We start from the raw sequence: 223,586 nt of genomic DNA, 5'->3' as shown, positions 1-223,586 counted from the left end.
AGCATTTAATTGATAACTAAACTTTTAAAGCATTTGTATGAATAGAGCAGGTGATAATATTAAACTTTGTAATATACCTTATTAAGTAAAGCAAGTTATCTGTGACTTTTTTTCTGCTTCTTCTTTCTCCTGTAGTGAGCAGTGTATCTGAAGTCCTGTACACAGCATGAAGGTAAGGAAAGGAGGTTCATGATCAACTTTTTTCATGCCTAGAGCATATTTGACTTGATGTTTCAACTATCGAGGGGCTTTCTGCAAAGAGTGAAGTAATTAGACTCTTTATCAGGTTTCTTTATCTCAGTTGTCAGTGGATACAGGTCAGAAAGCTGATTTACATAAACTGATTAAATAAGCAAGAAAGGCAGAGAGAAAAAGAAGAACAAATGAACATATTTCTTTAAAAAAGTATATTACAATGTTTGCTATTATTATCCATATTACAAATTTATAAAATTTTGTTGAAAGTTTCGTTTCTGCACTGCGCTTGCAAAATTAGTCCCAGTCCCCAATGAGGCTCACAAACTAATCCACCTACCAGTATGTTTTACAGTGTGGGAGGAAACCGTAGGACCTGGAGGAATCCCATATAAACTCTTTGTATATGTTGGACTTGACCCAGGTCCCCAGCAATGCAAGGCTGTAATCCTATCCACTAAGCCACCATGCTGCCCCAAATGTAGTGTAATAGAGCTCCACATACATGTAATCTGTGTCAGTCCTGAGAGCACATGTTGCATGCTTGGGTTAAACAAGGATAAGGCCAGGAACCCTTTCAGGGACAGCTAGACCAATGATTCATTTTTCACACAGGTAAATGTTGGAACAACTCAGCAAATCTCAGCACCATCCAGTGAATTTTATCCCCGGGGTAATCTACACTGAGAGCAGACATTGATTTATGAACTAATTAATTGTATAGAAGAAAAAAAATACTTCTAACAAATGTTGGCACATGACCCCCCTAGTACGGACCCCCAACAGCAGGGAAAAAAATAAGTGCTGGGTGTCAGAAAATAAAATTCAATATATATTTATGAGGCTGTTTAGAACATGTACTGGTTAATGGCAGAGCTAGAGGTGGGAGAATGATAACCATGGATCATAATGGGGGAGAACATAAGGGAAAGATTTCCAGAGTAGATTTGATGGATTGTACATTCAAGTGAAAACATTAGTAATTTTTTAAGCATAAAAGTAGAAAATATCCATATGAAGTGGGGAATTCTCAGAGCGCACTCATTAATAACCCTATGTTCATATACATGTTGTGTTTTATGTATAGATATTACAATCATGTGCTGGAACTTGATCAGGAGCATAATGTACAGTGTGCGGATCATCTGCTTTACTTCCCTGCCGGCTGCTCTGTTTGAAGAAGACTTTTCACCAACTTTACCAACTTTGATTTTACCCATCCTCCCTCGCTTGGATATTCAATAGTCCCTGCACACAAATACACCTAGATGCACATGCATATAGATAGTTACAATTGATTTTATTAAAGCATGAAAATAAAAAAGCTTCTTGCATTGGGGGAAAGTACCCTAGGGCAGTGATGGCGAACCTTTTAGCGGCCGAGTGCCCAAACTGCAACCCAAAACCCTCCTTATTTATCGGGAGGTGCCAACCAAAAATTAAAGCAGTAACTTATTGCTTCCTGTTCAACAACTTTTAATCATATTTGCCTCCTGAGGACAGCAACACAGTAGAAAGATGGAAAATTTTCATCATTTTAGCTTCTTTCCAGTGTCCCTCTGTACACAGGATCGTGGGGCCACCAGGAGGTCCTAAAGTAATTCGACCCTGTCTGATTCTCCCTCTTCCTACACTCCCAAGTAGCGAAGTAAGTATCAAAATATGACTGAAAGAAGCATCTTTTAAGTTGCTTGGAACTGCCGGAAGATTCTTTGAGTCTTATCTGGTGTGCTGGGGCGATGGCCCGGGTGCCCACAAAAAGGGCTCTAAATGCCGCCTCTGGCACCCATGCCATAGGTTCGCCATCACTGCCCTAGGGGGTTTGAAAAGTAGTAAAAAAAAAATTATTAAAAAACAAAAGTTATAATCACCCCTATTTCACCCCTATTATTAGCCGGCTTAGTTTTCACTGCAAAAAAGGGAAACAGGACTCGAATTTCTGGTGCATGTTTTACGAGACCATGCCCTTTTGTCATACGAGTCATAAAAGTGTCTAAAACCTTATAAATGTGGTACAAGATATTTTAACGAAAGCTTTTAGCACAAAATACAACGGTATTCTAAATTATTTACTGTAGTATGGCAGTATAAGATAGGATCGAGTCTGAAAAATTGTAAAAAGAAAAAAAGTTAAAAAAAAAGATTATAATAAAAAAATCTAAATATTCAAATGACCCCCCCCCTTCCCTAGAACTGATATAAAAATAAATAAACTGTAAAAATCAAAACCACATTAGGTATCGCCGCTGGGGATATTCCTGATCTATAAAAATATAATGGTTTTTCACGGTTTGACCCCTTAACGGAAAATAGCGCCCAAAGTTGAAAATGTCACTTTTTTGTAATTTTGAAAAATATAAAAAAAAATAAATAAAAAGTGATCAAAAGGTCATACAGTTTTTAAAATGATAGCAATGAAAACGGTCATCAAAAGTCAGAAAAAACTTTGTACACCAAATTTAAAAAATTTTAAAAAGTTATTAGCGCCAGAAGATTGCAAAATATTTTTTTTTGTGCAGGCGGTTTTAAATTTTGTGAATGTATGGAAACATTAAAAAACCTATACAAATTTAGTATCTCCACCGCCTTACAGTGAGGAACACTACCGCCATACACTGAGGAACACTACCCTCATACAGTGAGAGACACTACCACCATCCAGTGAGGAACACTACCCCCATACACTGAGGAACACTACCCCTATACAGTGAGGGACACTACCCCTATACAGTGAGGAACACTACCACCATACAGTGAGGGACACTACCACCATCCAGTGAGGAACACTACCCCCATACAGTGAGGAACACTACCCTCATACAGTGAGGAACACTACCACCATACAGTGAGGAACACTACCCCCATACAGTGAGGAACACTACCGCCATACAGTGAGGAACACTACCCCCATACAGTGAGGAACACTACCCCCATAAAGTGAGGAACACTACCGCCATACAGTGAGGAACACTACCCCCATACAGTGAGGAACACTACCGCCATACAGTGAGGAACACTACCCCATACAGTGAGAAACACTACCCCCATACAGTGAGGAACACTACCGCCATACAGTGAGGAACACTACCGCTGTACAGTGAGGAGAAGTACCCCCATAAAATGAGGAACACTACCCCCATACAGTGAGGAACACTACCGCCATACAGTGAGGAACACTACCCCCATACAGTGAGGAACACTAACGCCATACAGTGAGGGACACTACCCCCATACAGTGAGGAACACTAACCCCATACAGTGAGGAACATTACCCCAATACAGTGAGGGACACTACCCCCATACAGTGAGGAACACTACCACCATACAGTGAGGAACTCTACCCCCATACAGTGAGGAACATTACCCCCATACAGTGAGGAACACTACCACCATACAGTGAGGAACTCTACCCCCATACAGTGAGGAACATTACCCCAATACAGTGAGGGATACTACCGGTATACAGTGAGGGACACTACCCCCATACAGTGAGGGACACTACCCTCATACAGTGAGGAACACTACCGCCATACAGTGAGGGACACTACCCCTATACAGTGAGGAACACTACCTCCATACAGTGAGGAACACTACCGCCATACAGTGAGGGACACTACCCTCATACAGTGAGGAACACTAACGCCATACATTGAGATACACTACCGCCATACAGTGAGGAACACTACCGCCATACAGTGAGGAACACTAACGCCATACAGTGAGGAATACTACTGCCATACAGTGAGGAACACTACCGCCATACATTGAGGGACACTACCGCCATACAGTGAGGAACACTACCGACATACAGTGAGGAACACTACCGCCATACAGTGAGGAACACTACCGCCATACAGTGAGGAACACTACCCCCATACAGTGAGGAACACTACCGCCATACATTGAGGGACACTACCGCCATACAGTGAGGAACACTACCGCCATACAGTGAGGAACACTACCGCCATACATTGAGGAACACTAACGCCATACAGTGAGGGACACTACCCCCATACAGTGAGGAACACTACCCCCATACAGTGAGGAACATTACCCCAATACAGTGAGGGACACTACCCCCATACAGTGAGGAACACTACCACCATACAGTGAGGAACTCCACCCCCATACAGTGAGGAACACTACCTCCATACAGTGAGGAACACTACCGCCATACAGTGAGGGACACTACCCCCATACAGTGAGGGACACTACCCCCATACAGTGAGGAACACTACCCCCATACAGTGAGGAACATTACCCCAATACAGTGAGGGACACTACCCCCATACAGTGAGGAACACTACCGCCATACAGTGAGGAACACTACCCCCATACAGTGAGGAACACTACCTCCATACAGCGAGGGACACTACCCTCATACAGTGAGGAACACTACCCCCAAACAATGAGGGACACTACCCCCATACAGTGAGGAACACTACCGCCATACATTGAGAAACACTGCCCCCATACAATGAGGAACACTACCCCCATACAGTGAGGAACACTTCCCCCATACAGTGAGGGCACTACAGCCATACAGTGAGGGACACTACCGCCATACAGTGAGGAACACTACCCCCATACAGTGAGGAATACTACTTCCATACATTGAGGAACACTACCCCTGTACAGTGAGGAACACTACCGCCATACAGTGAGGAACACTACCGCCATACAGTGAGGAACACTACCGCCGTACAGTGAGGAACACTACCGCCATACAGTAAAGAACACTACCCCCATACAGTGAGGAACACTACCCCCATAAAGTGAGGAACACTACCGCCATACAGTGAGTAACACTACCGCCATACAGTGAGGAACACTACCGCCATACAGTGAGGAACACTACCCCCATACAGTGAGGAACACTACCACCATACAGTGAGGAACACTACCACCATACAGTGAGGAACACTACACCCATACAGTGAGGAACACTACCCCCATACAGTGAGGGACACTACAGCCATACAGTGAGGAACACTACCCCCATACAGTGAGGAACACTACCACCATACAGTGAGGAACACTACCACCATACAGTGAGGAACACTACACCCATACAGTGAGGAACACTGCCCCCATACAGTGAGGGACACTACAGCCATACAGTGAGGAACACTACCCCCATACAGTGAGGAACACTACCACCATACAGTGAGGAACACTACCACCATACAGTGAGGGACACTACCACCATCCAGTGAGGAACACTACCCCCATACAGTGAGGAACACTACCCTCATACAGTGAGGAACACTACCCCCATACAGTGAGGAACACTACCCCCATACAGTGAGGAACACTACCACCATACAGTGAGGAACTCTACCCCCATACAGTGAGGAACATTACCACCATACAGTGAGGAACACTACCACCATACAGTGCGGAACATTACCACCATACAGTGAGGAACACTACCTCCATACAGCGAGGGACACTACCCTCATACAGTGAGGGACACTACCCCCATACAATGAGGAACACTACCCCCATACAGTGAGGAACACTACCCCCATACAGTGAGGGACACTACCCCCATACAGTGAGGAACACTACCCCCATACAGTGAGGAACATTACCCCAATACAGTGAGGGACACTACCCCCATACAGTGAGGAACACTACCCCCATACAGTGAGGAATACTACTTCCATACATTGAGGAACACTACCCCCGTACAGTGAGGAACACTACCGCCATACAGTGACGAACACTACCCCCATAAAGTGAGGAACACTACCGCCATACAGTGAGTAACACTACCGCCATACAGTGAGGAACACTACCACCATACAGTGAGGGATACTACCCCCATACAGTGAGGAACACTACCCCCATACAGTGAGGAACACTACCACCATACAGTGAGGAACACTACACCCATACAGTGAGGAACACTACCCCCATACAGTGAGGGACACTACAGCCATACAGTGAGGAACACTACCACCATACAGTGAGGGACACTACCACCATCCAGTGAGGAACACTACCCCCATACAGTGAGGAACACTACCCTCATACAGTGAGAGACACTACCACCAGACAGTGAGGAACACTACCCTCATACAGTGAGGAACACTACCCCCATACAGTGAGGAACACTACCACCATACAGTGAGGAACTCTACCCCCATACAGTGAGGAACATTACCACCATACAGTGAGGAACACTACCACCATACAGTGAGGAACATTACCACCATACAGTGAGGAACACTACTCCCATACAGTGAGGGACACTACACCCATACAGTGAGGAACACTACCGCCATACAGTGAGGGACACTACCCTCATACAGTGAGGGACACTACCCCCATACAATGAGGAACACTACCCCCATACAGTGAGGAACACTACCCCCATACAGTGAGGGACACTACACCCATACAGTGAGGAACACTACCCCCATACAGTGAGGAACATTACCCCAATACAGTGAGGGACACTACCCCCATACAATGAGGAACAATACCGCCATACAGTGAGGGACACTACCGCCATACAGTGAGGGACACTACCCCCATACAGTGAGGAACACTACCTCCATACAGTGAGGAACACTACCGCCATACAGTGAGGGACACTACCCCCATACAGTGAGGGACACTACCCCCATACAGTGAGGAACACTACCCCCATACAGTGAGGAACATTACCCCAATACAGTGAGGGACACTACCCCCATACAGTGAGGGACACTATCCCCATACAGTGAGGAACACTACCCCCATACAGTGAGGAACACTACCTCCATACAGCGAGGGACACTACCCTCATACAGTGAGGAACACTACCCCCATACAATGAGGGACACTACCCCCATACAGTGAGGAACACTACCGCCATACATTGAGGAACACTGCCCCCATACAATGAGGAACACTACCCCCATACAGTGAGGAACACTACCGCCATACAGTGAGGAACACTACCGCCATACAGTGAGGAACACTACCACCATACAGTGAGGAACACTTCCCCCATACAGTGAGGGACACTACCGCCATACAGTGAGGAACACTACCCCCATACAGTGAGGGACACTACCCCCATACAGTGAGGAATACTACTTCCATACATTGAGGAACACTACCCCCGTTCAGTGAGGAACACTACTGCCATACAGTGAGGAACAATACCTCCATCCAGTGAGGAACAATACCTCCATACAGTGAAGAATGCAGCCATACAGTGAGGGACACTACCCCCATACAGTGAGGAATGTACCACCATGTGCAATTCTTCTTCCCAGAGTTCTCTGCCCCATGTAAAACGTTGTGCTTGCGGCCATTTTGCTTATGAAGGGGAAAAAATATTTATAAAAATTAAAAAAAAAAAAATCCTACGAATCACTGTAAACTTTGGATTTGTGACAAATCGAATTTTTCCTGATAATATCAGCACTGTAGATAACATTTCTTTTATGCCTGTGGGGAGTCGGACCTGCTCTTACTAAACTGTAAAAATTGTTTTCATATTTACCATCATCTCACAACCAGTTTTCTTTGCAGGGTTTATGTTTGTGCTTATTATTTAGTTTAATACATTCAGAGTAAAATCATTTAATACATTTCAGACTGAAATCCAGGACAGAAATTCCAATAAGACAAGGATTCTACCTAATTGATTTTGAATGACTGCAAACAGAATTCCCGGAGCAATTCTATGTAATCCTCCTCCGGATTAATAACAAATCAGAAAAGTAATTGCTTTTGCAATTGCTGAAATCTGAGAGAGACTTATTAATAAGCTGAAATTTTGAATAATTAAAGGACCATTTGAAAGTTTGAACAGTAGATGAAAATTATTAGATATTCATAAATTGTGGCATGTGACACCGCCTGGATACCTTTCTGGAAAGAAAAACTATCACGGGTTATGGGGTAAAACATTTATTTAATTCTTGAAGGTTGGACTTGATGGACTTGCGTCTTTTTCCAGCCTTATATACTATGATACTATGAACCATTTAACTTCCACCATCACATTTTTGTAATGGTTCTGTGTTTATAGAACAGATACTATGACTAGGTCTGCACACAGAACGAAGATGGAATCAGGACCACGATGGGACAATTTCTGAGAATCATATAACTGAAAAATGTTAAATGAATAGATGATCCAAAGCTCTTCTCAGTGACGACCTCCAAACATGGCCTCGATCGATTGTCATCCCAGTGATCAGAGCGCCAATGATATAGTAGTTATCCCCTATTCAGACATAATTCATAAATATGTAAACATAATTCCATTTGTTATATCTCTAATAATGTTTGGATACTATGTTTGAATAATATGTTCCTCAGAAAGCTAAGCCAAGTAAGTACAACAAATCTCACAAAAGACAAGGCCTCACAATGGATATAGCTGTCTCTGCGGGTAAGTAGTGTACTAGACTGAGTAGCTATGTATGAACCATCCCGCATTAGTTCTTGCTATGCACCTGATAAAGGTAAATTCTACATTCTACAATTAACATATCACAGTAAAGCAGAAAGATTTGGTGGATTACATCCCAATGGTCTTCCTGGAAGACATCAATACTGGATGGACAACGTTTCTCTGTGCATAGTAAGGTGCCTCCTTTGAAGCAATTCATAAGACGCCAGGCATTCTGGATGGCCCCCACAATGTGGGTGCCTTGGAACAGACCATAAAGAGCAGTGTGGCACGTCATGGTGTTCCTAGGCACAGAAAGAAGGAGTTTGTGATCCAGGGCTTTCAACAGGCCCCGAAGAAGTGCACTGATGTCTCCTCAGCAAAGAGACACCGGGGTAGTACTGGGTTTTGCTTAGGTTGCGGGCTGCCAAAAATAACCCAGTGGGGAAGCCCCCCTGGATGGCCATCCATGACAGATCCTTGTGCCAGTTGTTAAGCCTTTCAAATTACATGTGTCAGTGGTGCTGGAGGCCAGCCCCAGAACACACTCCGGAATGTTCTTAGCTCTGATGAGTTTGTGGATAGTCTTGGGCTTCCACAAATCCAGCTTGAGTCCCTCCAGATGTTGATTCCTCACAAATGTCATCACCCTTGCATAGTACCAGGGAGGATCCTAGTTGTAATTGAAGGAGCTGTTCCACTTGTCCCAACCAAGCCCCCACCACAGGGGAAGAAGACAGAAGCAGGACATGGACTTTCCGGTAGAGTACCTTGGTGTTCTCAGAGTTCTTCGGACAGTCACAAACAAAAGAATTCCATAGCAAAGTGGGGATGTTGGGGATGCCCTTACCCCGCTTGCAAGACTCCTTGTACATGACTAACCTTTTAACTCTGTCCCAAACAAACTTGAACACGGTCCTGGTAATGGCCTTGCTGACTTCGGCCGTGGGCGGCCATGCATGTGCCGTGTAGTGTAGCGCAGGCACTAAGACTTGCGCAATACTTTACCCATAAATTCATGCAAAACTCAGTCGAAGGCCTTCTCCTGATCAAGGCTGACCAGTACTACACGGATGCTGCGGCTTCTGATGTAGTGTACCGTGTTTCTCATGAGGACTAGACTGTCAGCAATCCTGCGACCAGGTCTGTTCCAGGTGGAGGATCTTCCCTATGAGGACCTTCAATCTGTTTGCTAGGACCTTGGCCAGGATCTTGTAGTCCACATTGAGAAACTAGATGGGATGCCAATTCTTCAGGCCACACCTCTCTCTCTTCCACTTGTATAGGGCCATGATCATTCTTTGCCTCTATGACGGGGGCATCCTGCCCTCCAACACCATCTCCCCAAAGAGCTCCAGCAGGTCCAAGCAGATGAAGTCCCCCAGCGCTACATAGAGCTCTGCTGGGAGACTATCACTGCCCGGAGTCCTGCCGGATCTAAAGGATTTAGCAGCAGAGAGCAGCTCATCCGCCGTCAAAGTGGCATCCATTGCCATGGCACCTGCAGGATCAAGGGGGTTATTGATACCTGCTAGGAACCTCTCAGTGGCTTCTGGATCCTAACTGTAGACAGCACTGTTTGACTTGGTTGGGTCTCTTAGTACAGCATAGAGAACTGGTTTGGATGCGTGAAAGGCTTGTGACTAGTGTTGCGAAGTAAGAGTTCTCCTTACGGAGACTGCCAATTAAGGCCATCATGTAGGTGTGTGGAGTCTTATAGCCATGGATGCTTCACTTGGGGGATTTTGGAAGAATATGCAAAGTTTTTCAGGATGGGATAAGGAAAACCACGCCTCTTTTAACTACCATGTAAGGCAGCTCCCTTGACATAAAGCATGACCTACAAGAAACTTTATGACATGATGCAGGATCAAACCGAATTTCAGGAATGTTTTGTCTTTGTTAGTGTCATACATATACAAATGTAGACAGAGGTGAAATGGCGCACCTACTGTCACTGCCCAGGACTTTCTGTATGTACAATACCATAGATATAAAGGCTTGCAGCTCCTTTTAAATGGTATCACACTATTCCTGGCAATAATCAAGGCACCAGACTATCCTAGGCTCTAGACCTTATTAGACACAAAAATCTAGACACTCGACTATTCTGGGCACAATTGTGAAGGGGAAGATCTCTATTTTTGCTACTGATTCTATACAAATACATTAATAACTTTATACATCTATATAAGATGGTGCTTGCTTGAAACTGCTTCACTGCAAAGGTGATGTCTTCATCTGGGACATCACCCTGGTGTGTAAGAAAGTGTCCACCCAGAAGTCCTGACCATATTTGGATTGTTTATTCATAGGAGGACACAGGCCAAAGCTGGCGACCCCTACTCCTTTCTCTATATTTACTTGTTCATAATGGAGAACTGTGCACCCTATTGTGATCAAGACAGGTTTATACCTGACTTTTGTCTGGTTTAATTCTCTTTGCATGCGATAACAATTAGGACAAGAGCAACATCTCATTATGGGGTCCCTATCGCAGCACAATAATCAGGGCACTAGACATTACAAGACACAATAATCACAGTACAGGGTGCAAGGATTGGAAAGTTAAGTACTCTGTTTATCCAGTTCCCCAATCCTGGCCAGAAATGCAGGGAAAGAGAAAACTACAAAACAAGTCCAGTTAATAGCAGATGTATTCTGGATATGTGAGGACATGAAGATTAGATGAAAATTAGTGGGGAACTGGAGTGGGCAGTGTACACTGGACAAGGCTATCATGCTTTCCTCTGGTTTTTGGTGACCCTGAAGGTAGCCAAACTGAAGGCCTGCACAGAGCCAAGAGATATAACCAGCAGAGATGTGTCACTATACACAAGATGAACTCTAAGGTTTAGCTGAACAGCTGGGTCCCACTTCCATCATGGCAAAACAGAATTGCCCTAAACATGATCCTGGCAGAGAAAGGTGGAATATGTAAGATGATAGGAGAAGTGTGTTGCACCTATATCCCAGATAACCCATGTCCAAAAGGTGACTTTGGCCATAAAAAAAGCTTACATTCCTGGCAAATGATCTGAAGTACAACTTTGTTCTGTGTACCTTGTCTAGGACTAGCAGGATAATTATGGATTTTTGAGCTGTCCTGTTGCCCCAAGAAACATGATGAAGTCTCGATTTTAACTCTATCAGCATTACTGAATACAGTAGTAAAGCTGGCAGCCATCAGCACCCCATTTCCACCACTCAGCACATGCCAATGACAGATTAAATGCAAGTGTGATGTAAAGATGCCATCAAGTCTGCTACTCCAAGAGTCTGACAGGAGAGACTTGCTGCAAGTTTTTGATAGCTCAGGATGGGGTTCCTAAACCATGGGTCCTGTAGCAGGTATATGTTTGCCATTATGGGAAAAACAAAGTTCTGAATGGATCTCTTATCCCCGCAACCTTATAAAACAAGGCTTTAACCCATGGGTCATGGGGATTTTGAACAAAAAAAGCACCAAGTCTTCCTACCCCCTCTGTATTGGACCTGTCACCACTTTTCCTCCACTGTGGGACCTGTCTAGGCCTGATGTGTATATAAGCCCATATGACAATGAGGTGCATTTTATTCACATGGATGTAATTTCCATACAAGACTGACATTTTAGATCTAATCATTCTTATAGTGTGGAGTATCAGTGCTGAATCTCCATACACTGCGCCCAAGGGAGCTGTACCTATGCAGAGCCCGGCGCGTGCTTCTACGCTGTGCATTTCATTTTGTTGAATAATTACGCAGCCAATAAAATTTAAGGCTCTGCTAATTCTGATTTTAATAAAAGAAATCACCTTTAATTATAAATAATCTCCCACTCAGTGTTTGAAATTCTCATCTCTTTCCGGAAGATAAATTCATTAGCATTTTATGGCCGAGAATATTTCCAGCTAAATATACATTTTGATAAGAATTATTTGTGGCTGAGTGAATCCATAGCAGAGCACTCACCTCGGCGAGGCAGATCCGTGTTACTATGTGCTATGGAATAAATGTGTATGTTCTGCCTCGCTTCTCATTACACACAGTGTTCCACACTTTACATTGCTATCGGCTCCATTCACACCCCTCATGCAGAACACAGAAAACACTGAAATCTACAAAAAAATGATGGAGATTTCCAGCAAAGCCTGAGTTTCCCCATGGAACTCCAGCAATTATGAAAATGGGAGTCTGAAGGTGCCCTCAAGTGTTGCATATGAATGGAACCCTTGACACATGTGCAATATGGCTGCCAGGTAGAGATGGGCGAATATTTTGAAATTCTGTTAAATCTGATTCACTGAATTTTTAAAAAAAAATTAGATTTGACCGGAATGAAATCATGACAAATCACTTTAAGAAACAGGTATTTCCTGGCTGCAGAGAGCCTGTAGGGTGTAAAACGTTGTGCCATGCTGAAATATGCATAGGGAGCGTGGTTTGGTCTTCAAACATTTGTGTGTTTTATTATTACACGCACATGACAGCCGCAGCTCTTAGAATCGCTTCACTCTTCACTTCCATGTGCACTTACAGAGGACAACTTCACCAAATAAGTAAAGCGGGAACGCAGCATGACAAGGTAACGTCTGTGCCAGCTCGAAAGGACTGATCTGAGGGCCAAGATCCCACTGTAACATCAAACAGTGCACTCTTTTTACACTGACATCAGATGATTCCAAAGATTATGACAGAACCTGTTCTATTAAATGTAGAACCCCCCCAAAAGAGTGGAGAGGGTGTCGGCAGTAATTTTGCATTGACATCACTGATCATTTTGCCCTTCATTTCATCAATCAGTGTCCGCTTTCAATTGGTCAATAATCCATCATCAGTATTACTAAAGCCAAAAACAAACAGGAGTGGATCCAAAACAGAGATGACCAGTAAATGAGATATTTGCATGCCCTCTGTGTTCTGTAACCACTCCTACTTTTGGCTTTTAATCCTGAGGCTTTTCTTTCCTTCTGACAGATGAAATGAAGGGGAAAACCAAACATAGTGGCAACGTCATAGAGTGATGGAGGGTGAAAACAGGGTGTTCCAGGGAGACAGTGGTCAGTTGGCAGCAGCATGAGTAGGCCGCAGAGTGTCACAATGACAAATTATGGAGGTGGTGGAAACATGGTAGGCCACAGAGTGGCACAATGACAAAGTGTGGAGATGGCAGAAGCTGCATGAGGTCAGAGAGTGGCACGATAACAAATTCTTTAGGTGGCAGCAACCTGGTAGGCCGCAGAGTGGCACAAAGACAGAGTGTGGAGGTGGCGGCAGCAGCCACCTGCTGAGGTCAGAGAGTGGCATGATGACAAATTTTTTAGGTGACAGCAACATGGTAGGTCACAGTGTGGGAAAATGACAAAGTTTGAAATGAATTTGAAGTTTGAATGTCTTTCAGATGGGTGGAAGACTTGAGGAACCTATAGAAAACCAGATTGAACATGTGTGCCATGCCATGGAGAAGGAGGTGGCGCAGGAGCAGCAGTTTGACAATGTGGATGAGAAATCAGCGTCTTCTGTCAAGTTGTTGGTGTGGCTGGGCGGGAAGCACATTCACCCAGTGGGCCGTAAAGGACATGTACTCAAGGACTGGCTCACTTTCTGCTCTACATATTTGTGAAGGGCTGGCACTGCCTTTTTGGAAAAGAAATTCTGCTTGGAAAGGGAGGGACTGCAGTACCAACAACTTGGACAGGAGACGGTCAGATACTGCACCTTAGGATGGCTGGACGCATACAGTTGTTTCTTTGAAATCGCCTCTTTCAACGACTGCCGGCGCTATGCGAGGAGCAGGATCATCTGGACTGGGAGATGATGTTAAAGACATACAGCTCCTTTAGGCAGAGGTGCTGGAGCCTTGACTGGCTGAAATGGCATGTGTGCCACTAGGTGCTGCTGTTGTTGCTGTGGCAGCAGGATGGACCTCCACATCTGGGGTATACAGAAGCACAAGAACAGACACCCTGGAACAGAAATTACTACAGAAACTATGTGGATTTTACACAGATTTCTTTCTATTCACTTCAGCAACAAAAAAACAACTGCTATTTGGGCTATACAGATCCCCAAAAACGGACACCCTGGGATTGCAGCAAAAATCACTCCAGCAACTACGTGGATTTGACACGTATTTCTTCCTATTCACTTTAGCCAAAAAAAGAACTGCCATTTGGGGTATACAGATCCCCCAAAATGAACACCCTGGAATAGGAGCAGAAATCACTACAGAAAATAAGTGGATTTTACAATGATTTCTTCCTATTCACTTCAGCAACAAAAAAGAACTACTATTTGGGGTATACAGATCTCCCAAAACGGACATCCTGGCATTGGAGCAGAAATCGCTACACCACAGTACAGTACTAACAGCTAGACGCTGGAAACAGCAAATGCAGTGTGAAATGCCACAATTGGAAATGGCTGCCTGTTTTTATTGGGCTGTGACATCACATGAGACTGCCGGTCGCTGATTGACTTACAGGTCTGCACATGTGATCAAGGGTGTTCCTTTCTTCTTCCCAGAGTTCTCTGCCCCCTGTAACACGTTGTGCTTGCACCCATTTTGGTAATAAAGTAGAAAAAAAAACTTTGTTCCCACAAATCACTGTAAACTTCAGATTCGTGACAAATTGAATTCTCCATGAAACTCGGACCGGACTCGGCTGGTTTGCAGCCAGATCTTGTGCAGTGAGCTCTGCAGATTTTTGTGGCCGATAACTTTAAAAAAAAGCATTAGCAAAGCGAGTGTATGAGCTTGGCAGCGAGTGTGCACTGATCCCAAGTGTGTGCAGTGTCATAAGTGTGACTTAGGTTTAAGGGACTTAAGTTTGAGGGGCTTTAGTAGGTAACTTCTGTGTTTTGTGTTACTTTGACTGTAAATTCTTTCTGTGCATATTTATATTGTAATCCCCATTAGAATTATGGACTCCATAAGTGGCATTGCTACACGGTGTACATCCTGTGCCATGTATGCTTTCCTTGAACAGCCGTTCGAGGGGGAATACTGCTGTGTGGGGTGTGTGAAAATTGCTCATCTGGAAGCCCAGATTCTGGATCTAAATGAGCAAGTTTCAAGGCTGCGGGCAATTGATAATATGGAACAAAGTTTGCTGCTCCTGGAGCACAAACTCTCTGGGGAAGATGGTTGTGGGGAGGGAAGTATGGAGGTGCAGAATGAGGGGGCAGCTAGTTGGGTAACATGTAGAAGGCGGGGTAGAGGGAAGAGTTGTAGGGAGTCTAGTCCTGATCTGGTGCACCCCAATAAGTTTGCCAGGCTGGCGGATGAGGGGGATATCAGCTCTGGGGTAGCAATGCTGCAGAAAGATGTGGCCGCTAGCAACCAGGGGAATGTCTGCTCCAGTAAGAAGGGTAATGGGAGCACAGGCAAGGTCAGACAGGTGCTGGTAGTGGGAGATTCCATTATTAGGGGAACACACAGGGCAATCTGTCACAAAGACCGTGCATACCGAACAGTGTGTTGTTTGCCGGGTGCTCGGGTTCGGCATGTTGCGGATCGGGTTGACGGATTACTGGGAGGGGCTGGTGAGGAACCAGCGGTCATGGTCCACATTGGCACTAATGACAAAGTAACAGGTAGGTGGAAGGTCCTTAAAAATGATTTCAGAGATTTAGGCCATAAGCTCAGGGCAAGGACCTCAAAGGTAATTTTCTCTGAAATACTGCCTGTACCACGTGCCACACCAGAAAGGCAGCGGGAGATCAAGGAGGTAAATAAGTGGCTCAAAAGTTGGTGTAGGAAGGAGGGGTTTGGGTTCATGGAGAACTGGGATGACTTTTCTGTGGGCTACAGGCTCTACAGTAGGGATGGGCTGCACCTCAATGGGGAGGGGGCCGCTGTTTTAGGGGAAAAAATGGCTAGAAGGTTGGAGGAGTGTTTAAACTAGAGACCTGGGGGGAGGGCAATTACACTTGTGCAGGGCAAATAGACGGTGTACATAGAGAGCTGGGAAGGGTCATAGTCCATGGGGGAGGAAGGGGGGCTGGAATGAGATTGGGGAATAAGGACAAAAGGAATACGGACAGGGAAAACCATATAAAGTGTATGTACACAAATGCCAGAAGCCTCACAAACAAAATGGAGGAACTGGAACTCTTGATGTTGGAACGGAAATATGATATAGTGGGTATCAGCGAGACATGGCTGGACAGTAGCTATGACTGGGCTGTTACTATAGATGGTTATAGTCTTTTTAGAAAGGATCGTATAAATAAAAAAGGGGGAGGGGTTTGTTTATATGTGAATTCTTGCCTCAAGCCCGTCCTGCGAGATGACATCAGTAACGCAAATGTGGAGTCCCTGTGGGTGGAGATAAGAGGAGGGAAAAATAAAAATAAAATATTACTAGGGGTTTGTTATAAGGCTCCAAATATAATGGAGGCAGCAGAGGAAATGCTGATAAGTGAAATGGATGCGGCTTCAAAGCATGGTGAAGTACTTATCATGGGGGACTTCAATTACCCAGATATTGACTGGGGGGCAGAAACCTGCAGGTCCTTCAAAGGTAGCAGGTTCTTGTCAACAACAAAAGACAATTACCTGTCGCAACTAGTCCTGGAGCCAACAAGAGGGGGGGCACTGCTGGACCTTATCCTTACCAACAGACCTGATAGGATATCAAAACTACAGGTTGGGGGGAACCTGGGGAATAGTGATCATAATATCATTGATTTTGTATTACGCTTTACTAAGAGCATTAGTGAAGGGGCAACCAACACTCTAAACTTCAGGAGGGCAAATTTTCAGCAACTAAGGGAAGACCTTAAAGGCATAGACTGGGATAATGCTCTCAAGGACAAAAGCCCCCCCAAAAATGGGACTTTTTCTCATATATTCTGAAAAAGTCCTGTGAGAAACACATACCTTATGGGAAAAAGCATAAAAGGAACAAGAAAAATCCTATGTGGCTAACTAGTCTTGTAAGGAAAGCAATAAGCGAGAAAGATAAAGCGTTTAAGGTGCTAAAACGTGAAGGTAGCGATGAGGCATTACAGGATTATAGAGAGAAAAATAAATCCTGTAAAAAGCAGATAAAGGCCGCAAAAATAGAGACTGAGAGAAATATTGCCAGGGAGAGCAAAAATAATCCCAAATTATTTTTCAAGTATATAAATGATAAGAAACTAAAAACAGAGAGTGTGGGTCCCCTTAGAAATAACATGGGGGTCATGGTGGAAGGAGACGAGGAAAGGGCCAATCTACTGAATGTCGCCTTCTCAACTGTCTTTACCCAGGAAAATCCCCTGGTGGAAGACACAATGAGGAATAATGTTAATTCTTTTTATAATGTCAACAGTTTAACCCAGGAAGAGGTACGGCGCCGCCTCGCAACCACTAAGATAGATAAATCACCGGGGCCAGATGGCATACACCCCCGGGTTCTGCATGAATTATGTACGGTGATAGACAGACCGTTATTTTTAATATTTGAAGATTCACTGAGGACTGGTTATGTTCCACAGGAATGGCGCATAGCAAATGTGGTACCAATATACAAAAAAGGATCAAATAGCGATCCTGGAAACTACAGACCCGTAAGTCTAACTGCTGTGGTGGGGAAAATATTTGAGGGGTTTATTAGAGATGCTATCCTGGAGTATCTCACTGTGCACAACCTTATAACCCAGCGTCAGCATGGGTTTATGAGAGATCGGTCCTGTCAGACTAATCTGATTGGTTTCTACGAGGAGGTAAGTTCAAGACTGGATCTGGGGGACGCTGTGGATGTTGTATATCTGGACTTCTCAAAGGCATTTGATACCGTGCCACATAAAAGGTTGGTATATAAAATGAGACTGCTGGGAATAGGAGAAAATCTGTGTATCTGGGTAAGTAATTGGCTTAGTGATAGAAAACAGAGGGTGGTCATTAATGGCACATTCTCAGATTGGGTTGATGTTACCAGTGGAGTGCCACAGGGGTCAGTATTGGGGCCACTTCTTTTTAATATTTTTATTAATGACCTTGTAGTGGGTTTACACAGTCAAGTTTCAATATTTGCAGATGATACTAAGCTGTGTAAAGTAATAAATACTGAGGTCGATAGTTTAGCATTACAGAGGGATTTGTGGAAGCTTGAGGGATGGGCAGAGAAATGGTTGATGAGGTTTAATGTAGATAAATGTAAAGTTATGCACTTGGGCCATGGAAACAAAAAGTATAATTATGTTCTAAACGGTCAATTACTTAGTAAAACTGAAGCTGAAAAGGACTTGGGCGTATTGGTGGATGGTAAACTTAATTTTAGTGACCAGAGCCAGGCGGCTGCTGCTAAAGCAAATAAAATAATGGGATGTATCAAGAGAGGAATAGATTCTCATGATAAAGACATAGTTCTGCCCTTATACAAATCCCTGGTCAGACCACACATGGAATATTGTGTACAGTTTTGGGCACCAGTGTATAAAAAGGATATAATAGAGCTGGAACGGGTGCAGAGGAGAGCAACCAGGATTATTAGGGGAATGGGGGGATTAGAATACACTGACAGATTACAAAATTTGGGATTATTCAGTTTAGAAAAAAGACGACTGAGGGGAGACCTCATTACAATGTACAAATACCTGAACGGACAGTACAAGGATCTCTCCAAAGATCTTTTTATACCTAGGCCTGTGACCAGGACAAGGGGGCATCCTCTACGCCTAGAGGAGAGGCGATTTTACCATTACCATAGACAAAGGTTCTTTACTGTAAGAGCAGTGAGACTGTGGAACTCTCTGCCGCAGGAGGTTGTTATGGCCGACTCTATGTACATGTTCAAGAGAGGCCTGGATGACTTTCTGGAGAGAAAAAATATCACGGGTTATGGGGATAAAACATTTATTTAATTCTTGAAGGTTGGACTTGATGGACTTGCGTCTCCTTCCAGCCTTATATACTATGATAACTATGATAGCTAACTATGATTGAATTCCACTTCTTTCGAATTGATTCGCCCATCTCTACTGCCAGGGCCTAACAGGGTTTGGAAGAGGTGGGGTGCAGCTGTAAGAATCTACTTGCGGCACCCCTGAGTTACATTCTCTGGCGGATCGTAGAGGCATCTGGCCAGTGATGTTCAATGTGGCCAGCTCAGGGTCAAATGGAGTCAATCTCACAGCTTTGAGTTTGAGTTAGGGCTGGCTGTGTGTATGGCAAAGCCGAGGCCTAGATATGACTTGTATATATATTTGCATTGACAATGTGCATCACAGTCCATAATATGACACTAATAATTTATTGAAAAGTAGAGTTTGCCTTCAAAACACATACCCTCAGATTGCTCCGTTGATGACTGATGAAGATATATATGCCACATAAATATGTGAAAATTTGAAATGTAAAAATCCAAATGCCAGAACTGGTGTTTTATTATCTGCAAATGATAGAAAGGAAGACCATAGTACCTAAGTCCCACCAGTGTAACCCCCCTTATAGCTACAGCCATTTGTAAATACCTAAAAGATAGACAAGACAAATTTCTTCCAGGACCTTGCTTTTTTCTTGCCTTGGACTGAGAATCTAGTCAGCCCAGTGACTAGCACATGCCTTTTACTTCGGTCATTTGAGCTCTATTAGTCCTATGCATAGGATGGTTGAGAAGTTGTATATTGGATGTATTTGTATCCAGTACAGTGAATGTGCCATGCCAAGTGCAGAACCACTCATATGTAGGTGGTGGGACCTATTTCACGGCCCACTGGGGATTCAACCGTCACCTATGGTCCAGTTCAAACCTGGACAGTACATCATATTTAGAAGCAGCATTCACTAAAGCATCGCATATATCATGTTCCAGGTAAGGAGTTCACATCAATTGCACAATTCTGAGCAAAATCAGAATTGTGCTGAAGTGGCAAATCTGCAAATAGGCAAATGAGTTTCTGGGCCCTGGTTTGTAGGTGCCCCCCTGGTAGGATATAGGCCACTTATCCAGGACAGTTTCCCTGAATCAGCTATTCTTGCTTTTATATCACTTTCTTCCTACTGTCTGTAATGTATGTAATGCACTGCAGAGTAAAGCGAACACAAAAAAAAAAAAAGCCAGACACCTGCTAACAGGCTCGGGAAATGAAAAAGACTGCAAATATAATTGTAATAAATTGCAAATTTTCTTATTATCAGCTGTGAACAGGAATATTTAATAAAGAGTTTGTGTGGAGATACCTTTTAATGCTCATTAAAGTGAAAAGTGCTGAGAATATATCACAGACAGAAGAGAGACTGTCATATGGATCAGTGATCACCAGTTTCTGTGAGCATTTCACAAGACATCGTCTCACAGAAACAGACGGCATTTCTTGTACATTCCGTCAATGTCTTGCAGGTAAAATCTTAGGACTTTCACTGTAATTGCCTTGGTGCGTTAAGGTATTTCACCTTTGTTCCCCTTATACTTTAAAATCCAACACCTGAATGAGTTCAATTGACCCCAAACCTGGAAAAAAAGTTAAAGTTTAACCATTCATAGTATTCATAAAAAGAGGCAAATGTCCAATTCCATTTGTTTCATGTTAGTGGAACTTGTACTTAAAACCTGAGAAAAAGTACCATCCCTGAATTACAGTAACTGCTATGAAATATTAATCCATAGTGTGTACCACTGGTACCCCGGAGGACAATTAGCATCTTTTGAAACGTCCAGGCAGCTTTTACAACATCCTGGAGATTTTACAGCTTGATAAACTCTGACCTGAAGACTTGTCTGTGCAGACTTTAAAAGACACATGGACATCTCTTCTCCCCACTTACCCTTCCTCATAACGACAAATAACTGTTAAAAAATATTTTAAAAATATTTAACATTTTTAAAAAAACTAATAATAATTCTGTTATTTATATAGCGCCCACAAGATTACGCAGTGCTGCACAGAGCCCACCAAATCGCTTTTGGGGTCTGGGAGTAAACCGGAGGAAACCAATGCAAACACAGAGAGAACATACAAACCCGTTGCAGATGTTGACCTGGATGGGACTTGGACCAGGACCCCAGTGCTGCATGGCTGTAATGATAACCACTGAGTCACCATGCTACTCTCCACTTAACTAACAATTTTTCTAATCCTGAAATACACTGTTGACTAGTTAATCAATCAAATAGAGAAAGTATACAATAAACTGTTATGCAGAGCAACAATGTTCACATGTTGGAGGCAGCTTTAGACTGAAAGTGTTTCATATTTCTCCTTCCTCCAAGGATATTGGGATTTACTTTAATTTGAAAGTTTCTGTTTCTTGCTTTTTATTGTGTAACGGTTTTGCTGTGTTGTGTATCATTTTCGTTTGTGACTTTTTAACATCTTTTTATAACCACCAAACTCCTTTTTGATAATGTTGGTCCCTGTATGGTGCACAAATCTATAGCTTTGCAATGTGTGGCTAGCTGTGTGACAGAGTGCCAAGCATGCATGTCTAGTGGGAGAACAAAATGACTGCTTGAGAGGCAAAACCGGATGTAGAGCGGGATGGCTTTTGATCCCATTTTTAATCCAATAGGTCAGTGGTGGCGAACCTATGGCACGGGTGTCAGAGGTGGCACTTGGGGCACTTTCTGTGGGCACCCAGGCCATCACCCCAGCACAGAGTTTCCAGACAAGACTCAAAACCTTCTCCTGCCATCCCTGGCCATCAAGGATGTGCTGTGATGAGGACTATTTTAAAGCTACACATCGTTAGCTGCCCAGGACTACAGGAGGAGCAAGGAGGTGCAGACAATCTGTGTTATTATTGGAGCTCCTACTATGGGCCTCGCAATTCTTCCTCTTCAGGGGACCCTGGAAGGAAGATACAATGATAATCTGAATTTCTCCTCTTTCTTTCAACTGTATTGGTGTCCTCAGGACGCCAATACAATTAAAAACTGTGACAAAAAAAAAACACTTTCCATAAACTGTACAGAGCTACATAACATCTTTAGTAGAATAAAAACAGTTGGTATATTGATTTTATCAATTGACTGCCACTTTTATTTGCTTATCCCCTAGAAAGAATTGATTAAAGTTAATCATTATGTTATATTTACCCTAAAATAGTGAAATAGTACAATTAAAAATGACAACTCATACCACAAAAAACAAGTCCTCTTATTATGCCAACAGAATAAAAAAGTGAAAGTAAGGCAAAATATTTAATAGGGCCCCCATTTATAATTAGTAGACCTTAAACAATGTGGCACAGTAGTAAAACAAAAGCTCTTTATTTTAATCCTTTTATAATTTACAAAGTTTAGCTGATGAGTTCCGGACTATAACTTCACGCTCTTAGTCATTGCTATGACTAAGCCAGCGAAGCATGCAAGTTTTAAAAGGATTAAAGTAAAGATTCTTAATTTTCCAGGATTTCGGAGAAAACATTGCATGGCTCTATTGTCCTAGGACAGTGGTGGGGAACCTATGGCACGGGTGCCAGAACTTGCACTCCGTGCCCTCTAAGTGGGCACCTAGGCCATCAACGAAGCATAGAGTTTACCAAACAAGACTAAATGTTTCCTTTGTAGTCTCAAGCAGCCAAGGACGTGCTCAGATGGTGATGAGGGGGTCAGATTAACATTGAGGCTCTTGCTCTAGGCCCCACAATACTTTCCTTTCAGAGGGCCCTTGAGGGAATGTCAATATTTTTTTAATATATTTTAAAGCTGTGGAACAAGTTAACAATAAGTAGCCGTTTAAAATTGCCATTGTCGCACTTTGCCATAACTAAGTGGCTTTTGGGTTGCACTTTGGGTACTTGGTCTTGGAAAGGTTTGCCATCACTGTCTTAGGAGAACTGTACCGTGCATAGTGAGAGGTCGTAGCCAGGAGTGAATAATAAGGAATTGGTGAGATGTATTGGTTTCTGTACATATTTTGCAATATACCCCATTTATAATACCTGTATCTTCTTGTGTTGTAGATGAACCTTTTGGTCCTCTCAGGTTCCAGGACCCAGCAACGACTGCTATCTCTACATCCCCTACATCTACCCTTTTGGTCATAGGGTAGTTTAGGGGCCTGTAACAAATTTTTTATTGTTGCTCAGGAAATTTTTGTGCACTTTTGTGTACAATTATAGGAACAAATGCTTCTTTAGTTTTTTTTTTCCATGCATCATGACTCTAAAAATAAAGAGGGATTCGCTTTTTGGTAATTTTTTTGTACATTTTTAACTCTGTGGATCCATTTCTTTTACTTTTTTTGGAAAGAAGGAATGGCATTCCATTGTTTGTTAAATCGTTTTCACTTATTTTTATTCCTTTGAAATCTTCCAGTGTTTTAAAACAACAAGAAAACATTTAGAATTTCCTTTGGTGGAACATTATTACACATCTTTAGAATGTAAACTTGTGGCTTTCCATGACACCAGCACATGCTCCCTAAGGAAGAGTTTCTGAGCATGTCACCCATTTACGGCTCAAGGGGAGTAAGGGAACATTTTGCCCCTATGGCCGTGAAAGGGATAGAACAAGCGGCAAAGAATTGAAATAATATAGAATTGAGAAAGTAAAGAAAAAAAAAATAACAAAAAGAAAAAAAAATATTTTCTGATATTTTGATATTTACGTAATAGATTGTCTGTTAAACACGGATTTGCAATAATACAAAAAATCTACATTTTACATTATTTCAAGAAAAATAACTTCATTTGAATACAAAAGGATAAATACATTTTATTTTTGCTTAAACTCTAGCCTTTTCTCATATTGGATTTCATACGCCTTATATACTCTTTAATCCGTGAGGCGTATCTATGATATACAAGCCTTGATTTACTCTCTTAAAGGAAATGGGGCCAAGGAAGGGAGATATGTGCGCCACTAACATCGGACAAATAAAATCTTTCGACCAACAAGGGTATACGGAGCGACGTTCACAAAAGCACAGGTGTTAGGGTATTAGGGGACCAATATGGCCGCTTTCCTTTACCCACAATGCACTGGCAGCAAAGAATGACGCTATTTGGTTGGTCCACAGACTGGGCAGAGAGGTACAGTAACCGCATGGAAGTGGCAAACCAGCTCTCGTTGTCCTCTTCTTTTAGAGCGATTTAAGGGCAATTAAATAACGTGATTGCACCTGCCATAGTAGCAGTCCTGCTTGAGACAGCCGGCTTGCTGGGGACTTTTCAATGGGCTGAAGGAATATTTATTCTGCAATTACCATGGCATCAGCTCTGCTTGAGGCGACCATGTTGCTAAGGACTTCTATTTTCTGAAGGTCCTTACAGCTAGTTCTGATACCATGGCAGTGCTCTTCGAGGCAGCCATCTTTTGAGCCAGAATCATAACAGTCATGGATCTCTCATTCACAAATTGGTACATATGGCTTAGTACAGTCAGGCTCTCTCAATTTGAATATAATTTATGTATTCCTTTATATTTATTTCTCTTTGTCTCTCAGTCAGTTTATTCTTCATGGGAAATTGTAGGTACATTATTCACGTTTTTTACAAAGTGCAGAGTCGGGCTACAATTATCATGGTGGTCAGGTACAAGTTATGGGTAATAGATTCTTGTCCAGATTTAGAAGAGGAACAGCCTCCGGTTTCCTCACACTTCTGTTTCTCGCACCATATGCCTGTAAAGCCAGAAGGACAATGGCATCTCATATTGTTGTGGCAAACTCCACCATTTTGACATCGAAGCAACTCATTGTCGCAGATATTTGCTGTGGAAATAAAAATAAAGATAGTGGATGAATAACTATGTAACTCCAGTGTCAGAAATAAGTTATCTGCCAAAACAAAACGTTATATCGTTCAACTATACTGTAGAAGTGAAATTTTCAGAGCTATAAAATGCAATATACTAAACATTACAATAGACCAGGATAAATAACACTTAATAATGTATTACTACATGCTAAACCACATAAATACTACTACCACTAATGAATAATAAGTGACACGTCTTGACATGTCCAACCAAGAAGACATATTTCTATGTGGATGAACAAATTTTAGGTCAGGAACCAGGCAGTGCAATAGACAAATGTAAAAGTATTCAGCATTGCTGCTTGTGTTCTACAACATCGACAGTTTGCTTCTAAGGCTTCATTCAGTAATGAAGGCCAATATCTGGCAACATAATTTTTGGCCAGATCACGGTATATAGCACTCTGTCGTGGTGTGCATATGGTTGCGGTGTCCTATATTTGCGGTGAGCATATAGTTGCTATGGTGAGCAGCTTGGTTGCGGTGTCCTATATTTGGGGAGATTTCCGTCGGCTTGTCTTTCAATGGAAATGGCAATCCCCACTCCTGTCTCCCTACATGCTTTTCATGACGGTAAACTGTATGCATTTTATACTAAATGCGGTACGCTGTATGCATGTTATAGTACATGGTGGCACTCTGTATGTATTTTATACTACATTGTGGTACGCTGTATGCATTTTATACTACATGGCGGCACTCTGTATGCATTTTATACTACATGGTGGCACGCTGTATTCATTTTATGCTACATGGCTGTATGCTGTATGTATTTTATACTACATGGCGACACTCTGTATGCATTTTATACTAAATGGCAGCACTCTGTATGCATTTTATACTACATGGCAGTACGCTATATGCATTTTATACTACATGGCGGCACCCTGTATGCATTTTATATTACATGGCAGCACCCTGTATACATTTTATACTACATGGTGGAACGCTGTATGCATTTTGCATTGCTTTAATGTTATACCAAACCAAACTCTCTATGGCTTGCCTTGGGGAGCAGAAAGGCTTGGTTCACCCCTGAATGCAGTGTATGGTACATTGCCATGGTTGTTATCGAGTAGCCTATTAGACATTGCCTATGGTAAGGTGTAGAAAGCATGGACTAAGGACACACCTGGGGGCCCTTATTAATCACCCTGTCTTGCTATCAAGATCTAACACCATGATCATGATGCAGGCTGCCAGCAGTGGTCAGCAACATACTTACTTCTGCCACTTGGTCGCTAATACCGCACCACCTAAGTAGTTAACAGCTCAGTCCATTGCCCTATGCTGCTAGAATTACAATTTCTGGCACAATATTTAGGGCATATAAATGCACTGCCGTGCAGGCAATTAGTTAATATCTAGTTGTTCGTTACATAATTTGATTGTAAAACATAATATGTTAAAATATTTTTTATTTAATATTTAATTTATTTAATATTTGATATATTTGTTAAATATCTCTTTAGCTTGATATTTGATGATTATTATTTTATTAGCATACCATGTATCATGCAATCCCCTATGTCTTATATGTATCAGGGGCTATCCAGCCATTTCATGCTGGGGTAACTTTTGCTTCTGGTTGGGGTGGTATACATAATGGTTAATAGTGTGGCAGAGTCCATATGATGAATAGTTCCTAATGTGCTGCTTTCCCAGAGGTTCAGACCTTTCTCTGACAAGCGATTTGTCAAGCCCATGCCATTGGGAAAAATGGCAGTGACAGGAAACGACAGATCTGCACAACCCCCATGCAGCACAAAGTGTATGAGTGTTTAAAATGGCGTGTTAGAAATCCATTTGACCTTTACTTGTATCTGATTTCTGGCGTGGAAAAATATTTCCTTGACATTTTTATTAAAACAAGGAAAAATATTAATGTTTACTGCATAGAAGAATAAAAAGTTTCTCAACATTCTTAACACAACACAACTCCCTTCCTCCATACTCCGAATCTCCCCAGGAGCTTTACTCCATCACAAATACATTTCCATTAAAAACAGGTTTCACTTAGAATAGACTTAAAGCATAAACAGTTAATAAGTTCTTTATGAGAATTTATAACTAGTCAAATAATACAACTCCAAGGGGCACATGTATCATAGTTTTTCAGCTGCCACCTTTTCAAGTTTCCTGAAGGTGGCCTACTTGATCATTGTAATGTATCTTGCATTTTTCTCCTTTTTGATACACATGATAATTTGCCTGTTTAGTCTCAATTTTGCAACTTTTTCCATGTGTGACTTTTTGGTCCCAAAAAGTAGCTGAGAAAGTAAGTCTGGGTCTAGCATGCTCTGTTTTATGATTTATTAAGTGCAAGAATGTGACAATTTCAGAGGCAAAAAGTCTCACAAGTTGAACAATTAAATCCTGGAGGCAGCTAACTTTGGTACCTTTGGTTCTGTGCCTAAAACTCTCGCAAAAAAAGCAAAAGAACACAATATAATTACTATAATCCTCCTTAAATTTATATATTTATGTATGGCAGATTAATTTGATTGAATGTCAATGCCCAGATGAGAATAAGAATACTAGGGATTGAATACTTCTTAGTTTGATACTTCATATGTTTACAGAATCTTTTTTAAGCAAAGGCCTTTCTATTTTTGGAGTATGCACAGATTTATGTATATTTAGCTATTTGTACTGCCATTATGGGTGTTACACAGTTTCAGCTTCAGGGGCTTCTGGTTTGGGAAGGAGGTTACAATAGATGTGTTGACACATTTAATTGTACGTGGATTTCTGTTTTACACAATTATTCATGACAAATTGTGGGTGCACCGTGAGGAAAGACTTCATTTTATAAGATAGATAGACTCACGTGTGTATATCATGTTGTAAGGCAGTGATTGGAAAGGTCATCAATGTCATGAATGTTCCAGCCAGGTTTCTCACCTATGTATTGTAAGGGTTGGCCAATGAGGATTTCTGATTTTATAAACCCTATCTGCACCATGGGAGGTCTCCAACCAATTATAATGCAGCTTTTATTTTAACAGAGCAATTTAAAAAGTGAACCCTGTGCCATGATTTGTGGTTTTGGGGTGCTAGTGTTAGTCAGTTTTTATAAAGAATTCAGAAAGTTTTTAAATTGAGAGCATTAATATGTGATTGAAAACACCAGTATTACCATCATTTATGGAGAATCTGCAAGTAAACAGGGCAGGAATAACACCTACTTGGGCTAAGGAAGTTGGCTCATTTAAAGGGACATGGAAACTTTGGCTTTGTGTGTGAACCCCTATAAATTCACAGCGAAGTGTGTTAACCAATATACCGTATATACTCGTGTATAATCACAAAAAATGTGCTGAAAAATCTTACCTCGGCTTATACACGAGTCAATTAAAAAAAAAATTAACACTCACCCTCTGGCACCCGGATCCTCGGCAGCGGCTCCCAGTCCTCAGCGGCGGCTTCCGCTTCTCTCTGCATTCTTCACTAGCCGGCAGTCATGTCCATGGATCCGGGAGCAGCCGCCGAGGACCGGGAGCCGTGCCGAGTATTAAAGGTGAGTATCGTCGGAGAGTAAGTATTAAGTTTATTTTTTTTATTAGCTTGGCATACTTGGGGCAGGGCAGGCTGTATACTACTTGGGGCAGGGCAGGCTGTATACCACTTGGGGCAGGGCAGGCTGTATACCACTTGGGGCAGGGCAGGCTGTATACTTCTTGGGGCAGGTCAGGCTGTATACTACTTGGGACAGGGCCGGCTGTATACTACTTGGGGCAGGGCAGGCTGTATACCACTTGGGGCAGGCTGTATACCACTTGGGGCAGGGCAAGCTGTATACTACTTGGATCAGGGCAGGCTGTCTACTACTTGGGGCAGGGCAGGCTGTATACTACACCCTCAGCTTATACTCGAGTCAGTAGTTTTTCCCAGTTTTGGTGGTAAAATTAGGGTTCTCGGCTTATACTCGGGTCGGCTTATACTCAAGTATATACGGTATATATATATACAGCCACCCTTAGATTGTGTCTACCAAATCAAGCCCTAGTCGTCTTTAGGATATTATCATAGCTGAGTAGAAACCCATTTTACATTGATCTTTACTGAAAAATATAGAATAAGTCTTTTAACTTTATCTTCATAGTCATATATATTCTATGCAATGCTAATTCATAAAAAGTTTGCACCATAGTTAATTATCATTACTATAATCCTCCTTAACCCAATAAGCCTTGATGTTGTCTGTAGTCAACATTTCCTCTGACTACTGAGTGTTTAACTCATCCGTGAATGTAAACTTTCTTATAAAAACTTCCTTCTTTATTGATTTCCCATAAATGGTGAACGGATGAAATAGCACTGGAAATTAAGTTAGAAACAAAGTAGGGAAGCTTATGGTACACAGAGAAATTAGTCATGGGGCATTAAGAAAATGCATATAGCAGAGAGTTACATACTGTAGCTACATGGTGGATACAATTGAAAAAAGGAAGCCGAACTTGAATTCTTCTGTATTCTCCAGCCAAGGGCAAAAATCTAGGAAGAAATCTAGTTTATTACTACTAACTGCTGTCACACAGCTGTCAAATGCTCTGTTTGGTCTCCAGCCAGTAGCCCCAATACATTTTTCGTTATAGGATCTGTGGTGAATGGGGGTTTGCCAAGTCTTGGTTCTAAACTGGAACCAATATCACAAATTTGAGCTCAAAAGGCTTGTTACAACATACACTCTTATCCCACAGATCTTAAGAGTGGGACTTCCAATGATTATGGAAATGACAGCCCCGAGTCTCCTAAGGTTATCACCATGAATAGACAAGAGGACTTACACAACATTAACTTATACAAGGCTGTGAAATAAAGATTGGAGTCCTACACAAGTTAATGAAGCAAGGAATCCTAGCAGTTGAACCAACATCTATCGGACATTTATTCCCTATCACAAGGTAAGAGGTTAGGGGGGATATTTCTCTTACACGAGCACGGGCACCAGCATTTAATAGGCCCGCCCTACTGCATTTTCACAGCGCGATCCATCAAGGGCTTATGCCTGGCGTAGAAATAAGCGCTGTCCCACTCTCAACCGGCCATGCCCTTTGCTTGGATGGCTGCCCCATCCCTGGTGTATTGGGACAAATAATCAGCCAGCAATTTGCGTGGTGCAGAGGCCCTGATAAATATGCCCCTAGGCGTCTATAATGGCACAGCCCCTTTAAGGCTACTGCTTCTTGGGTAGATTCCACATGAAGTCTAATAAAAGTAAAAAAGAGCCTAATACTAGAACTATCCTGTCTCTGGTGACCCTCACTCACCATTATCAACACCAAAATCAATGACACAGCGAAAGCTCTTGCCTTGCACACTACCCTACACTATTTTTAGAGTAAAATTGTCTCAACATTAATTAGTTGGGCTATCCTGGTAAAATGACTGAATATCCACTCTGAGAATGTCACTTTAAAATGGATTTATATAAAATGTGAACTTTGCAGATTCTTTTTGTCTACTCTTCAATCGAAAATTAAAGATGAAAACTTATAGTAATTTCTAATTGGCATTAAAGTGAAATTCAACAGCAGCCCTAGGTAAGAGTGCAGACATCATTGTATCCGGAACAACTTTACTAATTAGAATGTTAATTATAAAAACCTTCATGGTGGAGATAGTAATAAACAATGGTGTCTTGCAGCTCCACCAACTAACTGTAGACAGAAGCATAAAAGGAAACATAGAACAAAACATCCTAAAGCATAGTCATCAAACACGTCTGCCTTCTCCTGTGTACACGGGAAGCTGCAACGAGAATCTTAATATCTAATGTGATCGTTTTCAGTTATACAAAAATAGTTGACCTCTATGCACTTCCTTTTGGACCAAGTGAATACACGTGGGCCCCTGCTGTGTCCGTCCAAAGGAAATTCCTCTGTTCCCTGTGACAGAGAAGAAGGTTGTGGATACATCTCCTCTTCTTTTCCAGCTCGTGAGACAAGGTTTCGCGTCGGCTTCCCAGTTCAAACACGTTTCGTCTTCTTTTCACACATGGAAACCCCACAAAGCATTCAATTAAAAATAATTATGCATCTGAATCTGGTTTCTCTGTAACTCCTCATTAGCGCAGCTCCCTGCTGAATATTCTCCCGTGGCATTTTGTGTTATTTATTTATTATTTTCATTTTAGTTTCTCTTTAATGAGGGCAATGCAAGCGCTGCCGATGGATTTCCAATACGGACAGGAATATCAAACAGCAGCTGCGAGCTAGCGGTGAATTAGTGGTGCTTAACACTTGTTTTTCAAGGGCATAGCCTTCACCCTGAGACAAGTATCTAAGATACACAAAATGTTGTTTCCTTTAAGCTTGTATTTCTAATCGCTGGGATTTGTTGGGTATTTAAATCAAGTGTTTTATTATTTATTATTGTTCTATAATTTAAAGGTACCTGCCTCTTAATATTTGAGGTTGCTTTACCCCAAAGAGTCTAAGTTTAAGTCACACTGCTTTCCTGAGATGTCACTGAACTTTCTACACTGGCAACCAGAGTGATTTTAAGAGTTTGTACAATATTTGGAAGTTTCCTTTTGGTATAAAAATTCTGGCATTTCAGGTTTTAGAAGTTCCCTAATGCATATTAATTTAAGGGCTTGTATGTATGTATGTATGTATTCACTCATGGAAACTACTATTATAATTTTGTTTTATTATGGGATGCTCCCATTATAAAGATTTCAGTAATAATTGAGTAATTCTTTATTTAAAATCGTGTTCCAGGAACCCTGGAAAACCCCCTATGGGCTGGGTGTTGGTTCAAGTGTCGCTCCCATAACCGTCGGGGGGTTACGGAACACAATTTGGACAATTTATAGCCTTCTGATACCACCGGAAGTCACTTGCAGGGTGAATATACTTCCTCAGGGGTCTTTCTATGGAACTTGTAAAACCAATTTAAGGGTTTAGCAAACTGAATATACATAAAGTTTAGTCACTGTACCATGGCATGTAAGGAGCCCTATTTCTGACAGAGAGGTACAAGTTTAGGAAAAAGGGTCTAAAGTTTAAAAGGAGAATTTATTATGTAGCATATGGAGCAACTGGTCTACTACTATGCTGTTCTAAACCTGTTAATAGGTGTTGCAGACAGGATAGCTATCTGCTGTGACTTTAGGGTGGTCTTTTACGAAAGGGTGTATATAGTTTACTGATTGGTAGGGGTCTTCAAGGTTCACCTTTAAAATTAGCCTCACCATATCTGGTCTGCCCATAGAGACCATGACTTATGGCCCAGCATGAATCTATACTTAGATCCACAATGAAACTTGTTAAAATATCCTTTATTATTTATATTCTCATAACATTAAAATATAGTGATGTATAGTGATGATGGTGAGCCCTACACTGAGACTTACAATAAAGCTACTGGCTCCAGTAGCCCCAGGCTCATTTTTAATAGATTTTACTGCTGAGCTGAGCCTAGAACAATATTGGTTTATTTGTCATCTTGCTCAATATTTCTTTGTATTGTTTTATTCTACAGAAATATATCTTCTATTTTAATATTGACCTTGTTAGTCTTATGTGTGGATAACATCTTTTTTTATTAAAACTTAATATACTAAAGAGAAACTCAGACATTCCCCTTTTTCATCCACTTAAGAACCACCTGTAAGGAGAAACTACTGTAACTATTAATATAAACAGTGTTGTAGAGTTGTATTCTGTATTACGTTTGACTTACCATATAATTTACATACTTAAAGTCTAAACTCGAGAGACACATGATAGATAAGAAGCTATTAAAGTTTTGGCAACTTAAAGGGAACCTACCAACACATATCTACCTATAAAGGTAGATCTGGTGGTAGGTACATCTATAGCAAGATTGTGGGGACGAGAGGGCTATCCTCACATCCTATAAATGTACCTACCACCCAATCTACCCTTTAACTCCTAACAATCATTGGACAGTCATATATAAATTCTCTAGGTTTGAAACGAGAATTGTATCACAATTTGTTTTTAAATTAATGTGATTTTTTTTAAAAACTGCTTTATACATTTGATGAAATGTTAATAATTATAAAGATAATTTTCACCACTATTCGCCACTAGAGTGCAACAGTTCTTAATGAATTTGACGCCTCCTACACTGCTCAGGAAGTGTGCACCAACTTTCTTTTAGTACACCCTGAACATAGAGCATGGGACACAATTCTGTCGAGTTGCAGTGATAAATGTGGCCCATGGTCTGAAGCAGCAGTTACACCCCTATAGGCTCAAAATCTACTGAAAACACTTCATAAATACATGTGCAAGCAGTTTGCACAATATTTTCAGTGCAAAGTCAGACAGAAAAAACTGTAATAAATGTGGGCCTATATTTGTTATACGAAAGCAGAGAAGAAGATATTTGATGACATGACATCAGAATAATGTTCTGGCATTTGCAGTATCCATACACAGCTTTGTCTGCACTGTTACACGTACAGTGCGGAGAATGGGTTTATTCAGCCACCAATTGTACAAGTTCTCCCATTTAAAAGATGAGAGACCCCTGCAATTGAGAGACAAAATGAGAAAACAAATCCAGACAATCATATTGTCTGATTTAAAAATAATTTATTTGTAAAGTATGGTGGAAAATAACTATTTGTACAGTAAAAAAGTGCATCTCAATACTTTTGTTGGCATTAACAGAGGTCAAATGTTTTCTGTAAGACTTCACAAGGTTAGTACACACTGTTGCTGGTATGTTGGCCCATTCCTCAATGCAGGTCTCCTCTAGAGTAGTGATGTCTTGGGGCTGTTGCTGGACAAGACAGACTTTCAACTCCCTCCAAAGGTTTTCTATGGGGTTGTGATCTGGAGACTGGCTTGGCCACTCCAGGGCCTTGAAATGCTTCACATAAAGCCACTCCTTTGTTTCCCTGGCATTGTGCTTGGAATCATTGTCATGCTGAAATACCCAGCCACATTTTATCTTCAATGCCCTTGGTGATGGAAAGATGTTTGCCCTCAAAATCTCAGAAGACATGACCCTATTCATTCTTTCATGTACACAGATCAGTCATTCTGGTCATTCTGGAGAAAGAGCAGAGGGTATGGTGTTCTTCAGATGCAACTCACCATTGACTCTCCTCCAAACACGATGAGTTGTATTTCTACCAAACAGTTCTAATTTGGTTTCATCTGACATTCTCCCCAAACTCTTCAGGAACATACAAATGCTCTCTGGCAAACTTCAGACAGGCTCTAGCGGTGTAGTGTGTTACTGACTGTATGTTGGTCCCTGCTTTCTGCGGGTCATTCATTAGGTTCCCCCATGTGGTTCTGGGATTTTTGCTCACCATGCGTATATACGTCCTCCATACGTTAGTGTGAATATAGCCTAAATAAGGCTTACCCCGGATCACTTATCTCCTTGTAGTTTGTAGACTCTCTCTCTGCTCGTGATGTGCTAACAGGAAGTAATCAGTGAAAGTCTCTGAGCTCCGTGCAGGGGGTGTGGCTACAGGGTCAGCAGAGACAGACAGAAATCTCATCTGCACGATCTCACACAGAAATCCAAGATGAGAATCCAAGTCAGAAGTTACAGGGTCGTGTCAAGGGGCAACTGAAATTGTGTACAGCAGGACTGATAGAGACAGGTTGGACTTATATCTGTAAAATGCTGTATTTTTGTTAATAACAGTGAATTAGAGAATGTGTTATTTTGTCAATTGCAAACATAATTGCAAACAAATAAATTCTTTAAAAATCAGACATCAATTAAGATTTTCTGGATTTGTCTTCACATTTTGTCTCTCATAGTTGAGGTTCTACCTATGATGTTACAGGTCTCTCTCATCTTTTAAGGTGGGAGAACTTGCACAATTGGTGGATGGCTAAATACTTTTCTACCTACTGTATCTGTACTGATCAGCAGCAGTCAGAAATGTGCAGAACCATGTACAAAATATGTTCTACTGATTTCAAAAGAACTTGATCAGGACACTCATTAAAGGTTGCTTACCATTTATGTTCTGTAAAATGCATAGATACAGTACACAGATGACACTTTCTGTAATGGCCAACAGTGGTATGAATAAAACAAAAAAAATCTATAACTTTTAATATGTCTCAGGAAGGAAATAAAATTGCTGTTGAAACTTCATGTGATTGGTTTAGTTGCACAAAGCTTCACAATTTGGGAGATTTATCATTGGTTCTGCAAGGCTTTTTGTAGTATAAAAAATGAAGTGGCGGGAACAATCATGTGCAATTTTTGAGCAATAAAAAGTCACAAAAAACCGCTATGCAACTTTTTTGTGACTTCATTGCTCAAAAGTCACACATGATTATTCCCGCCACTTCACTAGAGTGTTAGTGCAGCGCCATGCAATGCAAAAGTCGCATAGTCACTGCAACCCTGTGCTGGTTTATGTGCTGCAACTTTTTGAAAGAAAAATTCCAGACACAAGTAGAGTATAAGAACATTTATCAAAGGGCCAAAGCCACTTTAATGTATCTAACGTGCAGCGAAGCTTTAAAGACAGACATAAAACTGTCCCATGCAAGCGCCTAATAATAAATCTCTATTAATGGCCCACATTTATCAAACTGTCTGTGCCAGTTTTCATCTTGCATATGTATTTATGAAGCAACTGCGCCAGTTTTGTGTTGCGGCTGCACTGTGTCGCAATACAAAACTGTGCACCTAAATGGGAATTCCGGTGTGGATTTGCAACGGACGCCACATTCATGATCGGAAGTCCCAACATGATTGTGGCGCATGCCTATTAAACTGAGTGCACTAGAAAAAAACTAGCACTCAGTTTAAGCATAATCGGTGCATGTATAATGCGCCACATTATTAAAGACCGTGTGGCAGTTTTTAACAATCTGGTTATACGTTTCAGCTCTGTACAAGAATTTATTAAAAAATTGGAATTTTTGTTTAACCTGAAGAAAGTTCTTACACAGAATCGAAATGCATAATTTGCACATTTTATGATTATAATAAAAATGATTATTCTATAATTAAAAAAACGATTTTCTGAAGACTTGTAGCTTGGAGAACTCTTACATTCCTCCTATTGACATTTGCATATAAAGAATTTCTTTTACTATATGCCTGTCGTCTAGGCCAACTATAGGGTGAGCCTTCTACCAACTAATGCACCTTCAATTGCAGATTGAAGATTGCAAAAAAAGATTGCTCTGCATCCACATATGTTTATGATACTAAACATCATACGCTGTATTTAATTTCAATGTGGCCCAAGCTGACAAAGTACAGATTTTAGTAGTGATTTTGGATGGAGCAAGGGGTAGGGGGAGGGGGAAATAAGCCTGATAAGTAGAGAAGGAGGCATTTATTAATCTTTTTTCTTTATATTATTTATTTATGCAAAGTTTGTTGAAAGTGCAGCACCTACTTAAAATGAAAAGTAGATTCATAATTTTTGCAGGTTTTCTTAAGTAAGACATACAACTTGTGGTTAAGATGACTAAATAGATATGATTCAGTAATTAATACAGCAATGCTTAATTAGCATATGCAAATTAGCACCTGCCTGTGAAATACTCATTTTAACCATCAGCTTCATACCCGCTGACATAATAGCTTGAATGAATGCAGGAATGTAAGGTGTGAATAGCTTGCACTTCAGGATGTATGAACCATTAAGAGAGAGATGACACCCAATATATACAACTAATATCAAGTTACAGAACATATCAATCTTCTAAACACACATCTAACAGAATTTCTTATGTAACTGTGTACATATTTCCGCTTGCTTGTACAGTCAATTATTTAGCACTTAGAAACAGTCTGCCATGATAGAGGAACAAGGCTCAAAAATGTCTATTAACACTTTGGAAATCACAATAAAGTATAAGATATATGATTAGAGCAGTTCCTGTGTGATCTACAGATGATACTTGGATTCCAATTTAATGCAGTATATTAAAGATAATTCATTTTAAAGTTATTGATACAAAGGGAGTTTAAAGTGTAACTTTGAGTTTTAAATGATTTGTCATATGCAATCACCTTTTCAAAACAAACAGAACAATGCCCATATTGTGTTACTCGCCCCTTTTTTTTCAAAATTATGGTATTTTCTGTTTTGAAGCTAGTTGTCAGAAATGTTCCTCAGCAGCAGTGAAGTGGGAGGAAACTAACCTCTTCCTGTCAATAAGATGCCCTCACTTCCCATTATGCTTTGTGTTTTCCCATGAAGTAACTCCAGTGAGAAGTAATGAAGAAGTAATTGAAATAACTTGGCACATCCAGTGACACTTCTGCAAGTTAATTCACTGTACTCTAGAAACAGGGTCTGTATAGTGACTAGCCTGGTAGTTTCCATCACATGGAGGAGCCTGGAATAAGTAGTCAAAACCAGAAGTGAAACATGCATGAGTGTGAGCTCTAAGGGTTAACAGCTTCCTGGGTTGCTGCAGATGAGTCTATGACACAGCTTCAGTTTTTCAGAATCATAGGCTGAGATGAAGGGTTTGATAGGAAACAGGGGAACCCTCACTATTCTGTGTATGAGACTTCTGCATCCATGGATTTGGACAGACACAGCTCCTGTGCTAATTACACACAAACAGCATCTGTCTCTTCAGAGTGAGCAGGGAGTAGCAGAAAAGCTGGTAGAACAGGTAGAGAAGTAGTGTAAACAAAAAACCATTTAACAGAGATAATCAGCTCAGCTGGGGCAGACAGCTGCTGCAGGGGCAGGCTAAACTGAGGAGGATAGCAGAAAAACTGCTGGACAAACTTATTGAAAGTAATAGGCAAAATCTGGGAGAGTCCCTTTTTGAGAAGGACCTGGGTTTACTAGTAGATCTTAGATTAACTAACAGCATGCAATGTCAATCAGCTGCCTCTAAAGCCAGTAGGTCCTTGTCCTGTATCAAAAGTGGTATGGGCTCTCGGGATAGGGATGTAATATTACCACTATACAAGGCATTGGTTCGGCCTCACATGGAATATGCTGTCCAGTTCTGGGCATCGGTCCATAAAAAGGATGCCCTGAAACTAGAGAGGGTGCAACAAAGAGCCACAAAAATGATAAGTGGTATGAAGGGTCTTAGTAATGAGGAAAGATTAAAAAAAGAGATGACTACGAGGGGACATGATTAATTTATATAAATATATGAATGGTCCATACAAAAAATATGGGGGTAAGTTGTTTCAGATTAAATCAAATCAAAAGACGAGGGGGCACTGTCACCATCTGGAGAAATCAAAGTTTAATCACTAGAGGCGACAAGGCTTTTTAACTATGAGAACTGTCAATCTGTGGAATAGCCTGCCTCAGGCGCTGGTCACAGCAGGGACAGCAGAGATCTTCAAGAAGGGTCTAGATGCCTTTTAATACATAAATAACATTGATGGTTATGTTATATAGGATTGTTTCCCCTAAATCCCTTCCTCATGCAATCCCTTTCCTTCCTTGGTTGAACTTGATTGACAAGTGTCTTTTTTCAACCATATTAACTATGATACTAGTAAAATACAGTTGTATTTTCAGAATTTGGTTTTATGCTAATTTCAAAATTGAAATTTTTTGTACTATTTTTACATTTGTCTCATATGTCACACTCTTTGCCAAAAGATGACATTTTCTCAAATTCTATTACAGTATTCTCAGTACAAAAAAACCCTATCAATTACATTAATGAAAGAGTGGCACATATGGCTGACATGTGTACTGGAAACGCCATATGCTCTGAATCTAATCATCGGCATACTATAGGGAATTATTGACAGTGAGAACTCTACATAAGACCCCCTCTAGACCACATTTTCCCTATTTTTTGTGAATATTGATCCATTGTTTACAGAGGTAGTTCTGAGAGATTATTTTAAAGATGGTTCACTAAAAATAAATATGGAGGCCAGAGGATACCGATCAAAGCATAGCAAATGTTTTATTTTTTTTTTAAACATAGCAAATGTAGTGCAAACAGTATCAAATGACCTAATTTCATCTATCTATCTACAGTATGTATGTATCTATCTATCTATCTCGTACCTATGCATCTGTGGCTGAGTATATTTCTTTCTGCACCTCTTCATGCCTAGCACTAGGTGGCAGCATTGATACATTCCATTATGTCGACGCTACATTCACAAAGAACACATTCCCAAATTTGTTCACTCACCATACAGGACAAAGTAGATCTGCAACATAGTCATTGTACTATTCTCTGTCCTCAAAGATAGACTGGAAATCAAAAATAGGGAACAACACACAATTTTCTAAATGTCAAGGTCATTATCTAGTCCTGTCCTGGGTAAAATGGCAGTTTTTTAAGCTTGTTTCATAATTTGTATATATTCTAAAGCAATAAATAGAAATGTAAATGAGATAATTGTTAAAGAACTCTGATTAAAATTACATTTTCAGCAAAATTTCAGATACCTGCAAGTTATTGGTGTTAATCTGGTACCTGATGCTAATTTCCTTAATAACTGACAAACCCTATTTATCTGGCAGCCTAACTTCCCAGTTTGCACCTACTTTGCAAAAGTAGTGTGCTATACCAACCTCCGGGAGCAGGTTATCAGATGAAGGCGAAAGGGGTGACCCTATGTTGCATTTTTACAACATCACAAACTCATTCAAATCCCCCAAGAAGACTGGTCACCCTCAAAGTCAAATGCAAGAGAAGACAGGGTTATGCGGAGAACCTCCATGGGTAATCATTTCAACACTGCAGCTGGAATTGCTTGCCAGTTCAGCATTGAACAAGGTAAGGATCTATCTCGCCATAACGTTTTAAAGGAGTTTTCTAATTAAACAAGTTAGGACATAACTTGCTGTGAGACCCCCAAAGATCAAGAGAACAGGGGGGTCTGAGGGACTCCTTGGTGCTCCCTGAGATGAGCGAAGCAGAATGCCGCTCATCACTGACTCAAAGCCTACTCTAGCGGAAAGAATCAAAATGCTACACTCACCTTTGCTGAGGAGCATGTCGTGTGGACAGTCGAAGTGGTCCACAATTCATTTTAGTGGGGAAAGCAAGTTAAATTTAAATGGATTTGGAGGGAAAGATTGTATTTTTTGAAAAACTGGGTCTGAACCCAAAGTGTAAAAAGAAATCAGTGAAAGGTGGTGGAGGAAGTGGCATGGTTTGGGGAATGTTTTCTGCAGAATGAGTTGGACCTCTTATACAGCTACATGGCAAAGTGAATGCAGGTGTGTATCAGAACCTTCTTCAACAATATGTGGTTCCTTCCTTGCATTCAACACTTAATAAGCCAGGAATTTTCATGCAGGACAATGCCCCCTGTCACACAGAAAAGCGGATAAAGCAGTTCCTTAAAAAAACCCAGAAACAATGAAACAATGAACTGGCCAGCCCAGAAAATACTTGGTTACAAAGTTCTGGCCAAGGAAACCACAACAGTCACAGAACTGTGGAAGAGACTGAAAAAAGAGTGGACCAAAATCCCATCAGAGCATTGTGAGAGACTAGTGATGTCCTATGGCCTCAGATGTGCTGCAGTCATTCAAAGCTAAGGCCTGTGCACCTCCTACTGACTGGTGAATGTAACCTTCAGAAAATTAGTTATAATCTTTCTCTGTGCTCCAGTCATTGCTGTTCTCTATTTAGGATCATCAATATTTTTGCAAAACAAAGGGTTTATGTTAATTTACTTTGGTAATTTTGTAAAACACTGTAACGGCATGTTGTACCTGTTACAAAAAATCCATCAAAGGTTAAATAATGCACAATATATTATTTCAGAAAGATCTCCAGGGCCAATACAGACTGACCCAGGTTACGTACAAGATAGGTTCTTTAGGTTTGTTCTTAATTTGAATTTGTATGTAAGTCGGAATTGTATAGTTTACAATTGTAGCTGCAGGCAATTTTTTTTTTCGTCCCAGTGACAATTGGATTTTCAAAACTTTTTGCTGTTATGGGAACAAAGATTATCAATTAAATGTCATTACAGACACCTTACAGCTGATCATTGCAGCCTGGGACTATAGTAACATCCAGAGGTCACAGTGGGCAGAGGTGTCCGTCTGTAACTAGGGGTCGTCTGTAAGTTGGGTGTTCTTAAGTAGGGGACGCCTGTATCTAATATCTGCAGTTCCATATGGTTTAAAATGCCTTGTGGGTAAACTACCTTCAGTGGGTGAAAGCCCCCTACTCAATATCCCTTGATAAACATCTAACTTTGTTTTCTTTTATATTTGTTGAGAAATCTTAAAAGCACACACCTCAGATGCTGACATGTGTCACCAATACACATCTATATTAAAATTGGATCATAAGGTAAATGAGCAGAGGAAGGAAGTGGGAAGACGCGGGAGAGGTATGATACGTTAAACCAGTCATCCACATGAGATAGTTGTCAGTCACAATTTACAATTTGGCAGTAAGAAATGTCATGCTAGATTACAGCTCAATACCACTGAAAGCTGCTAGCAGATAGCAATCTATGTCTATGGATGGAAACAAGGTCCAGTATGTCACATTTCAATGTCCTCAAACCGTTGTCCCAGGTTCTACGAAATTTATGGCCACTACTTGTGCTGCAATAAACATCAATGCTATACGAGCAGCAGGAGAATGGAGCACAGACCTCACATAAGACATACTATAATATACTATACTACATTATATACATAACATACATACTGTAGCAACCTAAAGCGCCTGCCGGTGCATGTCATGTATATTCTGCAGCCTTTCCTAGAATCCTCTTTTAGGCTTTGCCACCAGCTGATCTCTGTGATGTGCCCATCCATAGCATCCATCCTATACAGTATGTATAATGCTCATCACTAAGCAGTACACAATGTGAACACAGCTTTATTGCCAAATAATAAAAAGCGAGGAATAAAAGCCATTCACTTGCATCCACAACACAGGCTGTTTGCTTATATTCACTTGTGCTAATCCTGGTGGAGGGAAGCAGGGGATGATGGAGAGTGGAAATTGCTTCCCTGCTGTTAGCTGAGGTGGCATTAAATGATAATTCGCTTCTATTAGAGAATTTAATTAATGAATTTGCTAGCGGCAAGTGAAGAAAATAAACAAGGAGCAGACTGTGAGCTCTGAACTTATGTCTGTGCAACTCAAAATCTGGGGAGATATTGGGCAGATGCAGATAAACACAGCACCATACAATAGGATTTCTTTCATATTATCAATTTTTAAGTTTATCATTATCATTGTAAACTGATGCTGAAAGCTGCCATATTGAAGGATCAAAATGGTTGGATGATTTTGCTGTATCTGATGGAAGTACATTGAATCATGTCCCCTACTGAATATCCAGAGTCTTATAGAAGTTTGCACTGGAGACAACATAGGGTAGGAGTTGGGGAGAAAGGGGTTAAATACTTTGTAATACCTTAAAGGGGTTATCCGGTTGTAAAAACTTACTTAGGGCCGGGCTGGGGTGGGCTGTATATAAATAATAAACATGTACTTACCTCCTCCGGCACAGCCGTTGTCCCGTGCCGCAGTCCATCTGATGTGTGCGCTGGTTATATTACAAGGGTGCACAGGGAGCTTCCTGCCGGCCAGAAGCTCCCATCCGACACCAACTCCTAACGCTTACAACGTTGAGAGATGGGGGCGGCTGGAAGGAGTCGGCCACATCGCCGGCCGGAAGCTCCATGTGTGCGTTTGATCCGTGCCCCTGTTTGTTTACAGGGGCACAGATCAAACGGACCACGGCGCGGGACATCACCGGCGCCAGAGGAGGTAAGTACAAGTTTATTATTTTTAAAAAGCCCACCCCAGCACAGCCCTAAGTAATTTTTTATAACAGGATAACCCCTTTAATTGAGAAAGCTCTCTTTCTCCAACTTGTGCATTCATCCTGAAGTGCACTCAGATCTGAGTGATGGCTGTAGGATCCAACCAGGAGACCACCACTACGTCTCTCATAGTGGAGGGGCGAAGTAGCAGATTAATGAAGAGAACTGAGTGCATTGAGGAAGGACTACTCTAAAGTACCTGCAAAATTGGCATCTGCAGAAATAAAAGGCTTTCAAAGTGTTGCAAAAGGTATGTTTAACCACCAACGTCCAGGTCCTACTCAGTGCTATTAATAATTTTCCTTTGTCAAAACTGGCGACATATTACTTTCAGAAATAGAATGTCCAATGTTGGAGCAAGTCCATTAAGCTATAGTCTATGAGAAGACCTTGGGTCCCATTTATCAAAACTAGTGAAGCCTTTACTATGTGCAGTTTTCCTGTGGAGTGTACAGAGTGCGGCAGATTACTCAAAACTGGCGCACAGTCTTCACTAATCTGGCGCCCTCTGCAATTTTCGGGAAGTGGGTACTTTTTTGATGCATTTTGTTCACACTGCATAATTGTGGCGCACACGTCCCTTTAGGTGCACATTTTCCTGTTGTCGGACACAGTGCAGCCACAACACAAAACTGGCGCAGATACTTTATAAACACATGTACCAGCAGTTTGCACGTTATTTTCAGCACAAAGTCAGACAAAAAACTGGCGTAAACACTTTTATAACTGTGGCCCAATATCTGTTTTATGCTGACCTGCACTTTACCTTAATTCATCAACAGCACTCTACTCCTGAAAGACAGCACCCTGGACAGAGCTAACAAAGTAAATGTACTACTTGGCACTATTACTGGACCACACGTGAGCTCTCACTACAGATGAGCAATTCAATTGGTAAAGTTGCTACAAATCAGGCAATTTTCAGGCAATGAATTGAATCTGAATATTTTCAATTTTTCTTCAGATGACTCCTGTATCTATGATAATAATAGAATAAAAGTAAATATTATAGATTTGTTAAATGTTCATTGATTGCAATACACAATAAAGTTTACATTTGCCCCAAGTCTGTGCGGCTTCCTTTATTATTGTCGTAATATGAACTGACAACTTGGTAAAAATTACGAGACTGGATGTTTTTTTATAAAAGGAGGTCTAGTGAGGGCTACATGTATATACCAATAACCAGGACACTTAAAGCATCGGTTTTTACCGAATAGATTCAGACCATAATTGAACCTTACAAATTTTGCCAAAGCAAATCTCTCATCAAACAGGACAGAAACCTTCCATAAGGTGGCGCTGCAGACTCAGCTTTCCTTTCTCATTTGGAGAGATCCTTCACACTGCTCAGGATTCTGACCCCATGGCATCCATGACGGCACTGAGGCCCACATTGCTATATATATATATATATTACAAGCACAATCATCATTACAGCAATGTTATTCTGGATATTTAGTACCAAGTATATAAAGTTTTTGTGGACAGTCTTTAGTGAAGCTTCTTGTTAACATGATTCCTTGTGGCATAGTGTTGATTTTTATGGGACCTCCTTGATGGCTTATATAACGGCCAATCCCTGAAGTTCTACTCATTAAGATAGATATTGGTATTGGTATAGCCGTTACTCTGCCGTGGAGATTCAGTCTATACGTATTCTCTCAGGGCGGCACTACAAGTATGATAATAGTGGATGAAATAGAGATTTTTTTTCTATTGTAGCATCCTGCTGTGCTTTAGTTCTATATAATAGCTGGGAATTGTTGTCTACAATCCGCTATTGCGACATAAGCTCAGTCTAAAATATTTGTGTATTTTGGAACAAATTACCCGGGGCACAGGCTTATTCCTGCCAGAGACTTACAAAACTCTTTGGCTTGGGATACGACGGATCATTCTGTACCATGTCACATACCACAAGACAGGGCACTCGCAGCACACATCATGCATATTTTATGAATGCTTCCCACGAGAGTTGGTTTATTTGTAAAACCCAGCAGTGTACAGAATAAAGGGAACGTCTCCGTAACCTATTCATTATCAGTATTAGTATCCCTTGCCCCTCACAGACTAGTCATTTACTGTAACTGGTGTGTAGCACAAATGACAATATCTCTATCAATTTAAGTGACATTATCTTATAAAGGGGAATGATTACATGTCAGATGATGACATTGGATTACATTGTATACCCAAATCACAAAGTATAATGCTTTGCTGAAATGCCACTGCCTCTTTTGACTGCAATATTTATAGCACAGGTATGAAACACAAGGCCTGGGGCCAAATCCAGCCCTTGGCCTTGTGTTATACAGCCAGCTCTCGCTCCCTGCCCCTATGCTGCGCTAGTACCTGTGGGTCAGGGTAACTGTGACAATCAGTTTTCTCACTACTGACTTCTTCTTTATTCTTGTGTGTGCGGCGGCTGTACCTGTCAGCTTTAGAACCTCTGCGTACAATTGTCGCACACAGGGACCAGGGAAAGGTGAGTAATGTTTTTATTTTTTTCCACAGTTGGAAATGCATCGGGGGAGGGGCTGTTGGCTGCTATGGGGGGCACTCTGCCTACTGTGGGGGGGGGGGTACTCTAGTTACTATGGGGCACACTGTGACTCTTAGGGGGGCAGTGTGGCTGCTATGAGGGCACTCTGGCTGATTGTAACGGTAATTTTGTACAAGTAAGGGGGACATATGTATGGCTGCAAGCATGCGGCCATACTACGTCTCCCATAGACAGCAATGGCCACACTGTATCCAGTGGCGTAACTACCGCCGTAGCAGCCGTAGCGGTTGCTACGGGGCCCGTGAGGTTCAGGGGCCCGGGGATGCACGCTCCCTGCAGTGCTTTGCCACGGCCTGGGGTAAGTGGTCCGGGGCTGCATTGCTGGGTGCCTGCCGGATCGTGCCCCCGGGCCCCTCCCTCTCTGTGCATCTACACATGTCTCCTGAGCCTACCCACCTCTTTCTGGGATCGCCTGCCTGCTCATCTCCTTGACCCGCCCCCCAGCCACCTCTCTGACCCGCCCCCCAGCCACCTCTCTGACCTGCCCGCTGATCTCCCTGACCCGCCCGCTGATCTTCCTGACCTGCCCGCTCATCACCCTGCAGGGCGGGACAGTTGACACTCTGCCCCCCCTTCCCCCGCTCGCCCCCCCGTATATGGTATATATACTGTGTATATGTGTATATATGTATATACTGTGTATATGTGTATATATTGTATATATACTGTGTATATGTGTATATATTGTATATATATACTGTGTATATGTGTATATATGTATATACTGTGTATATGTGTATATATTGTATATATACTGTGTATATGTGTATATATATATATATATATATATATATATATATCCTATGTATATGTGTATATATGCATCTACTATGTATACATATGTACATACTGTGTATAAATGTATTGAAGCAAATACTGTATTTTTACATGCATATATTTATATTAGCATATATATGTGCACATTTAAATATATGTGCATATATATATATGATGTGTGTTTTTGTATGTGGTAAGTATGTATGCTGTATATACTGAATGTGTGTGTATTTGCTGTATGTGTGTATATTCTGTATGTATATGCAGCATGTGTGTATATGGTGTTTTTATCCTGCATGTATGTGTATATATGGTCAGTATATACTGTATGTGTGTATGTATGTATATATATATATATATATATATATATATATATGTGTGTGTATTGTAAATGTATTATATGTATATAATGTGTATACTGTATGAGTTTGTATATACTCTGTGTATTAGTGTATAAATGTATATGAGTGCATAAATGTGTGTATAAGTGTATGCTTATATGTATAAGGGTGCGAGTATACGAGTGTAGAACTTTATGTGTGTATATATCAGTGTATAAATGTGTGTAATTGTATAAACATGTCTGTATAGGGGTACCTTCCCAAGAACATATGGAGGACGTATATCTGGCCGCAAATTTGCTGCCGGATATACTTCCCCCATAAGCTTCTATACGCCTGGGCTCAGGACGGTGAGCACAACGAGTACTCACTGTTTTGAGCAAAAGAGATAGAGCGTGCTCTATCTATGGCCGTAAGAACGACCATGCGGCTCTATTCTCTATGGAGAGGGGAGGGGTGAGCTGCGCTCACCTCTCCTCCTCTCCAGCGCGCCAGACGTGTGCCTGATATATATATATATTTTAAGGGGAAGGGGGGCCCCATGCAGAAATCTGCTATGGGGCCCAGCCTCTCCTAGTTACGCCCCTGACTGTATCGCTCTGTACATGGGGAAAAGATAGGACATGTCCTATCCCAACCTGTGTGCACGGCCGCTGGGTGTATACCCGCTTGTTTGAATTCGCCCTAAATGTAAGGCTGGATTCACATGACCGCAAGGGGGACGTATATACGGCCGACGTATATACGGCCAATATACGTCCCCCATAAATGGCAATGGGCGCCCGGCGCCCTACGGGAGCGGTACGGTGCTGCACACGTGCGGCACCTTACCGCCCCGTACTCCGTGAAAAAATAGGACATGTCCTATTTTTTCTGGGTATACGGCACCTTGCACCATCTATCCCTATGGAGAGGGGCGGGGGTGAGCAGCGCTCTCCCCCTCCTCCTCTCCCCGCGCACTGCCGTGTGCCCGCCGTGCTACGGTACGGCGGGTACCGGTCGTGTGAATCCAGCCTAATTACTAAGAAAAATGTACCAAATTTGTATTGAATCTACAATCCAATGAAAAGATACACTTATCTCTCGTATGTTACTGTAGATAATATATTTAAGGATCTCCATAGTGGGTAGGTTATGGAGAGGCATTAATACAGTATATTATTATAGTATTATAATTCATAGTTTAAGCTTAAAGGGAACCTTTCAACAGAAATCATCCTAATAAACCATACCAGTATATTGTCATACAGCTGAGCACCTTCCAGATTTTGTTTCTTTCATGAGTCAGTATGGTGGCAGCATCCAGAAAATCTACATTGAAGTGATATGTAAATTGGTTGTATAAAGTCAAGGAGGTGGAGATTTTAACACTGAAGTCATGCTCTCTCTTCCTCAGAAAGTCCCCTTCACTGCAATTGATGGTCCTACATCGGGAGACATCACTAATCAGAACTTCTGAAGTCTGATGTATGATGTCAATCACAGAGCAGGCGGCATTCATAGCTCCCCACCTTGACTTCAGTGTTATACTCTCCACCTCCTTGACTTTATATGACCAATTTACATCTCATTTTAAAATAGATTTTCTGGATAAGGACACCACCCTGGACCATGAAATAAGCAAAAACTAGAAACTCTTACCCTCCTTGACAATATTCTGGTAGTGGTTTAAGAGGCCATTTTCTGATGACAAGTTCCCTTTTAAACTTATTATGCACACCATGCCATAATAGTACTACATTCTGAACTATTCTTGCTGTCAAAAGGGATAGACATTTCAACTCTATCCCTTACCTATATAAGAAAATAATAAGTGAATAATATAATTTGTATTCTACTATATGTAACTCATATTGCCATCACTCAACATCTGTCATTTGATAAATGTCTTGCATGTTTATCCATATAAATGTCTGAAATAGTTAATGCTGCATCATGCGGGTATTAGTTCTATTAGTTCTAGTGTACAGTCATTCTGTGAATCAAGCACCCATTTTTCTCTTACAATGGAAACTGCTCATCCTAATTAAGATGAAGAGTCTCGCCCTATTTCTAGTTGCTTTACTTTTCTCAAAGGTGTGATAGAGGTTTGTATTCATCTTCTTCTCGCTTTTGCTTTTAGTTTGATTGGACAGACGCTCACGTCTTTGAGTCAAGTTACAGCAGAGGTGGGCAGTCTGGTAATGATCATTAGAATGAGAAGCATTAATTAAGTCTATGGAGAGGAATTAGTAACTGTAAAATGTCTGTCATGTTTGGTGGAGGTGAGAACCCCAAGAGAAACGTCTTCAAGAAGAACAAAATATGTACTGTAGAAAACAGAGAACACACAACCTAGAATGGGGCATTAAACATCAGTAAATAGTATGCAGAGCAATCATTACAGGTAGGCTAGACATATTTCAAGGAGAAGTGCTGTATAATAAATGAACAGTAGGGAGTGACACAACTGGGTGCACTACAACTCATACACTCACACACCAATACATCCTAAGCTGTGGTTTAAAGTAAAACATTCAATTTTAGTACATTTTATGTTGCTCACCATGACATATTAATATCTGGTCTTACAACTTTAGATAATGCATTTCGGCATTGCCTACCACCCACCTACTGAATGTTCCACTACTAAATATAAAATCCTTTTTCCAAAAAGAAATGTATGTGCTATATTTAGGAATATAACTAATTTATTTTCACAATATGCCCTCTGCATCATTCAAGATTCTTAATGACTTTCCTCTCTAACCGAGCCCTATCTCAAACACAGATCAGTCAAATTACGTACAGTCATTCCTTAAGGCGCTACTAAACCTTTAAACCTTTGAAGAAATGAATAGTGCTCATAGAAAACTTTTTAATATACTTTATTGAGGAAAACATCTTCTCTGCGCCCTTTTTCTGCTACTTCTTTCTCCTATAGTGAGCAGTATATCTCAAATGACTGTCTATAAAGAGTTAAGTCATTAGACGCTTTATCAGGTTCCATTATCTCTCACCTGTGAGTGGATATCGGTCAGAAAGATGATTTCCATAAACTGATTATATAAAGAAGAAAAACTGCTTATAGGCAGGGTAAAAAAAGGAGGAAACATTTCTCTTTGATAAAGTATATTACACAGTTTACTATTACCATGAGCACTATTTAAGTTTAGTTATGGTTTAACACTTTCAGTTTCTGCACTCTATGTACTATAGTATTTGTGCATTCAACAAACCCCTTTTTGATGAAAAATGGTGATTTTGATCCACAGGGATGTAGATTCCATTAACTTGCAGATTTTATGTTAAAGATACATCTGAAGTACTTGTGCATCTAGCTCCACATCTAAGAAATTCTTCAAAAATACAATACATACTATTACATTACTATTACATTAAAATCAGTGCCAGCAGTATAACACAATAGGGTAAACCCAAGGTAAAGCTAGAACAACATTTGATTGTTTGCTGGTAAAATTCAAACAGGTTTTCTACTGAAAGGACAGCCAATGGTAAGAAATAGGGAAAACAATATACTTACCTCTCTGATGAGTGTTCTTGGCTCCAACCCTGACTGTTTGTTTTCTATTACAACTGCAACCAGTGATGATGTCATTTTCATTGGACATGTGACGTCTGGGCCAGTTCTTTGCCTGGATCAGACTGCTAAATTGTTGAGGCAAAGGATTGGCCCAGATGTCAAGTGCACAATGAACATGTCATCTTCACCAATGTCCCGAAGCACCAAAGAATGAGCTCTTTAATTGTGTTTGCTACAATATTATTCAATCATCTATAGTTATTGCATCTATAATACTTTACATTGCACAAGCTTTTAAGCTCTGATGAGTACAGATCATACTTTTCACGATACCTGAAATGCTAAACATTTGTGAAGTTTTCAATGAAATATGCATTCTAGTTGTTTAATATTGATGGCCAAACCTCAGGATAGGCCATCAGGTTCATATCTGAGGGATCCAACTCCTGGCACCCCTGCTTACTACTAATGATGAGTGGGTGAACACTGTAGCTTCTTCACTGTAGACTAAGAACAGTTCCATACATTGCTTAGAATATTTTGCTTGATTTGATATGAAGTACTTATCCTACTGTAGGTCATCCACATAAATGTTTCATAAACCTATTTTAAACCATACATATTTGTTTGAAATGAGAAGAAATGTCACACAACCATATTTGTCTTTGATTGAAACCCTAACATAGAATACAGTATGGCAGATATTAGAAAAAGCTTCAAAAACAGTCAGGAGAACCTTTTAACCCTGATCCCAACCATCCCAACCATCCCAACAATGCAGGTGTGATTTCTGGAACACGAGGAGCACAAACAAACTAACCTATGCAAACATTTACATCATCCAGTTTGGCAGACCCATTTCTGTGGAAGCCTTTCTTGCACTTCTCACAATGCTGACCACGAGTGTTGTGTCTGCAGCCCACGCAGACCGCCGTGTTTACAATCTCGATGTAAGTGCAGCGGTTGGAGTGCCCGTAGCAATAGCAATCTTGTGAGGAAGGAGGTGGGGGAGAAAGAGAAAGAAAGAAAGAAAAGGCATGCTTGGTAAGGACCATGTGAGGGGTATGGTGCTTGATGTCAGCATGATGTTGTGATACTGAAACTTAGAGGGGATCCATTAATATTAACTAGTGCTGACTGGAGTGTTTTCAGACAGAACATCATGCTGAAGTAAAACAGAGTTGCCTTAGGTATCACCAAGGGTGGTACTATTGGAGTTCAATAACTAGTCTTGCAGGTGGTAATGGAACTGTGACAGACACTCAGTCACTGTAATGGGGTTAGCATAAAGTATAGAAACTATACTGCAGCTGGCGTCCAAAACCCACTGAGAAATCTAGATATCTTCCCCCCCAGCAATAGTCATCAGATATAGTCATCAGATTACAAAATATATGCCCCATTAAAAACATGGTTGTCGACTTTGTGAATGGGGTAGCTGATATTCTAGCTCATTTGTGACAGTTACTGTCTAAAACGGCATTCTAAATCTATACTAAAACCCAGCCAGTAGGTTTAATTCCACTAAGAATGTCTTCATCCTAGAACTACCACCCACTAGGGCATTTTATAGATAGACAACCCCCTGTTAATCGTTATTGGAATAATGACACCAGCCATGTCAAAACAATTCTCAGTCTAAAATAATTGCCAACTTGTTCCACTAAAGTTTTACGAGGCACATAAAAATGTCATGTACTATTCAATGTGATCATATTTTTTTAGCCACTTTTTGTCTGGTCAGTAGCCGTCTCAATTGTCTTCCAGTTGATGGCTTGGGGTAGGTGGTTTGTTTATTCCCTTGCCCTACATACATTTCACATTGTGCAGGTTTCATATGGTATTAGATGTTTTTATTCTGACTGATATAGACAAATTTTTATTATTCTAAAATCAGGACATTTGGTAATTGCCACATGGCAGCAGCACAGTTAGGCCTCCTATGTTGCTTCATTACACTTTCCAAAGATTAAATACTATAGAGTTAGGCAATCTTAGACATGTTAAAAGAAACTGTACATATTCCAGCCTGAAGGAATTACAGTAACTTCTGTTGTAGAAGTTAAAAATCTTCAGGTTAAAATAGCCCCTCAGCGTCATCTGCCTGAATATAAGGGGTCATCTTAAAGGAAACCTATCACCAGGAGACCCATTTTTAGTGACCCCCAGTCCCCACAGAGCATAGAACATACACTGCCAAAGAGTTTTTGTATAAAAATTAGGTTTTACAAAAAAAATATATGTTATGTAGTACCTTTCAATGCCATGTGCTATGTGACTAGGCACTTGTCACCTGGGAGTCGCTAAAGAGGAGCAGTTTCCCCCCACCGTTGGGAAACCGCTCCTCCATGTGTCCTTTTCTAAAATATGAATAACTCCCATCACTCAGGAGTGGCTATAGAGGAGCAGAAGGCGTTGCTAAGCCAAGTGATGGGCATTTTCATATATATGAAAAGGACACATAGAGCAGTGGTTTCCCAAGGGTGACAATTCCCACTCCCAGGTGCCTAGTGCTTAGTCACAGAGCACATGGCAAATAATTTACTATATAACACATCTTTTTTCTGTAAAACCTATTTATACAAAAAAGTATTTTAGCAGTGTATGTACTAGGCTATGTGGGACTGGGGGAGTGCTAAAAATGGCTCTCCTGCTGACAGGTTCCCTTTAATGTAATTTACTAGTTGTTTTTCTTCTTGTTGCTGTTTACTTACATGTTTAACATCTCATTTTCCCAGATGCTACAAAAATGACAGGAAATGAGAATATACTGCTAGACTGGGTCAGTAAGAAAAGGAACACATAGGATACCTTTTTATTACTGTTTTAAAATTTCTTCCCTTAACAAACATAACAAATGAAATCCCTTTGTTTGTGGCGGCGCTGCAAATAACAGAGATATCTCTCCACTTTTCATCTATTTTTATAAGCTTTTAAAAACAGAGCTTCATTTTACAAGGTGTCTTTCACATTGAGAATCCAATCCAGTTTGCAGGCAGCAGGTTATGAGCTGAGAAGAGTAACATACAATTTCAGTATATTTTCAATCTAAGTTATCAAAGTCTTTGCTAATTTATGGCTTAGGTGTCCTGTGGGCAGTGCTTCTAAGAAATAGAGCATTATTTCTGTATGCACTCATAAAGGAAAGGCTGTCAATCATTGAATAAAATCATGTACTGGACTGCTAAAATCAGAATGAGCAGTAGATCAATTAAGAAAATATCATTCTAAGGCTGCATTCACATGGCCGTTGGGGGATGTATATACGGGAAACGTAAATACATCGTATATATGTCCCACATAGGCCGGCTATGAGCGCACAGAGCCGTATGGAGCTGCACCGTACCGTTCCATACCTGGGGAAAAGATAGGACGTCTCCTATCTTTTCCCGGAATACAGCGCCATGTACCATGTGTCTTTATGGAGAGGGGCGGGGGTGAGCAACTCTCCACCCTCTCCTCCTTTCCTGGGCAGCTGTTGTGTGCCCACTATGCTATGGTAGAGCAGGCACACATTCCTGTGAATATAGCCTAAACATCAAAAATATATACTCCCTCCCCCATTTAGATAATTTTGTCTACTGTAGACTAAATTATCTAAATCAGAGGGGTGGAGGGGAGTATCAGTTTTCATGAAATTCATGAAATCCTCACTAGCCTATATAGAATTCTAAGCAAAGCTACTATAGCTTCTCCCTTCTTGGCCTTGGACTTTAATGGAATAAGTTGGCAAATATGGTTTGTCATTCTTCCCCTTTAGAATACGGGATTAGATCACATACTTGTAACTATGGTTATAATATTCCCTAAAACAGCATAAACCTTGTGATACTGGATTTAAAGTTATCAGTCCTTACATCAAATTAGTAATGTAAGCATGAAGTCAAGTGGCAGATGATGTCATGCAGTGGTTAAAATATAATGGTGAAAGGACCTTCTCCCACTTGACTGGGTGCATAAAATGACATCATCGTAAAAGTCATTTTAGCCACAACTTTTAGCCACAACTCATCAGAAGGTAATGAGTGTCAGCCATTCTAGAGGATAAAGTTAGAAACAAATGGAGGAGGTCACTGCTTAAAAAATGTAAGCGATGGGAAGGGCCACATGACTTAAACACCAAGCAGATAAGCAAAGTGATAGATGAGAGAATACAAATGCGACAGTGAATGAGGCAGAAGCGGCAGGCACAATCAGGAGGAGTTTGGGGAATGCAAAATAACATTGTCTTTCCATATCCAGGAATACAGATAAGACCATTAGTCAACCTATCCTGCATCATTTGTGTTGAATAAATGGATGGATTCTCTTATATATAAAGCACATATTGTATGTGCAACGACAGTATTCCAACAATGGACAAGAATCCTTAAACTCGCTGTGCCGGCTTTTGGCAAGCAATGCATTAAAAAGACAGTGCAAACTGTTTGCATGGATATTTATGAAAGTTTTGCACCAGTTGTGTGTCTTGAATGTACTGTGTTCATCTCATCACATAACTCAGCACATAAAGAGGCGTTCCGGTGCTGATTCAGACCACGCATCAAATTTATGTCTTAAGTCTGACAGAATTGTGACGCACTCCTGTTAAACTGAGTGCACCAAAAAAAAAAAAAAACTGGTGCAGTCAGTGTAAGCCAGAGCAGCACATGCACGTTGTACCAGATTATTAAACTCTGTCACAATTCAATAATCTGGTGCACCCTGCACTTTTCATAAATTTGGGCCAATGTCTGGAATAAGAGGGTCCTTGTGTCTGTATTTAATGATGAGACGCCGGTAACATGTTCCAAATGTATCTCATATAATAAATCAGAAATACAAATGCTATTATCTATAGGCTTATAATTTTCTAAGGCTAAATTCACAAGTTTCTCTGTTTGGCAGCTTTCATCATGCCCTTCTGGACACCAGAGTGAACTGGCCCTAATATTTACTGTTTTATAAAATTATTCGGATGATTCCACTTTAAGAAATATACCAAGCGCTTGTGTACAATATAGAGTTGATTCCTAGTTCCATACATGTATTTTCGCAACAGGATACATCAAGAGGCTTCCGCCTTTTGATGTATCGGGCAGGCTGCCACGCAGCATTTGTCCTACGTCACATTTGCATGTTTGCACCAAAATCTGCAACTTTTCCACTCGTCTAGTAAAGTTAGACGTGCAAGATTTTTTCAGTGTTGCATTTGATATAAATTTAAAATCTGGATGTAAACATATAATAATGGCGCAATTTTGGTGCAAATTGTCTTCAAAAAGTTGCATATAAATTCCAGTCCAGACGATGCAAAGGAAAAGGTTGTAGGAGAGTTTGCGACTTTTGTACAAAAACCACAAAACCGTACAGACTCAGTTGCCTGATATATTAGCCTCTAAGATTAATCAAACAAGTCCAAAGCTCAGAATAACCAATAAAAGTCATGCACAAATGTCCTGACTAGAGATAAACAATCCCCATTGACTTTTACTGCCTTTCCAAATCAGATTTTCTCTAACAAAGTTTCCATTCCACCATATATGACTTTCTTCTTTCACAAATAGCCCCCCCCAGCAGAAGAGTAACTTTGAATTATGGGATATGCTTTCAAAATGCCCTCTATTTTGTTGTATTACGGGGCCGGCCACTAGTCTTTCTATGGAGAGGCGAGGGGTAAGGAGCGAGCACTCCTCCTCTCTCCTTCATTCATTTGTGTGCATGAGACCTTACTCTGTTTATAAGACATTATACATACTTTGTAAAATAATTAATTGACAAGGAATTGTCAATAGGGGATCTGGTTGGCCCTATGGAAAATTCCCATTTGTAATTCCGTCGAACCATGTAAAAAAAACAAAAAAGTAATGCATAGAATTCAACTATTTTATAATATTAAGTAGAAAGTACCAGTCATGTACCAAGTCAATCAAAAACGAGGAAAAAATAGTGGCACTCACCAGCAAAAAACAGCTTTATTGTTCCATGTGGCAAACAGCAGGGAGGAAGCCGAACTTGGCAGGCAACAGGGTGTTTCGCACAACTAGGCGCTTTCTCTGGTCAGAGGTTTGAGAAAGTGCATAATTGCGCAAAACGGTCCATTGCCTGCCGTGTTCTGCTTCCTTCCTGTTGTTTGCCACATGGAACAACAAAGCTGTTTTTTGCTGCATCCGATTTGGTGAGTGACACTATTTTTTCCTCCTTTTTGATTGACTTGGTCATTCTTGTTGCTATAAGTTGAGTACCACCTAGGATAACTTTTTGCACTGTTGCTGCTGCCATATCTGCCGACACAGAGTTTGGATTTGAACCTGGGCTTATCTTGTTGAGTGATTCCGCTGTGCCTCAGTGAAAATTCTTACCGTGCTACCAGTCATGTACCAGTAGCTCAGAGTTTTTGGATAGCTGAGTGTGGATACAATAGGGGATGGTGGATTAAGACTGACAAGGGCCATAGACCCCCCACTTGAGTAATTTTTAAAAATGGTCTTACATTACTGCCTACAAATAGTACCACAATACATAATACATAAAAGTAGAGGACATTGGTATAGTTCAGGGGCCTAGTTCATTGCTGCAGTTTAAGGGCCTTTGGTGGACATTTCAAAGGTCCTGGAAGGGCTGCTACATATATACAGTACATGTATGAGTTGTACAGCATCACAACAGTAATTGAATAGGGTCAAAGACTGTATGGAATTTTATACCAATCCTTCAACTTAACTCAACTGATGGTCTCAAACACAAACGACAATGACGACAAGAAAATCTACAAATTAACTCTTAAGAAAGCATTCCACTGAAAACCATTCCAAGTGACTACCTAATAAAATTGATCCTGCCAAAAGTGTGCAAAACTGTCGTCAAAGCCAATGGGGGCCACTCTAATCTAAAGAACAATTATTGGGATGTAGCACTACACAACTCGATGTTTCTCATCATAGTTTTCATATCCTCAAAGTGAATCAAGAAACATCACAGGAAAATTAAAGAGTAAAAAGGTGAGTCTAAACCTGCACATACACAAAACATTCATCTTGTCTAAAAATACTAGCACACATTAGAGTACAATTGGCCAAGTCGGAATTGGCCAAGCCCCGGAAGAAACTGAGAACGGCAAAACCCAGGGTCGGGCGAGCGAGTGGAGCTGGCGTCCCGTTTTGTATACTGTTTTATGCGCATTTTAAACATACTCTTGTGAGTATAACTTTTAAGAATAAAATCCAAGGTTTTAAGAACGTACTATGCGATTTGGTGCCTACTTTCTCTTTTAGTATTTGCTACCCCACTGTTGAGTGAGTTTAAGGAGAAAACTGCACCTTAAGGACGTTCTGATTAGTCACCTACATCTTGTTGCAAAACTTTCCTCATCGGTAGAATATAATTGAAGGTCTTTGAAGGAATTTTGAACAACAGCCGTATTGGAATCATTGGGAGCTCCGGTCAGAGTTTTTTTATACTACTTTCTTTATTGTTCAAAGTGGGACTTGTTGGATCGGTCTCGGACTGTGGTGTTAGCTCCTGTGGTATGGAAGTGTGCTGCACTGTGTTTTTACAATATGTGGGTTGTTGGGTCTCCCAACTGCCTGTAGATTTTTCCAGAAATAAAGATTGAGCAAATTTCTATGCCTGACCGTTTAGCCCTCCTTGGAGGCAAGAGGTGTCAGAGGCCAGAGGCTGCTTCAAATGTAAGTTCTTACTCATGGCACAACCCAATAATACCAACTTATAGGTTTAAAAATCGATTGAACATTGATGATGATTGGTGTTTACAATGTTTTCAAACTTATTTATTTTTATTATCTGGTTATTCCATAAGTTAGAACTGACTTTGAATTTGAAATGTGAGGGATAAGTATCACCATTACTCTTTTTATGAATTTTAATGGATATATAATAAAGTGAGCAATTTTATATAAATGTTTAATTCTGGCAGGGCCAGCTCCGGGTTTCAGGAGGCCCCAGGACGACAGAGCCTCAGTTGGCTCCTTTACAGTGAACTCACATGGCCGCATTAACCCCTTCCCGACGCGCGCCGTACTAGTACGGCGCGCCGGGTCCCGGTGCATGGAGAGGGCTCGTGGGCCAAGCCCTCTTCATAGCCGGTAAGTCTTTGCTGCATATTGCAGCAAAGGCTTACCGGTAACACCCGCGAACGGTGCCAGCACCGATCATAGGTGTTTTCACCTCGATCACACACAGCATTGCCGGCGGCTTCAAAGAGATTGCGCGGCATGGGCGCTGCCATCTTGTCGTGGATCACCACTCCCCGATGACGTCACGGGGAGCGTCGATCCGTCGCCATGGTAGCCTCGGGTGTTCCGAATACCCGAGGCTACTTCGTTTTAACCAATGCATTACAATGTGCTAATTGCACATTGTAATGCATGGGGAGTAAAATCCACATATACTGCCATACAGTAGTATGGCAGTATATGATAGGATGAATCAGACTACCTAGGGTTAGAGTACCCTAGGGAGTCTGATATATAGTAAAAGTAAAAATAAAAAAAAGTAAAAAAAAAAAAATTATAATAAAAAAACCTAAAAATTCAAATCACGCGTCCGAAAATGCCTGATTTATCAAAATATAATAATGTTTTTTTCACTGCGTTTAACCCCGTAATGGAAAATAGCGTCCAAAGTCGAAAATGGCATTTTTTTGCCATTTTGAAAAATATAAAAAATTCATAAAAAGTAATCAAAAGGTCACACCATCCCAAAAATTATAGCAATGAAAACGCCATCAAAATTCGCAAAAAATGACACTACCCACAGCTCCGTACACCAAAGCATGAAAAAGTTATTGGCGCCAGAAGATGGCAAAATAAAAAAAAATATTTTGTACAGGAGGTTTTAATTTTTTTAAATGTATGAAAACATTATAAAACCTATACAAATTTGGTATCCACGTGATCGTACCGACCCAAAGAATAAAGTAGACATATCATTTGGGACGCAGAGTGAAAGCTGTAAAACTCAAGACCACAAGAAAACGTCGCAAATGTGTTTTTTCACCATTTTCACTGCATTTGGAATTTTTTTCCCGCTTCCCAGTACACGCCATGGAATATTAAATACCGTCACTATGAAGAGCAATTTGTTATGCAGAAAATAAGCCATAACAGAGCTCTTTATGTGGAAAAATAAAAAAAGTTATAGATTTTTGAAGTTGGTGAGTGAAAAGGAAGTCGTTAAGGGGTTAATAATTCAGAAACTATTCCATAGTTTATTATACCAAACAGCCCCTCATGGCTATTTTATGTACAGTCCCCACATGGTTATTTTATATAAAGCTCCCTCCTCACCCCCTATGGATTTATTAGATACAGCCCCCCTCACCCAAAAAGGTTTCCTTATCTACAGCATTATGTGGGTCCCCCAGCAGCCCTGGGCCACTTGCACAGGTATGCCCAGAACATTGCTGGATGAGAATATGTAGAGTCTCTAATCATGTCAGTTGCTGTCTGTCCACTGTGGATTTCTGCACCAGTCATGTTGTAACAAGGGTTGTAGCAATTTTCTTCTTAGTATTAGTGGCCTGTGTGGAAACACATGAATCCTTGGCTGGATCAAGTGTGTATGTGCATGGCTCAGCCCAGGGACTGAGACTGAGTGTTTGGACAATTTCTATCGAAGGTATATTTTTTCTTGTGCCTTATATCTCTAACCTTATTCTAAGTTGTTCCCCAAAATCTGCTTAAGTATAAAGATTTTGATCAAGTCCATCATGCAAAAGACTTTCTAGCTTAGACACTATATTATTTTTGTAAGAAATAAGGATATGTGTTATATAAATCAAAATGTATTCAGCAGCATATTTCTCCATTAAACAATTAAAGCCTTAGGGTAAGATATGAAAAATAGTGATTTGTGCAGACAGCACTCGCTTTATAATGCTGTATGTAAATATATTTTCAAGTGGCATCTAGTAATGCATTCTTCTAGGGAAACCAATATACACTCGCTTCCAGTCATTTCCCACTAAGAGCATAGACACTAATTAATTGCAGAGAAGAAATTTACAGGCCTACCTGTTCTTACTCATTATCCTGTCTTGTTATGTTAAGAATTAAGTTTATTGATTTGGATTTTACTCTACAAGATCCACACAGCTGCCTTTTTAGGACTTTTATAAAGATTCAATTGCCAAAGGGGCTGTTGTAAAACTAGCAAGTGGCACTTAATTTAAGTTAGTTACAAGTTTTTCTTCACCTTTCATAGAGTGAAAAGTGCGATCAATAGGACTTTTATACATTAAATAGACAGGACGGGGATAGCCGTTATGTACTGCTAAAGGACAAGCAACTGTTAGGTAGAAGATTCCTATTCTTTATAACAGTACATTCTATATACATCTGAGTAAGAGAGGGGGTATAACTTCCATGCAGGCAAATAAAACGGGCTACTAATAAAAAGTTAATTGTCTGGTTTTTAAGGTATTGAGCATTGACGTCCTTTGACTACAGTTGAAAGGCAGACTTCAAAATGATCTTTTGACAACTGACAATAAGAACTAAAACCCATCTCTAATGAGTTTGTCAAGTGAATACTATGGAGTTTAGGAGATACAGATTTGTAATGAGACAGCTTCCACAGCCGGCTTTAGGGGGCTGCAGAGTGGCCCCCTGCATGTGGGCAGAGGATGTATTGCTCCTTTAATACCCCTTGGTTGAGTGCCCGGGTGAAGATGCTTATCATCTATCTCCTGCCTATATAATATCTATCTATCTATCTATCTATCTTCTATATAACTGTCTATTTAATCATTTATCAATCAATCTATCTAGTTATCTATCTCCTGTCTATATAATATCTATCTGTCTATTTAATCATTTATCAATCAATTAATCAATCTATCTAGTTATCTATCTACTATAATTTGACTTTTCCTATCTGTTTATTAATCTAGCTTTTTTCTATCTATATATCTTCTATCTCTTATCCATCTATCTATCTATCCATCTATCAATCTATCTCCTAACTATTATCCATCTATTGATCTTCTATCTCTCTTCTACTGCATCTGTCATAGCTATGAAGATATATATTTATATATTCACACATATAGAATCTACTTTATATTTATGCATCTATAAATTAATCATCTATAAATCTATAATGTTTTATATTTCATGTCTCATATATTTCATATTTAATATCTTGTATTTTCAATCTACCTATCATCTGTCTATCTCCTATAAAATTCTCCTACAGTCCCATATTACACATACCATACTACTGTTTGTAACCTACAAAGTGTAAGTATTGTGCAGGGCTAAAGGAGCCTCTTACTGACTGTGACTGTACATAAAATAGTTTTATTTTGGGACTTTTGCCCAGGGCCCCGTATTGTCTAAAACCGGACCTGACAGCTTCTCCACACAATGGGAGGAAACATGTTTGGGTACATGTAGCTAATTGGTTGGATGGATTTCACCTGGTTATTATTGATTATGGGATTATGCTGTGACTTCCCGCTGAGAGAGAAGAACAGAGATGCATCATTTCACAGTCCTTTTCACGTGTTTTAGAAACCACATATTGTAAAATACTCTTGAATGTCAAGAAAAAATGAATGATTTTCATAGAATTTATAGTAATTCTGTAACATATTTATTTTATCAGGTGAACAGTGCATGAGTTTACCTCCCTTATATTCCACAACACTCAAAATTTGTTTTTAAGTGCTATAAATATCATTCAGAATATATTGTGTCTTTTTTAGTAATCTATCTTCATTTCCAAGTGTTCATTTTTCATAAGGTTTATCGCTGTATGTTAATTTTTATGACATTTAGAAGTAAATATAGCTATTTTGCGGCTTGTTTTCATTTGGACATGTGCTATATAAAATAATTGCGAACACCTCTCATATTACTCCTCTATTAGAGAAGCAATGCGGTGTAATAATCCTATTACAGAAAGACATTATCTCGGGATGGAAAGCAGGCGGATGCCAGTTTCTGTCCATAAGCTGAGGTCAAAATGTTATATTGTTTCAGCACACTGCCAGACTGCTCAGTAGTGACAGATACTATATGGGAGTCTCTCCCCTCCATGACCTACACTTCCCAATTACAGCTTAACAAGGTAGGCTATAACAACAGATTATAATGTGCAAAGGGAAAACATTTCAAGTGGAAAATAATACATTATCTAACCTACCTTTATATCACAATTGATTTATTATTCCTGTTTTCCCATTTTGTGGTAGTGCCTATCAACATATGTGTAACAAACAATGTACGGGGGGATGGGTTTTCTCTCTCTACTTCTCTGTTACAGGACCCCTTTTCCTATCCTATTCATTTACAAAGCTCAGAGTGAGGCTTAACACTTTCTGCTCCCTCCCTGATGGTAGTCTGCTATGAGAATTATTTTCATACATCAAGCTGAGGTGAAGGGTTTATCCTCACTGCTCACAGCGGTGTGAACAAGCACAGGGATATTAGATGTAGGTTCATAGTCAGCCTCCACAGACACACACTGTACAGGCTGTAATACAGATAGTAATACTAATAGTAACACTAATAGTAGGAGCTCTGGATTTATTTTACAAAGTAAGAAGAATTTCTTAATAAAGTATAGCAACAAATATGCCGGACAAACATTTATAAAGCAAGAAAATAACCGGGGAAAAAGCCTTAGCAGAATGACACCCAAAATAACCTAAAAATACACAAATACACTTAATCCCCTAGTAGATGAAAAGTATATTACAAAATGTTTACAACACTCCCCACATCCAATATTAAAAATGAACTTAAAAGAAAGTTATGCTTTAGGTGTAACCTCCCACTGGACTTCTGGTTCTCTTATATTTTGCCGTTTTGCATATTATGCATATTTTATAACCATAAATAAAATTTTGTAAAATCAAAAATCTAATTTTTGGTCTGACAGATGCTTTTTAAATGTCTTCCTTTTTGGCCATTCAAGTTTATAACTGTAATGTATACTATAAGTATAATGTATACTACACATATAATATTTGTACTTTTCAGACATTGGAGGTCTATGCCATTTTGGCATATAAAAAGGAAAAAAACCCTTCTATTTGTACACTTTGAGTGTTCCCTAACACTGCTATGCTCTTTGCATTTCACTACTCTACTGCCCTTCCCATCTGCACTTAGCGACTTCTGTAGTATCCAACCAGAAGCCTATTTTCCTGAGGTGAAGGATTGTGGAGTAGTTAGTTACAGAGAGCTGAGATCACAGCAGCGTGAGGATATTCCCCAGATATATATGTAGAAGCTAAAATCTGAAGCTAAAATCACAAGTGCTACTGCTACCAGAAGCATACACAATGGTAGAACTTTATAACTCTGCAGGGCTGCTACATTACACAGTCTGCATGCTCAAAGCTGTTGACAGATTCCCTTTAATCGTGTATTTGATGTTTTTTTTGCCATGAGCAGCAGGACCTTTGCTGGATTTATGGCATACAATATTCATTTTAACTGCACAGAGATAATCTGGATTACAATTTTTACATTACCAATGGTCTTTAGATTAAGGTATATATTCTAGAAGTATGTATCCAGTAACCACTATGGATCTATTTGGATATATACTGTATATTTGCTTTTATTTTTTTCTGTTGCTTAAGGAAAAACAAAACTCTTATTTATTATTTACTCCTCTGTGATTCCTAGTTGCTACATTATAAATGTCCGTGGGTTCTACTTGTTGTAGGCACAGTACACTTTGAAATAGAGTTGAGCTGTGTTTGACAACTCACTGATCTCGGCTCAACAACGAATCATTCTATAAAATAAATGATGACTTCAGAGACATCTATTAGCCGTCTCTCTAAATATTAAATTCTACCCTAGTAGAGTCTAGTTTAAAGGGAAAACTTAAAATCAGACTCTTGCTAAAATAATTAAGCATAATTACCCTACAACCAAAGCCTTAGCTGACCAGGACCAATGGCTACCTAAGTCTATTGTACGACTGTCGAATGAAATACATGACAGCGTTATGAGGGTGCGACCCAAAAGAAACTCGAGCTAAAGATTGTGTTTTTTTTACTGTGGTCAATAGAGTATGAGAGGTCATTCACATATGGGGAGAAAGTGGCATCAGAATACAGAGAAAGAGGCTCTAAGGGATTTATGCATACTATAGGATGCAAGGTGGGATTTAGCATTAGGTAAAAATGATAATTTTATTCCCCAAATTCAGAGAGTTAACCAATTTTATGAAAGTTGCATAAAATGTTGAACTAACTTGTTTTGACAAAAGTATTTTCTGTGACATTGGAGCCTGTCATCAGGAAAAAGGAAACCCGTCATCAGGAGCCCTTTTTCTAAACTCCCCCATGTCCTGATAGAGAATAGTGTGCACATTGCCAAACAGTTTTTATAATAAAGCTGTCTTTTTCCGATCTGTTATTTGTCTATTTCAAATAGGAGGGATATGGGGATATGTTTTTTAAATTTGAATAGCTGACAGAGCGGTTTACCAAGGCTGGGGGGGGGGGGCATAACCACTTCTCATTTCTTTCTATTTATTCCCTTTCTATAGAATCCATTCTTGACTTTACCGTGTTTCAGAGAAACACTTTTAAGAGGTTTTAACAACTAGTACAACAAAAGGGGCATGTCCTCATAGAAATGGGGCATGCTCTAAAAAATTATGGTAATGTGCCATTATCTTTTGTACAGACTAAGCCAACTTATAGGAAGTGCAAAGTAAGACTTAAAGTACGCCAGATTTACTATCCAGTAGCAGACATTTTAATCTGGTGCAGCATAAAATGGTCTTATTTTGCATCTTACTTTCTGATACTTCTTTATGAAAAATCTGACTCATACGGGTACCAGTATCATATGCTGGAACGGTGCCGGACTGGCAGGTCAGTTCTAAGCCATTTCTATGCCATGTCTGCACAGACAATAGATTGTGCGTAGATGAGTGGTAGGAACACACTGCTGCCCACTTCACACTCCTCCACCACTTCACACTCCTCCATGCCCACTTTGTTTGGCGTAAGTGGGACATTAGGTGCAATTCCTCTCCGTGTGCACAGAATTGTGCCTATTTCAAGGCTTGTAAGACAGGTGTACAAGCCCTGATAAATGTGTCCTATAATCTCTATTTAATACATTTTCTGGCAGTCAAGGCATGAAAAAGTCATGCCTTGAAATACTGTTGGCGCAAGGTCAGGACAGGAATTGTGACCTTTTAACAGATTCTTGACTCACACAACATTTTCTCTTAAAGTGGACGGGATGGGGAGAGGGGTGGGTGTGAATGCGCTGGCCTGCTATGAATCGGAGGAGACCAAAACTGAAATCTCTAGCAGGTCTGGCCTGGCAGAGATTAGGTTGCTGCGGCCTAGCACACCTCTGGATTTACTGAGAGGCTGGAGCCTATTAGTAAACCTGGTGTGCAATATGCTGGTCAGGGAAGGAGGGTTTAATACTAATGCTCAATACACCAATCTTAATAGATTTCCCCCAGTATTCAGATTTCAGCAGTAAGACGCCTCAGTCATGATGTATGTATGGCAATAAAGAAGCCTGGAAAGTGGCTCAAGCATATAACATGTATCTTCAGATATCATAGGATTAGTCAGTATGTTTCTAGTAAGTTATTATTTTAATTTAAAAAATTATGTTTATTACTTGATCACTAGGCGGCCCCTATGAGATACAAAAAAGCAGGAGCTGTGCTAACTCTTACTCAGACCATTCCTTATTATCCCCTTGGCCCAAAAAAATGACGTATAATGAAAGACAACTCACATAAAACAAATTCATACAGCGTTACAGATTTCTCAGATTTTAATTCACCAGACATCAAATCCAAGTATGAAAACTGTACAATATCAATTATTTGGAAATCAAATTATTTATTTGGAAATTTGGACCATTATGCTGTATATTCTCCTACATTACAGATCATTGAGAGTTCATTTCTAATACTGCCTAATTCTGTATTATCATCTGTCAACTTAACAACCAACAGGAGAGGATTCCGCAAATTACATTCTTCAGAATAGAATTCTCGAAATGAGTCCAGTAATCAAATCCTGTCATTTGTGAATGGTTGGAAGAAATATAGTACCTTGGATGGACCTTAGCTGTATCCTCTAGTACTAGCTTTACATTAAACAATCAGTATGCCAAAACTTCAAAGGAGTATGTGTACAATGTTCATTTACTTATTGGTGGACCTTATCTGACCTTGGGGAATGTAGTACATATAAACAGCGATGATGTGGCACTATACACCAGGTAAGTACCAGGTGGACCTGTTGATTTCAGTGATGCCACTAAAGTATCCACTGTGTTTGGGTAATTTCAGATAGCCCCCCCCCCCATTGGCTGGTGAAAGTTTCTGCATTATTTGGTTCTTAGGGAGAAAAGGTCGCCACTAGAGGGAGAAGTAGCTGCATTCTGACAACTGCTATATGACATGTATTGACAACTTCAGGGGTAGCCCATCCAAATATTTCTCTATCTAGATAAAAATGAGCATCCTAGTTTTTGTTCATTTGCATGTTTCATGACAGGAGCAATATGAGTCCATAAACCTCTTGAATTCTCTTTCTGGAAACTAAATGCACAATGAAGCCTCCAAAATATATATTTTTTGGGGAGTTCAAGAGCAAAAAACGACCAAAGTCTATGCTGAAATGTGAAACTAAAAAAATCTTTTTACTATAAGATAACATCTAAAGAATAGGCCTTTATCTTAAGACTTTACCCATATCAATTAAGTAGATATCTTCAAAAGGTTGTCCAAATTTAGGAAGTTATTCCCAATCCTCAGGATAGGGAATAATTTCCTAATCAGTCAGGGACCCCCACCGATCATGAGAACAGAATCCACAAGCTATTTGGATAACTGGATCCCAGGACAACAACAGGATGAGCATTCACCAGGTGGGTATTTGGCCAATTTTGGTTTGTTATATTTCTAATTGGTACATGATATATAAATATTGGGCCTTGTAGCTTCATGCTCCCATATGCTACAAAAGGGGGAGTAATAATGTGGGCATCATTAGCCCACATTTATTTAAGCTTTTGTAACTGAATAGAAAGCGCAAACTTGCTGCACATATATGTTGGAAGTGTTTGCACCAGTATGTGTCGCATCTGCACTGTGTCCGCCACGCCATAAAATTCTACACTGCTCTATGTTAAAGGTGCACCAAAAAAATGGTGCCCACTTCCCGAGCAGTGCAGGGGGTGCCAGATTAATGAAGATCATGGGACAGTTTTGATGAATGTGTCGCCCCCTAAACACTCCACAGGCAAACTGCACATAGTATACCCCTTTAAATATTTCAAATATTTTGTGTTTTTATTTTTTACTGTGCAATGCAGACAACAGTATCTGCTTTGGTGCTTTGTAACCTTGTGATAGGAGCCAAGTATCTTGTTATCTCAGCCACAAGGTACCGACATCTACATTAATCCACTGCAGATTAATTTCACCTTTCCAAGAGAAAAATGACTATGATAGATTTTGTGTTCAAGCACCTGAAAAAAACTGGAAAGATCTAATATGGAATGTAAATGATAGCAGTGCTCCCACAACTAATACCCATAACTGATGAAAAAACCTGGTTATCTCTGGACCCATATGTAATATTTCCTTTAATATTACATATACTAGGGCAAATGTATTAATCTATTTACAAATAAATATTGTCAAGCTTGCACCCAGATTTATTTTAAATGCCTTGCACCACATTTATCAAGGATTTAAGACGGTTTTAGAACTAGCAGGACATAAAGGGACGGCTTGATAGGGAAAACTAAGCAAAAATTGAGCTAATGCGCCAGAATTTTGGCATAGCCAACTAATAAGAGGTGTACAAAGCGACTAAACAATCCTATACTACAACAGGTTTATCATCCAGCATAATGTCTAGTCTAGTCATTATGTCTGTCTAGTCTAAGGCCCCTTTCACACTTGCGTTGCAGATCACGTCAGAGTCTGATCAGGGTGCGATCAGGGTTTGGTCAGTGAAAAACGCACATTTTGCATCAGAGTGCAATCAGTTTTCAGTCAGTTTGTTCAGTGTCTCAGTTTTTCACGCGCGTTTTCAATGCAATTTCAATGCGTTTTTCACGCGCAGAAAATGCGCCTGAAATGGACTCAGGCCTGAGCTCTATCTTTTCTATGGCAATTGATGCGCGAAAAACGCATTGCACTTGCAAGTGTCTCAGAGTGCGATGCGTTTTTTATGCATCTCCATAGACTTGTATGGTTCGTTTTTCACACGTGACTTGCAAAAGTAGAGCATGTCGAGATTTAAACGCGCGTTAAAAAAAATGCGCGTGTGTGCGTGAAAAAAAATGCTGAAAAGTCTGAAAACACCCATTGATTACAATGGGTCAAAGTGCAATGCAAGTTCTGCGCGTGAAAAACGCAAGTAGTCAGGAAGTAAGAGTTCTCCTTACAGAGACTGCCAATTAAGGTTGCTGTGTAGGCGTGTGGAATCTTGTAGCCATTGATGCTACACTAGGGGGATTCTGGGAAAATATGCAAAGTACAAGGTAGCTAAAAGAGGCGATATTTTCCTTATCCCACCTTGGAAAACTTTGCATATTAGTCTAACTGTACACAGTCTGACATTGAAACATGTTTGATAAATCTGCCCCAGTCTATTTACATACCCACACTATTTCCTGACTTACTTTTTCTCCTCCGCATTGTGCTGTAATTATTTTTGTGCATCTGAAAAACCAGAATGCAGAGAGATTCCCAGCTCTGTGTAAGGGGAAAAGGTTCAAAAAGTGCAGTAAAGGTAGTGGCATCTGTAGCACTTATTTGTATTAACTCCTTCCTTTCTACAAATATCTGGCGAGGGCTTCTCCAGTGACGTCTATTTTAATTTTAATTATTTATTTTTTGTTAATAAATCTACATCTTAGCAAAATTAAACTAATTTGGAAGAAAAACTCCTCAAAATTGACCATGTTCTTGGGTGGAATAAAATCTGTTTAATCTGTACGCAACACAAAGCAGGGCCACTGTATGAATGGAGGGTTTCCTACCTCTCTTGTGACTCGATACTCGAGCTGGTGGCACAGTAGAGTGGGCTACTTTGGAAAAAACTGGACAGACAAGAAGGAAAAAAAAATCAAATTAGAAAAAAGAAAAAAAAAAACCTTGGGAAATATAAAGAAATCAGAAAGTAAAACAGAAAACATGTGCATTTATGAGAATATTGAGACATACTTGACAATAACAGTAAAAATCATACTGTAAAAAGTAGCAGGTGAAGGTATGGGAGGTTTCTAAGGATTATATAACTAGAGTTCTTTGATCCAATAACAACAACATGGACATAATATTCACATATTTGGAAGTTTAATCAACGTCTTAAACTAGACACGAAGGGAGCAATAGGGAATAATAAGTGTACAAACAAAAAGTAAACAAATGTACCAGAATATTTGCATGAGGAGGCTTTTATGGGCAATCTGACAGTGCAACTATTCGGCAAAACTAATTCAGCAAATTTCCTGCTTCATATCTTATCACACAAAAGGAAACTCTCAGACTGAATTGAAAAAAAAATGATACGATTTTGTTGCAGTTAGTGTTGAGTGGACCTGCAGCCCGGTTTGAACATTAGTAAGTTTGCACCGAGGTTTGGTTCAACATCCCCCTGTGATTGGTGCTGGAGGAATTTAAATTATTGTGGAGCATGTGCATCAGCACTGCCGTTATGGGAGGATCCTTGCTTTCCAATAACATCATGTTAGTGCTGATGCCACTTTGATATAAATGTCCCCAGGGGCTTTGCCAGGAGCATTTAAAGAGATAACACGTGCAACCAGTTCCAGCACCACTCGTGGGTGTTTACTTGCGGCGCTAAACACCACTTTTTTATTCAGATTCAGCTGAACTCAGCCAAGCCCGAATTTATTTGGGTCCACTCATAACTATATGACTACAGAGCATCAAAACTTCTATAAACTTTGTAACTTCTACAAACAATATCAATGAAAACTGCTTAGAGTAAGTTAATGAAACTCTAACTTTGTTGAAAAGTACAATACCTACGGACTGGAAAATAAATAACCGGTGAAGGTTACCTTGGAAGAAAAGAGCAGAACCTTACAGTTATATTAGAAGTGTAGGTAAAAGGTAAAACATTTCTTGTTGCCCATGAAAAACCAGTCAGAGCTCAGCTTTCATTTTATAAACTGCTATCGGAAAATGAAAGCTGAGCTCTGATTGGTTGCCAAGGGCAACTAGAACAGGTCTGCTAGGACAGGTCTCATAAGAGACTTCTGATAAATATCCCCCTAAACTAGTTTACTATGGTGTTTGTAGCTGTATGGATAATAGATAAGTAACTGAAAAAGGCTGAAGAAAATGCTGCTACGTTTATTCTTGTGTTTTACTATTGACTTTTAGCTAATATTTAGTTAACAAGCAAAACCTTTAATGTAGAATGTAAAAATGCCAAATAAAAATATATATTTTTTTAAAATTTGAAAATCTGTTGGGGTTTTTTTAATATAAAAGGTAAAACCTTCCTGTCTCCATTAAGGGTTAACTTTTCTGCTGTCAGATGGAGGCTTGTTTAACTGCCAGGTACTTGTTTTGACTACCCATTTGCCTTGCGCACTGTATCATCACTGAGAACACAAAGATAGAGCATTTTTTTATTTTTCTGAAATAAATAGTAAACTTTAATATGCTTCTTTAACCCCTTAACGCTCTGCGCCGTAGCTCTACGGCGCAGAGGTATAAGGGATGTGTGAAGAGGGCTCACGGGCTGAGTCCTCTTCATACAGAGGTGGGGGTTGTTGCATATTGCTAATAACCGCGGTCGCTGCTTGCACCGATTGCGGCTATCAACCCTTTCAACGCCGCCGGCAAAGTCGCCGGCGGCGTTTAAAAGACGGCGGCGCGCGGGTGCCGCCATCTTTATTACGGTCGCCACGCCCCCGAACGTCATCGCCATGGTAGCCTCGGGTCTTCGTTTGACCCGAGACTATCTGGCATCTGCAGATTTGTTACAATGAGCCAGTGGCTCATTGTAATGAATGTGCTGCAAAAATGCCATATATTGCAATACAGAAGTATTGCAGTATATGGTAGGAGCGATCTGACTATCTAGGGTTAATGTACCCTAGATGGTCTAAAAAATAGTGAAAAAAAAAGTTTAAAAAATTAAAAAAATTTATAAAATATAAAAAATTCAAATCACGCCCCTTTCCCTAGAACGGATATAAAACATAATAAAAATCACAAACATATTAGGTATCGCCGCTTTCCAAAATGCCTGATCTATCAAAATATAAAAACGGTTACGGGCAGTGGTGACCTCCGAGGCGGGAAATGGCGCCCAAAGGTCCGAAATGTGACTTTTACATCTTTTTTACATAACATAAAAAATGAAATAAAAAATGATCAAAATGTCGCACAGACCTCAAAATGGTAGCAATGAAAACTTCGCCTCATTTAAAAAAAAATAACCCCTCATACATCTCCGTGCGCCAAAATTAAACATAAATTTTTGAAAATGTATTAAAACACAATAAAACCTATATAAATTTGGTATAACCGCGATCGCAACGAACCAAAGAATAAAGTAGGCGTGTTATTTGGAGCAAAGAGTGAAAGTCGTAAAAACTGAGCCCACAAGAACGTGCGTTTTTTTTTCAATTTTTCCACATTTGGAATTTTTTTTCAACTTTGCAGTACACGACATGTTAAAATAAATAACATTACGGGAAAGTAAAATTTGTTACGCACAAAATAAGCCCTCACACAGGTCTGTACACGTAAAAATGAAAAAGTTATGGATTTTTGAATTTGGAGAGCGAGAAATGAGCCGAAAAACCCTGCGTCCTTAAGGGGTTAAATAAAACATCTCTGTCCCTCTGCTTCTTTCTCCTGCAATGAACAGTGTAAGCCTACAGACAAAGAGGCCAATGATTAACTCTATTTCCTAGAGAATATTTCACTTGATAATTCTGCTCTCTGAGATGATGAAACTATACCGGGACTATATCGGTAGAAAGGAAATCTATTAGCAAAATCAAGCGTGATAAACCAGGGGTGGTTATTTATAGATCCAAGCACTGTGACTGTGGAAACCCACTTATATTTATTATCCATGCCCTCCTTCCTTCTATAACCTACTTTAAAATTATGCTAATGAGCGAGAAAGGGCTATGTGAATATTACCTGATCCCCTCCATTCTTCACAGGCTGTTACAGTGCGCAGAAGCATCTCCCCCTTCCATGCTTCCTTTTTACTACCCCCAAATGGTCATGCACAGTGTAACAACCTTGAGGCTACAGCACAGAGGGGCTCTGGTAATGACACCCAAAGCCCTTCTGTTTTAGCATGTTATTAAAAATTGATTTTAGAAACACGATTACGACTGTTGCAGTTCCCAGATCTATTAGTAAATGTCCCTGATTTATCATTCATTTAAGTCATTAGATACTTTATTAGACTTATCAGCTGTCAGTGGCAGAGGGGACAGAAAGCTGATTTCCACAAACTGCTTGAATATCAAAGAAAGACAGGTCATTCACTTTGTTGTTCACTTTACTTTAGTTATTTTATATGTGACAGCTCTGGCTTGCACTATCTTCTGTGTGCCTGTAGCCCTGCCCTGTTCAGAGACACTCACTGATTATTTCCTGCCAGGAGATCGTAAGCAGAGAGAGAGAGATTACAAACTACAAGCTACAAGGAGATAAGTGATCCAGGGGAAGTAGGAGGCAGGCATATATTCGTGAGATGTAGCAGTGCTGACAATGTAAAAGTCTGTCAGCCTCTGTTTAATCTCATGCATCTCTGATCTGTCTCATCTCTCTTTCTATTTGTCAGTGTGTAAGTACAATGTCAGAAGCCAGATGCAAGTGTATATAAGCCTATACCCTGATAATGTTACCACATTGTCACCCCACAAAATTAGATGGGTCATAATGGGGCAGATTTACTTACGCGATCCATTCGCAATCCAGCGGCACGTTCTCTGCGGTGGATTCACTAAGGCAGTTCCTCCAACGTCCACCAGGTGTCGCTGCTGCACTGAAGTCTGCCGAGGTCCGCCGGAGTGCACGATCCATTGCCGGGTGAAGGTAAGCACGTGTCCACACGTGACACTTTATTTTTTAAAAATGCGGCGGTTTCTCCGAATCCGTCGGGTTTTCGTATGGCCACACCCCCTGATTTCCGTCTTGTGCATGCCGGCGCCGATGCGCCACAATCCGATCACGTGTGCCGAAATCCCGGGGCAATACAGGGGAAATCGTCGCAAAACTGAGAAATTCGGTTAACCCGTCGCAAAAACGCGAATTGGGCCCTTAGAAAATGACCCCCAATGTGTCTGCTTAGAGAGGCCTCGCCCACACCCTGGGATTTTGCACTGAGCAGCCCAGGGAGTGACAGGAGCTAAAACACCAATAGAACTGAGTAAAATTGTAAAGTAAGGGGTTAAAATGATATTTATTGTGTTAACATCATTAGGGGGTTGAAATGTGAGTATTTTCTTTTGTGGGAAAACCCCTTTAATAAATACAGATCTGCTACTTTATAGGGAGACAAGTGTCTAAAATTATAAAGCTGAAGGTATGGGCAAAGTATGTACAAAAATAGCTGTCAGCTAAATATTTACAAATAACCAAAAATTTGAAGAAGATATAAGTCTCCGAAATGGAATCATTAAAATCAGAAAACTACAAATTACCAAACAGTGGGCCACAATAACCTAAAAAGTGTGTCCAAGAAATTCAGACACACAATTTTTGATTCGTTGCGTCCCATTGTTTTCTACTTTGTAGTTTTCTTATTGATTTACTAATAAAGATTGATGTTAATGATTCCATTTTGGAGACTTCAATCTTCTTTGGTTCAAATTTTTGGTGATTTTTAAAGTGATACATTTAAAATTTCCAAATCTGAACTTGCATTGCAAAGACGATATCATTGGTAATAGCGAGTTAGCGAGGCTTACTGTGATAGAGATTTCCTCAAATAAACTGTGAGGATGATACATTTTATCTAACCTGTAGCAGGAATATGATGTCATAAAATTAATGATGCGTGTCACTATAAAGCAGCACTATTAACACTCAGCTAATGAATGACATCTCCGCCAGGGATAATAAAACACGGCACAAGTGGTTCTCTGCCCCCCAATACTGAGTATGTGAGAGTGCTTGAATCATTACTACATGGGAAGACTCACAAGTCCTCGGCTTTCATTCTGCGCACAGCCGCTTCTAATCCATGCAATTAAGGCCAGTGATTCAGCCGCGTTTTGTTCTGTTACGGTTATAGTGCCGAGACCCAGACACAATAATTTGGAGCAGATGAACGAGATAATTGCATTTATTTGCTACCCATAAATCTAGGTCAGGATCTGATTTATAGCGGCTCCCACTGGATAGAGTTTCAGTTCTCTAGCTATAAATCTTAGTGAGATTGCTAATGTATTTTGTGAGATTACTAATCTGAACTGCCCGCTAAATTCACTAGTGTCCCATTAAGGTATAATACAGGGAATACATGAAGGCACCATGTTGTAGTTTTTTTTTTGTAGTCTTTATGAAACCCACATTAATAAACCAAATTACACATGTGACCTCTTCATTTTCTCTAAATAGTTGTAAAGATGAACAGTGAACATATCAGATCTGATCTATGGGAAATCCTAATTTGGCACAGTAGACAGTAGAGCAGCGAAATTCACAAGAGACTAGAGTTTGATTTAAGTGGAACTTGTATAGGAAGTGAAAAGAATACAAACTTTTGGACAAGTATCGCTGATATCTACATGAATCCAAGAGGTGAACACACAACTGGTCATGAAAATAGGAAAGTAGAAGAAGTTGTGATGTCATTTAGTAGCTCAATTGCCCAAATAAATCCCTTAGATATACAGGCAGTCCCCGGGTTACATACAAGATAGGTTCTGTAGGTTTGTTCTTAAGTTGAATTTGTATATAAGTCTGAACTGTGTATTTTATCATTGTAACTCCAGAAAAAATTTTTGGTCTCTGTGACGATTGGACTTTTAAAAATGTTGGGTTGTCATAAGAACCTGGATTAACAATAAAGCTTAATTGCAGACACCATTGATAACTGTTATAGCTGTTTATTTTAGCCCAAGGCTTAAGTACAGTAAATTACCAGTTACCAGAGGTCCATTTGTAACTAGGGGTTGTGGGTAAGTCAGGTGCTCAAAAGTAGGGGAGCGCCTGTAGTCCTATAACAGTCTCTTTTGCTCAAAGCATCTGATCCATTACTTCAAGGAGGTGTGCTCTCTCTGTATTATGCCTGTATATACCCATTGTGTCATTTTGGTAGCATTGTGAAGGTTACTCTGAAGGTATCTGTTACTTATATATTATATTGTTTCTTTCCTATTGCTACTGTAGTTTGGATTTGACTTGTTCATCCTTATATTGCCTTGTTTATGCCTTGCATGGTATGGGTTATATTAATTATATTTTAGAGTGTCCATTTATACTAATCAGGCCAACATGTATTGACTCTGTGTTGACTCCCCACCTTGTTCCCTCCCAAACCATCTTGTATACCGCTACTAAATTTGAATGTACTGTATATAATATGTATTGTTTTTTGTAATAAAGGTTATTGTGTTTTATTGTTCAATTATTATATTGTCTTCGCTTTATTGGTGCAGTGCTCAAAGCATTTGTTCCATTACTTCAAGGGAAATAAGGCTACAATTCTACAGATCAGAGTCAGTCAATATTCCAAGACTTCTGAACTACCGGGAAAATATCAAGGGATTTTACCCACTATTTTAGTGTATACAAGTGACAAAATATGGTGAATGTGACCTTATACTCCTCCTGCCTTTTCTACATGAAATGTAGACTGAAATTAGTTGGAGTTTCCATGTTTCAAATAACAAAATGTTTTACAACTGTAGCTGGGACACCCATTAATCATGAGCACAGGGATCATATTTTTTTTATGATTTGCATAGATTATCCTGGTTCTCCATTCACTATCTATAGCACTGAAAGTAATTTATGAATATAGTAGTTTACTCTCTTTGGCACTCACTTTAGACATCCTCTACACAGCAGAAAAGTATCCTCAACCTTAGTGCCAGTGTTGGGGGCAGGACATTGGGCATTTGCCCAGGGCCCCCTGTCTTGAAGGGGCCCTTGCATGTGGACTTTTGTGAGCATAGGATGCATTGCCCCTTTAATAACCCTTGGTTGAATGCCTGAGTGAAGATACTTATCATCTATCTCCTGTCTATATATCTATCATCTATCTGTCTAGTTATCTCCTATAATTTGTCCATTTCATATATATATATATATATATATATCTGTCTATTTAATCATGTATCTATCTAGCTTTTTATCTATCTATTTAACTATATATTTTCTATCCCCCTATTATCTATCAATTCTACCTCTCTGCCTATCTATCGTATCCTTCGATCATTTATCCTCTACTTATTTATCTACATCGACATACTTATCTTCTATCGTCAATCTACCTCTCATATATCTCCTATAAAATTCTCCTACAGTCCCATATTACAGCTTGCCTCACCATACTACTGTTTGTAAACTACAAATAGTTATAATTGTGCATTAAATAGTTTTATTTTGGAGCCCCACTTTAAGCTTTGCCCTGGGCCCCATTTTGTCTAAAACCGGCCCTTGTATAACCTTTTGCTATGAGCAGGGTGCTACACACAACTACCCCCTACTAACCCACATCTACAAAAATCTGTGATATCGTATACCCCTGTGTATGTTAGGAATTCAACAAGATAGAGCCCTGGTCTGACATGAACAGTTCTGGAAGACGAGTCCCATGTAAAAAGAAGTATGAGTGTCATCTCTCATCTATCTACACTGTCATTTAACAAACCAGAAATATGACCAAGAACTAAGATCCTGTCATCGGTGAGAATCTAATTGAAAAAAAAAAGGAAAAATCCCATATAGCCATGTATATCTACAGCTGTGACAAGTTATGGTATCAGTGTGTCATTTTGATCCAGTATGAAATGTCCTCTCCATAGATTTCTATTAATTTCCATCTGTATTGATTAGTATCACAGATTGCCCTAAGCAGCTGTCAGCGTGATCTGTGATGTGGGGATGCAGAACTGTCTGCAGATGCTCTCCTCCCTACGGTCTGTCAGAGCGGCCAAGAGTTGTGTCAACATGTGAGGAGTGTGATTTAAAACTGATCAAAATTAATAACAAATTGAGGATTTAATAATGTGCGGCGCGGATTGTTGTTTTACTCATAAAAGTCATTTCAAGCAGGAATAAACATTCTTGACACTAAAGATGGTTAAGAAGCAAATTAAAAAAGGAAGAGGTGATACAATCCTGATGTACAGTGACAGTAAAGTGATATCAGAGGGGGTAACGTGTCTTTCTTTACATATGTAATTTCATATGTGTATTTATAAGTGCGCTGATACCTTTCCTCTTGTTTGGACATATCCAATTATGATAATGTATATATATATATATATATATATATATATATATATATATATATAAAATATATCATTTCTGTATGTTACATAATGTTACATTTCTGTATGTAAATGAGCCTGAGTGGCTCCAGGCTCCATTAATACCTATGGAGCCTGGAGCCCCTGAGGCTCATTAGAATACAATACTTCATCCTGGTGGTAGATGCCCTTTAAGCCTGCCTTGGGCCTTGGCCATATATAAATATTGTGAGCCCCTCCAATGTTGTTTAATGGTTTGCCATTTACTGTCTAAATAAGTTACTAGAACCAAGTTTCTTGGGAAAAGAGGGAGGATACTTTCAGTTCTGCTGTTTAACCATTACTGCATTTGGACGTTTCTGATCGTCCTGTTGCAGGACGGGAGAGCCCTCATCATCCTCACAGGGTATTGTATAATGCAGCAAACACCTCTCCTAAATGATTGCTTCATATAACATTTTGAATAATAATTGATCAAAAGGTAGTATGGTCCCCCAATTGGTAGCAATAAAATGTCATCTCATTCTGCAAAAAAATGACACCTTAGCTCCTATGAAAAAGTTATTAGCATCAGAATTGGGCAAAATCAAGATTTCTTTTTTGTACAAAAAGTTTTAATTTTTTAAAGATCTATTAAAACATAATAAGAGCTATATGAATGTGGCATCGCTGTGATCGTACTGAATCAAAGAGTAAATCTGAGATATCATTTGGAGGGCACAGTTAAAGTTCTCAACACCAAGGCCACAAGAAAATGACTCAAATGTGTTTTTTCAGCAATTTCACCTCATTTGGATTTTTTTTCCAGTGCACAGCATTGAATATTAAATAGCGTCACCAGGAAAGATTTGTTGCATGGTAATCAAGCTTATATAGCTCTGTACATGGGAAAAAAAGTATGGATTTTTGAGGGTGGGTAGCAAAAAATGGAGACTGAATAACGAAAAAGGGCGGCGGCGGCGTTAAGGACATTTGAAGGACTTTGCGTGTCAAAAGATGATGCAAATGTATGAAGATCTAATGGCTAGAGGTCCCTCTATTTATTATCTCTACAGTATAACACTTAATGGGTGGTTTTGGTGGCCATGGGCCCCCTGGAAGCCTCGGTCTGCCCAAAATGTGCCCACATTACAATCCGCTACTGCACCTGACCAGTGCTTCAATTTTTTACAGATATTTGTCTCTCCAGTATCTTTAGCAGTCTCCATAAGCAGACAAACACCTTAAACCATTCAAATCTGTCCTGTTCTATAGATCTAACTCATGTCTATATCTCGCTTTGTTGTTTGCTGGTCGTTGACTAAGTAACATGAGCTGTATCAATAGATCGCTTCTGAATCTATGAATTCTACTAGTATGATTAAAGTACACAATGTCAAAGGAAAATTCATTTGCATTCAACAGAATGTAGAAATGCAGAACGGTTCTGTGACCCCCATACAGCAGCAAAAACTCTTAACTCATTTAACCAAACAAATCTGTAGATGAAGAGAGGACAGGAATTTCATGTAGATAATGGAATCCCCTGGCACTTAGCGACTTGAAATTCATGAAAGAGCTTCAGGGTTTAACAATTCTTTGCTCCCTCTCCTGGGAATATCTGTTCCGCTCACAACTGGCAGAGTCTTGTACTCTTTTTGCTGTCACTTCATCAGGTAAAAGTCCTGTTAGTGTTTTATAAAGGGCAAAGGATCGTTCATTCCTCTGTCATAGAAAGAAGAAATGAACTGTGAGGTATTCTGCACCTGTTGCCTCCACAAGGAAAAGAAAACCATTCTGAGGGTCCAATGACAGAATGTTTATCCTCATTACATACAATTGGAGAACTTGTGTTGATTTCACTAATGGTGTTTCAATCAAACCCCTCTACAGAACATTGTATGACAAACATTGCAATCCTTCAAGTGTGTGGGGTCACCCTACCCTCCTGTGACTCTCTAGATGTATGATATTGGGGGATATACTGTAAGTGTCAATGTAAGTATCAGGCAAGACTTTATTCAGATGTCTGATACTTTTGCTCTAGCAACTTGAGCGGTTCCCAGTAAGCATAAACTCGGGTTATATGGAGTGATCTATGGTAGGTTCTGCTGATACACCTTGGGTGAGCAGTTTTAGGGGAAGTTAAAATATTATAGAAATAAGAAGTGGCACTCATAATATGATAAAAAAGCTTCCTTATTTCCAAAGGCAGACATCATAGGGAGTTGAAATGTTTAGGGATGATCGTTTTCAGATAGATCAGCATTACTTCCAGCCTAACTAAAGTTGTAGGGTAAGTTAAGGCTTCAACGTGGAGAACTTAGAGTAAAAAACTTATGAAAACACTATGTACCGTGAGCTAAGTTACAACAAAAATGCATTAAAAATGCATAAATATCTGTAGCATTTTTTATCGCATTAACTAAGCCAACTAACAGGAGGTTCACAATTGGACTCGACAGATTTAATACAGTATCTAGCATCAAGCACCAAACTATCCAGTCTGATTTGGCACTGTCTTATTTTAAGACCCTACTGATAAATGTTCCCCAGTATACACCAGCAGTTTACACACAGAGCACTAAAGTGCTATGAGTAAAGTAATGTGTAAAAATGTCTATATTGTGATGCCCATCGTTACCACCATTTTTTACTTGAAGTATTTTCATGTTTGTGTAATTTTTCCAAAATATAAACGCTCGAACAGCTGGTTAGAATAAGCTCAATTCATACGTTGATACCACAAAATCTGTAATTTACTGAAAAATAGAAAGATCTTAAAGTTTCAAATCATCAGTTCTACAATTAGAGTAACCATGAAAAAGAAATGTCAGGTATGTAAACAAAGGACTCAGTTACTCCACTGTTACTCCACTGTTACTCCACTGATAAACATTTGTAATTTCAACGCATGCTCCAGATTTGTAATCTCTGTGTGGCTTTTCTAGTGCCTTTCAGTAGCCTCCTTAAACTTTCCAGTTCTCCTCTATGAGTAATACAGGTTACCAGTGACAATTATTATTATTTTTGTTGAAAGTTGTTTTTCCAACTGGTTTTATACAGATTAAAGATTGTCCCAAACAATCTACCATAAAATCTGTTGAAAAAAATCTGAAAAAGGTTTCTGCCACAGTTTCTTGCCACTATTCATTAAGAGACTTCTTAGTGCTTTTAACACAGACTTTGATGCAAATTCCATGCCAAAATAGTAACCGTGGAAAGGTGTCTGGAGTAGTTGTTTAACTTGGGATATCCTACCTTGCTTTCTGTTTGCAACATCTAGGAAAGAAGCATTCGTCTTTATTCTATCATAGTTTGGAGGAGCTGTGTATGTCAGGGAGAAATTTGTGAATCATTATTTGGAAATCCATATACTAGGAGGTGGTATTCAGAAGCAGAGCAAAGGGAAGTCCAGTGGCAAGGAGGGTGGACAAGTGGGAAAATAGCCACAGAGCCAAATGCATTAACATTTTACAATAAAGTTGGGTATTTTTTAGAGGTAATAACTTTATGTAGAGGTACACAACATTTGATACTACATCACAGGATGACACAATACAGGATGGGGTTTTGTAGACTAAGGAAGGATGGAAGGAAGAAAACCCTAATTTCTAATACCAATATATAGAAATATAATTAAAAAAATGAAATACAAACTGTATTGATATCAAATCCCTACATCAAATACACTCACACATCTAAGAACAATCACAGGGATATATACAATGATGTATTTAATAAAACGGTTACCTGAAGTGATGGGTTGCTTCCGTTTTTTGTCCAGAACGGCTGCCATAAAAAGACAGGTTTGTCTCATTTAGTTCATGATTTAATGAGTAGAAGCATAAATGTAGCTTATATCGTTCCTTATATTATAGCGCATGTTACATTGCCATTATAATATAAGTGATGCTATGGATTCCCCAAACAGCTACCTGGGATTAGACATGCCATTGTTTTGCACTTGGGTGAACATACGGTAAGACAGGAAAGGGTTGAACTTGCAGAATGGGAAAGGATGAGGGTCATAAATAAAATGTTATGTGTCAAGATTCCCACTTGGCATACGCTCTGTTATTCTGCCCAGTTATTAGAGTCTATTACGTTATTACTGTGCACTGGAGTGAGCCATAGACAGCATTACCTCGGAGCGTCGAGACCTTGAGCACAGAAAACTGACCTTGTTATGCAAATGTAATAGTCAGGCATGCACACTGGGAAAAGGTGTCATCAGGAAAAGACTTTCACTTTTCATGTTGTAGACTTGGTATAGCATTTAGCATTAAATCAGAGGTCCAAATACCAGTATGCACTTGAATACGGGCTGTCTGATCACGACATGAGTCTGTACTGATAGTAGGGTTACTAGTTATTTGCTAGTAGATAATTCTCTAAAGGGGTTTTAAAATAAATCATTTTAAAGCATACCCCTATATGTGGTATAGTTAAATATGCACTTTGTCAAAAAGAAGTCCAGATTTATCCGATAAATTTGTATTGCTATACAACACATTTCTTTAAAGTAAATCCAATATTTTAGAAATCCAGACAGTCGTGAGTTGTAATCTTCATTTTCTACCAATTTTCCTCTCTGCAGTCTCTGTCTACTATAAATAGAGACCTGGAGATATTGATGTGACTCGATGATCCCCGTTCCCCTCAGAATCGAGCTTATATGTAATATGACCAGTTTTATTGTTTTCTTGCTAGCAAGATGGAATTCAGCATATATATAATGATAGTGAAAAGCAGATTGAGCATTTTTAGAGGCTCAGTGATTGGATGACAGAGATGATGACATAATTGTTTGTGTAGTCTATGAAAGACCCATAGAGACAGTGTATGAAAAAAGCTAAACACTTGTTCACCTTATGTGGACATAGTAAGCCCCCTCGCTCTCAATTATACATCATTCCATGGTGATGGAATGACATTCAGCACATGCAAACTTATGTTGTGGTCTCCAACATTTTCCCCAGAAAATGGATTTTTAACATAGTGCATATTAACCATTTACTGTACTCTATGGGTTCAGTTACGGAGCCCATGCAGTGTTTATGAGTATCTAGTGTACTAATTTTAAAGAAATGTATCTAGTGACACAAGGATTTACTTTATTAAGGAACTAGTAGCCTGAAAGAGTCTAGAATGTTAATTCTAACATTTAGTAACTCGGGGTCACCCATACTACAATATGTTTGTGAACAAATACATGAAGAGTTGGGATCAGATGGTATGGAGGGAATGTAAAGCAACTACATCATGCAAAATATGCAGCAAAGAACCAAACATCCACCAAGACACACCTCTGTTACTGGGGCACACCCCTACCGTGGGTCAAATGGGGTTCCCCCTGTTTATTAGTGCATGCAGAACACACAGTACTGTATATAACATAAGCACTGACAATGACGGTCAGGAAAATAGATTGCCTGAACTTGTCTGGGGGGATGAAGCTCATACATATTGTCAGCAATATCACTTTTTGCAATCAGTGATTTGTGTATGTTCACTTCTTCTATCTTTCCCCATTGATTTAATCATCTGTCTATCTCAGGACCTATGTGTGTGCATCTGTCTCTGCTCCCTGCCTGTGAGGGATACATCAGGCAAATAAAACCCGGTACAGACAGGCCGAGCCGGATCCTGTCAGACCTGTCATAAGACGTCTCCACTCTTCTCTCTGATTCAATTTTACATGTAAATGCAGCAAATATTATCCTGTCTTTTATTGCAAACTTGTTCTTTTACTGAAGCTCTGTGTGGCTCTGATGGATGTTTGGAGAAGACTAGAATCATTGTACGTCAAACACTCAGATTGTACTCACTGCTGGGCGTGTTGGATACACCTGTGAGAAAGAACAAGAAAAGGCATGTTATCTACCGTTACACAGTCATGGAATTGAAACATTATGTTAGTCATACATATACATGTCTACGGCAGATGGGTGACAGAGTACAGATATTCAAAAATAGTTAAAAAATTGGAAAAACTTGTCTTTGTGTTGAAAAAAGAGAAGGGTCTAGGGGTGCTGCGTCACATAGTCAAAATTGCTATATCAATCATCACAAATCCTGTCCTAAGCATAGCATCTACTAGAATATTTTTTGCATGATATTTCATTTTTTTGTAGAATTGTTACATTTAAGAGTAGAAGTTTTAAGTTTACATTCACAAATGCATGTTATTCCCAAATTCATTGTCAAATCTGAAAACAAGATTTATTTCCCTCTCATATATGCATATTGGTGGACCTAGAGGAATAGCTGTTGTTGAATGAATGATCAGCCAATAGCGGGTAACAGTTATTCACCACTGGCCCACTAGAGTACCAGATAATCCTCAGCTGGGCCCAGGCAGTAAAACTATTGGTCCCCCAAGTCCGACAAAAGACATGCCAACCAAATTTCAATGCTATTGAATGCAACTTTTTTCTGTTTATGGAGGGTGGGACCCGAGAGACAGCTGAACAGGTAGGACAAAGGGACGCCAGTCCGACACTGCATATCTGGATATGTCCAGCCAAGAAGAGAGGTAGCAAAGAGCCAATCTTCACACTCACTCACCCAAATGAGCTAGATATGATGGCTTGACATAGACAACCCTTCCTCTTGGGAACCCCATATATATCTACATTGATCCTATGAGGTATGTTAAACATTTGCCAAAATTGTCAGGTTTTGCCAATGTTCATCCAATCTAGCAACGTGTCAAAGATGATATAACACTTGGAATCTAGTAGGATACTGTAACATCATACTTCAGGGTTACATGTAAATGTATGAGTCAAAGAAGCATTAACACATCTTTTCTTTCCTATGAATCAAAACTGTAATGTTTCATTGGCAAGTCCAAGATGTATGTTTTTAGATGGTTTAATTTGATAATATGTAAATGCTATATGAGAAGATTGGCAATGTAAAAAACAAGTGGGAGCAGGATTTATAGTTCCACTCCTACAAAGCAAACTGGGAGTGAATCATCTCAATGACTGTACACCATACTTCATACATAGGGAAGGCTTGCAAAAAGGGTAGATTTCAAGCTAAGACATAGTGCTGAAGGTGCATTCATGAAGATCCTCAAAAATTACTTAAGACAGCTTAAGTCAGGCAAACTAATATCCCAGGACTCTATCCACACCATGTTTTTCTTTTAAAGGTCTAGCCAGGTCTAGGATTGTAACTTCTGTACGTTCAAAGCCATTTTATCTAGATATAAATCATTCGGCTAATGGATTACGGGCAGACTAGGTCACTGCTACACACACTTCCTGCCTTTATTAGATTAAGTTCATATCACCATCAGTTCTTCTCTTGTTTCTTCTGTCAGCTGGCCCCCATTTAAGCTCTATATTAAAAAAAATTAATTGAGCAGAATGATAGCAGAAAGCATTAAACCACTCATTGATCTAAAACCTCATTGATTCCTCTGTAAAAAAAAACTGTCTGCATTAACCTCCAGACTGTTTGGGTACACTGATTAGGGACCCAGGAGAAACAAACCAATGAAGAATGGGTGTCCCCATGTGGCCCGTACATTAACCATAATTGCCCTCTCATCACCTAATGGGAAGTGCTTTAGAGTCTATTAGATTCTATTACTAGTATTATACTAGTCATAATCCTAATACTTTAGGTATACGACCGTTGTTGAGTCTAGTATGGGGAGTCTTTACACTCATTCAAGTGGTTTCAACTGGTTGGAAACAAGAAAGACACCTAAATACATGCAGAAATGTCTTCAGGATTTCTAAAATAAGTCCAACTCTACAAATAATGTAGGTGGCTTGAAATGTTTGCTGTCCTTACTGAATAGATTACAAAACACATCTCCTCAACCTGCTCAATTTTGCAAGTCTAGAAGACTATGCTACATGCTAGATTGTATTGTTGAAAAGGATTGAGCATGAATTTTAGTTTATTAGAGAGATGAGTGAGTATACTCATACGAGCTTGATGCTGGAGGAGCGGAGCAGGGGCTGGAGCGGACATGGAGGAGCGGAGCAGGGCTGGAGCGGGCATGGAGGAGCGGAGCGGGCATCACGGAGTGGGCATGGAGGAGCAGAGTGTGGGCTGGAGCGGGCATGGAGGAGCGGAGCGGGGCTGGAGCGGGCATGGAGGAGCAGAGTGGGCATCATGGAGCGGGCATCACGGAGCGGGCATGGAGGAGGGGAGAGGGCATCACGGAGCGGGCATGGAGGAGGGGAGAGGACATCACGGAGTGGGCATCACGGAGCGGAGAGGGCATCACAGAGTGGGCATCACGGAGCGGAGAGGGCATCACAGAGCCGGCATGGAGGAGTGGAGAGGGGGCTGAAGCGGGCATGGAGGAGCGGAGCAGGGGTTGGAGCAGGCATGGAGAAGCGGAGCGGGGGCTGGAGCGGGCTTGGGGGAGCGGAGCGGTGGCTAGAGCGAAACGGAGTGGGCATGGAGGAGTGGAGCGGGGGCTGAAGTGGAGGCTGGAGCAGAGTGGGCTGGAGCAGGATCACATCACAGCCCAGCCCGAGCACAGAAAGAACAGTGAAGAACACATTGCAGATGTTCGGAACATCTGCTAAGTTATCGGAAGACGCGCGCCGAACTGTGTTTTTCACAATAGTATGTGAAGAACATTGGGGGTCATTTACTAAGGGCCCGAATCGTGTTTTTACGGCGGGTTACCCAAATTTTTCCGTTTTGTGCCGATTTTCCCTGAATTGCCCCGGATTGTGGCGCATCGGCGCCGGTGTGCACACGGCGGAAATTGGGGGCGCGGCCGAACGAAAAACCGCTGCATTAAAAAAAAAAAGTGTCGCTGGTCACGCACTTACCTGCACCCAGCAGGATCGAGGAACTGCCTTAGTTAATCGCCTGAAGACCCGAATCCACCGCAGAAAACGCGCCAATAGATCGCGAATGGACCGGGTAATTAAATCTGCCCCATTAGAACACATTGAAAATGTATTGAAACATCTGCAATGTATTCTTCACACATATTGTTCTTCATATACTATAGTGAAGAACACCATTCAGCGCGTGTGTCTTCCGATAAGTTAGCAGATGTACGGAACATCTGCAATGTGTTCTTCACTGTGTTCTTTCAATGTGTTCTTTCAGTGAAAACAGTGAAAATTATTCGATACGAGCACTCGAGCATCGAGAAAAAGTTCGACCCGAGTAACGAGCACTAGAGGATTTTAGTGCTCGCTCATCTCTATTTATTACCAAATCTTAATTTGGAGTATAGGTGCTTTAATGATTGAAACTTTACTAAAATAGCTTAACGGAAATTCTAAATCACTTCACATAATCGTGCATACGTGTCCAATCATTAAGAAACCAGCCATGAAGCTATATGGGCAAATGTAGAAAACGTAGTCGGCGTCAAATGAAAACCTTCAAGCACCCCAGAAAACATAAAAAATATTGATAGCAGTTTTTATAACTACAGATGTGGCAAACGTTAACATACCTTTCTGCATTGTGATCTCTTATCTTAACAGGCCACAAAAGCCAGTGGAAAACCCAGACAGAGCTAAGTACAAAAACCTAATTGGGTCACCCATATTGTAACTACTATAGAAAATTTTTCCACATATGGGACTTTTACACAAAGGAGCCATGGGACATGTCCCCAGCTGACAGTTGATTTTCACTTCTATGATGTCTCATATCCCGAAGACTTCCATACAACCCATTACTGTATGCCACTCCACCTCCATGTCACAAGCTGGAGGGGTGTGCTTGGGGCGTTCCAGCGCCCCTCTAACCAGGGTGATGTTCACATATGTGTATGCCATTGGGTCATGTGACCTGTGGCGTCTACTACCAAAAGGGGAAAGTTTACCAGAGTGTATGGCCATCCTCTTTGCTACAGCAGATTTTGTTTTATTTACTTTTAGAAAGGTTTCTTCGATTTACTTTCAGGAAACTTAGTTGTACTTATGTCGCAACATCTTAGTAAAACACTGAATATATATATTTCTCAACCTTTTTGTTTTTACAGTGCTGTTCATCTTGTGAAACAAAGCTCAGGATTATCTGAGCTGAGAGAAAAAGTAAGAAGGGATGTATATTTGATGTTCTCTATGAAAAGGGTTACATAGACAACATCACAAAACTTGTGGTTTTAGTTTTGTGTTTGATGATACTGAGTTGTGAGATAAATAAAATGTTAGTGTTCTACTCATTTCTCATTTGACTCTAGTAAGAACAATGGGATTAGAAAGATGTATGGTCCAGCCATATCTAAGTAAGGGAATATACTGTATACTCACATATATTGGCAGTACCCTTGGGTATGGTAAGGTAGGAGCCAGGGCTCCATGCTTGTCCTTGGTAGTTCTTCTTACACCGTTCACAGTCCTGTCCAGTTGTGTTGTGCTCACAGTCACAGGCCAGGCGATTGTTTGTGAAGGTACAACTGTTGGCATGTAGGTTACACTTACACCTAGCAAATACAAAATGGAATAATACTATTGGTTATTCAATGTATAAAAATATTTCATTGAACTAAATAAAACATAATTTGAACTAATATTGTAAAACACTAGATAATAGTTATAGTTAGATCTGGAGACTGAACCCCTTGGTGTATGGTTAAATGTACAGAACATATAAGATTTATTATCTCTTTACTGTCTCAAGATAGAATTCAATAAATACAATTTTGGTTATAGGTAGTCGTTATAACCAACTTGTCAGCACCAAGCCAGATAGCTGCTTCCTAAAGACAAGAAGTTAAGGAGCATCATGCAAGATTTTGATCACACAGTGAATGAAAGGGACGACAGCCAGTTTACATTATCATATCGGCTGCTCTTCAAGCAAATAGCTCCAGGTGTAACCAGTCAAGTGAAATGCTGAAATATCGATGATTAGTGCTGACAATCAATGACCCCACTTTATGCACAAAAAAGTTGGGTTGTGATTTTGCATGTAGTTGGAAAGCCACATAAACAAATTATTAAAACTGTTCATTGACTGTTCACAAACTGTTCACAATAAGCCATAAAAATTAGCACATTTCCCTTAACATTAAAGAAAAAAAAAAATCATTGAGCATTTCGTTCAGCATAAATGAGGTCACAGCAAAGCGCTTGTTAAACAACTTGTGGAGAAGAAGAACAGACACCACTAATACCATCCATTATTCAAAACAGGAGCATTGACAGTGGGTGGAAAGGGTCATGTCAGAGTATCTGGAAGTTTACATATACTGAATACCAACAACCCACAATAGGATTGTATTGAAAAGAAGAGAATAGTGGTATGATGCACTGAAATGTAAGGTAAGTGGCCAAGCATAGGGCAGCTACCACCCTAAAATGTGTTGTAAAATTGTGTATTATTATAAAAATATAACAGTCAACAATCTCAAAGTGAATCTCGTTTTAAAAGTAATGTTACAATGTGTGGTCCTTACTAGTGATAAGCGGAGTTTGGTTTAACCAGATTGATCTATTTAAATGCCACTTGCAAAGCCATCACCAGCATTTAAATTGACTGAAGTTTGTGTCTGGGTTTAGAGCCCTAATTTGCTAAGTAAGGTATGGACCTGCTTACGTGTTCTGCACTTATAGCAGTTTATACACGGCAGGCTCAATCTCCAATTCTCAGTTATCTTAATGCTGGTGAGTGGAGAAGAGGTACTATGATGTCTCCCATATACTGCACTTAGCAAGTAGCAGAAGAATGTTTCCTAACTCTTCCTCTCACTTAGAATCATCATCATTATCATGTCCAGCTGGACATTGTGGAGAAGTACCAACATGTAAACATAAAAAAGTACTTAGTACTTTAGTGCTTATCCATTTAAAGAGATTATCTTTCCTTCCAATACCTTCCAAAACCTGTCTGCTGCCAGACAAAGAGGCTGAAGGAAGCTGTTACTTTTTGTCAAATACTTCTAATACACAAATTGTCAATACAAGGAAGAAGTACAAGCCCTGCTCTTCCAAAAACCTCTATCCCTGTCTACTTGCTGGCCCTACGCTAAATCCCAGATGACAACTGGACGATGGTCCCTATCTTAAGTTCCCACACAGACAAGTAAGACAAACAAAAGTGACAAACATACAAATAGAGAGGTTGGTAAAGTGAGTCAAAACCAAGATGGTGAAAAGGTACAAAATTGTAATGCAATAGAATAATCAAAGGTACAGCTATAGGTTACAAACACAGCAAAAGCACAAAAAAGAATACAGATAACCTGTGCAGAAGACTTGTCTAACAAGCACAGAATGAAGTCACATGACCCTCTGCCCCTGCAGCTGATAAGTTTGGCGGCCTATCACTCCAATTGCCACCTGTGATACACCCCCAGCTTTTGCAGCAAGATGAAAACTCAGCCCTCTACAGACCATACACTTCGATGCGTAATTCAGCATTAGATCTGGCACAAATAATCCGAAATACAGGTGGTCCCCTACTTAAGAACACTCGACTTACATACGACCCCTAGTTACAAACGGACCTCTGGATATTGGTAATTTATTGTACTTTAGTCCTAGGCTACAATGATCAGCTGTAACAGTTATCACATGTGTCTGTAATGAAGTTTTAGTGTTAATATTGATTCTTATGACAACCCAACATTTTTAAAATCCAATTGTCACAGAGACCAAAAAAGTTCTGTCTGGGATTACAATGATAAAATATACAGTTCCGACTTACATACAAATTCAACTTAAGAACAAACCTACAGACCCTATCTTGTATGTAACCTGGGGACTGCCTGTACTGAGAGAGCTGCTTTCATAGAGGCATGTTGCGAGAGGGGGAGCTTTTGTATGATATCCATTTATCATTATAGGATAGAAAATATAGCATCTTTTAACATACAGTAAACAGTTTTCCTTTGCTATCACACTGTAATGAGCAGATATTCATTAACTCATGGTAGACCATTGACCCAATACTTTTAGAGCATCAACCACTAGATATATATTAATAATATAATGTTCCACTAAAACAAAAACCCTATTACAATTAGATGTAGTACAGGTTAACGCTGCATCAGACAAAGACAATGGGTAACCTATTTGACTAATGCTATGCAAAGCAAAGGCCGATGAAGAGTAAGCAGCCACTGGAGAGGCGCTGATACATTTTTAATGACTTGCCATATGTTCTGACTTTAAACACATTTTCACCTCCTTGTTGTTCTGTGTTAAAATTTCAAAGCTCAAGATTAAAAGGACAGGGGTGAGCGTCACGTGGCTGGTAGAGGAACTATTGGGAAATCAGAGACAATCCTGGCAGATCAGCAACTACCATTATGTTAGCATTGCTGGTCTCGGAACAGACCACATGGCCAGTGTCATCGTCATGTAATTATCCCTACAACATATATTTGCTTTAGCTTTCATGCTAAGTCACAGTAGATGCAATGTAGATATTTCCTTCCTTACAGATGAAATATAAACCAGATTATATCCAGCTATGCAGCACCTGGCAATGGGATTTGGCTCTTGTTGTCTCCTTAAGAGGTTATGCAGCACATCTGGATTTTGTTAAAGTGGCAGAATATGTAGACCTATGGTTAAAATATGATACATACATCTATTTAAATCTTTATTTTAAGAAGATGAAATGATTTTCAATGAATTGAACATGCGAAGAGTCTAAAACATACAGTACATCTAATAGATAGTAGGACGATAGATAACCTGTCATCAGAAGCCCTTTCTCTGGCTCCTCCATGTCCCCATAGAGAATAGTGTACACATTGCCAAACAGTTCTTTTCCCCAAAAATACATAAGTTAGATCAAAGTTTACCTTTCTTTATGCAGAGCTATGTCCCTAGTCCGTGGGAGTGGCGCTCTGCACGACTACTAATTATGCATGCCTCTAGAGAGTCTAGAGTATATCACATTCATGGGTACCCCGACCCCTTCCCGAGAGTTGTGTGACATGACCAGCTCTCGTGAAGGGGAGGCAGTGGTTTTTTCCTAATGCAAACTCTGGCAGTGTATTATTAGGAGTCGAGCTACTCTGTTCACAGTCACAGATTCTAAATCGATGAGAAAAGTCTTTAACTATACTTGGACTGAGATAAGAATTGGTGCAAAATGAATTCTTGATTCTGACCCTATTTTCGAGCGTAGGGTTGTGTACAATCTACTCCATTCCCATTCCCTACACATGAGTGCTTCTTATAAACCACACTCCTTCTCTCCATTTGTATTCTGTCAAACATAATAAATTTTGGCACACTAATGGTTTATTTGGAGACTTTATTCTCTCCAATCGACTAGGAGTGTTGAGACCTATCATCTCAAGCTTGAAGAGCATTTTACCTGAAAATGAACAAAACTTCCAAATATATGAATGACCTCTATTTCTTATTTTTGCCAATAAAATCTTTTCTGAAAAATGCATCTAGATGACATATCATATGGCCATCATTAGAGTTCCAGCTGTGGGCTGAGGACCTTGTGAGTGCTGAGGATTTTCCCCTGATTTTTAGACTTTTAAGTCACTAGGAAAACAAAATGGGCTTTGCTGCTAAATTGTATGGAGTCCCTGAGGATAAAAAAATCAAAAGTTGGACTACAAAGAAGCTATAATGGCGGGCTTGGATAATGTTATGGAGGTGTCCATAGGTACTGGGTGAATGTAGTACAAAAGTTACAGGAGATTTTTCAGGTTACTACCCCATTAGCTGAGGAGAGTTGTTTGCTGGGTATTATGAGGTGAGAGGACACCCACTAATTGTTCTATATATGATGAAAGGGCTGATGATAGCACAAATAAATGTATTGTTTAAATAGAAAGATGCACTGCCCCCATGGCTGCGGACTGGGAAAAAAGGATGGAAACGCTAATGATGGCTGAAAGCTATGGAGCTATATAAGTAACTCAATCAAAAAGGTTTGGTTGAGATGGGTCGAGAGATAAATGAGTGGGCTGCAATGGATGTAGGGGGAGCAAGAGAAGTAAATTGGGGTTTTGGGTTTAGGGGAAACTAATTTCTTATAGCATTTATTAATGCGACACCTAGAAAACATTTGTATTGATATTTATTGTTGTACTTCTCTATATTGTTAATATTTATTAGTTGTATATTTTATAAAAATAGAGTTCCAAGAGTTTGTTTGGGGTCGCAACTTGCGGGTGTATTCGCATCCAGGCCTAGAAGCCTCAGGGGCCCCATTAGGTGTCTTTCCCATATGAAAATACTATTGCTATGAGCAATACATTGTTTTATGGGGTCTGATCACGGGTCCCACAGCTTCAACCTATTCTACTGGGTTTGTAATCTATATTTTACATATTTTCAACATGTATTGTTGGCATGTATTGATGCATTCTATAATCTAAAATCGCTATAAGTGCTCTTTATAATTTCAGCACTTAATCGTTTGTGTAATTGAGAAAGCAACCTTTAACCGCACGGTCATAACGGTAACCAAATCTTACATAGAAACATAGTTATAAAATAATTGGATACTATAAAGGAAAAATAATCACATGTACCTATGTAAGGGGTAAAGTTTCCTGGATACTTGTTATGTCAACACGGGGCTCATAAATACAGTGTGGATTGAGGATGCTAAGCTAGGCACCACACTGTGCAGACTCCACTATCCCAATTACTATGGAGGCTGAAAATGAAATCTATGATGTATTGCTGAAAGGAAGCAATCCTGGAAACAAGGGCAAGACAAAAGAGAGCAGGACGAGCTTGTCGTAGGAAAATGTGATCAATGTCAATTTTATGAAATTCACAATTATTAACGACTGTAATTTCGGATAGTAATATAAGAATATACATTGTGTTAGAAGGACATGAGCAGATCATTGGGAATCAATAAAAATGATATATGTATATGTTGAATTTATTATTTGCCCTTTCTGTCCATTTGCTTGATCCAAACATATACTGTACTATTTTGGGAAAGTGCTCCCTACAATAGACCATTTATTTTGATTTATTTTAATTCAACTTACAAAAATCCAGAAATAGATCCATGATGAAATATGTTTTTTTTTTTTACAATTCTATCATGTGTGCACAAAGAGCAAGAATTATTGATTTATAAGAAATATATTATTATTATTATTATTGCTGTTGTATGTAACAGAAGCCAAAAAATTTCACTTAGCAGTAAAGCAATATTAGAAATAAACAATTTCAGTGTTTCTTAAAGGGGTTGTCCAGGATCTCTTTTTATTTTAATAGTGACCCAGGGAACTGTTAAAACAGGAAAAAACATATTTTTCTAGTGCTCTGGTACAGTCTGGCCCATCACAGCATGTAAACAGAGGGTCAGTGGTGATGTCACAATCAGACTGCGGCCTCTGTAGGGGTTGCACACTATAGTCGAGCCTTTATATTTATATATAAAGAACTGTGACACATGACTGTACGGAAATGTGACATTTAAAAACAATAAATAAAAGTTGTCCATTGCATATTCAATAGTATAAAAACATAGAGGCTCCATTAACTTACCCTGTCCATGAAGTGCACTGAAAGTGCATTGACTGATGATAATGCACCCTGCGGAGATTCACTAAGATTGTGTGCCCGATATCCTGCATGTGTCACTTCCCCACTCAGGTCCGACAAAGTTCACCATCTTTTAAGTGGTGCATGTAAATGCATGGGCTTGCGACACAATTTGAAAGTTAAATCCCGTGCTCAGTCAAAATCAGTTGGACTTAGCCCCCCAATTTGTGCTGCATGGAAGCCAGCACAGCTGCACCAAAAACGAGAACGTGCGTCAAAATCCCAGTGCAGACACCTGGTAAGTAATGGTGCAAAGTCACACGAAAGTGAGGAGCGACCCTTAGTAGATGAGCCCCATAGTGTCATGGTCCTGTGATTGTTTGGTTATAAAGAAAACATTGTGGCACATTTACTAACACAGCTTGCCTGTGTAGCGTGTAAAGGGCTCCAGATTCAGGATTTCTGGCGCACGTTCTGCTTGAATCTGGAACTACCTGCATTGCTCCGACAAAGTGCACCTTTATTTTTTTTGGTGCACCTTTAACATTGGGCGTGTACCAACATTCTATCAGACTTTGTATGTTAAATGTGACGCATGATCTGATTGAGCACTGTAACTCCCCTTTCAGTGCAGAATTTTGTGTTTCATCGGGTATAGGGCAGCCACTACACAACACAAAGTGACGTGGACACTTCTTAAATACATGTGCAAGCAGTTTGCACATTAAAGAAAGTGCATAGTCCAACAGAATACCGGTGCAGGGTTTTAGTAAATCAGGGCCATTGCCTTTAATTAGTGTTGCCACCAAGCCGTTAAACAAACAACCAGCTGCTATGGACATTGGTAGGATTAGATTATGTCATATTTGGATTGGCCACTTAACATTGGTTATAAGTGAGTTTGGCGGCACCTTGACCTATAGAAAGTGATTACCTATTCTCCACCTAAAAGTTCCCATACATGTTAAATTAATCTTAATGGGAAAGAAATATCTAATTGGAATTAACTTTTGGCTGGTGGTTTGGAAGCCTTAGTTCAGAGTTTAGACTTTGGTTTATGAAATATCTTTCTTTCAGGGAAAATATTCTGAAAGTTTGTCCTACATAGACTTCTATTGCTTTTGATAGGTCAAATAAAGTAACCTTCTTGAGAGTGTGATACCTTTTAATGGCTAACCGAAACGGTATAACAGGATTTCTGAAGAGACATAGATCTTATACACAATAAACAGAGAATGCAAAAAAATGTAAACAACAAAAGGACAATAAAAGGCATCACAATCTCAAGAAGGTGACTTTATTTGACCTTTTAAAAGCAACAGGAATTTCTTCAACTGGCTAACATGTACAAAACTTTTTTTCTTTTGACATGGACTTCTGTCATTGAACAGATATAGCAGTAGTTAATATGACTTGATAAACCCACTAACCAGACACGGTAACCAAGAAGTGTTAGCTAAAACAGGGCAGTGTTATATCTGTGTGGTCGGTATAATAATTTTGGTTGACAATATGGATACAATTCCAAAGAACCACAAACCCTAGTAATAGGACAATACTGACTTTTAAAAATAAACCATAAATCTGTTTTGCATTTTGGGTGGAAAAGGATAACTTGTTATTTTTGTGAGACCATGGTGCCTCATGGAATCATCGATACAGGAGTCCTTCACATGAATCATTGTGCACTTGTTTTGATTCCCATAGGACAAAATTATTTTTAATAGAAATAATAACCTTATTGCAATATCAAAATTGTCTCCACTACATCTGTAGCAATTTAAGTTTTTCAGTTCTGGAAGCAAACTGGGATGTGCTGTAAATCACCAGCTCTGCCTCCGAATAAAATAGATTAAACATTGACTATTAACATTCAACAGAACTCAGCATAATATTTCCATCACCCAGTGCCAGGGTCCTATCATCTGTATCTCCGCACTTCAGCGCTGACAAGAACTAGGTCACAGAAAGCAGGATATCAAGAAAATAAATAAATAAAAAATAAACACCTTATAAAGAATTTGCCAGCGCCAGGATCTTCCTATTGGATTTGAAAGTTTCTCAGAAAATCTATTTTCAGCAATTTTCCATACTGCCTACGGGAGTATAAATCAGTGAAGCCCATGCTACAGAATGACAGAAAAGCAACAGCAATGGTATAAAAAAAGAGAAAATAATAAACAACCTACCAAGCTACTGATGATACATAGCTCTACAATATGCACTGGCATAGTCTCTATATGATACACTAATATTCTAAGTGGTGGCCGTTGAGTTGAACGATTAACGAGCCATATTTAATCTAGAAACATCTTTTGATCATGATGTGCTGAGCGTGTGTGTGTATGTGTGTCTGACAGGTTGTCTCGAGAGGTGGCAGAGGTGGAGCTATTCCAGGTATTAGGCCAGCTGCTCCGCACGCTGATTGCCCATTGTACTTGGCTTCTGTCGTTTAACCTATGAACCTCGAGATTGATTGGACCCTGATGAAAACCCACAACTCCGCAGAGAGCTAATTACCTTGTTCCCTCGTTCTGTGCATTTTGGCTTTCATCTGCTCGCCTCCCAACTCACAAAAACATTCACTCATCTCCTGCTCTCTATATTTTTAGTCCCTTCATCATTTTTCTCACCATTATTCTACGCTCGCCAGTCTTCATCCTGCATTTATTTTCCTTGCTTGGATTTTGTTATCCGTGTCAGTCCTTTCTATTCCCCTTTTTCTTCCCGAAATCTTGTTCCATTTTTCTCACCTTCATTGTTTCTGTACTTCTTACATTCACACTATTGCTATACACTGCAATCCGGGTACATTTATCTATTGATCTATATTCTATGTTTTCCGTTATCATTAAGGAACAAAGCAAGAAATTCAGACTTTTTTTCCCCTGTAACTTTCTTTTTTGAAAGTCTTAAGATTTGAGGCTGAGCGCAGACAGCCTTAAAATAATGAGTGAAATGTTTATGTAATGGTGTCACGGAGAGCGGTGACATTAGAAATAATAGTGACTGGACATATAGTACTAGAATATGGAGCAAGCTCAAAGGAGAAGTTTAGAGTAAGGGTAGGTAACCTTGGTGAGGTGAAACTGTAATGTGCAATACGGAATTACTAATGATCTACCTTCATGTGTCCACATTTGGGTCACAGACTGCAGTCATACAAGGCGCTTACCATTTAAACACTCTTTAACTTTGGTGAAAACAGTTGGAGGAATTTATCAAGACCGTCGTGTCCTCCTATGTCCTTGAATAAGAGGTGCCTCATTTATGAAAACACTCTGCTTAATAATAAATCATGTACACATGGGTGTAACTAGCAGTAGCTGCTATAGGGCCCAAGGTGCCATAGTGCCCAGCAGCCCAAACTAGTCAGCTAATAGGAAATACACTATTACTACATGTAGATCTTCCTCCATAGTCATCTACTTCTAGTATAACAATCTAGAACAGGGGTCAGCAACCTTTTTTGCTGAAAGAGCCATGAACACCATATATTTTAAAATGCAATAATGTGAGAGCTATACAATATGCACATGTCTTCCAGTAGATAGGTAGCCATGGCACACATCCCCCAGTAGATAGGTAGCCCCAATACATGGCCCCAGTAAATAGGTAGCCACAGAACATGCAGTGAGTAGATAGCTAGCCCCAGTAGGTACCCCCAGTAGATAGGTAGCCACATCACATGGCCCCCTGTAACTAGGTAGCAACCACACATAGCCCCAATAGATAGGAATCCCCAGTACATGCCCCCAGTAGATAGGTAGCCTCATCACATGACCCCCAGTAAATAGGTAGCCCCAGTACATGCCCCCCCCCCAGTAGATAGGTAGCCTCAGAACATGCACCCAAATAGACAGCTAGCCCCAGCACATGCCCCCAAATAGATATGTAGCCACAGAACATGTTCCCCAGTATAATGGTAATCATGGTACATGCCCCCCAGTAGATAGGTAGCACCATCACATGTCCCCAGTAAATAGGTAGCCACAGCACATGCCCCCCAGTAGATAGGTAGCCACAGCACATACACCCAGTAAATAGGTAGCCACAGCACATGCCTAAGGTAGATAGGTAGCTTCAGCACATACCCCCAGTAGATAGGTAGTCTCAGCAAAATAAAAGGGAATACTCACCTACCTGCTATCCCTTCAGCGGCTTCTCAACACTCCCGCGCTGTTCTCTATGACCCATGCGTCACTGCCATCATTTCTTAGGCAATGGCGCCTGGGTCATAGAGAGGAGTGGATGCTGCTCTACTCTATGACATAGACATCAACAGTAACATCCTTGCCTGCATCCAGTGGTCATCGCTGTGTGTGTCTTAGATGTACACACTGCACATAGCTATTAATCAATGATTTGAGAGCAAGATGCAGCCATCAGAAGAGCCACATGTGGCTTCCGAGCCATAGGTTCCCTACCCCTGATCTAGAAGAATGTAGATAACATTGTAGGTATTCTTCAATGCATTATGGAGATGCAGGTAACCACCCAATGTCAAGCTGTAAATGTACCTGTGGAGGCTGAACCATCATTTGCTATGGGATAACCATACCTTTCCTAGTTACGCCCATGCATGTGCATCCCTCATGCACCATAAAATCTGCTTTAGACCACGTTCACACGACCGTAGTACGACCGTTGGGGGACGAATATATGTGTGCCATATATACGTCCCCCACAGGCCGGCAATATGCACATGTCCTATCTTTCCCCGTAATATGGTGTGTGAATTTTTGCCATAAATAGAATAAAAAATGTTGGGCTGCAGAACTAAGTCCTCTCCTATTTTAGTAAAAATATCAAGCATGGCACAAAACAGCAAAAAAACTGAATGCAAATTGAAATTGGTGTTTTTCTACTGTCCAGTGTTAAAGATTTTTCATTTCTGGCACGTAAATGCCACAAAAATAAGCCAAACTTGGTCATTAGAGAAGAGGGTGGAAGAATGTGTCAACTAGTTTGAGCTACCCACAAATAAAATGTTATCTGAAAGGCCAAAGGTCATTATAAGTTTCAGTAATTGGTAAACCTGTTATTTTTGTTTTTGCCAAACCACAGATTCCCTGTTGTGATCAACTTAGCACTTGCCTTTGATCCATCAATAGATATTAGATATGAGTGAATCTATTAGTTGATTTGTAGATAATAATACAATGAAACTGGTATATGCCCCCCTCTAGACCTCTAAAACAATGACAAGTCCTATCAGGTTCTTTCACTTTCTATAATTTTTTTTTATTAGGGTTAGGGTTATCATTAGGGTCAGAGTTAGGGTCAGTGTTAACCTTAACCCTAACACTAACCAAAATGCTAACTATAACCACAATGGTTACCCCAGCCATAATAAAAACTATTTTAGAAAATGAACAAAACTAGTTATGACCTCGTAATTGTTTTGTTTTTTTAAACTTTGTTTAAAAGAATATATATTAATTTTCATAAATTTTCAACCATTGGAAACAGACTTGGTGAAGACCAACTGATTACCAAATATTTTGAAATATTCAGTGAAGCTTCAATAAAGCAAATCTACCAACCTAATGGTTTGCCTTCAAAAAGTCCACTGTCCCTCTGTGGTAGATCCTTTAGCATCTTAAAGCTCCTAATCCAGTAATCTCGAATCTCTTAGAAACCGAATGCCCAATCTTCTGCAAAAAACCAACTAATTTCCCAGTGCCGACACAGCAATTTAATCAGCAACTTATTGCTACCTGCTCTACCATAGCTATGAATTGTATCATTGTAGATTCCCTCCAGGGCCTATTATCCACATACATACCCCTAACAGCTTAGCAGAAATCTTGAGTTACATTGGGACAGTTATGCATTATGCCCACATTTTAGGTATTGTGGGGACACAACAGCACCCAAAGAAATGTAAGGGTTCATGTCATACCACCGGAGAAACTTTTTCCTTGTTAACGTTGATGCTTTATTACATAAATTATGTACACTATGTACTGTATATAGCGCAATGCAGCAAAATACATAACTAAGTATGGATCCTACATACTGCTATATAAGGTCTGAACAATAGGCTAATCTTTTAAGGTAACAATATAGGAATAGACAGAAGCCAAGAAGGATTTTCCATTGAATATGACAAAAATATTTGCAAAGAGTCAAATAGGAAATCTTGTCTGATCCTGTGCATTAGTTAAATTATAGTGATGAAGACTAGCAACCAGAGATACATTGAAATGAATGATTGAATACATTATAAAAGACTGAGATTGCTTTTACACCCAGTTGTAACCTGTGAAGAAATAGATACTGTGATCTTCATGAAGACACAAGTGTTAGAATCCTTCCCACAATCTCGCAGACATATGGAACAGAATTCTATTGTCTTCAAACAATTAGATTGCTTCTAAACTTAGGTGGATTATATGACACAATTTAAACCGACACAAACTTTTTCATTATCTGGATAAAAGTCACAATTTCTAATAATTGGAAAATGATCTTTTTGACTATTGTAGACCTTTTGTCCAACAAGGATATTTCTTGCAAAAAACATTTCCAGACAGATCTGTCATTCATTTCCTGCTGTCATTAAACATATGTGGGCAGCCTGAATGGCAGATATTACCATTATAGAAGAAAATGGCCAAATCATAGAAGAAAAGGTGCCAAAGGCAATCTTCATAAGGAGAAATTAATTTTTACTGAGCCATGTCAATGGCCTATCACTTTGTGTAACAAGTTTCCTGCACTGTATGATAAGCGATGTCTACAGATGTATATTACTTCTTGAAAAGATGACTGGTTTGGCTATTATCACATGCTGTTATAGGCTTCTTGATAGTCCGGCATAGTTAAAGAGGGAGCTGCCCTTAGGCATTATTCTCCATTTCCCACTGTGGAAAACTAATTTGCATATTCCTTACTCATTTATTCCAATGCCATTCAACTTACTTCTCTCTAAGCTGTATGGCACCTTTATCTTCCATCAGATCTATCCTATTGTCTTTGCTCCCCCATGTGGACATTGATCTGGGGACTGAATGGCTCTCTATTAGAGAGTCACATGGGTGATATACTTACACAACAATAGTATTATACAGAATATATTTTATATGAAAAACAGTACTGTCCTTTATACATGGTCACCCTATTATATATGGCTGCAGAATTCCAGCTTTATTTAATGATATATTCATCCACATTACAGTCATGGGCATGTTCCTTACACTTCCATTTTTTTCTATGAAAAGCTTTAATCACACAATTATAACAATTTGATTTTTTTTTCTTACTTGGAGTAATACATCTTATAGGACACATTGTGATAAATAAGATACTAAAACTTCTACAAAATAACATAAGATAAAATTACACTGTTTGATAAATCTAGGCCACAGACTTGGTGATATAAGCGGATTTTATCTAATCCTTTTCTTTCTTTACCTTAACTATCATTTGTCCACCTGCAATTTCCTACCCCTTTTCCTTATTCAGATAAAACGCGTGCCAGCTGTGGTAGACGCTACACTTCAACAGGGATTTGAGTGAGAAATAATACAAGAAGAAATAATGCAGAGAACTGAATTAAAGGTAATGGGAGGCTGCTGAGAACTTGAGGTGTCAGCTGATGGAAACTTTTAGCTATTTCTTACTTTATAGCTAAAAAGTTTGATGACAGCAAAACTGTGAATATTGCTGACCTGATCTCTTGACATCACACATGGCCTTTTTTCCTAATCCCGTTTTGCAGGGCTGACTCTGTACCATCCAGACAATTCGTTGTGACTTTGGCTTGGACTTTACTCTGTGGTTAGTAATTTTGTCTTTGTGTACTATCCTGGTTTTGACTTGGGTAGACGACTTTGTTTTGTTGCCCCAGATATAGGGAAAAAAGGGCCCTAAAGGGGCAAATGTCTAGGGCAGAGCTGTCCCCTTAAGGTTCGGCAATCACATGACAACTGTGTTTATAGACATTGGTGCTATATAGTGAGGAAAGGAGTAGACAGAAGTAGTAATAAACTGCTTCTTCCTTCTCTCTAGGGTCTCTGGCTATGTCTGACCAAAGTAACAGGAGAAACTGCAGTAACACCAAAGGAAATTGATGCAGACTTGGGCATCAAGTTAACATTTTATTTATTTATTTGGAAATTGATCAGTAAACTTGAATGAATTGTCCAAGACAAATATGGCCCTGTATTCTTATAAAGAATGACTGAACCATTATACAAGCTCTTATACCTCTAGTGTCACCCCCTCATCCTCATAGAGTGGAAGTTCTTGTGTCACCCCCTCATCCTCATAGACTGGAAGCTTTAGTGTCACCCCCTCACCCTCATACACTGTAAGCTCTTGTGTTACCCTCTCATCCTCATACACTGTAAGCTCTTGTGTCACCCCCTCATCCTCATAGACTGTAAGCTCTTGTGTTACCCTCTCATCCTCATAGACTGTAAGATCTTGTGTCACCCCCTCATCCTCATAGACTGTAAGCTCTTGTGTCACCCCCTCATCCTCATAGACTGTAAGCTCTTGTGTCACCCCCTCATCCTCATAGACTGTAAGCTCTTGTGTCACCCCCTCATCCTCATAGACTGGAAGCTCTTGTGTCACCCCCTCATCCTCATAGACTGGAAGCTCTTGTGTCACCCCCTCATCCTCATAGACTGGAAGCTCTTGTGTCACCCCCTAATCCTCATATACTGTAAGCTCTTGTGTCACCCCCTCATCCTCATAGACTGGAAGCTCTTGTGTCACCCCCTCATCCTCATAGACTGGAAGCTCTTGTGAGCAGGGCCCTCACTCCTATTGTTTTATATGACTGTCTGTACTCTGTTATGTAATATTATATTTGTATATGTATAAATAAAGATTATTATTTTTATTCCTGTATTCTTTATGACATACTACAGGTAGTTCTCAGGTTACATACAAGATAGTTTGTACTTAAGTTGAATCTGTATGTAAGTTGGTATGTTTTATACACTCACCGGTCACTTTATTAGGTACACCTGTCCAACTGCTCGTTAACACTTAATTTCTAATCAGCCAATCACATGGTGATTTGAGTGCCTTTGAACGTGGCATGGTTGTTGGTGCCAGAAGGGCTGGTCTGAGTATTTCGGAAACTACTGATCTAATGGGATTTTCACGCACAACCATCTCTAGTGTTTACAGAGAATGGTCCGAAAAAGAAAAACCATCCAGTGAGCGGCAGTTCTGTGGGCAGAAAAGCCTTGTTGTAGGCAGAAGAGCATCTCTGAATGCACAGTACGTCGAACTTTGAGGCAGATGGGCTACAGCAGCAGAAGACCACACCGGGTTCCACTCCTTTCAGCTAAGAACAGGAAACTGAGGCTACAATTTGCACAGGCTCATCGAAATTGGACAGTAGAAGATTGGAAAAACGTTGCCTGGTCTAATGAGTCTCGATTTCTGCTGCGACATTCGGATGGTAGGGTCAGAATTTGGCGTCAACAACATGAAAGAATGGATCCATCCTGCCTTGTATCAACGGTTCAGGCTGGTGGTGGTGTCATGGTGTGGGGAATATTTTCTTGGCACTCTTTGGGCCCCTTGGTACAAATTGAGCATCGTTGCAACGCCACAGCCTACCTGAGTATTGTTGCCGACCATGTCCATCCCTTTATGACCACAATGTACCCAACATCTGATGGCTACTTTCAGCAGGATAATGCGCCATGTCATAAAGCTGGAATCATCTCAGACTGGTTTCTTGAAGATGACAATGAGGTCACTGTACTCAAATGGCCTCCACAGTCACCAGATCTCAATCCAATAGAGCATCTTTGGGATGTGGTGGAACGGTAGGTTCACATCATGGATGTGCAGCCGACAAATCTGCGGCAACTGTGTGATGCCATCATGTCAATATGGACCAAAATCTCTGAGGAATGCTTCCAGCACCTTGTTGAATCTATGCCACGAAGAATTGAGGCAGTTCTGAAGGCAAAAGGGGGTCCAACCCGTTACTAGCATGGTGTACATGGTGTACGTAATAAAGTGGGCGGTGTGTGTATTTATAAATGCAACTCCAAACTTTTTTTGTCCCAGCAACACCTTGCAGCTCAGGACTAGAGTAATGCATACAGAGATCTTCACCAGAGGTCAAAGTGGGCAAAGAGGTCCGTCTGTAACTAGGGGTCAATGTAAGGCTGGTGACCTTAAGTCGTTCCATCTTTTCTTTAGCATAATTTTGCATAATTTTCTTCCTCTTTGACTGGAATAGAAATGCCTAGAAATTTAAGAATGGATTGACACCTAGGTGTTATGGTTTCTTTTTTCAGCATTGGTTGGTCATTGTCAGTGACCAGTCGGTTCTATTAAGTTCAAGTTGTCTACTCCATTATACATTTTTAGGTATAAGACGATTTTAACACAACACTTATAATATTAATTCAATGATTTCATTGGCCAAAAAGAATCTTTTATTTCTTACAAGAACTAATAAATTCAGACTTTCACCATATCCTTTATATAAAACCCTCTGTGGGTTCGTAGTGATAGAACCTTGTTGGGTCCTCTCAGGATTTTTTACATTTGGAAACCTTCTGCTATACCAGATGCAACTGGTTTAGTGAGCAGTAAAAGGAAGCATAAAATAGGATTAGCAATATTTTTTTTTGTAAATTGGAAAATCCCTTTAGCTGCAATAAAATAATATGGTTCTATTACAATGGAGTTTATAATTGCATTATGGAGAATTATAATTGCAAATCTTGTTGTTACAAAAATGGATACAAATGGTAAACTAAGATTGTAGCAATGAGAAATAATTTTATTAAATTAATTTAGAAATACAAAATACAACAAAAAACATATTTTATTGTATCTTTAGGAGTTTTCCCATGAAGACAAGATTCTTAAATATACTCGGGATAACAAAATAACACAATCTCTAATTTACTGTTATCAACAAAAATACAGCATTTCACAGATAAAATTTCAACCTGTCTCTGTGGTGTACACAATTCTGGTTGCCCCAGGATCTGACGGTAATTTTTCTGACTTAGAGTTGGGCAGGACAGATTTTTCTCATGAATAGATTCTCCTGCCTCACACTGCAGTGTCTCGGCATCAGCCCCTCCCCCTGCATTCCAAGACAAGCTCACACACACACATCCTGCCTGCAAACAGCAACACGAGCAGACTAAATCTACAAGCTACAGGCAAGGTAAGTATTTTATATTTTATTTGGATAATTAAAGTTAATCTACAAGATATTAGGATTTGGGATCCTGAGTACACCATTACAGTTTAAAATAATGTAGGTGGATATGGGTTTTCCATACTCTACCACCCCAATCCTCCAAAACAGGTGTGTTTTTTTACAACTGCTCTGTGATTTTTTGCCCTTGCCACTGTGTATGACTCATGACAGTACATGGGGAACTGTGCCGTTTTTTAAATTCATACTACTAATGAAGAAGGAGCTAAGCACTCCAAAACACGTTTAGCCTAATTTACATACATTGTTACTTTTAAGGGGAAACTATTTCCAGTGCCACACTCTTCCTATACAAAGGCCTCATTATAACTGCTTTATTGGGTGCAACTGTGTAAGAACCATCATCCCCAGGAGTATGAGTTTATAACTCTCTACATTGCTGCCTAGTTCTGATCCAGTCACCTGCTCCGACCATTCTGATCCATTCATCCAGTTCAGAAACTTCCACTACAATGTCCATGTACTCACCTAGCCGGACGGGCATCATTCCAGCTCACTGAATGTGAGTGTGTAGTATGCACTTTATCTCCTTGCTTTGCGTGCCAAGTAGAAGGAGAAACATGAGTGGCAGCATAGGTGAATGACTTCCATTAGACATACATTATAGCTGGATGCCTACAAAAATATATCTTCATGGTATTAGGATCATGGATCTTGAGGATACCGATACATTTTAAATAATGCTGGGGGGATCCTCCAGCTCCCCAATTTTCCAATACAAGTATTGTGTTTAATAACTGGTTTGGTTTTTTTTTGTACTCATGTCACTGTGTTGGACCTCTCAATATGTGAGGCATTGTGCTGTTACATGTACTCTCTGCTGTTTAGGATCATTTCATGACTTTTATGAACAAGGGGAGATATATAGCCATGAATTATTTGCTACTCTGCCCTTTTACTTCTATGACAGTTTACAACATTAAACATTAGTATGGCTTGAATGACAACTCATATAGAAGTGTATGAAAAAAACTTTACATGTACAGCAGGCTTCCCATTCACAATGACTGTGAGACAGAAGGTAGGGGCACAAAAGCCTGTGATGAGAATTATAATAGTATAGTATAAGAAGTATAATTCCTATGAAATGGTTATGAGGAAATCATGATACATATGAAATATGTTGCTCCTGTGTAACTGTATCCTGGTTAGCTCCACTAACCCAATAGAAATAGATCTATTTCCTTGAGACCTCTGCTTCCTGCAAGGTCTATACAGGCAATAACATGGTTATCTTAAAAGCAAATTTGTTTTTGCAAGATAAGAGTGATCATCCCTTTAAATGAGAGACACAACAAGGCATCTCTGGAGTCGTTGGGTGGGTAATACAAGCCTGCTGAGTTTCTCAAGGTCGTGAGTTCATCTTCCCAGTGATTAGTGGCTGTGAGACATCGATTGCTGACTGTAAATAAATTATAGTAACTTCTTGCAGCATCCTTAAGAAATAAAGCCAAGGGATGTTTGAGTTCTGGGAAAGATGATTGGAAAACGGAGACAATACTGAGAGGTATGTCAGCATCATTAGGGTGAGGTTTCACGTTGCTATAACAAGCCGTCCACATGGCCAGCATCTCAATGTGACAGCGTATACTTTACCTCCTGGCGGGTTGTGGTGAAATGTTTTAGTGATTGAACATCTGCTTTTCTGAAGTTACCAATAACCTTACAAAAAAAAGTGCAGACTCAATGAGATGGAGTTAGATGGGTTTCACAGATATGCATTTATTAATGGATCTGTGGGATAAGTGGTGAGGGCATCTGGAAGTTTGGGGCTTTGTTGGTTCAGGTTGAAGTGGGCGATCATGGCTCATATTTGCTGCACTGAGGGTGGTGTAGCCTGCAGTATCTATGTCAAACAAGGCTACGTGTATACACGTTACACAGTTGGCTAGGTAGCTAGGTCTATGGCATGACATGGACACTTCTGCGTTATGCCATATGGTAACGCAGAGATTGCTGTGGCTGTACTACATTCCATTGTCTGGACATGATTTTGGAAGACCTTCTCCAGTCTTTATAAGGTTTCACAGTTGACAACAAATATCAGAGCAAACACAAAGCCCTGAGGAGGAAATAACTTCCTGTAGACCTCAGAAAAATGATTGTCTGAAAGAATAGATTTGATTAATGATCCAAATACATTTCTGAAGGTTCTCAAAAGAACAGTGGTCATCATAGTTCTTCAATTAAAGATTTTTAAAACCCAATCAATAATCTGGGGTTTGAGGGCATTGGCAAGAGAGAAGAACAGGAATTCAATTACTACTCTGCTGTTCCAAAGATCATGTGTGCAGATTGGATGAACTTTTAGAAGGTAAACCATCACTGTAGCACTCACTAAATTGGGCTTTACGTCAGAGTCATGAGAAAGAAAGCCTCTTCTTAAATACACATTAAAGCCCACATTAAGTTTCCAAAAAATATTAATATTTTTAGCCTCAGTGTCTTGCCTACACTGCTTATCACCTACCCTAAAGCTTATCTAAAGTAAAGCATAATAGTAAAGCATTAAACTGCATAGGAGCTAATTACAGAAATACACTTTATGAAAACCTGATCAACAATACTCTGGACCTCACACTGGACCAACAAGACAATTACCCAAAGCACACAACTAAGATGATACAGTAGTTAAGGTACACACTTAGATCTCTGACTTGAATCCAATCAAACATCTCAGGAGAGACTTAAAAATAACTGTTCATCAAAGGTTCCCATTCAACCCGAAAGAGCCTGACAGGAATTGCAGAGAGGAATGTCAGAGGATTCCCAAATCATGGTGTCTAAAACTTGTAGAATCATAAACCCAATACAGGACAGTGCTATCTGCCAAGAGTGAGTAAACTAAGTCATTTAGCAAGCATTAGGGGCTGGCTATAAAATAATGGGACATACCACACAAGAAAAAAGAGCAGTATCAGGTTGCCCAATAAAGCTAGGAAATGGTTAATACTGCGCTAAAGAAAACATGTGGCTTGATAACCTTGTCACGTAGTTTTGCCGAGATTTTTTTAAAAAGCTTTTGGCTTTTCTGTTGCAGCTGAATTCCCGGTTCTGCTTTATTCAGTTCAAAGCTTCAGATCCTAACTTCACATTGTTCTGTCCTCGTTTGAAGCAGAGGATAGCTATTCTAACAAACTGCTGTTAGATCTACGTGTTACCTTTCCACCGGGATATGAAATCCATAGCTAGCTGCACTGTGCTTCTCACTAATTCTTTTTCAGCTATTTCTGTACTCTGTGGATTGTCGGTCGCCACAGATTGTGGGCAAATTCACCTGCAGTATAATATGTCCTTCTTACAGATGACTTTCCTTTTTCTGGGTCGCTTTAATCTGCCCAGGTTAATTTTTTTATTTTGTACTTAACACTTTTAGGGAAAAAAAAAACCGGGACAGAGCTACAGTAGATATTGTTAACCTCACGCCAAGGTTACATCCCGCATAAATATGTTCTGTTGCATCTCTCACTCTGGAGTGTTAGAAGACGCACATAAATTACACCTCAAACTTGATGCAGACAGCTGCTGTCCTAGACGTTAATGAAATTCATATTAACAGCTTTGTGGACGGAAACCTTAAGGAATCAGACTATAGCCCCTCGAAAGGGGTTACAGAATCCAAACTGGAAGCCAAAGGCATTTCACAAAGTATTCTTAATTTGCTCTTTGGTCAAATGTTATATTCTATGTATTGCTTATAAAATAGAGTGGCCCACATGTATCAAAAGCAGTACAAACTGTACAAAGTGCAATTTGCCTGTGCAGTGTGCAGAGGGCGCCAGATTCAGGAATAGTGGCGCATGTTCTTCATGAATCTGGTGCTCCCTGCACTGCCCTGAAATAGCGCACCAACTTTAGACTTGGTGCACCTTTTACATAGGGTGTGCAGCACCATTCTGTCGGACACTGCATAATAAATGTGGCGCGGGAAAGCCCCCTTTCAGTGCAGTAATTTGTCTCATGTCAAGAATAGCCAAGACACACTTATAAATATATGTGCAAGCAGTTTGCACTAAAAAGAATGATCCTTCTTCAAGTATGTTAGAAGAAACAAATATGTGTACAAACACACAAAATTACTATATATAGATATGTGCTCCCTAAATGTGGACCAAAGGATCAATATCATAAAAATTAATTCAATACAATGTCATGACATTAGAAAAGACGCTAGCATAGATCTTAAAACCCACGGCCACTTAACCTCATGTTTTTTGTAAAGTGCATATCAGGATATTAGGTAATTTACAAAAACATCTATTAAAAGCTTTGCACTGCTTCAGTGATATGTAAAGTGAAGCCTCCTCTTTTTTACCTCATCAGCCAGCCATTCCTGTCCATAAATTGGCCGGTCATGTGATGAAGGGTTTTGTGATCTCTAACTGTCCAACATTTTATAGAAAATACAGTAGAAAATGATTGAAAGTTGTGTGTAGCATAAAATAGCATTAAAAAGTGAAGTCTTAATTCACAAGACAGTCCTCTTCACAGAAAAATGAATTGGCCCCTAAAAACTTTCTTTGGATATTTTCTTGAACATTTGGAAAAGTGGTACTAGATTATTAAAGAAAAAAGTATCAAAGTAAAGATCCTAGTTCTTAGTCACGGTTATGGCAGGTCAATAATTTGAAGCGTGACATGTACATCTTTATTTTTAACATGATGGGAAAAAGTGATTTTATCCACTTTTTAAGTGCTTTAATCTTCTTTATTTTCACTTCCATTGGATCCACAAGGCTTTGCTGATGAGGTATCCCTCTCTCCTTGCTCCAATCCAACAAAAAATTAATGACAATATTATCTGGTCTCAGGTGAGCTGTATGCAAGCACCTTCTTTTTTATTCTCACTAGAAGATTCATATTTTGCTTGAGATGAGTCATTTTTTGAGTCTGCAGTTATACAGGGTTATATAGCACATAGAAATATCTTGTTAAAGATAAGAATCTCATCTTTCAGATCCCAGATCTACAGAACTGGAGGGACATAGAGACATATACAAAGCTGGAAATGTTGCAGTTGAAGATAAAGATGCATCTATTTTGGCATCTCTTGATGCACTAATGTGATCTTCAAGAAGTTATTCATATATTATATATAAAACCATGGTTCTATGTACTATAGAGCCCAAGATATCAGTATGCGAAGTAATGCTCCTCTTCCACCCTCTAAAAGTGACTCTTCTCAGGCAATACACTTTTACTTTGACTTTGGAGAAATTTTTTTTAATAGGTTAATGGTTGAGATTTTACATTTATGTGGCAATGCTAGAACATACATTTAATATCCTACCTGAAGGGGCTAGCAGTTAAATTGGATGAAATCTGGAGTGAGTCCCTTTAAGATTGACCTTCCCTTTTTTTAGTATACTATTAATAGAATTTTATGTTAGCTATAAATATCTACTAGTTGCCAACATTCACATCTTACAATACTCCTTGTATGAGAAATTATTATGTTTTAATAACTCTCTTCTAGTTGAAGGGATCAGCCAAACGCAAAAGCAAAAGGATGGTGGTACTCTGTTTAATAGGCTCTAGGGGAATGAGATGAAGCGCAAATCTCTTAAGATGATAAGCCCTTTTTTAATGATCTTGATCATTTTATTTTAGGAATTATGAGGAACAATAGCCACAAATAGTGGTACTTGAATCTCATCAGGGAAAACAAGCTGCTTTGAAGAGTAATCCGTTCATAATGCTGTAAATCCGAAATGATGTTACAAACGCCATATGCTGCGCTGTACACAAGAAATCTGGAGTGAGGTGATGTCTACTGTACTCAACAGTCAGAAATATCTACTACTAGAGGTACTTTAACATGAAATCCAACCAGTCTTTATAACAGAATGGGACATTACATTTTAATCAACTCCTTTGATGTGACCACTCATGAGTGGTGGCGTGGCACCGGTGCCACCATAAGGGGTAATCACAATTGGCATCTCAGTCTGTTAGTTTGTAGTTTCTTTACCATTTATGAAGAAAAACTTGTAATAGTACGTCACAAGTCAGTTAAGGGAATATAGAGAAGGCTCATAGACTGAGCCCTCTCCATACAAGCTAGGTGTTTGCTGCATGTCGCAGCAAACACCCTCTGGTAGCAACCATGATCCGAGCTGGCACTGCCATATTGGCTTTGATTGTCGCTCCCCACAACATTATCATGGAGAGTCTGGAGACAACACGACCTGTCATTGCTGCAGCTCTATAATAATGTGCCATATACTGCAGTACCATAGTGTTGCAGTATATGGTAGGATCAATCAAACTCTCAAGAATAAAGTACCTTGAAAAAATTTAGCAAGACAATAAGATAGTAAGAATAGTTTTAAAACTTAAAAGTTCAAATACCCCTTTCCCTAGAACTAATATAAAAGTAATTTGTACAAATAAATAAATAAAATCATCCATACGTTTAGCATTGATGCATCCCAAAAGTCCCGATCTATCAAAATATAAAAATGGTTATTCCCAGCACTGATCACCATCATGGAATATAGCGCCCAAATGTATGAAACGCCACTTTTTAGGCTTTTAAATTAATGCAAATTATTTTTTTAACCAAATAGTAGTCAGCCATCTGATGTGTATTAGCTGTGCAATTGCCTATTTCACCATAAGTAGTGACGGAAAAAAGGATTGGGCATGTTGAATTTCAACATGTCTGATTTCCCTTTTGCCTTAGGAAAGCATTTTATTTCCATGTGGCTACATACCTGTCATAGTGTTTCTGTTCAGCTAAAGTATAATACTGAATTTTTACACATTTTCTTCTATTCTAAGATCTTTCTAAGTAAAGTACTTGTTGACCTTCACAGCAAATGAGAGGCATCTTCAGCAGTTAATTATATCAAGTACCATAACTTTACTTGTCTAGTATCACTTCACTTTCCTCCTTTAAACTGCCAGCTCTATTAAAGAGAGACAAAGATCTGATATACTGTACTGAGAGGAGAAGGCTTGTCAGATAACAGTCCATTCACTTCCACCTGCTTAACAATTAATATTAGGCTTATTCAATGATAAACCATGTATAAGACTCCTTGGAATAGTGAACCAAGATTGAGAAGACAGACAAATGATACAGAAAGACACAGTTTGGAGCTCCTAAGCTCCACTGCAAAGGTTTTACACAGCTCCCGCCTAATTGGCAATGCATCATGTGCCACCAGAAGACAAAGTGTCATATACTCTGCTACATCAGAGGCCTCGGCTGAGGTATATCTGTGGACTTCAGCCCTACTATTTCACTGATATGCCAATATAGCTTAGAGAAGTACCACAGCTTTGCTTTATTGTTGCAGAGCCACAGCTGTACATCATCGTTGCACTACAATGGCTCTGCTTCATCACTGCACTCCCACATACCATACTGTTACTTAGCTTCCTCGCTGCACTCTTAGCCTAACCACATCAAGTCCTGCTGCATCCAGTTACAGATCTATCCTTAACTTCAATCTGCAAACCTGATGGGACATGATTTCTTACAAAAAAAAAATACATTTAGTTAAATGTAAAGTTAAAAGGATTTTTTTTTATCATTACTGAATCCCTGTAATCAACATAGAGGATAGGGTATAAGTGTCAATAGTTTAAATCCCCTTTAAGGTTGTTACCAACCTTATATATATATAACTGTTTTATATATAACTGTTTGATAATGAAATGAAACCATATTTCACTACAGCCAATTCTACTTCATAGGAATAGTCAGCTATGGTACATCAAACTAGTGCCGCTGCTGCCACTGTCTGTCCATGTCCCTCCAGCCTATTAGCGGATAAAGGATTCTCCATAAACAAGTGTGAGCATGACATAATCATTGGGCTTTTTTGAATTCCTCTCCATGTTTTTGGTTTTGTTTTTCTTTTTACCCTTTCCAGTCCTTGGCTCTGTCATAGTGAAATAACTGGTACTTTATGAGTCTATTGGGGCGTCTTCGCTCAATGTCGTCTTGTGTATTCATCTCTGAAATTTCACACATTTCATTTTCCTGAACATCATTTTCATTTTCCATACAATTAACACACTAATTTCATTATCCTACCTAAGCTGCTTGCCGTCTAAAGTACAATTCTATAATTCTGCAATGTGTTGCTCATCTGGCAGTGAAAGGGCTAATTTTGATAGCTCATATATTTTAATGGGCTGTTGCCAGCCTCTAGTATCATAGCAGCTAATCCTTGTTATCTGTCCAGTCCCCCGTTACAGAAAAGGCTCTCCAGTATCTAATCCCACCCTGATGGGAAAGACAGCATTTTTAGTGTTCGGCATGAAACATTTTGTTCAGGTCCTGAATCCATCCACAGAGCATACCTAGATAAGCTGTTAATCCTCGCTTGGCAGTAACACGCACCCAGGAGACACAGGGATACGTTGCTTGTATTTATTTTCTTACCTGTCCAGGATATTGTTTAGGGAGCAGCTATATCCAGCACGAAGAGTGTCTTAGGCTTAAACAGTGAATAAGACAATTGCAGATATACATGGATTGGCATAGTACATGCTGTATGTTGAATTTGTGCATCCAAAACTTACTTGGATTACCCAAAATACTTGCGTATTCTTATAATGGGGTGATGGATCAGAGAAAGGGTGAAGAGCTATAGGAAGTATAGAGACTCATTGAAGCTACGGAAAACTGATCCATTTGCATAAAAAAAACCTTTGTTGACATTCTTGGGTATTGCACATAGAGGTGATCTTACCTATTCCTACTCTTGGCTTGATATATTCCGAGTGGTGTACTATAGTATTTACGTAGCCAAAAGACATGATTCTCAATACCATGTTGGGAGGAAAATTGGGCAGAGACCCCTTTATACCATAGTAAACAATATGGGGTCTGCACAGCAGCTAATTATATCAGGGATCAGAAAATATAAGAATATATTCCAAAATAATACAAAGAGCAGAGATATGCTCACAGCAGATCCAAACAAAAATGTAAATCTTTATTAACATATAAGGAGAACATATCAGCCAAACATCTAAAATCCCTAAAACCGTACACAATACTATACAATACACACTGGAGGTTGATAACTGGTCTAATCATCTGTCAACACCCTCACTCCCCAAAAAACGTCAGTGTTGGTTCTGGGTAAAGAAGACATATATAAATACCACACAATATCACATAGATGTCAATACTAAGAACTAGCTCTTGCTATTGTCAGATAAAGTGCAAGTGCAATTGAAAGTGTGTAAGACAAAGTAAACCACTCAAAAAATACCATATGGACCCTTATGGCCAAGTTACAAGAGCCGGGGAGAGAGCCACAGACCAGGAGTGTCCTATATATCACAGATTTAATTTTTCCTTGCCGGAGCCTGAAGCCTTATCTTTGCCTCTGACTTTGGGGGTCCTGTTGGTAGCCTACTGGCTTATGTCTATGACTGTGGGAGCCCTGTTGGCAGATTACTGGCTTCTGCCTCTGTGAGGGTCCTGTTGGCAGATTACTGGCTTATGTCTCTGACTGTGGAGGTCCTGTTGGCAGCCCACTGGTTTATTCCTCTGACTGTGGGGGTCTGGTTGGCAGCCTACTGGCTTATGCCTCTGACTGTGGGGGTCTGGTTGGCAGCCTACTGGCTTATGCCTCTGACTGTGGGGGTCTGGTTGGCAGCCTACTGGCTTATGCCTCTGACTGTGGGGGTCTGGTTGGCAGCCTACTGGCTTATGTCTCTGACTAATGCTCTTAATATCAGGGATATATCCTAACACAACAACAGATTCTGGAAGTTAACTGGCAACAGAGGGTTCAGATAAGGGAAAAAATGTTCAAATGTCACCTTAACAACCTAACATTTGCATATAATCATCAAATGAGTAGTTTGTTAAATAATCTATCCATCTTAGATGTCTTATTGTATATATTGCTAAGACTGGCTGATGTTCTATATGCTGTCTATCTATGTGTAATGCAGTGAGAGTCCTCTACAGAGGCATAACTAAGAGGGGCCCCATAGCAGACTTCTGAACAGGACCCCCTTCTCCCTCAAAAGGGGACAAATGTACACATTCTTACACTCTTGCGCACACATTTATGCACTTTTGTATATTATGGTGCACTTCCACCATTCTTTGTTGTGTCAGGTCAAATTCCAGGACCCCCTGACACTGTGGGCCCAATAGCATCTGGTATGGCTGCTACCACTGTAGTTATGCCCCTGGTCTTCTATAATGCACTACTTATGCAGGGACCAGGTTTTTGGGGGTTCCATCTGGTTCCGGACCCACCAGGGGAACGACCTGGCCACAAGTTGTTTATGCCATATTTATCTATAGGTAGCCTCCTAGTCAGTGTGATAAGCTACTGCATGTCAAAAGTATTGCTAGTATGTGGTCTTATACAGAATGTGCATTTATATGTGGCAAGGTGGGGATGAACACATTTTTATCTAAAACACACAAACTTTCATTGACTCTATCTCATACGTGTGACATTGTTCCTTGGATGACTTTGAAAGTGTTATATGTATCTAGTTAGGGTTGTAGCGGCTGGTGTGCAGGTCGTGACCCTTATTGCCTAAAAGATGCCCAAAGCAATACTTTTTACATAGAAGCAAAGCATAGTGTACAGAATATTCATGTCAGAGGCACTGAACCTCACACAATACATGCTCACCTGCCATATATCTTGATGTCTGATATAGCGTAGAAATATCTTCCCAGATTCCTTTCATCGACAAAAGTGGCTCCTGTCGCTGGTTTAAGAAGCCTTATCCTTAAATCAGTCACTGTGAAGAAATCCCGCAGGTTTTTAGTCGTGTCCAGTTGACTGTAGAGTGAAGCCATATTATGAAGGCGTGGTCCAGCAAATATTGCAAACCGGTCTTTGATTTCAAACGATATCGTTTTAGCATGTGCCGCATAACCGGTGGAATATTCTTCTGTACATATAATGTCTAGGACAGTGTGTGCAGTCAAGTCTTTCACTGACTTTGGCTCCATTCTGAATGCGTCCAGGCAGTCAGCAGCATAAAATTGGTAGGGCTGCCATGTTACACCATAATCCAGAGATTTTTCTAAGATCATCTTCTCGGGCCTTCCAGACTCAAAGGTAATTGCTATGTTTTGGGTGAGCTCAATGGTCTTGTTCCAAGACAATGTTATATTGATCTGTAGGGGAGTGGGATAGTTTTTCCATGTCACTGACTGCCAAAAAGTGCTGGGATTTCTGCCTTCAGCATCAAACATGAGTTCAGGAGGGTGGGCCAGTTCCTTTGTGCTGGCATCACATTCATTGTTGCACATGTATGGATTACCCTGGAATGATAGAAATGTTGTTAAATTCAACAAAAGAAACATAATTGGTACTGATCATGGTAAATAAACCAAAATATTATAACAGTGGGACAAATTATATCCAACATGAACGCACTGGGAGGCTAATCATATCCTAAATACAGAATCCATATTCTGTGTAATTGTATAAACTATTAGGAATTGTTGGAATGGTTTCCCACTCAAAAATACTAATGACTGCAATTACTAGTCTCTACTTACGAAAAAACCAGTGAAATGGAACATGCAGTCCTATCTAAAGGCAGCATATTATAGAGCAAGAAGTGCTGCAGGGCAGCTTTTGCATGGTATTCTATTTGCTGGCAGCATGTTATAGAGCAGGGGGAGCTAAAAGGTTGTACATAGTGTCCTATCTGCAGGTAGCATATTCTAGAACAGGAGGAGCTACAAATATTGTACAAAGTTTCATATCTGTAGGGAGCATGTTATAGAGCAGGAGTAACTGAGCAGTTTGTAAACAGTGATCTGCAGCAGGGGCATAATTAAGAGAGACAGAGCCCCATAGCAGACTAGTGTTCTATCTGCATATAGCATTTTATACAGAAAGAGGGGAAGAGTAGATTGCCCATAGTGTCAGTAGCATGTTATAGAGCAGAAGGAGCTGAGCAGATTGTAAATAGTGTTCTATCTGCATACAGAATGTATTAGAGCAAGAGGGGCTGAGCAGATCATAAATAGTGCTCTATCTGGAGAGACAGGGCCCCATAGCAGACTTATTCATATTTAAATACTCACACATATGAATTACAATCACAAACATTTATACAATTATTTATACACACATATACTTCACCCATATACATTTATACAATCTTACACACATTGTACACATGTACAATGTGCAGCATAACATGTATATAATGGTGCACATCCTCCATTCTTTTTTTTTCAAATCCTTTTTATTGATTTTTTCATAAGGAAATGGAAGCTGGAAATTGGAACATGGTGTAACTCAACATAAAGTGCGTCAGGTTGTCTTGCCGGGGCCCCCTGACACTGCAAACCCCATAGTAGTTGCTGTGGCTGCTACCACTGTGGTTAGGCAGAATGCTATAAAGCAGGGGTGGCTGAGCAGGGATTTTAGGACACTGTTGTAATCATGGTAAATGTAATATATATATAGAAATTATCCAAAGTTCTTAGATAATGATATTATGTATATCAATCCCATGACAGCTGTCACCACTCACTGGACTCAGCCATTAGAATTGCATATACTTCTTATAGCTCATGACTTCTGAGGACAGTGATTTTCTGAACTTGTAATAGACACATTACATCATTGCTACAGAACTGGAAGGGTCTTTTTAGTTGTTATTATTATTAATATTATTTTCTGCAAACATTAAGCATCACATACTATTTTCGCACACATAGCACACTAGGAGGAACAGCCTCTCTTTACTTTTCTTTCCCCAATGAATCAGCATTGGAACATTGGCCAAAGCCTAGTATTTCTTAAAGCAAGCTAAGTTTCAGCATGTAGCGTACCTTTAAAAAGATCAGCGGCAATTAGCTCTCTCCAGAGGAGGCCGAACAAGCAGATTCTGATCCTGATGCTTTATTTACAAGACGCCTTTATAAATAAATTGTGTTCAAAAAGAACAGAGACAGCATATTGATCCTTACGTGAATCTTCCATTATATTTTTATTAAACAATGTCATTTTGTTTTTCCCGTATGCACACACATCAACAGGAGGGGGTATAGTATTACTTGACTAGTACTGTAATATAGAGCAATGCCAGACACATTTCACGGGATGAAGAGGAATATTTTATGATTTTTCTTTTTTTCCCAGAATATATTTTTACTTGGATACAAACAGCCTATGTGTATAAATACTGCATTAAAGGGGACATTTGGCATTTTAATGGTTATTGATAAGGTACCAGATTATAACCTTGTAAAGACTGCAATGTGAGTTGGCCATCCCATGGTGATGTGATTAATTGGTCAAGACTATGGAATTTGGCCTCTAGATTCAACCGCTATTAGTAGAGATGAACGGACCAGAAGTTTCTTTTTGGGTTCAGAGTCCCAGTGCGTCCTGTGTGACCTGTACATATTGTCAGATTGATTGCTGAACAGCCAATCCAGCAAATTGACGCCCCTAGCCAACTTGCCATGACTATGATTGGCCAGGGGTATGAATGGAAACTTTGGGTCCACTCATATCTAACTAGCAGCTCTCATCTTCTCCCTATACAAGTGTAGTTTACCATATGTTTCCACTTGGCTGGACACATCCAGATTTCTGAATCGTGGAATATTTCAAGGCTTTTCTTATGCCTCTAGAACCTACTCCTCCTTCTCATATAGCCAAGGATATCCTCTCCTCCTAGACTTTTCCCCTCATTTCCTTTTTCATGAAAGGTGGGACCCACCTCTATGAGGTATTTATAATACCCTCCGTGGATATATGTCGCAAATATCTGAGATGGGGATAACCGTTTAAATACTAGTGTTAATTGAGTATGGCTGGAAAGTCACGAAGAAAGTCTGGTCCATAATATGGCCTTCAATTATTAACCTCTTTATACTCTATAATATACAGATGTACTACAGGGTAACTTGACAAAGGTGCATCAACTAATTTGGATATCCCATAAAAGTGGAGGTCCCCTGTATGACCTAACACTACAGAGTCATCACTAATAGTGAATAAGTTAATTTAGTCATGTTACCCAGTGCTACATCTCTACCTGCAACAGCAGACTGATTGATCTGGGGTTTGGCCTATGAAAATGGGATGTGATGTTGCTGGGAAAAATCTACGCACCAAAAAAATAAAGATGGTGGGCCATAGTTTTGCGCAGACACTATACCAGCTAACAGAATTAGGTCTCAACAGACTTACACTTACAGATTTATCAACACAGTTAAAAATATGGCGCAGCAGAAGACTAATCTTCTCTACATCTGCACTGATCGATTCTCCACCACATTGATACAACTCCCCCATTCAGAGGATACTCACAAAGATTGTGATGCAGAAACACTTCCAAATCTTTTTATTTCCAGTTTATTTTAAGTTTATAAAAGTGATGACATAAGCAAAGTAAGGAGTCTACAATTTTTAGGATATTATTTGTATGAATTTTTACTTGTTGCCATTTACTTTACAATCTTTTGGAAACCTAGCAAACCCTATATGAGAATGCAGAATCAAATGTTACCGCACAGGAACATCAAAGATTATTTTCTTTCTGTGGAGTGCGACGAAAAGCAAATAGCTGATGACAGGGTTATATGTTTAGGTTTGCGTTTTCACAAAAGGCCATGATTTTCCATTGTAGTTCTGGCAACTTCCTACTGTGTGCTCTTAAGTAATATTGCGAGCAATGCACAGATGAATTATACATTATGCCCTCAAAAGGAATACATCATCTTTCCCCTTCTGATCACATGATGTTACATGTCAACTATTGTTCTGGGTTCATATCCCGTTTTCACTGAAATAATATGACTATTATATATCATGCATTACTGGAAGTACTGAGAGGAATTCTTCAGAATCAGTAACTCCTATATGATAGAAAAGGTTTTCGCTGAATGTTATCCATCCTGTGTTATTCAGAAACTAGGGAAATACAATGGACCAATGCTGAGCAATTCAATGGCTTCAATCCACAAGCATCTAAAATGACAAAAGATCCACCCAAATCCTTGAAGTTTTACTTATCTATAGCAACATGTCTGCCTACTTGGCTGTACCTCAGGCCCAGGACAGACCCAGGTGGTTGCACCATTGCTTTATCAGAATAAATACAGTCTTTTTCTATATTTGGTATACAGCACTCCCTTCATGTATGTGATTTGGTGAACCAGGAGATCTATTCTTATTGCATCCTACCAAAGTGTGTGCAGCTTCTACTGACCTTAGATCAATGTGCTGATATCAACCTTTGTTATGCTAAGGTTATGCTCCAACCTTTCATCGAAGCAAAATTGTAGCATTTCAGCTGCTTTCTGATGCTTGTAGAATGGCTGCAGAATTACCATTGGGGTTAATCCAGGAGCCATTCACCAACGTATACAGGCCCCCAACTTTTTTGTAACTGGAAACCAGCTGCACAGTCCCTGGGGAAAGTAATTGGTGTGCCTTGCCCTTAGGCCTCCTAGCCACAAGTGAGTTTGATGCTACAAACTTGCATCAAACTTGCATTGTGTACTTGCTGGAAAGTCCAGAACTGAACTGACATGCTGAGTTTAGTTCTGATTTCTGAGTGTTGGGTCAGATGTTCCAGCAAGTACATAATATAAGTTTGATGCATGTTTGACACATCAAACTCGATGGTGGGGTAGAGACCTTAAACTGCACCTGATCATTTCCTATAGACACCCTCATTTTCTGCAGTTATCCAATTTATGATGCCCTACAGCCTGTAAGGGGACTAAAAAAAGAAGCATGATAATACCCCCATTTCTCTATCCCCACCACCTACAAAAGCCCTCAGTCTACAGCCCCCTCCATGAAGCCCACCTCCCACCCTCTCTCCTTATTTTCATTTTACAATATAGAGACTAACAAAAAAATCCTATAGTCACTTTTCCCCGTTGCCCTAAGCAGAAGTAATCCTCTTATCTTCTACTCTCTGCTGCCAATGTATGTGGCTCTGAAGCATCACATTGCATCTGCTGGCTCCGGCTCCATGTAACACGGCCACAGAGAGAATCGGAGATGAGAATTGCTGCTGCTTCGGAGAAGCCCGGAAAGGTGAGTATAGGATTTTTTTCAAAAAGTCTTTGGCCACGGCCCGGGACTGGATGTTCCACTGCTTTGTCTTGTGCCGTGGCCTGGCGGTTGTGCTCCGCTGATGAGCAATGTAGCTGCTGATTACTGTGGCCTAACCAACACTTTTTTTTAGTTCAGTTTAACGTTGAATGACTGAAAATCAAAATAACTTTGTAGTCCTGCAAAATGTTTAGGTAAGTCCTAGCCTGATAGGTGACGGTTCTTAAGAACAGGCCCAACTCTTTTTATATAAGAAAAAAAGCTTCTCAAGTTGCACAGCACACAGAATGGTCCTCATTTACCAAAGCCGTCTAACACAATTAAATCCAAAATATTCCCCTTTACAACCAATCACTGAGCAGTTTGGATTTTTGCAGAGTAGTGTAGTTCATAGAAGCTGAATTTTGATAGAAGTAAACAGACTCTTTTATTGACTTCATGAAAGAAAATTTATATCTTTGGACCATTTTCAAACTTTGCCTCAGTGACAGTCCTCAGCTGCAGGAACAGTCTGTGGGGATGATAAACTATATTTGTGAAAACCTATTTCCTTGTGTTGATTTCCACCAAATCGAGCCTTATCCATCATAGGACATCAGGAAAGCTCGGCAACAAATAAAATGTTTCTATAAGGTTTTCTTGCAAGAAGCTGGGGATGAGTTTTGACATGTCTTGGAGAGAGATTAAAAAACTGTCAGGGTGAGGACGCCAGTGAGGTGACAAGAAAGACGAGATCGTCCTTCAGGAACAAAGAAAAAAAGAAGGCCTCTTGCTCCTAATTTCATCAGCAAAATGCTTTTATTGAAATCAATACCAAGCAAATTAGAATCTCAGAGCAAATGTGAAGAAAATCAATGAGAGGCAGGTGCTATAGTGAGGAGGGCGAGGACTGGGGGTGGATGGATGTGCTGACAGACACTGATGGAGGAATGAAATAAATGCGCACCATAGGCGTGGTGGGCCGCGCATTGCACTCCCTGAATCATTGCATTACAAGCATTACAGCACTTGTGTTCAATATTGTTTGTGCACATCTGTCAAATGGTGCCTGCTTCATTGCACTAGATAGTGGGCTATAGTGAAAAATGAATTCCCTCCAAAGTAATAACACACGCAATTCACCACCGGCAACACAAATTTCCATTCCAGATATTGGCAAGCCAACAAGTAATATGTTGTTATCTCATGTCATGATGCATCTATCTATCTATGTATCTACTTAATTGCATTTCTCCTGTAAAATCATCGTAAAAGTAATATTTACTAAAGGAAATGATCTTTTACAACTATGCCATGTATTGACCTCTCTGACGCTAGCCTAATAAATGGCACATGCTTGTTGTACATAGAGCTTAAAAAGCTATAATAGGAAATATGGAAACTAAAACTTGAATAGTACAGTCAATTCTTTGTTACTCAACAACTTAATAACGAATATATAGTAAAGGTTTGTGGGCTCTCTGTTTTTTCCAAGCTGTGTTCCATCATGAAAACAAAAAATTATGCCGGTGCCAGTTCCATTTAATGCCAGACAAGAATGGTGCCCAAAGGACCCCATTGACCCCAACATTTGCTGGCTTTCTGTCACAGCACGTTTTGCCCACCGTGCACAATGTAATGTTTAAAGGGGCTTTCCATACATTTCAAGTTCATCCTGTGGATAAGGGGGTAACAAGCTAATCAGTGAGGGTCCAACTGATGGGACCACACTAATCACGAAAAATGGTTCCTAAAGCAATCAAAGTGAATGTGGTGCCACGGTAAAGCGGAATGTGGAGCAGCTACAGGTTTCCCAAATTGACCAAAACGGATGCAGTGAACAAAGCATTTGTGGACACTATGCCTTACTTAAAGGGGTATTCCCATTTCAACAATTTTATATTATTGTTTGTATGAAGAAAAGTAATAAAATTTTCCAATATACTTTATGTATAAATTCCCTACTGTTTTCTAGATCTCTGCTTGCTGTCCTGCTATAGAAAGCTTCTATGTTCACTTCCTGTGGACAGAAATCTGACCATGGTCACACAGGTGGACGGCTAATTAGTATCACAGAGGGTAATCAGAGCTGTGTGATATAATGAGCTGTGCGCCAGTGTGACCATGGTCAGATTTCTATCTACTGGAAGTAAACATAGAAGCTTTCTATAGAATGACAGCAAGCAGAGATCTAGAAAACTGTGAGGAATTGATACAGAAAGCATATTGGAAAATTGTATAATTTTTCATTACACATATAATAACATTTATTTGCTAAAATGGGAATACTCCTTTAAGGGTGTAGCTATAGGGTTTTAGTAGCCCTTGTCCCTTAGTTTTAGCCCTTCCACTAGTCCTATTAATGTAGATGTATAAACAAGCAAAAAAAAAAAGAGAGCACAATTTCTTCTTGAACCACTGTTTCAAAAAAAAGTTTTCAGGCACTGGTTGGTAAAAAAAAAATAGTAGTAAATCTTTATTTCTTTATCTATAAATCCATAAAATAGTTGCCATCATCTTAATGGTCACAAGGTAACATCAGTCAACGCGCTTCAAACTCAAGAATCATGAATAAGAATGCCGCAGTGCGCTTGAAACACATTGGGGGTCATTTACTAAGGGCCCGATTCGCAGTTTCCCGACGTGTTACCCGAATATTTCCGTTTTGCACCGATTTTCCCTGCATTGCCCCGGGATATTGACGCATGCGATCGGATTGTGGCGCATCGGCACTGGCATGCACGCGACGGAAATCAGGGGGCGTGGCCGAACGGTAACCCGATGGATTCGGAAAAACCGCCGCATTTAAAAAAAAAAATTGGTCGCACGGGCCATACTCACATGCACCACGAGGAAGACAATGAACTCCGGGGCACCACGGCGGACTTCGGCACAGCAGCGCCACCTGGTGGACATCGGGCGCAGGACCTTCATGAATCGCCGGAAGACCTGAACGCTCATCAGAGAAGCCGCCGCTGGAACGCGAATGGACCGGGTAAGTAAATGTGCCCTATTGACTGATGCTGCCTTGTGACCATTGGCAAATATTTTATGGATTTATGCATGAAGAAATTAGGTTTACTACTAATTTTTTTAACCAACCAGTGCCTGAAAACTTTTCTTGAAATGGTATATATGTCGATGGTCAGTTTTAAGGCCTGGTAGGAAATTCCTGTATCATTCCTTCCTTTTTTCCTGAAAACATATGGTTATTGATTTGTCTTTGTCCAGCCACCCAATGGTGGTGGCGTAATTAGGAAATCCTGGGCCACAGAGCAAAATCTTTACCTGGTTCCCATCCACACAAGCCTAACTTGCCTGGGCTGCCTACCAGTGCAGGTCCTGTCTCCCCATGACACTTTGGGCCCCGTTGGAACTGCAATGGCTGCTATTGGGGATGTTCCGCCCTTGTGTTGTGAATTGTATCCTTCCCAGAGTTCTTACATCATACAGAAATATTGAATTGGTTTCATGAGGAATTATAGGGTTGACACATATGTTTAACAATACAAATTAAGGCTACGTGCACGTGACTATGGTAGGGTCAGAAATTGGCGTCAACAACATGAAAGCATGGATCCATCCTGCCTTGTATCAACGGTTCAGGCTGGTGGTGGTGGTGTCATGGTGTGGGGAATATTTTCTTGGCACTCTTTGGGCCCCTTGGTACCAATTGAGCATCGTTGCAACGCCACAGCCTACCTGAGTATTGTTGCTGACCATGTCCATCCCTTTATGACCACAATGTACCCAACATCTGATGGCTACTTTCAGCAGGATAATGCGCCATGTCATAAAGCTGGAATCATCTCAGACTGGTTTCTTGAACATGACAATGAGTTCACTGTACTCAAATGGCCTCCACAGTCACCAGATCTCAATCCAATAGAGCATCTTTGGGATGTGGTGGAACGGGAGATTCGCATCATGGATGTGCAGCCGACAAATCTGCGGCAACTGTGTGATGCCATCATGTCAATATGGACCAAAATCTCTGAGGAATGCTTCCAGCACCTTGTTGAGTCTATGCCACGAAGAATTGAGGCAGTTCTGAAGGCAAAAGGGGGTCCAACCCATTACTAGCATGGTGTACCTAATAAAGTATCCGGTGAGTGTACTCATAAGAGTTGTGACATACTGCATTACTTGTTTTAGAACATTTTACACATTTAAGATATCTGTTCTATTATCCCCATCTTTTCACTATTTTGCAACAATTTCTACATTCACTGGGGAGGTGGTAACCCCTAAGACAGGTCATCGCCGTTTGTTCCTGCAATAACTAGTCCCATTTTTTCCCCTCCTCTTCTGTCTAATTAAAGTATGTTTAACTCTCCCCTGCTGCTGGGGTGAAAGGGTTATATATTAATACACACAAGATCCCGCTTTTCACATACACACAAATTCCTGCCTACAGATTTTAATGAAGTCTGCTCTCCCTGTTAAATATTTCATACACATATTTTATGTCGCTGAATTTTAAAGCAAACAGATAAAATGAAAGAATTCAGCCTTAATGCCACCCTTGTGAACTTTCCTTCTTTCTCTCATTTCCAGGGTTTTTTCATCAACAACATGGGTTAACCCTGTCAGGGGCTATGGAAGTGAAGATTTTTTTTAAGTACAACATTTTTCATTAAATTTTTTACTATAATTATAAAAAACAATCATTTCTCAGTAATATAACTCTCAAAATGGAACCACTATGTAGATATAAAAGATGCTGTACCTAAGGCTTTTGTTACTAAATATGGGTTTCTAATCTTAACACTATAGCCATCTTAAAGATGTGCGTTTACTTCAGATTCTTCTTGAAAACAAACAAAAATTTTATAAATAAATCAAAATCTTATTTGTAATGCAAATAGATATCATGTAAAAAGTCCTTCACTTTGGGGCAAGGCTGCAGTGGTTTCCAATTTTGACACCGGGAACAAGCAGAATTCTCATCATCCTCTATGTGAGGACTGAATGGAGACGCAGTCTTATCAGGTTGCGTTGCGGTCATGTAGACTTCCTGTTAGGCTAGCACAGCATATACTATGACATTATGACTAATTATAGAATGGCTAATTTTATTTAATTATTGACTCTTAGTGGCTCACCAATGCTTCAGCCCCAAACTTCAAAGGATTCCGATTTTGCCTTTCAACATGTTACCCAATTTAGAGAACTGAGAAAATCAAACTTCCCATTTGGAAAGTTTAAGCATAAAATAGGTAGAATCAAAGTAATAACTAAATAAGAGAAATAATTTGAATGTTTAATATGTATCAACAAGAAGTATATTATTGTACAACGCATTCTGCCAACCTTGTACTCGAGTGGTATGCCCTATGCACATACGGTAAGCGTTATATTGCCAACTGAACAGTACCTTGTAGGATTGACTGGGGCTCAGAAAACCTAACAGCCACTTACAAAGGGGAAATGTTTCTTGGAGGGGAGATGTTGTTTTGATAAATTTTTGGTCAAGACATTTATATTTAGTGTTTAGCATCTATGTTGGTTAGGTAGCTTGATGTAGACCAAAAGACTAGGCTTCCTTATGGCTGGAATATGCTTTAGTAAATTACTAGTATGGAATAATCTATTAGAATATCGAAACAAGCTGTGGGTTGTGAACCCACTTTGCTATCCTACAAGTCTGGGCCACCACTAAGGGCTATATTCCTAGATATCTCTGGTTTTCATCCTTTTACCTCTATACGGGAACTTTCAGAAGCAAAACATGTTACCAATGTTACTTGCAGGGCCCTATCGGTGATGTGTGTTGGTGTACAGCATCCCTTCTATACATCTGTTTAATGTGTAGATGCTGCTTTATATATTAAAAGGAGTCCAACAATGTAATGTGAACAGATCCTAACATGAGGACACTCAGTAACTATCTCATAAGAGTAGCACTGCCTTCCTCTAGATCAACACTTCAGGATTGGACCTGTGCTTTACTTTCGCAGCTTTACGTACTATGAGATGTAAGACTGATTTGGCAAACCCTGTGCAGCGCTACATAATCTGTTGGTGCTATATAAATAAAGAATTATTGTTATTATTATAAGTATATATAGTAGTCATTGCCTGATTCTCATTAAAGTGGTATTCCCACAAAGACAAGTTTAATAAATATATTCAGGATAACAAAATATCACATTGTTTTTAACAAAAATACTGCGTTTCACAGATATAATTTCAACCTGTCTGTCATCAGTCCTGGTGTTTACAATTTTGGTTTCTCCTAGATCTGACAAAAAATCTTCTGACTATGGTAGGGCAGATTCTTCTCACAAATATCTTCTCTTGTCTTAACACGGCAGTGCTCTGTGCCTCCTGCTCTCCCCCACTGCATTACAAGACCAGCTCAGACAAAGGCACTTCCTGCCAGGAAGCAAAAGTGTGCAGAGACTTACTATACAAGCTACAGAAAGATAAGCAGAGCTGACTCTGTGTTTTATTGATTAAGTGAGTTTGTACAGCTGAGAGTATTATTGTGTTTTATATTGTGGATATCATCATCTCTGATCTGTCTCATCTCTTTCTATGTCAGGTACTAGTAGAATGTTCAGAAGCTAAATAAAAGTGTATATAAACCTGCACCCTGATAATCTAATCACATTGTGAGCACACAGCATCTCATAGAACAGATATCACAGAGGAATCCTGTAGTGTCTATTTAGAGAGTGCCCACCCACACTCTGGATTCTTACGCTGACCCGTGTAGGGAGTTATAGGACAGAAACCCCAAAAATTGTAAGGGGTTAAAAATTATCTTGATTGTGTAAATATCACTTGGGGATTTAAATGTCAGAACTTTCTTTCATGGGAAAACTTTGTGCAGTATCTTTATGGTATATTCAGTCTATGATTAAGTTACAGTTTACGCCAAACAGAGAAGGTCCTGTGTGCCCTTGAGGCAACTTAAGGGGTTAACAGTAAGCTTTTACTAGAAACCTCAGCTCATGTGCAACAAGACTTGATACATTGTTTTCCTCTACAATTAAGCGCACATTATTATATCTAAAACCGCATTTACCCAAATGAAATGCTGCTGAATAATTAAACAGACACTGGTCCAAAATACTTTTCTTTCAATTAGTGGTAAATTGATATTGGTGTTGTGTTCTTTTTACAGTTCTGGAATTTACCACCCATTAAGAGGAAATTAGAACTTTAAGTGCATTTAAAAGGTAATAAGGATCATTTAAATAGGAAAACGTGTTTTCATTATAGAAAGGATCGGAGAATTCGCTCAACCATAAATCGTTCTTTCTATTCGAGGGAAATTACCCCCCCCCACACGATTCTAAGTAAATGTGTATTACTATATTTCATTTCAATGTGCAATAAAATGTTTCTGTATTCAGAGAGGTCTTCATATCGTGCATTGATTATGTCACGCCTCATTGGAGTAAATGATTATCATTCTTTTCATTACCATGCCCTGAGTCATAAACTTAGATGATTAAGCAATATTCTTGTTCGTCATATTAATATTTCTCTAAACAAATTAAACATATATTATACATATCTCAACATTGCATTTCCTTGCTTGAAATAGGAACTTTCACTGATCTACATCATTGTATACAGGCAGTCCCAAGGTTACGTACAAGATAGGTTCTGGAGGTTTGTTCTTAAGTTGAATTTGTATTTAAGTCGGAACTGTATACTTTATATTTGTAACCCCAGCAAAAAAAAAAAATATATATATACAGTTAATACATACAGTATATGTCATAAAGAGTTGCGGGTACCACCTATCCCTGGAACAGAGGGGTCTGGTGACCGGTTTTACACAGCCGGGCTGAATGGAACGAGGGAACCAGTGCCTCAAATGTGAGGCCATGCTCTATTAAACTATATTGGAGCTGCGAGAAGATTCAAGACTATACACTCCAAAAGTGGCGAGCATACACATCACTCTCTCCATTCAGGGGACCTTTATTCCTGAGAAAGGCGTGTATCCCAGATGTGACTGTTGAGCCAATCCTTGGCCCCAGTGGTTATGTCTGAATGAACGGCATATGATCACTTAGGCCAGGGATTGGCTCAGTGGTCATGTCCGAAATAAACTATGGTAAATGCTTCTGGGCCAACAGGACAATAAGAGGCACCAGTGTCCCATCCAACAGCAAAAAAACGGAAACCCTATGATCTACGTGAGATATATGGCATGGTACTCCACTTTGCTCAGAGGTGCTGTGCCACGTTCTATACATTTAAAGGTAGTCAACATGAAATCTGCTGCCTCATTTATCTCTAAGGGACTGTTGGACATTGTGGTGTTCTGTAGGGATCTTAGCAGTCAAATCCCCAAAAATAAAAAACTTTCTACTCTGTGGAAAGGGGATAAGTTAGAAAACCTTGGTACAATGTCTTTAAGTTTATAGGAGCAAACACTATAAACTTTGAGTAAAATGCTAAAATTCAATAGTTACTGGGCCTAAGTCTTGAACCCTCAATGGTAAATCAGTAAGGTGTATCATAACATCTCACGCTGCTCATCCAAAGTAGGACACTATAAATTTTAAAATTCCTCCGTTGTACGAGACATGACTTTCCATATTTCCTTCTCTTTGTTGCTCACTCAATGTCACGCAAATGTTTTCCTAAAAGTGATTATGTCACTGGCTCATTGTGTACATACTGTCTTCCCCAGCTGTTCTAGCCCATCTTGAAGATCCTGTCTGCTCTGTAGGGCATAGTCCCAGCAGTTGAAAAGAAATGAAAAATAAAAAATTAATCACATCCTTGTTTCCCCCAAAGTGCCCTCATCTGTCACTGCCTGCTGCGGCATTCTCCAACGAAAGGGATTCAGATAGGACTCAGCAGTTTCATTAAAAAGCTTTTAACCAATTCCATTCTACTCATCTACTAACAAAGAGTCCAAAAATGTCTTTTTACGATATGCAATGATCATCCATATAAATAAAACAGAAAATACATAACATGGTTATAGCACTACAAATGACCTGCCGAGGGGTGGGAGATAGCCGGAAGTGGGTGAATAATCATTTCTGGAATTGAAAAATGAAGATAGAAAATCAGGATCTGAGTAAAAATGATATAGGGCTGATTGTGGATGGACAATTGGGTCAGAACATTTTAGATATTGAAATTCCCCTGATATTGAGTGGGGGGGGGGAATCTTCCAGAAGAGTTCAAACCAAGCAAAATGGTCATAAGCACTAAAAAAGTTTTAAAAAAAGTTTATCATGGGAAAGTTTGCCTATGACCAGTAAGTTCCTTCTTTCCTATGTTTTACAAAAATGATTTTATAAAACGTTAGGATATAGAATTATAATGAAGCAATATTGTTCCGGCTACGCACTGTACAGAATGGCTGCACCTGCACAGACTTATTCATGGCAGGTTCACAGAATGATGTGGAGTGGGCAGGTTCAAATCCTCCCAGGGCTTCATTATGCAATGTGTGCATCATTCTTAATTTCCTAATTCTGACTTTGCAAAGATCTCCCGCTTAGCCAGCTGGAGATTTCCTTACTGCTTTAATAGGGACACCAATCAATAGGATTTTTCTTCATTTAAAAAGCTTAACTGGCTAGCTCATGCTTCTAGAAATTTACTCCCTACTGTATCTCTCAGATTTTTTTTGTATAATGGCCAATTTTTTGATTGAGATGCATTTAGTCAATCAAAAAATTGGGCATTATAAAAAAAATCTGCATTTACAGTAAAGAGTTATAATTTGCTCAGAAATCACCAGGAATGCCATTTTTAGCTGATGACAGCTTTCAATTGCCTATGCTATACTGATTTTAAAAATGTCTTTGTGAACACTCTGAATCATTTCAGAAATTTAGAATATTTTGTTTATTTTAGATGCTCTTGGCTCCCTGCCAGAAGAATGTGGTGAGTCCCAGGAAGGGGGCAGCTGCAGCCTGTGTGCCTGTGTCAGCCTTCTCTCCTCCACACTCATTCAGCACCATGGGGATGGTGTGGAGAGGGAGAATGCAATAGAGGAGACACAAGCACTGCCAGACCCTGACCGCTGTAATGGAAATTGTGTGATGTCCAAATATAGAGCTGCACCCAATCTCCCAGAGAGGAGAGGCTCCATACTGCTCTCTGCTCTCCCAGGTGTCCTAGAGGACATTTGGTGATGTCAGAATCATGTCACTGATCAAATGCGTCTTATATCACCACAGGAGCTGATTCTGGGAGAATGGGGACATGCTGGGCTGGGACAGGGTAAGAAGAAGGGGAAGGGGGAAAGGGGGACAAGTGGGGGGGGGGGCTATGTGTGTATAGCTGGCTGTGTGTGTATCTGTATGAATGATGCAGTGCTGTGTGTGTAACTGTATGGATGATGCAGGGCTGTGTGTGTAGCTGTATAGATGATGCAGAGCTGTGTGTGTGTAACTGTATGGATGATGCAGAGCTGTGTGTGTGTAACTGTATGGATGATGCAGGGCTGTGTGTGTAACTGTATGGATGATGCAGAGCTGTGTGTGTAACTGTATGGATGATGCAGGGCTGTGTGTGTAGCTGTATAGATGATGCAGAGCTGTGTGTAACTGTATGGATGATGCAGAGCTGTGTGTGCTCTGCTTTAGTGTGACATACAGGGATATTTTTATTGGTGCAAAATATAATTTTCCTTTTTTTGGAAGCCTAAATCTGGGGTGCGTCCTATAGTAAGAAGTGTCTTATAGTCCGAAAATTTTGGGTATTTGTTTTCTTCTACATGCAGATAGCAATAAATCTGTGATGCATTAGAAATGCAGATTAACACTCAAAATGCCTTTACAGTGTAAATATGATTTTAAAAATCTCACTGATATTGTTCATGCTGTGTTACTGGGTTACTGCAGATGTGCATTGTATCCGTTCTGTAGGCTTCCTGTTATAGACGAGGAGGAGCTGAGCAGGTTGTGCAGGATGTTATATACACAGGCAGCATGTTATAGAGCAGGAGGAGCTGAGCAGGTTGTGCAGGGTGTTATATAAACAGGCAGTATGTTGTAGAGTAGGAGGAGCTGAACAGGTTGTACATAGGATCCTAGCTGAATTAGCATGGTAAGGAGCAGGAGGAGCTGAACAGGTTGTGCAGAGTGTAATATAAGCAGGCAGCATTTGGAGTTTACAGTCATATTAGAATGAAGAATCAAATAACATGATGAACAATGTATTATTCTTTTCCTAAATGAACCATGGGATGCTTATGAAAATAAAAAAAAATGGAGCTTGTAAAAAAAAGTGGATTTTCTCCTTTAAAAAATATCTTATGTTAGAAGTAAGGTAGAATGTTACAAAATATTGAGAAAGTTCAGATGGCCACTGCTGTGACCCCCTACAGCTGAGATTTGGCTGCTGCAGTTGAATGTCCATTGGGAAACTAGTGGAGGACTGGAAAGCAATGTAACCGGGGCAGCAGGGGACTTAGTTTTTATGTTAAACTACATTCCCATATTACATGTTTTCTTTATATCATTATAAGGACACTAATATGACCTTCTTCTCCAAGTGCAAAGCTCCATCCTCCTCATTCTCACAGAATCAATCAATAAGGCTACTGAATCCATCATAAATAATTTGTCTGAAGTTTAACAGTATGTTGTTAATTACTTGAGCGCAGGTAACAATGATAATGAATGGAACATGACTTCTAGTGGTTGAGATTTTTGCCCATGATTAAGAGGGGTCATATCGGAGGTTCTGACACTAGATTCTAGTAATAGGTACAGCAAGACCGAGCTCATTTCTATACTCTGCGTTAAACTAACTATCTGATCTCACACCGTTCCAAAGCAAGGAAATGTATCTTGCCCTGGAATACTCTGATTCTCAATGCTGGAGGAGTCTCACTGTGTTACTGTAGTATGGCCATTCATTATTAATCCACAGCTGCACTTAGAGGCCGGGTAGGCACTATTAGAGGCTTCCTGCTGAGGCTGGAAGATGAGCACATACATCTTGGACTGGCAGTTTTCTTCCCTGGATTTTGTCTTAACCCATGCATTACTATTGGGCATAAACTCCACAGCAAGGCATATCATAGATGAAATGTTACTAGGGTAAAAAGACCACTTCTTTGAGAAGACCGCCTTTTATTGCTTTTCTACGACAGTTACTTTAATTACTATATATTGACTATTTTCCTTCAGCTCTGTAGATATATTTGTATATGTGAGTGGTTGCCTATTATAATTCAATACATTTCTGCTAATCTGTTTTAAAAATATAAAGGATTTTATATTTTCGTTCCAAATGAAAATATACATAGGTGATCTGTCTCTAAACAGTTAATTTGTGGGTCTTGTAATGGTATTAAAGATTCATCCTCCAAAATGATGGTCTACCAGCAATCGGGGCATGGACAGGTGTTGTCTTGATGGCAGAGCCCATTTATTAGAAGACTGTGTTTTGCTGACTAGCTCAATGAGCGGTAATGAAATAGTTGCCCATGCTATAATTATCGGTGCATCTAATTTTAGGAATAAGCCACATTTTGCATTTCTAGGCATAATGTAAGATGCATATAGAGGTACAGTAGGTCCCTATGAACAGGTGCCTTAATATAGTACATAGTAGAAACCAATATAAAAGCAGTTGTAACAAATCTAATTGCAGAAACAGATTTCTTTCTCCACATATCAGGCTCCTTTCCTTCAACCCCCAACTTCTGCACTAATTACTCACTATGGAAAAAAATCATCTGCAGAGAGGCAGCATTACAGCCGTACAGCTTACTGAGGGACCAGGTTACTGCTACTGCCTAGGTAAGGGGACATGAGCAGAAGGACAAACTCAAGGCAAGAAGAGACTAAGCATAGAAACACTGGTCCTGATTCTGCTGTGTCACCCATGTGCTAAATTCATAATTACACTGCTCAGTACTACTTTTATATCCCCCCTTGTTGCTGCTTCATCCACTGTTTATTTTACTTTAAATGTATAGCGAGTGGATATTTTTCTCTCTCTATGTGCTACGCATAGTCATCACCAGTTATCACCAAACTTAGTTTCACTGGAAAATCAAAAAATCAATGCTTGAAACATGAAATGTTCTGAAAAGTCAATGTGCAACCATTGGCAGGCAAGATTCAAGTGACATGGGACTCTGGGGTACCATAACTTAGGGACACTCAACTTACAGATGTCTCCTAGTTACAGACAAACCTCTCTGGTCACTGTGACCTCTCGTGAATCTTTCTGGATGCTGTTAATTTTGTGAACTTTTATCCTAGGCCACAATGATCAACTGTAACAGTTATCAAAGGCATTTGCAAAGAAACTTTGTTGTTAAAGGGTTTTCTCACAAATTCCTGTGGGCCTAACTTACTGATCTATGGAGTCCCATCATGCAGTGCTCAGCAATTTCCATCGGCTACATTGAGATGTATGGAGCAGAATGGTCATGAGAGGCCGTCTGCTCCATTACTCTCATGGAGCGATGAGGGGTCCGACCCTTTGTTTTTATGATCTGTGGAGGTCTGGTCACTGAGACTACCAACGCCTACCAACCAATCAGCAAGTTAGGCCCTATCCTGTGGATAGAGCCTAACTTGAATTTGTGGGAAAACCCCTTTAATCTTTGCTGCCACAAAAACCCAAAATTTTGAAAAACCCAAAAATGAGTTTTGTGTTGAGTTACCAGTTCTGACTTACATACAAAATCAACTTAAGAACAAACCTACAGAAGCGATCCTATACGTAACCCGGGGACTAGTAGAGGCTACTTGAGTACATCATTATAAAAACCAACTCAAAATCAATAGACAACCTTTCACCAGCGTCTTAAAATAAATTCTGTTCACGGGTACTGAAGGAATTTCCAGATCAGACGCTATTAGAACTATATTTGTAAAGGGTTCTCTAATTGCCCATGGTTATGCCATAAAAGGAAGGTTATAATGAAAATTCTCTGGAATCCTCTACAGCTTTATGGCAATGAGGGAGTTAAGACTGTGTGGGGTGGAATGTACAAGGAGCGCACACCGTAATAACGGATACAATAATAATTCTCTTTCTAGCTGCCCTCTGGGACATTAATAAGGATCCAGGCTGTGAGATGAATCCCAGCCGTCTGATTTGGGGTTTAATTTCCCAGATCTCCCCCAATGAAGAGAAGCTTCAGATGTGGACTGCGATTGATGCAGAATCTCAAGATACTTCTGAGACATATAATATTCTTTCTGAGAAGTCAGTCTGTTTCATGTCATTAGGAGCGGATTTAACCCCTCTGTGTTATGGTTAAATATCGTAACATCTAGACCTGGCCACACACTAATGCCTATGGTACGGTTTGCTTCATATCAGAAATAGGTGCATGAACTACACGAGAATGCGATCCATACAGTCACGTCAATAATGAAATTATCAATACATCTTCCCCAACTTTTCTGGGATAAAACGTTATGACTATAAGGGTTAATGCTACTTGGTGGCACAGGGAGGGTGCCATTATATGGCACCACTGCATTGCACCATGTAATGAGATACAATGCTCTGACCTGTGGCAAAAAGACACAGCAATGGTAGTGGATGAAAGAGTAGCCTAAGGTTATTTAACAATAAAAATAATGTTTAGTTCCACATACAAAAAAGTGCAGCTTTTAAAGGTATATTATATTGCAATTAAAATCTTGCTGGAAAGTCGTAGAAATGCTACTGTGAAGGTAAATCTAAAATTTACATTTCAAGCAGTCAGCCAATAACTAAGGCGCATTATAAAGGGCAGACAGCCGACGTCATTCAGTCTCCCGTTGTCCTCCTCCAGTCCATCACTGGGATTGTGAGATGGTAAATCACAGATCTGTGGTTGCTACTCAGTGGAACACATAGATGTAAAGGCATAATGATACTGCACGGGGCTTTTTACTGGTAGCCGAGAGCCCACGAGTACCAAAATACAAAAATGTTTTATATATATATCATTACGTACAATTGGAAAATATATACATTTATTACTTAAACAATAAATATGATTTCCACTAATTTTTGCAGTATTCAGGAGACCAAAAATTCACGAGGAGACATGAAAATAAATATTACATTTCACTGCTACACCAGTGGCTCAACTGTACCGAATCAGCAGCTCAACCCTACTGGCTAATCCTGCTATATGCAATTTTGCCATAGCACATTTGATACCACATGACCACATATTTGCTTCATCACTGCACAATCACAGCTCTGCTGCACTGCTATGCTTCAACTATTATGAGCAGAATCATCACTGACGCCCACATTTAATGTCATCCAGCTTGCTACATTCTATAGCCCATTGTCATCTTTGGGTTGGCTTAAAGGAAACCTGTCAGCTGTTCTCTCTCATGAAAAAGCCGGAACTCAGCTTCACGGAAGGTGCTGATTGGACTCAACTCAGGTCATTTGCATACAGCTTTAGGAGCTGATTGTTTAAGTTTACATACATGGAAAGGAAGGGATAGAGACAATGCTTTCTAATGCTTTATGATAATACATTTAGTTTTGGGGGGTAAATTAGACTGACATTTTCCCTTTAATCGATCCACCACATCACTTGAGAACATAATGTATGTTAGAAAAAGCATTTACAAAAGAGAAGGCTACAGTATAAATACATTTTGTGCATTAATACAACAAATACAAGTGCCCAAATGGAACCCACTAATGTATGAGAGAGCTCCTCTTAGGAACTCCTCTGGATAGGTGCTCAGTAATTGCCGAAAATTAAGATGGGGCCAATTTTATTGCTTCACATTTATGAAAATCCCACAATAGATATTTTAATACACTTGATAAAAATCCATCTACACGATAATTTCCTTGAAGAATAATGCCTGTATCTTCTGAGACCACAACCAAAACTGTGAAGCTCTTGTGCTGTTCCCCTGGCTGATGTTTAGGTTGCTTTAAGACTCTCGTAATGTTTCCATTTGAAGGAAACTCAGAAAAGGTCTCATGTTAAATATAAACAGAGACGCTTTTTCATATCAGTTACACAGAGGGGCATCTATCATTCTACTACAGGGATTTTTGACCTTTTATTACTTTTTTAGTGTTCCATGGTGTAAATGAAAAACGCAAAAGAAATGAAGGTCATTTTATTAACTGCTGGAAAACCTAAAAAAACATTTTTTGAGCGCTGGTGCATCACATGCTGGTGCTTGATGTCATCCCCACTCCCGATAAAAATAATAATAATAACAATAATAATCTTTATTTATATAGCGCCATCAAATTTCGTAGCGCTTAACAAATATAGGGGACATATACAAATACAAACCAATACAAATACATAGGGGAGTACAAACATGAATATGGAAACAATAGGAGTGAGGGCGCCACTCCCAAGATGGGAAATACCAAGATTCTTCCCGGTGCAGAATTGCGCTATAACCTGCACCAGTTGGTTGTTGAAGTAGATTGCAGAGAAGTAGATTGCAGCACAGTCAAAGATTAGATGAAGAATCTGATGTCTTTATTAACCCATCATGCAACGTTTCAAACACAAAAGCCTGGGCCGTCATCGTCCCAGGAGGGCCTACTCCATACCCATCCATGTGCATCATAAAGCTCAGCTATTCCTACAGAATCACATCTTTCCATCAAATATGATTTATTCCTAGAAGGTAGGTACTGGAACACATTTATTAAACAAAAATCAACATGACCATTAGTTGAGTTGAGAAACGGGACTTCAATCCTTTGCTCAATACCTAAGCAGTCACAATCTAAAATCCTTTTATTTTTCTCTATCACAGAGGAGAAGGTATCTCCGTAAATCTCTGTGTTGTACTAGTAATTGCTTGTATCCACCTAATATTTCCCCATTAATAAGACAATTCATTATGGGTTTGCTGTCACAACAAATATCCCAATTATCTTTTTCTTATTTTAATTATGTTTCGCTGCAGGCGGATCGGACGCATGTTCTGGTTTATTGAAGATAACGTACGTTTGCCCTGCCGCTCCCGAGCTGTAGTTTTGTTTTAAATGCGACCTCTCTTAGCAGACGATGTTAAATATTCATAAGGTGAGAAAAATCAAATGGTAAAATCAGCTCTGAGCTGACAGCCAGCAAAAAAAAATATGACTATGGACTTTAGCTGGAGGAAATTCAGCATAAAGGGAGTTAAATAAGCTACATTGAAATCAATATTTATGATTTAACCCCACGCAAGACAGAAAATCGATAAACCTGCAAAATTAAGCATGAGGCAGCAAGCCTATATGACTGTAAATATGGAATATGTTTAGATTGCAAGTGCATAGTATTGAAGTCATGACCATCGGATCCTTGCTTCATTTTATTTTGGGCTGATTTAACTTTTAGAATTGTTAATGTCTTGTAAAATTTTTCTAGAAAATTCTAAAAACAATGAATGGGGAATGGTATTATCAACTATGGAAAGCATCCACATGGTTTCTCGCATGATGTAATGAAAGTATTCAGAGGTTTATATAAGGGGGAATAGAAAACTATGAAGGTCAAAGAGGTTGGACTTGTAACATCCACATATAGCATCTATTACTGCTCCACCTGCATTGCTACATCGCCAAGTAGTGATGATTACATTCATGGATGAGATTGGGAAGAACTAGGTCAGTAACATCACAGGTAAAGGTAAAAAAGGAAAAAAGGGCATTTACTGTATAAACTGTACCATATAAAAGACTATGAGGGGATTTATCAGTGCTTGTGCACCAGTTTTCTGGTGTACAAGCCTTGAAATAGTCATTTATCCTGGCCGTGGGATAACTTAGGCCACCTCCAAGCAAAGTGGGTGGAGAAGGGTGTGAAGAGGGCTGTCCCTGGCAGCGGAGTGGGGTAATTGGTGGCGGAGTGGGTTGTGTAGGGCATTCCTGGCCTCCGCATGTGCACTAGTTATGGTTTTTGTCAAAAACATGCCAGATTCATGCAGTGTGGCAGCAGAAGAAAGTGATAGATAGGAGTACCCAGCTCGCCTTGACCAAACCTCTACCCTTCCTACAAAAATCTCTCTTTAAGGACCTTGCCAATCACTATTATAATGGCAGAGGTGGGCACAGGGAACAGTCAGGGTTATGATATCATTTTACAAAGAGGAGGACAAATTAGGATTTGCTATTTTTACAATTTTCTATTTTCTCTTCCTTTAATAAGTGAATAAAGGAAACCGAGGTTGGGTCAATATTTCTCTGTAATCATGGAATCCTCTATTATTCAAAAATGTGGCACATTCATCCAAGGTCTACCGGAGGATGATAATTAGCACAGGACTTCTCTCTTCAATACTGATTGTTTTCAATAAAATAAAGATAATAAATCAGGGCAGATTTAACATTATTTTTAACCCATAGGAGCCAAGAACATAGAAAATTGAACTGCACCGTTATAGGTTAAACACTCACAAGTCTATTGACTGTATCTGACAGCAACTGTAACAAACTCCACAGCTTCAAATTCCTCACTTTGTGCAAGCTCAGCATTTTTCCTAGGTAATTCCTTCCTAGACTCCAGGGAGGACAGTTTTTTACCTATAGTTAGTTCTCCTAAAGTAAATATGAGTGACATAGATTAACGCTTCTGGGCCTTGAGGGCCTACAATGGACCCTCTTCCTACTATATGTGCTATATTTATAATGACTTGTAAACTTGCATGGACAGTACAGAGATCTTTCTAATAATCTTTTTACATGGACATTCAGGGGAAAGACTGTCATCACTGACAGGGATTCTTTACTGTAAGAGCAGTGAAAATGGAAGCGGCGATGTTGTAATGGTTGAAACACTGGACCAGTTGGTGATGGGCTTGCATACTTTTTGTTAAGGTGAATCTATCTCTTGTCTTTATACATGGGATGTGACATTAATCCGGTGATTTTTTCTCATTGCGATATTGAAGTCAGGAAGGGGTTAAAGGTTTTCTGCGTTCCACATTGTAGGATTATAGATTGGACTTGCTTGACCTGCATCTTTATCCTTATCTACTATAAGACTTCATACGGCATAGGTTGTATAATAATGAAGTCATACTTATAAGGCTACATTCACATGGTCACTCTGCAGCCAGTAATTTGCATCATTATTATTAGACCAAAACAATTAGTGGTTTAAAAACATTTGCTTTACAAATGATGCAAAATACTGATCAAATACTGACAGTGTGAACGTAACCTCATAGAGTGAGCTTCATAATAATTGCAGCCCCGAATCAGTTAAAGCATTCGTTCCTCAATATGGCAAAGTTTCTTGAAGCTCCTATACATATGGAACAAAATGTGATTTTAACCCCTGCATCCCTTAATGTTGTTGTTTCATAATTTGTGCCTATGCTGTTTAAGAATAAACTGGATCAACAATTTCTTAAAATACATTTTTTGAATGTAATTCCATAATGACATGTCAGGCCAACATCTAAGATCTACCAGACCATTGCAGGCTCGATAACAGTGTGCTTGGAAAGCTGTGAGATCTTCCCATTCATATCTTGAAAAGCAGTGCTAGTCAAGCTTAACCAACGTAATATGATCTAGGTTTTGATGTGAGTATTACCTGAAAAGGCCTCACTTGTGTACCATCAGACATACTGAAATGCTCTGTGCCTACTGCAAAATCCTTAGACAGCTTAAAGATGAACAGAACAGATAGATCTGGAAAATGCCAGGTTTAATACGAACAATTTGGCACATCTCTGGAAATGTGACAGAGAGCTTCTCATGATCTGCTATGGGAATATTAGATATAATAGCAGAACTGCTCCTATATTAAACACACAGTATGTGTGGTTTCAAACAGATGTGTTACGGTCTGTAATACTGATTTTCCTTTGTGTTCATATATCACAAGTTCTATTGTCTCTTATTAGGGACACAGTTCCCTTGGATTCTGGCATGTTGGAGTATTCCAATTACTATGTTCACCATTTTGTATACCCTTTATCAAAATATATTTGCCCTTTACAAGGTGAAACAGAGATAAAAAAAGAATTTGGATGGTGAAAAGAGAAATATATTAAAAGCTCAATGTATCTATACTTCTCAACAGGGTCTAAGCGGAGTAATTTTAGTGGCAGAACCAAAGTCCTTGAGGCAATGACTGCAAATTATACGATACAGACGTATCTGCTGCTATTCCTGGAACCCATCAAGCTGAGATTCCCAAAATACACACCTCGTTTCTGCATCAGATCCTCCAGCCGAGAGGCAATCGGGACAAATTCACAGATAGCCAGGCGGGAAACACACAGAGGAGTCTAATCAGCCTTTATTTCCACCCCTTCAGAAATGTTGGTTAAGAAATAAAAATTACAGGTTATCTGTGGGACCGCAGATTGTAAATGGCACAGGGATTCATCGTAAGGTTTGCCATTGCGTAGGAAACTGTGCTTTGCTTTCGTCTTCATCACTAGGCATGGGGTTAGAATTGTTAAGAGACGAAACAGAATTGACCTTTTATGAACTTGGTTAATGCAGATATTTCTGTTGTTGTTATGTGACATTTAAAGAAGTTTGCCCACAAAGACAAGTAAGCCCTATCCACAGGATAGGGCCTAACTTGCTGATCAGTGGGGGTCTCAGTGTTGATACTCCAGCAGATCGCAGACCCAGACTAATGGGGCAGACGGCCGTGCATGACCTTTCTGCTTTATTAATCTCGGAAGATATGAAAAAAAAAAAGGTTAAAGCAGTAAGCAGTTTCCTCAAGTTGTATACTGATAATCCTTCTGATGGGCCATTTTGATAGCCTCGTCCATGGCCTTTCCAGTCTTAGAACATACATATTTTTTTGAATGGACATTTAGGTAAATTGTCCAGGATTGACAAATCTGTGGCTACTAGAAGAAACATATATAAAATTAATTGGTTGAGGTTCTTGACCTGAGCCATGCTATACAGGGGTGGATTAAAACTCAGGGTTGCAAGAAAATTATGGATCCCAAACTATTTTTATGTTTTACCGTTTCCTGCCTGCATATGGTACCAGAACCAAGCTTCTTGTAAATAGAGTACAGGTCACTTTCGTCAGTTATTAGTTCTGCATTTTAAGGACCTTTGGAAAACCTTCAAAGTTTCCATGTGTATATTGCACATGTGTTTCGAGAGCTGACATACATGTATGGAGGTTTCTTTTTTTATCATTTCTACAGGGCAATATTAAACTTAACGGTTTGCTTCGAAGGCCATGGGCCCCTGGCTGTGGCCCAAGTCACCCATTTTATAATCTAGTGCTGATGCTTTATTGTTTTAGGTTACAAGCATATCACCCTCCTTATGCAAACGAAGAAATATTTCCAAGAAAAATTATTCAATCAATATCTAAATTTCTAAATTCTGGAGGGTACACAACAGAATATGACCAAATATTGAATACTTACAATATATTGAGTTAGTAAGCCTCTCTCTGTAGGAGGCCAAATTTTTCTTCATGGGCAGACAATAGGCTCAGATACAGATTGGACAGTTTACACTTGCAGTAAATTCCAGAATAAATGACAGATCTGAAAAGCATTACTAAAGTAATACCCATAGTAAAGCTAACACCAAAATCGCCTTCGTCCCAGTTGGCACATTAAACATGATGAAGGAAAACCATTGGTGAATAATTAATGAGAAAATACTTTTAAATAAATAAATTCAGACAATTTTATCAATAATAGTTCTTCAAGTTACCACCTTTATGAGGTAGTCTGTGGCAGACATGAATATTTGCCAACTAAGACAACCCTAAACATCAGTTTTGCCTACTTTAAGAATTCAGATTACAATAATAATATTAAATTGCTCCCCGGTGAGCTTTAATTTCCTCTTTTAGTTGTCCAAGACACAATAAATCTCCTGAACCTGTGGAATAATGGATCTGAAAGAATCTCTTTTTCTTCCCCTCCTCCCTAAACCACAAGGTAAGTGGTAGAAGTAATGAATCTTTACAAAAGCAATCAGCAACCATTTAGCAAACCTCCAGGAAAAACACAATGATTATTCCGCACTAAGATAAATTACATTGGATCTAATGGGCATCTGAATACTACAACATGTCGTCTTGACCCGGAAAGAAAAATGATGAGTGGGGTCAATTCATGAGATGGGGAAAGGGTTACTGCTTAAATGCCATTATGAAAAGCAAATAAGAGCCTGTGGCATAAGGGACATTGTGAAGAATCTGCACTGTATAATTAGAGAGCAGCCTCATTAACACAATCCCAATACATCAATCCCCCTCATCCTGCAAATAAAGACTTGTCTAACTATTGACAAACACATAATTGACCAATGATTGAAGAACACTCACTGTCTCCTGATAAAGAAAAATATAGGTTTTGACAAAACGACAGCTCACCCCCCATCTACAAAAGTGCCATATAGATTTTGTAGTATTGCTCACTTTATACAGTTGAACCGTGCTCAGAAAATTGGTGATATTGCAAATCTTTCAAAGATTTGAGGAAAAGAGGTAATTTGAATATCATTTTGTATTCTGTAAAAAAATCAGCTTTCCTTCTAATTTATTGTAATTTCCAATTATTTGTATATTCTAGCCTTACAAGTCCAGGCGGGGATGGAGATGGTCAATAATTGAACAATAACTCCAACCACTTGACTCCTAAATCTAAGCTATGCAGCAAACTTTGGTTTCGAAAATTTACAAACGACCTGTAAGGGAGCAAAGACTTCACTTGGATGTCCCATTCCGTTTCAATGAACAACCCACAGGTCAGATGCATCATTGGGTGGCAGGTTCTAAAAGTAGCTAATAATGATGCACTTGTCCTATGGGACATTATCCCCTTACCGATGTGTGTCATATTAGTACGTAACATGTTGGCTCCGGGTATATGGAGAGGGCTCATGGGCAGAGTCCTCTCCATACAAGATGAGAGTTTGCTGCATGTTGCAAGTTACTGATTTTTGAAGGTGGGGAATGAAAAAGGGCCTGGTTGTTAAGGGGTTAGTCATGCCAGGAGGTGTCAATCCCGCACCCCTCACAGCTTCTTAGGCTATTTGTATTGAACTTTTAAAGTAATTTTTCTGCATAATGATACATCTCCAAAAATAATGAAAGACATAAGAGTGACCCTGTCCTGCATAACAGGTTGGTGGCAAGTTTTGAGCCTAAATTTTAATGATATGTTCCCATAGATGAACTCTGACCCCTGAAATGCAGATTGTGCAGGCATACGAGTAAGTTGCATTTCGATAAACATTGTAGCACATTGATGCACCAGGTTATTATACAGCCCCTTTAAAATGTAGGGTCTGCAGTAAAATCACATTATTTGAAGCACCAGTAATGATCCCATCCACCACTATATGAAGCGGGCTACACCGTTGTATCTCTTATGAGCACATCTCCTCCACATTTCTTGCCATCTTCTCCTGTACTACTACCAATCCAGATTTTCTTTTCCTCATTTTTAGGTTGCCAAAATAATCGAAACACATGAATGTCTTTACGTTACAAACTATCCCTAATGGTTTTGGGAGTAAGAGCATATGGTAAATTACCATTGGAAAACAGTTCTCCAGTGATTCCACTGATTCCAAGCTGTTGTGTTTTATCTGAAGAAATTTCTTTTATTGTACTTAAAGTTTAACACTAGGCCGGGAGACAAAAAAAATTATTCCAGTTGTTCAGATGTTTATTCTCATCCATAGAGTTTAGTGGTGATAGTAGTTATTAGTGCTGTTGTAGTAAAGACGTTCAACGTATTATGTCAACAGTCAGGAGCCAGAAACAGGCTCAGAACAATGCGCTCCCAACTCCTCTTGGCAGGTAATACAAAGTGCATTACTCAGCCAATAAAGAAAGCACCTCATAGAATAAGAGCCTGGGATCTGTCTTCTATACAAAGACATAATGAGAGGGAAACTCAGAATAATATAGATTTTCTACAATGCCAGGTTTTAATAACTTAAATTGATAAATTTCGACTTTACATCATTGTACGACAACATAGTGCCCAGATGATGATGGGGATTATTCTCATTGACTGAGTACAGCATAGATATTTTCTTAATAACAATGGAAAATGATGTATAACGTCGGTTACCGTGTACCCATGGGATTTCATAAAGGTTGAGGTCAATAATTCCACGGTAATAGGAGCAGAAGGTAGGTAGCAAAATCTCTAATGAGACAATAATAGAATATCTGGAGTTGATGGTATGACAACGATTCTGTCGCACTTCACAGATTTCTCATAAGTGGCCATTAAAAAAAAAATCCTTGAACCTTTTTGTAGAGCGTTGAAGATTACTGCCTAGAAATGATCAGTGAGAGTGAATATTGATTTACCTATAGGTCCCCTATTCATGTGCCTATAGATGGTCATGAAAGAAATTCATCTAGATGTCATTATATGTAAATGAATAGGAAGGAAAGGAGATAGACAGGGAAGGGTAAATGATCCCAAAGCAGCCACAGATGTGTCCACTTCTGCCTTAGCTTGAATTTCTCTGAGGACTCCAATATTCATAAAATTCAATACATTACCATTGCATGCTAACTAAATCCTTAAAAAGGTGCTATTCACAACATCTAGGTAACCACATATAGAAACATTTGAGATAACATTTTGATGTGAGGGATGTATCTCCTTGTTAATCCTGTGAGAAGCATCATCCATGTTATGCCCCCTGGCTCCTGCTTGTAAGAGCTTGTGAGAAACCTATCACAGGCAGGAGGCATAGGAGACAGGCCAACCATGCATCACATCAGTAGAAAGGGAGACTACAGTGTGAGTCAGGGAGCAAACATTGTATCTCATGGATCTATGACTTGTTGCTCCTTGGGCCAAACGAATGTGTGCCCACGTCAGCGCCCTGGAGAGGAAGAGGGATGAGTGCTACAGATTTCATCCCTCTCCATAGAGTAGGGCGGCCGCCATAACATGTCCTATATTTCACCATGCATGGCTGCGGCGTGGCGAGAAAACGTGTGCTCACTGCGACCAAGCGCCATAGATGTCAATGGGGATCGATATGCATCTGCAAATGGTGGGGCCTCATATCGTTCCACATTACGTTCGTGTGAATGAGCCTTTTGATAGGACTCAAGGTAGAACAAATATAAAGATGTGATTAGACTCCACAACGTGATTTATATTCCTTTATGCTAAGGGTAGATTTCCTTTAAAGCAGGAGAAGAAATGAAGATGTCAAACAACCTATATACAGTATTGTGTTACAATGGAGGGTTTCTTATGGAGACTTTAACCTGAATGTTTACTTGAAGGAAGAGTTAATGGACTAACGTGTGCCTTAAGTTGTATGTTGGAAGGTGCAGTAAATAACTATAATTGCTATGCTCTATTGTGACAAGAAGCTGATGATAGCTTCATCTACTAATTAACACATGAGCTGTCAGTTGGTAAACATGTATTTCTCTATCGTGGTTTATACAGATATATTTGTGATGCCAGGTCCTCACTGTGTGTGATTGTCACAATAATATGATGTGTATGACAACTTTAAGGCACAGAAATTTGGAACGAAGTTAACAGGTGCCATTAAATTGGAGCATAAAGAATTACTCTGAATCGAAGATGATCTAATGGTTCTCAGGCGTAACAGTTGTGTTTTTGATATGAGGCCCCTGGCACCTTTTTTGGTGTTTTGCTCTTTTGTGTAATTCTCAGAACTGCAAACAAGATTGTAGCAAACAGGAGAGAGTCTTCCTGGCAATGCTTCGTGCTAATCTAACACACTTCAGTTTCCTACATGAGCAGCCAACTTGTCCAGTATTGATTGCCCAGCCAAAAGGAAAAACAATCATGTACTGTAAGATTTTTATCTTACTAAAGTAAGCAGGTCCTAGGGCTAAAACAGACGCAGCAGTGTTACACTGCTAGCGTTATCGGAAACCTCTATTGGATAACACTAGGAGACACTGCCGCAATGTACACTAGAGGGGGTGGGATTAGGGGCGGTGACTGCTGCATGATGCGCTACAGTCACGCTGGCCTATTGAGTGGGCGGGGCGGTCTGGGGAAGAGGCAGTGCCTCGGACCACAATGCTCATGAATACACCAGACTGCTTCCAGTGCGGCCCGGCGTTTCTATAGTACAGCGCGGCAGTGTATGCTAGCGTTATCGGAGGTTTCCAATACCACTAGCAGTGTAACACTGCTGCGTCTGTTTCAGCACTAGGAGATGCTTACTTTAGTAAGCAGGTCTTAGTGCCGTTTTTTATAGGTGTCAGGTCCTTTTTAAGGAGTTTTCCAATGAAAATAATTATCCTGAAAACATCTCTAATATAACAAAATGTTACTCATCTATCCCTGATCCTTCAATGGTCAGGTCAAGATGCTATCCAGGTCTTTACTTGCTACATTTTGCTGGTAGCAATTGTGGGCATTAACCCTTAAAATGCAGTCATGACGTCAACAGTGGCGATGATCCTCCACAAAATGGTGGCACGCTGGCTGTAGTGGTTTAAACAGTTAACACCGGCGATCAGTGCTAGATGTTACCCATTTCACTGTAAAGGATGGCCCTGCACCCAGAGACATCACTTACCAGATCTCCTTAAGTCCGGTGCATGATGTAGGTCATGGTATGAGGTGTTCAGAGCAGGGAGAGCTTGACTTCACTATAGAACTCTCCGCCTCCTTCACTTTATGCTGCCAGTTTACACTTCAACGTTGATTTTCTGGGTGATGGAACTACACTGGACTAAGAAAGAAACTTGATCTGTAAGGTGTAAAGCTACTACCCAACATAATGTGAGTAGTTTATTAGACCATTTTCTGATGAAAGGTTTCCTTTAAATTCAGCTTTGGTCCAACCTGAATTTCAATGGGTCCACTAATCATTATTCACTAAACTCTTAAGCAAATTCAGTGAATTAAGAACAGTAGCTCATAGAGGTGTCATTACATAGTGACTCAATGCAGGAATGGGAACGGCTTACTCCACACCTTGTTTTTTTCAAACGCTCAGCATAGACACTAAAAGCTCCCAGCATATACACTGGACTTACCTATAGACGTATACAAGCAGACAGAGGAATAGTCGGCCTCCGTTGAGCATACACTCAGGAAAGTCCCCAGTGATGTTGTTGCCCGTATAAGGACAGTGACATCACTGGGGAATCACTCTGAATATGCAGCAGCCAATAACTGGCTAGATCTCTTTACTAAACAGTTGTAACTTCAAATTCACAATCAAGGCGATTACAGTTTCTTGAAACTAAAGACCACATAATGACCAAAAACAGCATCCTGCACACACATTGGACTAGTGATCTCTACAAAGTTTCTTGCTAAATTAGTTATGCTCAAGGAACTGGGTTCTTCCTTTTGTTTTAATTACCAAAGTCTAAGTTGGATTTTAGACTAGTGATCAAGGCAAATTAAATCCATGGTGTGATGTATGAAATTTTGAAGACTTGCTGAACTTATGGTGGACCTTCTTCAGGTTCATGAGGCTACGGAAATATTGATATGAGTTTGCAGGAATGTTCTGTTGAAATATTATTTTCCCTTTAACATCAAAGCATTTTTAATACCAAATTGGCTTTGAGGGTTTTTTTTATAGCAGGTAAAGTAAAAGAGTGAGCTTGAAAAATGATTATTATAGCCATCAAAATCCATGTTTCTAAATAGTAGAGCAGCCACGATCACCCGGAGATACCTTCTGTAGAACAACATTATCAATTCATCAAAGAAGCAAATGTCATTAGGAACTGAGAGCCGGGGAATCACTGCATTTGATCTCTAGCGTTGATAGCATTGCTATTGATTGGCATATACTCGGACTCTACTGGGGAAGAACAGATCAGACCTATTTGGATATTGTCACTCTTCTAGGTTAAAGCAGAGCAAACCAAACTTTCACTTTTTAATGCAAGCAATGGCATTATGGATCCATATTGCTTGGATTTACCATACTGTATATTATCTATGGTAATAGTACAGTTGTATCTTCTATATGACATTATATTGTACAGTAAGATCTCTCTAAGCTTTTTAAAGGGAACCTGTCACCAGATTATATCCCATTAAATTACTAGCCACCTCAGGTAGAGAATGAAATGTTATTTCTAAAAATAAACAAATGAGTTAAGTTTAGAGGTTGTACTTAAGGAATTCTACAACGGACCTTTTATAGCCTACCTTAATTGGCTTCTAGTTTAATGGGGTAAAATCTGGTGATGAGTGCTCTTTAAGAGATCATTTTGTATGGTATGGAGCACTATGGAGCACTATGGAGCAAAATATTGGGGCTCATTTACTAAGGGTCCTGCGCCCGCGATTGCGTCAGGTTTTCCAGAATATTTCTGATTTTCACCGTTTTGCGCCAAATTGCCCTGGGCTTTTGGCGCACGCAATCGGATTGTGGCGCATCAACGCTGGCTTTCACGCGGTGGTCGTGGCCGTCAGACAACCTGACGGATAAAACCAGCGGAATTTAAAAAACGATTTGTGTCGCAAGATCACGCACTTACATGCACCAGGAAGAAGCAGGTGAACTCCAGCGGACCTCAGCGAAGCAGCGACACCTGCAGGATATCTGGTGCACAAATTTAGTGAATCCCGGCAGACCCGAATCCTCGTCGGACAACGCGCAGCGGGATCGAGACTGAACAAGGTAAGTTAATGTGGCCCATTGTATTGTAATGTTCATAAAACCTCAACACAAAGAAATAACATACAGATTTGTCCACATTTACTTTTTCACTCTGGGGGATGTGTGTGTGTCACAAGATAATCAGCTTTTTACAACAACATGGTTTTGTGATATTGTTTTCGTGAATTTACATATTAGGGGTTGTGTAATATTCAATTAGGCCCAGTTCACACCTGATGTTGGACCTTCATTATAATCTTGTGTTACCAAAACAATAATGATGAAAGTCTATTTAATCTGTTAAAAATGACCATAAAAGTCAATGGACTTTTAATGGCTTCTATTATTTAAGCAACAATCTGTAAGGAAGCAGCTACACTAATTTTTCTGTCTCAAAAACAGAAGCCTAATGAAAGTGATAGAAATGGTCAGTAAAAGAAGCCAATTAAATCAATGGCCATTTTAACGGTTCAGTAAGATTTACGTCATTAATGTTTTAGTCGCCGAAGATAATAACAGAGGTCTAAACGTAGGGGTGAACAGGACATAAAGGTACAGATTGCGCCCCTGTATATTAGAGTGTTGCAATATGATGATAAAGGTAGACAAATGTTAGTATAACTCCTGATCAACTAAAAATGCTATGTTACAGTATAGAATAGATAAACAGTAAGCCATTAGGGGATGAAATTAGGAGATCTAAGGTTAAACAATGGTTGTAAGACACTTTTTAGAGAACAAACAAAGTATTTGAGTTTAAACGGTGCATATTGGAAGATATAGAAGGCTCAGTTTTCAACAAATGAGGATTAAGTTGTTACAAAAAGAGTTTTTTTGGATTCACATATTAGATACAGTAGGGGGATTTATCTTTGGGTTTTTTGTCTATGGCGTCGTTTTGCCACAGTTGTGGTACAAATGCTGTTTCGTGACTTTCCATTACGCCAAATGAACATAGGACAGTGCGCAGTCACTTTATAATAGACACTGCTTGCGGCAAATTCTGACTAGTTTTCACAATACTGAACTAAATTCATGACTTGTGATTTGGCGCAAATTATCGTTTAGGCGCATATTTGGGTGCAAAATAACTCCAGTCACCCCCTGGCATAGAGAAAGGACAAAAAAACATTACTAAATTTTTTAAGACCAATTGCTCCTTAGAGGGACATGTGCACAAAAAAAAGAACATTTTACGACAAATGCAAAAAAAAAAAACAATATTATGAGACTAACCAAAAAACAAAAGAAATACAACTACCTACATACTAAGGGATGCAATTTCTCTCTGTTTTTATAAATGTTTTTCATTAGTTGATGTATATATAATTTAAGAATCCATGAATATCAACGCTACCAAATTGTTTCAAATTGGTACCAAGAAGATAAGTAAATACAGAAATCTCCCATTGATCATGGGATCAGCGGGAATGCTTGGGAAAGGTGGCAGGGCCCAGAAACATAGCCACAAGAAAGTTATTGAACATTTATATATGTTGATCATATATATGTGATGCAAAGTGAATAAGTTCTATTGTGAAAACATATTGGCTGACATTTATCAAAAACAGTGCACATCAACATGGCTCCAACTGTGCACCAGAAGGCCCTTTATGTGCAGAAAGTCTTGATGGGTATAATGCAGCAGTGAAACAAATGAGTCGCATGTGATACATATGTGTCTCGGACACTTCCTCAATACATGTGCAAACAGTTTTCACAAGAAAGAACATAAGTCTGTCTGATTCAATGTCAGCTTAGCTCTGTCCAGCAAAAGGTTAATTCAAGTGATGGATGGCCCATCCAGTCAGCTAAGGGGGCGGCGCCCAGGAATTTCTTTTATATATCTGCCCAGTTCCATTACATCTTACTGCTTTTACTAGTCTCCTGACACTTGCCGTAGTTGTTTTTGCTACACTGTGTATCTAACCTCCGCTACATTATTTTGACCATTCTCTCGCTATTCCTTTCTGAGTGTTGCCGCCACCTTGGATTTGACCTGGTTCTGTCTGATTTCCGTTGTCTATGCCTCTGTGTTGGTCATATTTCCTGTGCACTTAGTTAGTGTAGTGATTGTCGACCAGAAGTATCTTACCAATAGGATTTGCAAGGCTCATTAGGTAGGTGACAGGGGTTGTGGGTGAGTCTAGGCACTGCACCCCTTCTCTACCTTGATGCTAAACAAGTGTGCATCATTATTTTTGTGTCATTTTAAGCCATTGCAGCCATCATGGCATTTGTGGTTTGCTTTTAGAGTGGACACCAATTGAGATGACGTGGCCATAGGGGTATAATTCAGCAAGGAGCTGTCTCCCTTCTTTTTGTGAGATCTTTTGTATAATTATCCAAAGCTTACAGTATTGCTTCTTGTCAGTTCCTAGGTCAGTAATCTCCAGTTATTTTGCATCTAGCAAGTTTTCTTTCCATTCAGTGTTTTAAGTAAGTGTCACTAATTGCTCCCTAATGAATTCCCCGGCTACATATTTATTTAGAAATCAAGCTCTCAATTCATTTAATTGCTATGTTCTCCTCTCTAAAGTACTTGTGTTTTGGCTACACCGAATTACAAGGAACAAATGGGCTTTCCATCGGCAATTATGCCACTCGTCTACTGAAAATTTCACTTACAATATTCACACTGTATAAGCAGGGTGGAGAAGGATATTCAACGGCCCTTAGAATACTCAAACATCCATATCTTATAACCAGGTAACAATCAGGGGTGTATATCTTTTGATATGTAAATGATCCATATATAATACATACAGTATATAATGAATGTAAACTGTATGTCACAGATCTTGCTGTGGCCCATTGAGGATACAATACAATGAAGGGTATTCTGGTGGATTTCCATGACTTACCAATGACCCTTTTAACATTGTCAGTTGAAATATTTGCAGATACTAAGTCAAGTATCTTTACTTGTGCCTGACTTTTTAGAGGTCTCTTGATATTCACACGTGTTCTGTAGGTCTCACATTTCTGTATCAATTTCTAAGTAAAGTTGACCTGTCATTACTCCCATCATTGGTCTACTTTACTTCATATTTGTATCCCCTCTGAAATATCCCAGTGTTTTCTGTTCCTCTGTTATACCCACTGAATAATTATAAGAAAAATGACAAATGGGTGTTTACATCACGCCTCTCAAAGAGGTGTGTCTTTACACAGGCATCACTGATTGGACAGTATTAGACTGTTAACATCCAATTGTGAATTTATTAAAGAAATGTAAAGGAGGAATAACAGAGGAAATTAATACTAAAACAGAGATGCCATCAATAATGGATTATAATATGGGCGGTTTGGTTGAAGGCCTAAGCCTTCTTAGGGCGCCCACCCAAATTACCTTCCAATTTTTGTAGTGGGAAGGGCCTCCGCCCATGAAATTCTTGTGCTCTCAATACATATGTACACAAGAGTAATTTCAGGACCTTCCAAAGGTCTCAAACCACAGATTGAAAGCAGAATGATACTAGTATCATATGTAGGAAGTGACTTCTAGACTTGTAGGGGCTATAATATTCATACATCCCAGGGCCCAGAGCAGTCTTTATCTGCCCCTGGATGTCAACAAGGTTGTGGTTCCTCTTAGAGACGTTTCTGCTGTTAATAAGTGAGAGCATTCTTGTTTCTATAGCAAGCCTGAAAACAAGTACTAACCTAATAGTCCTCAAAGTTTTCAGTCCAGAATAATGAATCCTTTGTGATATAAGCGGCTTGCACTAGAGGCAGATAGACCGTATTTTATCTACATCTATATAATACCCTGTAACTAACTTTTAGGATATGAAAGAACATTATTCTGCTGGTAATTTTAACTTCTAGAGAATTTACCACATTAAAAAAATTCTATACCTCAGCCTTGAGTTACTTGTTTTCTACTTGAGCTAAATTTAAACGAGAATGTTTTCATTCAATGACAGTAAGTGAGGATTTAAAAAACACAGATACACAAAATACAGTTACTAAATACTTTTCAATATTTAAACTGTCTTGAAAATCCTTTTAGGATAATAAAGTTGCTGATAATTTATTATCTGTCTCATTTTCTATAATAGTTATGTTGAACTGTTGAATGTAAGGGTTTAATAAGACTTTTTACTATTGGTGGAGACTTTAAAAGGAGATTTCAAGGAAAACACATTGGGGGTCATTTACTAAGGGCCTGAATCACTGTTTTTCGTTTTTATCCAATGTAAAGCACTGTTTTCATCCAATGTAATGTCTTTGAATTGTAGGTGTGGCTGCACACGCAGCAGAGTCTCCCGGCGCCCTCATTTAAAAGCCAGATGAGGACGCTTGGAGAGTCAGGCAAGATGAAGCGATAATTTGTGCGCGAAACGAATCGTCCCTGAACGAAGTAACGCATCCATTTGCTCAACCCTCCCCTGTTGTGTACGCCATGTTTTAATACGGATCAATAAAGAAAAAGAGTTTTACAAAAGGCGGTGAGTGCCAACTTTCCTTTCTCTTCCACAAACTGTTTTTCGTTGGGTTTCCTGAAAATTACCGGTTTGTGCCGAATTTCCACGGGTTTTTGGCACACGTGATCGGATTGTGGCGCATCGGCGCCTGCATGCATGCGACGGAAATCGGGGGGAGTGGCTGTCGGAAAACCCGACGGATTCGGAAAAACCACGGAATTAAAAAAAAATGTGTCGCTTGACATGCGCTTACCTGCACCCAGGATAGGATGATGAACTCCAGCGAACTCTGGCGGACTTCAGCGCAGCAGCGACACCTGGTGGACACTGGGCGCACTACCTTAGTGAATCGCCGGAAGACCCAAATCCTCGACGGAGAACACGCCGCTGGATTGCGACAGGACCGGGTAGGTAAATGTGCCCCATTGGCAGTCTATTCTAAAGATCTATAAAGCATCAGTGCTCTGTGTTCCAGAACTTGATGTTGGTCTCGCTGCTCAAGATGTTCCATAACAACGACCCCTCCACGCCCAAGCTATGTAACAGGTGGAATAGTCAGAATTCCCAGCAAAGTGATCTCAATGGAAGGCCTTGTTTCAGCAGAATGATTAGGCCAAGATGTAGTACAAGAAACAGCCACCCAAACAACTGGAGCCCTTTTCTTCTACATTAACTTTTTACATCATAATGGTAAATCAATGTTCACTCATTGGTAGAATTACATTCATCAGAATTCAATGTTGATTGCGATGAACCAACCTAGAACACAGAGCAGACTTCAGCTGTCCTCAGCGTTCCTATTTAGTGTACTATTTTTGTTCATTTCTATTTTTCCCAATTTTAGTGTTCATCTAATATTTAAAATATTCTGATGGTATTTTATATATTTCTTGCTCTTGATAATACATTTCAAACTAAAGGCGATAAGGATCAGGGTTGGCCTATTTCAACTTCTATCCTCCTTCCATAAATATTTAGCAATGCAGAATATTCTGCTCATCTCCGCGGCTGGGGGTGCATGCAGATGAGCTTCCGGGACCAATGAATAATGCAAATAAGAAGCAGAGAGAGGACTGCTGAATCCTCACTGCTTCACCTGGTGGTTCTCTGGATTTCTAAAGCATTTGTCACTAAAACTAGTTCTTGTGAACGGTGAAGGAGGACCATTAATATTCCAAGAGAAGGATGCTCGCGAGCTGACAAGTCGTTAAAATGAAAATGATGCAATTTATTTCTCCTTCTTGATTGTAGGGAACTCTCTAACAAAGGTATCATGGGGCGTGTGTCCTTGATCTGGTAGAAGTCTATCTTGGAGCTGTAAACATGATCAAGTCGGATTATTTATTAACTTTTGAGACTAAGGCAACATGAGTCCCTGTTGTTCCACAATTTTTAAGTTAAAAACTTTGATGAAAAAAAGATGCAAGTTATTCAATGTCATGAATAGGAACAGGTGAGTCCTTATCAGTCTCATCTCCACAAAATAGAGGGACAGGAGAGACTCATATTGCCATGTTTGGGTCCCTAAACCACTGCTGGACATATGTAAGGTCATAGTCTGCAGGGCAAGTAATCAAGATGTGCTTCGGACTGAATTATAGAATATTTTTTTTAAGGTTGGTGGGGCTGCCAGTGGTGTGTATAGCCTGATAACTTTCATGACTGATAATTTGCAGTTTGCGTTGCAATTCTACCAGACTCCTGGTCTGGAGGAGCAGAGACTTCCCCATTTGCTGGTGAACAAGTACTGACTAATGATAAATTCCCATGCCGCCACCCCTTATGATCAATTTTTGCACTGATAATTGTTTAGTAGAGCAGCTCTTGAAGTCTTGTGAAGCCCTCTTCAGGTATGGGGGATGGTTATTTTTCGAGTCAATGTATTCTGCCCTGGAAGATTTTTCAATTGATCGCTGCTGAAAGTAATTTGATGGCTAATGGCTGTGTGGTCAACCCTCACAATCTCTTTAAATCTCATTTGCCTACTTTCTTTTGAAATCCTATAAGATAGAATGAGAGCTTATAGAAGTCATGCCGGCTCTCTTAGCAAATACTTGCATTCATTATGAAATAATTTATCTGGAGGATATTCTAAGAATTGAGGGGGTTGGCTACTAATTATCCATACTACCAGGGTAAGTATGAGACCCTAATATTGTCACCAAAATCATATTTACCCTGATAAAGTTTCTCAGTAGTCTGTTGGAGTTGTGGATCATGTGACCTGCCAGCAGTAAGACTTCCTGTGACAGCCCGTCTCCTTATGGCTTCTAGAGGATCAAGGGGGCTGTGGAATTATTACTGTATACACACCCGCTGTGTTAGAAAAACTCCTATATCACATGATGGTGGTTCAAACCAAGGACATGCACCCCTCCAACCACTGACAGGGGAGTGGTTACCTTGGAGGGGGTGTGCAAACCGTAATGACTGCACAGCCCCCTTCATCCGCCAGAAATCCTGAGTCCAGTTTATTTGGTGCAAATTACAATAGAGTTCTCTCGTAAACAAAGTGATAAATGTGTCCCATCATATTCACAAAGATAACAGATTTGTCCAGTTGTCAATTTATTCCTATATTCCCAGTTAGAATAACAAAAGATCCCCAAGATACATATTATATGCTCTAATATTTCATTTCAAAAAAACTTGCCCGGGGCAATTTAGTCCACAGCCAGGCAAGTGTTAATGCTTTGTGGGGATCACTGCTGGTCAAACAATCAAATATATTTTCACTCCAGTTTATCTACTATTGTCTATCCATTATCACATAAGCAATTAGTAAAATAATGAAATGGTTAATGTGTACTGCACCCCTCCGTGCCTCTCCATGTATCCTATATATAGAAGGTATACATTTTTAACAAGAAAAAAAAAGCCTCATTGACTTGCCCCACTCAGCGAGCTGTAATTTCGGCTTAATAAGGCACTATTGATAATCAATAGGTTAATCACTTTGTACTAATGAGAGGTAGAGTATTGGTGATAGAGCGGGGACCGTTACCTAACGAGGAAATGGAATATTTAACAAGGTCCCAAGGCTACAACACAAAATGTACATCACGTTACAAAACAACCCAGTGCTTATGTGCTTAAAGATCACACAGAGGTTTACTGTACTGTTACATCTCAGTAAATTATCTCATTATACTGTACATCTACTACAGACACGACAGGGACGAGTCCTTACCACTGTAATAAACCAAGGCATCTTTACTAAGTCTTTGGTGTTTGTCATAAGCCCATATCCTCACTCCAATCACCCTCAGGTCTCATGCTAACAAATCACCAGGGGACATCCAGATCGAGTCCTTACAGCAATCTCATGAGCTGTGAGTGTAAGTAACAAACATGCACTGGGACAATTATGAATCAATGTAGCATCTTCCCGGCCCAGAGTAACCAATAATCCAGAATGCGGCATATAAGTGATACACACAATTATACATGGCAGCAGCTTAGAGCTGAAACCAGATACTAAACTGAGGATGAAATTAGAAGAATCTACAAGTAGGCCACTTTGTTCAAAGGGGTTGTCTCGTGCAGAAAAAAGAGGTTCCATGGATTCTTTAGGGTAGACCTGTGGGCCACATCCAGCCTTCTAGCTATCTCTGACCGGCCCCCTGAGTTCCTTGGAAATATACCTAATACAGTATATAGGTAATGGGTAGAACTATTGGTCTGGCCCTCTAAAACCATTTCAATTTCTCATCTCGAGCCATGGGAAAATGCTCACCCCTGCCTTAAGGGGAATTATAATTAATAGTAGAGGGGAGGTCCTCCAAGTCCAATAGATGCTACAGACAGTCCCCGCGATACATACAAGATAGGTGCTGTAGGTTTGTACTTCAGTTGAATTTGTATGTATGTCAGAACAGAATTTTATAATTGTAGCTCTAGAAATTTTTTTTTGTCCCTGTGATAATTGGATTTTCAAAATGTATTTCTGCCCGCAATACTACACAGGGCGCTGCAGGGAGAAGAGGAAGCCACTGGACATTTTATTGGGTGGCGGCTGCTGATGAACATTTCATTGAGGGGAGGCTCCTGCTGGACCTTCTATTAGGGCTCTTTCACATTGTCGTTGTTGTGCACGTCCGTGGTTCAGTGATTCCCACGGATGCCTCACAAAGCCACTGATTTCTATGGGTGTTTTCACATTGGCTTGTATTTTCACTGATCAGTTGTCCGTGGAAACATGTCCCATTTATTTTACTGTTGAGGATCATGGAAGGCATTGGAAGTCTATGTGTCTGCAAAAAAACGGATGAAACATCTGTTTTTTTTTTCCTGATGAGGGTGAAAACCCAGATGTGATGTTTTCAAAGCAATGTTAAACCTTTAGTTTTATTTTGCGGACACAGAGACAAAACTGATACATCATGGAGACAAAACGAAAGAAAAACGGAGACACAATGGTGGCAAAAAGCAATGGATGCGCAACTGAAACTCAACTCCACAAGGGGATGCTAAACAGTATCCTAATAAGGGAGGCCATTGCTTGACACTACACATATGGTTGATGAGTTTAATGCGGTGAGTATATAATGGTGTAGAATTTATGTTTTTATTTATATGGCAGCGCAATTTTAAGTATATGGGGGCCCTGATACAAAGTTTGCATCGGGGCCCATAGGTGTCATGTAACGACACTGATCATATGGATACAGTGCCAGGATTTCCAATGCAGGCCAGCAGTAAGTGTTTCATTTTACTGCAGAGCCACCAGAGGATGAGGTTTATTTAGAGCAAAAGATGACAAGATGACAGATCCATTATCTATGTGATCCATCACATCACATATACGAGCACTCGAGCGTCGGGAAAAGTTCGTATCGAATAACGAGCACCCGAGCATTTTAGTGCTCGCTCATCTCTAATCAAATCATTTATTCTTTTTCAAGAACTGCGCAAAGGACGAGGGGACATAAAAATACAGATTGAGGAAGGAAGGTTTAGACATTTACATAGGAAAGGGTTCTTTATAGTAAGAGTAGTATGAAATGGTGGTTACAATAGATCTGCTTTACTTCTTTGCAACAAATAATGAGAGTTATCATGGAATTATTCTGATTGCCACATTTGGAGTTCCACTAAGGTAGAATAATTGGTGTCTATGATGTAGGGGTATTTTCCTTCCTCTGGATCAGCAATGTAGACATTTAGGTAAGACTTGATGGAAAAATCTGTTTTTTAACTTGCTATTTTACCAAGTAACTAAGTAACCTTCTCCAGGACTTTGCCTAATGGACTAATAGGCCCACTCTATTAATTTGGAAGTCCTTAACAAGTCATTGGTTTGTTATTAGTATCGTATTATAGTTATTAGTGGTTGATAGTTTAGTTGTTTTTCTCTACATTTTTCATGTGTTTACTTGAGTATACATCTTTGATCATGTTGAGCTTATTGTTTTTTCACATGGCTTATGCTTCCTTCTCCCAGAGAAAGTTGAGGCCAACACCTAAAGTTTTAAAAGGAGGAGACTCTAAGCTCTGGGTCACACAGGTACCCCACTACTGTAGACCAGGCCTTGCTGAGTAGGGTGATGGGGAGGGGGCAGCTCATAGGTCTGTTCTTTTCTAGTTAGACCCCTGTCTGGAGTTAATGTTTAGACTTAGAGGTTTGATAAAAGTCTTCTTCACCAACAAACTTCTGCTATGGAGGTTAAAAATTCTGTTCACTAGAACCTGATGCTGTGTGTATATGTGATGACTGAAGCTGCCAGTTATGCATCTTAGTGTAATTTCTATTACTTGTTATTACCTTGTAAATATATTTCCTCATCACCCTAGAGGGTTTAATACAACATAACCAGGCAGATTCCTCCGAGAGCACAATCCTCTCATCAACACATCATTGCTCATAGACGGTTTCTTCACATCTCCTCATAATGTCAGATATCTCCCGTCTGCCGTGTGGGTAATTAGCATTTATTTCGAATGAGCCAACAATATCCGCAGTGCAGTACAATACGCAAAGACCAACCAAAGAATAGATTAGCGTTAATTAATGCACAGTTCTGATGTAACCCTGTCTCTGCTGGTATATGTGACTTCTTAATTTAGTTTAGATTGGCTGAGAAAAATATAGCTGCACTCAAGGTTTTCAATTTCTCCTGGCTCAGCATCCCGAGCCCCATAACCGCATGCTGCCTTCCGCTCATCCAGCCTCTCTCAGAGTCGCTCCACTGAAAGCTGCACATCAGCAGAGCAGTTTATTTGCAGTTGATCTGGCACGGCCACTAGACAAGGCTACAGAGACCTTTTCTATCCGCCTGAAATGAGGAAATTGTACTGATTTAAGGCTTCATAGAGAGGACTACCCAATTGTGTATCTGACACTTATAATTCTATTTCCCATTTACAGTAAAGATGCTGATTTTATGGCTAAAAAAACAGTAAAAGTAAAAATAATAAATAACAGGCGTTTAACTTGAGGGGGTGAAACGGGTGCGGTTGGAACTGGGCCCAAGAGGCTTAGGGGGCCGGTAAGGTGTCACTTTCTCATATGAGAAGACTAGTAGTATAAACCATACATTACAGTACGGGCTGGGCACAGGTTCTGCGCTGGGACCTATCAGCTTCAAATTACGCCACTGATAAATCATTACACCTGAAATCACATGTTGAATTCTTTCATCAGGCAAACTCTGATCTCGAGAGGCATGACAAAGGGATTTATAAAACACAATGGATATTATTCTTGTCTCATGTTCCCCCGCTCCTACATTATCCATAACTCATGTAACCGTAATGTCATGTTAGTGTTCCTTTAAGCTATTTCCTCAATTGTATCTTTAGTTTGGCTTAGAATAAGCGGTTGTATGTGTACATGGAGAATCATTATTTCTAAGCATAATATAAGAAGTATCCTGATCTGTTTTAAGAGTTTCCCTGTCTAGGATCAGTCTCAGATTGTCAGTTTCTCTTGAGCTCATTTTTATAGTAGGTAAAAAGATAAACTGCACACATCTGCATAGCACAGAAGCAACAGCAGCATGGAGGACATTGTACAGCAGTAGATCTCAAAGGCTTCTAATTTCACTACATTTAATGGTAACTGAAAAAGAACAGTCATGCTTTGTAATGTCATAATACCAGAAAAGATTTGTAATTGTTTTGCTAAATATGACCATTTACATTTTAAAACAATAATTTATGTCAATCAAATTAAAGTAGATAAAAAGGTGGCCGATTTTTTTAATTCAATTTGTAAATGTAAAAATTTGTAAATGACCCCCTTTTTTACAATACACACACACTACTGTCAGAGTTTTTTGGAAAATGGAAAACAGTGCTAGCATATCCTCAGAGACAAGGCAATAGACCCTGCTCATGATACACAGAAATGTGTGTACCTATTTATTAATTCAGATAACTTCACTCTGCAACAATTGCATTAAACTTTATCTGAGACAGGTAGTGAATGCGCTGAATATTGATGTCCTCCTTTGTGCACAATAGAGAAAGAAAAACCATTCAAGTCTATGAACACACAGAACAGAACAAGTCAACATCCTGGTATTATCTATCAATGCCATAGGGGGTAATTAAATAGGAACTACTCAAACTACGAAATGCGTTAGATGCCCATTACCCTAATCATTAGGTTCTCTTCATCAGCCGTCTCAATGACATAGCTCTGTGCTATGATTGTGGTCATAAATACATGTATTTCAGCATAGCTCCCTTTCCATTCACATTGAAGGTGAGAGAGTTTTTGTTTTAACATCCCTATTATTTTCACAGTATGACATTTCTTGAGTTATTCAATGTGTTAGTCACCCACAGTATTAATATTTTACACTTGAAAAAGTGTGCTTCAGCTCAATTTGCATAGTTATGGAGAGCGCATGGAATATAATATCCCCATATTTATCAGCCTGGTTATCTATTTAGCTTTTGGAATTTATATGGATTTTATTAGCCATTGTTTTTTTGCAAGAGCTATTCACAAATCTTCAAACTGGGGATAGTTTTAGTGTATGTGGATTGTATAAATTATTATATATTTGACAATTTCCATGCCATTTTCCTGTTTTTAGCAAATCTAGAAACAGAATCCATTTACATAATTTTAATTAACCTGGCCAATCACCTATTCTGTATGGTAATCTTCTATAAATCCCACCAACAGACAGAAGAAGGTTACCCCTTCATCTCTTTTTCCCCATCTCCAGTCAGGTCTATGAAGTGACTGTTGTGGGCACTACGATTGCTGCCTGCAAAAACCCTGAATTCACAACGTTGGTACCAGATGACATTCCCATTAATCGGGTAATGGATTAGAAATTTAGCACCATTCAAAAGACTTGAAAAACGTAGCTTTTATGAAAAAAGAGCCCAATTGTGGGCTCTGAGGTTCTGTTTTCTTCATTGTGACATATATAGCAAGTCCTGTGGTAATGAACGCTGAATCCAGGTGGTCTGGAAGAGGCCTCAATAGAGAATGCGTGACCACGACAGAGTGCAGAGGTGGTCGTATCCAAGAACAAATATCTTCTTTCAAAGGGGCTTAAAACCTGGGAACTTATTTTCACACGGGTTTGTTTTTTTAATAATATGCATTTGAAGAAATGTGCATGTATGGCAGATGAATTAAATTTGTATGTCCAGATGTATGTCCAGATTTTTTTGGTATATCTTCTATTTGTACAATGTATAAACTGTGTGAATCTACTATGTTGTATTAGAAAAAAAATAAAGATTTTTTAAAAAGAAAATATAAAATGTTGAGTTGAATTTCTACCCCTCTCCCCACTAGGAGCACATACGTGCTCAGCCAAACTGTGGAGTAGTTCTCTGTGTATAGTGAGCTTTGGGAAATCTCCAAATATGTCTCACAGCAGTGTTCCCCAATCCTATGGTATAAGGCAGCCCCTCAACATCAAGAATGAATTTTTCAGAAAACCTAATGACATGATGCGGGATTAAAGGGGAGTGCCTTACAAGGTAGTCAAGGCAATGTTTTCATTGTCCAATCCTGGAAAATGTATTTCCGTATTTCCCAGAAAGCCCCAATGCAGCATCAATGGCTGTAAGCCTTCATACGCCTGCAGAAGTGGCCTTAAAATGGAAAAGTCACCAAATGGAGTCTTCTTACTTCTTGAACCTATGGTGAGCGTTAGCGTTTATAAATGTGGTAAATCTGTGAGAATTTACTGAAGAATAAATGAATAAATCAGTAACACAAATGATCACCTCTTTATTTTTACATCGCCCTCTAGTAAATGTATAAGGATGGGCCATGTAGGTCTATAAGTCCACTAGGTACCTGGAAGAGTCCCAGCTCCATTCGATTCAGTTGGCATGGTTTAATATAGAGTTAGTAGAGTAAATATATGCTACTATACAAAACCGTGAAGAGGATGCGGGCTGTACTAGCCAGTGATGAGACAGAGGTGCTTATGATAGCAGTAGGTGCAGTAAGGTACTCGAGTATAAGCCTAGTTTTTCAGCACAAAAAATGTGCTGAAAACCCAAACTCGGCTTATACTCGAGTAAAAAAAATGTAGGTTTAACCAGGCTTTTGTGGTAAAATTAGGGGCCTCGGCTTATACTTGGGTCAGCTTATACTCGAGTATATACGGTAGGTATTAGTTCGTTCACGTCCTGAAAACGATTACAGTAAATCATTGTCCGAATGACAGGGAAAAGTGCATTTTGATCCCTTCCTTTAGAATCCATATATATATATATTATACATATTATATATAATGCAGTAGGATTTTATTTTTCAACCAATATCAGGATTGGTAATATAATGCAACGTGACAACGTGTCAGAACGGGGAGAGAATGTATCTCCTGCTCTCACCGAACAGTGTCATTACTGGTAATTGAATATCCAGCTGTCTCGGCTGTCAGGCTCAGATTAGTTTATATATGAGAGAGATATATTGCAGATTAGTTACATTACGACCATTCTCCAGGGGTCGGACAAACACATTAGGGGCTTCTCAGTTTGCAAAAATACTAAACAAACAACATGGCATCTCTTCTAAAATATTCCAATGTTTTCAGGAAATCTACAGGTTGCAAATCCCTCGTCATTTATATGTACAATCAACAAACTATTTCCACATTTATAAACTGATGAGTTTGACAGAATGGCTACATAATAAATGTGTTATATATTAACAGTAATAATATATGACACCATTGAAATTAGAAAAATTTCCATGCAGGTGTAGAGTGTCTATTAGCATAACATAGGCAGGAAGTAAGAGTTCTCCACATTTGGACAGAATTATCAAGTGGAGCATGAATAGCGATAAGTCTCTACACGCCTATAAAGTGGCCTTAACTGACAAACTCTCCATTTTCCCTGACCTTAGTCACTCAGTCAAACCTGTTCCCTACACTGTACTGAAGAGACACAACCAGGTCGAAACAGTGCTGTCTACAGGTGGGCACTGTGTTCCTTTTCCCGCACTGGGAAAAATATTTGCATATTTACCCAGCATACCATGTTGACAGGCTTCCTCTCTAAATACCTCAAGGCGGCAAAAAAAAATTGTGTGCCATTTTGCTACTACTGCCTAAAAAAATAAATAAAATATGTTTCTTACATTCCATAAGCACTCCATCTATCTATGTCCTACTTGGCTACCATGTAATCTTACCTACCATGTATGCAGACAATGCAGCAGCCATGGGGTCCGCATCCTGCTTATTACCATTAGCTGCTGCAATTTCATAAAGCCACCACTAGAAGAGCTTAATCCAAAGATATGTTAGTGGAATCTGTATTCATTTCTATGCACTGAGTAGAATGCTCTATATGGGAGATTTATCAATGGTGTTAAGAATGTGCAACATGGTAAGAAGGCAAGTGGGTAAGGTAGCTTTTTAAGTATTTATTTAACAAACCTTGAATGTGTGTGTGGGGGGATGCCTATGAATCCTAGAAACTTACATGGCATTTTCACCAGTAATTTGTTGAAGCCTCTATGTTATCATGGAATCAAACGATGGTGAGAGGGCCAGGACAGATGGTGATCAATCCTTACTTAGTGGGGGTCATTTACTAAGTGCCCGATTCACGTTTTCCCGACCTGTTACCCGAATATTTCCGATTTGCGCCGATTTTCCCTAAATTGTCCCGGGATTTTGGCGCGCGCAATCGGATTGTGGCGCATCGGCGCTGGCATACACGCGACGGAAATCAGGGGGCGTGGCCGAACAAAAACCCGACGGATTCGGAAAAACCGCCGCATTTTAAAAAAAAAAGTGTCGCGGGACTCGCGCTTACCTTCACTGGGTCCGGCTTGGTGAAGATTAGTGCATTCCGGGGAACTTCACCTGGTGGACGTCGGAGGAACTGCCTTAGTGAATCCCAGCCGGACCCGAATCCACCGCAGAGAACGCGCCACTGGATCGCGAATGGACCGGGTAAGTAAATCTGCCCCATTATCTTTTTTAACAGCCTGTATGAGACACACTAGTCTCCATTCTTATAAATGGAGGAAATGTCATAAACATGCAAATGGTTGTGGTGGTGGACATGACACCTGGCATCCCTGCTGATCATCTGGTAGCAGAGCTCATTAGCACATATATTAAAGCCTTTGTGCCAGTTTTCTGTCTGACTTTGCATTGCACATGTATTTATAAAAGTCTGCGCCAGTTTTGTGTTGCAGCTGTTTCGCTATTTTTGATAAATTTGGGCCATTGGATCCAAAATGGAGGATATAATTCTTTCCATTGTGTAGAGGACATGTAGGCTCAAATAAAACCTGTCTTTGCAGTTTGGAACATTAATCCACGCATAATTTAGTGCCCAGAATAGCCTTACAATTTTTCTGTCTGGGTCCACAACAAAAATAGACAAATACTTATACCCTAACTTTACTGAATGATGGTACAGAAGCCGGGAGCTTTGGTGACAGGTTTTCCATATCGGCAATGGACTGAAGTTTTATAGGGCAGTTTTCGGTACCCATGGTCCTGTACTTTTTGGAATCCAAAATTGCCCACTAAAAGGTTCCTTTCAGTGCATATTCTGCTCCCATTCTGGTACACCCCCACCCTTAGGCTACATTCACAGGAATGAGGGTTTTCTCCAGTCTCGTAGTTCCGTGCCGTATGAGACCGTATGTACTTGATGTTTCTCACCTATAATACGTCCCCGGACTTCTAAGGGCATACAGAACTGAAATATGGGAAAAAATAGGACATGCTCTATATTTGTATACAGCTAGTATACGGTTTGGTGTTAGCAACGGCCATGTAAATGGTTGGACGCATTGTCCATTGAAATGAATGTGGCCGCATGTAACCTGCAAAAAAAATGTCATTCAGTTGTGTAAAAAGCCATGAGTAAGGGTGCGGGGAGCACCAGAAATGTGTCAGGTGATGTCTTTCATGTGTTTCATGAGAATCCATATGGATTGCATTTTATTTTACAAAGATGAGCCTCAAATTGTGGAGGAAGGGAGTATTATCTACTTTATAAAAATCCTAGAAATGTTACTTAATGTTCAGCTCTGTATCCTAGCAGCAATGTACTTCATTTCACACAATCGGAGCTTAAAGAGAATGCTCTATGCAATATTCCTATGGAGCCTCCATTATGCTCCTTGTTCTTAATTAAACTCACACCTGCACGTAAGACATCAGCTCCGTGAGGAAATGGAATCACATAGGCCGTGTGTTGTGTGCCACAGATTGGCAATATAAGAAAACAAAATCCCGTGCAGAAGATCTCCAGCTTTTGTAGAATGCACATAAACATATGTAATGGATGCCCGCAGGTACCTAAGTACTAACAGCTACTGAACACAAGACAAAGCACCCAGAAAGTGGCACTTTAGCTTCTAGTTATCTCAGTGTGGATGCCTCGTTACTCCTCTGCACACAATGTACAGATGTTAGAGTGATAAATAGTGCGGAGTTAGCAGCTGTAATACAGGAGCGCTCGCCAACCAAGCGAATCCACACTGTCAGGAGAGAAAATTGGCACCTGCATCTAAGCCGCACAACCGCATAGATGTGTAAATGAGTGAAGACTTGGATTCAGATGAGGTGGCCGGGGGTAGAGGGTTTAATCATTGTAAATGGTGATGAAACTTGTTATGTGTGATGGACAGTTATCAATTTCTTTGAGTACATTATACTTCCTGCACACACTCTATATACCTGAGATGGTGAACCCATCAGACAGAGTGCCCAAACTACAATATAATCATAATTTTTATAGCGAATTGGCAACATGACAATTTAAGCAATAACATATTTCTCCTTGTTTGTCAAAGCTTTCAATTGTATTGGCGTCCTGAGGACACCAATACAATAGAAAGAAAGTGGCGAAATTCAGATTATTATTGTAGCTTTTCTCCAGGGTCCCCTGAACAGGATGACCTGCAAGGACCAGTGCAGGAGCACCAATAATATTCAAGAACTGTACCCAACTTCTCCCTCCTCCTGTAGTCACAGGCAGCCATAGGTGTGTTGCTTTAAAATTACAGGGCCTGTAAGACCAGTTCCACATTTGCGAGTGTGATGCGATGAACTCGCATCACACTCACAACGCATGCAGCTCGGAACGCATGGACCGAACGCTGTACACTGCGAGTGAACTGACATGCTGAGTTCACTCCCGGTGCGCAGCGTTCGGGCCATGCGTTCCGAGCAGCATGCGTTGCGAGTGTGATGCGAGTTCATCGCTTCACACTCGCAAGTGTGGAACTGGCCTAAGGTGTGGGGCTCCTGAAGGAGCCATAAGTCCTCCCTTGTCAACTCTATGGTGGGATGATGGCCTGAGTGCCCACATAGAGGGTTCTGAGTGCCACCTCTGGCACCGGTGCCATAGATTCACCACCACCTGACAATATGGACGTATGGACTATATGGAGCTGCAGATATGTCCTCAGCAATGGATCTAAATTGTATTTCTTTTCACTAGGTCCTAAAATGCAACTATAATGTTTTGGAAAATATATGGAGCCTTCTTAGATAATTGGAAAATATATTGTAAAATGCTTACCCTTGAAAGGCTGCAATTCGCATTACAACCACTGGGTGTCCACACATAGGATACACAAAGGATAAACAGGAAACGTGAATAATTTATCTTACATTAACACAGGGCAGTTTCTAGGTAATTTGTTGTACAGGGCAAATCTCAAAAAATGCCCCCTTTCAGGTCACTAAAATATATACAATGCACCATGAATTTTAGCATAAACAATCCCCCCACCAAATAAAAAATATTAGAGACATGCATTTATGTATGGATTACAGTATATGCTCTTCCCCCAGTGCACACTGCCCCCAGTATATAAGTACATGTAATTAGAAATGTAGCCCCTGCACATGTCCCCAGTAAATAGAAAGCTGGCCCCAGCGCATATCCCCAGTATATAGATGGGTAGCCCCAACACACGTCCCCGGTATATAGATAGGTAGCCCCAGCACACGCCTCCAGTATACAGATAGGTAGCCCAAGCCTCCAGTATAGAGATAGGTTGCCCCAGCACACGCCTCAAGTATACAGATAGGTAGCCCCAAAACATGCCCCCAGTATGTAGCTAGGTAGCCCTAGCACATACATCCAGTATATAGATAGGTAGCACTCGCCTCCAGTATGTAGATAGGTAGCCCCAACACATGCCCTCAATATAGAGAGGAAGCCCCAGCACACGCCCCCAGCATATAGATATGTAGCTCCAGCACACGCTACAGTATATTGATAAGCAGCCCCAGCACACGCCTCTAGTATATAGATATGAAGTGCCAGCAGATGCCTCCAGTATACAGATAGGTAGCTCTAGCACTTGTCCCAATTTCACACATATGTAACCCCATCAAATCCAACCCCCAGTATACAGGTAGCTCCAGCACACTGCCATAAAAAACATAAATAAACTCATTACTGACCTTTGGGGCTCCACTCTTCCCCCAACTCCTCTCCACTCATCGGCCCACACACACTGTTCTGTCATGAAGCAGAGACCCACTGTGTCATATTGTGCGGTGAACAGAGCTCACAGAGCTGGCTCTGCTGCAAAAGAAGGAGGGATAAGAGGATCCACGGGGAGTGTCTGGAAGGTGAGTAATGAGTTTATTTTTTATGTGCAGTGGGGCAGTGGGTGGCTGCCGGTGCCCCTATTTCCTCCACTGGGTGGAGCACGGGGCAATCATACACCCTGCCTGGGGAAAGAAATGGGCCTGTATTCACATTATGTTTTCTGTATACACCAGGCAAGCTACGTTGTATATGCTGAACATATCCATAAACTTATACTGATAGACGGATGCATCCTTTTTGACTACGACTGCACAGTATTATGTCTTATACTCTGTAAAACACAGCAAGCTACATCTTTACATCCTTCCTGATATTTACTCTCATGATGATATTGGTGGCAGGGTCGGCGCCAGCAATGGCCATTTCTGGGCAAGTGTCAGGGCCCAAAGCTGCTGGGGAAGCCCACGTAAGGTGATGTAACTGCTCACATAAGGACAATGACATAACTAGGGAAACATCACAACAGCCATCACTGGCTGCGACCTATGTTCATTCCTCCCTCCCACTCAGAGGGGAAGAGGAGGCAGCTGGTGACATTTCCTCCGCTATGTGCATACAGTAGGAGACATGTGTGCTCTACATTGTAAGGACACATCGGGAATTCACCTGATGTATCCTTGCAATGAAGGGCAAAAATGGTGATGTAAATACAGCCAAAGTGACATGAGAAAGATAAGAAAGCATGTAACAGACCCTCAGCTTAGGCAAGTTATAACTGGTATGAGATTTTAATTAAACAAATATATATATGATAACTAGAACCATTAATAAAATCATATTAAAAGGGTTGACCAACATCCCCTATGCACAGGAAAATGCAGAGCACGGAGATCTAATATCTCCAGTACTTCCATTTACGGTCTGTGTGAGTGTTGGGGATAGCAAAACCTGCAGCTCCACCCATTAGACATAATGGGACCCCAGTTCTTTGATTGCAGGGGGTCTCATTTTTATCATCGGCAGTGGTCTTACTGGTTGGACCTTCCCTGATCAGCTAGTTACCTGTGGATAAAGAGTTGGTACAGCTCCTTTAATATAAAGTTATGATAGAACATTTTTGAATAGTTTATGTGCACACTTACTATATTGCTAGGAATAGTAAGTAAGGCCTCATGCACACTAACATATGCCTGCGGGCATACGTCAGAGCGCGGGAGAGGAGGAGGGGGTGAGCGTTGCTAACCCGTGCCCCTCTCCATAGAAAATTGAAGCCACACAGCCGTCGATACGGCCAACAATAGAACATGCTCTATGGCTCGGAACGGTGAGCACTTGTTATGCTTACTGTACTTAGTCTGGGCGCCGTAGCCATTTATGGGTATGTACGTCCCTCAGATGGTCGTGTGCATGAGGCCTAAGAGTGAGGGTACAGAATAGAGCCAGCCCCCCGGCTACTGTGGCATACAGAGCCTCCCCCATCCAAGGTGGACAAATGCAACAAGATGCTGAAGTAAAACCTACAACATCACACAACTATCGACCACTGTGGGTGGGTAGACGTGTACGAGAAGATTGTGCCAGATGTATTGTATCTCCTTATTTTGATGGGGCCCAATAGTAACATTGAATATAGGACCTTATAATAGCAGCACAGAATGGTTTTCTATAGAGGAAAAGTAGGTTAGAAGTTATAGCGTACATTAAATACAAAATCTACAGCATTACTAAGAGGACTAAACAGTTGTCTCCTCATATTCACTTCCCCATAACTGCTCGCTTAATTAAAAATGTATGTTTCTTCATAAAGACACAGTATCTCCTACAGCTTTGGATTTTGCTTATATAATGGTTTCTCTGACTGCTGCTCACGATGATTAACCCATATAAAGTAAACTCCCGCTATAATTTATTCATAGCCTAATGTATCAGTTTCTAGATATAATACCTTCCTAATCCATTGGTGCATATTTTATATGATGCTTGTTAAAAATTCCAAGGACATATTTTTCCTCTGCAAATGAAAGTAGTTTTTTTCCTTTAAACTTTACTTGTAAATCAATGTTTCTAATAGAAACCATCCAAAATCCACTTTATTAAATACAATCTCACAATTATGTTAGCACTACTGATACATGTATAGAATAGTATATATCAAGAGCTTATGTCACCTCATTAATACTTGCATCCTTTACTAAATAATAATTAGAGAACAAATCAAAATTCAGCAATTCTTCTAGTTTTGCTCCTAAACATATATTAATATATTGACATCGGGGTGTAACCAGTTAGGGGAGTGTCATTCACCTCTGCAGTCAGTCACCTACAAAGGGAACAGTAACACTCCCAATTGTTATTTCACGAAGAGTACCTTAATGATTGTGTGGTTTCTCCTAGAAAATGATAAAATAATGGACAACTGGGTGTTACCATTTGAGATGCTTTCCTACACAGTCCGGCACTGTGCAGTCAGCATAAGTCTATATTGTTTCCGTCAGTTTTTGCAGAATTCACATTGACATATAAATTTCAATGGACCCATGCACATAAAGCATGTTTTTCAGAGATCCATGTGGGCTGAAGAAAACTCAGAGACGTTTTCATGCCCCTGTTTCAGTCTGTGCCTTCCAAGTCTCTGGGAATATTAAAAATATTGATGTCACATAGGTGTCATCCATATCTGGTTCGTATTTGGAAATACGCTATTTCACAAAATGAAGTGACCCTTTAAGGAGTTTGGCCAAGCTATTGAAAAATATGCCAGCCTTCCATTTCTTATAAAGATCCACAAAAAACAGATAACATACCATGTTTTCTGATATAGAGCTCAGAAACGGATTGCACATCCATGAAACAAGGAATAAAAAAAAACATCAACAGACCCATTGCCTGTGGACTGAGGGGAGAAGATGACATTGACAAGGTGATCTTTTGTATCTTCTAGGAGGATTAACACATTACTAATTAAAATACATAAAAGATGGATGATCCATAATTATTAATTCCTCAAAAAATGTTTTTACAGTAGTATATAGTTAAATATTTAGGTAAAAATTTCTTACCATTGCACAGAAGGGCTCCGGAGGATCTCCACAGGTACTGTTTGGAGGATCAAGTCTAATCTTTAGATATTGTGTCATGTCCTTAGATTCTGGTTGACAAGCCATATATTCCCACACTATGCCTTCATCAGATTTCATCTGCGTCTTACACATATCGTAGTGTCCATGCTGCATTGCTATGGAGACTGCCACCCACAGGGTGTTTAGGTTGAGCACCAGGAACAGGTACATACCGGATAATTTTTGCCTTTTCTTGACAATGGTAGTCACTCCAAGATATTAAGCAGTTACAGTTCACAACCAATGAATATATGTGTGTGATTAAGTCCAGGATATGGGTGGAAATCCAACATCCTTTGCCCACCAAGCAATTTCTTTTGGTTATTTCTCCTTGGCCTTATTACATCAAATGGAAGATACGTCAAAGGTCTTCACCGTGATTGGTGGAGAATAAACATTCGTGGAATACAATATTTTAGGTCAATGCTTATGGGGGATTATTGTAGGTTCTTCTATGTTTCTCATGACAGGTGTCTTTCTGGTCTTTTATGTCCACAATTCAGTTCATACAAAAAATGGAATAGGAAGTTTGACATTGCAGACAAGATAAACCAAAGTGCAGCCTTTATCTGAGGTTAGGACTGTGTTGAGATGAGCTTATCTTTGTGCTTGATATGAATCAATCTTCTTCTACCTTTTGGCTTTTCCAACCTAGAAGAAGGGAAACAGAAATATCAGGTTTGAGCTTATTGTCTGAAAAATCAATATTTTTCTGTAAAAGCATGCAGCTTGACATTTGATGGATCTTATCAATGAAGACGTCAGATAATCATTTGATGAGAGGTTCTTGTGGTTTTTTCCATGTTCAAGAATTGAGCCGGGGATTAAAAAACATGTACATCATGCTCGGAAGTCACTATCTCTATCATCTGCCTTATATCAAAAAGCCTAGGCAATTGCATTCATATTCATAGGTCAATAACAATAGAACCCAAATACTGTAGAAAGTTTTCACTACTTTCTTGATCAAGACCGGCCACTTCTTTCAGTTTGTCACATAGAACAGTTGTATAAATCGAAAGGAATAGTTTATGGAGATTTCCCGCCACACAAAGCATATGAGACAAGATCATCTCAATCAATAGAAGTCAATTTAAGAATATTAACAGAGATTAAAAATAAAAAAATAAAAACCATTTTCACTGCATTGAAGGCTGGAAAACTGATTTGAGGTTCACAGACATAGGGACCTGTTGGGGACAAAAATGATGTGTGAAAATATACATTGAATTCTATGAACTGTGTATAGGTCTTTACAAGCATGAACAAAAAAGCACTAATCCTTACAACATTCTAGAAACAAAGAACTTTAAAAATGTATACAAAATAATCTTTGAAGATCTCTTGTTCTTATGATGCGCCCACTTCTGAGTGGGAGACAACTTCCACTTAAATTGGCTTCCATGGAAGAGATGTAGTTTACAGGCAATATCCTTCTTAGTATCTGTAGCTAGTGAGTTAGATATTGTGTAACCTATGTACTGTTTCCTCTAAGTGAACAATAAAGCAATATCAGGGCAAAACACCTTCTAGAAAAATTGTATTGAACCATTTCAAAGTTTGAGTCTCTACCTGTTCTATATGTTTTGCACTGATTTTTAGGTGTACTGTGGATTCTCTGTACTGTATTGCTCTCTACCCATTCTACATATATTCTTGAGTTCTTACCTGTATCATGTTCACGTTATTGCTCTCTATCTGTGCTACATGTACTGTAGTCCCTTCAACCTGTGCTACATGTACTCCATGAACCTGTTCTACATGTACAGTACCATACTTTAGCTACTCTGCATGTACTTACTCCACTCTAGCTTAAATGTACTGTACTCCCTTCTACCTGTGCTACATGTACTGTACTCCCTTTTACCTGTGCTACATGTACTGTACTCTTCCTCTCTGTTCTACATGTCCTTTACTCCTTCTACCTGTTCTACATGTTCTGTATTCCATCTACCTGTTCTACATGTACTGTACTACACTTAAACTACTCTACATGTACTGTACTCCCCTCCATCTATTCTACATGTATTGTACTCCCCTCTAGCTGTGCTACATGTACTGTATTCCTCCCTTCGTATTCTATATGTACTGTAGTCCCATCTACCTGTGCTATGGGTACTGTACTACCCTCTACTGGTTATACATTTACAGTACTCCTCTCTACCTGCTACAGTTACCGTAGTCCCATCTACCTGTGCTATATGTACTGTACTACCCTCAACCTTGAGCTGCATGCACTGTACTCCCCTCCACCTCTGCTACATGTACTGTACTCCCCTCTAACTGTGCGAAATGCACTGTACTCCCCTCCACCTGTTCTACATGTACTGTACTCCCATCCACCTGTTTTACATGTACTTTACTCCCCTCCATCTGTTCTACATGTACTGTACTCCCATCTACCTGTTCTACATGTACTGTACTCCCATCCACTTGTTCTACATGTACTGTATCCCCCTCAACCTTGAGCTACATGCATTGTACTCCCCTCAACCTCTGCTACATGTATTGTACTCCCCTCTACCTGTTCTACGTGTACTGTACTCCCTTTACTTATTTTTCATGTACTGTAATCCCCTCTACCTCTTGTACATGTACTGTACTCCCCTCTACCTGTTCTAGATGTACTGTACTCCCCTCTATCTGTTCTACATGTACTGTACTCCCATCCACCTGTTTTACATGTACTTTACTCCCCTCCACCTGTTCTACATGTACTGTACTCCCATCTACCTGTTCTACATGTACTGTACTCCCCTCCACCTGTTCTACATGTACTGTACTCCCCTCCACCTGTTCTACATGTACTGTACTCCCATCCACCTGTTCTACATGTACTGTACTCCCCTCCACCTGTTCTACATGTACTGTACTCCCATCCACTTGTTCTACATGTACTGTATCCCCCTCAACCTTGAGCTACATGCATTGTACTCCCCTCAACCTCTGCTACATGTACTGTACTCCCCTCTACCTGTTCTACATGTACTGTACTCCCTTTACTTATTTTTCATGTACTGTAATCCCCTCTACCTCTTGTACATGTACTGTACTCCCCTCTACCTGTTCTAGATGTACTGTACTCCCCTCTATCTGTTCTACATGTACTGTACTCCCATCCACCTGTTTTACATGTACTTTACTCCCCTCCACCTGTTCTACATGTACTGTACTCCCATCTACCTGTTCTACATGTACTGTACTCCCCTCCACCTGTTCTACATGTACTGTACTCCCCTCCACCTGTTCTACATGTACTGTACTCCCATCCACCTGTTCTACATGTACTGTACTCCCCTCCACCTGTTCTACATGTACTGTACTCCCATCCACTTGTTCTACATGTACTGTATCCCCCTCAACCTTGAGCTACATGCATTGTACTCCCCTCAACCTCTGCTACATGTACTGTACTCCCCTCTACCTGTTCTACATGTACTGTACTCCCTTTACTTATTTTTCATGTACTGTAATCCCCTCTACCTCTTGTACATGTACTGTACTCCCCTCTACCTGTTCTAGATGTACTGTACTCCCCTCTATCTGTTCTACATGTACTGTGCTCCCTTTACTTTTTCTACATGTACCGTACTCTCCTCTACCTGTGCTACATGTACTGTACTCCCCTCTGCCTCTTCTACATGTATTGGCTGCCCTTTACCTGTGCTACATGTACTGTACTCCCCTCTGCCTCTTCTACATGTACTGGCTTCCCTTTACCTGCGCTACATGTGCTGTACTCCCCTCTACCTGTGCTACATGTACTGTACTACACTCTACCTGTGCTACATGTACTGTACTACACTCTACCTGTGCTACATGTACTGTACTATACTCTACCTGTGCTACATGTGCTGTACTCCCTTTACTTGTTCTTCATGTACTGTAATCCCCTCTACCTCTTCTACATGTACTGTACTCCCCTCTACCTGTTCTAGATGTACTGTACTCCCCTCTATCTGTTCTACATGTACTGTACTCCCTTTACTTTTTCTACATGTACCATACTCTCCTCTACCTGTGCTACATGTACTGTACTCCCCTCTGCCTCTTCTACATGTATTGGCTGCCCTTTACCTGTGCTACATGTACTGTACTCCCCTCTGCCTCTTCTACATGTACTGGCTTTCCTTTACCTGTGCTACATGTACTGTACCCCCCTCTACCTGTGCTACATGTACTGTACTACCCTCTACCTTGTGCTACATGTACTGTACCCCCCTCTACCTGTGCTATATGTACTGTACTCCCTCTACCTGTGCTACATGTGCTGTACTCCCTCTACCTGTGCTACATGTACTGTACTCCCCTCTTCCTGTGCTACATGCACTGGCTTCCCTCTTCCTGTGCTACATGTACTGTATTCCCTCTACTTGTTGTACATGTACTGTACTCCCTCTACCTGTGCTACATGTACTGTACTCCCCTCTTCCTGTGCTACATGTACTGGCTTCCCTCTTCCTGTGCTACATGTACTGTATTCCCTCTACTTGTTGTACATGTACTGTACTCCCCTCTACCTGTGCTACATGTACTGTGCTCCCTCCCCTCTTCCTGTGCTACATTCTATACTGTACTGTATTCCCTATACTTGTTGCACAGTACATATACTATTCTATTCTCTTAGCACAGCTACACAAACTGCACACCTCTCTACATTTTCTACATGGACTGCATCATTCTATATCTGTACTTCCTGAGCAGTATATGGTTTTACTGTTCTCTACCTTTAGCCAGTGCACTACACTGCCCTCTACCTGACATAAATATCATGGGGGAGATTAAACAGAAGTCTCTGAGGTAAAAGTGTTCTTGTTGCCCATGGAAACCAATCAGAGCTCAGTTTTCATTTTATAAATATCTGTGGAAAAATGAAAGTTGAGCTCTGATTGGTTACCATGGTTGCACTTCTGACATATCTCCCCCATTGTAATTGTACTTACTTTTCATCTATACTACATCCAGTATAATGCTGCCTGGTTGTACTAAATATCTGTTCTTTATCTCTACTACACCCATTGGGGCACATTTACAAAGAAAGATGGAAACTTTCACTTAAAGTGCTATTTACGTGTATAATGTTGGGTGCGACTGATTCATTAAGAACGTGCGCCAGAAAGCACGAATCTGTTGCCTACCCGCACTGGCCCAAAAGAGTTCACCAACTTTTTTGTGGTGCACCTTTGACATAGGGTGTGCAACACAATTTTCATGTTAAATACGCACGCTCCCTAATTTATGTTGCATGGAGGCCAGCGCAGCTGCGCCACAAAAGGGTTGCATGCGACACAATAGCAGCGCAGTCACTTCTTAAATACCTGTGCAAGCAGTTTTCTCCTACAAGAACGTGCAAAGCCTGATAGCAGTGCAGCGGACTATAAGGCGCATCAATAAATGCCTGCTAAAATGTCTAGGTTCATATATAAGGTGCACTGGACTACAAGACGCACCTGATTATAAGGATGAATGACCAGCAGGTGGCAGACCTGTGCACAGGTCAAGGCAGCTGTTGTCTGTAGCACTGGGCTATAAGGCGCACCTTTGATTTCTGAGAAAAACAAAGGATTTTTTGTGTGCCTTATAGTCTGAAAAATATGGTAATATATTTTTTGCTGAATGTTTATTTTTGAAAGAAATGATAAATGTAAATTTTGGATAATGTTTACATTACTTTTTGTATTGTCTTCTGAGGATTATTAAATAAGTCCTGAAGGGAATACATAGGGTAAAATCTTGCTGATCTATTCTATGTGGGGCTGACACAGACAGTAGGTGTGTGGTCTAGATACAGGAATTCATCATCTTTCAGTCATCCTGCTCCAGCCAGTTGTCTTACAGACAGTCACACACAAACACTGGGAAGAGGCACTAATTAAAGAAAGTAATTTTTCGATATGTTTAATACATTAATATTGTTTAGTTTAATATATTAATCTAAATATGTAGTGTTGAAATATTGTTTATTTCCTGTCGTCAGAAATACTTATGGTAGATTTGTAAATCTGCTTTTAATTCCTGTTTACAACCTCAGATTTCTCCTCCAGCCTCTACTACACCACGTAGCCCCAGGCTATTCAATAATTTATTACTATACAAGGCTGCCAGTCATTCAATAAAGAAAAATAATCTGACCAGACATGAAAAGTCTGCTTTTCTTAAGTTCTTCAAGGCTTTCTTATGTCAGTTCTTCTTGGTTCACACATTTAGTGTGCAAACACCATTGGGGCCTTGGCATCTGCCCGAATAAAAAGCAGGATAGAATTTTTTTTTGTAACCAGATAAAGGCCCATGACTGCATGGAGTGAATATAAAACCATGTCTCTTATGTATCATTACAAATCCATACATGCTTAATATCTGACTTTGGCTTCCAGCAGATACCATTAAGAAAGTTTTAGAAATGCCTGGCCGTCAGAGCATTGAGAATCCAGCCAGTGGTCATTGATGCATGATTGATGCGCTACTTTTTCATGAATAAAGAGATTTAAGTACTTTCATACACTTGAGTATTTATAATGTAGTGAGAGGATTTATTGCAATAAATACTTCAGTTTCTGCAGAAACTCAATATAAATTACAAGCTTCTCTTCAAAATGAGGTCCTGCAGCAGCTGTGTTCCAGTGTCATCCGCAGTGCCAGGTACAACACCTTTTACAGCAGCTGTATACACAGTATTTATACAGTGTTAGGTCTCCTGAAACAGTGGCAGACAAGAGCCACTATACAATGTTAGCCGAGGTGCCAACAAAATATAAATACTTATAAAATCACCATTTATAGTTATACAGAAGTGAATCCCAGAGCAATAGGCATTAAGAGCTTCCCACCTTGACTCCAGGGTTAAACTCCACCACCTCCACCGGTGATGATGTCACCGCACTGGACCATGAAAGAAACAAAAACTAGAAGGTCTACGCTGTTTGACAACATACTGGTAGTGGTTTATTAGGCGAATTAGACCAACAGGTTTCCTTTAAGGTGAACCTCATGTTCACAAGTCACTTTACAGTGGACTTTTTTGGGCACTATTAGGAAGAGATTTGTTGACATCTCATTTGGTTTGTAGTTCCCTCACCTTAAGATAGGTTATCTCCAGGTATACTTATTGCAGATAATCCCCTGGGAAATATGCCCCATTGTAGAAGATAAGATGTTTAAGGCCCATATTTATACTTACAGGAGACACACCGGATGTGTGACTTTTTTATGTGTGGTAATTAAATATGGCCACCATTGTGAGTCGTTTGGGATGCGCCGCGAAAAGCATTAAATGCTAAATTAGATCTGAGCCGACTTGCAATTAATAAACGAAAATTGGTCTCATTCACAGCACCCACTTCAGAGTCTAAACAGATTCTCTGTGCAGAATAATGAAACTTAAATTAGCTAAAAGGTTCATTTTCTGCGAGACAGAGAAATTAATTCAATCAGGCGTCGGTCCAAAGGAAATTGGCAATTTGCACTGATTGTCCTTAGCAAAATCACTAGAAAATTTGCTCAGAATAACTGTTTTCAGTCATTTTACAAGCAAAGTACATCAATCTGTTATATCTGGAGTTGACAGAGCCAATGTCATCACTCCCACATGCCTAAAGCCAGAAAGGTACTGATATTAGTGGTGTAATTTCTAGAAGGTGGAGCGTGTGAACTTCATCAACGTGTTTAGAGTCTTAATCGTAAAAACCAACCGGAACAATGAAAAAAAAATGTTACACTTACAATTATCAGTGAAATATGCCATAAAAAGGACATACTGTATGAAAGAAATTTCTGCTTACTGACACTACTGATATTGGGTGGATGGCCAAACATCTAGTGAGTAAGTTCTCTTTCACATTGGCGTCGTTTGTCACGTCCGTGGTTCAGTGATTTCTACGGATGCCTTACAAAAGCCATTGATTTCTCGGGGTGCTTTCACATTTACTTATATTTTCACTGATCTGTTGTCCGTGGAAAAAATTATAAAACATGTCCTATTTTCTCATGGATGCCAAACATGGAAGGCAATAAAAGTCTACACGTATGCAAAAAAAAAAAACTGATAAAATATCTGTTTTTTTCACGAATGAGGCTGAAAAACCAGGTGTGATGTTTTTGAAACAATGGTAAACCTTTCGTTTTTTTGGCGGACACAGAGACAAAATGGAAGCAAAACGGAGACACAGTAGAGGGGAAAAAAGGCAATGGATGCGCAACTGAAGCTGAGTAACAACACCAATGTGAAAGAAAACCTCAGGAAGTGTTCCTGAAAGAACAATAAAGAACTTTAAATTCTGTTCTCCTGTCCTGTTCAGGCTCCCTACTAATCTGAATAGAAGTAAACTTCAGGGAAAGTCTCATACACCAGAAGACGCAACATTTCCATATAATAAAACATGCCCAAAAAAAGAGAAATAACAGCCAACCTCATCTCCCGGGTGAATGTACACAAAATGACATTCTTTGAATCCCAATTATGAATTTCAGAATGGAATGTTATTTTGACTAATTTTGTCAAACTTATAGTAAAGGTATTTTTACCTCACCCCAAGGCATGGCATTGTTGATCGATGCTCAATTGATACAATTATATTAGACCCATTTCCTCCTACTCCACCAGAGTACACAGAGTACCCATGGCTGCAGGTATGAAGATAGTGGAATATGCCACTGCCAATTCCATAAACCCAGTCTTTCTCTTCTGCAACCATCCCTGTGCTCAGGTGTGATGTTGCGGTAGGGACAGTAGTACACCCTTTTTTCTTAAAAATGATGTAGTGATAGTATTGTCTCCCTTTCATTCATACATTCATAGAGCACCCAGCAATGAAAACTGGGATTTTAATATCCTCTAATGACAACCATTGCCATATTCAGGGTCTGAAAGAATTTTTTTCCCTACTATGGGTAAATTGACATCAGCCTTGTAAGGTTTTTTTTGCCTTCCAGTAGAAGGATTATAGGGACCGACGTCTCTTTTTACCTTATGTACTATGATAATATGATAGCCATACTCACAAAAGCTGTCACCCCTCCCCACACCCTAAATCATAGCATAACAACTCGGGTTCCTATGGATTATTACATCCTACCCCGCGGTCTGCTATTGCGCTACCTCTGTCAGTTTTTACTGAAGTCCTCGCATTCCATTTGTGTCACAGACTTGCAGAAAACAAATTCAGTAAATGCTGAATCTATAACTTCAGTCTAAGCAGGTCTCCTGGAATAGTTTTATGATTTTACAATGAATTATGTCCTTGAATTGGTAGCACACAGTAAAACACACAATGGCGTCTTTTCGATCGGGATCTTGTGTGTTTTTAATACTGCGGATAACATTCTAAATGAAAAGGCTTTTTTTGCTCTACCACTAGTACCAGGCACACGTGTGATATCTTGTCCTATAGTCGATGACAACGGATGCTAGACAATGCAGTAATGTAAAAGTCACAGAGCACCAGAATCCATTATCTGGAATAATGTCAGGCATGTAAGAGGAGAGATATAAGTATATTAAAGGGAGGGGTTTATGTAGTACAATCAGTAATGAAGCACTTGAATGACAGGTAGATGACTGCAGGAATGAACCAAACCTGAAAGGGTTAATGACAACGCATACATAAGATGAGATCTCCTCATTTCCGATGCATGTTATTTTCATATACTCATACCGCCGTTATTATCCCATACACATGGGAAACCTTACCGATTATGGAAAGCAAGCGCAGGAATAAAATGCCATGTATACAGGAAGATAATAGGGAATGGGATGTGTTTTATATCAGATATTGGTGTAACCCCAATATATTACACGCAAGAAAGTCATGACTACATGGCAAATTACCAGCTGTGATCATCTGCAATAAGCAAAGAGAGCACATGGAGGAGCTGGTCTGACCCGCATGGACATTTATTAACAATTCCTAGAGGAACATAATAGGTTCCATGTAAATCTCCACCGTCTCTATGATGTGTGATAAGTAGAGCATGGCGGACAAGGACAAAGATACCAGGGGTATTATACTAGCAGCCCGAGATGCTCCAGTCACACACTGCGAGGTCTGAACAATAACCCCTAGGATCTAGGTCATAGAATGCATTATACTCATGGGTTATTATACATATATTGTTCTCTAGAAATGCTGTTGTCTTTAGGAAGCCATCCCATTATAATAGCAGGTATTGTTCAGATTTTTTATGCAGTTTATGAAACCAAAACTAGTAGAAATAGTAGTTAAAGTGTACTAAAAGTGCCCCAATAAAGTCTGTTATTCTGGCATGGGGTCTGCACCGAGGGTGCACTGTTCCATCAGCTCCAATCTGTACGTTCATTCACTCTATCAGGGTATATTCACACGCAACAGAATTTTCCTAAACACTTCTGTCTGTCCATTCAGAGTCTGAATTGAGATTGCCAAAATCCATGAATTTTTCTCAAAACAAAGGAAGCTTATTTTCATTGGCAGAAATTTCTGCTGCAGGTGAATATAACTGGAGAAGTTTCCATCCTTTGCCCTCAATGCAGCAGAAACGCCCAGTGACGCTTTTGCTGTGTAACTCTCTGAGAACATGTAGTTATTGGTGTAATAATATATTACGTGCAAGTTATTAGACCTGTATTCGATGATGTCACCTTTAAGCACATAGGCTTTCAGAGGAATCCCTGAAGAGTAGTTTCTAAGGGTCCTTAAGGGTCGCTCAGGACTGGAGTGGGGTAAATATGTTCTCATGGAAAATGAATTCATTCTTCATCCAAACATGAATTGACTTTCACTAAAGCTATGTTTCTTATTTGTCCCAACTCACCTTGATATCACATTCACACATTATCCAGCCAGACAGTGATAAACAACCAATTTACCTCTGCTACATCTGTATATTATTGCATTCTGATACAATAAGATGTGTGACTGTAACTCTATAGTATTATCTGAAGTTTAGAAGAACCCTGGTCCCGCAGGTATCTGCAATGTATAGAGAAATCATATCATTCACCACTAGGGGCTCCCTCTACCTACCCTAAAAGAAAGGGAGAGTGAGAGAGCGCTTTATCTATGGAATGACTCACATCCCATCACCCGAACAATGACAAATCTTTCACCATACCATGAACTGACTCACTTATGCCATTATATAATGTAAGGGCTCACAAAGGTGTCTATTCAATGTACGCAGCAAGTACATATGTCTCATCAAGTCTTTCTTTACTGTTACGTAGAAGACAAGAGTAGATGCTCTTATCACTTATGTACAGTATATAAATGTATAGGGTGTTCACGTTCAGAATACATATTACAAAGTCGTCAGGTTGAGCCACATGTTTTAGGTCAATATATACTTTGTCTAAAATAACAACTATAATCGGAAGAAATCTTGCCTATCGCTTTTTATTCTAAGCTATCTGTACTAGTTATTGTATAATATCATATTATACAGTTCCCTCCTTGAATTATTAATCTGCGGACTATGGTGTAAGGAGCCCTATGACCTGATCTCTTCTCTTAGGAATTGTGAGAAATGTTACATTATAGCTACATTATTCTTCATTTCTCTCAAAACTTACAAACAAATTGTCCGCAAGGAGCTAACTTCTTATCATAGTAGAAGTACATGTCTCACTATTGTTAAATATCGTATAAAGGAAATGAAACCACAGTATAAAAGTGAACTAAACACATTTTTTCAATTTTAAATGAACCCATTTCTTTAACGAATCAAAATTGATATGACGCTCATCTAGGTAGGTCTCTTCAGTATTGAGTGCTAGAGGTCCTCCTAAACACCTGGGGCTCTATTTGGGGATGTATTAGTACTTCTTGCTAATATGTTGTATATAGTACAACTGTATATGCATGATTAACAGTATAACATTAGGATGCATACATATAGGCAATATTTAAAGCCCACGGGGTATTAGCTTTAATAGTTATTGATACCAATCCATATCTTATGGTATGAAATGAATGATATACCGTAAAGTTAATTTCCTATTGGCCAATAAAAGCACAAATATGATAATTTACGCTCCATCCCATAAAAGAGAATTGTTCATCCCTGGCTGCCTAAAATCTTCCCCTGATAAAACAAATGAGAGGATTTAAGGTGGTTAACAATAAAATCTCCCATAAAGCGATGGCACCATCATAACTGGAACAGCTGGCTGCCAGCGATATACATTGCGGAATTATAAGGATGGTATTTTTAGTCGACAATTAGAAAAGATTCATATTATTGCGATATCCAGGGTAAGGAGGAGATGTGAAGTGTGTGTGTGGGATTTCTTGGCCAGTTTTCTATTCTTAAGAGTAAAAAAGCTGCAATGACTCATAATAATAAAAGAACATTGAATTAAGAGATTCTTGACCTCATTTTCTTTCTGGGAAGGAAATAAGGAGACCCTTGACATTTCGCAGCTTCTATTGTAGGTGATGCTGGATCTATTACTGCCATTCATGTTCACTTCAAAAACATTCCATTGCAAATATTTTTGAGACTGGTTATAGATGTCAGCTATATAGAGTGTTGCCTGCTTTCCATAAGATCTTTTTTTATCCTTCACTTTCCCTATTGAAGATTAATAAGGACAGCAGTAATAGCAGGATGGTGACTATGCTATATCCCCTTAATAGGATCTAGCCCCGGCTCCTAGCCTCCATCTTCCCTTATTATCTCTACCTGCTGCAAGAACAGAATGAACTCATTTTTACACCCCATAGGCACCTAGTACATAGGTGAAAATTACATTAGGGCAGCGGCTTTGCGATATATATATAATATATATATATATATATATATTAGATCATATATTTGTATATTGCTCCTACCTAGAAATGACAAATAATTCTATTGATTTACATATTCTATATATTAAGGCATATATTAGTAAGGAGCATTCTATAATGCACACATATATATATATATATATATATATATATATATATATATATATATATATATATATATAAACAACATTTTCTATACTACTTTGATATGAAATTATTTCACTTACGTCCAAAGCATCTCCTTAAGGTTACCAAAAAGAAAAAATTACAAATGTACCTTCATCTTTACAACTGACTCAGAACAACAGGTTTAGCCTTCAAGGAGAAACCATTATGTTACGCCAAATAACAAACCCAGCTCTGCTTTGTCAGACACACTAAGCACTGCTACATTTACAAGAATTCATTCACACACAGACACCTAAACTGAAGTGCATTATTTGGTGAACACCTGCAACAAGGTCTCCCTGGTTGACGAAATATTGCTGAACGCCTAACCACAATCCCCCTGCCACAGCAGCGATTAGGATTCGCATGGAATGTGGGGGGTGATGGGCGCAGATTCTGGCCGATAGCTGGAGACGCGCAGTTAAACAGCTATTGTCGTAGCTGTAAAAATAGCCTTACACTTGAGTGGGTTTATCTGTTCTTGATAAGAGCTCGATCCTGTTGCACAGTCTGATAATTGGGATGTTTTCGTGTTGCGGGGAATGAGATCACTACTACTGAATATTCACAGGATGTGTCACCCATAAGTTTACAGCTTCACATTAATTTCCATGTGTGCGGTTATGATGCGAGATGTGAATGCAAAGCGGATCAACTTTATTTAACGTGGGTTTCATGTTCACTATGCCATATACACTACTGTGTATTCTAGGGTAGAATTCCATCATCACCACTACATCCCTTTAAAGAAGCATCTATATACGTAACTAGCTGATGATATTGTGACATTGAGTTATTCTCAATATAAAATGATACTATATTTAGGGCTCATTCTTCACGATAGTCTTCAATTGAGGAAAATGATTCCTAGACATCCTATGCTTAGCATACAATATTTTGTAGTGTCACACTATCCAACAAACTACCCAAGAGTTCACAGTGTACAGGATATCACAACTCAACTCCAATATTGTCCAAATGATGAAGTTCACACTTCCATTGTCCCAGGGCAGTAAAAACAAAATATGTAATATTTTTTCATACTCCTAAGGGTTCTATCATATTAAAGTTAGAAGTAAATACTAATTGTAGAGTAGGAAGGCTTCTATCCATTTCCCACAGCAGTGTCCTTGGTGATATTCTAGGGGATGGTCTTAAAGATGTGCGGTTGCTATAGTATATGATGGAACTACTCTTATCACTATGGATAACAGTCTTCTCAAAGAGGTGGTCTTTTGGAGAAGGTTCTCTATACTATACCAGAACTGAACCATCTCATAGCTCATCTCCAGCAACCAGTTGTTCCTCCAGCTGCCATGCCATCTAGGTCCGCCAGGGGGAGCTCCATGACTCCGCCGCTTTCCTTCAGGGACCAATTTGACTGCTAATGTTCTCTGGATGCTGAGATGTTAATGGACGGAGTGCTCTTTACAGACAGTCACTCATCTCGCAGCGACTCGCAAAACTGGAGCATCAGCACTGTGAGATGGGCAAAAGAATAGCCACACACTGAAGTTGGGAATTGAAACCGCATCCTTATCACGGATTCATGCTTTCCTTCTCTGATTTGTTGTCTTTTCTATTGTAACCCAGGAGGAATCATCAATTGACTCTTAAAGAGGTCAGTAAAGGAGTCATTGATTGAAGCAGTAAGTACTGATAGCCCTAGTGCAGACCGCCTGTTCTCTTAGCTGTCAGCACGTTTGTCACATTGTGATACATTCTATCTTTCCTTCTAGATAGAGATCCTTATGGCTCAGTTTAGAGATAATGGCTTGCGATTTGTAAACTCATATACTTAGAATCCATTATCTCTTCTATTGCGCCTAGAGCTGTGTACGGTATTCCCTGTAGGGCTCACAATCTAATTTCACATCACCCTATGTGTAGAGAGAGATGGGTTCAAGTTTATCTTGATGTTTAGGGAATAGTGGGTGCTCTCACACTCGCTGCTGGCAGACATCAGAAAGAAGCGCTTTCAAAGGCTGTAGCTGCACAGAACAGCAAGACACAGCTAAGACACAGGAACCGGTTCAAAGAGGGACATCCTCAAAGCTCATCTTGACAAAAATAAGAAACAATTAAGACAAAACCCCTCTGCCACAGCTCTCCGCAACCCTGGGGGAGTTCACCTGAATCTCTGCTTGCAGAACATTTCTGCAATAAAAGAAATGCAAATGAGGGAAAGACATTGAGGAAAGTGTGTACTTACTAGGGGAGAAGGCTGTCTGTGTCCTAATTAGAGAGAAGTCCCTGTGTGAGGAGTTATAATCCTTGGATTGGCGCTCATTAGTAAAGTATCCAAATTCTCTTTAAGGAGGATGAGCCCCTTTTATGGAATAGGTATCCAAAAGAGTTTAGGAGATCATCACCTGCGCTCATCCATGACAAGACCGGTGTGTCTTCAGTAGGAGCTGGGACCCCCTGTGTGCCCGCTGTCAGGAAGGACTTTCTGGTGGGAAATAAAGTGCATGTTATCCTCAAAGATCCTGTAAAGCAAAGGGTGGAAGAAGAGGGAACAAAACAAAAATCAAGAGTTGCTTTCTTTTTCCTGGCTGTGCTTCCCAGATGTTGGAGCGTCCGCCGCCGGCCTCCAGATGTGCGCTGTGTGGAGAGCTTGTGGGTGCACAGTGCTGAAATGCACAGCAGCCACTGCTCTCATTGTATTTAGAATAGAGATTTGTTGAGAGGCAGCATCAATCACTCCCAATTAGCATTGGCAAGATGGGTGGGGACCTCGCTGTCCTTGTAGTGACCAGTCTGTCCCTCCAAGTTACTGCAAAACACATAGCTCTGAGGTGTACGAAAGGGGACACATGCTTCAATGAGATAAGCCAGGGACCTCTCTTGGCTGGGTGGGGTGGGAGAGGCTTACCCTAAGCGTACACAGCAGCAGGCGGGGAGCAGGACAGAGTTGGGGGTGCTGCTGGCACAGAGAAGGAGGAGGAGAGAGGTGTCTTGCTGTTTGGAGAGAAGATTTCCAAATGCCAGCAAACAAGAGATTGCAAACCTTATACTAGCTCTACACCAGGATTCCTGAGCGGTCCTAAAGACCTCAGCTGATTATCCTTGACAAGCTCTGCATTATTGATTGCAAGCTCTGTGGTTCTCCCTTGGGCAAAATCCCAGATGTTACAGTGGGTATTCACTTTTTAATGGAATCGTTCTCAGTTCAATAGAATCTATTGCAAAGGTGAGGTTCACCCAAAACTAAAATCATGTTAACCCCTGCATGCCTCTCTTCTGCACCCACATTTTCTATACATTATGTGGAGCGTCTTCCTTTTACATATTGGATAAATATATTTATAGAGTAATACAATATTCATATCAGTGATGCATTATTGGGCTAAACATTTAGGGATTGTAAATTATGAATGTGATATTTTATATAAATGCTGGGCGCATGCAATTAGACTGGACCACAAGGTTCATTTAATCAGATAGAAAACTGCACACAATCAAATCGCCAGTAATGATCACGTCAACGTCAGAAAAGTGTGTAGACACTCACATCTGCTAGATACCTTGTACCCCCTGATGTGGCAGTATCATCATTTATCATGTCTTGGGTGATTCCCCATCAAAATACATTCAATATTAACAACATTTCTTAACTTGATGTTAGATTTAGATATCATTTTTGCACTTTAACAGATGAGTCAGGGGTGAAGAAGGGGTTAAAGCAGGTACAATGTGCATCGCAGGGAGCAGAGAGTGTCGAAAGGTTTGGGGAATAGCCTGGTGAGTGAGCTAAGATGCAGAACTCATTCAATCTTTGCAACCAGGTTTCATTGAAATTAACTACTGGCTGGAGATAATAGGGTGTTTGCCAAATGTAGCAGAGCTGACTTTGTTACAATTCATAAAAGCGATAAAAGCCCTTGAAATAAGATATTGACACATAATGGAAGTCATGGGATTATTTAGAGAAGAGTCTAGGTATCTTCTCAGTATATAAGAACACATCACTATGCCATAGAAGGAGGGAATCCTATCCAAACATTCAGCAGAACCTTGAATATCCAGAATATTTACTATCCAGGAGGCTTATTAGCATGTGCAGGGATTTAGTTCTTTTCTGTTCTATACGCCCCGTGTACGCCCTATGGTATATTTCTATATCATCCCTAATAGTGAGAGGGTAAGGAGTACCTTACAATCTTTAATCCAAAATACACTAAGTAGAGTTGAGTGTAACTCTAGGAAATGTCTGCCCCTACAACTATGTAAGTTGTAGGGGCTGTGCCCAGTGGCTGGTTTATGGTCATCCCTGGTATATAAAGTACAGCTGGTCCCCGAATTAACGACACTTGACTTCAAGACGTTACAAATGGCATTCTGGATGTTGGTAATTTACTGTACGTTAGCCCCAGGCTACAATGATCAGCTGTAACAGTTATCAAAGGTAAAGCAACTTGGCTCTATTGTTGATCCTAGCTATGACAACCCAACATTTTTAAAATCCAATTGTCAGAGATAAAAAAAAATATTGGATGGGGTTACGGTTATAAAATATACACTTCTGACTTACATACAGATTCAACTTAAGAACAAACCTATGGAACCTATCTTGTACATAACCTGGGGACTGCCTGTACAAGTAAACATGAGGATTTGTCTGCCTTCTCAAAGTGATTATGTAAGTAAGTTTTTGTGTGACTGGGGTGTCCCCAGGAGACGGTTCATGGACAACTTCATATTAAAAAAAACATGGCGTGATATAGTAAGGTAAATGAGTAATGTTGCAAAACAAAGGTTTTTCTGCAGAACTTGCACTGCACAAGGGCTTTGTTGGAAAATATTTTCATTGATGCAAAAAAAAAATAATCCTGAATTCCCCATTATAAGGCAACATCATTTTTAGGGTTCCATGGAAGCGGTCACAGGTGCAATATTTGTTGGTGCAGCTTTGTGCTCTTGATTATCACTTAGTAAGATCTCAAGAATTCTTAAAACATGTATGAGGATAGTTTAGTTTAGTGTTGATGATTTATACAACTTCTGTTTCACCAAAAAATTTTTGGGAAATTTCCCTTTGTACAGACACATGCCTTCCTCTGGAGCACAACACTAAACTTGAGAGATAAGTGACTATGTCCAGACTGTGTAATGACACGGACATTTCCAGGATCCCTCGGGGATTGTGTTGCTGTATGGTGCATTTTTACATGTGCACATTCCCAGAATTTCTAATACTGATCCATCCATTCTGCACAATGCCATTAACGCTAGATGCTCCAATAGTGGCCACTTCCCCCAACAAGATTTCCAACTGAGGACAGAAGTCAATTCTGAAGAGACAGAGAAGAAATTAATTAGACTGAGGTTAGCGACTTTTAATACATCAAGAATAGTCAGCTCTCTTCTACACTGATACCAAAAAGCAGATTGTGTGGTGGGGACATCCTAGGGAAGGACAAACCTTTATCTTTTAACCTGTGAACTGGCACAGTGATGCCCTGAAGCACAGCAACATAATCCTCCACTAGATGAGCTTGCATATCATTTCTATAGGTACATGACGGTACAGATCTGCAGGCAGAATAAGCCAGAGAGCCAGGAACGGAGGTCGAGCATCCTCTCTAGAGGAATTGCTGAATTATAAAGTGGACGCTGCCGGGGAGTGAGAAGGAATCCACAGCGGAATTATTGTAAGGGGGCTAAACTCTCCCGGTAGAGTAAATGTATATAATGTAATTAGGTAATCTAATATTTTATTTCTGAAATATACTGTATTACACTTCACATTTCTTTTAACTTAAGAAACAAGATTGGAGACATAAATATGGAAACAAAATGTTTACATTTTAATGGAACATGTAAATGGTGCATTTTGTTCTTATACATATAGCTACTTTAAGTGCCAAAATCTGCTATGTATATAAACCTGAATGTTTCCCACATAGAGTACCCTTGTTATAGGACATACCCCTTTACCAGTCCCTTTAACTTGCTAAGCTGTAATATAAGCAACGGAAAACCTCAGTCTACACAGTACAAGAAATTGCTACCTATGTGCCAGAGGAGCTAGTACCTTTTACAATGGTCCATTAGTCTCCTACGAAACACTACAATGTATTTCGGTGAACAACAGGTAACTTCACCACTGCTGGCTCCACAGTATGCAATATCGGGCTGGAAACAACCGGCTTGTGGACCATTGTTTGTGGCCTGTGTGTTATCGTCTGCACAAATGCTGATGACAGTAAAAAGGGTCTGACTCACAAGTTCTAATTTTGGGGACCAAATATCACATGTATATAATGCTCACCCATCAACAGTAAATACAAAACATGCAAGATAAATAAATGTGTATAATGACCAATGTTGTGATCAAAAAAATTGTAAATTGTATTTAGTAAATATCAAAAACCTACATATAAAAAGTTAGGGATTAGCCACTTTTCAATAAAATGTCTCTGCATGTATGTGTACTTGTGACTTTGCCTCCTTTAAAAGCTGCAGCCTTTCCCTATTCTCAGCATGCTGCCCTCTGCATATACACACAGCTGCCTTCTGTCTCTGCTCCAGGTCATCCATGTGATCTCATCCTCTGTATCTAAGATACAAAGACAACAAGAGGGTGGGGGAAGGGGACAGGATGAGTCCTAACTCTGTTGCTGAAGCTCCTCCCATTCAGAAAAGCTCAGTGATGAGAAGAAAGAAGCATGGAAGGTCTGCACACAGTACAAACCGTAACAGTAAAAAACCTTGCTTTTCTAACTTGTCTGACAAAGGGGATGTAGTTTCCAGAAAAGGGCGTATAGTTGGGAGGAAAATAATCTGTGCACCAAAAAATAAAATAATTAGGGATGCACAATTTAGACCAGCTAATAGAACCTGACAGTCTTAAACTGGGCCAGAATCCATCATCACAATGATAGATCTGGCGCAGCACAAAACTACTGCTGTCTAGTTGTGCAACACATTGTTAAATTACACAAGCACATCATATAGCTCCTTGTCCTCCCACAACGCCCCACAAGCTGCTTGTTCCTGGGTCCATTCTACCAGGCTTGGCATATATTTCTTGGTATTTGCTATTTATGGGATTCCTATACATACCTGCTTAGATTTTTCTCCATTGGTCTTTAGTTGTGCAATACTTCGTGTTTACATACAATCTTGGTATACCTTAATTTTCACCCATTATTTAAGTATTTCATTTGTTTATATACATTGGTTATATTGTACTTATAGGAGTGCAGTTTTTTTGATACGTTTAACACTTACAATTTTTTATCACAACATTGTAATTTTACACATCTCTCATGTAAAGTTTTCTATGTCTGGGGTGTACCACTGGTAATATCCTATATTCTTCCACTGTTACCTACACATGAGTATGCATCTCTTCATACAGCCTGTCCTCCATTTTCCTTCTCTAATTTTTTCACCCAGTGAGACCCTCCTGCACATGAACATGAAATGGGGATGCATACTAGCTGTTTTTTTAGTGGCTGTCAAGTGTCGCCATTTATTTCTATGGCCTCATCCCCATGACCATGCCGAGCCGCAAAAGATAAAGCAGGTTCTTTCCTGAGTATTTGGCTATTTCTATGGTCAATGGCACGTAGGGGCTCATTTACTTACCCGGCCCTGTCGCGATCCCGTGCCGCGTTGTCCGACTTGAATTCGGGTTCTGCCGGGATTCACTAAGGTTGTGCGCCCGATATCGATCAAGTGCGCATCGATCAAGTGCAATGTTGGTTGACATCCATGTTTCCTGGTTATTGCCCCTCCACAGAGCTATGAGGGGGATGTTGCATGGCTTTAATTCTATTCTTGTATTTTATTTATTTATGTGGTTTGGCCAAAATGATGTAGGTGGGCTGGTACGTCCTCAAAATATTTTTTAGGGTCTAGAAAGTCCAAGAGTCTTGGGGGTATTTTTCTCTTTCTCTCTTTTACAGGAGCCTCCCCAGCCTTGAAGAATAGCAAATATTCTATAGTTACTAATGCAAACTCCACTTACATAGAGGAACCCTTGAATACCTTACCCCAAATAAACTTGTAGAAGTGGGTTAATGGTTCAATATTCCATATTTGCTTTTCACTATATTCTTTGTTGAGATGTGTTCATGGCTTTGCCGGGAATCTCTGAGCTGCTTGACATGAGTTTGCTCTCCTTGATGCTGCTATGTTCTTCAGGAAGCCCTACCATATCAAAGGGACAATTGATCAATAGTACAATAAAATATCTAATGAACAGTACACATACATGATCACTTTATATAGTGATCTTCATCTTTTTGTTCTCCAGCTGCTTCAAAACTACAGCTGTCAGCGTGACACATGTCAAAGACTGATGGTTACACTTGTTTTTCAATGTTTTTGATGGTTCTGGTAATCTTTTCCAAAGAAATAATTAAGATAATGATATTGCTTTAAATAATTGCCAAGAAGAGAATCTGTTTTTAGATTCTAAACTCTATACATTAAGTAGATATCATAGAATTGACAGGACTGGAATGGAGCTATAGACTGTCAAAGCAGCTAAAGTAAGCAGCTCCTAGTGCTAAAACAAACCAGCAGTGTAACAATGCTAGCGTTATGGGAAATCTCTGATAATGCTAACAAACACTGCTGTGCTGTGCACTGAAAACGCTGGACCGCTCTCAAAGCGGTCCGGTGTGTTTGTGAGGGGGCGGTCCGAGGCGCTGCCTCTTCCGCGGACTGCCCCACCCTCTCCATAGGCCCAAGGTGACTGCTGCGCTGTACACTGGAAACGCTGGAACGCTCTTAAAGTGCTGCCTCTTCCCCGGACTGTCTCACCCTCTCCATAGACCAGGGGTGACTGCCACACGTCATGCCACAGTCACCACCCCTAATCCCGCCCCTTCATGAATACGCCTAGTGTCTAGTGTACAGTGCTGCAGTGTTTGCATTGTAACACTGCGGCGTTTGCTTTAGCACTAGGAGCTGCTTACTTTAGTATGCAGCTCCAAGTGCCGGTTTTAAGGGTTACAGGTCCTTTTTAAGGCTAAATATATTAGATTCCATGTTTTGCAATCACTATGTGGACAAATACTAGAGCAGATGATAATAGTAAATAAAGATAAATGTATCTGTATCTGTATTTTGTATAAATTATCTTTCTGTCCTGTATCCATTAGCAGTTAATAAAGGAACCTGATAAAGTGCCTAATTACTTTACATCTCTTTTTTCTATCTCTCTGTAAGGGACTTCTGATATACTGTTCGCTACAGGAGAAAGAGCAGAAACAGTGCAGAGAGAAGCTTTCTTTCTTAACCCCTTACCTAGCAAACACCCAACGATAACACCCCTGGTCAGTGCTGGCACTAATCAAGGGTGTTTACCCTGTAAATACCTCCAGCAAGGCACTGGCAGAGGCACTTAAATCCCGGTGGCACCGCCATCTTGGATTCAGTCGCCCCCTGTGAAGTCATACAAAGACCCAAGGATGTGTGATTTTAACAGAGCTCTCTACATGGAAAAATAAAAAAGTTATGGATTTTTGAAGGTGGGGAGTGAAAAATGAAAACATAAAAATGAAAAAGGGCCTGGCCCTTAAGGGGTTAAGGGAACCTGTCACCATAGACCCTATTTTAGCTGTCACGAGTTTTCTAATTAAAATTCTGTCATTTGTGGATCAAATGATAACTTGTATTAAGCTTTACCTGGCTCCCTGCCAGCTGTGTCCGCTGGGTGTGTTCATCGCAGTGCAGACTCCCCAGCTCTTCCTGTATAAAATGCTCATCTTCCTTCACTGTGCAAAAAACCTCCTCCCTCCCAGTCACTGCCTGTCCCACCTCTGCCTCATTTTCTGGCAATCTGGAGTTACTGGAAGGAGTTTTTTTCAAGGAAAAAGCAAGAGGAGCATTTACACAGGAGGAGCGGGGGCTCGGGTCTGTGATAAACACCCCTAAGGGACACAGTTGGCAGAGAGCCGGGTAAAGTTTAATATAAGTTATTATTTGATCCACAAATGACAGAACTTTGATGAAAACAGTTTAAAGATATGTTATTAATTGGCTGTGGGGGCATAGGGAAGACTAAAATAGGGTCTCTGCTGACAGGTTCCCTTTAATAAAGTTTATTATTATCTCCTACTATATTATTTTCTGCAATAAAAAAAATTGCTAGAGCTAATCTGTAGTAGGTAATTCAACCAAGGAGGTATCATTTTGTAGCTGTTTCTTGGTTAAACTTGTCAGGGAGAGCTAGTAGACTGCTATTAAAGCTTCTCAAGAGTTTGTCACCCAGGCCACCACAGTCCACTGAGATGCAATGATACATCTGTACCATATATGCTCAAGTATAAGCCAGGTTTTTCAGCACACAAAATCATACCTCCCCCCGTTTTTTTAATCAACTGACTGTATAACGGGGTGGGGGCCGGGGGAGTGGGGGGGGCGGGGCAGCTGTACAACAGGGATGGGAGGGGGCTGTGCAATGGGATGGGAAGGCAGCTGCCTGCATAATGGGGAGGGGGCTTCATACATAATGGGGAATAATAGGGCAGAGAGATGCCTGTATAATGGGGTAGAGGGTTGGCTATATTCTGGGGCTTAGGGGCTGTTGGCTATATACTAGGGTAGGGGTTGGCTATATACTGGGAGATATGGGCTGACAGGCTATATAATGGGGGGCAGGGGCTGTCTATATACGGGGGGCAGGGGCTGGCAGACTATATACAGGGCGGCAGGGGCTGGCTGGCTATATACTACAGGGGCTGGCTATATACTACAGGGGCTGGCAGGCTATATACTGGGGGGGGGGGAATGCTGTGACAAATGCATTTCCTACCCTCAGCTTATACTCAAGTCAATAGGTTTTCCTAGTTTTTGTGGTAAAATAAGGGGCCTCGGCTTATACTCGGGTCGGCTTATACTCGAGTATATATACGGTATATTACTACTGCTTAATTACCTGCTACATAATTTGTAATAACTAGATAGAGGCAGCCTTATATGCCAGACTATATATGAACCTTGTTTTATTTTCTGATAAATTCTCCACATTAAGCAGCAATAGCTTAAGACCACACACTTAGTAGAAGGATCAATGTGGCCCGCTCATTTACATACTTTGATAGCATTGATTTCGGCTCCGCATTTTATCACCATCAAGCAGAATCATTCAGCACGTTCTCAGTTTGCACATAATAATTGTGTACCGAGCGGGCTGGTGATTATACACTCGCTAGTAAGGACTCGCTCAGACACTGCTGCTTTTATGCTCCTGCTTTATTCAGCTGCACAAGTAGCAAAGTTTGGCAGACAAGAGACATTTTGCTGAAAACCAGTTTAGAGTATTGATATTTTAGAATTGTGCATTTGAGACGACATTCAATTCTACAAGGAGGCACCGGTAAGGCAAGAATATCTCGTCAGCAGAATGTCCTCAAATAGTCAGATAACAAATTAAAGATGCATTGGATTCAATGAACTGTCTCGTGCCTTTTGGTTCTATTATTTTAAAGGTTGAATTCTTTCGACTCAAGATGGCTAATATATATTGTGTTACCGTGCAGTCACTTACATGTGTAAATGACCAGTGATGGCCAAGCTGGTGTAAGACGTGGTCCCCACTCAAAATCTCTGGGATAAAACAACATTGATAAGACTTTCCCCAGGGGAAGGTGGATGTCAATAAACAGAAAGACATGTAAGCAGATGTTCTGAGGCAGGTAATAGAAGACACGCAGAGTGCTCAATCAGTGCAGCTTATGCTTACACAGAACTGCTTTGTGTGCACGCTGGATGTGCCATTACCAGAACATCAGATAGATAGAGAGATAGTGCAAAGATAAATGCAGGGTCGGCTCCAGGTTTCAGTAGGCCCCTGGGCAATAGACTCATAAACTAAAACCGTCTCCTGTTCCCTAAACTTTTCCCTAGTAATTCATACCAAACATTATTTTATATAAGCCCCCCTTACCACCATGGATTCCTTAGCTATAGCCTTATGTGGGCACTGGTATGTCCAGTGCTGGCGCCGGCCCTGGATAAATGAATACATATATAGTGATACATAGATACTAGGCCAAAATGCAGAGGAACTGTGTGAAACATTAGGTACATGATTACTGATTATGGTAAGCTTTAGCCAGATGCATCTTAATTAGATTCTACCGGCCTTGACTTCTTAAATATCCAAGTTCAGGGCAGTGAAATTATAAAAAGGCTGTATGACTTATTTGGAAGGATTGCCAAGATTTCTTCTTTCTTAAAAAAAACATGACAACATGGTATACAGGAGGTAAAATAAGTACAGACAGTACAAACGGGCCTTACTGGCCACCGTGACCTCTAATGAAGTCCTCTGCATGCTATTACTGTATATACTCGAGTATAAGCCAACCCGAGTATAAGCCAAGACACCTAATTTTACCACCAGAAACTGGGAAAACCTATTGACTCGAGTATAAGCCGAGGGTGGGAAATGCATTGGATACAGACTCCCAATATATAACTAGCACCCCCCTGTAGTATATAGCCAGCCCCTAGTAGTATATCCACCGCGTGCACGTCCATGTAGTGGAGAGTTCATTATGCTCTGCTGCAGGGCCATCCTGTATAGATTATACAAATCCCCTGATGACAGATCCTGGTATTACCGGGATCTAGAAACGCGTCAGGAACACACTAGGGACTACTAGGGTTCACTCAGGCTGTAGGGTGACCCTGGTACTGCCCTTGTAAGGGCGGGAACAAATTTCGGGGATCAGGGAGAGTGTCAGATAGCGAATACTAGGTGCAATGTGGTCACCTGTTCCTGACCTGGTTTATCCTCTGTGTACCTTCCTGATTCAGCTCCCAAGGACCATACATCCCGGAAGCTGGTAAGAACGTTTTATGTTATCGCTTATGCCTGTCACGTTCCACCAGTGTGGACTAGGGATGTATCTACACTAACCCTGGATAAGGGTGAGTTGTTTGTTACTACTAGATTATGGTCCTTTTTGTATGTTTTTAATAGTGATATTTTACAGATTTGTTCATTAAAAGTTAGGTTTTAGGTATATTCTTTTTCACCCTGTGCTGTGGTAATTTAATTCCCAGAGGGGGGTCTGCAATGTACAATAAAGCTACATCGACTGCAATGTACAGTCAATCTACCGCGCTCTCCTCACTGGGGCTAACTCTGCTAACCCAGCTGAAGAGAATTCCTGAAGGTGGGGTGAGGCGCATGGTGGATTCCTCTTCAAATAGCCAGCATCACTCTCAACTCTCGCCTTTCTGAGTGAGTGGTTAGCAGTGTCAGCATCAGTGAGAAGGGCAGGCTAGTTTTATACTACAGCTTGGAACTGGAAAAGAGGACATCAATAACGGTCTTTTTTAGAAGAATTGTGTCTCTAATTCCATGTACAGAGGTATCAGTGGTACATGTATATAGACATCTAAAAGGTACTGTGTGGGGTTTGTGGGGTAATGGGGGTCCCTGGCGACAGGTTCTCTATAAAAACAAAGTTACAGAACCTTTCTTGTATGTAACCCAGCGACCGTCTGTAAATATGTTTCTAAAGGTGCTATTGAAATGAAATTCATATGTCAGTAACAACCCGTCCAATCCACACTGGCAAAGACATAAAGTCAAAGATGTCCATAAAGAAAGTGTAAGAATGACAAAGGGAAAAATTATTGCCCACATGAAGAAAGAGATGTGCAATAAGCTATGGGATAATATAAGCTTAAATATATCAATAATTAGAAATTAATCCTGCCACTTATTGAAAAATATTATCAGCCGATTCAACTGATGGTAACAAAAAAGTTCCAGATATGGACAACACCCAAATTGCTTCTTAGCTCTTGCTTATGGATATTAACAGTGTATCCAAGTGAAAGAAATGGTCATGGCACTTTGAGGTAGCTTTTAATTTCTTTTTTTCTTTTTATTGTAGGTACAATTTGTCATAAAGTAGTATAGCATCCTGTAAAGGAAGTGTCTATTCATGTACATAGATATTTGTAATAATATATATATATAATATCCCTCTGTCATATTCCTTTCCCCTGGGAGAGAGCACACCTGCCTTACTACGGATATACTGAGGGCCTTTGGGCAACAGGATGTCAACCCCCTTTATTATGGGAAAGTCATTCAAACTCCTTAGGGTCAGTTATTCGGAGGCAATTTATATCTCTATATCTACCCAGGGTCAGTTATTCGGAGACTATGTGTCTAGATGGGAATCTAGGGTCTTTTGTCATTTCCCACCTGAGGGGGGCTGAATGGGTGACCAAATTGGATATACAAGATATGAAGGTAAACATCTGTTGTTCACCATTCTGGAGGGAAGGGACAAGGGGCAGACTTATAAGGGCATGAGTGTGGAGGAGAGAGGAAGAAAAATCTTCCCTACAGACCAACTAGGAAAGGAGAAAGAATCTGCCCTGAATACCAGCAAGGAAGGGAGAAGAAGCTAGGAGGATCACCCCACAGACTATATCACCTTCCCGGATTGGGCTGAGTACCTGTATCTCTGTACCCCTGCTTCCCTGTTTCCATCTATTAACCTATCTCTGTACCCCTGCTTCCCTGTTTCCATCTATTAACCTATCTCTGTACCCCTGCTTCCCTGTTTCCATCTATTAACCTATCTCTGTACCCCTGCTTCCCTGTTTCCATCTATTAACCTACCTCTATACCCCTGCTTTCCTGTCAATCTCCCTGTCCCCCTTCGTTCTCTGTAATAATAGGGATAGTTAGGTGTGAGGATTATTATATTGTGTGTGTGTGTGTTTATATGCATTGTGGTGGGTTGGATTCTGTGGGTTTGTGGGTATTGTGATTATCATTGTATACTTCTAGCGTGTTAATAAATATTATTGGTATTAACCCTGAGTGTGGTAAATTATAGTGTACAATACAGAGACTAGAAACAGAAGATATAAGATATAGTAAACAGTACAAGGAGGAAGATAGTGATATTAATCGTTATATTGCATAATAATTTATAGAACTACCAGCGTCCTATTACACATCCATTTAATATTCCGGATGTGTTTAGGCTCTCCTGAGCCTTTTTCAACAGCTGTACCTACAATAAAAAGAAGTTAAAAGCTGCCTCTTTCACTTGGTAACAAAAAAGTGTCTCATTACCAAGGTGCCATAAAAGAAACAGCTCATGAAGGGTAAAACCAGTGAACTAATGCAACCTTACTGAAAAACATACTGTTAACATTGGTTACAGAAGAATTACTGAAGGTCCCAGTGAGCACGGTTGGAAAGTGGAAGTGGAAAGAACATCATTTCAACATAAACCGGCCATGGCCAGGTGCTACCCGCAAGATTTCAGACCGAGGAAAGAAGTGCTGTCTAAAAGCAGAAGTCCACCTGTGGAGAGAGACTGAAGACCTGGAGTCATCAGTTGTTTCAAAGTAGACAATAAATAATGCATTCAACCTCTATGACCTGTACACATGCTCACCACGAAAGAATCCTTAAAGTTTGTTGAATAACATTTAGACAAGTCTGTGAAATACTGGAAGAATACATTCTGGTCAGTTGAGATCAAAATTGAACTCTCTGGATGCCATAATACATACCATTTTCAGAGGCCGAAAAGAACTGCACATCACTCCAAAAACACCATGCCAACAGCAGAGTGGAGAGGGGAGAACATCATGGCGTGGAGCCGTTTTTCAGCATATCACACTTGGAAACTTTATAAAAATGAATACAGTGAATACAATGATACAAACAATAAACCCTTACTTCCCTCCTCGGGGGCTCCTGGTCTCTCGGGCCGTGGTTTGTCAGAGCACCTCGGATCCAACAGCTTCCGGCAGCCTGGCATGCCCACCCATCGATATGTCCCAGTGCTGTATCAGGGGCTGGGACAGGAGCTGCGACCAAAAAACAAAAAAGGGGCATGGCTCTGATGGACCACCGCATAGGAGACCAGGAGCGACGGAGGAGATAATTAAAGGTTTATTGATTTTATCAGCCCTACCCAGCCCACTAACAAAGTCTTTGTTATAGTCACAAAAGCCATTTAAAGTAAGACAAGGAATTTATACCCTATGTAAAAGCTTGTAACAGATTAGGATTCCTTTATGGGAATAACAAGGGAGTCCAGTTATGATGAATACTTTGCAGTTTCAGAAAGCTTGGTTCTGGTTTTTTAGCATACTTAACATGCAGAAAACGTTGTTATGGTTATTTAAGTGTTTAGTAGGCAGGAAATGTGTTCCTAGTGCATTATGTATGTAGTAACCTTTGCTTTGAAACCAATGTAAAGTAATTAAGTTGATTTAGGTTCTGTATTAATAATGTACGTTTTGTTCTGGTACTACATATTCATATATTGTTTCTAGTATTGTATCTATGTAGTTCATTTAACTTGATATCTATATAGTAGGAAAATATTCTGGAAGAAGAGGTGGAGGAAGAGCTGTGTACAGTGATACCACACAATCTTCACACATCTCTGACCCCATAGCAGCAGTTACAATGCTAGAAACACCCTTAAAGGGGTTTGCCCATGAAAAAAAATCTCAAATTTCAATCCCCTAGTGACGTTTACACAATAAAGATCATTTTAACCCCTTATTTTAAAATTTACTAAGTTTTATTGCTGTTTTAGCTCCTATCACTCAGTGTAAGATTCCAGAGTGTGGATGGGGACTCTCTAAGCAGACACTTCATGATCCCTCTAGTGCTATTTTCTGACAATGTGGTTAGATTATGAAGGTAGATATATATATATATATATATATATATATATATATATACACTTTTAGCTTCTGAACATTGTACTAGTATCTGACACATAGAAAGAGAGATGAGACCGATTAGAGATGATGAGATCCATGAGATGGATATAACACACAATGACTCTCTCAGCTCTGCTAACTCACCTATAACACACACAGTTCTGCTAGATACCTCTCTCCTCATTCTCTGATATATAACTAAGGTCGTGCGCCCGATGTCCACCAGGTGACGCTGCTGCGCCGAGGTCCACTGGAGTTCACCAACCTATTCCTGGTGCATGTGAGTGACTGATTTTGTGACACAATTAGTTTTTTAAATTCTGCAGTTTTTCCGAATCCGTCAGGTTTTCTGACAGCCACGCCCCCCGATTGCGCCGAAATCCATTTGCATGCACCAAAATCCCGGCAGAATTCGGCACAAAACGGAAAATTTCAGGAAACCCGGCGGAAACTTGTCTTTGTGAGAATACCCCTTTAAGGAGGATGTACTTGGGTAAAAGGATAAAGCCACATAAGATACACTGCTGCTTTCCTATTTAGTAGAATACAGGGGTGGTCTGCCTCATCAGCAGGTAAACAGAGATGCCCTGGTGCTTGCTGTATTTAGAGAGCGCTAAACATGGCACTGATAGTGAAGATGGGATTGCTTCATAGTGCGTCTATGTTGGGTTATATTTAGAATTAGACATACATGAGTTAATTGTGATTTTTAGCTTTTCCCACCTATGATGGCTGGGGGTTACCATCTGGAAAAGGTGTGACCAATAGCCAACTTGTGTTTGGCACATCTCCTGCCAAGTTAACCAATTCCTTTATGCAGAGATGATTTTCTCCATGGGTAAAGCCCCGATATTGTACAGAAGCATGTGCAGCTTGTTCTGTACCATAAAGCACCAGGGAGGGCAGTGGTGACCTAGAATCACGGCTTAATAACATAAACATTGCTAATTGCTTCTAGCATTCTGATTTATGAACAATGTCAGTAATTATTGTTCTCAGCACAAACAACTATCACTGTAGCCAAGAATACAGATGTAGCAGAGCTGAGTTCAGAAAGAAAGAAGAGAGGACAGCAATCCTGGATAATCCTAGAAGATTTGAGTGGTGCTCGCAGCTAGGGATCCGGTGTTCACGCAAGCGCCGTAGAGCTGATGGGCCAATCACCTTAACCATACACATGTGTGGGACCAAGACACACGGAGATGTTTGCTTATGTCATTGTATTTCTTCTTGACATTAGATATACTGTTATGGAGCACCAGATATTTTAAGATTTGTATTGTATATATTATATACTGTGGTTGCGATATATATATTGTATAATCGAACACTGATCATGAATTTTATTGGAATTTTATTTTCCGCTACATAGGAAATGATGTCACTATCACTTTTTCTATATATGTGTTCACCTTTGTGATGAAACTTATGCTTGAGAAAGATTCAACTGGAATCGAAACGTTGCAATTTTTATGCTTGGATGATGTTACAATAAAGACTCCTTGGAATTGAACCGTACCGGGTGCTGTGGTTATCTCCATTTTTATGCAGAGCTGAGTTCAGTCATCATTTACTAAGGCAGTGTCCTAGGTTAATCTAGTGTACTGTGAGCTGTGCTAGATGAGAGACTAATAATTGGCTCCTGTCATGGATGTACCGTATATACTTGAGTATAAGCCGTGGTCCCTAATTTTACCACCGAATACTGGGAAAACCTATTGACTCGAGTATAAGCCGAGGGTGGGAAATGCATTGGTCACAGCCTCCCTGTATATGGCCAGCAAGTCCCCTATAGTATAAAGTCTGCCAGCCCACTGTAGTATATAGTTACCCCCCAGGATATATTCACTGCCAGCCCCTGTAGTATGTAAACTACCAGCCCTTGTAGTATATAGCCTGCCAGTCCCCTGTAGTATATAGCCTGCCAGCCCCCTGTAGTATATAGCCTGCCTGACACCTATATTATATAGCCAGCCCCCAGTAATATATAGCCAGCCAGCCCCCTTATGTATACAGCCAACCAGGCAGCCCCCTTTAGTATATAGCCAGCCCGCATAAAAAATAAACTGAGCTGAGCAGATTGTACATAGTGTCCAATTTACAGGCAGCATGTTATCGAGCAGGAGGAGCTGAGCAGATTCTACAGAGTGTCCTATCTGCATGCAGCATGTCATAGAGCAGGAGGAGCAGAGCAGATTGTACATAGTGTCCTATCTGCATGCAGCATGTTATAGAGCAGGCGGAGCTGAGCAGATCGTACCTAGTGCTCTATGTGCAGGCAGACTGTTTTACAGCAGGAAGAGAAAGGCAGATTGTACAGAGTTTCCAATGTACAGGCAGCATGTTATAAAGCAGGAGGAGCTGAGCAGATTCTACCTAGTGTCCAGTATGCAGGCAGCATGTTCTAGAGCAGGAAGAGCTGAGCAGATTGTACAGAGTGCCCTATGTGCAGGCAGCATGTTCTAGAGCTGGAGGATCTGAGCAGATTGTACCTAGCGTTCTATGTGCAGGCAGCATGTTATAGAGCAGGAGGAGCTGAGAAGATTGTACCTAGTTTTCTATATACAGGCAGACTGTTTTACAGCAGGAAGGGCTGAGCAGATTGAACAGAGTTTCCAATGTGCAGGCAGCATGTTCTAGAGCAGGTGGAGAAGATTGCACATGGTGTCCTATCATCATGCAGCATATTATAGAGCAGGAGGATCTAAGTAGACGATGCTTCTAAGTTAATATTGGGTAAGAGGCAGTCCCACCCAATATGATGGTACACACAATCACTGATAGGACTGCCTTTCCTGACTACTCCTTACCACAGAAAGAGCACAAATCTCACGTAATAAATGACAAGTTATACTACATCTTTTCCCACAAATCTGCCCTATAATCCACTGCTGCTTCCCCAGTACACACTGAATACATCTGGCATTGCTGTGTATACCTGCATTCTCCATCAAAAATGACCCCACAATATTCACAAATATTCTCACTTTGAAAGTTTATCATTTTTCCAGCCGTTATTTAGGAAGACTAAAGAATACTGGGCAAATATTAGCAGAGAAACACAACATATTAGCTTTGAGCTGCCTCTCATTTACACAGCACTTTTTGATGTTCACATAAGTTGCTTCAGTCGTTATCTTGGGAGATCAATTCTCAATCCCATGTAAAGGTGATGAAAGAAAACTAAAAATAGAGACTGTGGTTTATTAGCTGCTCAGAAAAAGGTGTTTCTGTGCATCAGAGCAAAGCTAGGAAAAACCAATAGAGTATGAACAAGGATTTCTAGCACAATACCATCTGGGGTCCAGTTACTCAGGGAATTCCTTGTAGAATTATTGTATTTTATGATTTTCCCTAGTAACCATATCTAGTGCACATCAGAAACGTAAAGCACATTTTTTGAAGGAAAAATTGTAATTGTCAAAAGTTGTTGTATGTGGATCTATGCAAAACTGAACAAAGGACATCCAGTTTTGGTCTGGTACTTGGACCTTTATCAGATGTAGAAAAGGTGTAGATAACCTGCATGGTGGATAATGAGAACAGAACGGACACAACTACCTGTCAGTGGTGGCAACTAGAAAAGAAACAGAGAAGGGACCGCCTGGTGCATTACCCTGCGTTGGAAGGGATGCAATAGAGAGTAACAAGAAATATGCTCACCTGTAGAGAAAGTACTAATAACAGGCACAGCTCATAGACGTGTGCAGCATACTTCTCATAGTGATGAATGTAATTCTCCATTGCTCCACAAATCTAATGGAGCGGTCAGTGACATTTCCACTGGGGCCCCATAGCAAAATTTGGAATATGGCATTTAAATATTGCACTTTCAGCAGAACATTGTAGAGTTCTACAGGACAGAGTGGTGTCACACAGTGGTGTAACTAGAAGCTGATGGGCCCCGTTGCAAAGTCTGTGCCGGGCTACCCGACTATAATGTATGGTTTATAGTAATAGTCTTCTCATATGGGAAAGTGACACCATAAGGGCCCCCTAAACCTCTTGGGCTCCGGTGCGACCGCAACCTCTGCACCCCCTCAAGTTACTTTCCTGGGGTCACAGTACATAGATAATATGCAAAGTGATTTCACACTACAGAGATAATATACACAGTGATGTCAAAGTACGGGGATAATAAGTGATGTGAGACAGGGGTATATGTAGAAATAATAGGCCCTTTAACAAAAAAAATTATGTGTCAGACAGAATAAAGATAATAATAATTCCTTTATTTATATAGTGCCAACATATCTTGCAGCGCTACACAGAGCTTGCCAAATGCAGATACCATAAATTCTATCCAGGTCAGTACAGAGTGGGCGATAACTATTAGCCGGCCCATATTCAGATTGGGCGACACCTTTGTTGCCCTGCATTTGTTCTTTCATGGTTCACTCATGAGCTTGGTTCAGTGAAAAATGGATGCCAGACTGAGGCAAAACAGCTGTTAAAATCACCGCCCCACGGCCTGTATGACCCTGTATTTTGGCAGCACGTGGGAACATTGGATAGATTACTAGTCAGGCTAATTACTTGGCTATTGTTCTGATGAATACTTCTGTCTGATACCTTAACAGGTGACAACAAGTACTGCAAACAGTCTTAGCAGGGTACCTCTGGTGAGGGATGAACTTAAATTCTCTGCTGCCTCAGGCGAGCGATATAGATTTCTGCCCCCCACCTAATCTAGAAGTTATATATATATTTAGTAAATGGGTTTTCTATTGCAACATCCCCCACCAGGGCATGCTGTGGTCAGAGTGATCGGTATGGGGACCGGAGGGCTGACCTACATCCTGGCAGGTCTCCAGCAGGTGGTGTGTGCAAAAAATATGGAGAGAGAAACTGATGCAATGGATTCACCCTAGGGCAACCCCTGAGCTGTATGTAGGAGTCCCTGGGTGATGGATGGGGAAGCCCGTGGTGGTAGGAATCAGCAGGGATCAGGCGGAGGCAACGTTGTGCAAATCAACTTACAGTTCTTTATTCAACAGGAGGCAATGGACAAAACGATAAAATAGCAGATCTCTCAAGCTGGAAGAGTCATGGAGAGTCGGTCCGAAGGAAGGTTACAAGCAACCTTATAGGATATGCAGGCTGGGCTGGTGCAGGAGGAACTGAGTCCATTTGATAGAGCTGCAATTCTGGGCTTAAGTCTCTGGACATGCCCTGGGTTCCAGGCAGTAGGCCTGAGGCACTAGAATTTCCTGGGATTTGGATCCTGGCTGTGGCAGACAGACCTTGGGGTCTGGTTCTGTCTGCAGACTACTATGCTCTCACTGACTCCGAGATGGAGTCTCTCACTCTAACCATGTGCTTCCGGTCAGGTGGTAGCATCTCTCCAATCACCTTCCAGCTTGCTTAACAGAAACATCATTGGATAACTACATATAACAATTAACTATTGCTTGGCCAGGCAGTATCTACAATTGCAACTATACAATATGCCAATTCGAGAAACACTCTAGAGGGGTTCATGACTCCCCCTAAAAGCTCCTGACCTGGAGAGGGTGCTATTCGCAACTACCAACCTACCTTTGCATTGGCAGGGGTGTTGCATCTAGTGACTCCACACCTTTGCTGACATTGGGTGTGAAGGTGCTGCTTCATAGCAAGAGACTGCGCCCCTGATGCTGCCTCCCATCTCCCTGCCGTTGGCTCTACCTGAGGCAAGAAGCTCAATTCGCGCTCATGGGTGGTGTAACCCTACCTTTGGTGCACGACTTCTCACATCTTCACTACTACTCATAGAGATCCTCAGTATTTATAGCACACTGCTATACATATTGAGGAATCCGATAGGTCTTGAAAAATATTTTATTTGCTAGCAGGGGTAACATCTGCTCTGATGTAGTAACAAGTTGGTACTGAATGTATGAAGAACCAATAATTCATTGGTGATTAAAAGTAAACACTCTGCCCTCTTTGGCTAGTGACACAAGCAATGAATCTGCCTCTTAGAAAGGCCCTTTTCACTTTTAATGACAAGAGGTGAATCCTTCCCTTTGTGCATCACAATGTATGAGGCTACAGAAATGGGCAACATAACAGAGATGTTATAGGAGAGGATCGGCTCCTCATTAGACTTCTTATGCCCTGGTTTTTACAAAAATAGGACATGTCGCCTGCAAAATCCCACTAGGAGCTGATTACTAAAGACTCTGTCTGTAGTGTGCTGTCTGCCTCCTACCCCTCCCCCTTCTCCTGCATTGTAAGATAAGCTAGAGGGAATTGCTCCACCATAGTCAGAAGATTTACGGTCGGATCTAGGGAAACCAAAATTGTAAACACCAGGACCGATAGAGACAGTTTGGAACTATATCTGTGAAATGCTGTGGCTTTCCCGACCGTAACTTTCGGCAAACATCACTCGGCAAGGTTTTAAGTACCAAGTCACTGAAAACCAATTAACACTCTCATCCCTAATCCTCATTATGTGGGTTTATTGGTTGTAGATGGTTCCATAGTTCATAGCATACTGGAAGGATTAATCTACTCTAGTGATCTTAGTATTCTTCACCCCATCCCATACACTAAGCCAGATACACGTCTAGTTTATTCTCATTCTTCCTTCTGTTACCCTTTAAAGACAATATTATTTTTGTTTTTTGTGTTTCTTTTTTTCCACTACCCTTCTTTAAAAATGCTTAACTTTTTTTTTTTCATTTACAGAGCTGCGTGAAGGCTTTCTATGGCCTTACAAATTGTACTTCCTAGTGATAGCATTTCATATTCCTTGCCAATTACTGGGAAGCTGGAAACAAATTTGCACCAATTTCTTGGGGACACAGTTTTTACAGCTAACACTGCACACTCCAAATTACACCTCTGCTTTACCAAATTTATATAGGTTTTTTTTTTTTAATTTCTTCATTTACCCTATTCTGACACTAATAGCTTTTTCATACTTCCGGTTAAAAAATTTTTTTTTTTACTTAAGGTTTAATTTTTTTGTGAGAGATGATGACATTTTCCACCTGTATCAACAACTGCTTCCCTATATTTGCCTCCCTGGGCCTCATAGCAGTTGCAACCCTGCTAGTTACACCCAAAATCTGCACGTTTAAGTTTAACACATTACAATATGAGAAATCACTTACAGATTTCATTTTGCTGCATTTAATAATCTCAAGATGGAAACACCAAAAACATCAAAAAAGATTTCAATACATTAGGAACAATTCCATTACTACCTAAAAAGAAATGAAAGCCATAAAAAATTCAGTTGTTTCAGTGTTTTAAATAAAAACCTTCATTTACATATATATGGCGACATGTATTTGTGAGTGTATTGTGTTGTTCAGGGACAAGCAGGTCAGGATGCCCATTAAAAATGAAACAGCGTTCCATCCCTGATTGGTTTTTCATGTGTAATTGGGAACAGACAAATCTGCGCGGAATATGTAAGAGAATGATAGGATTGCTATTAAAATTAATGTTATGTGGGAGCGTTTAATGAAGAGTAGATTTACCAGAAACATTAAGGAGAAGTGTTAAGATGCAGTTTAATGGTGTGAAGGTATCATCTGCTGAATATAAGCCTCATCCTAACCGGGCATTAAACAATTAGTGAAAGCAAAATTTAGGGATGGATCTATGAGATACATTTACATCAAGTCTTCAATTCCTCCATAACTTCCATTATCATTAACTCAGAATCCGTAAGATAAATCTTAACCTAAAGAGATCTCTAAAGGGTAAAACTGTAAATTTAAAGCGGGGTCTACAAAGAACACCCCAAAGAGCTTTTTATGTGATCAAATATTTAGTTCATATAATAAAACATGTTATGTGTAGTTTTAACTCTGATATCAGACACAGACATAGAGGAGAATAGAGGGGTATTTATCAAGTGCCGGTGCATTATGTTATCAGTCCAGTCCGCTCCGTCCTCTTAATATAACCCGCGCATAACCATCCAACTGAAGAATTCTACGTCAGGCACTGCTTTAGCCTGTGCCCCTCCAAACCCACTTAAAGGGGCACAGCCAATAATAACAACTTTATCAAGGCTTGTACACAAGTACAACCCTTCATAAATCCCCCCCCCCAAAGAGCCATGTCAAAAATCAGTTTGGCATATATATATATAGTTGTTTCTTGTAGAATCTCATATACAACCCATACCGTGCAAATAGACTTGTTGCTCTCTAGCCACTGTATTCTTACTTACTTGCCAAGTCGGTTGTCCCAGTAATGAAAGGCTCCAGGATCATACTGCCCAAGAAGAATAAGCTGTCTTGGCTACCTATGATGAATACAGAAGTGCTTATAGTTCCAAGCGTTTTTTCCAGGAATTATTATTGATGGCCTATCCTCAGAGTACCTTATCAATAGTTGATAGTTGGGGACCAACAGCCCTGAATTGCCCAGTTGTTTTGTGCCATATAAACTTAGGGCACAAAGTTGGAAGCAGTTGGCTCAATGTCCATACAGCAGTCAAAGCAGCCATGGGGTTGAAAACGAAAGCTGAAATCTGTTTAATATGTGAGAGTGAGCTAAAGTTAATATTATTTTATCCAGGTCTCAAAAACTAATATTTGAATAAAAAATGCATACAAAATAAAACAATACACAATATGTGAAGGAACATACTCAACTCTAAAGACATTGGAATTTTTTTCTCCTGACCCAGTGACTGCTCTAGAATTCTGATCTTAGGAGAGGGTTTAGGTGACAAGGAGAAGGTCCCGTCCTTCCCTTGACAATTGCCCTTCGTGTTTCAGAAAATGTAGGGAGTGGTAGTAGATACTGGAAGTATAAAATGACCTGTAATAGAATAACTATACTCAAGTAACTAGACCCTCAGGAGACACACCAAGAATTGCATGGACACACACACATGACGGTTAATTAAAAAAAATAGGCATTTGTTTATCTCAACTCACCTACCTCGTAGTTTCAGAACAGATTTCAGAATCTAACACAGAAGATCTGTGCCATGGTGCTTCTGTCTACAGACGTGTCCATCCTTGCCTTTACCTGTCCAGATACTGTATGTGCAATTAATTGACTTTCTTTTTTTTTTTAAAGCAGCATGATTTTGCAATACTATTTCTCAAAATACCTTAACTTTAAGTGCCTGGGTGCTTTAAGCCATTGATAGCCACACATATTGTAAATTTTAGCCTATAAACGGACGTGTGGCTGGGTACCCTGGGGTGTAACGCTCCGTGGCCCTCACCTCCCGCTACTACTGTGGCCAGACCTGGTCCAAGAGTGTATGGGATTCTGACCCTCCTGTGCCCGCAACAAGGCCTCTCGTCTTAAACCGGCTGGACTGTTACTTCCATTGCCAATACCCAGTCGCCCGTGGTGTCATGTGGCTATGGACTTTGTTACCGATCTGCCTGTCTCCTTGGGCAGTACTATCATCCGGGTGGTGACGGACCGGTTTTCCAAAATGTCTCACTTTGTTCCCTTCCAGGTCTTCCGTCTTCTCCACAGCTTGCCAGTTTGTTCTTCAAACATATCTTCCGGCTGCATGGTCTTCCGCTGCACATCGTGTCCGATCTAGGAGTACAGTTTGTGTCCAAATTCTGGCACTCCTTGTTTAAACAGCTGCAAGTCAACCTTGACTTTTCTTCAGCCTACCACCCTCAGTCAAATGGTCAAGTTGAGAGGGTGAACCAGACTTTGGGCTGTTACCTCCGCCACTTTGTCTCTGCCCGTCAGGACAACTGGGCTGACCTACTTCCATGGGTTGAGGTCTCTTACAATTCCCTGGAATCAGGATCTACTGGCTCGGCTCTGTTCTTTGTGGTCTATGGACGTATTCCTCGCCCTCCTCTTCCGCTGTCTACTCCCTCGGATGGCCCTGTGGTAGTGGATCTGGTGCAGGACCTCATGTCGGTTTGAGACTAGAACTGCCAGTCCCTGACGGTTAAATAAAAAAAATAGGCATTTGCTTATCTTAACTCACTTACCTCCTAGTTTCAGAACAGATTTCAGAATCTAACACAGAAGATCTGTGCCATGGTGCTTCTGTCCACAGATGTGTACATCCTTACCTTTACCTGTCCAGATACTGCATGTGCCTTGAATTGACTTTTTTTTAAAGCAGCATGATTTTACAGTACTATTTTTCAAAATACCTTACCTTTAAGTGCCTGGGTGCTGTTAGCCATTGGTAGCCACACATATTGTAAAATTTAGCCTATAAATGGACTCTGTTAACTTTCCTGACATATTTCAATATGTTATTTAACAGAAAACAACAATTGTGTGCATCTTTTCTGTTATGAAGGTTTGTTGTTCTTATTGTTTCAGACTGCAGGGATGTTACTTATCTGTCACCGGAAACTTGCGGGCAACCATGGGGCATCTTTGCCATTAAATAAAAACATAAGACCCTTTAGTGGTAAAAACCTGTGGGGTGGCCAGAGCTTTATTTACAGCTTTATTTAGCATTATAACTGTACCGTCACAACCGGTAAAACTTTGTCTTTAAACTTAAATTCTAATCTTCCTGTAAAAAGCTTTCCTGTATGTTCTTCATGCCAAGCTGCTTCCTATCTTCCAAGAAGACAAGGCTCACAACCGCCAGCTGTGACACCGGAAAAACAAAAAAACAACAAGTACCAAGAAAAACAACACAATACTTTAAGAGAATGGGTGTAGGTGGGCGTTAGTCTTGCACTTTAATGTCAAAGGTAAGACCCCTTGCATCAGCTGTGGCTTACATTTTATTACCTCCAGACTCCTCCTCTGCATTATTCCTTCTTCCAATCACCATCAGCCCACTTTTGCCAAAACTCACTGACCTTCTCGTGACCTTGCTTCCAACCTTCCTGCAGTTCCTTCATGGCGCACCAGCTATGGGCGTGTCCATGCACAGTGTGATACTGTCCAATCAGAAAGTACAGTATCACATAGTTCTGGGACACCCCCACAATTGGTAAGCCATGTTTGGCATTTTATTCAGAAATTTCTAGGAGGAGTAACAGAGGAATTGCACAATATGCTTGGTGTAGTATGTCACGACATCTAGCAGCGCCTCTTAAAGGGGTTAACTGCTATCATTTCAGTTATCAAAATCCCCCAACATGCGGAGAGCTATATCCCTTCTGTACTTTGCAATCAATTAACTGCATTTTAAGCATATGGTAATTTATTGTGTATAGAACATAAATGATTCTCATAATTATTCTGAATGTTATGACTAAACATCCCATAGATTAGTCTGTAATTGAACCATGTAACTCCTCCTCTATCAGCTCCCAGGTAACATATCCCCGAGCAGCTTCTCTGACCCCCGTTCCAGCTCTTTCCCTAGATGATTTTTCATAACAGCATATTATATCCGAGCCGATGCAAATCATTATCCCAGAAGATCACTAGATATGTATACAAAAGAGATGATGAACAGATACAGCGGGGAAATGGCCGCGTCCTCGGAGGGAGCCGTCTGCATACAGTATGTTAATACAGTTAACATAAGCAGACAAATCAATAGTACAAAGACAGGAAAACATTCTCTTCCTCCAGTATAGGCAGAGAAATAATGGCATTGATTCCTGGCCAGCTTAACCGTGTCAAAGGTTAAGTGACATTTAAGACATCTGCATTATCCATCACAGAATGCTAATGTATATTAACTGTGTCAGCACAGTCCTAGGGACACCGGAATCTACTGCAGGGAAGAAAATGGCACTTACATAATACACATATAGTATTATATCATATAGCATAGAGATCCCTAACTAACTAACCTCAATATTCTGATGTAATACTGTATGTATGCCAGCAGTGAATGCTGAGAAACACTGTATACAGAAAGACAGTTATGTATCTGTACATCTGGGGCAGTTATTATAGCTATCTCTCGTGTTTTCTTGCTTAAAGGGGTTTTCACATTTTCACATATCCACAGGCTAGGTTATAAATACATGACAGCAGCAGATCCTACCTCTGAGACCTATCTCAATAATTGGGCCTCCTGACCCCTTCCCGTATCATGTCCAAATCGAGAGTTTGCTGTGAATGCACGGCCACTATCCATTCAGTTCTATGAGATCACTGAGTCTATACGCTATGTCCAACATTCCTATAGACATAAAAATGACTAGCCATGCATGGGTAACAAACTTCCATTCAGCCTTGCAGGAAAGGGGTTCCGCCAGGGGTGGACAGGCAATATAACCCACTGGGAATTATCATAGTGGGCCGACTGCTCTTGTATCCGCTGCCTAATACTACCTATATCTCGACAGCTGTCAGAGCACAGTTCAACATCCCCCACCGGGGCCTAGCCTTTTCTTGGGGCCTGGAGGCAGCCGGGGCCCAGAATACTGGAGTGAATGGCGATTGCGGCCTAGGGTACGCTGATGTCATGGTGCTTGGTATGGAGGGCTGTCCTACAGCCTGGCAGGTCTCTAGTAGGTGGTGTATGCAAGAAATATGGAGAGAGAGGCTGATGTACTGGTTCTCCCTGGGGCAACTTCTGAATGTCTGTAAGATAGGTCCCTGGCTAATAGATGGGTAAGCCCATGGTGGTAGACCTTTATTGAACAGGTTGCAGGCAAACGGTTAACAGCAGATTCTGGTACTGGAGTGGCCGTGGCGAGGGTCCTCAGGAATAGTCCACCAGCCTGGTAGTAGATGCAGGGTGGGATGGAGCCGTTAAGCGAAAATAATAGGTGGTCAAAGATTGGCATTTTGATCGTCTGTAGTTGCAAGGACCTTCATTTCCTTGGTAGAGATAGGATGTTTTTTTCTATGTTATGTTATGCAATTTTATATACGGTTTTTAATGAGAAATTGTTATGTTGTTTGTTAAAACAATGGCTGCTGTGGCCAATTAATCCAAAGGGTGATGGCACACGTGGTGTTTTGCACGCGTTTTTGGCCCATTTTTTGAAAACGCATCTGTTTTTTACAGGTTTGACCAATTATCTTAATTGAAACTGGTGAATGACATTTGTGGAACAGGTTTCCTCATCAAAATCAAGTTTACCCATTCAGTTAAAGGGGTTATCCGGGTTTAAAAAATTACTGCGGGCAGGGCTGGGACGGGCTATTTAAAAATAATAAACATGTACTTACCTACTCCGGTGCTGCCGATGTCCCGCGCCGCGGTCCCTTTAATTTGTTCCCCCTGTTTGTTTACAGGGGCACAGAAGCCGCGCACAGGGAGCTTCCAATCCACATTGTGGCCAGCTCCTCCCATCTGTCCCTATCTCTCAGCGTTGTAAGCCCTGGGAGATGGTGCGCATGGGAGCTTCCGTCCAGCCCTGTGCACCATTGTAATGAAACCGGCGCACAGAGAAGAAGGGCCGTGGCGCGGGACATCGGCAGTGCCGGACGAGGTAAGTACATGGTTATTATTTTTAAATAGCCCTCCCCAGCCCGGCCCTCAGTAATTTTTAAGACCCGGATAACCCCTTTAATGTCTTTCATCTGTTAAATTAACAAAACTGCACCTAAACCACCTCAAAACTGATTGTGATGCGGTTTTAACTGCAATGTGTGACCCCACATCTGCTACAGCGGTTTTCTTATGAGTATTCTGTTGCAGACTTGGTTACAAATGATAGAAAACCATCCTCCACCCAGCACTTTTTTGATTGGCAAATATCACACACTAAACAGATCCAATCATAGTCAGTAGATTGTTGACTCAGCTCGATTCCGTTCTGTTAAACAAAGACATGGCAACTGCTATACATGCTATCCATATTGAAAAGGATGATGTTGCTGTAGTTCTATTCTTGTTTTTAGGAAGCAGTGTTGTAATACTTAAATACGTGTACATAGTAGCTATAGTCTTGTACATAGGGGGGCAGTATTAGAGTATTTATATTCTTGTACATAGGGGGCAGTATTACAGTATTTATATTTTTGGACATAGGGGGCAGTATTACAGTAGTTATTAAAAAACAAAATAGAAAAAAGAATGGTAACAGGTATGACTAAGGCCGAGGATGTTATAGTCCAAAACGCATTAACGCTGCATATTTTTTTGTCTTGTGTTTTTTGTCATTTTGTGTCTATGTTAGCACCAATCATGTGTGTTTTTTAATATGAGAATTAAACTTTTGGCTATGTTCAACAGATTTTTGTACTTTTTTTGGATGCTGGAATTCCTGTCTTCTAACAAGTTTCTTCCTGCTATATTACAGTTGTTATTTTCTTGTACATAGGGGGCAGTATTGTAATAGTTATTTTCTTTTACATAGGTAAGAGTTAAAAGTTTGGGTCCTCTTAATAAATCTGGGGTGGAGGAACAGATTACATGAACATGAGATGTGCTGCTTTTTACCCCAATGGTGTTATTAGAGATGTAGGTTAAAGGATAAATTGGTTTCTAGAATGGAGCATGGTGTGATGTAAAACAACAAATAAGCCTACACTCACCTCTCTCCTGCCACCTGCCTGCGTTGTTACCTTAACATTTTATTATTTGATTATATCAAATTATATTATTAGTATAAAGTGTTATTAGTATTTATTTAGTATAAATTATTCTATAACGTGACCTACCAGTGCCATGATTAGCGTTCGAAAGAGACCAGATCCTCGGTTGGGAAACAAGAATTTACTACCAGGAACTGCTCGTCCATACGTTGGGGAAGGAAGCAGGACCACAAACGTGGCTGTGGAAAAAGGGTCAGTCCAAAAGGAAGCATCAATAGGAGTTGTGCCCTAGATGCACAACTTTGTCAGGTTAGTAGTTCCAAGCATTTCAGCTTTTCCATTTATTCAAGAGGATAATAGACTATAGGAGCGCCCCTTGTCTCTTTCCTCCTACCCTTTTCTTCCAGTTCTAGGCAAAGGGGGCGATTTTAGCTTTTAGGTTTATTTATGTTAGTTTTTTTCAGACCCCCTACGGTACTTTAACCCTAGGTTGTCTGATTGATCTTACCATATACTGACATATATGAAAAAATACTGTAGATTTGTAAAATTGTGTCATTGGCACACTGTTATAAATCTGCAGCAATGACAGGTCCTTGCTGTCATGGTAATTGATGATCGCTCCTCGTTGATCTCACAGGGAGGGATGAACAAAGCCAATATGGCAGCGCCCACACATTACCAGTTTATGACTGCCATGGTCTAGCACCAATCGTGGGTGTTACCTGTGGGTGCTTGCTGCAATCAGCCCACTAGCCCTCTCCATACTCCTGTAACAGAGGTGTAACATGCTAGTATGTTACACCCTCTTCCCCCCACACAATAAAAAAGCCGATCTGTATTTAATTATTGGATAGTAGTAATGGTGGTGGTCATATTTAGGGTGGATTTTGGCCCCGTTAGGAGTTTTGTCCAGGGGCCCAGTGAACTCTAGTTACGCCACTGATTAACACCTTCCATATAATATTTCTTCCAAGGCCCAATGTGGTGGCATCATCCAGTTATTCAACTGTGAAGTGAGATGAAGTTGGTTATATAGGCAGATGCAGAGTGATAAAGGGGGGTTGGGGGATTGGGTTTCTGTTCCGTTCCTCTAGGCTACAGTGGTTCTGTCCAGCCCCTTAGTCTGTGCTATTTACCAAAAGCACCCACTCCAGTCCTTCATATATCACAGGAATAACATACAACCCTCGCAGATACTTATATACAAAAAGACTTTACTAACAACATACATGTGCCAAAGTAACTACATAAAATACAATACAAAATACATAGAGACAAACCTTCTTCTCCTGACCCCTCCCGGACACCGTAATGTGTATGTATATACAATATATAGTTAACACTACAGAAGCTCCTGGATATATCCTGACGCAGGAGTCACATCCAGTACCTGACCATATACATGTACATATAGAGACTCATGCACAATAGCATCTATATATCTACTCCTCCAATACACGTGCAGGGCACAGATCCACGTGTGAATGGGATACGGCTATAGGTTATACATGTAGTTACACTAATATATACACACTCACTGTAAACACTTAGCTATGTATATATATGGTAAAACACATAACACCTGGAATATCTATAGGTACACGTATAAAGTCTACTATATTATAATAAGTACTATGTTATAATTACTCTTATAAAGTTATATACATACACAGAAAGCACACACAATATATGACCTGGTTCCTAAGGTAAGTGCTGTACGTCCGGGGAGGTCAGGAGCAAGAGACAAAAGAGACTGATTTCTGTTTTTACCATGCTTAAATATCCTTGTGTGTAATCCCTTCCCACCACCTATAACTCCACCCTAAGACCCTCTTAGGATAGACCCCAGTGTGTGCAGGGAATCTCACACCTGGTTCATGGTGGCTTCTTACTGTTCAAAGCCTTTTGATATGTTAATGACCCAATGGCTTCAGTACACACTGACATCTCACCACAGAGTATCAGTGACTGCTATCAGTATATACTGAATCCATTTACACTATATGTAATATATATAATAATAGAGCAGAGGGTCCAGTTATGAATAATGTCCCCTGTAACACAGAGAGTTAAGCACTGATGTCAAGTTCTCCTTGCCTATGAATGCCTAATTCACTGATATCCCTGTGTCCAGCACCATCACTAGCCGGGTCTCCAGAAATCTGGAGCATGATCACAGAAGACAGGATGTTCTGTTCACTTTAGTACGGAACTTACTGCATCTGTGACTATATGACCAATTTACATTCACCTTCATGTTGATATTCTCAATTATGCCACCACTCTAGGCCTTAATGGAAACATGATCTACAATGTGTTAAAGGAAACCTTGAAAACTTGAAGTGGCAGGTTTCAGATGGAGCTTATTTTTGTTAGTGTTTTAAACTGCGGTATCGCGGTTTAAAACACTTTTTAAACTTTATAGCCGGCACAGGGAGGTACGCGCTCGGCGCTTACCGTGCGAAAGGCTACATAGGAAGTGAAGGAGAGCCGCGCGCATGGTAAGCGCCGAGCGCGTACCTCCCTGCGCCGGCTATAAAGTTTAAAAAGTGTTTTAAACCGCGATACCGCGGTGCCCGGTATTTCCATCAGAAACCTGCCACTTCAAGTGGTAGGTTTCCTTTAAGCTACTGTACAACATATTGGAAGTGGTTTACTAGGTCATTTTATACTGAGAAGTTCCCATTAAACAATTAAGAGGTGCATATTTTATTTGTGGTTCCTTTTTCCTATATTTTTTATGTTCTCTATGCTTAAGGCACTTTACCTTTGTAAAAGAATCTATAAAGTAACCCCCGCAGAAATATATACAGTAGATGCTTCGGTTTTGTAACCTTTGGATAATTATTTATAACTGTAACCCCTGAAAGTTTATACCATTGGGTACAGTAGATGCTTTAGGCATCACCTCTCTATTCCTGGATTGCACTGATGTACTTTTCTAAGCACAACTTGCTTTTCTGTGCCTTTGCAACCTAGAAGAGATGTTAAGACTGATTTTCCGAGCAACGGCATGATGGGGAAAGTGTACAGGAGGGGATTAGGAGAGTGACATGGGATAGAGACAGAGGCAGTGCCTGGCGTAGAAATAAACGCTGTGGCTGTGCAATACGCTGAAGCCTCTTGATGTATCGCACTGCGAAAAAGCAGCGCGGGGCGCACGAGCCCCAGTGTATGATAGTTATACCCCCAACGGAAAGAGATCCAGAGGCTGTCCTGACAGCACACCAGCTCACTCCCAGGGTACAGAAAGGTTGTCTCAAGTAATATTGTTATCCCCTATCCGGCTGTTGCGACCACCTTCAAAAGAAACAAACACCTATACTTCCCCTAGCACCCACTACAGCATAATACAGGTCGCAGCCGGAGGCTGATGTGGGCATGCTCTATTGACGCAACTTCAACAATACGTCTCTGTACACTAACAGAGGTCCAACCAGGTTTTACTATGGGGCCCAGCCTTTCCTTGTTCCCCCATTACAAAGAGATTGTATCTGAACCCTTTGTGGTATTCCCCACAGGTTATTATACTAGCAGGCCGGGTATATAGACCATTTCTTACCACCAGGGCTTATTATACAGCACTGTACTCACAATAAATATTTTCCCATTTGCATTTTATTTACTTGACTTAATGTACAGTTTATGGCAAGTGGTTTTATCATTATCTCTTGTGAATGTGTACTGAGCTTAGGAAGGGTTTCCTGAACCAACCCCCAGCAGAAGAAGCCCCTCATGAAATCCTACAGAGATCACGGCAAGATTCTGGTGAGATATAGTGGGAACAGAACCACAATACATCCTGCTGTAAAATCTTGATGTATTGAGCTGCACAACAATACAAAAATATAGGCAATTCATGGCAGCTATTCTGTATGCAAATATTGAAATATCCATTCATTTTTACAGGCATTGATCCTGTCGCAGAAAATTAGTTAAACATAAAATCTATGCTGAACAAGACAGAAAACAGACACACTGCTAATTCAATTGTATCGAAATGGAGATAGAAAACAGAGGAGGAAATAATCTCTTTCTGAGCCGGGTTCTATTACCTGTCAGGTGAGGATGAATGAGGAAGACTCATTTTGTCTGTTCTTTGCGGCTTTGTTTTATTGCACGAGTATTCACTATAGATTATAGATTTACACTCACGAAGTGAGATGAAACAAAAAAAGTACTAATTGCAGTGTACCAGATGTTATGATCAGGTCCTACAAAACAGAAGTTAGTGTTAGGTAGGAGAATTGGTGAGCCATTATATTGAACTTGTCACCATAAATGTCATTTTTAGCAGGTGACCAGTTCCAATAGCCTATGCTATGCTGCATTTAAAAAAAGCCTTTGTCGAGCATTCTGAATAGTCCCACTACTTAATAAAACTTTATTTCACATTACCTGGCTGCTTACCAGGTAGGGAAGGGAGGGGGATGATGTGGAGGAGGGGAAGAATGCATCAAGGAGACTGAGATATGGGCTGCTGCAACTGCCACCCCACTTTATGTAAAATAAAGTTTTATAAAGTAGTGTCAGTATCCAGAATGCTGACAAAGGCATATTTGAATATAGCACAGTATAAGCTTTTGGAACCTGTCACCAGCTAAAAGAGTGTAGCACTTCAGCATGAGAACCTTTCATTTAAAATTACTCCCCAAAAAGAAATATATTTTCTTAAACAACCATTAGAAAGCTTTACCCCTATCCCTACATTGTCCTGAAAACTTAAACATTCAGGTCCTAAAGCTGTACACAAATGACCTGAGATGGGTCCGATGAGTCATTATCATATCCAGCAGCCAGCTGCCAAACCTCCCTGTGCTTGACTTACAGCTGGTATATTGACACTCCTGGTGCTGCCTGTATAATGACACACCTGGTGCTGGTGCCCCCTGCTGCCTGTGTGTGTATGAGATACTCCCATACGCATGACTGACAGCCTGTATAATTGTATGAGGTATAATGGTGTAATGTCTCCTATATGTGCTTCCTGGTGCTGGCAGCCACGCCCCCTGCAGCCTGTGTGTGTATGAGATACTCCTATACACATGACTGACAGCCTGTATAACGATGTGACACTCCTGGTGCTGGCTCCTATATGTGCTTCCTGGTGCTGGTGGCCACGCCTCCTGAAGCCTTTGAGAGATACAAGCTACAGGATGCAGCCATATGTATAGCAGAACACAGCATGTCAGGTAGTTGTGTAACTAATTTCTGGATCTCTCACATGTCTATTGGAGAAGAGAGCATGTCAGGTACTTGTGTCTGGGGTCCCTCACTGGCAGCAGATAAAACACAAAGACTAACAATGCTTTACTATACATTACACACACAAAAGGGTAGTGGTAACAGGAGTGACATCATGTTCTCTCTCCATGTGAACAGCTTAATTTATATAATAAAGAAAAGATGATTTTATAATGACTAATGTATGCATCATCTAGATAAAGGCTGTGATAGAATCCTTGTGAGCTGCTCCAACAGGTAGTGGTGATGGATTTAGTTACAGGGAGATGATCATGGGTGTCCTTTAAGAACTGCTCTTGCAGAGCTGCATTGCTGGTCGAAGCCGTACGGGCATACATCCGGCGTGATGGAGAGGAGAAGCAGTGACCCCTCCCCTCTTCATACAAATGCACTGCGTACGGGCCGCGCAAATGGGGAAAGATAGGACATGTCCTTTTCCCTGTGTACGGAGTGGTACGCCATATCGCTCTATGCGGCTATTGCTGTCTATGGGGGACGTATGGGGTGAGCCCTCTTCAAACAAAGGTGGGGTTTGCTGCATGTTGCTAGCACCGATCACGGGTATCAATCCTTCCGATGTGGGCGGCGACATTTAAAAGACAGTGGCGAGTGGGCATTGCCATCTTTGTTCTGATCGTCGCTCAGCGGACATCATCAGGGAGCAGCAATTGGTTGCCATGAAAACCTTGGGTCTTCCTCAGGCCTGAGGTTGCATGGCATCTGCAGTTTCGTTACAATGAGCCACTGGCTCATTGTGATAAATACTGTGTAAAATTTCCATATGTTGCAATACAATTTATACTGCAATATCAATCTATTCATTTTCTTACAGACTTTGTTTACAACTTAAAAACATTAAAATCTGCATTTTTGCATGATGAGCTGATGTTTACATTGGGAAGCCAGTCTTAGCAGTGGGGGGTGGGGGAAACTCAATCTTTATATTGCAAATTCTGCACCAAATAAATGACATGCTACAGATCATAAAGGAAAGCTTATCACCGATGCTAACCTGATGTGGGTTATAGTGCAAGTTTATGCCAGGCAGGCCGGAAGACATGCAGATTGGGGGGCTTTGGGAACATCAGTTGCTTGCACGCGATGCGCACAATGCGCCAGCGATCTTGATCAGATCCCATACACACGTTGAGGTTGATTTGATAAATCACATACACTACACCGCTATCGTATAATGTTGTAGATTTTTTTTCACTGAAAAAGTGGCCAGTGTACAGTCAAAAAGTCTTATTGCCCTGTAACATAGCATTACATCGTTGTGTCATTTAAGGTGTATGGAGTGAAATCCAGAGCTGAGCCTCTTCATTAGAGATGAGAGCATTTGTTGAAATTCGGTTCGACCCAATTTGTCGGATTTTTCGAAAAAATTTGATTCGACCTTAATTGAATCATCACGTTAAAAACAGGTATTTCCTGGCTGCAGAGAGCCTGTAGGGTGTTGTAGAACATTGTGCCATGCTTAAATATGCATAAGGATTGTGGTTTGGTCTTCAAACAATGCTGTGTTTTAGTATGACACGCACATGACAGCCGCCACTATAGAATCGCTTCACTCTTCACTTCCATGGGCACTTAAAGAGGCCAACTTCACCAAAAAAGTGAAGCAGGAACGCAGCCTGACAAGGTAACGTCTGTGCCAGCTCAAAAGGACCGAGCTGAGGGCCACGATTCCACTATAACATCAAAGAGTGCACTTTTTTTTACACTGACATCAGATGATTCCATAGATTACGACAGAACCTGTTGTCACGTCTGTGCCTGCTATCTCCTCTAACTGTGCTGGCAGGATTAGGAGACACTGAGGTTTTTCGTCATCCTGAAGTCTGAACTAGGTTCTATGGCTGTTTGACCTGATGTCTGCCATTCCCTTCACTGGACCTGTAATTGCTTTCTCCTTCCACCTGTGGCAGGGCTGAGTTTCCCTATAAGTGTCCTGTTTAGCCTTGACTCCTCACTGGTCAAACTGCTATCTTGCTATGTTCACTGGCT

At 40.2% G+C, this 223,586-nt stretch overlaps 1 protein-coding gene and 1 long non-coding RNA gene across 8 annotated transcripts; one reads left to right on the top strand and one right to left on the bottom strand.

Moving 5' to 3' along the window:
- Nucleotides 1-22,589: 22,589 nt before the first annotated feature.
- On the bottom strand, nucleotides 22,590-188,284 carry NTNG1 (netrin G1). Of its 7 annotated transcripts, none has more exons than XM_072128613.1 (10): nucleotides 187,495-188,284; nucleotides 172,294-173,004; nucleotides 115,938-116,578; nucleotides 87,909-88,081; nucleotides 83,478-83,498; nucleotides 81,400-81,438; nucleotides 80,908-80,973; nucleotides 69,217-69,276; nucleotides 51,030-51,197; nucleotides 22,590-25,219 (listed from the first exon to the last, which is right to left on the bottom strand). In XM_072128613.1, the coding sequence occupies exons 2-10, from the start codon at nucleotides 172,522-172,524 to the stop codon at nucleotides 24,999-25,001; spliced, it is 1,620 nt and encodes a 539-aa protein (XP_071984714.1). In that variant the 5' UTR covers nucleotides 172,525-173,004; nucleotides 187,495-188,284; the 3' UTR covers nucleotides 22,590-24,998. The 7 variants fall into 7 exon arrangements, with proteins under 7 accessions (XP_071984714.1, XP_071984715.1, XP_071984716.1 ...); XM_072128614.1 differs by having other exon boundaries at nucleotides 187,655-188,284; XM_072128615.1 differs by lacking the exon at nucleotides 80,908-80,973 and having other exon boundaries at nucleotides 22,592-25,219.
- LOC140104866 (uncharacterized) lies at nucleotides 186,533-201,810 on the top strand. The gene is made up of 3 exons (XR_011850435.1): nucleotides 186,533-186,903; nucleotides 189,823-189,924; nucleotides 200,450-201,810. It is a non-coding gene; the product is annotated as an uncharacterized lncRNA (long non-coding RNA).
- Nucleotides 201,811-223,586: the final 21,776 nt, after the last annotated feature.

The sequence above is a fragment of the Engystomops pustulosus genome, chromosome 10 (assembly GCF_040894005.1).
Source record: "Engystomops pustulosus chromosome 10, aEngPut4.maternal, whole genome shotgun sequence".
Lineage (NCBI taxonomy): Eukaryota > Metazoa > Chordata > Amphibia > Anura > Leptodactylidae > Engystomops > Engystomops pustulosus.
Note: the sequence above shows the minus strand (reverse complement) of the source record. Positions and strands in the feature narration are given on the sequence as shown.

Bases quoted from the DNA above. Each gene is read 5' to 3' on its own strand.
- NTNG1 (XM_072128613.1), bottom strand. From the start codon at position 172,524: ATGTACCTGTTCCTGGTGCTCAACCTAAACACCCTGTGGGTGGCAGTC. The intron at 116,579-172,293 runs GTAAGAAATTTT...CTATCATTCCAG, and splicing joins CGGAGCCCTTCTGTGCAATG to GGTAATCCATACATGTGCAA. The intron at 81,439-83,477 runs GTGAGTACAATC...TTTTTATGGCAG, and splicing joins TGTATCCAACACGCCCAGCA to CCGTTCTGGACAAAAAACGG.